Here is a 288,358-nt window from a genome sequence, read left to right as displayed (position 1 = left end):
AATGGCTAGGTTATCCTGTACAACGATGATATTTCCTAAAACCACCAGGAAAAATGGCTAGGTTATCCTGTACAACGATGATATTTCCTAAAACCACCAGGAAAAGTGGCTAGGTTATCCTGGACAACGATGATATTTCCTAAAACCACCAGGAAAAATGGCCTGGTTATCCTGTACAACGATGATATTTCCTAAAACCACCAGGAAAAATGGCTAGGTTATCCTGGACAACGATGATATTTCCTAAAACCACCAGGAAAAATGGCTAGGTTATCCTGTACAACGATGATATAAAGTCCCGTAATGAGCGTGACCTTGTAAATAATTCATCGTAATAAGTTGGTTAAAATTCTTCGATGGATATTTATTCTACAACGTTCATATAAAAATATCGGCAAATAATCAAGAAGTCCCATATCGACCATGAACTTTGATGCACGAGTTTAAAAATCTTGCCATGCATATTCATTGTTCTAACTTTGGTTGAAATCCATTTAAGCTGACGACAGGGTACCGATAATATCCGTAACGGTAAAACAAATATAGCAAATAAGAGACCCCTCTGAAGTGTGTGCACACCACACCAACTGATCAGAAATGCCGATTTAGTATTGAATTTCTTTCAAAAGGCGCCCCGTGCAGGTCCGGGTGTTAAAAGAATAGGCCTGCAGCAGCGCTAAGCTTGTAAAAGCGACTAAATAGTGTTCAGAACCCTATCCGGGGGCTAGGGCGCTCTGCCCACAGAGCAACAGGGTTGTGTGCCCCAGGTGGTGGAATGGGGTACCCCTGGTATGTTATATGCTGGGGTTGTCAGGCTATAATTCGGAAAACCTGACCGCAAACCATAGTGGTGCAACGTGTTGGGAAAGATGCCACGTTCCTCGCACGTTAAAAAACCCTACTGTGGTATTCTTCCGGAGTAGGAACCATACGGCTCCCCCACGGGAGGCTAAATTGCCCAACCCTACCCACCTCTCCCTATTTACAGTGGCAATCAAAATTTGTCGACCCCATTATCCTTGTGCCCATCCCATTTTTCATTTCATGTTCATTGTATCATCCACTTCATGTTCATCGCCTGAATATAGCCGAAATATTGCTGCTCGGGCGTTAAACCCCAACAAACAAACAAACAAACTTTCAAAAGGCCACATTTAAGGTATATTCCTTCTCCCCTATCTGCACTGAGAATTGTACCCCTAGTCGGCACAGGCAATATTTGGATTTTTGCGTCTAGTGACGGCTTTAAAATTCCAATTTTGTATTGTTTTTGTTTTAGGTCGTTCAAGTGATCTCAATAAAAGTTAAATAAATCATTATCGAAGCAAATCACTGGGAAATGAATGGGAATTAAACATTTTGTTATGTTCGCACTAACCCACCTCCCCACCCCACTCTGAACTATTGATATATTTGACCTTTTATGAAACGCTTTCACCACCAGGAACACTATGTAACATACGCTAGGTAATCATAGAGTTCCTTGAAATAATCACTTGTTCAAGTAACTATCTCATTTGTTTTAAACCAAGACCTAAAAGTCGATTTTCCTGTGTCCGTACGGCCTCGATTTTGTACCCCGAGTATCCATGTATTCATACCCCCAAATGTGTGCCTGTACACGGTGGTTGTGCAATTGATGATTTTTGTTTACAATCGGAACGTTATGAGCCTTTGAATGGTGTATTAACTTTCATTTTTAATATAATTAAATTTTTAGGTCACTTGGCCGAAGATTTTTGGTCTGTCGAAAAACATGGCTACTGTTACTAAAAATAGACAGTAATTTTTCGCATATATCTCCAAAACATTAGGTCTAGTCAAATTCTCATATGGGTAAAAGTGTTCAGCATGAAGAGATCTATCTGTGGTCAAATTTTCGTTTCAATCCGTTAAGCCATATTGGAGTTGATGCCCTTTTGGACTTTTTTTTGCTATTTTTTATGTTATTTCTTTCAAAAATCTTGTTCTCTGACACTATTTGGCCAATTGGAACCAAACTTGGTCTGAAAGTTCCTTGGGATATTTTGCATAGTCCTCATGTAACAATTTTCGATCCGTCGAAAAACATGGCCATTACTAAAAATAGAACATAGGGGTCACTCAGTAGTTTTTCACACATATCTCCAAATCGATTAGGTTTAGCCAAAATCTTTCAGTAGCTGAAATGATCCTTATTATTAAACGTACAAAAGTCTTCAGGGATAAAAGTTGTCAGACGACTCCTTGTATGAGTTATTGCCCTGGAAATGGCAAAAATGACAGATTTTTTTTTAAACAGTGTTCAGCCAATATCTTGAAACCTATGATAGATAGAAACTTTCAATTGCTGAAATTATCCTTATGATAAGTCCTACCAAAGTCTTCTTGAGTCAAAAATGTTGGAAAACTTCTTGTAAAATTTATTGCCTTTGAAAGGCAAAACCCAACCAGGTGAGCGATTTCTATAACATCCAAACCACAATCAATACTATTTTTGTTGTTGCTGTTAACTACACAATGACAGAATATGACTGCAAATTTACTTTAAACAAAAATTCCTGACAATATGCAATATGGTAATTTAACACCCCATTAAGTTTCACAACAATTCTGCAAGTTGTTGAGGAGGAGTTGTGGACAACACATGAAATAAAGTTTTGCTGAAAAATGCCTTAAGTCCAACTAGCGTCACTTCTACAATTTTTGCTCAAACATAAAGTCCTGACAATATGCACACCCCAATAAGGTAACAGTTTGGACAGACAGACGGACGGACAGACAGGGGTACAAATATACATTAATGCCATGCTTAGCAGAATTGTGACAGACGATTAAAAACTAGAATAGAACTCTTAAAAATATTTCATTAAAAATAAAGAAAAGGCAGTATTTGAAATTAAAAACCTTAAAATTATAATCGGGAATTTAACAAACTTTAAAAGTCTCTATTAACCCTTTTGTGGTAAGTTGATGAGCATGCTGAGCTCAGTATAGACTTTGGGTAGAACAAAAGAATTTTCCTCGCGGAAATGAATATTGAGCATGCTCTACGCATGCTTATCGACTATCGACTATCGACTATCCCAACGTGAGCACAAAAGGGTCTGTTAAACAACAAGTTGATATGGAATGGATTCTGATAAAAAAAAGGCAGGCAAGTTTAAAAAATAGAAAAAAAATAATTGAATCAATAAAATGACTGGTATAAAAATCGTTTTTGCCTACCTAAAATCAAGTTTTGGCAGAGGTTTGAATCAATGTTACATGGTACGCTAGGACATTTGACAGGTTTTTTTCCAATTTTGTCGGGCTAAAAAATGGATATGCCCCAGTAATGGTGTTTGAAGGTTCGAATCTCATATCGTCATGCAATGGACATTCAAGCAGTATGCGTTCTTCGGTTTCGATAATATAGTCGCATTGGGCGTCGACTTTTTCATTTTTAAAGATAAATGAAAAATCATTTTGGTTCTCTAAACTGGAAATCAAACTGTTTTTATCCATTGAATATTCAGATAGGAATTCAATGATGAGCTTCATAAAAAAATTTAATAACAATGTTACAGGAAAATAGAAGTTAAACGTCAATACAAAATTATTTGTTCAGGTAACTGAATTAAAAATTCAGACAAGACATGAATTAATTTATGTAATGAAACCTTTTGAAAAGCCAAAATTTGATTAAATTACTTCGCACAGTGGATCATATATTCATCCTAAAACTATAACAGATCATTATAAACAAAATAACAAAAAAAGTTTTCACAGCCTTTTTAAATTTAAAATAGGCATTTGATACTATTTGTAGAATAGGTCTATTTTATAAACTTTTAAAAAATATTCCCAAAAGGACCTTCAATAAATTTATACGGACTCCATATGTAGAATAAAAATTTTCGAATGGTTTATAAGCCTTTTTATAAGACCACAAAAATATACTGTTGATCCGATTTTTGTGATTCAGGTGTAAATCTGTTCCTTTTAAATTTCGTTTTGAAATTTTTGTACAGATGTTCTTTCGCTGTTTTGGATCAACAATCCGTGTACGGCAAAAAAAACAGCCGTCGTTACTGAAAATAGACCATGGTGGTCTAATTGCAGAATTTGCAAATCTGGCAGGGTTTAAATCGTTCAGTTTGATAAATTGGACCTCTGCCGAAATTTTCAGGAAAATTCATTGACGAATGAATGAGTTATGGGTCTAAAAATGGATTTCCCCCGAATTTTACATTTCCAACTTTGAAAATCTTCTCCTCTGAGACTACTTGTAGGATTGATTGTAAACTAACATGGCATTAATGTTTGTTAAGATATCATTAACAATCTGTGGAGATTTTTGTTTTTTTTTCGGAAAAAAAAATGGTCACCATTACTAAAAATTGAGGATTTGACATCATAACTCGAAAACCAATGGGTTCACGGGGTCAAATTTATCAGCATGGTGGGACGGACCTATATGCTGAAATTTTCATGAAGATTTGTTGACATATGTCGGGATTATCACCCTTGAAGAGCCTAGTATTGACCATGAGAGATTTATTTTATAATTTGAAAACCGACTGGAAAACTAAGATGCTCTCTATTGATTGAATGACTCTAATGACAAAAGTACACTGGGGTCAAAAGTGTGTGATTCAGACTCTTTAGAGTTTCTAGTATATTTTTTGCCCGATTTTGAAAATGTTTCATTGAATTTTATTTCTTTTGCTATATTGTGTCCAAACAAGCTGTTGTTTCCATAATGAACTGTCAGTCCCTATTCTTTAGTGTGTCAAAAACTTATATTGTGTCCACACTTTGCCTAACTGTTCAGGATACGACCACTGCGGTCGTATCATGATACGCTCCGCGAAGCTCTTTATCTATTTGTGTTTCGATTTCGATTTTTTTATTTGATTCCTTTTGGAAATCCCTGCCAGCGTTTTTCAATCACATTTTCAGATATCTCTTACAGTTTGATTGGTTAAATAAAGAAAATGTAGACCCAATTGTCATTGGGGACACGTCTATATGCTGATGATATTGTATTTTGTCCCAAAGTAAAGAGGGACTTAAAAAAGCCTTATGCACGAATTTTGTTCAATGTGGAAAAAAATATGGTGTTTGAGTCTAAAAGCAAAACTTTCACAAATTAATTTCCATATAATGATTTATTCCTGGAGACAGCAACAAATTATGATCATTAAGATATGATTTTGAAATATGAAGGCAACTTTAATTTGGCCATAAAAGGCAGGAATCAAATAGACAATAGGTCTAAACGATGGATGCTGTGCTGGAATTAAATAGAATTCCACTTTTAAAGTATTATATTATACTCCATTTTTAATTTTCTGAGTCATATAATTGATTCTGACAATACTTTACTAAAAGATGTATAATATTTGGATTCAAAAGAAACTGATCCTTGGTTAAAGAAAGTAAGCAAAATACTAAATGACCTTGGTTTAATATGATGGATATTATTTATTCTATTAAATCTTATATAAGCCAAATTAAGCAAAGCATTTTTTATCAATATTTACACACTGAAAATGCAAATTCGGATGGCCGGGTGAGGGGGGAGGCGGGGTCTTAACCAGTGAAGGAATAGGAAGGGGACTTAATGGTTGGGGCCTAAAACGACCCAACAGGAACCCCTTTTAATGTTTTAATTAATGTTATTTAATAGTATAGCATTCTATAAACAGGTAAGTATAAGTCATGTACACATGTACTGAATCAATTTATATCGATTACTTGAATTTTTACGCCTCAAATAATCGTCAAATTGCAAAAATATGGGATAAAAACGGGGATAAAAGGAAAGTACAGGAATCGAATTCAAACGTATCTCTATTGTTGTAAATGGTTAATATTGAACTCTTTGATTTATTTGATTAATAAACACACTAAGTACGACCTTTTATAAACACATAACAAAACGATGCATCGTAGGATGCCGTGCACTAGTTTGTGAATATTCAGGTTTGATGATGGTTTACATGGAACACCTAGATAAATTAATACAAAACATCCAATATACTGCATGATTGAACTACTAACTACTGGTTGGCCTTTCCCACTTTCTAAATTTAAAAACGTATATTAACATAAACGCCCAAGTCTTAGAATACAGTTTCAACAATTGTGTCTGGTGCAGGAAACACTCGCCATGCACTTCTAAGGCCCTGAAGCACCTACCGCTCTATCATTATAACACATGGCCAAATAGAATTATTATTACAAAAAGCAATATCACCAGACCACAGACTAATACCATTCCTGAGAAATGCATCATCGAAATTTCTATACCATTGTCTATAAGCAAAGTCACCTCTGGGCTTCCGATGTCATGAAGCGGTAACCGTAATAAAAATACACGATACAGTGAGTGATAGATCATTGTGGTTTCGGGGGTTATGCTACCTTTTTGTTAAAAGTTAAGCAAAAAAATGAGCGACAAATATTAGCCTGGAACAGGGAGTGTAGTCCTTGCCTGCCCCCTGGAACCTCTTCCTTTTTATAAGTTTTTTTTATCGGAACCAATGCCCCCTTCTTGTAAATAAGCATGCAATTTCTGAAAGACAACCCCTTCAATTGACACTCAGCATTGCTCTTTTTCATTTTATGCCCGATGACTATTTATAATCTCGCAGGGTTTTTATTTCTGATCATCAAATGGTTTATTATGCGTCCAAAAGTACTGTTTTTGTAGGCGATATATTGAATATAATATAATATAATAAACGATTGGTTTATTATGGTAAATGCATAGAAATAAACAGGTACTGGTGTTATTAGGGGTCAACTATTTTTTATTTGTATCGTTGTTAATACAAACCAAATTAATCATCATATTTAGTTCGCAGTAAAAGTTGTTTATTGGGTTTGTTTATTGGCGTAAATAGTATAGAATTAAATATGACAAACTACAAATACCTATGAAGTGGACCTACACTAGAGTAACTATTTGCATTTGAATCTCAATGGGATATGCCAGTGGGACTATTTTCCTGCGGTAGTATAAGATAATTTCAGATACTAACATGATTTTCAAATTTAAAGGCTCTGGCGACTGCTATATCAATTCTGATCTTCGATCCAAATTGATAAAAAGGGGGAGGGTATTATGACTAGAGTTATCTTTCCTTGTATATGTGGTTTAATTGATCATTTATCAACTTTAATTGTTTTTTAATTATTTTTGTGAAATATTTGTTTGTGATTTAATTATCTTTGTATAATGTTCAATTGATTGTGTAATTAAATTTGAATACTTAAGTAGATGTCTCACGGATTAGACAGATGTTTAAAACTTCCCATTTTACTGGTTATTTGAATGGCCCATGTGTTGATTTTTAACAGCTTTTTATTGTACTTCGTGAATGAATTACAGTTATAAGGAGATTATTACATGTTATGCAATGTTAAAATTAATTATTTTTTAGCACTGTTTTAATCATTTTTTTGGGGTAATTATGTTTGTTATTTTTTTGTGTATAGTTCTGTTTGAATAATTAATGTTTCTATTTGGGCTTTTCACTATCCAATGTCTAAAGCTTTGATGAATAGAATGTTACAGACAATTGTAACTCTAACCCCTTTTCATGTTGTCATCGTGTACAGGCACACATTTAGAGTATGGATACGCGGATACCGGGGTAACAAAATCGAGGCGGTACGGACACAGGAAAATCGACTTTTAGGTCTTGGTTTAAAACAAATGAGATGGTTATTTGAACAAGCGATTATTTCAAGGAACTCTATGATTATCAAGCGTATGTTACATTTGTATCTGGTGGTGAAAGCGTTTCATAATAGGTCATACATATCAATAGTTCAGGGTGGGGTCAATGCAAACATAAAAATATGTTTAATTCTCATTCATTTCCCAGTGATTTGTTTCGATGATAATTTATTTAACTTTTATTGAGACCACTTGAACGATCTAAAACATTCATTCTTTCATACCTCCATTTCCTCAAATACATGAGATATATATATAGAATTTTAAAGCCGCCACTAGATGCAAAAATCAAAATATTGCCTGTGGCGACTAGGGGTACAATTCTTAGTGCAGATAGGGGAGAAGAAATATACCTTAAATATGGCCTTTTATAAGAAATTCAATACTAAATCGGCGTGTCTGATCAGTTAGTGGGGCGTGCATACAATTTAGAGGGGTCTCTTATTCACTAGAAATATTTTGTCATGTATTACTAGTACCTGTTTCCATGAACTGTTTGAACTTAATTTTCATGGTTGGTTCTATATCCTTGCTTTTGTATATCAGCAAGCACCCGTACAGTGTCCTAGCTTGAGGGCTTATTTCATGTCTTAATTTTGTTTCTCAGTTTACATTTTTTTGTCATTGGTCGTTGTTGATAGTTGTTGCAACATTTCAAAATAACGTTGAAAAAATCAAATCCAGCGGAATTGAATGAATCATTATACATGCTAGTAACTTTTGAAATTCACAGTAAAACTGTACCGAGTACTGCTTAATGTAAGCATTGAGTACCAAATACGAAATATTTGTAGTACCGGTTAATACTTTTTAAGATTTAGAGTACGATACTCAATGTCCGGAGTACCGAGTATTAGAAGGGGGTTACACCCTCATGTATGTATGTTTTATTATAGGATACATAAACAATAAATCAAGACCAACCGAAAGCTTTTACTAAATGTTGAAAATTGCAAAAAAACAATCCATGAAAATAGAAGACTCAGGGCTAGTGGCTCAAGACGCTATAAATATTTTATGCTTCTCTTTGCTTTGCATTTAAAGCATTCCCCTTTAAGAACAAATTCTGAAATAACAAGAGCAACGCCAAGCTTTACTAAAACTTGCAGTATTTGTTAGAACCTGGTAGAAATTTTTGACTGAATTGGGTTAGTGATTGTTAAATGCCAGAAAAGCTCTTTTAAAACCACCAGGAAAAATGGCTAGGTTATCCTGTATAACGATGATATTTCCTAAAACCACCAGGAAAAATGGCTGGGTTATCCTGTGCAACGATGATATTTCCTAAAACCACCAGGAAAAATGGCCTGGTTATCCTGTACAACGATGATATTTCCTAAAACCACCAGGAAAAATGGCTAGGTTATCCTGTACAACGATGATATTTCCTAAAACCACCAGGAAAAATGGCCTGGTTATCCTGTACAACGATGATATTTCCTAAAACCACCAGGAAAAATGGCTAGGTTATCCTGTACAACGATGATATTTCCTAAAACCACCAGGAAAAATGGCTAGGTTATCCTGTACAACGATGATATTTCCTAAAACCACCAGGAAAAGTGGCTAGGTTATCCTGGACAACGATGATATTTCCTAAAACCACCAGGAAAAATGGCCTGGTTATCCTGGACAACGATGATATTTCCTAAAACCACCAGGAAAAATGGCTAGGTTATCCCGTACAACGATGATATAAAGTCCCGTAATGAGCGTGACCTTGTAAATAATTCATCGTAATAAGTTGGTTAAAATTCTTCGATGGATATTTATTCTACAACGTTCATATAAAAATATCGGCAAATAATCAAGAAGTCCCATATCGACCATGAACTTTGATGCACGAGTTTAAAAATCTTGCCATGCATATTCATTGTTCTAACTTTGGTTGAAATCCATTTAAGCTGACGACAGGGTACCGATAATATCCGTAACGGTAAAACAAATATAGCAAATAAGAGACCCCTCTGAAGTGTGTGCACACCACACCAACTGATTAGAAATGCCGATTTAGTATTGAATTTCTTTCAAAAGGCGCCCCGTGCAGGTCCGGGTGTTAAAAGAATAGGCCTGCAGCAGCGCTAAGCTTGTAAATAGTGTTCAGAACCCTATCCGGGGGCTAGGGCGCTCTGCCCACAGAGCAACAGGGTTGTGTGCCCCAGGTGGTGGAATGGGGTACCCCTGGTATGTTATATGCTGGGGTTGTCAGGCTATAATTCGGAAAACCTGACCGCAAACCATAGTGGTGCAACGTGTTGGGAAAGATGCCACGTTCCTCGCACGTTAAAAAACCCTACTGTGGTATTCTTCCGGAGTAGGAACCATACGGCTCCCCCACGGGAGGCTAAATTGCCCAACCCTACCCACCTCTCCCTATTTACAGTGGCAATCAAAATTTGTCGACCCCATTATCCTTGTGCCCATCCCATTTTTCATTTCATGTTCATTGTATCATCCACTTCATGTTCATCGCCTGAATATAGCCGAAATATTGCTGCTCGGGCGTTAAACCCCAACAAACAAACAAACAAACTTTCAAAAGGCCACATTTAAGGTATATTCCTTCTCCCCTATCTGCACTGAGAATTGTACCCCTAGTCGGCACAGGCAATATTTGGATTTTTGCGTCTAGTGACGGCTTTAAAATTCCAATTTTGTATTGTTTTTGTTTTAGGTCGTTCAAGTGATCTCAATAAAAGTTAAATAAATCATTATCGAAGCAAATCACTGGGAAATGAATGGGAATTAAACATTTTGTTATGTTCGCACTAACCCACCTCCCCACCCCACTCTGAACTATTGATATATTTGACCTTTTATGAAACGCTTTCACCACCAGGAACACTATGTAACATACGCTAGGTAATCATAGAGTTCCTTGAAATAATCACTAGTTCAAGTAACTATCTCATTTGTTTTAAACCAAGACCTAAAAGTCGATTTTCCTGTGTCCGTACGCCCTCGATTTTGTACCCCGAGTATCCATGTATTCATACCCCCAAATGTGTGCCTGTACACGGTGGTTGTGCAATTGATGATTTTTGTTTACAATCGGAACGTTATGAGCCTTTGAATGGTGTATTAACTTTCATTTTTAATATAATTAAATTTTTAGGTCACTTGGCCGAAGATTTTTGGTCTGTCGAAAAACATGGCTACTGTTACTAAAAATAGACAGTAATTTTTCGCATATATCTCCAAAACATTAGGTCTAGTCAAATTCTCATATGGGTAAAAGTGTTCAGCATGAAGAGATCTATCTGTGGTCAAATTTTCGTTTCAATCCGTTAAGCCATATTGGAGTTGATGCCCTTTTGGACTTTTTTTTGCTATTTTTTATGTTATTTCTTTCAAAAATCTTGTTCTCTGACACTATTTGGCCAATTGGAACCAAACTTGGTCTGAAAGTTCCTTGGGATATTTTGCATAGTCCTCATGTAACAATTTTCGATCCGTCGAAAAACATGGCCATTACTAAAAATAGAACATAGGGGTCACTCAGTAGTTTTTCACACATATCTCCAAATCGATTAGGTTTAGCCAAAATCTTTCAGTAGCTGAAATGATCCTTATTATTAAACGTACAAAAGTCTTCAGGGATAAAAGTTGTCAGACGACTCCTTGTATGAGTTATTGCCCTGGAAATGGCAAAAATGACAGATTTTTTTTTAAACAGTGTTCAGCCAATATCTTGAAAACTATGATAGATAGAAACTTTCAATTGCTGAAATTATCCTTATGATAAGTCCTACCAAAGTCTTCTTGAGTCAAAAATGTTGGAAAACTTCTTGTAAAATTTATTGCCTTTGAAAGGCAAAACCCAACCAGGTGAGCGATTCAGGCTCCTGGGAGTCTCTTGTTTTTGTTTAAATTTGAGCCAACCTTGTATGACCCGTTTAATGTTTTTTTTGTTGTTACAAGGAGATTGGACCTTTTTGGTACTACTATAGTATTTTAAAATTTCACATATCTCTTACACTCAAAACGTGATTTACCCCGTGTAAAAGTTTTTATGATTGATATGCTGTCGCTAACGGATTTAATATGTGTCATCGGTTTTGGGCTACCCTTTTTGTGTAAAAGGGCGAAGTCTTTCTTAAGTATAGTTTTATTACACAACAAGAATTATTTCTTTTTCTTCTATATTTTACTTACAATTCATATTCATTGTTCAATTCGTTGGAAAATCGTCTTTTTTTCAATCCAGGCCCTGCTCCATGGTCTGTTCCATAAACCGTTCTTTATTTCTGGTCTTTCTTTCCCATTAAGTGGATTCACGATCCGATGTCCTTAAGATTCCGCCAACTTTTTTGTCCTAATTTGAGTCTTCTGCTGTCCCAGTATCGTTAGCGCCAAAAATGTTTTCTATTAGGTAATCTCAATTTGACCTTCACTTCTTTTTGTTCCTCGGTTTAATCGTCTTCCGGTCATTGACCGTCCCATATATCACCTGCTATTTCTGATGAAATATTTTCTCATTATATATGGTCGTGGGGTGTTTCCAAAGCATCTGAACTTTTGTAACTTTTATCCGCTCGATTTGTATGGGTCGCAATACATCAGCGCCGACTTTCAGTGGCCCGTTCTTAGATCCAATTGAACATTTGTCACTTTTATTCCACCTTTATTCAGGTCGTTTCTTATACAAGGACACATAGTGACCCATTCTCAGATCCACGTGTTTCCATTGCGTCTGTTTGATCTTTTGTTTCTTATGCAAGAGCATCTCTGCACGGTGCTCTGGTTTCCACTTGTATTTAAAATTCTGACGTTGTGCCACTTTATTACGATCGTAATGCATCTGCACGATCTTTGTTCTGAAATTGTCTCTATAGGCGTCACATCTGTTTTCTGGTCGGCTTTTTTTCTTTCATCCAGGTGGTCTACCACGAGGTCTTTTTGGAGCCTAACTTTCTTCTTTTGTTAGTTCATTCCTTGATTTGCGTTGTGAACATTCTATTGCACGTGTACGGCATCACGACTGGAGACCTCTTATAAATGAATTCATCGACAGGGAACTTTCTTGTAAATTTTTATTGCTCCAGGTGCGTCCATCTCCTTTGTGCGTGGGCCAAGATGTGACCAAACCTCCTTTTCCACCTCTATTTATACTTGTCCTCATCCAAGAGCACATCTTAATTTTCCCATGGAAAAATGTTGCTTCTCAATCCCAATATATCGCGATTAGCCTGATTCATGTCGATCAGTACAAATCCATTGGGTCTGGCGGTGGCATACTCGTATGATTTCATAAAGTATTTTGTCTTTTTGGGGAACATTTGTTGGGCCATGGTCATGACCTGTGAAACGTCTCTGGGATCTTGAAAGAGGACCAAGTAATGGGCGTTCAGACTGGTATTATTGATCATGTTCTGGACCAACAACATGACACTTATACTTTTATGATGAGAATATTTCGTAAATAGATGGGAGATAGATAGCCTTAATTCATTCATCATATCGTCCTAGTGTCTCTATCTGGGATCCAAGGTGTCAAGGTCGGGGATTCCTTGTACAGAGTCGACACCCTCCATGGTTCCATAAATCGTCAGGTACACGTCGTAGCACCAGGTTATCAGGTCGGTCTAAGCATCATCACGTGGTTCACGCTTTGTACGAATCGGCGTACAAACATCGTTTTTCCTCTTCCGGTAGGTCCTGCTGTGATGTTGGTAAATGGATGGATGCATGACATAAAATGGTCGTCCAAGTATCCCTTGGGTACGAAAAGCAAGGGGTCGTCTGTCGGATGTATGAACAAGTTTTCGTCAGCTAGGTCCTTGGGTAAGCTTTCTTGAGTTTATCCTGAATAGATTGGCGTACCCCTTTCATCGAAGTATAAGGGTATTAGCATAGTCCGTTCATTCAAGTATCTTAGTTTTTCGTAAAGCATATTGGTGTAATTCTGTCATCAAATTGTCGTAGTCGAATGGACCAGTTTGTATGGGTTCTGTCTTTCTAAGGTTGTCTTTTGATGGAAAAGATGTATACCTGGACTGTATTGGTTTGTTTGCATAGTTGCCTGATAGACGGCTCCGCAATGATCCTTGTGATGGTTTAGAACAAGGAGAGCACAAAGATAATTAAATCACAAACAAATACTTCACAAACATAATAAAAAAACTATTAAAGTTAATAAAAGTGTATCAATAAAACAAACCAAATATACAAAGAAAGATAATTCTAGTCATAGTACCCTTCACCATTTTTTACACTTACCTGTTAATAGAACGCCATACTATTAAATAAAATTAATTAAACCATTAAAGGGGTTTCCTATTTGGTCGTTTTCGCCTTCAACCTTTAAAGGCCCCCTTCCTACGGCGAGGGTCCCCTCGTCCCCTTCATTTGTCAAGACCCTCATCTAAGTCCACTTCCAGTCATACCCAAAGTCCACTTCAGGTCCACCCCATAATCCGAGTCACCAGTGACGTCTTCTGTCTTTTGATTGGCTGAGCGAATATGACGTTATTTTATTCATTTTTAGAAGTTCTAATATTCACATTTGAAAAAGAAACGTGAAAATATTTTCTTTTCAAATTACTTATGTCATCTTTCGATATGTTACGGCCGAAATCGGAATATGGCCTATTCCGGAATGGGACTCGTCCTGAATCGGAATAACGCGAGATTCAACGTTATTCCGATTCAGGTCGTCCGATTCCGGAATGGGACGATCTCGTTTATAGATATTTCAGTGCATATTTCGAGATTTGTAAAGGAAACTTGCTAAATTAGCTCTTACCACTTTTTTTTTTATTTTTAATTAAATTTTGTTTGTTTGTTTGTTTGTTGGGGTTTAACGTCCGAGCAGCAATATTTCAGCTATATTCAGACAATGAACATGAAATGAAAAAAAAAAGGATGGGTCACAAGGATAATAGGGTCGACAAATTTTGATTGCCACTGGAAAAAGGGGGGATGGATAAGGTCGGGCAATTTAGCTTCCTGTGGCGGAGCGCAAAGGTTCCTACTCCTATCGAATACCACAGCAGGGTTCTTTAACGTGCGAGGAACGTGGCATCTTTCCCAACACGGTGCACCACTATGGTTTGCGGTCAGATTTTCCGTATTATAGCCTGACAACCCCAGCATGTAACACACCAGGGGTACCCCATTCCACCACCTGGGACACACATCCCAGTTGCTCTGTGGGCAGAGCGCCCTAGCCCCCGGCTAGGTTTCTGAGCACTGTTTAGTCGCCTTACACGACAAGCTTAGCGCTGCTGCAGGCCTATTCTTTTAACACCCGGACCTGCACGGGGCTCATTTTTAATTGAAAAATTGCTATAGAACAACACCTTATTTATCCATAAATCCCTAAAAAACGGTGCATTTAAGTGATTTTTATTTTTAAACTCAATAATTTTACTGAACTTTAAACAATAAGCGGGTATACCACCTGTTAAACATTCATTCATTTACTTATGTTACTTTTTATGTATTATTTTAGTTATCTTATGTTCTTTTTTGTGTTTTTGTTTTTTCCGTGTCTGGTCTTTGGAAAACAGACACACACAACAAAGAACATAAAGTAACTAAAATCATACAAACAAAGTAACAAAGTAACAAAAGTAAATGAGCAACTCGGACTCCACTAAAAACTGGAAGCATGGACCAGGTGCACCGGTAGGGTAAGCGTCCTCTGCTTTTCTAGAAACACCCGCCGAGTTGCTCATAAAAAGTCAAGTCCGGGGTAGACAAACGAGGAAAGGTAAACTATGACCCGTTGAATAAATAAGTTTTCATGGTGCTGATGGATACATCATAACGATCCACGAGTTCATGATGACTTCTGTAGTGATGACTTCAATCTTGTAACAACATAACCCTGTTCCAGGCGCGATACAAAAAGTCTGCGTAGTTTCGGCAAGTTCTGGCATAACGTATGAGTTGTGATATGAACACTCCATACGCAGGAGCCGAAGGAATGTTGCCACAGACGAAAGGAAAGTTGACAATTCTGAATGAAAAGTCATCACGTTTGTCGTAAAGTTTGGTCAATAGTTTTCCTTTACCATCGATTTCTAAGTGTAGGTCAAGATATGAGGCTGACTTCACAGTGTCTGTAGTATCCTTTATCTCAAGTTCTTTTGGGTAGATGCGATGTATCAAATCCCCGAAATTAGGATTGTTTAAAGATAATACGTCATCTATATAGCGGAAACTGAGATTGAAGGATCTAGCCATACGATATTCTTTCTTTCTGATCAAATCAGCTATTAAGTCAGCCTCATAAGAGTGAAGAAATAGGTCAGCAAATAAAGGAGCACAATTTGTTCCCATTGAAATGACGACGCTTTGTTGAAAAACACGTCCACCACACTGGACAAATATGTTGTCGATTAAAAATTCCAGCATTTTGTAAATATATTCCTCTGTATATTTGGAAGATGATTTGGAATTATTTCTTACAAAGTATGAGGAATCTCTACCAAGAACTATATATTTGTATCTAGGTGTACCATCGTTTTTGAAAAAAACAACGATGTATAATGTTTTTAAGTCGGGATTTTAACTGAGTATGGGGAATAGAAGTATAAAGTGTTGAAAAATCATAGGTTTAAATGAGTTATTATTTGTTCGTGGGTTGATTGAACTGAACAAGAATAAAGAACCATGGAAAGTCCTAAAGATTATTTTTTCCCTTTTTCTTGGGGTGTAATTCATTGTTACAGTCACTATCTGGCAAGGTTTAATAATAAAGTTCTTTTTCCACTTTTATTCGTACAAAAGTTTTTACTTTTTCCTATTTAGCTGTATTTGTATATATTTTTTAATTGGGTGTTAATACTTTTCAAAACTTATGGAAAGTTCGACCTCGTTATAGGGATCAAACTGCACTAAAATATTTACATTGTATTTTTAAATTGAAGATGTGTACTAAATAAAAAATAATATTAATATTTGTTTAAATATGTTCTGTAGATATAAGACATTTGTACTGAATATGATGTAATAAATTCAATTTTAAGATTAGAAGGAAATTCATAAATCCAGGTATAAAGACTATACATGGAAAACAAACACACACAAAAAGCTAATGCTAATCAAAATAAAAAATACAAAAATGAGCAAATCGCGTGAATCCTCAAAATTGGGAGCATGGACTAGATGCACTTGCAGCGTAAGCATGCTTTGCTTTTAATGAAGTTGTGCGAATTTACGCAGAGAAAGTAAATGGAATAAAAAATAATGTTTTAGTACCAAATTAAAGGACCAAATAATGTATGTAAAAAATATTTGGGACTGATAACTCTAGGTAGGAGGAAAGAATGTACAATGCGATTTCTCTTTCATTGAAATAAAGGAAGGTTAGAAGCAAATACATTTGAGAATCAACATAAATGAATGACTTTTATAAGTTTTATAAGTATGTGAACGGTAAAAACACCGAAAACAATAGTGTAATCAAAGTACCGAAGTACTAAGTCAATGGAGGCATTCATAATTTGCTCTGTTCACTTTTCAAATTATAAAAAAAGATTTTTTTATAACATCAAAATAGGGAAAGTAATTTTTTAAACCCCCTCTCGGAAGGATAGGTATACACTTTTACCCTTGTCTGTGTCTCCGTTATTATTTTGTTCGATATGTTGCTATATTAGCCCCGTGCAGGTCCGGGTGTTAAAAGAATAGGCCTGCAGCAGCGCTAACCTTGTCGTAAAAGGCGACTAAATAATGCTCAGAAACCTAGCCGGGGGCTAGGCGCTCCGCCCACAGGGCAACTGGGATGTGTGCCCTAGGTGGTGGAATGGGGTACCCCTGGCGTGTTACATGCTGGGGTTGTCGGGCTATAATACGGAAAATCTTATCGGAAACCATAGTGGTGCACTGTGTTGGAAAAGATGCCACGTTCCTCGCACGTTACAAAAAACCCTAGTGTGGTATTCTCCCGGAGTAGGAACCATAGGGCTCCGCCACAGGAGGCTAAATTGCCCGACCCAACCCCTTCTCCCTATTTCCAGTGGCAATCAAAATTTGTCGACCCTATTATCCTTGTGTCCCATACCATTTTTCATTTCATCATCATTTCATGTTCATTAGGTTCAACGCCAGCAATTATCAATAAAATGCAATTAATCATATAGTAGAAAATTTCAACAGACTGAGTATAACTTGATATATTTTTCCTCTTTATCTCGGTACTTGCTTTTGTATTTAGTTCCCGATTTAGCTCATGATCAAAAAGGACTATGCATAAAAGAAGTATCAGCGAGACAAAGGCTAACCCATAAGTGATAAATAAACAAATGAATTTGATATTGAACAAGGAGAGACATTTCTTAGATTTCCTTTTACGCGATAATGAGTAAAACAGTCCGATTCTCTCTCTCTCTCTCTCTCTCTCTCTCTCTCTCTCTCTCTCTCTCTCTCTCTCTGTAGCTATATCATCCGTCATCATGACCATTTAAGACAAGATTTTATTGATAGCCTCAGACAGAGTAGGAGTACAACAAAAAAAAAAACAACAAAAAAACCAAAAAAAAAAAACAAATACAAACATGTACATACATGTAAATAAGACAAATACACAGACACAATACACAGAACAGTCATTATAATTAAATATGTGAATACATACAGATTCACATTTATCTTTTTATATTTTAACACATTCCCTTTTATATGATATTAGCATTTTTTCGTAAAAAAGCACACTTTTTTGTATAATTGAACATTACATATAGACAATGACCCACCAAATATACTCATATTCGGTTGTTTTGAGCAGTAATCTGAGATGTAACGAGATCTTAAATACTTAACCGTTGGATTATTTCACTGGAAGAATATGTAAAATTCATCTCCCACCCTTTTTTACAAAGTTTACATATTCTTTGACTCCGTGGGACTCCAGACCACCTTCCAGTTTCTATTGGTAGTTTTAAGTTAGACCATCTTAATTTTGTCAAATGAATATGTTCTGCTGGGGACAATCTGAGAAGATATGGTTCAATTCTGAATTCATGTTTAAAAGTGGAATAGAATTCCCCACGAGATGTGTTGTCCATTTGTAACAAACCAAGATTGATAGAATTGATCACATACTGTCTGTTTAACTGCGACCTTAAAACAGTTAATATTTACTTTAACGTGTTCGTTCCATGAGTAACTAAACCCCGCATCATCCAAGATAGATTTAACACGATAGTTATTGCACCTAAATTTGGTTGGATTATTGTCATGCAATTTTAACATAAGCCGAAGCATTATATTTGATAGTTTTTGTTCTTCTTGCATAGTTCTTGTCCAAAAGCTAACCATATTTACTTTAACAAATATTTCAAGTGAAATTCTATCCAACCCTCCAAAGACCATAAAATTTGGAGTGCTGCTTCTCAGCTTAAGGATATTTTTACAAAATTTAAGATGCACCTTTTCAATGTTTTTCTTATTTTCAAAACCCCAGTCCTCAGGGGAATGTAAAAGTATTGGTGATATCAAAGGTATCAAATAACTTCAGCTGTTAATCTATTGGCAGTGGAATTTTTCTTGGTTTCCTATAGAGAGCAAAAATAGCTTTTTGGGCTTGATCTATTAGACGCTTTCTTGCAATAGTGAAACTGCCGTTGTAATTGAAAACCGTGCCTAGATATGTACATGCATACGACTCTAATATTTCCATATTTTTGTTATATATTTGGAATTGAAAATGTCGTTTACACTTTATTTTACTGAAGACAATAACTTTTGTCTTTTCAGTATCAACTTGTAACTTCCATTCTTTACAGTAATTAGCGAACACATCCAATGCTTTTTGCATAGCTTCCTTTGTTTCTGACATTATAATTGTATCATCTGCATAAAGCATCAAAAACATTTTGACATATACATCAAACATTTCTAAGCATGAAATTTCTATCAAATCTAGATTTCGTACTTCATTGTCTTGTGAAAAGATTTCTAGATCATTCAATAAAATTGAGAACAAAAAAAGACGACAAGTTTTCTCCTTGTCGTACACCAACTCCACAGTTAAAAAATGCGGAGAGTTTACCTTGATGCCTAATACAAGACTTAATATTCTGATCCATATTGAAAATAACTGAAAATATTTTACCTGTTACATTGGATTTTTTAACTTTTAGCAGACTATCTCTCTAAACTATGTCAAATGCTTTTTTAAAGTCAACAAATGTGCAAAATAGTTATACCTTTTGAATAATATATAGCTAAAAGGGAGTGTAACACAAAAATGTTGTAAACAGTAGAATAACCCTTTCGAAATCCAGTCTGTGATTCAGGTTAGAGCTCATCTCATCAGAAGACTTAGGAAGTCTTTCATTCAAAATGGCTGAGAAGGTTTTCCCTAAGCATGAATTTAGTGTAATTCCTCTATTGTTATTTGGATCCGATACCAAATCTTTGTTCTTATAAATAGGTACAATAATTTCTTGTGCCCAAAGTTCTGGTACAATACCTGTATAGAGTACTAAATTAAAAATCTTAAAGTATACAGGCATTAGCCCCAAAACAGTGTTTTTAAGATATTCATGAAGAATATCATCAACTCCACAGGCTTTGCCATTTTTTATATTTCTAATATTTTTATTTTTCACTTTTCGTCCTCAGTGCTTGGACCATTAAGTAATTCGTTTAATTCACTTGGTAAGTTCTTAACAAAATTGTCAAAATTCTTGAACTCTACTTCAGCGTCCACTTTGGTATCAGTCTTGTATTACATATTCCTGAGCGGGTGTACGCAAATTACTATCATTCAAAAGTACAGGGTAAATATCAAGCAATGACACAAAAAAAACTTGTTTTTCAGAAGAAACAGTATTTCCATGAAAAATAATGCTTCAGAAAAGGCTTCTATTTTATGAGATCAAAATAAAAGTGAAAGTAGAAAAGGTAAATTTTTAGTTTGACCAGTCCTGGTGTACCAAAGTTTGTGCCTTTTTTTCTAAAATGGACCTAAAAATCATTTTTGACATTTCCTTAATAGAAAAACGTGGTCAAAAGTTGAAACTCCTGTCTATGTTTTTAAAAATTCATGAAAATTTAAGGTACACTATAGAAGTCTATGAGGCAAAGAATACAAGACTGAGACCTTTTGCTGCGTCTGTTTTTTTTTCAAATAAATACCGCCCAGAAACTTGAACTACCGTTATTAATCCAATAAACGAGATCGTCCCATTCCGGAATCGGACGGCCTGAAACGGAATAACGTGGAATCTCGCGTTATTCCAATTCAGGACGCGTCCCATTCAGGAATGGGAAAATTCCGATTTCGACCGTAACACATACTCTGGTTTCCTGGTCAATATCATTAGCGACCCTAGGATCGTTATATTTGAGATAAAGTTTTGGAACGAAAATATTACCCTGGCTGTCAGGTTAATATTGTGCATATCCATCGACGGTGACCCGAGTATATTTTAGCGATCCTAGGAGAACCAGATTATCCCCTACCGATCAAGTCCGGTCCACGGCCACCGGATGTGACACCATGCGCATACGCATTGTGGTTTGTCCCCGGCTCCCCCAAAATGATGAGGCTAGAACTCATACTATACTACTCACCGCAACGATCCTGACTCCGTACATGCAGGCATTTCCGAAATGAAAGAGTAATCAAGGGAACCAAGGTTATAGCGGTAATCAAAAGAATGTAATCCAGGGACAAAGACCAGACATGGAAAACAGGCACACACAACAAAGAACACAAAGTAAGTAAAAAAAGCAAAAGAGCAAATGAGTGAAAGGTTTTATAGCAAATTTGAGTTATTAAATAACAATAAAGTTGAAAACGATAGCATTATAAAGCTAGAATACTATTGCTACTAGCAGCTAATTTGACTGTCTTTTTGGATATAAACCACTTAAATCCCCCAACATCTTTCGTAACACAGTGTTAGCCAGTCAATTGCACGGTATGAGTGACGCTGACTATCAGCTGACCGTTCCTATACATGGTTTAATTCCCGTTTTCGTGCTAACATATATAGTCAATACTGTTAGACTCGGTTTGCACTTGTAATACATGACGGACTGAGGGGTTTCTTAAAGCACTAACCTATCAGTTAGGGCCTCTCACAGACGATGAAAAGCATCAAAGCGTTTACGCAGTCCCCGGGCATAGTCATACCCGTGAATGTGAGTCATTGTGTATTCGGGGAAATAAGTTGTCATGTGACCACGTTCATTCGTTAAATTCATTAAATGCATTATCACGTGATTTGATGTCGATCCGTGATCTAGTGATCCAATTTGTGATCTGCACTCTGTACAGCCTACAGCATTTGCTGAATCTTTAACTTTAAAATACTTTTTTGGATAAATTCAAAACTTTCCAGTGCATGCAAGACAGATACTGGTGAATGCCAGTCAATTTTTGAGAAATCTTGAAGGCCGACAAAATATTGCTATGTTTCCGATCACCATCCTAACATTTTAAAGAGTCAATAGGTAGGGATTTATTTTTATTTTTACTTAAATTTTGAAATGAAACAAGTCATAGTGATACCAAATCAGAAAACAATGAAGACCAAATCTGCAAAGACGAAACATGTAATAGACTTAGTCTACCGCCTAATATCCCTTTTGGGATTCGGCGCTGGAGATATTTTGTTTTGTTTTGACGGTGTTGGTCAAAACCAAAAAAAATATCTCAAGCACCGATTCCTAAAGGGATTATCCACGGCCAAGAGCACACTCCCGTCATGTGTGTTCACAATCGATTCTAAATATAAACAGCCAGTACTTCTAACTCTTTGTTTTTCCATCCAGGATAGAAAACAAACATTTTTGTCTTTATTTTTCTTCTTTTTTGAATAATTAACAATCATTTTACTCTTTTTTGTTGTTGAAATAATGCATTGTCCATAGATACCATTCTCGTTGTCCTCTATTATTTTTAAATCACTTTCATCCAAAAAACGATTGTACTGTTGTTTTGTTGATTATACTAAAGCTTTTGACACTGTTCAAAGAGTAATGCTATGGCATAAACTTGCAAATACGGGTATATGTGGTAAATTATTGCAAACTTTAAAATCAATGTATTCTGATGTAACAACATGTGTACAAGTTAATGGATTCAATTCTGATTTTTTCACAAATGAATTAGGTCTCATGCAAGGAGAGGTTTTGTCTCCTATTTTATTTTCTCTTTATGTCAATGATTGTGAAATGGCTTTTATAAATAGCAACTCAGTACCGATAGAAGTCAAAGAATTAAATTTATTTTTATTAATGTATGCTGATGATATGGTATTATTTTCTGAATCTATACAAGGCCTACAAAACATGCTAGATACTTTATATGATTATACAAACAGATGGGCGTTAAGTGTAAATACTACAAAAACTAAGATTGTTGTATTTAGAAATGGTGGTAGAATAAATGAGGATGAAAAATGGTTTTATAATGGACATGAAATAGAGATAGTAAATAGTTTTACATATCTTGGTGTAATATATAATTATAATGGTAAATATAATGTTCTACAGAAGAAGCTGTCTGAACAAGGTAGAAAGGCTGTTTTCGCACTTAGAAGAAATATAAAACTGTTATATTTAAATCATTATACATTATTGTCACTTTTTGATACCTATATTAATAGTATTTTAAGTTATGGATGTGAGATATGGGGTGCACATAAAGCACCAGCTATTGAAAGGGTACATTTAGAATATTGTAAAAATATACTTAAAGTTAAATCTTCTACTAATAATGTAATGGTGTATTATGAATTAGGACGAACACCTTTGATTTATTTTAGGAAATGTAGAATGTTTAAGTACTGGTTTAAGTTACTTTCTACCTCTAATTGTATTTTGAAAAAGTGTTATCAAATGTTATATGATGAATTGGAACGTTGCGCAAGTAACAGTAACAACTGGCTGTATTTTATTAAAAATGAATTGTTGCATAATGGTTTAGGTGATATATGGTACAATCAAGCATTTTTTGTAAATGGTGATTTTTGTGATATGTATTTTGAAGTTATTAAGCAACGATTATTTGATAATTGTAAACAGGACTTGGACAGTCAACTAAAAAATTCTGTAAAATGTTTTAACTATCAGTATATGGTTGATATTTTTTGTATGCAATTTTATTTAAGCAAATGTATTCCTGAGGTTTATAAAACTTCTATTACAAAAATACGCCTTAGTAGTCATAATCTCGCAATTGAGAGTGGTAGATTTAATGGTATTTCAAGAGAAAATAGATTATGTCCTCTTTGTAGAAATGATATAGAAGATGAGATGCATTTTATTCTTAAATGTTCTGTATATCATGGTTTTAGAAAATGTCTCATTAAACCTTATTATTGGAAACGTCCATCTATGTATAAATTTATACAATTATTAAGTTCAAATAATATCGAAGATCTGTGTAATCTTGGTAAATTTATATTCAGAGCTATGAAGCTAAGATCTGATTTATTGTGATGTAAGAAGCTCTTTATTTATGTCAACACAACCTTCTGCTATTGTACCTATAGTTGTATATGACTTTGGTAATAAACATATACATTGAAAATAAACATCTGAGGCTTTACTATTTCCATTGTAATCATAATGTAATCATGAAGTAATCAGAATTACAAGGTATTTTGAAAAGTAATTCATTAAATTAAATTACGTGTAATCAGATTTTTTACTGATTAATGATTACGATTACTTGAAGAAATGTATTCAATTACAGCTGATTACCGATTACAATTACAATTATCCCTAGTTCGAATTTCCTCTGACCCTGCAACCCTCCTCTTTTTTATTTGGATATTGATATGTCGGGTTGGGGTCAGAACGATGTGCTATACAAAAAGTTGGAGATTTAGCGGTACCGCGGAGTATCGCCCTTCATCCGCTTGTAACGACTTTCAAGTTGAAATTGTGCATGTCACACCTACCTAGTTCGATTCCGGAATCATTTTCCTGTAGGTTCCAGACCACCAATTCAACCAATGAGCATTTGGAACGTAGGCAAAAATAGTCCTACGCAGAAATTACCCCTGTTCCTCATAGTGCTGTGAAAAAAGTTCTCATCTTATTTAAAAAATTTAAACAGTTTCTGAAAGGAAAAACATTTCTGTACATTTTATAGATGCATTTTGCTTCTTGTGATGTGAAGCCTAATCTCCATAATGATTTTTAAATATACCCCTATCTTGTGAAAACACTGGGATTTCCCATGCTATTTATAGACCCTTCACTTCCGGTGACCAGTACTGCACTGCAAGTCTGCTAACCCCACATGCCATTCTGAGGATTGTGAGCTGACATATGTAGGATCATGCTGATATATAGTCCTCTGCAGGTTAAAGTTAAGGTAAAGTCCAGAGAACCCATTGAATATTGTGAAATTAGCATAGAAGCCTATGGAAAGTGGAATTAGTGGTTTTTAGCCTGTATGCTGATATCAAATTTGCTACAAAAATTACATTTATTATTTAAGTTTCGATAATTTTCCGATTTATAAAAGAATATCACATTATGACTTTATGTGCATGTTATTGTGTGTAAATAGTTTATGAACTGTACAACTACGGGTCCGTCAAGTCTACATTTGTTAAATCAAGTATGTTTTATACATGTACAAAAGTACATAAAGGGCTAACTGGTTTTTAAAATCAAAACACTTAAATACATATATAAACACGAACAAAATCTTAACTTGACAAACCTGTTGATTATTTTTTCAGGTTGCTGTATATGTGTGCATGTATTTGTATCACTCAAGATTCTCCCTTAGCATTATTTCTCCATTGGGAATGGTAAAATTTGATTTTCAACATTTGAGCTTTAGCATAATAAGTGGAAAAATAGTTTAGGAAATAGAAATGAGGTTGTAAAAATCTCATTTTCTGAGCTCATTTTATTATGATAAAGTATACATAAGTGCATGTAAGTTAAAATACATTGTTTTTGCAATCTTCTTAAAATGTTTTATAACCATAGTGATGTTAGATGATGTTTTCGTTAGAATATTAAATGGACATTGATTCAGAATTACACTGTAAGATTTACTGTATGATTATAGCTGTACGAGTAACAACATACACTTAATGCAGGCATTGATATACAACAATTAGAAAACAAACAACATTTGTGATATTTTTTTGTAAAGTATTAAAAATAAATGTCTACACTTTTTCTTTTATTTTCAGATCCATGTATGGATGAATCACTTCTCTGTTAAAATGATGAAGGTTTTATCAAGTACCAAGACATTAATACTACACACGTAAAAATAACTAAGTTTTGTTAAGTTGTGAAGACGATTTACAGGATTTAATGATACAGAGATTCTAAAGAAAAGTCAATGACAGTGTTTTGAAATGCTGAATGTACATACATGTTACGTTTGTTCTGAAACCAAACGATACTGGCACTGCCTGCCTCTGGATATATTTTATACAGCTGCAAAACAAGTACCATAGTATACAGTTTTTGTCCAAGCACATATTTTTTCAGGCTACAAATGTATATAATTATTTAGAAGTTGATTAAAAATGATTGATACAAGATTTAGTTCAAATATTAATTTTGAAGTGTTAACTGTGAGCATTCGTCCTTCGTATTCCAGTATTGTAATTTTCTTTCATAAGAATTTCGAATGTTTTCTGTTGTGTACACGACTGTTAGTGAGAAATTTTTTTTCCATAATGCGGTTTATGCGGTTAACTTCATCACGTGACTGATTGTGAAAATGGAGTGTTGTTTTTCTCGTAAAAAATATGGATTTTGGTTAGTTTTTGGGTATTGTTGGACACTAAATTTCGCCTAACGTGAATATACTTTTCAAACTTTATCTAACTGTTAAAAACTTTTCGTTTGGAAGCTCTTCAATCCATTTCAGTATACTGTAACATCTGTTGATATTTGAATTTTGAATGAATGAGTTCATTGTGACCCGCCTTGGTCATACCCGGGGGATAAACAGTACAAACAAGAAGTGTTTACGAAGTTATTAATGAAATTGGACTTTGGACTCGTAGTAAAGTCAGCTGTTTATAGTAAATGTGAACTCTTAACCTTTACAACCTTAACCAATCAAATCAAAATGTCTCTGAGCGATACTTCAAAGTTGATTGAGCAGAGCCGAAAAATTGTAGAAAGTTCCCACGATGATGTCAGTACAATAATAAACATGTTCCTACAAATAGTTACTAGTATTGATTCTAGAATGCAGCGCATTGAAACAAACATTGACAAAAAGCTTGATGTATTAAATCGGAGTTTTTTGGCTGTTTCTTCCCGAGTCAGAACATTAGAAAATAAAGCTACTGAATTCAATAAAAAATTATCAGATTGTGAGACAAGCTGTCAAGGTGTCAGTAACCTGTTTGATCAGATAAACGGCCAGGTAAAAACCAATACCATATATATTATTCACCAGGATAGTAGAATACGTAAACTGGAATAGAAGCCTATCGTTCAGCCTATTGTACAACCAGTGGCACAATATTCAGAAGAGCTTCAAAGTCTCAAGGACGCCGTACTCGACCTCAAACTCGACCTAAAAACAATTTGATTTTTACAGGGTTACATAGAGTACAAAATGAGGATACTGAACAGCTATTACGTTGTTTCCTCTATAATGAGTTGGGAGTCGATTACAAGATCGAATTCGGAAACGTACACCGCATTAAAAGTAGGGGCGACTACAGAAGAGCACCAATTGTCGCAAGATTTCTGTACCATAAAGATCTTGATTATGTTTTAAGTATAGCCAATAGACTTAAAGGTAAACCCTATGGAATACGGGAGCAATTCCCCGCAGAAATTGAAGAGGCTCGTAAACCGTTATATCCGGTAATGAAAGCTGCGAAGCAGCAGAGAAAACAAGTTACCCTTATCCGTGATAGGCTGTATATTGACAATGAATTGTATATTCCCGACACCGATACAACAAATGATTCTGCCGCTAACCACCACACGTCTCCAAAAGTATCCACTTCTGGTAACTCGCCGCCTTATAAAATACAGAGACAGGGACCGTCTCCTCGTTTTTCGAATGTAACTGCTCATTCGGCATCCGTCAGATAGGGGATTGGTGCAAGAGGACGCCTCGGACTTAACAGGGACCTCAATATAGATACATGTAGTAATTTCCAAAATGATGTTAACATTATTAAAAGTAATTTAAAAATTTGTTATATAAATGTTTGTGGTCTAAAGAAAAGATTATTATCTCCTGATTTTTTAGATATCTTGCATGAATATGATATTTGTGTATTTGTAGAAACAAAACTTACAGATTTAGATAATATAGATTTACCAGATGGTTTTGACTATGTCACAAAAAATAGACAAAAATTGAAAAAAGCGTCAGGTGGAATAATAGTGATTTACAAAAAAAATTTAGGTAAAAAATTAAAATTTTACAAAACTGAAGGCCAGTTTGTTCAGTGGTTTAAGCTATCAAATTCTTTAATTCTAAGTGATTCTGATGTACTATTCGAATGTGTGTATGTACCACCTGAAAATTCGAATTACTCTAGTTTGGAAGCTTTTGAAGAAATGGAAAACGAATTAAGAACTTTAGTAAATAACGAAAATAGTTATGTTGCACTAATCGGTGATTTTAACTCAAAAACGGGTGTATTACCAGATTATGTAATTCCAGACGAGTCTATAGTGAATTTATTTGACTTAGATCATGATGCTGATATTTTATCATACTTGTATGATTTTCAAGAATTGATACATAACCAAATTTCATTACAGAGGGTATCTAAATGTACATGTAGACCAAATACTTATGGCAATAGATTACTTGAGATGTGTAAAAAGAATAACATTTATATTGTCAACTCTAGAGTAGGTATAGACAGAAATGTAGGTGAAAAAACATGTAATGATTCAAGTGTTGTTGATTACTTAATCGTATCATCAAAAATGTTTCCTTTTATTTCTGATTTTGAAATTTGTGAATTTTTACCTCTATATTCAGATTGTCACTGTATGATTAAGTTTAGTCTGCAGGCTACGTTTTGTAATGAGCAACAGACCGTTTATGAAGGAACACGCGAGTCAGTTTTTATTAAGTGGAAAACTGAAAAGAAATCCGAGTATGTAAATCATGTTCACGACGACTCTAACGGTAACATGGAGAGTGTGTTGAACAAACTAAATGCAATTTCTGCTAATAATGTTACACAAATTGAAATGAATAATATTGTTTCAGATATAAATAATATTTTCAGATGCAGCGAAAAAAACTTTCGGTAAAGGAAAATTTCGTAAAAACTATTATAAACATAAAGATTCAAAACCTTGGCATAATAGAAAGTGTTCAAATAGCAGGAAAAAATTTCATAAAGCACGTAAAAGATATAGCTTTTTGAAAAATGCTGAAAATCGACGAAAAATGAGGCTTGCTAGTAAAGAACACAAAAATACTCTAAATGAAGCATTTAAAAACTACCAACAAAAAGCTGCGGACGAGTTACGGGATATGTCTAAAAAGATTCGAAGGGACTTTGGAAAATTTTGAATAAACTTAATCAGAACAAAAAACAAAATGATAATGACGATATATCTCTTCATGCATTATATGATCATTTTAAAGCATTAAATGAAAAATGACAATATCGAAAATGACCAGGAACCGGATTTTAATTTTGATAATATATCTGATAAGGTTGAATCGTTTTTAAATGGACCAATTACGGAAGATGAAATAAAAAAAGTTGTCTCAAATTTGAAAAATGGTAAGGCTTTTGGTAGTGATGGAATCTTAAACGAATATATCAAAAATAAAATAAATGATCTGATGCCTGATTACATAAAGCTTTTTAATTTAATTTTTGAAACTGGAATTATTCCTGATAGTTGGTCCACTGGAATAATGATTACTATTTTTAAAAATAAAGACTCAAGGGCGGATCCGGAAATGTACAGAGGAATAACCTTGAATTCCTGTTTCAGTAAAACCTTTTCCGCTGTTTTGAATAATAGATTGAATGTGTACGCTGAACATGTTAATTTAATTACAATGTCACAAGCAGGATTTCGTAGAGGTTTTTCTACAGTAGATGATATATTTGTATTGTATTCTCTAATCACTATGTATTTTTCCCTTGGTAAAAAACTGTACTGCACTTTTGTAGATTTTAAAAGTGCGTTTGACACCGTTTGGAGATCAGGACTATGGCAAAAAATGCAAAAATCAAACATTAAAGGTAAAATTTTTACTGTAATTTATAATATGTATCAAAACATCAAAACATGTATTAAAAAGGGAAATGATTTTTCACAATTTTTTATATCTCATATTGGCGTGAAACAGGGAGAAAATTTATCCCCCTTTCTTTTCTCAATATTTCTCAATGATTTGGAAATTTTTTTCTCGGAAAATAATGTAGAATGTCTTGGGAAAATCTCAGATTTATGTCAAGAATCATTACATATGTGTGCAAAATTATTCTTAATTTTATATGCTGATGACACAGCCCTGCTCTCCGAATCCCCAAAGGTTTGCAAGAAGCTCTTACACAATTCTTAAATTACTGTGACTATTGGAAACTAAAAGTAAATACAAATAAAACTAAAGTGTTCATTTTCAGTTAGAAGAAAATAAGACAAAACGAGAATTTCAAATTGTATGGAGAAAATATTGAAATTGTTGATGCTTATTCTTACCTTGGGATATTATTCAATTTTAATGGCAGTTTCTGTAATGCTAGAAAAAAACTTGTTCATCAAGCTCAGAAAGCTTTATTTGCACTTTATCATAAAATTAAGAATATTTGTATCCCAATTGATTTTCAGTTAAAACTATTTGACTCACTTGTAAGTCCCATCTTAATGTATGCTTCTGAAGTGTGGGGATTTGAAAATAAAGACGCAATAGAAAAGATGCTTCTTCAGTTTTGTAAAAACATTTTAAAAGTTCGATCTGAAAAAATTAATTACACAACAATTACATGATCAATTTATCCAACAGTGGTTTGCCCAAATGAGCAATTCATCTAGAGGTCTGTTCTATTCAGAATACAAAACCGAGTTTGGTTTAGAAAAATATTTACTAAAGTTGAAACAGGGCGATAGTTTATATATAGCAAAACTGAGATGGTCTAATTTAAAGATTCCCATTGAAACGGGGAGGTGGACAAATACTCCAAAAGAAGAGCAAATTTGTCATCTTTGTGAAAACGGGCTTGGGGATGAATTTCATTATCTTTTTGTTTGTAATAATCCAGATTTAAAGAAATTCCGTAAAAAAATTATCCCTCAATACTACACTGTAAATCCAAGGGATCACAAATTAAAAAAGCTGTTAATGTTTTGCCATGTTGAAATCTTGCAAGTTATTTAAAAATTCTTATTCGTACTTTATAAATTATCTCATCCAGTGCATACTGTTTATGTAAATGCTTTAAAATTATGTGGTTTAGTACCCCTACATATCGTTCTTATTATAGGTATACTGCGTTGTATTCTCCCTGTATTTTGACTTAAATATACATTTATATGTAAATGTATTTATATCTTGTATGGACTTATACGTTATGTGTTGCTTTGTATGCTATAATGTGATGTTTGTGTTTATATCATGTCCTCTTGTACACCTTTGTGTCTGAGGTTTAAATAAAGTATTGTCTATTGTCTATTGTATAGCTATTTTGATGGAGAATTGTTTAACTATGGCTAATGTAAAACAAAGACCTTACAGATGTAAATTCTAAGCAAATCACACACTAATTTGGTCCCAAGGAAGAGTAATTGATAGGTTTTTTAGGGAATTGGAGTAAATATTTAATATAATAGTGTCACCGTAAAAAATAATTGCGATCGTACATGTATATTGGTATGGTATTTGGTTTTCGTGCGATGACTTTATAGTTACGGTTTTTATGAAATTTTGATATGATTTTACTAACTACTAAAAGAAGGCTCTTATTAAATTTTGAGTTTATGGCCCCAACCATTTTAAAATGTAATAGGCTCGTCCATGTAACTGACAGAAACCACACTGTTGGTTTCTGTTAATCTGAAGAAAAAAAAACTGAGTCCAGAATCTTATTTTTTTAAAAGCAGTTAAATTTGAACAATTGCGTCACAGGACACAGGGTTGTATGGCAAGCCAAAGTGGACAAAAATCAATATTTTGAACTATAAGAAAATGATTTTTTAACATTACAAAATCATTTTTTTAATATTAGAAAGGAATTTTTAATATTAGAAATTCATTTTGTAATATTTAAAATTTATTTTTGTAATATTACAAATTCCTGATTTAGTAATACTATAAAATAACAAACATTTTATAATATTACAAATTGAATTTAGAAATTCAATTTCTAATATTAAAAATTCTTTTTTTAATATTAGAAATTCAATTGAATTTTTAATATCAAAAATTTATTTTTCAATATTAAAAAATGGTTTTATAATATTAGAAATCAAATTGGTAGTATGGGTATTAAAAATAAATTTGTTATATTAAAAAAATCTTTTTTTGATATTAGAAAACACTAATTTTTGTCCATTTTGGCTTGCCATGGTGTTTTGTTATCGTGCCATTCATGAAACATCACTGACGGATCAAAGGGGTCCCGTTTTTGTTAGAAAATTTTGGTTTGTTATAAAGAAAATTTCAGCTTGTCCGAGTCCCTTGAACACTGCATTCGTAACTACTCAGATCTTCTCGATAGCACAAAGAAGTTGTAGCCCAAATGGACGAGAAGTTCCGATGGGTCAATTGACTAGAATATTCTAAAAATTATGTCACTTCCGCGGAATTTTCTAGAATTCAACCTAATTACTACCCTCGTGAACAGTTCCTATTAAGTAGTTCTTAACGCTTTCTTTGATAGAATAATCAAATATAATTACAATCGCAAATTGATTTTTTCAAAAGGCATTTATAGCAAGTATGTAACATTAGATACGATGTATGAGGAAGAAAAAGTAAAAAAAATTACTTTAAACTAGAATCTTTGATCGTGATATCACTCCGCATACCACTTTCTTTTTAAGCGTGGTCGGGGACGCAGTAACTTTAGATTATCCACGGCGTGAAGAACTTGCCGAAGACACAACCCTTCAAGGTAGTATGAACTGTTCTATTTTGTGTTTTTTTTTTAATAGAATAACATTATCTCTATTTTTTATTCATTTTTTTTCGAGCAATTCTGTTTTAGACATTTTTTTTAATTATAATAGGGGGAGGTTGCCTCACATGCCGGTTCGCGCAAGGATGGCATATGATATGCACCTTACCTTTCGGTTAGGAAATATCTTGGAATGGTGAAGAAATCGCATAGTTACATATTATAATTCTTAACTTAGTGCACATATTATAATTCTTAACTTAGCTCGTTTGCGCTGATTGCGTTAAACGAGCCTGAGAAAGTGTTTGCCCCCCCCCAAATTCCCAAGTTTGGAAACTTGGGAATGACTCTTAATTTCGGGAATTGTTCCCAAACTGCCATGTATTTAAAAGTTCCAACCCCATTTAAATTGCAATATTTTGTGACTGGCGACTTCTATATATGAAAGCTAGATATGAATTTGCAACGGAGAGCATGAGTTGACTCCCAAAATTATATTCCACCACTGAGGATCGAACTCTAGTCCACTCAGTGACAAGTCGGCGACAAACTGATTGGTTAAAGAATTAATCCTATTGCCAAGTCAATTAACTGGCTATTTTAATCTCACTACCTACTACAACGCAGGTAGGCCGTCCTGCCACAAATAGTTAAACAGGTTTGGATCATGGGAACATTTCCTGAAAATTGAGATTACGCCCCTTTCCTTTGGGGTACTATCCTCACATGATGGAGTTTTTAACTCGCTATACTTTTATCTCACCTGTCCTTACCTTTCATTGTTGCCTGTCGATAACTTTTCTTTAAAAATCTCCTCTGAAGCCACTTGGCGGATTTTCATCCAACTTTGTCATCAGCATTCTTTTCGTTTCTACACAGCAGCTGTTGCTAAATTTGGACCACAGGCGTCAAGTCACCCAATTTTGTGTAATCAAGAGATATTTGAAAATATGAAATTCCTTCTTCAGCTTAGAAAGCTTTATAAAAGTCTCGATTAGGTCAGTTATTGGATAGCTTCTTGTTAGAGTTATTGCCCTTGAAAGGCAGAAAATTAGTTGTAGTTTTCAGCCATTTTCTAGAAAACTAGAATAGATAGAAAAAAATTTCAATTGATGAAATGATGCTTATGACAAGTCTTACAAAAATCTCCATTGAGTCAAAATTTTCAGGCCACACCTTGTTAAAGAGTTCATGCCCGTGAAAGGCCAAAAATGACAGTTATTGCAGTTTTCATCAATTGATTCAACTGATTTTCTTTCAAAATTATTGGTCACTCTTCGTGTTAACCTTGTAGTCCCTGAACATATTCAGTGGTCCCCTAAAATAAGGGGAAATGCAGACAAAATTTTATTGGCTTCAGCAGTTGACCGAAAAAATAATGCAACGGACGCGAAATAAGTATTTTGTTTAAAATCATTGATTTAAAGACCAGTTTTGGTTAAATCTTTTGGAAACTTAATTTATGACCTCAAATTGAAAGACATCGGATGTATTATGAGGACATTACCCTTAAAAGCACAAAAAATTTTCATAAAAGTCACGTTTTACCGCGTTGCTGTCAACATCGTACTGATCATAACTAACAACCAAACCGGCCAATCATGATTCCTAAAACAGTCACACAAAAATCAATAATGTAAACATTCTATTTTTTAACCGTAGGTGAAAGAAACACGTTCCAGAAGTTCGTCTCTGTTTGACGACTACAATAATACAATTCACATGACAATGTTTTGTTTGTTTGTTGGGGTTTAACGTCTGAGCAGCAATATTTCAGCTATATTCAGATGATGAACATGAAATTGATGATAAAATGAATATGACATGATGATGAAATGAAAAAGGGATGGGACACAAGGACAATGGGGATGACAAAATTTGATTGCCACTGGAAATAGGGAGAGGTGGGTAGGGTCGGGCAATTTAGCCTCCTGTGGCGGAGCCCTATTGTTCCTACTCCGGGAGAATACCACAGTAGAGTTCTTTAACGTGCGAGGAACGTGGCATCTTTCCTAACACGGTGCGCCACTATGGTTTGCGGTCAGGTTTTCCGTATTATAGCCTGACAACCCCAGCATGTAACATGCCAGGGGTACCCCATTCCACCACCTGGGACACACATCCCAGTTGCTCTGTGGGCAGAGCGCCGTAGCCCCCCGCTAGGTTTCTGACCACTATTTAGTCACCTTTTACGACAAGCTTAGTGCTGCTGCAGGCCTATTCTTTTAACACCCGGACCTGCACGGAGACGCAATTAAGTCGTTTTCAATACCGAATAATTACTAGTCCCGCGTACTATTTCTATCCAAAATTTCAGTAGTCCTCAGCCAGTTTTAGTCGCCTCAGGCAATCAGACTTACGGAAATGTCGATGCCTGAATTTTATAAAGTGCAAGTCTTAAGTACAATGTATCTGTTGATATTCAACAATATGTACACATTAAAACGAAAACTTGGTTACCCTGAACTGTAATAAATTTTTTTTTTTATTATAATTTTTTATTTTTTCCAAAATTTTCAACATACAATATACATACAATACATTACACAATTATACATCATAATCATCTTTTAACACAATATGTATATATAAATGTTAAAAAATTGGTGTTTTTCAATTTATAGAAAAAGAATTAGCTACAGAAAGATAAAAAAGGAACTAGGGATAGCATATAGAAAAGATTTAGAAAAGAAGAGAAAAAAAAATTAAATGAATAAGTTGTTGTCCTGTTTACAATATTGACACAATTATGTTAAAACATTTTGGAATTGTTGCCATTTCTTGTTAAATAGTTCAACTCTTTTGTTTTTTACAGATAACATTTTTTCTATTTTATACATGTATTTAAGTTTTTCTTTCACAGCAGTTAAAGATAACATTTGTTTAAAACAGCGTGTGTTATAAATATATTGTTTGATATTTAAAATTATAATATTATATGGTTCTCACTTGGAAGTATATGATGTGTTTCCAAAAATGAAATTTAACTTAGTTAATGGTATGCTTATGCCATGTATCAAAAACCAATTATCAATTTCACTAATAACATTTTGTACAAACTCACAATTCCAAAATAAATGCTCAATAGTTTCTGGTTCTACATTGCAGAATGTACAAGCAGAATCATTGATAACATTTATTTTAAATAAAAATTTGTTTGTGGCTATTATACGATGGTTTATTCTGTATTGTAACCATTGCAATTTCGTATTATTTGTGACTGTAAATGGTAGCACAAAAATCTTTTTCCAATTCAAAGAATCGTTATCAAGTACTTCAGTCCACTTAAGTTGTCCTTTTGGAGTAGAATCATTTTGGTTTAGTACTTTATACATATCTCTTGAGCCCTTTTTGCTTCTTAAAATAGTTTGCAAAAAAGATGGAATAAATGGACGCTGTAATTTACAGTTTCCTACATAGAAAGCTTTAGCAGCATGTTTTACTGCCGACATTATACTATTATACTTCATAAAATTAATATTGATTCCATATTTGTGTTGTAACTGTTCCAAAGAAAGATATGATCCATCATCATTTATTAAATCATTTATATAATGAACACCATTGACAAACCAATCTTTGTAAAAAAACAGTTTCACCACCAATCTTAATTAATTTATTATACCAAACTGGATTGGCAAGAAAGAACTCCCAATCTACATGTTTTTCTTTCTCCAAGACCATTGCCCAGGAATTTAGAACATCTTTCCAAAATTTATTTTTTAAGTTTTTTTGAACATTTTGTACATATCCATCCCCACAATTAAACAGTTTTTCAGAATCTAAAGATGACATAAAGATACTTAGCCACTTTGAATTATTTTGAAAAGCTCGTCTTATCCAAGTAGTTTTTAAAGCTGTAATGAATGAAAACAGATTAATCATTTTAAGACCCCCATCTTGATACTCTTTTTGCAACACATCTTTCTTTACTCTACTGATAGGAGAATTCCATATGAATGTAAAAATCATGTCATTAATTTTTTTGATAATATCGCTGCTTGGGTTAGGTAATGAAATAATAAGATGATTTAACACAGGCAATATAAGCGTTTTTACAACTGTTATTTTACCAATGACTGTAAGGTTTCTTTTTGACCATTGATTTATTAAGTTTTTAATTTGTACAAGTCTTTCGTCATAGTTCAGTTTAATCATTCTATCTAGATCAACATCAAAATTCAGACCAAGGAGCTTAAATGATGTTTCCCCCCAAGTAAGATTCTTGTTTTTGCACAAGATATCTTCACAATATCTTTTACTTCCAATCCAAATTACTTGGGTTTTGGAGAAATTAATATTCAAACCTGAGATTCCAGCAAACCAATCTAATTCTAACAATGATTCTTGTAAAGATTTTTCAGTTCCATCTAAAATTAATGAAGTGTCATCTGCGAATTGTGACAGTTTATGTTCAATTTGTGTAATGTGAAGTCCATTAATGTTTTTATTACCTCTAATTTTTATTGCCAGAATTTCAGCGCATAAAATGAAAAGATAGGGAGACAGTGGATCACCTTGTCGACAACCCCGCTCTATATTAAAAAAATCTGATAAGTATCCCCCCTGTATTACTGCTGACTTAATATTACAATAAAATACTTTGACCCAATTTATGATACTGTCCCCAAAATTGAAAAATTTCATAACAGTCTGTAAAAAATCCCAGGAAATAGAATCAAAGGCCTTCTCAAAATCTATTAATAACAAAAGCCCTGGAATTTCATGTTCTTCTGTATATTTTATAATATTGTATATAAGTCTCAAGTTTTCTCCAATGTATCTCCCACTTATAAAACCAGTTTGATCTAAGTCAATAATTTTATCCAAAACTTTTTTTAATCTATTTGCAATTGCAGCAGAACCTATTTTATAAATTGTGTTTAATAAAGAAATTGGACGCCAGTTTTTTAAAAAGTGGCGTGGTTTATTTCCTTTTGGCAAACATGTTATTATGCCTTGTTTTTGAGTTATAGAAAGTTGGCCTATAGTAAAAGCATGATTTAAAGATTTAACTACAAAAACTTGCAAGTCTTTCCAAAAAAATTTAAAAAATTCAAAAGAGAAACCATCTGACCCTGGTGTTTTATTATTTTTCATATTTTTTAGTGCTACTCCAGCTTCTAGTAAAGTAATTTCACCTTCTAATATATTCTGTTCCTCATCAGTTAAAACATTATAGTGATTATTTCTTAAATCATTTTTTAAATTTTGAACGTTGACCTCAGCATTTATATCTCTTTGTCTATACAGATTTTCGTAAAATAATTTAACTTCATTTAGTATTTCAAATTGATTTGTTACTACACTACCATCATCTCTTTCTACCTTGGGTATAATTTTACTTGTAAAATTTCTGGATTCTAGACCACAGAAATAATTTGTAGGCTTTTCGCCCTCCTCAATCCATTTAGCTCTTGATCTAATGATTTTACCTTTTATTTTATTTTTTCTTAAAGATTCTAGTTCCTGCTTCTTATTCTCCAAATTAATTAAAGAATTTTCGTCCAAATTAGTTTCTAATTGTGCAATATCATTTTTCAACTGCTGTTCCTTTTTTTCATTTTCCTTCTTTTTATAACTTGAATAAGAAATAGTTTTTCCTCTTAATTCAACCAATAAGATTTCTAAAAACAAATGACTATCTATTGTAAATTGAATTTCAGAATTACTTATACTGTCAAAATTATCAAAATTATATACAAGTACTGCATATTGTTTTTTAATTTCATCAATTTTTTCTTTTATAGTGTTCACATACTCCTGATCGTACAACAAAGAATTGTTAAATTTCCATAGTCCTTTTCCCCTAACAAAAGGGTTGAATTCTAAATGTAAAACAATCATGGAATGATCTGATCTATAACTAGGTTCAACATTACAATTTTTCAAATTATTTAACATATTATCTGTAAATAGAAAGAAATCCCATCGTGCCTGTTTAAAAGGGGTCCTTTTCCTCCATGTGTACCTCTAAACTTGGATAAAGCTCCCTGAATGGATCAATTAAATTTCTTTCTATAATTTCTAGAATAGTATTTCTAGCATTAGGATTATTTATATTGACATAATTACAATAATCAATGACTGGATCTAACACAAGATTAAAATCTCCACAAATCACATAATATTCATTTTCGAAATCTTCAACTGTAATAAATTTTAAGCACAAGATGAAGAACAACCAATAGGTGCTTTTAATTTAATTGCACCTGTAGAAATTAGTATTTATCTCGTGTCCTTAGGGGTCAACTGCATGTAATGGGGGATTTTTTTCTGCTTTTTTAGCAGAATTCCGTTAATTGAAATCTGTCATGATTTTTTTTTTTTACTTTTGCTTTATTTGATGTCCTTGTAAAATCATCCCCGATATATAATGGGTTGTGTTTAGAAATGGGATGCAATTTCAATTGCTCATAATTATGATGATTCGCTTAGAATTAGTATTTATTTTTACAGATGCCAGAACCAGAAACAACAATGGATGAAGGAGAAGTTGAAACTTTTGCTTTTCAGGCTGAAATTGCCCAGTTGATGAGTTTAATCATCAACACTTTTTATTCCAACAAAGAAATCTTTTTAAGAGAGTTGATCTCTAACTCTTCTGATGCTTTGGACAAGATCAGGTATGAGAGCTTGACAGATCCATCCAAGCTAGATTCAGGAAAAGATCTTGAAATAAGAATTATCCCTGACAAGAACAACAATACCTTGACCATTATTGATACTGGAATTGGTATGACTAAGGCTGACCTTGTAAACAACTTGGGAACAATTGCTAAATCTGGCACAAAAGCCTTCATGGAAGCTTTACAAGCTGGAGCTGATATTTCCATGATTGGACAATTTGGTGTTGGCTTCTATTCAGCATACCTTATTGCAGATAAAGTAATCGTGCAGACCAAACACAATGATGATGAGGAGTACATTTGGGAATCATCAGCTGGTGGATCCTTTACTGTTAAACCTGCAACAGGTATGATTAATATCCTTGTTAGTTTCTGCTGCAGTGGAGACTTTGATTTGCCTCTTTAAAGCATTTTGAATGATTTACATATAATACCATATGTAATGATCCATTAAAATCAGTATAATGTAGATCAAGTGCTTCTTTTTTTATAATTTGTAAGATTAAATTTCAGTGTACATGTGTATGTCCTATTCTGGATATTGAATCTTCCGACTCCAGTCTCTGTAAATCATGTTTGAAGTCTCAATATCATGGCAAATTTTAGGAGAACCAATAGGCAGAGGAACAAAGATAGTGTTGTGCATTAAAGAGGATCAAGCAGAATACCTTGAGGAAAAGAGGATCAAGGAAGTTGTCAAGAAACACAGTCAGTTTATTGGTTATCCCATTAAACTGTTGGTAGAGAAAGAAAGAGACAAAGAAGTGTCCGATGATGAAGAAGAAGAGAAGAAGGAAGAAGAGGATGAGGAAAAGAAGGTATGTTTTTATCATATGGCCTTAATGATAAAAATTATTATATTCTCATCCAACTTTCCTGAAAAATTTGGGTGGGGGATGAATTTTTATTTTTTATATCCTTCGGGATACCTTTATTGTATGTCGCTGTTTCATCCCAGGAACTTCCCTACTGTTTGTAAACACTACATAAAAAGTCTAAATGTAATTTTTTTATCTTTCAGTACATCTTTTACAACGTGTAAATATGTTTCTGGCAATTATTCAGCTCAATAAAATTTTATTATTTCTGCAATGCAGACAAAGTTAAGATCAAAGTAAATGAAGTAGTCCTAAGGGCTTCTATTCAAAATTTTGAGGTAGTCTGCTCTCAGATTCAGTAGCAGGGTTCGTACGGGTTCTTGAATCCTTGAAGTCGTGGAATTTCATTTTGAAAATTAAATGCCTTGAAAAGTCATGGAATTTTATTCAAATGACATTTTTTTTTATCAAGTGTTGAAATAAGCAATCAACAGTCTTCTTTATCTCAGGTACGGGAAGATAGGTCGAGGGGGAATAATCTGTAAGTGTTCAGGGACTGGTTTCCGTTTGTGAATGTCATGAAGGGAATCAGATTTAACTAGTGTCAAAACATCATGACCTTATAAAACAAAATGCCAGGAAACTGTAATTTTCAACCGAAGTGGGTTGAAAAAGAATACAAGTGTTGGCTTCATATGGGAAGTGGTGTAGGAAAGGCCAGGTGCACAATTTGTGCAAAAGACATTGACATTTGGCATACCTAAATATGCTTACAGTAATTGGAAAACTTGTAAAAAGATGCGCAACTGTTTGTGGTTTTTGGGTATGGAATATTAAAAAAAAATCCTTGAAAAGTCCTGGAAAATATGAGCAAAAAAGGTGTATGAACACTGCAGTAGGCACAGGACTACCATACCACTGTCAAGTGTTGATCCTGAGTGATAAATCCACTGACATACATGTAATTATTTTAGATGACAAATCTAAATTTTGAAATGACTTTTTTTAATCAGGATGACAAACCAAAAGTAGAGGATCTAGAAGAAGATGATGATGAAGACAAAAACAAGGACAAGAAGAAGAAGAAAAAAATCAAGGAAAAATACACTGAAGATGAAGAGTTGAACAAAACTAAGCCTATTTGGACCAGAAATCCTGATGATATTACACAGGAAGAGTATGGAGAATTCTACAAATCTTTGACAAATGACTGGGAAGATCACCTGGCAGTCAAGGTACTTAAATTGAATTGACCACTTGTTTTACTCTAGTTATCGAAATAATAATAAAAAGACCTGACTGAGATTGTGTGCTGCAAGAACTTAAAATTTTCAGTAGTCATTTACCTGTACATTGTACCATGTATTTCCATACAACTGAAAATGCAGGATGCTTGATTTTTATGCCTCCCCACAAAGTGATTGGGTCTTGCAGTCAGCATTTTAGTGGGTGTAAGGATTGAAAGACTGAAGAATGGAATAAAGTATATCAATTGTACTTGTTAAGCTAGGTTGTGATTAAGTACTGCTCAACCAATTCGGTTCAAACTTTAAAAAAAAGAACAAGTTCAAATTCCTTGAAATTTGTATGGTTTGGGCCCTTTGTTTTCACTTGATATCTAATGCGGGTGTATCTGTGATCACCCAGAGTTTTCCTTGGGAGGCACCTGGGGAATTTCACCACATCACTACAATGAAGTCACCTGTTAAAATTTGAATTAAGTGTAGTCCTTATTAAACAGAAAAAAAATCAGATTTCACCTTTTCAAGACTTTAATTTCTCCTGATGAAATAGAAAATCTTGAAAATCCCTGGTTCACCTGAACAACAACTTTTCTAATTTCTATTTGCAGATATATATGATGGTTTACATATTACCTTTCTTGTTGAAGTGAAATCTGAATATTAGTATGTAAATGTCACATTATGTTCATGTTTTTTTTTGGCAGTGAAAGTTCTTTAAAATTTCTTACAGCAATAACACTACAACCTAGGGTCAATTTTCCAATCCTTCGATCTTCATCAGACATATTCCCATAACACAACATTATATGTTGTCAAAAACTAACTTGTATTTCCTCTTGCAGCATTTTTCAGTTGAAGGACAGTTGGAATTCAGAGCATTATTATTTGTTCCAAGGCGAGCTCCCTTTGACATGTTTGAAAACAAGAAAAAGAAGAACAATATCAAGCTTTATGTGAGAAGAGTATTCATTATGGACAATTGTGAAGAGTTGATTCCAGAATATTTAAACTTTGTTAAAGGTGTTGTTGACTCAGAAGACTTGCCACTCAACATTTCCAGAGAGATGTTACAACAAAGTAAAATTCTTAAAGTCATCAGGAAAAATTTGGTGAAGAAATGTCTTGAATTGTTCGATGACATATCTGAAGATAAAGACAACTATAAAAAGTTTTATGAACACTTTGCCAAGAATCTCAAGGTAAACTCACTAATTTTGCAATAATAGTCTTATTGGTTACTTTCAGTGATTGATCATGGATATTTACAATACTGAGGATCTACTGTACATGTACTTAAGTCTTAGAAGACTAATGTGATTAGCTTAAGATATGGGTCATAAATATACAAAGGATGTTGTCACTTAATCTCGAAATGTTTCTGGCATATTTATTTAAGAATGTTAAATGGCTTGAAAAATATTTTTATAATTACAATGCAAGAAAATATTTAAATTGTCCATAAAAAACTTATTTGGTTACATTTGCAGCTGGGAATCCATGAAGACTCTACCAATAGGAAAAAGATTGCAGGATATCTTAGATATCACACTTCCAGTTCTGGAGAAGAAATGGCATCATTGAAAGAATATGTTTCTAGAATGAAAGATAACCAGAAATATATTTACTACATCACAGGTGAGAATGTCTCTTCTCTTAAAGCTTCTTATGCACCTTTAAGACTATTGCTTGGGATAAGGCAAAAAAAAAAGAAGCAAAAACGAAGTAGGGTAGGTAGTACAGAAATTATTTCATTAATCTTTCATTAATGTCAATCTGGAAAACTATCCACTTGAAGAACTGTGTTTGAGCCAAAATGGCCATAAAATGTTGGGGTAGCAGGAAACAGACACATTAAAAAAATGGCCTTGCTGGTATTTCTTTAAGTCACTTAATTTTCCTGCTGTAAATACAAAGACTGACTGGGATTAATGATGGGAGTCATGACCAGAAAGATTAAGGAATATTGGGCTGATAATGACCAAAAAGTATTTATTTTGATGGTTTTCTGGTTACAAAATGAGTAATTATAATTGGATCATCATGAAAATTTATACAAGGTTCCATTTCACGAAAAGGATTATTGGATTTTTAAAAAGGTTATTCTTCTTGCATGTCCCGTTTAGGAGGATAAGCATTTTCTTTAACCTACTTTGAATATCTTATTACTTCTGTTGAAATTCAAATTTTATAGGTAAGACCACTTTCATTCTGATCAGAATCAAATGTGTCCAACATCAATAGTTCATGGTACTTGGTTTCTGTTTGGGAGGGGGTGGAGGCAAATGAAAATTAAATTAAACAGTCCAAGTCTTGCTTTCTCAACTTGCATAAATCTTTTTCAGACATTCAGTTGGTAAAGGACAAGTGGAAATTCATATATTTTTACTGACTAAAATTTAACTTTGCAATGGGTGACAAGAAATGGAATTCTTCATCACTCTTATACTTTAACTGTTGTAGTTTGAAAAGTTCATGTGCCATGGGCCCATGGAAAGTGTTTAATTGATATCATATTTGTGAGACTAAACAAAATCGAAAAAAAGCATCAAAATACCAATTAATAAAAGCTATTGGAGACTATTGTATTCTAAATCCAACTTACTTGATACAGGTGAAAGCCGAGAGGTGGTTCAGAATTCTGCCTTTGTTGAAAGGTTAAGAAAGCGTGGTTTGGAAGTTATATACATGGTTGACCCCATTGATGAATATGCTGTGCAGCAGTTGAAAGAATATGATGGAAAGAACCTTGTCAGTGTTACCAAGGAAGGTCTAGAATTGCCAGAAGATGAAGAAGAGAAAAAGAAATTTGAGGAGGAGAAAGCCAAATATGAAGGCCTCTGTAAAGTTATGAAAGATATTCTGGACAAGAAAGTTGAAAAGGTGAAAATTTGTTACCTTCTTTCAGTAGAAGAGAATAAGATTAATTGGGATTTCAAATAGGATTAAAGGTGAAACCTATTTGAGCAATTTAAAATCTCATTTGAAAAATATGTAAAGAGTACCCATTTTATTTCCTAATTTTTGGTCCCATTAGCCATCTCAATTGATCTATAATAGTTCAATACTGATCCCTGTTTTTGTGTAGGTGCTCTTACCAGTTATCAGTGCTGTTTTCCTTCCTTTAAAAGTGGTAGAGAATTTGACATCAGCCTTAAATTAGACTGGTTTTGTGACTTGGGGAAAGACTTGTCTAAATTTGTCTTGATGGTCCTGTTACTTGGGGAAAGACTTGTCTAAATTCATGTGGATGGTCCTGTTGCTTAGGGAAAGACTTGTCTAAATTTGTGTGGATGGTCCTTTTACTTGGGGAAAGACTTGTCTAAATTTGTGTGGATGGTCCTGTAGAGTGAACTACAAAAAGTGGAACTTGTTAGAAGGCTCAAATGTTCATATCTGATGTGTTCTCATTAAGTATTAATTATTTGTATGATTTTTGCTTCATTTTTGCTACAGGTGGTGGTATCTAACAGATTAGTAACATCACCATGTTGTATTGTCACAAGTCAGTATGGATGGTCAGCAAATATGGAAAGAATAATGAAAGCACAAGCTCTTAGAGACACTAGTACCATGGGATACATGGCAGCTAAGAAACACTTAGAAATCAACCCTGATCACTCAATTGTCAAATCACTCAAAGAAAAAGCAGATGCTGACAAAAATGATAAAGCTGTGAAAGACTTAGTTCTCTTACTTTTTGAGACCTCATTGTTGGCATCAGGATTTTCATTAGAGGAGCCAGGACTTCATGCTAACAGAATCCACAGAATGATCAAACTGGGTCTAGGTTAGTATTTAAAAGTTAACTTGCTTAAGTGGGACACTAGGTCCAAACTATTTGTTGCTTTTTCTCTATTTTTGTCAGTTAAACTCCCAAAACTGTTCAAATGGAATCCATTTGACCTACAACTGTTCATTTTAATTTTCATATAGAGTGGTTCCTTTGGGATATTTTGTATAAACTTGCTTGGTACTATGGCATCTTAATGTGGTTGCTATTCAGTCCACGATTCAAATATAACCGAAGTTAATTCTGTTTTGATTAAGGAGAAACTCTTATGTTTTGTATTGGCATCAATTAGAAATCAAAAGGATTGTTTTTAAGTTTCAGCCAAGTTCTGATCGCATAATCAATTTTTGGACAATATACACTAGTTCATAAACTGCTCACTGTCAATGAAGCCTGAACTTGCTTGAAAGTGGTTATTTCCCTCAGCTTGGAAAAAAAAATTAAAAATGATCCTTAATTGTTTCAAAGCAGTCACATGATTAAAACCTGAAGCACTGGAAGTAAAATGTACCCATAAACATGCTGGACTTCAACAGAACAAGGGTTGTTGTCTTCCTGTGTTTTTTATGCCCTCTTTTTGTGCAACTTGGTCTATTTATTTTTTTTTTCAAAATTACTTATCACAAGCACATAGTATATTGAAAGAAGCTTTATAGGTATGCCATATAGTTCCAGTTTAAGATTGAAATGATACATATTTCCTGTTAAGAAATATGTTTATATTTTGACCATATGACTACTGGGTTAGGAGAGGAGTACCCTTTTGTGAACATTGCTTTCAGTTCTAGTTTTTTGATTTATATTTATTTCCCATAGGGTCAGTCAATTTGTGTAGAAATAGTAAAAAATCGAAATTTGAAAAAAGCAGAAATCAGAAAATTATAGCCTCCATAATGACATAAACACTTAATTCAGCTGATACATCTCTGAATAAGTATTTAGACTTCAATATTTGACTAAGCTTTTAAACTGCTTACAAATCTATCACCCTTCATTTAAATTTATCAGAGTGTATTGTACCATATTTACCCATTTGCGCTTGCCTGTAATGGTGTGAACTGAATTTTAACCTTTACCGATACCTGTCATTGAAATTGTGTAATCTTGTAGGTATTGATGAAGAAGAAGCTCCTGTTGAAGAGGCCACTACAGAAGAAATGCCACCTTTAGAAGGTGATGAAGATGATGCATCTAGAATGGAAGAAGTTGATTGATCAGAATACGGAATAACTTTAACTCCATAATACTTACACCAGCCATCTTTTCATCATGTGTCAATATGTGTATTGTTTTGTTAAGACATTTAGTTTGTTAATGTCTGTGATTTACATTTATTTTGTCATCTTTTTGTACACATAACATTAATTGAACAAAATCTTTGTTTGTAATGAATAAAAAGTCCAAACCACACTTGCTTACCTTTGAATCTGATCTATTGTCTTTTTGGACCCCTATCGGTATTTGATATACCATATTTTGGTGTGTAAAATGTGCACATTTTTACATAGAAATAAATTCCAGAGCATGGGGGTGTGTTTTATCATTGTCGTATTATGCATCAGTATATAAGAAAGTAAAAAGGGAACCAAGGTTATAGCGGTAATTAAAAGGAAGTAATACAGGGACAAAGACCCGACATGGAAAACGGACATACACAACAAAGTAACAAAAACAAATGAGCAACTCAGACCTCAGACCCCACTAAAAACTGGGAGCATGGACCATGTGTACCAGTAGGGTAAGCGTCCTCTGCTTTTCTAGAAACACCTGCCGAAGTGCTCATAAAAAGTAAAGTCCGGGGAAAACAAACAAGGAAAGGATAACTAAGACCCGTTGAATAAATCAGTTTTCATGGTGCAGGTGGATATACCGTAACGATCCATGAGTTCATAGTGACGACCATAAAACCTCTGAAGTGATGACTTCACCTTGTAGCAACAGAAACCTATTTGTTAGAGTTCTGGCAAGATACAAAAAGTATAGTTTCGGCAAGCTCTCGCGTATGTATGAGTTGTGATATGAACACTTCATATGCAGGTGCTGAAGGGATGTTGCCACAGATGAATGGAAAGTTGACAATTTAGAATGAAAAGTCATCACGTTATTCGTGAGTTTGGTCAATAGTTCACCTTTACCATCCATTTCTAAGTAAGTCAAGATATGAGGCTGACTTTACAGTGTCTTTAGTATCCATTATCTCAAGTCCTTTGGGGTAGATGCGATGTATCAAATCCCCGAAATCCGGATTGTTTAAAGATATTACATCTTTATAGCGGAAACTGAGATTAAAGGATCTAGCCAAACGATATTCTTTCTTTCGGATCAGATCAGCTATAAAGGCGGCCTCGTAAGAGTGAAGGAATAGGTCAGCAAGTAAAGGAGCACAATTTGTTCCAATTGGGATACCGACTACCGACCGTTTGTTGAAAAACACGTCCACCACACTGGACAAATATGTTGTCGACTAAAAATTCCAGCATTTTGTAAACATCTTCCTCTATATTTGGAAGATGATTGGAATTATTTCTTACAAAGTATGAGGAATCTCCATCAAGAACTATATATTTGTATCTAGGTGTAGACGGTAAATCACAATCATCGTCCTTGGTAGAGAGACCGAAAGAGGATAGCACAGATTTATGATTTTCAACAATCTCTTCTTCAGAGTGTGGTAGCAGTATAGGTCTTGTCACTGCTATTATTTTCTACGTCTACCTCTGATAATGAACATTGGATGTGAAACGTTTTGAAGACAAAAACAATGTTTTGGGCTTTGTCTGCTGGTACGACAACATATTTGTCATGTATAGTAGGCAATGTTTTTGCTACATCGGGGTCTGAAAACTCCTGTTGCCTTGGCACTCAATGACCTACTTAAAACTTTCATTCGTTTCAAAATTAAAGACCTCACGGCCTTTTACCACTCTGACAAAGAATCAATGTCTTCTTGTTCTCGTTTTATCCATTATCTTGCATAGTCCTCCACGGCATCCATAAGAACTTCAGTTATAATTCCAATTTATGGAGCGTGGTTTACGGTATTTGGGACCTTTAGAAAGGGTATTGCGCAGAGATTCGTTTTCTATGATGGTCAAATCTCCCGTAACGACGTGACCAGAAGGATCATATTTGAACGGAGAGTTTTTGCAAGAACAGTCAGGTGGTTTAGCCTTGAAGTCCTCAATCTCGAGGTTCTGCAATAGCCTTTTATAATTGAAAATTTTGGATGCAATGGGTGAAGTATAGGAATATGAAATAATTGGTATGGATTTGTCTTTGAAATATGGGGGAATTTTGTTGGTAACGTTTTTGTGATGGAGAATGTTAGCCAAATTAATTGCATCTATACCTTTGTTGAGAAACGGTAGTGGAAGAAATGATCGTTTTTCTTCATCTTGACTTTTCACACAAATTGGTTTAAAGAGTTTGTGGAAACCGAAACCAATATCCAAAATGATGGCAACAAGTCTGTATAATGATGAGGTGGGGCCAGAAACAGGAGTGTCAAGTCTTGATTTGTAAAGGGAGTGTAGTAGAGTAAGAGACATAGAATCAAGTTTGGTTCTAATGTGATAAAGGCCAAGAGGTTTTTGTATGAAAGGAAGGAGACCATCTATGGAGACATCATGTAACTTAGGTGACGTATAGTGGCGATGGCCATGACTCCTTTCCCGTCTTGGAGTTTTGTCAAATAAATTCATCACATTTATGCTTTTGTTATATTGGCTTGGAAGGTTTCCTATATTTTTGATGTCATTGCACTCGTAAGGTATTGCAGTACCTACTCTGTGCATCCAGTACTCCTCTCTTTCCCTGCGATAGTTTTTACTTAGACCGGAACTGTTCGTAGAATGGTAAATTTTTTCTACAATACGAACTTTCATAGAGAGGATTGAATGACCTTGTTGATTAGTGTTGATAAACTGTCGGGAATTTGGTGGTGTTAAGGCTAAAAACCACTAATTCCACTTCCCATAGGCTTCTATGCTAATTTCACAATATTCAATGGCTTCTCTGGACTTTACCTTAACTTTAACCTGCAGATGACTATATATCAGCATGATTCTACATATGTCAGCTCACAATCCTCAGAATGGCATGTGGGGTTAGCAGACTTGCAGTGCAGTACTGGTCACCAGAAGTGAAGGGTCTATAAATAGCATGGGAAATCCCAGTGTTTTCACAAGATAGGGGTATATTTAAAAATCATTATGGAGATTAGGCTTCACATCACAAGAAGCAAAATGCACCTATAAAATGTACAGAAATGTTTTTCCTTTCAGAAACTGTTTAAATTTTTTAAATAAGATGAGAACTTTTTTCACAGCACTATGAGGAACAGGGGTAATTTCTGCATAGGACTATTTTTGCGTACGTTCCAAATGCTCATTGGTTGAATTGGTGGTCTGTAACCTAAACAGTCACTTTTTGTCTTAGAAAAAATAAATAACTATACAGGTATCTTCCTACACACATACTGAATCCATTTGCAAAGTTTCAGTGAAATGTGACAAGCACTTTTTTAAATATTTGATTTTTAAATATAGGGTAACCAAGTTGTGCGAGCAAAAAAGTGAAAATATTCTACCATACTGAAATGCATGAAATATTTGCAAAGAACTTTTTCTGACTTTTCAAATACAAAATATCAATCACAACTTGTTTTTTAACAATATTAATGAAGAAATAGTTTTAAAAGTAATCATTTTCTGAGAAATTGGTCTATTTTTAAAAATTTATTTCTGACATGCCTCCCCCTTTTTCTTGATCACATGTCAAAAATCCTAAATCTTTAAATTTTCACAAAGGTGATATATTTGGCTTTAAATTTGTAAATACAGTGTTTTCACATTAAAACATGACCAGTAAAGGGCACCTAAAGCAAAAAAAGTGCTCAATAATGGATTTTCCATGTTGCCATAGGGGAATGCTTATATGGCCTTAACCGCAGTAATGAAAGTGAGTTTTTCCTCATTTCTAACCTAATTTTTGCTCAAATCTACACAAAACTTGATTTCAAGTGCTTATCACAAACATATTTAAGTAAATATAGCCCTCAAAGTTTAATATTTGATATTTTTACTAAATTTTCTACACTTTTTACAAGATAGGACATAAAAATCAGCCAAAAAGACCAATTTTCCATAATTTGGACCTATAACTTAAAAAAATGCATATTTTGAAGGATTTTTGCAGTGTATTCCTCTCTTGGCAAAGTTAACAAGATCTTCGAGTAGTTTAAAGCTATTTCAAGAAACTTTTCATTTTGCCATGGCTTCAGCTTAAGGCTAAAAACCACTAATTCCACTTCCCATAGGCTTCTATGCTAATTTCACAATATTCAATGGCTTCTCTGGACTATACCTTAACTTTAACCTGCAGATGACTATATATCAGCATGATTCTACATATGTCAGCTCACAATCCTCAGAATGGCATGTGGGGTTAGCAGACTTGCAGTGCAGTACTGGTCACCGGAAGTGAAGGGTCTATAAATAGCATGGGAAATCCCAGTGTTTTCACAAGATAGGGGTATATTTAAAAATCATTATGGAGATCAGGCTTCACATCACAAGAAGCAAAATGCACCTACAAAATGTACAGAAATGTTTTTCCTTTCAGAAACTGTTTAAATTTTTTAAATAAGATGAGAACTTTTTTCACAGCACTATGAGGAACAGGGGTAATTTCTGCGTAGGACTATTTTTGCGTACGTTCTAAATGCTCATTGGTTGAATTGGTGGTCTGTAACCTTAATTCCCGAACGATGACCGCACATTCTTTTGTTTAATCGTTCTGTCATAAGAATTGGCCATTTTGTAATAGGAAAGACCGCGTAATGTAAACAAACCAAAAGTGAAATGTTGCTGAAATACATCTTGAATTTAAAAAAAATGATGTTCAAATGTCTTAATAACATGTTTCAGACAAAGGTTGTACAATATTTCTTTCTTATAAAACAAGGTTGGAAAATAAATGAATCAACTGAAAGTAGTAACAAAGTCTTTTTTCGTCAAACCCTCCTTACAAAATGCTTTCACAGCTGAAAATGATTATTTTCAAAGATTTCTGAAACTGCTGGACCAATCAGAGCCAAACTTAGTATGAATGTTCCTCAGAGTATGATGAATAGAATTGATGTGGGTTTTTTTATCTGTTGAAAAATATGACTGCTGTTACTAAAAATAGAGCATAGGGATCAGACAGTTTTTGTATGCATTTCGGATTCTCCAAAACTAAGGTTGAGCAAAATTATGACATGGCACTGAAGTGTTCAGCAAGATGAGATTTATCTGTGGTCAAATATTAATTTTAATCTGTTAAGCCATGTTGGAGTTGTCATACTATACTATGACCCTGGGGTTAAAATATCAACGAAAATTTGACCCTTTCCCATCCCTTGCGTGATATTTTGCCCCCCCCTACTGCAAGTTGAATAAAACAAAGGGGTTAAAACATAACAAGAGAGTTAGGTTGTAAATTAACCGTTAATGCTATTTTATCCCCCCTGCTGCAAAAAGAAATACCCACCAATGTTATATTTTAACCCCTGGTGTGATAAGGTAACCCCTGTAGGGAGGTTAACATATAAGAAGCGTTACGTTAAAATAACCCCAAGGTCAATATATATGATACTTTAACCCCGGGATCAAAATATATGACAAAAGTTCTAGCCGTTTTTCGTGACTTGTCTTATGGTTATGGTAATCCATTGTGGAGTTTACTCCCCATTTATTGATATCAGTAGATATTTAGTAACATGTGTTAATGGATATTCAACATGTGTCTAATTCAAATATTGATAACAATAAATGGAGGAGTTTACTAGACAATACAAACACGTTCAAGACAAAACATATGTATGTTCAAATCTGCTCTTTAGGCAATACCAGTCTACTAGATAATAACTCTAAAGAAATGACACATACACGTCATTACAAACTTGTGACCCATGAGTGAATTTAGAGAAATCGTAATTATTTAGCAGATAACATATCGTTGTCTAAGAGCATATAATTACAATCACAATGTATTTTTTTTTATTTGTATGAAAATATACATTTACATATATCAGCTTGCAATAGATGCTTTATTGTATAAACATTGTATCAAAATCTACACATGTGCAAACAAATTTCTCTTCAATACTGACATTATATACTATGAAAACAATAACAGTACTAAAATGTAAATAAACAGTATAAAATTTAAGAATGAAACAATTTTATCACAGAATTGTAAAAATACTGGTTTTTAATACACAGACTAACTACAAGAAGGAAGGCCAAAGTTTTAATCAAAGTCAACCACGAATAAAACATGTCAGAGACAACATTTTGGATACCAAATTTGTAAACACCAATGTGTCTGGTTTAGTGATTCATACTTAAGACAGACTATCAATGTGTCTGATTCAGTGATTCATACTTTGACCGAACTATCAATGTGTCTAGTTCAGTGATTTATACTTAGACAGAACTATCAATGTGTCTAGTTCAGTGATGCATACTTAGAACTATCAATGTGTCTAGTTCAGTAATTCATACTTAGCCAGAACTATCAATGTGTCTAGTTCAGTGATTCATAATTAGACAGAACTATCAATGTGTCTAGTTCAGTGATTTATACTTAGATAGAACTATCAATGTGTCTAGTTCAGTGATGCATACTTAGACAGAACTATCAATGTGTCTAGTTCAGCGACTTATACTTAGACAGAACTATCAATGTGTATAGTTCTGTGATTCATACTTAGAAGAACATAACTATTATACTTAAGCCAACCAAAACCTATTTATTACTTATTCTCAAATTATAAATCAATGAAACAAAACAATTTACCAAAAATAACAAGAAATCTAAGAAAAATACATGAGACTGAGCATGCGACTACCGACAGTATTAACTACCCAGCATAGTGATCATTTCTATCCAAAAGACAATATAAGTTCTCTGTCTATTTCTAAATGAAAATATACCGAAGCTATGACATCTCCAAAATCAATGTTGAGACTTATCTAATGAAACAAGAACATACAGCATATATTGAGATACCATCAATAAAACCATACATCATATAAATAAAAATCAATAATGACCTAAAATGTATAACTTGTATAGTCAAGGGGAGATAAATTGAAATCTAAATAACTTGTTTTAACCACATCTATTGAATAAAAAGCACATTTTATTTGATTTTATATCCATAATATCTAAACCTAAGCTTTAGAAACAAATGACTATTCGGTGTTGACATTATTCATGATACGTGCAGCAACTTTATAAAAAAAACTGAAAAACCCATTTAAAGTGAACACATAAAATAAAAAAGTTAATGCCCCCCCCCCAAAAAAAAAACAAAACGCATTTTGAATATACAACATTTAATATAAGGCCTTTTTTCCCTCAATATAAAAATGACTGCGTTTAGGCATAAACTATACATTCCAGCAATGTTGATAATCAACTATCTGAAACATGAACATGTATTTACCAAAAGTTTAAGTTAACTCTGAGAGAAGGTCTTCTTGACATTTAGGATAAAACCTGTATCATGTAATATACTTATTATTCTATATATATATATATATATATATATATAGAAGGGTCTGAAACATTCCCAACGATGTTAGAACTCTCAAGTTTGCGATGCAAATTTTTTGTCGTTCTCTCCGCAGGACTCGAACTCGTACCACTGTCACATCTATGGCAACACCAACTGCACAAAGTCCAGCGCCCTAAACCACTCAGCCAGCTAAGTTATATCAAAATATAGCTTTCGCTGGCCAGGTCATTCCTCCTCATAGGATTAATCTAAGGCTCTAACTTGGTACACGATGTATGGTAGTACGGGACAGTAGTACTGTATATATATATATATGACACTCACTGAAATGAAATATGGCAAGATATCTGGTGCTAGATGAATTTGTAATATGTTTCCATATGAAATCTAAACTCTTTAATAAAAACCCAATTTGAAACAGTATTCCCATTGATATAATCCTACACAATATAAAACTTTACATCATGTTATTATCATATTGTTTATATGGTTGATGCTGTCACCACAATACTATGACCAATATAGACCAAATAGGTCTGTAGCCAGTCAATAAGAATTTCCTCCTATTACAATGAGAATTAATTATTTATTCTACTTACTGTACAGATTACTTTTTCAAAACACTTGGATTTTTTTCTTTAAATACTGGTAATGCTTTAAATTCATGAGACTCATCTGAAATCTTATTGATTAAAGAGGCCATTCGAACAGAAAGTAGAATGGAGTGTAGTTAGATCTTACATCTAGTGACTGAATTGAAGTCTCATTTAAATAAATTGACAGTAAATAAATCTTTCATTTTTGTTGAGTGATATATTCTACAGTCTACGTGATTTATATTGATAAAATCAAGAACTGAAATCAGAGGTAAAATAAAAAAAGATGTTTCCTGTGTTAAGTACCAATAAAAGGATTCATGTAATACTTGGAGACATAAATGGATCATCTTTCTAAATATATGAGTGCTTGTGTTGAAAATGCTTACTTGGATGTGGATTTCAGTAAAACAAATTATCGTTATCAAAAACTGTTAAGTGGTTATAATATCTCACTGCTGAAAGTTTTCTATTTTAATCAAATAAGAATCTGAATCATCTGTAAATCTACAAAAAAAAAAAAAAAAAAAAAAATCCCCAATATTCTGTGTCATACACAATAATACAGAATAATAATTCTGTCAACTATTAAATAATAAATAAACATCCTCTGAACATCATTGTGGAATACTAGAGAGACAGTCTAATATCTAACAGTTTTAATGACTAGAATGTGTCATCATGTGTCAAAGAAGTCATCAGTTTGTGATGTAATTTGCTGTGCACGAGAGGTCTGATTATTATCTTCACTATCAACAGTTGAAGGAGGACTGTTCTTTAAAGGATTGCCATCACCTGGATCTAATTCATTCTTTGTGTTATCTCCAGTCAGCCAGGAATCTGCTGCAACAATATATGAAAAAGTTTGAACTTTGGACCACCTCATATCAAAACCATTAATTTGAATTTGTTAGCATACTTCATGAAGCTCATGTAAATGGGAACAATGTGAAAAAAACAACAACAACAAAAAACAAAACATCAAAATCTATCAGATGGAAAATAAAAAACAAGAGGCTCCCAGGAGCCTGAATCACTCACCTGGTTGAATTTTGCCTTTCAAGGGCAATTAATTTAATAAGAAGTTGTCCAACTATTTTGACTCAAGAAGACTTTGGTAGGATTTATCACAAGGATCATTTCAGCAATTGAAAGTTTCTTTCTATCTATCATAATTTCCAAGATATTGGCAGAAAACTGTAAAAAAAAATGTCATTTTTCCCTTTCAAGGGCAATAACTCTTACAAGGAGTCTTCTGACAACTTTTATCCTGAAGACTTTTGTAGTTCTAATAATAAGGATCATTTCAGCTACGAAAGAATTTAGCTAAACGTAACGGTTTTGGAGATATATGCCAAAAACTACTGTCTGACCCTGATGTTCTATTTTTAGTAACAGATCAAAAATCCCCAAATTAGTTCTATGCAGGATACTCCAAGGAACATTCATACCAAGTTTGGTTTCAACTGGTCAAGTAGTGTCAGAAGAGAAGATTCTTGAAAGAAATAACACATTAAAATAGCCAAAAAATGTTGAAAAAGGACAATAACTCCAACATGGCTTAACAGATTAAAACCAAACTTTGATCACAGATTGATCTCATCATGCTGAACACTTTTATCCTGTTAGAATTTAGCTAAACCTAACAGTGCGATAAACTGTCTGACCCTTATGTTCTATTTTCAGTAATGGCGGCCATGTTTATCAACAGATCAAAAATTCCCATATCAGTTTTATGCAGGATACCCTAAGAAACACTCGTACCAAGTTTGGTTCTAATTGGTCGAGTAGTGTCAGAGGAGAAGAGTTTTGAAAATTTGTTAACGACGATGGAAGCAAAGTAATGACATGTTGACAATAGCTCACATGGCCTTCGGGCAGGTGAGCTAAAAAGATGTCAAAGAAGGGCAATAACTCCAACATTGCTAAACAGATTTACATGAAAATTTGACCACTGATTTGACTTGATGTCAGAATTTGGCTTAACCTAACAGTTTTGGAGATATATGTGAAAAACTTCTGTCTGATCCCTATGTTCTATTTTTAATACCGATGGCCATGTTTTTGACGGATAAAAAATCCCCACATCAGTTCTATTCAGAATAACCTAAGAAATATTCCTACCAAATTGGGTTCTAATTGAATCTAAAGTAGTTTCGGAGATAAAGAGTTTTGAAAAATTGTTAACAATGATGACTGACAACCATGACGTATGACGACAATGGAAGGCAAGTGATGGCAAATGGTCACCATACACAGGTTTTTGAGGTTGTATAAAATAAACTTACATATTTAAAGTTCCAAACAATATTTTTACAAGGATATTTTTAGAAAAAAATTTATCAGAAAAAACATTATCAAAATGCAATCCACCATGAACTAACAGTAATGACTTTATTTGTTCATTGAAAAGTGTAATAAGAAAGAATACACATATATTTAATCTGATTAAATTAAAGGTGGTGACTTAGTGCCAATAACCAGTTTTTTTCTGATGCAGTCGGTGTATTTTTGCTTTTCACCCTTTCACCTTAAAGACATTCTTCCATGGAAATGCAAGTCGCCTGATCAGAATTCTGTTTCCCGATTGGCCAAATACTGATAACATAGTGGTGCTAGAAAAAACTATCGAAATTGCATGCCATGTGTTATTTCCTGAATGAAAAGCAAAAAATTAAAAGTAGAAAGAACAAAATTTTACCGCATCAGCTGTCTTTTTTTTTAAAGACAGTACTTGTTCATATTAGAGACATTTTGCAATGGTCACTTAATTGACAAACTATCAAGATGCTTAAAAGTGCAAATAAGTATGGAAAACAAAATAACAGGTGCACAAAGGCATTGTGTGATAAAGAATAAGTGCAAGTTTCATTAAATTCCATTCAGGGATTTTAGAGGAGTTGTGGATTAGAATATGGTCCCCCTTTGGTCAACCAATGACAAAGTCCATGTTTCCATTTGGAAACTCAAGAAGTCACTCAGATGGAAAAACCAAATAAGAGGTGCACAACGATATCATATGGTTAAGATTTTGTAAAATTTCCATCAACTTCCATTCTGGACTTTTAGAGGAGTTTTGGATTAGAAGGTGGTCCCACCTTGGTTGGCCAATGACAAACTCCATGTTTTGCATCAGGGAACCTTAAGGTAATCCAGATGGAAAAACTAATACGAGGTGCATAATAGCATGATGTGATAAAGAATTTGTTAAAAGTTTCATCAAGTTCCATTTACCAGTTTCAGAGGAGTAGCAGATTAGGAATTGGGGCAGACTAACTGATAGATCTAGCATGATCATTATATACCTCCCACTTTTCAAATGCGGGGTGTAAAAATCATAGATATAGCAAACACTGATGCAGTGAGAACAAAATTTAACTGTTACTTATTCAGATATAGCTTTACCCCAAATATCAAGTAATAATTTTAAAAGATGTCAAAAAAGTTAGGAAAACTTTAAATTTGATCAAAATGTACAAGTTCATGGGTCACAACTCGATCAAAAAGCATTCTATGGAAACAAAGTTCAAACCTAAACTTTTACTCATTTAGATATAGCTACATACCAAATATCAAGTCAATATCGTAAATGAGTAAAAAAAAAAAAAATAGTACAACATAAACTTAAACAGAATATACAAGTTGTTACTTCTTCTACGTAATTCGGGCGGCAGCAAGAAGTTTTTTCTGACAAAAAATGGTTAAAACATTACATATTAGAGAGGCAAAAATCATCACAGTTTTTCTATACAAAGTTGATAAGGGACCTTCATTTCGCTGTTCATTTCTATGTCATTGTCACTCATTGTTCATTGCTCTTGGAAATGTTGCCATAGCCCAGATGGAATAATAGCAGAACAATAGAAGAAACTCATAAGTCTTATATGGATGAATTTGATCTTAATAATCTAAAATCAAAAGCGTTTAAAAAAGTGAGAATGGACAAACAAAATATTAAAATAATAATGACGCAAGTTATCATCGTACATAGTAATGTCTCTGAACAAATCCACTTAATTTGCAATACTATGTCAGTTGTTTATTGTGACAGCTGACTTGATTGGATCTTTGACCGAACTATCCAAAATTGGTTTCTTCCTCAGTTCATATGTAAACTTATAAATTTTCTATTATGTTTTTTTTTGGGACTGTGACTTGGGACCTTTGACAGAATTTCTGAATACCTGATGTGTAATGAATCATATCCCTAGGTATAAATCAGATGTAAACATTTTGAGTTATTGTCCAGCAACCAAAGTTAGTTACATAGAATTATTCAATATGGTACATATCTTGTTACATGGCTTCCTATTTCAATAATGTTGGTTTTGAGTCCTTGATTACAATTAATTTTTGGATATACATCTACCTATATATTTGATTCTAACACTGCTGATTAGAGGTTACTTCTTGAAACATGTGTACAGCATATCAAAGTTTGCAATATACATGTATATGATTGGTATTTTTGTATTTAGAGTTGGTGACCAAATATATTGGGTAACTTTATGATATAGAAGACACAGGTTGAATGCTGTAATTTGGTATTAGTTGTCACTCAATGTAAACATTTGGTTTAATAGCTTCAAAAAATGAATACATGCAAAAACTAAAAATGGTCACATTTCACCAAATTTGCACAGGTGATATTTGTCATGATACTGAACATTTTTGCTATAAGCATTAATTATCATCTTCTTATGTTAACAGAATAACAGGCCAAAAGTGCAAAAAATCATTCCAAATGCAGTCAACAGATTTTTCCCAAATTTACACAAAGCATAGATCTTTACATACTTGATGCTTTTTACAGTAAACATTAATTATCAATCTGCTATTGTTTTTGTTAACAGCATGCAAACACTGTGAAAATTAGCCAAAATGACACTTTCTGGAGCCTAAACTCCAAGAAGTGCCAACAGATTTTTCTGAAATTTGCACAAAAATAGATATTTAAATACTGAAGATTTAATTAAGATACTTAAATCATCAATCTATAAAAATAACACTTTCAAGGGCCATAACTCAAAGAAGTGTCAACAGATTTTTTTCTGAAATTTGCACCAAAAATAGATATTGAAATACGTAACATTTTATCAATAATTTTAATCATTAATCTGCTTTTAACTTCTAAATACTCGACAAAAACTGAAAAAAAAAGTAAAAAAGGGAAATAACTCCAAAACTGTTAAATTGATTTTTAAAAATTTTCAGGGTATTGATCTCTTTGAGCCAAAAAAAAATCTAAGATTCTCAGTTTTTTCTCTATCTGTTATGCTTTTTGAGATATAAACAAAAATATATGGTGATACCCCTATGTTCTACTTTTAACAACAGAAGCCATATTTTTTGGTAAGTGACCATAACAGACAAAATTTTGGGAGTAGACATACCCAGGATGATTGTCAGCAATTTTTATCGAAGTCTGTTCAGTGGTTTCAGAGGAAAAGATTTTTAAAGAAAAGTTAACAATAGAAGATGACGCCAACAAATGCCAAGTGATGACAAAAGCTCACATGGCCTTATAGGCCAGATTAGCTAATAAAAATTGTGTTAATATATTCATGTAACACTCATGTAAAAAAGTGAGAATGGACAAATTAAATATTAAAACAATAATGACACAAGTTATCATCATACGGTATACAGTAATGTCCCTGAATAAATCCACTTTGACATTCAGATTCAAATAATAATGCCAAGTATTAAGTCATTATTTACTAGTATGTAACAGTACCAGGTCTACTGAATGAATACTGGGCTGTTTGTTTGGTTTTTTTCCCTTTACAATTACATATTCTAAAATTGGAATTTGCATCTTTAATCTGACATTTTAATACTGATTTGACCATTCTGGTGCTAACTTACAAGGTCAAAGACATTCAAGGTCAAGCATCTTCCTTATAACACCTGAAGGTCACAAATAAACATACTGTGTATTGAAAACTTACCAGTTCTTTTTCTTGTATATCTTCTAGTATACTTATCTATACCTTTTAGATCTTTACAAATTAAAATTGCATGAAAGGAATTAACCTTGAACATACCTAAAACTAGTACTCCTAAGAGGCTAAAATATTTTGACCATCTTTGACCTATTAATGTATCTGTATATGAGCCAGCAAGCTCATGTACCATGCCTTATTATAAAACTACTTAGAAAATCTCAACTTGATCTGTACTTCATTGTTACAAACTCTTGTGGCAAATTTGAAGAAAATCTACTCTCATTTATTGTCTACATATTGAACATTTTCCAGAATGCTCAGGAATGAAAATTTGATGGGACCATAATTTGAACTCAGTCAGGGACACCGATTTATTCTGTTAAGTTTTCCTGATTTTTACAGACTGACATTTAATTTTGATGTTTTTTTTTCACAGCCCAAAAGACAAAATAAATTGTACAAGGTGCACAAGTACATTACACAAGGAACATTACTGCATAGATTCATAGAAATCAATCAACGGTTCAGAAGTTAAGGAGAATAAACAGACTAAATGATGGAAGGACAAACTGATATATATATCTATATCTATATACCATTCTACTTCAGTAAACAGTTACTCCTTAGGTCACAATGTTATTGTAGATGCAATTAAAATACTGACTTTACATGATTACCATATTCATCATTATAGTTATCATCTGTCCCTACCCCAAACATACTCACCATCATCAGCATTATAGTAATCACCTGTCCCCTCTTTCAACATACTCAACATCATCATCCTTATCGTTTTATCCCATCTTCCAATATACTCACCATCATCAATGTTATAGTTATCTACTTCAAATATATACTCACCATCATTCATCAGTGTTATAGTTTCATCTGTTCCCACTTTCAACATATTTACCATCATCAACATTTAAGTCATCATCTGTCTCTCTTTCAACATACTCACCATCATCAGCATTATAGTTATCATCTCTTCGAATATACTCACCATCATCAGTGTTATAATTATTATCTTTTTCTACCTCAAATATACTCACCAACAATATAGCAATCATCTTTTTCTACCTCCAATATACTCACCATCACCAACATTATAGTAATCATCTTTTTCTACCTCCAATATACTCACCATCATCAGCGTTATAGTAATCATCTTTTTCTACCTCTAACATCCCAACTTCTTGCTGATCATCCTGATTAATTCTCTTTGCCTTTAACAGAATAATACAATTTTGAGTGAATGACAGCAGGACCTCAAACAAAATCACCAAATATTGAACCTTGTGGCCTGATGGTACTGGCCTGATGGTACACACATTTATAATATTACAGTTAAACTACAATCAAAGTAAAGGCTTCCGAAGATCATTGATTTTTAACTGTTTAATGAAAAAATCAACAACTATAGATATGTAGTGCTGATTAAAGAGCACATTAAATTTTAGTCAAAGCCAGAAATGATATTGTACACTATATTTGTAACTTATGTACTCGTTCTCGTGCTCTTTTTCGTCGTTCTTCCTGAATTCTCTGTTTCTCCTGTATTTCTGCTAATTTTGCTGACCTAAGATTTTCTACTGTTTTCTCCCTCTGTAGCACCTGTAAAGTACAGAGTTAAAATGGTATCAATAACCTTAATAACCACATGTCCTCATATTGGACTCTAAAATAAAGAGCATTTGAAAAAAAAGTTAAAACGGCCTTAATTCAGTTTTAAAACCTTAATGAAACATTACAATGAACTGTAATTTATCATGGTACATGGTAGACTCACATACCAAAAATCAGCTCAATACCCGAGTGTTGAGAAAAAAATTCAGAAAACTGTTATTTAAGTGCAAGGCCTGTTATTTCAGTTAAAGTCAGCAGAGCAGAACAATACTTAACTTGATCTGTAACTCATTATGGTATAATTACATACCAAAAAAAAATTAGCTCAATAGAAAGCAATTAGTAATTTTTATAAAAATTGCAAAAATAAGGCTCTTAATTTCAATAAAAAATCAGCAGAGTAAAACAAAATATAAACTTGATCTGCAACTTATCATGGTCGACTCATATATCAGCAAGGATTTAGAAAAAAAATAGTCTGGAAAAGACAGAATGACCGACAGGTTAAAAACATTATATCCTCCACAACTTTGTTGTGAGGGGTATAAATATAAAGCACATTTTACTGAGATGTAGCAACATAGCAGGGTTTACTGAGATGCAACAGCCTAGCAGGATTTGCATATATAGTAGCTTTTTATTGCAGTCTAATGTTTTGTTTTCTGTGACTCTTTGCTATGACTGTGAACAAGTATGCAGTGTGAAAAGTTTTCATGTATTCATAGGTTCAATTACTTATGGCTGTGAACCAGTATGTAGAATGAGTGGTTCTTTGTAAGAGTAGGAAGTTAAGTACACATACTTCTTTTTGCTGTATTTCTTGTGCAATTTCCTGAGCCTTGGCTATTTCTCTTCGTCTCTGTGACTTCTTTTTAGAGGCACTGGCCTTTCTTTGTAATTCCTAAAAAATTTTAAAAAATCAAAATTTAATGCAAAAAAGGGACCTTTTGTTCATATCAGACTTATGAAACTATGAAATTGTCCCATGAAAAACATTGAAAGTAGAATGATATCACATACTTCTCTACAAGACAAAAATATTCATACTCAATCCTCATTTTCAAAATGTTTCATAATAAAATCCTAAGATATAAGTAGTAGAACAAGAATGTTAAATAATGTTTAGAAGTTGACTTTCAGTGGTTATACCCTTTCTCTTTTTTCATCTGCAAGCCTTTGTTTCTCAGCCAACATTTCAGGAGTCAATAAAGGCATTCCTAAAGGTTCTAACTTCTGAAAGAAATAACAAATAATTTTGAAAAATTCAATATTTCAAAGCAAAAAAATATATATAGGGTTAAATTGGAGGTTACCATAAAATACAGGATACTTAATAAAGCACAACAAGGATGTTTCACAAACACAGTCGTTAGGGATAATTGTTTACTAAAAACTGATTTTAAAATAACCCAGGGCAGCTCTAAATCACCAAATATTACAACATTCAACACTGTTATTGTGTGACATGTTGACATTTATTCCTGTATCCCAGAAAGCATGTACATGTTGGGCCAATGTTGGCAAGTTGTTGGCATGGTTGGCAACTTGTTGGTGCTGGCATGCCATCATCCGGCCAACATTGGGCCAACGTGTGTTCACCAACTATTGGCTGTATATATATATATAAATCTTGACATGATTATTTACAGATTCTAATTTCAAAGAGTAATAGTAAAATGTGTTAAATCACCACTTCAAACTGACTTGGCTCATTTTTTTTTTTTTTTTTTTTTTTTTTTTTATAATATGAAGATTTGAAATTACGCAGACAACAATACTTAATCAGGTATGATTAAGTGAATTATGCATTGTTTTTTAATATGATCATTTTTGCATACTTGAAAATGTTTTCATCACATATCATTTAAGTCTTGCTTTTCATACCATGTATACAGATAAAACACACAAATTAAACACAGTGATTAATACCAGATGTTCTGATAGATAGAGAAGTGCCAGATATATAAAATGTCCATTCACCACGCTGTTTTTAATCCGTGAGCATTTCATCACAACAGAATAAAACGATAAGGTCGTACTTTATATCATATTTAAAATTCAACTAGCTTACTGGCAGCTGAAAGATTAGTTCTTTACATTTACTTTTAAGTTTTACTATTTAGCTTGCTAGATTTTCGCAAATAATATTTTTTGAACTTCCTTCTCGTTTACTAATATTTGAATGTGAAGCATTAAATTAGATGACTTTGACCCCATGACACCTTTCGTAGGCTATACACACACCTACCAAAAACGAAGCATTTTAGTATTTTCACATTTTGTCTTATAATTTCAATGAACTGAGTGTTAAATTAATTATGTACTGCATGGTTTATTCACTTCATGATTCCACATTATGGACATTGTATAATCCAGCCATCTTTACAATGACTACAAGACTCCTGCTGATCAGGTGATAAGGTGTTGAATTGGATGAGTGTATGATGATATATGGATACATTATTATTTACTTATCTAGTTTATAAAACCCGGCGAGCCAAAACGAAATGTACATGTATGTGCAATTCATCTTACTTTTCACACAATTTTTAGTTTCATTATTCCGGACAAGTTTATATATATGTACATACATATCATCAAGATTAAAACACATTATCATTGAAAAGGCTGTTCTACCCTCCCCTTCCCCCATTGATTTGTGCGGATGAAACTACTTAAACCTATAGATAAAAAATATCTTATGTTGATATTTTATCAGACTTCTACTCAAAGGCATTCATGATGGCATAAAGCAGGAGAAGGGGAAGTATTTTTTGACATTCAAAGGAAAAGGAAGACACAATAGAGTGCCAATGGAAGCGGAGGTTAGTATTATAAAATAATAAATGTAGAATATTCTAGCACTTTGTAGATTGGCCTGTTGTAGTAGTTGTCTGTAAAAAGTTTTGTACTAATGAGCTTTAAAAAAAATTGATTTAAGCCATTTGTGCATAAAACAAATCTCACATTTATGGTATGGTATAAAGAGACTAACTTAGTGGCTGAGTGATTGACAAAAATGGGTCAAACTCTCGTGTGTTTAGCGGATTTGAAAGTTCGAAATATTGATGCTTGTCAACGAGATGAGTGACTGACTTTAAAAGGCCAAATCTTGGTGCTTGTTAACAAGATGAGTGACTGGCTTTGAAAGGTCGAAATCTTGGTGTTTGTTAACGAGATGAGTGACCGACTTTGAAAGGTCAAAATCTTGGTGCCTGTTAACAAGATGAGTGACTGACTTTGAAAAGTCGAAATGTTGATGCATGTTACAACATCAGTCTTTCAACATAATTATTATATGCATGGAACACGTCTCCTATAAATACTCAAAAAAAATTACTGTAGTAATCATCACCAGAAATCTAAACAAAAAAACCCATTTAAGCCTTTAATTTTCTGTATGAAAAATCATTGGTCATTGAACTGTGTGTGTGTGTGTGTGTGTTTTTAAATAAAAATGTGATTATTTAATACAAAAATGAAACCAAGAACCGTGTGGTAAATATTAAGAACTTAAAACACAAGCGTGAACATCAGTTTTTGAAGATGAAGCAGACAATGTTCTACATTATAGGATCTGTAAGAAGAACAGATTGACAGTTACTGCATCGGATATTGACACCGATAAGATTGTTAAGAACTGGTTTTTATATGCAGCTGCTCGAAATGGTGAGCGGAAGCAAAGTGTTGAGAATAAAAAAAAAGAAAGTGAGGGAAACACACCAAAAACAGACATTGATTCGATTTACAAATGAACCATTGTGAATTCTAGGAAATTGGATGGATAAATTGTACATAATTCTATTGTTTATATGATACATTGTACATTTATGAAGAACCTGTTTTTAAAAATTATATATATTTTTTATATATTACAACTTCTATTTTTTACTCATTCCTATTGCAAAAAGGTATGACAAGAAAAAATGAATCAATAATTATTCCAGATATTTTTTTACCCAAAGTCAGTTGAATGGCTGCCACTCTATCATATGCAATTTAAAATATATAAATTTCAACTGAGTTTTTGTTAATTAAATTTCGTCACAAATGATCATAAAAGATAAAAAAAGAATGTCCTAGCATGTTTTAAGTTATTGACTTTTCATTAATTGAAATATCTTCTAGGTTATGTCACATTGGGTGTTTATTCTTATCAAATGTTTGCTATACGTGATTAAAGAACATTACAGGACAAATTGTTTTGTTTCTAACTTGATGTTTTAAATGCCAAAAAAAAAAAAAACAAACAAACAAACAAACAAAAAAAACAAAAATTAAAAAGGACACTTCGGTAATCACAATTCACTCTAAAAAAAACCATTGGTAGTACGTTGGCAATTGATGGAATTTGGGTAAAAGATGTTGGCCAGTTGGTGGCGATGTGTCATACATGTTGGTTGATAGACGTTGGGTCAACATCATGGCAACCATTTGGGATGACGTTGGCCCGATGAGCAAAATGTCATTGGGCCAACATCATTTCTAATCGTTGACCCAATCACATTTTCCAACATAATGCCAACGTTGGCCCAAAATCTGTTTGCTATCTGGAATTACTGTTGATATGCAGGAATTACCAGATATGTTTTGTTTGTTTGTGAAATGGTGTTAATTTCAGTTAGTTAAGTTACCATTTAATTTTCATTGGCTTGAAACTGTTTATAGCACGTAAGAACATTCAACATGTACCTTGTACATAAGATTTTTTTAAAGCCATAATAAAATTTATATATTCAAGACACATGTGTTATGCAGGTAATAACTGGCCAAAAAGGGCAAATAAGTCTGCAAAATTTCCCAGGTAAATAAGGTTTGAAGAGTGAATGTTTTAAACTACAAATACAACAGTTTTATTGCCATGAAACTCATAGGTGATCTAAACCAACTTGTAACAACAAGTACATCTAAACATACTAAGAATGTAAACTCAATTTCAAATCGTTCCAAAGATGGGTTCCTAAGCATTAAGCAGACAAAAACTTAGTGGATTAATATACAGATGCATTGACAACAAACAAATTTTATACCATGGTAGTTATAAAGTTGTTGGACTTAGGTTGGACCTATGTACAGTAGTTCACATATTCATCTCTGTCATTTTAACAGAGCATAAATAAAGTAAAATTCAAACTGGTTTTGGTTTAAGAATCTATCAGTTGGAAAAATTTGTTTATATATTTCAGAAGTGTTCAGTGTTAGATTATATATATATATTACACATTCATATTAATACTGGAGAGAGCCAGAGTGATTCATATCTAAGGCCTCAACATGAGACCACATTTAGCCAAAGAACACCTGTATCTATATGGTCTAACCTGTAATCTGAAAGGTGGGTGTTTCTTCATCTATTATACCTGTAATCTTAAATGAGGGGTTTTGGGAGTTAAGCCACAATTACTGAACACCTGTTTGGAAGATCTATTTATAATACCTGTAATCTTAGAGGAGGGTGTTTCTTTATCAAACTGTCCGACTTGTCCTCATCTAGAATAACTTCAAAAGCCACTGACTTAGGCACTAAAAAGATATTAATTATTCTAAGTAACTGCAGATAATAACAAATGATGTGATCACTACAAATGATTAACAAATTATTATTTGTGATATCTGTACAGCAACATCATACTTTAAATTAAAACATCTCTGTTTATTCATATCATCTTTTTTCAATGAACAATAGAAAATAATCATTAAATGTAGTAAATAGAACATAATTGTCACATGATTTTAATTATACATGAGGGCTAGGAAAACAAAGTCACACAATTCATTGTGCAAAGCATACCCCCACTTGTTCAGGAAGCTGATGTCAGAGAGCAACCAAAATCACTTACACCATATGCTCCATATATGATATGATACCCAAACCTTCTTGCATATTACATCAAAACCTCTTGAGCAGCTTACAATGAGATGTGTTTACAAGATATAACAAGAATAAGTATGGTGAATTTGTCACAGAGACAACAACCCCACTGGGATGAAAATATCAGCCCAAGGCCATCCATTGGTCTTCAATGAACAACAAGGAAACCTTCACACCACGAGGCAGGCTGCAGCTGGCCCCAGACCTAATACCACAGGGCTACAGCTGGCTCAAAACAACATTATATACAGGTGTAGGGAAATAGTTGCCCCTATACAGTCAAGTAACATAAAAATAAACTAAAGGTGAAGAAGAAACAAGACATACAGAGACCAGAAGCAAAAAAATGTGGCGGGTTTAAGTGCTTTGGCATGATCACAACCCTCCCCCTTTAAAATCTGGCCACTGTGGAAAAAATATTACAATTTAACACACCTAAAAATCTGTTCAAAGAGGTCTGAGTCCTTTGTTACGATGAAAATATAACTGAATATAAATCACACAAACCAAAGACTACTAGTAGTTAACTGACATGCCAGCTCCAGACCAGTTAAAACTACAAAAAGTTATGTCCACATTGTTTATAAAATCAATCACTTTACCTCATACTGAAGTCATACAATAAGGACACAACCCACAGCTTTTTACACTAGAATCAACTTACATTTTGACCAGCAATTAAACTGGCTTACACTTGACCTTCACTAGAACTGGTTTACAGTTGACTTCAACTAAAACCAGCATACATTTGACCTGGCTTACATTTTGATCTTAACTAGAACTGACAAAACCTAAGTTACATTTTGATTTACACTAGAAATGGCTTATTGGTACTTTTTTACCTTCATTAGAACTTTCAGGACATGGCTTTCATTTAGATTTACACTAGAATTGGCTTACTGTTTGACTAAATGGGGCTAGACCTATGCTAGCCTACTTTTTGATATATGCTCAAATTGGTTTGCAATATATACATGGTTGTTTTGTTTGTAAAACCATTAAGTAGGATTATCTTCTTTTGAGGTCTTTCACCAATAATCATATTCCTTTATACACTACCACATATGATACCTTAGCCTTCTTTTAAATTTCATAAATATTCCTAAGTAGTTTAGGAAAAGTTGCACTTACATGGAATGTGGGTAGCTAAACACACAGACAGGGTGATTGCTATATACTCTACCCAAACTCTGTTAGGAATAACTGAGGGTCGTGTTTTTTTTTAAATCCTCTAAAAAGTCTTGCAAGGATGGAATTAACAACAAAATGTTTGCAAGGCTTTAATTACCGGTATTCATTTATATCAAATCTAGCTATCATCAAAGGTCAAGATTTTAAAACACGTGCTTATCAAATTTTGGCTTTTCTTTTTCACAAAGTTAGGGACTCTTATATGGGATTTGACAAACAATTAGTCCAAATTTGACTAGAAATCAATGAGATGGAATCCATATCTGTGGACCCACCATGACAATGAAGTCATTGAATTTTGGTAAAGATTACCAACTCAGAACTTTTCATTTTTTTATGTGGTACTCATATTCAACAGAAATATTTAACAGCTGAGAAAGAAGTATGGAGTAAAATATATTCTGGACATGAGTTTGTCACAGAAAAAAAAAGGAATTTGACCATGAGGCTGAAGTGCAAGGTCATATGCCACTATTAATGGTATTGGACACATCGTCCAATACCACTGATAGTGGCATAGGTGACCTACCTACGCACAAAATATCAAAAGCCTACACTGAAAGATGAAACAGTTATAGCCCAAACACTAGTTTGTAATGTATGGAGGGACAGACAGAATGATCACTATAAGGTGACCACTACTTTTAATGGAGGGGCCCTAGTTAATTTCTAATTAGAGTGCAAAACTGCATGTAAATCGGAAATGTTGTAATTCCATATAAGTTCCCTTTTTATCAAATATTATATAGCATAGAATAAATAGTGGTAGTAAGGGAAAAAACACAGAATGTGTTTTTCTGGCTGACCTCATAAAAGCCACTAGACCAATAAATATATAACTCAGCAATCTCTGGCAAAGAATATCCATGCCAATATAAACTTCATGAAAAAAACTTTACAATATACAATAATCTATATCTGACAATATTTATTTGAACTAACATGTTTACAATAAATGGTTTTGTCATGAATACAACAAAACAATACTAAAGAACAGTAAAATAGGTAATGATTTATATATGACTATGATGTGACAGTGGTATAGAAATGGACAACTAAAATAAAAGAAAAAAAAATTAACATTTGTTTAATTTTACATAGATCTGTGATTCAGGAATTTAAGTATATCAGTAGAATTGTTATTTAGTATGTGGGATAAGTTTTTTTTGTTGTAAAGTGGGGTTTTGATAAAGAACACTTCAACATTAACAACCCCAGTCCACTTATATTAAAAAAATTATTCTATGTTCAATGAAACTTGTCAGATTTAAAAATACAAGATATATACATGAGCAATAGTAAGTTAATAAATAATTACTGTATTTGTGTGGAAACATCCCGTGATGTGACATTAATAATATATTGTTGTTGAACCTGACCACTTTTAGTACCGGTAAATAATTTATTACATTCTATGGAGCAGAACAAATGCCTAATGTGGCACCAGATTTAATTACTGTAATGGCACCTGGCATGTCATTAAAACAAAATGTAATAAATTTTTGAATTCTAACCAAAAACAAAGAAAATATCTTACCAAAACACTAATACTGGCTAAAATTCAACAAGACTGCTGCATGAAGCCAAATTTTCCCTGCCACCACAAAAGGGTTGAAGTGCAAAAGCCCCATAACGCTTATAAAATTTGTCAAATCAAAATGGCGTCAACTACATATGGTGACTAACAATCCTGCAAAATTTGAACAAACTCCTTTGAGTGATTTCTAAGGAATTGTGTCCAGAAAGTGTTCCTATAGTGAAGAATGTACAAATTCAACAAAGTCCCACAACTTCTGTGAAATTAGCGAATCAAAATGGCAAACAATATTGATCAACCCTATATGGTAACTAACAATCCTACAAAATTTGAACAAAATCCAATGAGAAATTTCCAAGGAGTTGTGTCCTGTAGTGTAGCATGTACAATCATTAAACTAAGTCCCACAACTCCTGTTAGATTTGTCAAATCAAAATGGCCAAAAATATGATCAGTTACACATGGTGACTAACAATCCTACAAAATTTGAACAAATTCTGTTGCACGGTTTCTGAGGAGATGTGTCCACAAAGTGTAATGGATGGACACACGAATGGATGGTTTCACAGACATATTTCTATGTCTCTTTCCTTGTAGGGGCGGGAGATAAAAATGCACAAAAAAAAAAAGAAGAACTGCTTGACATTTAGAAAAACATGAGGATGGTTTTAGTCATGGCTTACAATCTAACCTACATGTACATATACACTAGACCTGCCTACATTTTAATTGCCACTAGAACAGCATACATCTGTCAGACCTTCACTAAAACTGGTTACATCTGGCTTATGTTCAGCCTACACTAGAATCAACTTACATTTTGACCAGCAATTAAACTGGCTTACATTTGACCTTCACTAGAACTGGTTTACAGTTGACTTCAACTAAAACCAGCATACATTTGACCTGGCTTACATTTTGATCTTAACTAGAACTGACAAAACCTAAGTTACATTTTGATTTACACTAGAAATGGCTTATTGGTACTTTTTTACCTTCATTAGAACTTTCAGGACTTGGCTTTCATTTAGATTTACACTAGAATTGGCTTACTGTTTGACTAAATGGGGCTAGACCTATGCTAGCCTACTTTTTGATATATGCTCAAATTGGTTTGCCTTGTGACTTTTATTGGTATTATTTATTTTGACCTTCACTAGAACTGCAGGGTATAAAACCTTTTTTTTAAATTCTTTTTTTTCCAAATTGGCAGAAATTTTACGGGATATATAAAACTAATAAAACTGTAGTGTCCTGGTTCATTACAATAGAAAAGTCAGAAAAATTAGCACTTGCCACCCTGGTGAGAGCACTAGCCAAATGGAATTATTACTTGGCATTGGAAGGTAGGTGAATGGAGGTTTCATACACTGGTACAGTGTTCTAGGATTCCATTTCCCTGTCACCGTGGGCAAGTGCAGTATTATGCCCCACTTTACCTTTGACAAATAGAAAGCTTGAAATCTTTAAAGGATTTGTTGAGTTTGGAAAGCAATCTTCAAGTGTGAGAACTTAATCTTCATTTAGAGTTTTCCCATAGAAACCTAAAATTTTGAAAAATCCAGGAACACTGTCTTGCTAGGTACCAGCATACATCTGACCTCCATTAGAACCAGCAAGACCTTGGCCCAATTTCACAAAGAATCTCAAACTGGCTTACATCTTAATCTACACTAGAGTTACATTTTTGGAGTTGGTAAATGTTTTGATGAAAGCTGATCTTACCTGGTTTAGATATGTTGGCATTAGTATCAATATTAGCTTTTTTTGTATCTCCATTGGGTAGAAGTCCATTCCTTGTTTTGTTAGGGTTAGGTCTAGGAGTTGCTGCTTCGATATCCCCACCAGGGTTAGTCTTTGATGAACCACACCCCATCACAATTTATGTAGCATTTCTTTTTAAACTGCAGTAGGTTTCACAAGTATGTGGCTATTAGCTAAATGAAGTTCCTATATAAATAAAATTGGTAATGTCAATAGATTAATAGATACATATAATATTTCATAAATCTCTTCTATACATGAACATAACTTGGTAAATTTATGACTGTAAAAGTTGTTTAATGATTTAATTTATTGTGGTTTCAATGATAAATCCTTTATAAATCTATTTGGTCTGATTAAAGACGAAATTAGAGCTGCATAATCAGCATATGATTAGGGCCACCTCTTTTTAGTCTGTCTTGAATTACTTTGAATGTCATATTTATGATTGACTGATAATGATCGAGAGCACTCCTCAATTAAAAAGTTGCATAACTGGGAAATGTAAATCAGAAATAAATCCAAAGTCACCTTGGAAATGAATAAATCAAAGATTCATGATGTAACATTTCCCTTAGGACACCATAAATGTTTCTATATGTTTAGGACAGAACGGTTTAGAATGGACATGTTAACACCATTAATGTTTCTATATGTTTCGGACAGAACGGTTTAGAATGGACATGTTAACACCATAAATGTTTCTATATGTTTAGGACAGAACGGTTTAGAATGGACATGTTAACACCATAAATGTTTCTATAAGTTTCGGACAGAACGGTTTAGATGGACATGTTAACACCATTAATGTTTCTATATGTTTAGGACAGAACGGTTTAGAATGGACATGTTAACACCATAAATGTTTCTATATGTTTCGGACAGAACGGTTTAGATGGACATGTTAACACCATTAATGTTTCTATATGTTTAGGACAGAACGGTTTAGAATGGACATGTTAACACCATAAATGTTTCTATATGTTTAGGACAGAACGGTTTAGAATGGACATGTTAACACCATTAATGTTTCTATATGTTTAGGACAGAACGGTTTAGAATGGACATGTTAACACCATAAATGTTTCTATATGTTTCGGACAGAACGGTTTAGAATGGACATGTTAACACCATAAATGTTTCTATATGTTTCAGACAGAACGGTTTAGAATGGACATGTTAACACCATTAATGTTTCTATATGTTTAAAGCAGTTTGAACAGCCTAAATTTCTTTTGCACATTTTAAAAACAAAATGCATCACAGGGTGCAAGTATTTGCACAAAAATCAAGCTTGATACAGTCCTCAGAATTTGTATTGTGATTAATGATTTGTTACAGCATAATTACTTATAAGATTCTGACCAGAATGAAAGTTGTCAAAGAACTTTTAAATTAGCAAGATTTCACATTTACTGAATAAGACACAATATCAGAAATCATAATGCAGGGGTAAACGTCAATTTGACATATTCACAGGAAAGAAGTTCAATTTTTCCTGTAATTAAACAAAGTCTAAATTTGAACCCATTTGACCTACTAGAAAATTGACATATGGTTTGATTCAACACAGGATAGATTTTGGGAAGGGTGAGGGTACAGGTATCAGTCTTGTATTACATATTCCTGAGCTGGTGTACATCAAAACATGGACGCTAAAAAGTACAATGTGCTTTCTTTTTTACTTTTCCAGTTTTTGTTTCTTTGAAAATTAATATCATTTTTCATTAAAAGTACAGGCTAAATATCAAGCTATGACACAAAAAAACTTGTTTTTGAGGAAAAACATTATTTTCATGAAAAATAATACTTCAGAAAAGGGGTCTATTTTATGAACTCAAAATAAAAGTGAAAGTAGAAGAAGTCTATTTTTAGTTTGAGCTGTTCTGGTGTACCAAAGTTTGTGCCTTTTTTTTCTAAAAAGGACCTAAAAATTATTTTTGACATTGCCTTACTGAAAAAACATGGTCAAAAGTTAAATTGAAACTCCTTGTCTATTTTTTGTTTAAAGAGCAATCAAGGGAACCAAGGTCATGGCGGTAATCAAAAGAATGTAATCCAGGGACAAAGACCAGACATGGAAAACAGACATATACAACAAAGAACATAAAGTAACTAAAATCATACATACAAAGTAACAAAAGCAAATGAGCAACTCGGACTCCACTAAAAACTGGGAGCATGGACCAGGTGCACCGGTAGGGTAAGCGTCCTCTGTTTTTCTAGAAACACCCGCCGAAGTTGCTCATAAAAAGTCAAGTCAAATGCGGAAAGGAAAACTGGACCAGTTGAATAAATCAGTTTTCACCATAACAATCCATGAGTTCATGATGACGACCATAAAACTTCTGTAGTGATGACTTCAATCTTGTAGCAACATAACCCTACTCCAGACGCTTATTCGTTAGAGTTCTAGTGCGATACAAAAAGTCTGTGTAGTTTTGGCAAACTCTGGCATAACGTACGAGTTGTGATATGAACACTCATGAAAATTAAGATTTACTATAGAAGTCTATGGGGCAAGAAATACAAGACTGAGACCTATATAAGAATCTGCGGTGCCTACAAGAATAAATGAAATTATCTCCCTTTAGTAAACTTTAAATTTTTCAATTTTTATCATTTTTCTTTTTACGCAAATAAAATTTATTTTCCTTTAAATTTTTCAATTTTTATCATTTTTCTTTATACGCAAATAAAATTTATTTTCCTTTACAAAAGTTATCTGCGTATTCAATCTGTATATGTTGAATAAAGTTAAAAAAAAACCAATTACACCCTTGTTTCACACTATTTGTTAGACATATATAGTAACATTAATTAGAGAATGATTGTCAGTAAAACCTGGTCAGAGATTTATACAAAGAATAATAGATTAATTTTTCTCTTCTTTTAAGTGTAGATTTGTAGTGTTTTGAAAAAAATACCTACAAAATTTTGGAGGGGTAATAGGATACACAACATTATTTTTTTGGCCTAACAAAATTTTGGAAAGACATGAATTGAATACATAAAGATAACACAGGATTTAGCTGACTGAAATACGACAACTTAGTTTTACACAAAATATAGACCTGAAATTGGTTTGACAACAAAAAGCTGAACAATTGGCCAGGACCGCTTGGCACCAATAATAGATTTGACCTGTCATAACAAATATTAAAACTAAGTGTAGACTATTGAGCACAGATATTTACACATGACCTTTGATAACTTACATGTATATCCATGCACATCATAAACAGTGGGGCATGTACATGTAATCCATCAGATGGTAACAGTTTTGATATGTAAACTTTTTTGGGGGCATGTCCAAAAAAGGTGTACACTAAATATGAAAGAAATGTTGGAAATTTTACATTATCTGCAAGAAGCTCAGGCAACAGGATTTTATACACACAGAAGTTTGTAAAAAATTAACATACATGTACATCATGCACATCAACTTTGAAATATCGAATACTTGACATGTTCACATAGTACATGTAAATGTATAGGAGATATTTTTTCTGGATAGAGAAAGCAGACTTTAAAGAACTTTATTAGATATAGGACTGTTCTTAATCATTAAATTAGATAAATACACAAAGCCTGTATTTTTTTTACAGGGAAACAAAGCAAAGGACTTTTGATTTTCCAACATTCAAAATAACAATTAGGAGATACATGTAGTTAAAAGCTTTATTTGTGCTTGATATTTAAAATTTCAATTTGTGCACATCTACATAACATGGTATATTTTTTTAGCCAAGTTTGGTTTTAATCCATCCAGCCATTTCAAAAAAGTTTTGCAGAAAAGAAGGGTATTAGACTAAAGAGGAATGTTTAAAAAAGAAGTAAAACAATATGTTTCCCAACGTCGCATGTAATAAATGGTCTATGATGATGTGAGGGGAACATAATAAATGGTCTATGATGATGTGAGGGGAACATAATAAATGGTCTATGATGATGTGAGGGGAACATAATAAATGGTCTATGATGATGTGAGGGGAACATAATAAATGGTCTATGATGATGTGAGGGGAACATAATAAATGGTCTATGATGATGTGAGGGGAACATAATAAATGGTCTATGATGATTAAATAGTACACTATCTTTGAAAATTCATTCTAAGAACAGGCTTAAGAGACAATTCGTTCTCAATTGTAAGTAAATTACCAATTACAAAAGATAACCTCCAAATTTGCGAAAAACTCATTAATTTTTAAGACATTTCTCCACTTCTCTTAACTGAAGATTATTTGGGGTAAATGGCAGAAGACACAGTGAAGAGCAAGGGAAATAGAAAATTCATTTCTAAAGCCTTACAATGGTCTTACTCTCTACACACAGAAAATAAGCATTGATTACAATCATTCATAAAGGCCAACAACATATCAGACAAAAGTTTTAATTGTTATACGAGTATGTTTAAATTGGTACTAGTTTTTGCCCAGTATACAACTTTCCCAATTGGGAAGAAGCTAGTTACATTTGGTTTGGAACAAAGCAGACATGATTTTGAAAACTGGAATCTAACAGAATATTTCATAACTCCACTGGAAAATTATGTGCCTGCTACAATACAGTTTCAAAAGTAACAAGCTCCCCCTACTCTTGTCTGGCATGACTTCATATGCATTACGATTCAATCCACAGCTGAATCTCCAAGTTTTTGTATGGCACATAATTCCGACCCCAACCAATATATCAATATTCAAATAAAAAAATAGGAGAGTTGCAGGGTCAGAGGAGATTTGACTATATTACAATACACACTCCCTGTGTAAGCTTTTCACTTAATGCTATTTTTGTATGTTAAATAGCTTACCAAAACCAAAAGTTATGTTCTGTGCACAACTTACTGTCAAGTATAAAAACATTAACTCCTTCTGATAGTGCTTTACAGGGACTTTATGTTATTAATATTATACACTCCCTGTGCTATATATTAGTATATGAGCTATCCAAGGACCCCATTAAAGTGATCAACATAGAATTTAAATTTATATAACAGGTTCATAATGACATACCAAATTCTTGAGTAAATCATTAAAGAATATCTCAATTTTCTTACTTCGTCAAACACCGCTGTGGAAAGATCATAGATGTTAGCAGGAATTTACCTACACAGGAAACAGGTGCTCGTGACGTCGTCTGTATCATGGCGACGAGTAAATAAAGAGGGTACTCTATTTAATAGCAAATTGAAACTTTTTTTTTCTTAAACATTTTTCATGAATCTTTGATGACTTATGGAAATATCAGGTATTATTGAGATAAAAGAAAATGATATATTTCAAGTATGATGATTAGAGTGGGAAATGTGCTAATCAAAAATGTAAAAAAAGACGAAACAAAGGATCCGAAATCGGAGTTAGCGTTCTTGTCCCGTAATATATGTCTCCTTTTCCCTTTTTTCTTTGAAATTATGAAGTACATGGGTCGGTGTCTTCTTTATCAACTTTCGAGGAGCAAATAAAATAAACGTGGGATTATCAAAATGTTTTTGGGAGTAAACAAGTGAATAACTAAAGAGGCGTTGTCAGCAGCCAACCAATAGAAATCTTGTAGACTTGTCCTTGACATACATATATACATTTTCATTCATGCACTCCATGTGACACTTATAACTCCATAATGAATGGCGAGAGAAATACGAAGCATGTAGCTGTTGTTGGTGGCGGCTTGGTAATTATTAACATTTTACGATAAATTTTCAGCAAGGATTTTTATATAGAAACTTCATAATAATTGTTTTGTTTTGTGACTATGCCCTTCAATGGCTTGATCGACTCTGATTAGAAAATTAACCTTCTCCTTTAAATTTACCACATTAACATCGTGGAACGACCTCCCAGACCATATCATGACTGAAAATAATTTTAAACATTTTACAAGCATGCATTCAGTCCTGGAATGCATGGGTCAAATTTGCTCTCAGGGAGTGTAAGTCCCTGTCTTTGTTAGTTGACAATATTAATTTTGTACATTTGTAATGTTAATCAGTACATAAATACTGCTCTTATTGCTTTACTTATACTCAGCTTTTTTTCTGTAGTTTGAACTTGCTATCTTCTATCTGAGATGTAATATTACATTGTTTTATTAGTCCTAGCTTAATTCGATATATATATGGTGGTATTGCCATAGATGTCACACTGGTACAGGTTCGAGTCCCGTGGAGGGAACGACCAAAAATTTGCATCGCAAATTTGACAGTTCTAACATCGTTGGGAATTTTTCAGACATTTCTATACATTTACATATCTTCCCTGTATCAATTTGATCTGATGGAGCAGTGTAGCGAATAGAGTCGTCACATTTTGAGACGTTTGTATAATATTGATTTGTTGTCACATGCATCATTAATTTGATCCTCTATCCTACATAATAACATCTAAAATGAACTGTCCCGTACTACCATACATCGTGTACTAAGTTAACATCTATGTAAAATCTTCCCTGTATCAATTTGATCTGATGGAGCAGTATATATATATATATATATATAGAAAGGTCTGAAAAATTCCCAATGATGTTAGAACTTCGTTGGGAATTTTTCAGACCTTTCTATACATTTATATATCTTCCCTGTATCAATTTGATCCGATGGAGCAGTGTAGCAAATAGAGTCGTCACATTCTGAGACGTTGTATATATATATATATATATATATATATATACACACACACACACACACACACACACACACACACACACACACACACACACACACACACACGTTTGTGCAGATAAAATTGTCTATTGTCTATAATGCTTATAGTACTTTTCTGTGCTTGTAAACATTTTGTATGTATGTGATTTTATTTTATGTACATATATTTGGTTTAAACTCCATAAGACTTTACTTCAATTCGGTTAACAGAAAAAAATAGCTCTATTAACTGAATCGAAGGAAAGTTTTCTTATCTTATCCTATCTTAAGTACTTTAAGAATCTTTGTTTTGAGAATCCATACTGTCAATGTGTTATTTATTTTGATAAATTAGTGTCTACTTTAGGGTTCTAAATTTTCTGAAACATCCTTTTTTCATATTTTTTTAATTCAACAGTCCTTTGAATTTTACTGACAAAAGTATGAAAAAAAAAAAAAAAAAAAAGAAACCTCATATAATGTATATGTTTATGATATGGGCTTTATTTTTTCCCATCATTTTATTATAAAAATATTAACAGTCAAAAGACTGTGATAAAGTATTATAAAATTTTGTGATTTATATATACCAGTCAGTGATTGGAATTAAAATTTTGAAAATTGGCCTTTCTTTTACATTCTTCATTTGATTTTAATGGGACGTTTTCTGCTTGAATGTGATAAATGGTGCATGACCCCCTCTAATCCCAATCACTGACCAGGGAGTGAGTGCATTAGATGTAAAGTTCCTGTGCATATCAAATGAAAGAGAATTTATTCCAGAATTTAGTTATATACACTGTAAGTTAAGGAAACAAAAACATAAGGAATGAAAAGTTATGGTGAAAAAAATTAAATGCAGGATGTGTTATCAAACCACAACAGACTATTGAAGTGTAATTGATTATTAGTCATCATAATACTGTGATACTTTAGAATTAGAATATTTTTATTTTCAAATTACAAAGAGCATATAAATCTAATACAATGATTGAAGTAAACAATAAGACATTCCACAATATCAGCCAGAATCAGAGCCAAAAAACACATTAATATCATATAACAGTATCAAGACTAATTGATTCTTATATTATCTAGGGAAAAACATTGGCTACACTCAGGTAAGAAACAGAAATTGTGTTAAAAATTACATAATACAATGGAACAATGAGTTAAGCTGTTGAATATGTCACATTTATAGACATTTGACATTTAGACACCTAGACATAATATATTTGCACAAATTCATTTATAGTAAATGGTTATACATGTATATACAATGTACAGGTATGGTAGTATGTTACTGTATTTGTACCACTTAATTAAATTAATATGTAAGTATTTCAATTATGTTCCGTAAGTGTTAGTAAAATTATTGTATTTAAGCTGAAGCTCTATGGCACACCATATTTATACCCCCCTGCAAAACAAAGTTTGGGAAGAGGTATTTAGAATTTACACTCTCTGTCTGTCCATCTGTCCCTCTACATTTCTTGTAAGTGCAACTCCTCCTAAACCACTCAAGGGTTTTTGATGACACTTTATAGAAAAGTTGAATGTCATATACAGATGTGCATGAATATATATAAACGCTGTCAGAGGATTTCAAAGGGATATAATCAAAATAAAGGGGTCTGCATGTTAAAACCTCATAAATCCTCCTAAACTGCTCAAAGGATTTTGATGTTATTTTATAGGAAGGTTGGATATGATATATATAGATGTGTATAAAGAGAAATAATCACTGTTGGATCACTCAAAAAGGGAGATAATCTAAATTTGGGGTTTTACATCATACATGTTTAAACCTCATAAGTGCAACTCCTTAACTGCGCAAGAAGTTTTGATGAAATTTTATAGGAAGGTTGGTATCATAAATAAATTGGCAAAAAGAAACATAACTACTCTTGGAGGACTCCAAAGGGAGATAACACAATTTAACGGTTTAACATTTTTAAACCTTGTAAGCGAAACCTCTTTGACTACTCAAGATATTTTAATGACATTTCATATGTAGATGTACATGAAGGTATAGGTACTGTTGGATGACTCCAAAGGGATATAATTCAACAAGCATTTTACATTTAAGTCCATTTGAAAGGGAGGGGGGTATTGTCTTTGTGAGCTTGGTCACAATATTTCTGGTTACATTTATTCCTCTTCAAAAATACATTAAATATACTCTTTACATTACAAAGTTTAAGAGATATCTTTTATCATTTATATGATGTCTCAGTTAATGCATTTACAATGTTTGCAAGCCTTTTCCCTGATGCCTCCTTTTAATAAATTCAGACCTTTACAAACTGCACCAATGCTTGAGAATATTTCAGCTTGGCCAAGTTAAAATCAGTGTATAAGGGATCAATTATTTCCAATCAAGACAACATATACATTTGTACATGTACAAGATATATTTCAAAGTTTGTGAGATATCTTATCAATTTTATAAGTTAACTTAAATGTAAATTTATTTATCATATAAGATACTATGAAAGTACTATTGTGTGTGAGGTTCCAATTTTTGTGGTTTTCACAGGTAACCCAAACCATGAAATTTGGTTCCCAACGTAAAGGAGATTTCCATTAATGTGTATAACTAAAACCTCAAAACAACGAAATCAAGAATCCCCAAACTTCTGTTTCTTCCTTAATCCACTAATATTGGTTTCTGCGAATCAGAGAACTAATCGAGTTCAAAATATTTAACTCATGGACAGACAGTTCTTTCCGTGGTTAATTCACAAGAACAGGTATGTAACAGTACTGTTACTGTAGGAACCACCAGGGGGCAGTGCCAAAAAGTCATAATCAATGCATTGTCCCATAAAATTTAGTTGTTGAAAAATTGTGATATAGCAGAAGTACATAACATACTGGATATCTATCCATTCACACACTTTATATCCAGCCATTAGTGAATTATTGGCAGACCTAACTGTAAGTGAAAATTTATCCATTCACATACTTGATATCTATCCATAAGTGATTTTGATGAAAAAACATACAGGATATTTATACATTGGAAATTTAGAGGAAGAACCTACTTGATACATATCCATAAGTTATGAAGAGGCAGAACATATTTGCTATCTATTACATTGTACTGATTTTGAGGCGGAACATACCCCACTATCAATTATTTTTTTTGAAACTGCCAGAATTTGAACTTGAACTTGATATCACAAAGCAATGAATTATTATCATGCCAAAAATTTACTTGAAAATTTCAAAAGAAATGAAATGTGTCTGTCTTTCTTAAGCTCTAACATGATAGCAGGATGTGTCCAAATAATAGATAAAATGAGTTTAATCGAAAATATATATATTTAATTTAGCTGGACCTGCATATGGATATTCATGTACCTCGAAGATAGGACATATTTCCAGAACATTTTCCTTAATTATGTTATACTAAAACTCAAAATAAAAATCTATTTTAGAATTGCAGGAGGTTCTGTGTGACAACATTTTTTAGCTCACTTGACCGAAAGCCATAGGAACTATTGCCATCACTTGGCCTCCATAGTAGTCATCGTTGTTTACAATTTTCCAAAACTCTTCTCCTCTGACACTGCTGGACCAATTAGAACCAAACTTGGTATGAATGTTCCTTTGGGTATCCTGCATAGACCTGATGAGCGGATTTTTGATCCATCGAAAAACATGGCCGCTGTTACTAAAAATAGAACATAAGGGGTCAGACAGTAGTTTTTCGCAAGTTATATCTCCAAAACTGTTAGGTTCTGCTAAATTCTTTCAATTGCTTGATTGATCCTCATTTTAAGGCCTAGAAAAATCTCCAAGGAATCAAAGTTATCGGACAAATATTTGTAAGATTTATTGCCCTTGAAAGGTGAAAAATGACTTTTCTTTTAATTTTCAGCCAATATCTTGACAATTATGATAGACAGAAAGAAACTTTCAACTGCTGAAATGATCGTAATGATCCTACCAGTGCTTGAGTCAAAAATGTTGGACAACTTCTTAATATATTTATTGCCTTTAAAAGGGAAAATTTAACCAGGTGAATGATTCAGGCTCCTGGGAGCTCTTGTTTTTGGCAGTTTTTAGCCAATATTTTGAAAACAGATAGATAAAAATAAAATTTCTATTGCTGAAATGATTCTTATGATAAGGCCTACAAAAATCTGCATAGGATCAAAGTTGTCTAAAGACTCCTTGTTAGATGTATTTCCCTTGAAAGGCAAAAAAATCATGTTTTTAGCAGTTTTCAGCCAATATTTGGAAATCTATAATAGATAGAAAGAAATTTTCAATTGATTTAATGATCCTTATGAGATATCCTACTAAAGTCAATTGCTGGACAACTTGTTAGAGTTATTGCCCTTGAAAGGCAAAAAATTAAACCAGGTGAGTATTCAGGCCCTTGGAGTCTCTTGTGCTAGAATCGGTGTTGGTCTTTTTTTCTCAGAAAATAAGCCTTTTCTCTACCATGATACAATAGAAGTGGTTATTCTCCAGCAAAAACCAGAAATTACTGGTCAGAATCTGTAGGAAATTTGGAATTGTTTTATGGATTTAAAAAAAAAACAGAAAACCAAGGTTTAAAAGCACAATTATTTGCAGGAAAATCTTGATGCACAATATGATATGTATTTAGAACACCAGAAGGTCAGTGCAATAAAAATACATATCACTGTTCAGTTTTATTGTACTGCTTCATGTTTGTACTTTCTTATGTCTGTCTGTCTGTCCATGTTCCATTTCCATACATGTATCTTGTAAATGCAACTACTTTCAACTGTTCAGTAGATTTTTATGAAATTTATTTGATGGTTGGATATTATGTACATGTGCATAAAGGAAGATAGTTTTTAAGGGGAGATATTCTTAGAGGTGTTCATGTTCAGATTTTTTGCGAATATTTTAATTTTACCAGACTTTTCAATAACATTTATGTGAGATTGTCTGTTGTAATCATAGAAAATTATTTGGTTTTAGTTTGAATTTTTGAAATAATGCACAATAAATGTATTTTTTATTTTAGGTTGGTGCATTGAATGCATGCTTTTTAGCCAGAAGGAAATACAAAGTAGACCTTTATGAAATGAGAGCTGGTATGTTAAGTCTTATTTAGTAAACAGAGCTAGGTTCATGTCTTCCCCTTACTCTGCTATTTTTGTTAATTTTTGTGGTATATGTTTTATAAAGAATATTAGTGCTATCTGTGTGATATTATCTGTAAACGCCAAGTTTGTGTCATAAATCATTGAGGATCTAAAATATTAATCTTTGGTAATTGTAACATTAAATGACAGTTTATATGAAGGCTTGGAATTGTATTAAAATAAACAAGCAGTGCCTTTCTGGTATATAAGTAAAATGGAAGTACATGATTAAAATTTAGATAGAAATGCCTTATCTGTTTGTTAAATGATTAACTATAGGAGCTAAGGGGGAAAACAATACAAGAATGTGACCATACAAAGGGAGATAATCCAACTTTATAGGTTTTGCATGTTTTTGGTCTAAGTCTTGTATTCTTTGCCACATAGGCTACTACAATAAAATTTCATGATTCTATTAAAAATAGACAAGGAGTTTCAATCTAACTGTTGACCATAAATGAAATGTCAAAAATAGTTTTTAGGTCCATTCTAGAAAAAAAGGCACAAATTTGGTACACCTGAACAGGTCAAACTAAAAATAGACTTCTTCTATGCTTACTTTTATTTTGAGTTCATTAAATAGACCCCTTTTCTGAAGCATTATTTTTCATGAAAATACTGTTTTTCCTCAAAAACAAGTTTTTTTGTGTCATAACTTCATATTTATCCTCTATACTTTTGATGATAAATGATAATTCCTGAAAAAAAACAAAAACAGAAAAGGCAAAAAGAAAGCACACTATATTTTTTAGCCTCCACGTTTTGACATACACCCGCTCAGGAATATATAATACAAGACTGATACCTTTTAGCTTATTCTAAACAGGTAGACTACACTTAACATGTACTTAAGTAATGCAGTATTAACTAAATATCACATACCCCCACATTCTCTCATTATTTTCTGTAACATACATTACTGGGTAAGTGCATGGCCAATTGGTTGATATAAAGCTGTATATATAAATGTTTAAATAGTGGGAGGTTTTTAATATCTAGTAAAGAATATCAAAATTCTGCATCCCTAGGTTAGGGTACACTTGAAGTCTACATGTAGATGTCTTTGATTTACAGACATAAGGACCATGGAAGTGGTAAAAGGACGCAGCATTAACTTAGCCCTATCTTGTAGAGGAAGGCAAGCTCTCAAACATGTAGGACTAGAAGATCAAGTCATTTCCAAAGCTATCCCCATGTATGGAAGAATGATTCATGATCTAGATGGCAAGTGCCATTCAATACCTTATGGCAGGAGTGATCAGGTTGGAAATTTATTACTATACACCCTGCTGAAAGCAGACATTATACATACATGTAAAGGTAGTGATCATGGTGTCATCTATCCATTCATCCTTCTTTTCCAATTTTCCCCACAACTATAATAATCACATTCAGTTGATATTTTGCTTATTTTTTAATGACATGATTTTATACAATATTTTTATGCAAACGAAGTTTGGTGGAATTTAGGTTTCACCCTGTCCCTCTGTCCGTCTGTCAGAACTATTTTCTGTGCAGCTTGGAACATTGTTATGAAACTTTGTGGGATGCAATATAACCACGTGGACATGTGCACATGGTCAGGAATTTATGTTTGGTAAAAAAATGTAGAAATTATGGCTGTTTTTAACTTAGGTGTTTTTCAGCAAATCTTGGTCTCGTGTTGTCCACAACTCCTCAGCAAAGTTCAGGATTGTTATGAAACTTCATAAAGTGTTATATTACCATATGGAAATGTGCATATTGTTAGGAATTTATGTTTTGACAAAAATTGAAAAAATGGCAGCAGTTGGAACTTGACATTTTTCAGCAAAACTTGGTCTGCGGCATTGTCCACAACTCCTCCTTAAGAATTGTTATGAAACTCAATGAAGTGTTAGATTAAAATATGGAGATATGCATATTGTCAGGAATTAGTTATATTCTGTTATTGTGTTTTCAATAAAAATAGTACTAACTACTGTTTGGAATTTGTCGTTTTAGAAATGGCAGCAAACTGTGTGTCAAAAGTGCAGAGTCTATCCACCATAAAAATTGTGTCCAATCTGAATTGTATGTCCACATTGGACCCCAAATGTACAGGGTTCAACAGACTGCTGGGGTATTAATCCTGCTAGTTGTAACAGTTTTCTCTGCAACTACTGATTGCAGCCATTAAATATTGTAGTGCAAGCTTTTTATAGGTATGCCATGTCATGGGATTTTACACTCACACTCACACAACTTTATCTTCCTGTTTGACAGCTGTTTTATCATCGTCCTGTTTGACAGCTTTTATCATCTCCCTGTTTGACAGCTGTTTATCATCCTCCTGTTTGGCAGCTGTTTTATCATCATCCTGTTTGACAGCTGTTCATCATCTTCCTGTTTGACAACTGTTTATCATCTCCCTGTTTGACAGCTGTTTATCATCTTCCTGTTTGACAGCTGTTTATCATCTCCCTCTTTGACAGCTGTTTTATCATCGTCCTGTTTGACAGCTGTTTATCATCTCCCTGTTTGACAGCTGTTTATCATCGTCCTGTTTGACAGCTGTTTATCATCTCCTTGTTTGACAGCTGTTTATCATCTCCCTGCTTGACAGCTGTTTATCATCTCCCTGTTTGACAGCTGTTTGACCATATGGTTACTAGGGTGGGGAGCAAGGGTATCTTTAAGTGATTTAGTGAGCTTTTGAAAATGTGGAACTAAAAGGGGGAAAAGGAGTGTTATCATTAGAGTCCATAGAATGTATGTATTTTTAATCTGATTTTTAGCTTAGATGGCCCAGATAATAAATTGAGTGAAAATGAATGGACTTCTTTTAAATTGTACCATTTAACAATCTTATGAGTCAAAATCTTCATCCTTTCATCAATATTTTATTATTGATAAACTTGACATGAAGAGTAGTAATTTTAACTATAAAAATTGGTGGGAAAATTTAAACAGACAAATTTTCTATTTTTTTGAACATCTTATTTACATGCACATCTAGGAAATAATTTTCTTCTGGTGAGTTTTTATTTTGAAATTTCATAATAATTTTTTGACAGTTTTAAAGATTAAATGTAAAACAATTTGTAAATGTTAATCAACAGATAACCTCTTAAATTAGTAGTAAATATTGGCAAAAACAAATAAATTAAACATCAACCATTGAAACTATGAGCCCTTTTGTGGTAATTTTATGAGCATGGTCAATATGCACTTCCACTTGAGTAGAACAAAAGAATTTTCCTGACAGAATTGTATATTGAGCATGTTTTACACATGTTCATCTACTATCCCACAGTTAGCACAGAAGGGTCTATTAAAAGACATCATAGTGCAAGTACATATTCTAGACCTGACAATATACTTGTTCACCAAATATAAAAAATTACATAAAAACTGAAAATAACAAAGGTTGACATATTAGTGAAAACAATTCTATATACATGTAATATGGGAAATGCAAATTTGCCATTACTTAGAGTCCATCATCAACAGCGTCATTTTTAAACTTTTCATCAAGCATTTTCTTTTCTGAAAATATGACAAATTTGAAAGAAAATTAGCATTGAATCCTGTTGGGTTTGAATTGTTGATCTGTTGACATTGGCCACCATGTCTTCATAGAACAAGAGAAAAGAGTTCCTCAAAGATCTTCATTAGGCTTTTTTGCAGTTTTTAGCCTATTTCTGGAAACCCATAATAGATATAAAAGAACTTTCAATTAATTTTATCATCTTTATGATAATAACTCCATAGGTCAAACTTGTAGACTCCTTGTCAGAGTTATTGCCCTTGAAATGCTAAAAATGATATTTTATGCTGTTTATATTTTGAAATTAAATACATGAAATGAATCGCTTTTGGGCAAAGTTTTAAGATAACTCTTTATTAGAGTTATTGTCCTGAAAGACAAAAAATGGACCAGATGAGCCATTCAGCTCTTGGGAGCCTCTAGTTTGAAGTCATGAAATTCTGTTCTTGTTGCAATTTTCACAAGGATCAAAAACCTCCAGTGCTAACAGTAGATTGATTGTTAATTAAATTATGCTGACAAAATAGTGATTAAATTTTATTGCTATTTTTTTCGACTTTATTGCATGTTATGTACTTGTGCATATCCCATTCAACAGTTAAAACTGTGAAACCCGTAATGGGAATGATTTAAATGCTCATGTGTATCTTCAGCTTGATGCCAGGCACAATTTTTTAATATTAGGGTTCTGGGATTTTAAAAGATACAATATCTGGATGGGACAAATTGCAATATCTGGATGGGACAAGTTGCAATATCTGGATGGGACAAATTGCAATATCTGGATGGGACAAGTTGCAATATCTGGATGGGACAAATTACAATATCTGGATGGGACAAATTACCTTGTCTTATGGTATACTAATAGACTGACATATTGACATTGTGTACACTGCATTTCAAAAATTTAAACTTTTATTACATCCAAAAATTTAGGAATCTACATGGGAATACTGTAATTAGAAATTTGGTCTTGTGCTTCAGCATGACTGGTTTTGATGTGTGTGTAACTTAAGTCATGGTCACACTTCCTATTCAGTTGACAGCCAAGATTTGTGTTAGTATTAAATATCACTTACAGTAATAGAAAAAGGTACAGACATTGAATGCTCAAAGAGTGAGATCTCCCTCTTTTCAGCTTTTCTAAGGAGATTTAGCATGACAACCTGAAATGATAATTTTGCTAGAAATCCAAGTACAAAGATAAGACAAAGAATAAAAAATCGATGACAATTTTTTTATCTACTAAGGGTTTCTAATTCAAATTTGAGTAATTAGAATGGATAGAGCACAGATGTCCTGTATATGTAGAGTGTAAGACCAGAGCTCTTTAATGTATGATAAAAAATAATTGAAACAAACACACCATAAAATTCACTCAATAATAAAGCCAATTATCTCCATGGAATACCTCATACACCATAAAGACTTTCATTTAAATGAGAAATACACTTGAAAGTAGCTTGCAGTTACTGAAGGCTAGCTTAGATCATATTAAATGATAATAGCAGCAAAACTACCAGCATTAGAAATAATTAAGCACTACAGAGGACTGGATTAGGAGTAGAAACGTCAAGTACATAATAATGTACTAAGTAGGCAAGGTTTAATGTTGTGCAATATTAAAAAAATGACATAGTTTTTAAGTAGGGATGCAATTAGGGGTCACATATCTCTTTTTGTGAATACAAGGTTCAAAGAGTGATCATGGGAACCAAGGTTATAGCGGTAATCAAAAGAATGCAATCCAGGGACAAAGACCAGACATGGAAAACAGACATACACAACAAAGAACATAAAGTAACTAAAATCATACATACAAAGTAACAAAAGCAAATGAGCAACTCGGACTCCACTAAAAACTGGGAGCACGCACCAGGTGCACCGGTAGGGTAAGCGTCCTCTGCTTTTCTAGAAACACCCGCCGAGTTGCTCATAAAAAGTCAAGTCAGGGGTAGACAAACGAGGAAAGGAAAACGATGACCCATTGAATAAATCAGTTTTCATGGTGCAGTTTAATACACCATAACGATCCACCAGTTCATGATGATGACCATAAAACTTCTGTAGTGATGACTTCAATCTTGTAGCAACATAATCCTGTTCCAGAAGCCTATTTGTTAGAGTTCTTGCATGATACAAAAAGTCTGCATAGTTTCGGCAAGCTCTTGCATAACATACGAGTTGTGATATGAATACTCCATACACAGATGCTGAAGGGATGTTCCCACAGATGAAAGGAAAGTTGACAATTCTGAATGAAAAGTCGTCACGTTTGTCGTAAAGTTTGGTCAATAGTTTTCCTTTACCATCGATTTCATTGGTCAAGATATGAGGCTGACCTTACAGTGTCTGTAGTATCCTTTATCTCAAGTTCTTAGGGGTAGATGCGATGCATCAAATCCCCGAAATCAGGATTGTTTAAAGATAATGCATCATCTATATAGCGGAAACTGAGATAAAAGGATCTAGTCAAACGATATTCTTTCTTTTGGATCAAATCACTATAAAGTCAGCCTCATAAGAATGAAGGAATAGATCAGCAAGTAAAGGAGCACAATTTGTTCCCATTGGAATGCCGACCGTTTGTTGAAAAACACGTCCACCACACTGGACAATTATGTTGTCGATTAAAAATTCCAGCATTTTGTAAACATCTTCCTCTGTATATTTTGAAGATGATTTGGAATTTAAAGTATGAGGAATCTCTACCAAGAACTATATATTTGTATCTATGTGTACCATCTTTTTTTGGAAAAACAATGATGTATAATGTTTTTATGCAGTGGTGTTAAGGTGTTTTCCAGAAAATTTAAACAAAAATCCAGTACAATTTTAAATATGTTTCAACCTCCCAATAAATCCTTTTTTAAACATTTTTCATACAAAAACTACATATTTACTTATTCTACGATATCAGTCCATTGATTATTTTTACAAATTTCATCAAGATTTTGCACGTTGTTTGCTTTTTTCTTTATGTTAAGGTAAATTAGTCACAGCAATTTTTAAAAACATTTAAATTTATGCTATCGATCCCACCATAAATCTAGTGAGTCTATTTAGCTCCTCCTCCTGGACTTTTAGATCAAAATTGAGTAGTATCATTTAATTATTTCATATTTCATATTGAAATGGATGACGTAAATCAAAACATTCAAGGGAATGACAATAGTTATGTAATATCAAAATCGGACTATGGAAGAGAATAGAATAGACATTCCGCAGTGTACTGTTGACGACATGATGTAAACTAGCGAGAAAATATGGATGTGGCACTACTGGTAAATTTTTAACACTTTGTTCTCATTTTATTAAAATATAAAATTAAAATAATATAATTTTAATGAACTAATCATGAAATAAAATAATTTTCAACATTACAAAGTCGAGTCTACTTTTTCACAAGGGCTGTTCAAAGCACCATTCCACTGGCACTCGAGGACAGGATATAGTTATTTATTATTTTTTTAAACTTTTTGGAAAAAAAAATTCAGAGTTTTTATTTATTGAACCCATAAAAGCCTTAGAACGCATGTCTGACACGTTTTTTTTTATGTAATTTTAACATTTTTGATACATACCCTAGCCTGTTTTTCTCCATTATAGTAGTATTTAAGTGTTTAGCAGTGGCGGATTTACCAGGGAGCTAATGGGGCTTTAGCCCCCATCCCCACTCTGCTTCTTTTTGTCCCCTGTCGCAATGCGGAGCGGGGACATACAAATGCTGGTGTGTGTCCGTCTGTCTGTCCCTGCGTCCGAAGCTTGTTGATGCAACTCCTCAGAAACGGCTGATCGGAATTTGACCAAATTTTGTAGGATTGTTTGTCACCATATATAGTTCACCATACTTAACCGCTATTTTGATTCGACTATTTTTATTGGAGTTATGGGACTTTGTTTATTTTTCACATTATTCGCAATAGGAACACCTTGTGGACGCAACTCCTCAGAAATCACTGAATGGAATTTCACCAAATTTTGTAAGATTGTTTGTAACCATATATACTTCACCATACGTAACTGCTATTTTTATTCAACAATTTTTATGGGAGTTATGGGACTTTGTTTATTTTTCACATTATTCGAAATAGGAACACCTTGTGGACGCAACTCCTCAGATACCACTGAATGGAATTTCACCAAATTTTGTAAGATTGTTTGTAACCATATATAGTTCACCATACTTAACTGTTATTTTGGTTCGACAATTTTTATGGGAGTTATGGGACTTTGTTTATTTTTCACATTATTCGCAATAGGAACACCTTGTGGTTGCAGCTCCTCAGAAAGCGCTGAATGGAATTTCACCAAATTTTGTAGGATTGTTTGTCACCCTACGTAGTTGATGATAAATAACCGCTATTTTGATTCGACAATTTTTATGGGAGTTATGGGACTTTGTTCATTTTTCACATTCTTTTTTTGCGGATTTTTGTTTTTTTGTATGAAGAATTCTTAACCTAACTTAATTTGATTCATTAAGATACATTAACCTTGAATCGCAACATGGACTTATGAAAGCACATAAGTTTTGAATCTGCTTTTAATACAAGTGTCAAACATTTGTAATTCAGCTCTTTCTACAGCGGTGGGGAACATATGGCTACACGTAGCATTCTTGTAAAATTAATAATCATCACCATAAAATTAACTTGCAAGTGTTTTATAGCTGAGGCTTATCTCGCACAACTAGGGGTAAAACCAATTAACACCCAGCGTGTGTATATTTGGTCAAATATCTTTCAGTCGATTTATTTTGTGTCATGTCAACCCCTGGAATCTTTACTACTATTCTAGTTAAAATGGTTACGACTATTGAAGCGCCTGTTTTAATGCAAGTACATGACTGTACCTTATTATCAGATAAATGTCCAATGTTTTTGGAAAGGATTATTGATAATTGGAGAATGATAATTGCTGCAAACTAGTGGAACTATAAAGCGACTCATAAGTAATGTATCTTGATATCACCAACATTACCTTTAATGATACAATGTATATAAAAAGAACAGTTGAAGAAAAGAACATAATGTAAAATTGATAGTAAAGCCGATTTTACATCAAGCATTTCAGTTTAACTTGACGAGGTTTGCCTTGTGAGACACAAGATTGGTGGTTCTGTCTTCTGAATCACGCAGTGGTAAATTTGGAGACATTCGCACCCCTGTTTAGTACGAACTTGATTTTCCACCAATTTTAACCCACCCAATTGTTTGACTCGCTCCGCTTGGCATTGATGCCATTTTACCCGAACCCTGAAATATTCGCTTTGCTCTTGTTAAAAATGTAAACAATTTCATAAAAAAATATGAACAACCCCCCCTCGCTGACCAAGGTCTAGATCCAACACTGGGTTTAGTTTAGGTACTTACAGTGTATACGTTTTATCAATTTAAATGTTAGATGAACTGTGAATTTTCTGACTGTGCCATCTGTAACACAATTAGCATGTCTTTTTTCATGTATGTCTTTGTTTGGTACTGAAATTTCCCCACAGAGCAACTGGGATGTGTGCCCCAGGTGGTGGAATGGGGTACCCCTGATGTGTTACATGCTGGGGTTGTCAGGCTGTCATACGGAAAACCTGACCGCAAACCATAGTGGTGCACCATGTTGGGAAAGATGCCATATTCCTTGCACATTAAAGAACCCTGCTTTGGTATTTGATAGGAGTAGGAACCTTTGTGCTCCACCACAGGAGGTTAAATTGCATGACCCTACCCATCTCTCCTTTTTTTGTAGTGGCATTCAAAATTTGTCGACCCTCTTATCATTTCATCATCGTCATTTCATGCTCATTTCATCATCCTTTTCATGTTCATCGCCTGAATATAGCTGAAATATTGCTGCTCGGGCATTAAACCCCAACAATCAATCAATCAACTCACAATCTACTAGAAATATTTCAATATTCGAATTGTTTGCTAAGGAGAAAACCTTGAAACAAAGGAATGGTGGAAGGCTCACTTGAAAAATAGTAATTATTTTTCCTTAGGATTCATTATTTTACTCAAAGAGTCAATTATCATGAACTTGTTTGCTATTAACACCATTTTGGAAGCAACAGGTTTTAGTTACTTGATTGATACTATCTTTAAAAACCATTCCTGTACATATGTTACAGTACTTAATTGACCTGTAATATCTGTAATATTCAAAATACTTTTGTTTTTGAATCCATGTCCCTTTCAGGATACTGCAGTTGATTTTAAGAATTCAAGCAAATAATCTTTATTTCCACCATATTTTCAAAGCACACATTCTGTTTATTTCTGTCAATGCATATATCTACATGTACATAGATGTTTTATATATGATGTCGTAATTGTCTATGTATACATTGTAAGTACATGTACCAATATCGTCTTTACAATTGGCTCTTTCACTCAATTTCTCCTCATATTTTATCTTATTATAGGCACATAGATTTCTTTCTTGGTGTTCATTAACAGAAACTTTGGGTATACTCATATATACTCTTGATATCATGTTATTATATGGGTCAAAAGGGCTCTCCAGAGCACTACCCATTATTTTGTTGATTAATTCATGATAAATGATTGGTGGTATGAGCTGGAACCCAACAAAAGCTTTGGTGCAACCTAAAATGTAAAAGAAATATGCATTTATCAAATGGAGATCACATTTTTACATATAATGTTAAGATTTGTAAGGTTATGCAGAAAATGTAACAAATACATACAGATCTAATTTTTCTATCTGTCTGTAACAGTTGCAAAGTTATTACATATACCCACAATTAAAAGCATTTCCTTATGGTTTTTTTCTCAGCCTGTTTTATGACTTAAACCTAAACTACTAACTTGAGCAAAATAGTAGTAAACTTGATCATATTTTGCCAGCTTCAAAACAATTGAAAAATTAATTCCTCATGCATTCTACATGCCATTCCATTCCCTGTACTGCACATAAATTAATTCCTCATGCATTCTACATGCCATTCCATTCCCAGTACTGCACATAAATTCATTCCTCAGGCATTCTACATGCAGTTTCATTCTTAGTACTGCGCATAAATTCATTCTTCATACATTCTACATGCAATTTCATACCCTGCACTGCGCATAAATTCATTCCTCATTCATTCAACAAGCATTTTTTACTCTCTACTGCACAGAAATTCATTCCTCATGCATTCCAGATGCCATTTCATTACCCAGTACTGCACAGAAATTCATTCCTCATTCATTCAACATGCAATTTTTTTCTCTCTACTGCACATAAATTCACTCCTCAGGCATTCTACATGCAGTTTAATACTTAGTACTGCACTTAAATTCATTCCTCATGCATTCTACATGCCATTTCATACCCTGTACTGCACAGAAATTCATTCCTCATGCATTCAACATGCAATTTTTTACTCTCTACTGCACTTAAATTCATTCCTCATGCATTCTTCATGCCATTTCATACCATGTACCACACAGAAATTCATTCCTCAAGCATTCTACATGTAATTTCATACTTAGTATGCACATAAATTCATTCCTCATGCATTATACATGCAATTTCATGTATGAAGTTGCATGTAGAATGCTTGAGGAATCAATTTCATTTTATATGTATAAATTATCAAATAATCCAGATTAACAGTTCAAAATTATATCAAATCAGGCAGTATGATAATAAAATGAATAAATGCAATTTAGGATTTTAATGACTTTTTTAAGAAGCAGATGATAAAATGACCAATTATAAATGTCAATTATTGAAATTAAACATATCATTGTGACAGTGAGTGAAGTGGCTATAGCCTGCATGGATACAAAAAAGCAAAAATATTGCTTTTTTAACACAGTGAATGGTCACAGAGAACAGATAAGACATTTAGCAATACATGTAGTTACAGGTACATGTACAATTGGACACTATATTTCAACCAGTATTTGAAAATTCCTGAGCTATATCCCAATAGAATATGCATGATTTCAATTTTGACCCAAGTAAAGTGATGATTCGTCATGTGCATGAGCAAAAATAATACTAAGTTGATAACTACAGTGTACGAACATTACCTTCAGCCATCATCCCATATGTTGGTACATTGAAATAGATGCGATATTATGTCATATAGCGTTGTTTTCTTCTTCCTTTTTTTGAACAATGAGCAAACAGCTAACAGATATTTTGCAAGCTTCTCGCCAATGTCGTTTTCCATGTAAGGTAAAAAGCTCCACCCACAACTAATGATATGCACATTCACAAAATGACATATTTTTACCTTTAAATAGAGTTTTCTTTCATCTAACACGCTACATTAAAAAAAGTACATTTATTTCTACCATATGGAAACAAAACGAAAGCTATAAAGAACCGTAAAATATTGAAAAGAAACAGGTACGCCATTACCCTCACTTCGTTCATACAATGGTGTTAGGATGCAGACCCTCTTTGACAGTTGTGAGTGTAGAAGTTAAAAGTTTTGAAAGAGGTTTGATGGTACATTTTGCAGATCCATCTATGAAACATTATTTGTGTGGATTCTTGTGGAGTTTAAGAATCCAGTACATAGACGGTAAATCACAATCATCATCCTTGGTAGAGAGACCAAAAGAGGATAGCACAGACTTATGGATTTCCACAGTCTTTTCTTTGGGCAGTGTGGTAGCAGTATAAGTCTTATCACTGGTATTATTTTCTACATCTACCTCTGATAATAAACATTTGATGTAAAACGTTTTGCAGACAAAACAATGTTGTTTTGGGCTTTGTCTGCTGGTACGACAACATATTCGTCATGTATAGTAGACAATGTTTTTGCTACATCAGGGTCTTTGAAAACTGATGTAGCTTTGGCACTCATTGACCTACTTAAAACTTTTATTCGTTTCAAAATTAAAGACCTCACAGCCTTTAACCACTCTGACAGAGAATCAATGTCTTCTTGTTCTTGTTTTATCCATTTTCTTGCATAGTTCTCAACGGCAATCCATAAGAACTTTAAAGGTATAGTTCCAATTTATGGAGCGTGGTACACAGTACTTGGGACCTTTAGAAAGGATATTACGCAGAGATTTGTTTCTGATGATCGTTAAATCTCCCCTAACAACGTGACCAGAAGGACCATATTTGAATGGAGAGATTTTGCAAGAACAGTCAGGTGGTTTAGCCTTGAAGTCCTCAATCTCGAGGTTCTGCAATATAATTGAAAATTTTGGATGCAATGGGTGAAGTATAAGAATATGAAATAATTGGTATGGAGTTGTCTTTGAAATATTGGGAATTTTGTTGGTGACGTTTTTGTGATGGAGAATGTTAGCCAAATTAATTGCATCTATACCTTTGTTGACAAACGGTAGTGGAAGAAATGATCGTTTTTCTTCATCTTGACTTTTCACACAAACTGGTTTAAAGAGTGTGGAAACAAATATCCAAAATGATGGCAACAAGTCTATATAATGATGAGGTGGGGTCAGAAACAGGAGTGTCAAGACTTGTTTTGTAAAGGGAGTGTAGTAGAGTGAGAGGTATAGAATAAAGTTTGGATCTAATGTGATGAAGTCCAAGAGCTTTTTGTATGAAAGGAAGGAGACCATTTATGGAGACATCATGTAACTTAGGTGACGTATAGTGGCGATGGCCATGACTCCTTTCCCGTCTTGGATTTTTGTCAAATAAATTCATCACATTTATGCTATTGAAAGGTCTCCTATACTTTTGAAGTTGTCATTGCATCCATGAGATATTGCAGTACCTAGTCTGTGTATCCAGTACTCCTCTCTTTCCCTACGATAGTTTTTACTTAGAACAGGACTGTTTATGGGATGGTAATTTTTTTCTAAAATTCGAACTTTCATAGAGAGGATTGAATGATATTGTTGAAAAAAGTGTTGATAAACTGTCGGGAATTTGGTGGTGTTAATTCTCGAACAATGACCGCACATTCTTTTGTTTAAACATTCTTGCATTTCTCCGACATATATTAAACCACATCAGTTGCATTCTATTCCATATATTAAGTTTGTTGATTTGGAACTTAAGTCATTGTGACTTCTTGTATGGAAGGCTTTGTTTGTAAGGGAACTGGAGAAGTAAGAGTCGGTTATAAGAATGTTGCATGTTTTGCAATTTTTAATTCCACATTTTGATATGGTACAATGCGGTTCGTCATCGTTGTAGTCAAATATATCATCTAAAGTGATGGACAATAATTTGAAAATTGTTTCTTTTACTAATAAATATATTAGATTTTGTTTGAAAAATGCATTTGCTTTATAGACAATATTCCTTTAAGAAAATGGATGAGCAACACCATTTTTAATTAAAAAAGTTTTAAGAAGTTTGTGATATCAATACCCCTGGTGAAGAGCTTTTCTTTGTGGAATCTGATGCGTTCATTAAAATCTGACGCTTTATTACAAATACAAACAAAGTGGACCAGTTATGAAAGGTAAATACCATAGGAGGGTGCTTCAGGAATGTCACCATTTAGAAATGGAAATTAAAAATACGAAAATTAAAATCATCTGTTTTGTTCATAAATTTTTGCATGGAGGCTGCCATTTTCTAGTGATAAATCTAAATCAAGAAAAGCTGTACAATGTTAGACTTGATCAACTTAATTTCTTTTGGGTTAATATCTTGAACATATGTTTGAAGTTAAGATTAATCTTCAAGATATCTTAAAAATGTTATTAAATTCATGGAACAGATCATGTTTTGAAGGATCTTTAAAGACTTAAGCCATGAACTGGGAGATGTATTGCTCAGTCAACTCGCAGCTTTCATTAATTTTATTGTTTTTTAAAATATTTTTTTTTCCAGTTTATCAATTCTGTTGACAGAAGGAAACTGAATGAGCTACTAATAACTGGTAAGTCTTGGGATAATTTTACAGAGTATAGATGTAACCTTTATGGAATGAACACATAATTTTTTTATTAATAATTTTGATAACTTGACCAGTTGATATGCTTTAACTGCATCACGTAAAGATAAAAAAACATCTGTTCGATGGATTCTAATTTTTACCTGCTTTGCAAATTGCAAGTGATTAAAATCTTGTAAGCATCAGGTTCAGTTGATTATGATGATGATGACCATAACACTTCCATAGTGTTGATGTCAACAAGGGTCTTATTATTTGACAGTATCTTAGCTATGTTTGTCATAAAGTTTAGATTTCAAACATTCTCTATCATGCATAGCTAGGTCTAGGTATGAAAAAGAGAAGGTTTATCAGTTGTCTCATTTAAGTAGATCAAATGTAAGTAATCCTTGAAAGAGTAATCAAGGGAACCAAGGTTATAGCGGCAATCAAAAGAATGTAATCCAGGGCAAAGACCAGACATGGAAAACAGATATGCACAACAAAGAACATAGAGTAACTAAAATCATACATACAAAGTAACAAAAGCAAATGAGCAACTTGGACTCCACTAAAAACTGGGAGCATGGACCAAGTGTTCCGGTAGGGCAAGCATCCTCTGCTTTTCTAGAAACACCCACCGAGCTGCTCATAAAAAGTCAAGTCAGGGGTAGACAAACGAGGAAAGGAAAACGATGACCCATTGAATAAATCAGTTTTCATGGTGCAGATTGATACACCATAACGATCCACGAGTTCATGATGATGACCATAAAACTTCTGTAGTAATGACTTCAATCTTGTAGCAGCATAACCCTGTTCCAGAAGCCTATTAGTTAGAGTTCTAGCGCAATACAAAAAGTCTGTGTAGTTTCGGCAAGCTCTGGCATAACGTATGAGTTGTGATATGAACACTCCATATGCAGTTGCTGAAGGGATTTTGCCACAGATGAAAGGAAAGTTGACAATTCTGAATGAAGAGTCATCACATTTGTCATACAGTTTGGTCAGTAGTTTTTCTTTACCATCGATTTCTAAGTGTAGGTCAGGATATGAGGCTGACTACAGTGTCTGTAGTATCCTTTATCTCAAGTTCTTTGGGTAGATGCGATGTATTGAATCCCCGAAATTAGGATTGTTTAAAGATAATATGTCATCTGTATAGCGGAAACTGAGACTAAAGGATCTAGCCAAGCGATATTCTTTCTTTTGGATCGGATGAGCTATAAAGTCAGCCTTATAAGAGTGAAGGAATAGATCAGCAACTAAAGGAGCACAATTTGTTCCCATTGGAATGCCGACCATTTGTTGAAAAACATGTCCACCACTGTTGTCAATTAAAAATTCCCTCATTTTGTAAACATCTTCCTCAGTATATTTGGAAGATGATTTGGAATTATTTCTTACTAAGTATGAGGAATCTCTACCAAGAACTATATATTTGTATCTATGTGTACCTTCTTTTTTGGAAAAACAACGATAAAACAATAATGTTTTTAAGTCAGGATTTTAACTGAGTATGGGGAATAGAAATATACAGTGTTAAAAATCATAGGTTTGAATGCTATTATTAAGTAGGATTATTTGGAGATAACTTCATCATCTAAATAACACAAACAGAAATTTATTCAAATTCTTGTGTATTTTCTTATTTTGAATTAATACGAAATAATGACTCCTGACATTAAGTATTTATGAGCTGTTTATTCATTACCCATGTGCTAGTATGCCATTACAAAACATTGTTTCTATTCATGTGTAAATATTTCTTATTTAGGTGAGAAGTTTATGGTCCTAATAAAAATATTGACTCAGATCCCTATACTACTACCTGAGTTGATTTTTTGATTAGATGGTGGTATTAGACATTCCATTGTGACATTATCAATGTATGGGCCACTGATTTGTAGGATCCCATCTACTGTAACTTACACCTCATTCTAAGGATCCCATCTACTGTAACTTACAACTGATTCTGAGGATCCCATCTACTGCAACTTACAACTGATTCGTAGGATCCCATCTACTGTAACTTACAACTGATTCTGAGGATCCCATCTACTGCAACTTACGCCTCATTCTAATGATCCCATCTACTGTAACTTACACCTCATTCTGAGGATCCCATCTACTCTAACTTACAACTGATTCTGAGGATCCCATCTACTGCAACTTACACCTCATTCTGAGGATCCCATCTACTGTAAGTTACAACTGATTCTGAGGATCCCATCTACTGCAACTTATGCCTCATTCTAATGATCCCATCTTCTGTAACTTACACCTCATTCTAATGATTCCAAGGGTCCAATATACTGCAAATTACTGCCCATTCTAAAGATCCCATCTACTGAAATTTATACCTGATTCTAATGATCCCATCTACTGTAACTTACAACTGATTCTGAGGATCCCATCTACTGTAACTGACACCTCATTCTGAGGATCCCATCTACTGTAACTTACAACTGATTCTGATGATCCCATCTACTGCAACTTATGCCTCATTCTAATGATCCCATCTACTGTAACTTACACCTCATTATAATGATCCCATCTACTGTAACTTACACTTCATTCTAATGATCCCATCTACTGTAACTTACAACTGATTCTGAGGATCCCATCTACTGTAACTTACACCTCATTCTAATGATCCCATCTTCTGCAACTTACAACTGATTTGTAGGATCCCATCTACTGTAACTAACACCTCATTCTAATGATCCCATCTACTGTAACTTACAACTGATTCTGAGGATCCCATCTCCTGCAACTTACAACTGATACGTAGGGTCCCATCTTCTGTAACTTACACCTCATTCTAATGATTCCAAGGGTCCAATATACTGCAAATTCCTGCTCATTCTAAGGATCCCATCTACTGAAATTTATACCTGATTCTAATGATCCCATCTACTGTAACTTACAACTGATTCTGAGGATCCCATCTACTGTAACTTACACCTCATTCTGAGGATCCCATCTACTGTAACTTACAACTGATTCTGATGATCCCATCTACTGCAACTTATGCCTCATTCTAATGATCCCATCTACTGTAACTTACACCTCATTATAATGATCCCATCTACTGTAACTTACACTTCATTCTAATGATCCCATCTACTGTAACTTACAACTGATTCTGAGGATCCCATCTACTGTAACTGACACCTCATTCTGAGGATCCCATCTACTGTAACTTACAACTGATTCTGAGGATCCCATCTAATGTAACTTACACCTCATTCTAATGATCCCATCTACTGTAACTTACAACTGAATCTGAGGATCCCATCTATTGTAACTTACACTTCATTCTAATGATCCCATCTACTGTAACTTACACCTGATCCAACTGTCAAAATTCCATCTTCTACAACTAAAACCTGATCCAACTGTCAGGATCCCATCTTCTACAACTTAAACCTGATCTTACTGTCAGGATCCTATCTTCTACAACTAAAACCTGATTCTACTGTCAGGATCCCATCTTCTACAGCTAAAACTTGATCCTAATGTCAGGATCCTATCTTCTACAACTAAAACCTGATCCAACTGTCAGGATCCCATCTTCTACAACTTAAACCTGATCTTACTGTCAGGATCCCATCTTCTACAACTAAAACCTGATTCTACTGTCAAGATTCCATCTTCTACAACTAAAACCTGATCATACTTTCAAGATCCCATCTTTTACAACTTAAACCTGAACCTTCTGTCAGTCTCCCATTGATTGTAAGTTATTCTTGAAGCTGAACTACCTATAGGAATGACCTATTGACCTTGAAGTTTTACTACATATGTGAGTGGATGGTTGACCTTGAAGCAGTACTACATATAGGGATGGCCTATTGACCTTGAAGTGGTACTACATAAAGGGATGGCCAGTTTATCTCCAAGCTGTACTACATATAGGGGTGCCTTGAAGTATGACCTTGAAGCTGTACTACATATAGGGTTGGCTTATTGACCTTGAATCTGTACTACATATAAGGGCAACCTATTGGCCTATTGACCTTGAAGCTGTACTACATATAGGGGTGGCCTATTAACCTTGAAGCTGTACTACATTTAGGGTTGACTTATTGACCTTGTAGCTGTACTTCATATAGGGTTGGCCTGTTGACCTTTGAAGCTGTACTATATATAGGGTTAGCCTATTGACCTTGAAGTTGTACTACATATAAGGTTGGCCTATTGACCTTGAAGTACAACAATAACTGATTGCCTATTGACTGTAAAGTGGTACTACATAGAGGGATGGCCATTTGACGTAGATGTAGTAAGTGTGACTGTAATAATGAACAACTGACTTTTTCTCCACCAAGGTTGGCATAAATGGTCAATACTAGAGTATTTTTGCTTAAAGTTTTCCATACTGTAATCTGTGAAATTTTTGCAGCAGTTTTTATTTTCGCTATTTTCACACCAAGATCTGATACACTAAAACTAAACTGTCATGAATACTTTCTTCAAAGAACATTACAGTACAATTCTATACATGATCACAAATTTAAAACTGCCAGAAGCAGATTTATAGCAGTTACCGGTTTACAGAATTGGCTTAGTTATTTGTCCAAGGCTAGTGGAGGACAAATAAATCAGCAAATATGGAAAACCTTATGCAACTATACCTTTATTGACTAACAAGTCCAATACGACATATTGCCCTATGCCAATATGGATTTTAATAGGCTAATATGATGTATTGGATGGGTAAAAGCCATATTGGATAGCTAAATCCCATATTGGTGAACTTTTGTATTAATTATTGTATTAGCATCAAGTTTTGATCATAATTAGGCTGATATTCAAACCTTAGTCAATAATGGTCAAGGCAACATGTGAACAGTGGTTTCTTCTAAGATGAGTAAATTTTGTTAAATGTGTACTGTTAGTTGCAAAGTGGCTTTTTATTATATTTTTATTTTGCTGATGATAAAGGCATTGCAGTCTGTGCATCTGGCACTGGTCTTACTTTTGACTTCATCAGTTGTATTCCAAAAAGGGTCTTAGAGTTTATCTTGATGTTTTTTGTAGTGAAAGTGACTGAGTATAGTGTTTTCAATTATAGTATAAAACAGGATGAAAGAGCCATCAGTTTAAATCATTAAGTAGGAAACATGGAAGAAGTCAAAAAGAAATATCCCTAGAAAACTTTCAGTATCCAGAAGAATTATGTCTTGAGCATGAGAGGACTTTAAAATTATTTATTGTTTTAAACTCATCCCTTCGAGCTACTTTTATGGTCTTCTTCTGGGTTGTGAAGGGATTTTTTTAATGGTTTAATCCTGTTTCTCCCTCTTTTAATCCTTCCAATTAACAATTAGTTTAGTAAACAAAAAAGACAAAGGGTTTACTGACCATAAAATTGTATTTTTCATGAATGGGTATTATATCTATGTTATGTGTGTATGTAGATAGACTATTATATCTATGTTTTGTATGTAGATAGACTATTATATCTATGTTTTGTGTGTATGTAGATAGACTATTATATCTATGTTTTGTGTGTATGTAGATAGACTATTATATCTATGTTTTGTGTGTATGTAGATAGACTATTATATCTATGTTTTGTATGTAGATAGACTATTATATCTATGTTTTGTGTGTATGTAGATAGACTATTATATCTATGTTTTGTGTGTATGTAGATAGACTATTATATCTATGTTATGTGTGTATGTAGATAGACTGTTATATCTATGTTTTGTATGTAGATAGACTATTATATCTATGTTTTGTATGTAGATAGACTATTATATCTATGTTTTGTGTGTATGTAGATAGACTATTATATCTATGTTTTGTGTGTATGTAGATAGACTGTTATATCTATGTTTTGTAGATAGACTATTTTCTTATATGGATTTTCAAATGGAAATAAATTAATGAATATTTAATCAGGATTTTGTCCTCATATTCTCTCTGTTTTACGTGAAAAAAATTTTCAATTTATAAAAGATTCTAATACAGGCCATTTTGGGGTTTTATATTTGTTTTGTTGAAGGAACGTATTTAAATTATATATATTTTTTACATGTTTAATCCTTAAGAATGGTATTTTTATGTGAAATACTTGTATTTTTGTACTTTTTAAATGTCATGCATAAACTTAATTATACTTTTACATATTTTAACTGTGATATACAGGTAAAATTTTAGTAATAATTCAGAAATAAACTATAATTGCTAAAACAACAAATCCTCCCATGTTTATTTAGGTATGTAATGAAAAGTGGGAGAAACAGAACGACATCATTTACTCTACACGTTGACATACTCCCAAATTGTTAGAGTGGGGAAACGCTCTCAGACCCATGTGGGTCTGGGAGTAGGCCAGAGCATCAACAGAGCAGCCCAGCCACTAGTAGGACATACTCTGACTGAGTTCTTCGGTCAGGTATCCAGAAGGCTGGGCTCTGCAACCTCCAACTACTAACAGACATCTACTAACAGAATCATCAAATCGTCATCAAGGCATCGTTTTAACAATAAAGGTTGTTAATTGACCACCTATCAGCCAGGTGAAAAGTAACATGTTCTTTTCTTACCTGTAATTTATACATAATCACTCATGAAACAAAAAAATTTTCATGAATTAAAGTTTTGTTGATATATATTTTTAGCATTTATTCACATCTTTATTTCCTCATTACATGAGATCTTATAATTATATACAAGTCAGTACATGTAAACAGCTTATTTAAATAAATGCATGCATTCAATAATTAGAGAAAAACATAATACATAAATTGATCGGCTATAATCAGCAACAACGTGTGTGTGGCACAACTTCATGAAATCATTGTGGTCTTCCAAGTCACAAAATTTGTATGACAATGGCAACCGACCGAGTAGACTTGGAAAATCAGTTTATCATTGTAAGTAGTTATAGAGAGTTCAAAATATAAATGAAGTTCGTTATTTTCTGTAACTAATGTCCAAAATGTATCCCTAAGGTTATTAGTACACGGACAAGAACGACATGCATGTATATAAACAAGAACGACATGCATGTATATAAACAAAAACCACATTACATACCTTGCAAGTATCTGGAGTACTGTTTGGAATTGTAGTTATCAGTTTTGTGATAAAGTAAGAGTTTCATTTTTCACTGAAGGATTTCGACGGTTTCCAAAAGGTTGCTATGTTGGTGGGAATAATCCTATATTAATATTGTCCGTCAGGATTCAGTAAGGTTGTACAAATATAGAATGTTGATAATATCACGAATAAACCCATACATTTGTCTTCCTGAGTTGGATAAATATGTAAAAAGTCTAACAAGGAAAATCTGATAATGTTTTAATACCCAAACTAACAAATTTATGTAGTAGAAATAGTTTCCTTTTGTGAATGCAACTGATGATCGGATGCAGTCCAATGATACTGTCACACATATCGGATCTTGTGGATGTGCGTAAATCCAAAATATATTTAACAATGAAATGTTGAAATCTATTTAAGATAGCGGTTCCTTGACTTGGCAAGTCTGTCCACATTTCACATCCATAAAATACACTCGGTAGGATTACAGTTTTATAAAGTTTAATTATGGCATATGGATGTGTCGAACTTGACATTACACCTTTTATTGAAAAGAAAGTATTTTGTCCTTTCCTGCAAGCATCTTCATTTCTCTTCTTTGATTTAAAACGAGAATTAAGTTTTACACCTAAGTGGGTATACTCATCGACCACTGAAATTATTTTGTCACCCATACGCCAAACAAACTGGACATTACGTTCTCTCGGGTTCTTTGAAAACTGAAGTATTTGACATTTGCTCGCATTAAATCAGAATCTCCATGTTTTCGAATATTGGAAAAAATATTGAGTATATGTTGGAGCGAGATAGGGATAGTCGCCACACATGATATATCACTGTTTAAGAAGGCTATTGTTCGTCCTTTGATTAAGAAGCGAGGTTTGGATCCCGACATGCTTAAAAACAATAGACCTCTCTCTAACTTGCCTTCTGTGTCTAGGGCATCGGAAAAAGCAGTTTCAACTCGTTTACAATGCCACCTAGACTCAAATAATCTACATGACAGTGTTCAGTCGGCATATCGGTCAAGTCACTCAACTGAAACAGCACTGTTGCGTGTTCATCACGATATAGTTTCTGCTTTAGACAACAAGTGCACTGTATTAGTTATGCTTGATCTTTCAGCAGCATTTGATGTCATAGACCATTCTATTCTGTTTAAACGTCTTCAGTATTCTTATGGAATTTCTGGACATGCACTCTCTTGGTTTGAATCCTACCTTTGTAAAAGAACTCAGTCTGTTTCTATACATGGTATGCAATCCGATAGTTTAGAACTGAAGTATGGAGTCCCCCAGGGATCTGTCCTTGGACCTCAGATCTATTGCATGTTTGCAAAACCAATCGGCGAGATCTGCAAACAACATCATATAAGTTATCATTGTTGTGCAGATGATACCCAAGGTGTATCAAGTTATTGGGTTGATTGACAATTGGAACGCTGTATCATCACACTTCAAAGCGTACCTATCAGATATTAGTCTATGGGTGCAATCAAATCTACTGAAAATTTATCAGGAAAAAACAGAACTTATAATTTTTGTTCCAAAACAGCGTGCATCCGATTTTTCAGACTGTTCTTTCAGTTTTGATGGTTGTGTTGTGCATGATGCTTCCTTTGTCAAGAACCTCAGAATGTACTTTGATAAAACAATGTCAATGGAGAAGCAAGTATGTGAAATTTCAAAAGCATGTCACTTCCAAATTCGGAATATTGGCAGTATCGAAAGTTCATTACCACTGATGCTTGCAAGACTCTAGTGGCATCGTTAGTGACATCTCGCCTTGACTATGGCAACGTTCTTCTATACGGAATAAACGAAAGCTATCTTGCGAAACTCCAACGTGTTCAGAATACAGCCGCTCGCCTTATTATACAGACACGACGATATGAACATATAACACCAGTTCTTGTATCGCTTCATTGGTTACCTGTGAAATTAAGACCTATGTATAAAATATTGATGTATACTTTCAAGGCATTGCGTGAACGTGCTCCTCAATACATTAAAGACCTTGTGAAACGACATGAGCCAAGAACCTTACGTTCACAGTCACATACAAGTTTGACATTACCGAGAGTGCGAACAAAAACGTGGGGAGCGTCGTTTTGACAGGGCATCCACAAAGATCTGGGGTGGTTTACCGTCAACTCTACAGAACAAACAGTCTTTCGAGGTTTTTAAGAAACATATTAAAACCCACCTATTTAGGCTAGCATATGAATGACTATACTGAATTCTTGTTTGACGAACACTGCGATATCTTTTGCTTTTACTTAACATTATCATATTTTAATCTTGTATATATTTTTTGGTACATATTCATTAGCATTAGATTCGCACATAATTTTTATGATTATTTTATTTCCATTTTTGTTTCTTATTTAATGGGTTTAAATATTAGATAATTATTCATTATTTTAGACTTTAACTGCTTCATTTTATCCTCCATTTCTCATGACGTTCATATTTTTATCGTTGGTTTCATTTTTGGTGTAATATATTTTATATTTTATTGAATGACGTATGTTTGTGCATGCATGTATGTGACTGTACATGACTTGTCAGTTTATGGCATTCTTGTTTGTGTGTATGGTGGTGATTATGGTGTTGTGTATGTGATGGTATGCAACTGTGCACGCAATTGTGAGTGTCGGTATGTATGTGGGTGTATTATGGTATACTCGTGTTTGGATATGTGCTTGTGTGTACTTTTATATATTTATTTATGTAATGTAAAGCATCTAGAGTAATTTTATTAGTGTTGGCGCTATATAAACTTTGTTTATAATAATAATAATAATAATAATTCCGGTAATAATAATAATCATTGGCTAAAGAAGGTGATGAACTTACAATGTTAAAAATACCTGTTGTTACTATGATTCTCAATGTTACATATTAAATCATTAATAAATACCAAATATAAAAACCTGACGAAACAATACCTTGTCTAACACTCTCTAACACAGAAAATGAGACTGATTGACATTGGTTTACAATCACAGAACTCTTTGTGTTAAGATGTAAATCATTAACAATTTACCGTAATTTGCCCTTCAATTTTAAATCATACAATTTCACTATTAAACCCTTCCTCCATACAGTGTCAAATGCCTTTCAGCTATCTAAAAAAGCAACCATGACTTTGCTATTAGATTCAAGATTGTGAATAATAGTTTCATGAAGGTTGAAGGAAGCAGTTAAGCAACTGAGATTCTTCTGAAATGCCTTTTGTTGAGGATTCGGAAAAGAGTCTTTACCAATAGTTGCAGTTAGTCTACTTTATCATCTTCCAAATATACAGAAGAAGATGTTGACAAAATGCTGGAATTTTTAATCAACAACATTTTTGTCCAGAGAGGTGGACGCATTTTTTCAACAAACAGCATTCCATTGGGAACAAATGTGCTCCTCTACTTGTTGACATATTCTTTCTCACTTATAAGGCTGACTTTATAACTGATCTGATCTGAAAGAAAGAATATCATTTAGCTAGATCCTTTAATTTCAGTTTCTGCTACATAGATGATGTATTATCTTTAAACAATCCTAATTTTGGGGATTTGATACATCGCATCTACCCCAAAGAACTTGAGATAAAGGATACTACAGACGTGAAGTCAGCCTCATATCTTGACATACACTTAGAAATCAATGGTAAAGGAAAACTATTGACCAAACTTTACAACAATCGTGATGACTTTTCATTCAAAATTGTCAACTTTCCTTTCATCTGTGGCAACATCCCTTCAGCACTTGTGTATGGAGTGTTCATATCACAACTCATACATTATGACAGAGCTCGCCGAGACAACGAAGACTTTTTGTATCGTGCTAGAACTCTAACAAATAGGCTTCTGATGCAGGGTTATGTTGCTACAAGATTGAAGTCATCACTATAAAAGTTTTATGGTCGTCATCATTAACTCGTGGATCGTTATGGTGTATCCATCTGCGCCATGAAAACTGATTTGTTTAACTTGTTGTAGTTTTCCTTTCCTCTTTCATCTACCCCGGACTTGACTTTTTTTTAGCAACTTGGCGGGTATTTCTAGAAAAGCAGAGGACGCTTATCCTACCGGTGCACCTGGTCCATGCTCCCAGTTTTCAGTGGAGTCCGAGCAAGTCATTTGCTTTTGTTACTTTGTATATATGATTTTAGTTACTTTATGTTCTTTGTTGTGTATGTCTGTTTTCCATGTCTGGTCTTTGTCCCTGGATTTCTTTTGATTACCGCTATTAAACCTTGGTTCCCTTGACTACTCTTTAATCGCTTGTTCGAACACTTTCGATATACAAGGTAGAAGACTGATGGGCCTATAACTATAATGGTATTAGTAAGCCGAATTTCCAATCAGATGGCATATGACCTTTTCATACAATAAGATTAAACATGGATGTCAAAGTTTCTATTAACAAACCTAAAAAAACTATTAAAATCTGGGCATGGTTTAAATGCCCATCCTAAATCACCACAGTTAATTAGATGTTGATGTAACAATAAAAAACGTTTCCTGAAAAAACTTATTTTGTTTTTTGTTTTTGTTTAGTTACTTTTGTTTATTAATTGAATATTTTAGCGGCAGAGAAACATCCCAATGTTACTTGTCATTTTAATCACAAAGTACAGATGTGTGATTTTCACAGTGGAGAAATCACTTTTATCAAGTAAGAATATTATCACTAATTTTTATTGCCTATGAAAATATAAACTGAATGAAAGAAAAAATGCCTTTACTTTTGTGTTCCTTATTTAATGTATTATCAACCATATACATTTACATGATGGTAGTTATCAACCATATACATTTATATGATTGTAGTTATGGGCTATTGCAGTCATCTTGTCTGTCTGTTACACTTTTTTTTATAACATATTTCTCAGCTTCTACTAGAGGGAATGCTTAGATATTTGGAATATTGGTTTCTCATGGTGACTTGTACCATGTCTCCTTTTTTCAGCTTTGTTACTGATCTACTTCCTGTTTACCAATCTACTTTGTAGTTTTTTAGGTGCTGCATAATGGAAATTTTTGTACCGATTTCTCAGCTCCTACTAGAGGAATTGCATAGATATTTGATGAATTGCTTCTGCATGATGACTTGTGCTTTGAGTGAAATGGTTAAGTAGTGGTATTTTTAGCACAACATAGCGTGCAACAGCTTGTTATCATAGCCATAGACACTTATATGATGGTAGTTATCAACCATGTACATTTATATGATGGAAGTTATCAACTATATATACATGTATTTGAGATAGTTATTTTATGCTTTGTACAGATGCAGTTAATTTGATACATGTAGTAGTAATTACAATACATTAAGTAATTTCATGTTATTTATCAGACCTCGTATGAAAGCCATAATAAAAGCACATGGTTTGTCAGCACTCTATATCATTTTTGTTGTTGTCAGAGAAGAGATTTAGTTACAACTTATTTTGGTTTTCCATCTGGAAGACTTTTTGGGGTTTCCTGATGCAAAAAACTTATTTTGTTTTTCCATCAGAATGACTTTTGGGGTTTCCTGATGCAAAAAACTTATTTTGTTTTTCCATCAGAATGACTTTTGGGGTTTCCTGATGCAAAAAACTTATTATTTTGTTTTTCCATGTGAATGACTTTTGGGGTTTCCTAATGCAAAAAAAAGCTTAATTTGTTTTTCCATCAGAATGACTTTTGGGGTTTCCTGATGCAAAAAACTTATTTTGAAATGTGTTTCAGTTATAGGTATACTTAATTTTTATGTCTGTCTGCAGTCAATATACATATTTTGCGATTTAGAGATGCGTCTCTATAATCAGTACGCTTTTCATGAGACTTGTTTTTATAGTCGGCATACTTTCTTGAGATTAGTTTTCACAGTCAGTATATTTAATTTGAGATTGGTCTTTTTAATTAGTAAACTTGTTATACATTTTGTAGTAAGGATGGAAAAGAAGTAAAGACCAAAGTAGACTTGATTGTTGGTACAGATGGAGCTTTCTCAACTATAAGGAGACAGATGATGAAAGACACATTGTTTGATTTTAGCCAGGAATATATACCTCATGGCTATATGGAACTATCTATTCCCCCTACTACATCCAATGAAGTGAGATACTATTATGCTCTGGTTATTTTAATTCATCTGTATGTTATAGATTCTACTTCAGAATTTGGAATTCATGTGTATCTGTTATCTACTTTTGATAGTTTGACATGCCAGGTTTACCTAGATTTCTCTGGTTTGACATGCCAGGTATCCCTAGGTTTCTCTGGTTTGGCATGCCAGGATTCCCTAGGTAAACATGGGTTCATCACTACAAAGGGTTTTTTTTCATGCTTTTTCGGACATCAAATTTATAGTTTGTTCATGCATTTTGCTAACCAATAAAAATATGCTTACTTCAAGAGATGTATCTTCCCTGAAAATTTCAAGATAATCATTTGCTTATTTTGGAGTTATTGCCCTTTTGGCAGTTTTAAAATCATTATGCTAATGGTACAATTACTGTAGAAATTCTTCATAAAATTTACTTGCATAAAAAATACTGAAAATCCACATTTTTACCTTTTTTGCTAACTGACAGCATGGAGGCAAATTACTCACACATGTAAACAATATTCATACACTTTTGTAGTAAATTGCAAATATGACTTTAAAGTACACATACTTGGCTTTATTTTGACTACTTTTGATCAGATTACACACAAGTAGTGCACTTACAATGCATAGATCTAGGTTCAGTGTTTTTGGTACTACATAGGGGGTGGCCATTTGACCTGGAATTGGTTAGTGAGACCTGGCCCTTTTTGGAGTTATGGCCCTTGAAGGTGTCATTTTTATCAGTTTGTGCCTATTATTTAGAAAACGAAAGCAGATTGAAGATTAAAGTAAATTGATAAAATGTTCAGTATTTTAATGTCTATTGTTGGTGCCCATTTCAGAAAAATCTGTTTTCACTTCTTGGACTTGTGGTCCCAAAAAGTGTCAGTTAGACCACTTTCCCTGTTTTTGCCTGTTGTTAATAAAACAATAGTAGATTGATAATTAATGTAAATTTAAATGATACGTATGAAAAAGTATGTAAAGATTAAGGATTGGTGCAAATTTGGGAAAAATCTGTTGATTGCATTTTTTTAATGTTATTTTGCACTTTAAGCATTTTATTCAGTTAACATAAGTAGAATGACGATTAATGTTTAAATGTTCAGTCTCATGACAAATATCATCTGTGCGAAATTGGTCAAATGTGTTTGACCATATTAAGGTTTGCATGTATTCTACTTTATAAAGCTGTTAATCCAAATGGGCTATTAAGGCTCTGGAGAGCCTCTTGTTTGAAAACCAAAAGTCATAGATAAACTTCCAGATTATGAAATGATCCTTGTAACCAGGTTTAAGAAAGTTTTTATATGAAATATATTGCCCATTTAAAACTGAATTGGTCAATTTTGCTGTTTATATACGAATGTTAACAAATTATGGTCTCGTATAAATGGTTGCGATGTCTTTGGTTTGTCATCATTGGTAGTAGCATTTAAATTCCTGATAATTAAGTGAGTATTAGTATATGGATCTGTATGAAGTTGTACTTCAAGAAGATGGAAGCCTTGGATTGATTTTTGGGGTAAATATTCTAATAAAATAAGTAATTATGGGCCAAATAAAGGGTGAAAAATAGACAATTTTTTTGCATGAATTACTGGTCTTTCCTGACCATAAATTACTGGTCTTTCCTGACCAATTTTTATGGTGTTTAATCTCAAGTCTTGAAATATTGCAGTTTTGTTAAAAATCTTATCTTGTTCTTAGTATTTTGATTTTGGGTCTGTTTCAAATTTGGTCCATATCAGGGTACAGAATATCATTTTGATCGGTTTCAGTTAAAACATGAATTCTTGGAGTTCATTGAGATTTGGAATTTAATTGTGTGAGTTTGGATTTTGGGCCCTGTTTTCAATTTGATCCAAAGAGTTTCATAAGGGTCCTAATTTAAATATTGTTTGATTTCATTAAAAAATGAATTCCAGAGGGTTACAATATGCTGAATGAACCATGTATTTATATTTTTTTATTTTTGACCCTGTTTTTAAATTGGTCCACACCAGGTGTTAAAGAGTCCTTAATTAAGTTATGTTTGAACTCAACAAAAATCCAATTCTAAGGGATCTACATATGCTGTACATACCCATGTATTTTGATTATTTATTTTGGGCCGATTTCACATTGGTTCAAAGGTCAAATATCTTTGATTGAAATCTAGAGGTGTTTTGATCTTGATAGGGAAGGGTCCAATACCAAATTTTTGTACAACCACAAAGAATTTGTGTTCGTGTAATGTTATAGCCCCTTGACACTTTATTTTCATGTGATAATTCAAATATTTGTTGGTTCAAAACAACCATAGAATATATAACTTCAATTAAAGCATTTGGATGTCTATGAAATTAATCTATATCACAAAGGGCAGTCTTGGAAGTAACTTGACCAAAGAAAAGCCTGGAAAAATTTTGGAGGTTATGTCTGAATAGGAATGAGGAGACAACAAAGAAACAAGCATTTTGATGTATCATAACTCTCTTTGAAATTGTAATGCAATGTGCCATACCCCAAAAGGAATGATTTCAGTGAATGTAACTGGAGCATAAAGGTATAAGGGACCAAAAAAAGGACCAATTCAGTTCTGGCAAATTCTTATTCTGTGTCATATATATACTTATACAGGGCTCAAGGAGCAGTGACTTATTACCAGGGAGAAGTAAACACTTACATGCATTATTCACTAAGGTTTTTTTTTTATTATATGCGTTATATGATGTAAAATACATGCACAAAAATAAGTAAGTATTTTCTTTTTATATGTTTATTTTCTTCAATTAAGAAAAAGTACTTTTTCTTTAAGCTGCATATGAAAGTATCTAATTATTTTGAACAAGATGAAATCAGCTTGCTGACTGAATGATTGTCTGTATTATACACCTGTTTACTTGAAATTGAATTTCTATACCTCTACCCCTTTCCCAAATTAATATATGACTAAACAGATCTTCTTGTAAAACATTGTGTATGACCTATTGATGTTGTACTTTTTAGCTGCTAGAGAATTTTATGCAGAAAAAAATATTCTGCTGGAATTTTTCATTTAATTCTGTTTTTTTCCTCGCCCCATGATTTCTTGATCAAATATTCTGTCTATTGATATAAGTTGATTAAGAGAATGATAAGAATATCAATATCATGTTCATTATAATTTTATAGTGAAAAATAATAATTTATTAAAATGTGTTGTATAGGCAGTAGGTAGGAACTTGTCTCAAGCTGAAGACGTTCCATTGATATGGAGATTTTACTGCTTAGTTATGAAACAAGAAGATCAAATTAAATGCTTTGTGTTTTCTACCGAATTATCAATTGATAAAAATCCCCCAAGATTAGAAATAGCAATCAAAATTCAAAGCTATATCAAATCTGAAATATTTACTACATTAGAGTTCATCCTCTGTGATTGTATCAAGCTGCACCTTACATAGCTTAGACAACTTTTATTTTGTGTTAGAAAAATATGCTGTATAAAATATTAACCGTATAAGTGGTTATTTTTGCAGTGATTTAATTTTCATTATATTCGCAGTCAAATTTAGAATGCAAAGATTAAATGATGTGAAATATTTATAAAGATAAGTTATTCATCTCTGTCTTACTCATTCATCTTTTTGTCTGCACGAAAATTGCATTACACAAAAAAAAAAAAAAAAAAAATCCTCACACACATTTTGAGTTACTGTTTTAGTTACAAGGAAAAATTACTCTAAGTTATTTACAGTTATGTACAATAGAAAATGAATAACAACATTAGGTCCAATAGTATAAACCGAAGATCTTTCAATTTTTCAGTATGCAATGAGTGTGCCATACCTTCATATTTGGCCACGGAATGAGTTTATGATGATTGCATTACCTAATCCAGACAAGTCTTTCACCTGTACATTGTTCATGCCATTTGACAGATTTGACAAACTGAAGACTGAGGAGGATGTAGTGGAATTCTACAGACAAACATTCCCAGATTCTATTCCACTTATTGGAGAGTAAGTTTGTTTCCTTCCATAGCTACCCTATGTTTGTTACTGAATGATTCTTTCCCTACCAGTGCTCAGGTGGAGGTTACATGTTTACAGTGTTAAGGTGGAGGTTACATGTTTACAGTGTTCAGGTGGAGGTTACATGTTTACAGTGCTCAGGTGGAGGTTACATGTTTACAGTGTTAAGGTGGAGGTTACATGTTTACAGTGCTCAGGTGGAGGTTACATGTTTACAGTGTTCAGGTGGAGGTTACATGTTTACAGTGCTCAGGTGGAGGTTACATGTTTACAGTGCTCAGGTGGAGATTACATGTGTTCTATGTGTTTTTATGTTGTAGCTTGTTTCTATCTTTCTATTTATTGGTTTAACCCATATATTTATTTTTCAATTTTTCATATGATCTTTTATCCAGATTAGTGTCACGATATCTTTTTAAATTGATTATGTACAAAAAGAGCTTGAATTGAAAGATATTGCCTTTCTTCTGTTGGATTTGAGTTATGATGATGATAACAATAATTTAATAATGGTAAGGTTTATAGTGGTAAGGTTTATAATGGTAAGGTTTATAACGGTAAGGATTATAGTGGTAAGGTTTATAGAAATGCTTTTTCCTTTAGATTATTACCTCTTATATTTTTATTGTATGTTTGATGAACATGAGGTTTTGTTGTTAGTTAATCATGTACAGGGTGTAATTAATGTATGAAACAAGCAGACAAGCAGTTATTAACCAATCATAGTCAAAATCATTGGAATATTTATTGATTTTTGCTGCAGGGCTATGCTGAAAAAAACATTCATGTCCAGTAAAGCATTACCAATGGTTTCTGTCAAGGTATTTATTCTTTGTTATCTTATCAGAAGTTATTGTCCTGACTGTTAGTTCAGGCATAAACACTTATAAACCTTATTGCTGCACAATAATATTTCATCCAATTTGGAATTCTTCTTATGAATATTTGAAATTTGTAAATTAGCTTCATAATCCAGCATTGTGCTGTGTGAGCATCTTTCACCTCTATCAACCCCCTGTTTTTGATGTTATGGGACAATCCTGTCCTGTACTCACTGATATTATGGGGGCTATGCTGTCCTATACTACCAGTAATTGATGGAAAGGGGGGCAGTCTTGTCCTGTACTAATTGATGTTGTGGGAGCAATCCTGTCCTATACTAAATGATGTAGTGAGGGCAATCCTATCCTGCACTCACTGATGTATTGGGAGCAATCCTGTTCTATACTAAATGATGTAGTGAGGGCAATCCTATCCTGCACTCACTGATGTAGTGGGAGCAATCCTGTCCTATACTAAATGATGTAGTGAGGGCAATCCTATCCTGCACTCACTGATGTAGTGGGAGCAATCCTGTCCTATACTAAATGATGTAGTGAGGGCAATCCTATCCTGCACTCACTGATGTAGTGGGGGCAATCCTGTTCTATACTCACCAATGTAGTGGGGGCAATCCTGTCCTATATTATTGGTGTAATGGGGGCAATCCTGTCCTACACTCATTGATGTAGTGGGGGCAATCCTGTCCTATACTAATTGATGTAATGAGGCAATCCCGTCCTATACTAATTGGTGTAGTGGAGGCAATCCTGTCCTATACTTATTGGTGTAGTGGGGCAATCCTGTCCTATACTTATTGGTGTAGTGGGGGCAATCCTGTCTTTCACTCACTGATGTAATGGGGGCAATTGTGTCCTTTACTAATTGGTGTAATGGAGGCAATCCTGTCCTACACTCACTGATCTAATGGTGGCAATCCTGTCCTATACTCACTGTCACTGGTGTAATGGGGGCAATCCTGTCTTATACTAATTGATGTAATGAGGCAATCCCGTCCTATACTAATTGGTGTAGTGGAGGCAATCCTGTCCTATACTTATTGGTGTAGTGGAGGCAATCCTGTCCTATACTTATTGGTGTAGTGGAGGCAATCCTGTCCTATACTAATTGGTGTAGTGGAGGCAATCCTGTCCTATACTTATTGGTGTAGTGGAGGCAATCCCGTCCTATACTAATTGGTGTAGTGGAGGCAATCCCGTCCTATACTTATTGGTGTAGTGGGGGCAATCCTGTCCTATACTAATTGGTGTAGTGGAGGCAATCCTGTCCTATACTAATCGGTGTAGTGGGGGCAATCCTGTCCTATACTTATTGGTGTAGTGGGGACAGTCCTGTCCTTCACTCACTGATGTAATGGGGCAATCCTGTCCTATACTTACTGATGTAGTGGGGCAATCCTGTCCTTCACTCACTGATGTAATGGTGCAATCCTGTCCTGCGCTCACTGATGTAATTGGGGCAATTGTGTCTTTTACTAATTGGTGCAGTGGGGGCAATCCTGTCCTATACTCACTGATGTAATGGGGCAATCCTGTCCTATACTTACTGATGTAGTGGGGCAATCCTGTCCTTCACTCACTGATGTAATGGTGCAATCCTGTCCTGCGCTCACTGATGTAATGGGGGCAATTGTGTCCTTTACTAATTGGTGTAGTGGGGGCAATCCTGTCCTATACTCACTGATGTAATGGGGCAATCCTGTCCTATACTTACTGATGTAGTGGGGCAATCCTGTCCTTCACTCACTGATGTAATGGTGCAATCCTGTCCTGCGCTCACTGATGTAATGGGGGCAATTGTGTCCTTTACTAATTGGTGTAGTGGGGGCAATCCTGTCCTATACTCACTGATGTAATGGGGCAATCCTGTCCTATACTTACTGATGTAGTGGGGCAATCCTGTCCTTCACTCACTGATGTAATGGTGCAATCCTGTCCTGCGCTCACTGATGTAATGGGGGCAATTGTATCCTTTACTAATTGGTGTAGTGGGGGCAATCCTGTCCTTCACTTAATGATGTAATGGGGGCAATCCTGTCCTACACTCACTGATGTAATTGGGGCAATCCTGTCTTATACTATTTGGTGTATTGGGGGCAATCCTGTTCTGTCCTATACTCACTGATGTAGTGGGGGCAATCCTGTCCTACACTCACTGATGTAATTGGGGCAATCCTGTCTTATACTATTTGGTGTATTGGGGACAATCCTGTCCTGTCCTATACTCACTGATGTAGTGGGGGCAATCCTGTCCTATATTCATTGATGTAATGTGGGCAACCCTATCCTATATTCATTGATGTAATGTGGGCAAACCTGTTCTTTATTCATTGATGTAATGTGAGCAATCCTATCCTGTACTAATTGTGCTCATTTATTCTAGTTTTTGTTCATGTTGATGTCATTATAAACTCTGTGTCGTAAATTAAATGTTGATTGTATTTATTCTTTGTATGATATGTTATGACTTACAGTGTTATCCATACCATATAAAAGACAGAGTTGTCATTCTTGGGGATGCTGCACATGCAATGGTTCCATTTTACGGACAAGGAATGAATGCTGTAAGCTTACCTCACTATAGATTTAATATGTCATTTCAAGATTAAGTTATTTATTTACCTGTGCCACCAACAGTGAAAAAAGGTGTAGTAGCCACTCAACTACTTCTACCCGTCTGTCAGTCCCTCTGTCCATTTGTTCGGTTGTCTGTCCATCATGCTTAGGGGTACCTACATTGTATTATCTGTAGCTCAAAAAGTATTGTACCAATATTATTCAAACTTTGCACAGTGATTGTATATCCATTTAAAATGCACATGTTATATTATGGAGAAATTTGATTAATTTTTTCTATATTTTCAGCACATTGAAATATGAAAATTTGTTACCCACGCTGTAGTTTGTTAACTTGCTTAATGTTTATATACATAAGGAAGACACTGACAGATATATGATGGTGATGTAGGTCCAGACATGTATTGGTCTTGATATAAAACCAATTCTAAGCCATTTTTAGCTCACCTTGCCTAAGGCCAAGTGAGCTTCTGCCATCACTTGGTGTCCGTCGTCATCGTCATTGTCATTGACAAATTTTAAAAAATCTTCTCCTCTGAAACTATTAGACTAAAAGGTTTTAAACTTGGCATGATTGTTCCTGAGGGTGTTCTGCACTAAATGACAGTTGGGATAATTGATCCATGAAAAAACATGGCCGCCATTACTAGAAATAGAACATAGGGGTCAGATGGTAGTTTTTTGCAAATAACTCTAAAACCATTGCCTTTAGCAAATTTCTGGCACAAATAATTTTGTTCAGCATCATGGGACAGACCTATGTCAAAATTGTCAAAAACAGAAGGCAGTTTTTTTACAAATAACTCAAAAACTGCTGCCTTTAGCAAATTTCTGCTTCGGGTGTAAAATTGTTTAGCATCATGAGATGGACCAATGCCGGTATTTTCAAAACGATTCGTCAACTGATGTAGGATTTACGGCCCCTGAAACAGTTTTTTTTTTTGGCATTTTTCGCATGTGCAACTTTGAAAATCTTCTCAAATTCCATTGCACAGAATTCAATGAAAGTTGGCATATATGTTCCTTAGGGTATCCCACACAAAGTGAATGTTCGGATTTTTGATTTGTGAAAAAAAAACATGGTTGCTGTTACTTAAAATAGAACATAGGAGTCGGAAGGCAGTTTTTTTGCAAATTACTCAAAAACCATTGCCTTTAGCAAATTTCTGGGGGAGTAAAATTGTTAAGCATCATGAGAAAGACATATGCCACAATTTTCAAAACCATTCATTGACTGATGTTGGAGTTATGACCCCTGAAACAGATTTTTTTTGTTGTTTTTTTTTCACATGTACAACTTTGAAAATCTTCTCTGAAACCAATTAAGATCATGGAATGAAAATAAGCATAATAGTTCTTTAGTGTATTGTGCTCAAAATGAATGCTGTAATTTTTAATCCGTGAACAGATATGGCTGACTATACTAAAAATGGAAATTAGGGTTTGGGAGACAGGTATTTGAAAATAATTAAAAAATTGTTGCCTTTAGCAAAATTCTGATTCAGGTTATGAAAATGATATTAAAAGCATTTCCTGCATTTGACAATTTAGTTTCCTTTAACTTAGCCTGTCTCATTCCTCAAGTTTTTCAAATAAGCAAATGGTTAACCAGGTGAGCGATTCAGGCTCTCTTGAGCCTCTAGTTAAGGTATTTAGTTGAAAGTTTTTAAATTAACTTTAGAGAGTACAATATCAATGGATGGAAAGTTATGTTTGTTTGTTTGTTTGTTGGGGTTTAACGTCCAATATTTATATAGCAATATTTCAGCTATATTCAGACGATGGAAAGTTATGACAATTAATGACTATAGAGTCTGATTTTGGAGGACGGATGGAAAGTGATGGTAATTTATGACTGTATAGAGTATGATTATGGAGGATGGATGGAAAGTGATGACAATTTATAACTTTATAGAGTCTGATTATGGAGGACAGATGGAAAGTAATGATTATTTATGACTGCAGAATGGGTAGTGGATAAATCAAAAGTTTGCTGCTGTTGAGAATCATGGAACATAGAGGTCAAACAGCAGTTTGTTCAAAAACATGAGAAATATTAAGATTCTAACACCACTGAAAGAAATCTCATGTCATCCAAGGGTACAAGTTCTGAAGGCTCTGCCAAGTAAGAGAACTTGAAATCTTAACCACAGGTGCCTGTCTTACAATTTCTCGCAATGTTTGGTTCTTTTTCTCACTTTAAAATTAATTTTTTGATTCGTTCGCCAAAATTTCTCAAAAAATATTTTCAAGATGTCAAAAATATTTTATTATGACGTCACAAAAATTATTATGGCTTAAAAGAGGAATATCCTTGTCTCTTTAGTTAAAAATAAAAATTTCTAAATACATGTATATAATTGTTAAGAATGAAAAAAATTATATATGTGCAAATTTTGAATTACTTTCTTGAACTTTTTGTACCTATCCAGAAGAGAATGGTTTACCCTTGTCTGTACCTCTGTGTTGCAATCAATAACAATATTTTTCTCACAGTTTTCTCAGCAATTCTTATCACAGTGGCTTGAAATTTTTAGACATTCTTCCATTTTCAGAAAAAAATTGACCACAACTTCCTATTTACTGAGGATTTTGTTCATTTTCCTTATATCATGATTGAAAGAGTGCTGTCACTTTCTACAATTTTTTTTAAGAGTTATTGCCCAAATTGACAGATATTATGATCTTCTAATGATGAATTTTATTTCCAAGATCTCACACCCACTATATCATATATATGCTGTGTCACATATAAGTTCAGAATCTAAGTGTTCATTCTTTGTCCACTATTAAAAAATCAACAAATGAGGCTGTAACAAGCTGAGCCTCCAAATCATTTTATTTTCTTTGCATTTTGTCTAGCTACACTGCTGTGTTAGAATACAAAGGTTTGTATTTTTTTCATTACCACCCTGACAATGTTGCTAGAAAATTTAGAAAGCTTTTTTATGTTGTATACCAGGTCATATAAACTCATGTCATCATTTTGTGTCTATCATCACTTATTTAGAAACAAAATAGAATATAAATTCTATTCTTCTGTATAGTAATACATAGCTACTTTGATGTACATTTTGTATATCATGTCTCAGAGTGGATCATTAATCAAATCAAATAACCTACAAGGAGTTTTGCCCCTTGAAATGTTAATTTTTGCTTTTTTGTTTGTGTATATTGTGACCTTCAAAAGATATATAATCAGTGTAATTAGAAAAATGATCTGAAGGATGGGATCTAATTTAGGTTACAGACCACCAATTCAACCAATGAGCATTTGGAACGTATGCAAAAATAGTCCTACGCAGAAATTACCTCTGTTACTCATAGTGCTGTGAAAAAAGTTCTCATCTTATTTAAAAAATTGAAACAGTTTCTGAAAGGAAAAACATTTCTGTACATTTTATAGGTGCATTTTGCTTCTTGTGATGTGAAGCCTAATCTCCATAATGATTTTTAAATATACCCCTATCTTGTGAAAACACTGGGATTTCCCATGCTATTTATAGACCCTTCACTTCTGGTGACCAGTACTGCACTGCAAGTCTGCTAACCCCACATGCCATTCTGAGGATTGTGAGCTGACATATGTAGAATCATGCTGATATATAGTCCTCTGCAGGTTAAAGTTAAGGTAAAGTCCAGAGAAGCCATTGAATATTGTGAAATTAGCATAGAAGCCTATGGGAAGTGGAATTAGTTATTTTTAGCCTTTATCTTAAATTTCAGCCCAATCAGACTACCTGAATAGGAATTATGTCCCCTAACAGTTGACTATTGCAAGTTTTAGAAACTATGCAAAAGAAAATTATACCATTATCTTAATGTCACAATCTTTACTCCAGCACAGATTCAACAAAATCACACCACCTATGTAGGAGTTGTCATTGGAAGGTAAATGTTTGCCATTTTTGTTGAAATACTATAGAATTGAAAATCATATAAAAGAAATATAAAGTGTAAAATAATTTTTTTTTCTCAATATAACAATTAATGAGCTAAAAATGAATTTCCTATGATAGAGTAATTCCCCTTTATATAAGGATTTGTTTCAGTTTAAGGCAGGTATCTCAAAAATGATATAAAAGATAAAACTTGAATGTGAATTGAAAATGTTATGAATTTTACAACCTGCAAGTTTTAACACTAGACTTAATGTATAACTGTGTGAAATTTAATTATTGTACAGTTATTAATATGATAACTTAATCATGTCACTATTTAGTATTTTTTGTTTTCCTCCAGAAAAGATAAAGCCAGGTAAGGGATTCAGGCTTTCTTGAGCCTCTGGTTTAGTAATCTGCATTTGTAATATATTGGTATTGAGTTGTCATTGTTGGTGTCATCCACATACTCATAATATGTTTGTTAAAAGATTTTGAGTAAGATTTTATGGGTCTGCAAATTTCTCTATCGTTGCATCACAATTTTGTATATTATTACATGAAAAATTGAAATCATAATATTTTATACGAGTGTCTGTAAATTACCTGTCTGTTCACATTTTGCTTGAACCTTTCGTGAATTGTTTCTTTTGATTGATGTGAGCTCCCTCAATATTTCTTTAAAATAAATTTGAATTTTTATTTATAAGACATTATTTCTAAGAAATGGGATATTTTTCTATGATTTGCAATATAACTTAAAAACAATACTTGCTACATTGTTCATGATATATTGATGAAGTGCTTATTTTACTTGATTTGGGCTCTTGTTTGATATTGTAAATTTCTGATTTTATGTTTTAGCATAATTTAACTTTATTGATATAAAAGAGGGGTTTATATTATATCTACTATAACTATATAGTGCTATAGCACCTATTTTCATGAAACTTTGGAAAGTCATTTATTGCTATTGATGTAAGCTCCCTTTCAGTTGTCTTATTATATGTTTTCAATTTACTGTATTCATCACATTGTTTTTCCTATACTTGCACAATACCTTGAAAAATTCCAGTAATTTTCATGAAACTTAGATGATTTATTCATTTCTATTGATGTAAGCTCCTTTTTAAAATTAACATATTAAAATTTCACATTTTTGAGACTTTTTTTTATCCCAAAGTTCGGCTAAGTTATATTTTTTAGATATTACTGAAAAATATTTCCACTGATTGCCATGAAATTGTGACTTGTTAATTTCCTTATATTGATAACCTTCAGGAACAACATTTAGAGGTCATCCATCTATTTGTCTCTTCTGGTAAGGCTTATTGCTAGTAAGTTATTTGACCACTTCCTTTCCAGTCACAGTCATATCCTTTGTCAAACATTTAATCACAATCAAAATTCAAAGTTGTTTCAAGCTCAAATGTTTGCCCCATTTGTTAAAGTTTCAAGGTCAGGAGTATCTAGGTGCTCAATATTATATCTTATGATTTTCATTAAATTCCTAGTAAAGGCTGATAAGCTTTCCAAAATGAAAGTTAGTCATTTTACATGTATATCTGGCCAAAACAACCTACTCCCATAGGGGATGGAAATTACTGATCTGTATGATATTTGACAAAACTACCTGCTCCTGTAGGGGATGGATAATACTAATCTGTATGATATTCAACTTATGTTCCTTACCCCCCCCCCCCCAACCCACTTCCATTAAAAAATCATAGTCCTTTTATGTATAGAATTTCCAACACTGTATGTCTAAAATTGTTTAGAATTTCCCTGGATACAGTAAAAAATAAGCACAAAGTATTAAACCTCAGTCTCTTTTATGCCTGGTATCAATGCTGTGTCATTCTTATCAATAATTGCCCTCAATGTTCAGTATTTCAGACACCAATGCTGTGTCATACTAATCAATACTTGCCCTCAGTGTTCAGTATTTCAGGCACCAATGTTGTGTCATGCCCTCAGTGTTCAGTATTTCAGGCACAAATGCTGTGTCACGCCCTTAGTGTTCAGTATTTCAGACACCAATGCTTTGTCATGCTAATCAATATTTGCCCTCAATGTTCAGTATTTCAAGCACCAATGCTGTGTCATGCCAATCAATACTTCCCTTCAGTGTTCAATTTCGTATTGAGCTGTACTTATGGCAAAATATTTCTTTAATATCATATTGAAAAATAATTGATTTTATGTTATGTATTTAGGGCTTTGAAGACTGCATTGTCCTTGATAGCATGCTAGACAAATACAATGATAATTTTGGTAAGAAATTAAATGAGGATATTAGCTTGGTTATACCTATCTCTGCTTCAGTTCACTACCCATTACAAATAATTTTCTAACATTCAGTTATCTCAATAACTTTTTAGTGCTTTAAGAATCTGGGTCAGTGCACCCTGAATCTTGTTTGCCCTTGTACCTGTTCACCCGATTACTTTTCACTCTGAGTCCATTTGCCCTGTATCACTTGTTGCCCTATATAGTGTATGATTTAAGTCATTTACATCTGTGGCAACCAGAAAGATATTTTTGTTGTTACAAATAACTTTATAACACAGTGATTCAGTAGCTGTATATGCAAAAATATTTAAAGTATGTTGTCTAAAAATAAATTCTAAGAAAGACAACATTAAGAAACTAATCACCTAATTTCTACAAGTACATGTACAAATCATACCAATTATAATACATTGTAGATGATTGTGTGTCATTTAGTTTTGTTTAATGATTTGTTTATATAAACACACCAGCAGTAATTGATTACCCACAGCAGATTATCTCCAAGACATCAATGTGCGTTAATTCATGTTGTGTCAAAATAATTATGAAATAACATCATGATTTTAAAATATATGTAATTCAATGGCACCAGGGACTCTGTGTAACACTCCCTCACAGGTGGATCCAAGGGGGGCTTCTCTTATGGATTTACAAAATTTATGAAAATAGCAAATTTTTGTGTGTAAATGCATGCATTACAATATATTTATCAAGGATTTTATTTGTGGACCCCCTGTGCCCCCCCCTAAAGTGATTCTCTGGATCAGCGATTGCCCATACTAGCACCTGTAACTTTTTATGCAGCAACCAATGTTTTTTTTTTCAAAATTGTGTAACCATTTTCAATATTGTCTTCATTTCCTTTTCTTCAATTTTATCAAGTAAACAAAATCTTTTTAAAATATGTATATATGTATAGGGCAAACAGACTCCAAGGGTGAATTGTCCCAGGGCGAATGAACCTGGTACACTGCTTTAATTAGATACAAATGTACATTGATGTGTAAATTGTAATACATTTTAGTACAAAATCACAATTAAAAAACAGAATGATATAATTCGAAGGTATTTCTCAACAGGTTTTGATAATTTTTTCTTACAGGAAGAAAAATATATAAAATTTCATTGTTTATTTGATATTAAATATTGAAGTTAGTGAGAAAATAATGTCATTTTTTATTTTTAACACTTTTAGATATATCAAAACAAAGAGATTTCAGGGAAATTGGTCAAGAAATAACTTTTAAATATTTTTTTAAATTGTGGTTTTGTTTATAGAAAGTTACATAAATTTCTAAGTTTACCAATACTTTTAAACTTTTTGTTTTTAAATACATTAGAATTACATTATCATGTAGGGAAAGTTAAATTGACATGTATCAAGTACAGAGAATACCATTACTTAAGTTATATTATGTTAGCATATTAAATGTAAGCTGTAGTTGGACATATAAATAAGGGTTAGTCCATCCATGTCAGTTGTAAATACTCTGAAGCCTTGCAACAGAGGACTTGGGCCAATCTTTCCCTGTATTTCAATGCCTGAGATTTAGATACATTATACAAAAGATTTGGTTGATAGCACGGTCTTATAACATTTAAAACAATATGAACTGTCCTTTAATAAGACTTATTTTGTATTGAAATAAAAAGAGATAAACAAATAATGTTAACAAAAAAAACACAGAAGATTAAAATATGCCAGTCAGAATTGATTTTTTAGATTGGCATTAGTTGTGGTCAGAATTGTGGGAAAATGGTCCAGGTCCTTTGGTTACACTAAAAGTTATTGTCATGAATCTCTTGATCAAAATCTACGATATCCAGCTGATATTGTTGGAGTTTTTTTTTTCCCTTGGAAATTTAAATTTCTTTAAAATTTGTTTGTAAGTGCAGTGACACCTACATCTGTTAACAAATTTGGATAAAATTTATACCAAATTTTAGAATGATAAATCTCTTTGAGAAGTTTGGGCAGGAGACATGGAACACTGTTCTTTTATTTGATTTATATTTAGCAAATAATTCATGACACTGAGGGTCATATGGCAATATATGGATTGGTTGGTTATACCAAAAATATTATGTGGACCAAAGCAAAGCTAACATTTATAAATTCTGTAAAAACTTCTTAAAAGAGCTTTTACTTTAGTAAATTTTAACATTAAATTTTAGGACTTGCATTGAAGGCCTACACAGACCATAGGAATCCTGATGCAATTGCAATATGTGACTTGGCAATGTATAACTATGTAGAGGTAAGATACCAATATAATGCCCTGTCCTCTGATACAGTGTATTTGGTGATTTATACTGATACAAACAGGCGAGGTGTCAGTATAATGCCCTGTCCTCTGATACAGTGTATTTGGTGATATCTTCCAATACAAACAGGTGAAGTATCAGTATAATACCCTGTCCTCTGATACAGTGTATTTGGTGATTTATACTGATACAAACAGGTACAATACCATTATAATGCCCTGTCCTTTGATACAGTGTATTTGGTGATATATACTGATGCAAACAGGTACAATACCATTATAATCCCCTGGTATGATGTATTTGGTGATATATACTGATACAAACAGGTACAATACCGTTATAATCCCCTGGTATGATGTATTTGGTGATTTTGCTTTTTTATACCAATGCTGAGGTACTTGAACAATACTGATACAGTGTATTTGGTAATTAGGCAATATATATTTATATGCAATAAGATAACAATAAAATGCCCTCCCCTCTTAATAAGAAGAAGTAATGTTATTATACCTCATGCTTTAAAAGTGAAGTTGTAAATTTTTAGGGTGTCCATCCTTTGGTCCAAACTTCCTTCTTTTGCCTAAACATAGGGGTACACATCTCTAATCTGTTTCTCCTCCTCTATTCAATGAAATTTTCATGGTATCTTTATTTAATATTCCAATTGTGCTTGTCCAATTTTGATCCGAATCAGTATGGAGGTTTTTCTTAGGAAACAATGGATTTTTTTTACATTTATGAAATATTGAAAATTGTAGTACATCTTATCCATTACTCCTCCTACACCACTGAATGTAACTCAATGAAACTTTCACTGAGTTTCTCATAGCAAAGCATGAACTTCGCAAGTTTTAAATGTTGGAACATGGTGTTCCTATCTGTTTGTTATTCATTAAACCTACTACACCACTGAATGGAATTTAATGAAATTTTTACAGAATCGTAATCAAATATTGTTGAGGTGCATGTTATGAAATGGGGAGTTGGGGTATTAACTGAGTGAGCTTTTCTCACAATTTTTCTAGGTCAGAGGTCAATATGTATACAAATATCTAAAAATCTATATATCTACATATTCTAAAACCAATTCATGTTCTAGTTATTGTTGTAGTGTTTTACAAATAAAACTAGAAAACCTGTGATAAATGCCCCACTCCCCACTCCCCATAGCCATTTACTTAATTTATACCCCACAACCCAAAGCCATCACCACTTAATTGATATCCCATTCCCCATAGCCATTTACTGAATTGATACCCCACTCCCCATGGCTATTTGAAAACATTCATCTTTTGACCACTGGCCTTGAAAATCAATTGTGTTTGAGATCTTGAAAAGAACTACATATGTACCTAATTTGATCAAACACACTGCAGAATGCTGATTCTAGAGTATCCACAGAAAATGATATTGATTCTTCACTTGATTGATTGTACCCAATATTTATGAATGCTTAAGGACTGCACAAATTAACATTTATTATATAAAAATCTTTAATAGAAGTCACACATCTTCAATAATGAATAAATATTATATGAAATTCCATTCAAATCCATTCAGTGGTGTAGGATGAGTTGCAGATAGAGAAAGGTACCCTCTATTCATTAATGGCAAAGTGTGTTTGCTAGGGAACCCGCCCCCACTTAACCCAGCCCTTAAAAAAGACATTCAGATCAATATGTGAAAGAAGAGGTGTACATCTTCAATATTTAATTAATAATCTATGAAAGTTTCATTAAATTTTATACAGTGATGTAGGAGGAGTAGTGATAAAAAAGGGTACCCTCTGTGTAACGGTAGTACAGATGGAAGGACAGACACCCCTGTCACTGTAATCCCCCCCCCCCACTTTGCAAGTGGAATGCACAAAAATAGTTATAAAGATTTATAATCTTCGTTTCAGATGCGGAAATCTGTAAACTCAAAGATGTTTCTACTGAGAAAGAAGGTTGACAACTTATTACACTGGTTATTTCCTAACACATGGGTGCCACTTTATACTATGGTTTGTATTATTTCTGTATTCCAATGATTATGTCTAAGTACTATTTTTCGTGGTTTTCTGTCAACTGTGAAAATAGCGAAAATTGGTACTCTGCAAAAATTAATAAGATTAGTTTTCAGTATTTTTGTTTTTGTTTTTATACACCTATCATTGCAAAGATGGGTCATATTATGGTACACAAATGTTTGTGTGTGTGTCCATCTCTCTGTATTAACATGACTCACTGTAATGTGAGAAAACCGTTATTCAATTAACTTCAGTCCTTACACATTATTATACCCACTGCAACGAAGTTGCGAAGGGTATAATGTTTTTTACACGTCCGTCAGTCCATCTTTAGTTTTCCGTACTTTTTTTCTAAACGCTTGCAGATATTGACATGAATTTTGGTATGTGAGTTCACCATCATAAGTTACAGGTCAAGTTTAACTTTCGTTTCGCTCTGATGATTTTTACAAAATTACAGGCCTGAACTTAGCAAAATTCACAGAAATAACAGTTGTCTGGACTTTTTTTCTAAAAGTTTGCAGATATTGACATGAATTTTAGTATAGAAAGTCACCATGATAAGTTACAGGACAAGTTTGTAGTTGATTCCACTCCAAAGGTTTTTACCGATATTACGGGCATTGAACTAGCTTAGTTCAAAGAAGTAACCGTTTTTCAGACTTTTTTTTCTAAACGCTTGCAGATTATGCCATGATTTTTGGTATATAAGTTCACCGTGATAAGTTACAGGTCATGTGTATGTGATGTTCTGCTACGATATTTACTTTGGATTATCTAAAACTCAGAGAAATCAGTGGAGTTTGAAACTTCCATTCTGAATAATAGAATTTAGTTAGTAGATAAAGGTCTAAAGCCTAAAAACATTCTTATTATTCATGTATGATATTGGTGTTATTGCTGTAGCTGTATGATATAGGTGTTATTGCTGTAGCTGTATGATATAGGTGTTATTGCTGTACATGTATGATATAGGTGTTATTGCTGTACATGTATGATATAGGTGTTACTGCTGTAGCTGTATGATATAGGTGTTATTGCTGTACATGTATGATATAGGTGTTATTGCTGTACATGTATGATATAGGTGTTATTGCTGTAGCTGTATGATATAGGTGTTATTGCTGTACATGTATGATATAGGTGTTATTGCTGTAGCTGTATGATATAGGTGTTATTGCTGTACATGTATGATATAGGTGTTATTGCTGTACATGTATGATATAGGTGTTATTGCTGTACATGTATGATATAGGTGTTACTGCTGTAGCTGTATGATATAGGTGTTATTGCTGTACATGTATGATATAGGTGTTATTGCTGTACATGTATGATATTGGTGTTATTGCTGTAGCTGTATGATATAGGTGTTATTGCTGTAGCTGTATGATAATAGGTGTTATTGCTGTACATGTATGATATAGGTGTTATTGCTGTACATGTATGATATAGGTGTTATTGCTGTACATGTATGATATAGGTGTTATTGCTGTACATGTATGATATTGGTGTTATTGCTGTAGCTGTATGATATAGGTGTTATTGCTGTAGCTGTATGATAATAGGTGTTATTGCTGTACATGTATGATATAGGTGTTATTGCTGTACATGTATGATATAGGTGTTATTGGTGTACATGTATGATACAGGTGTTATTGCTGTAGCTGTATGATATAGGTGTTATTGCTGTACATGTATGATACAGGTGTTACTGCTGTAGCTGTATGATATTGGTGTTACTGCTGTAGCTGTATGATATAGGTGTTATTGCTGTAGCTGTATGATACAGGTGTTATTGCTGTAGCTGTATGATACAGGTGTTATTGCTGTAGCTGTATGATATTGGTGTTATTGCTGTAGCTGTATGATATAGGTGTTATTGCTGTAGCTGTATGATATAGGTGTTATTGCTGTAGCTGTATGATACAGGTGTTATTGCTGTAGCTGTATGATATTGGTGTTATTGCTGTAGCTGTATGATATAGGTGTTATTGCTGTAGCTGTATGATACAGGTGTTATTGCTGTAGCTGTATGATATTGGTGTTACTGCTGTAGCTGTATGATACAGGTGTTATTGCTGTAGCTGTATGATATTGGTGTTACTGCTGTACATGTATGATACAGGTGTTATTGCTGTAGCTGTATGATATAGGTGTTATTGCTGTAGCTGTATGATACAGGTGTTATTGCTGTAGCTGTATGATATAGGTGTTATTGCTGTAGCTGTATGATACAGGTGTTATTGCTGTAGCTGTATGATATTGGTGTTATTGCTGTAGCTGTATGATATAGGTGTTATTGCTGTAGCTGTATGATACAGGTGTTATTGCTGTAGCTGTATGATATTGGTGTTACTGCTGTACATGTATGATACAGGTGTTATTGCTGTAGCTGTATGATATAGGTGTTATTGCTGTAGCTGTATGATACAGGTGTTACTGCTGTAGCTGTATGATATAGGTGTTATTGCTGTACATGTATGATACAGGTGTTATTGCTGTAGCTGTATGATATAGGTGTTATTGCTGTAGCTGTATGATACAGGTGTTACTGCTGTAGCTGTATGATATAGGTGTTATTGCTGTAGCTGTATGATATAGGTGTTATTGCTGTAGCTGTATGATACAGGTGTTACTGCTGTAGCTGTATGATACAGGTGTTATTGCTGTAGCTGTATGATATAGGTGTTATTGCTGTCAAACTCTCAGATGTTAAGATTTTCATTTTCTGTTCTATATCTCTGTCAAAAGAAGTTTGAAGGCTGTGTTTGTGCTTCCAGTTTTTAGTGGGGTTCGAGGTGCACATTTGCTTTTGTTATTTTGTATGTATTATTTTAGTTACTTTATGTTCCTTGTAGAGTATGTCTGTTTTCCATGTTTGGTCATTGTCCCTGGATTACTTTCTTTTGATTTCCACTAGAACCTTGGTTCCCTTGATTACTCTTTAAAACTTGCTCAAACTTTTCAGAGTTCCAACTCTCCACTTCTATAAGGCAAACCTTTTTATTGGCTTATACCTCAGAGACGACTGATGATGTTGTAAGACAAGACCAAAGTTTTATGAAAAGTTGGTCTCACTAACCACTTTTAACGTTTCTATTATTTTACATGTGAAAAAAGTGATTTTTTTCCAAGTTTCACTGTTAATTATCAGAACAAATCACATCTCAAAGTTGCATACCATTGTGAAGCAAATTGGAAAAGAAGTCTTTTAAATCATTATACTAATGGTATATAGAAGATATACTGTATTGTAGAAGTTTTTCACAAAATTTACTGGAATAAGTAATACTGAAAATCCACATTGTTATCTTTTCTGCTAACTGACAGCATGGGGGCAAATTACTTACACATGTAAACAATATTCGTACACTTTTGTAGTACCGTAAATTAAAAATATGATATGATTCTCAGCTTTATTTTGACTACTTATAATCAACATGTACACAGATTATGCACTTACAGTGCATACATTTAGATTCAGTGTGTTTTTTGTACTACATTGTATTTAGTGGGGTGTCCACTTGACCCAGAAGTGGTTAGTAAGACCTTCCTTATAGGAGTCATTGCCTTCTATGTCAACAGTTACAATTTTTACACTTTTATACTTTTAATTCAGACCTGATTCCATTTAGCGAAAAGTTGTAAATGAGTATAATGTGTAGAAATTCATTCAACAGTGACAAAATCATTTAACCCATAGTACAGGAGTTATTGCCCTTTGTATGTCAAAAACATAGGTAATTTTTGAAGAATCATTATACATGTAGCTACACTGTTTTTAGTTTTGATCAAATATTAATATCAAGCCATTACAAAGCTGTATTTTTAAATGTAGACATATGGGACACTGGTGAGCAATTCAGGCTTCTTTGAGCCTCTTGTGTTAAATATTAACATGTGACTCCAGAATGGCCTCATCAGTGATGAATAATATCTAAAATTTTGTAGGTTTCTTTTTCACGTGAAAGATATCATTTGTGTATAGCAAAAAGAAAATGGCAAGACAAGGTATGTATGACCAAAGCTTTCTAATAGAAGGAAAGAAAGTCATTGGGGGACAATGCAAGGAAATGAAGTCACAGAAAAATGTCACAGATGGGGAAAATATTCAACACATTTGAGGTATAAAGGATTGTTATTGTTTAGTATTATCAGGGTTTTTTTTTGCAATTGCTATTAAAAATAATTGACTTGATTTTTGGTTCATTGACAAAAAATGCTTTTGTTATGAACAATATACCAGTACCATAGGGTTCAAATAGCAGGGTTTTTTTTATAAATATTTCAAGACTTGTTAGATTTAGACCATTTCTGACTGGGATAAAAGTGTTGAGCAAAATGAAATCTATCCATGGCAATTTTTGGTGAAATATACTGTCAACACATGCTGGAGTTAATGCCCTTTTTACCATTTTTTCATTATTTCCATGTTATTTTTTTCTAAAATCCTTCTCCTCTGAAACTATTTACCTGTTTGAAACAAATGTATGAATGTATCCTACAGGTGTTGGGTTTTCGATCTGTTGGTAAACTTGGCCACTGTAACTTAAAATATACCCAAGGGGTCAAACAGCAGTTTTTGCAAATATCTCAAAAACCATTTAGGTTAAGAAAGGGTTATCAATGGACCCAGGATTCAAATAGTAATCAGAAGTATATAGTCTAATGACGACATGGAAAAAAGTATATAATCTGAAGACTAGACAGTCTGGCACTGTACAAAAAATGCACATACATGTAGTTGAAGCAAGCTCTAGCATGACTAATGAGTTGAAATATGAAACTCTATATGCTGAAGGGATTTTGTCATATTGATATATGAAGGGAAAGTTGAGAATACGGAATGAGAAGTCATCTTGTTTGACGTAATAGTTTGGTCATGAATTTTCCCTTTCCATCAGTCTCTTAGAATAGGTCTAGATGTTCCTTCTTTTGCCAAATATCAGCTATAAAAAAGCCTCATAGACAATTCTGACATTGGATAGAAGTGTTCACCAAATTGAAATCTATCCACAGCAAAATTTTCTTAAAATGCAGTTGAACTTCTTTGGAGTTATTGCCCTTTTGGACATTGTTTGCTATTTTCATGTTATTATTTCTAAAAAAAAATAAATCAAACTGGGTATGAATGTTCCTCAGTTGGGTAACTGGGGAATTTTGATTTGATTATATACTTCTAAATCCGTGTAACAGATTCTTACATTGGACATACATTTCTTAGGGTGTTGTGTACAGATTGGTGTGGACATTTTTTTATCTTGCCATTGTGTAATGGTATGTCGCTGTCATTTCATAAAATTTAACTATATAACACCAGTAAATGCAAATGGATGTCTGTGATATTGTTCCAAAATAAAGGTCAGACTGGGGTTGATTATCCAATGCAATATTTCAGAAAATGAACTGCCCTTTCCAGGTGAGTAATTCAGATTATGTTTGTTTGTGTTTAATCTATGAGATAAAACTTTCCAGAAATATCTTACAATAACACACTGCTTCCGACTTGCATTGACAAAAGGAACAAACTTCATTTCATGAATATAAAAAATATAAAAAAGTTAATTTGGAAATTAATGCATACATGTTCTTGTTTAAATATACAACATGCAGGGCAGCAAGACTCTAGTTGGTCTTTGATAGTTTATAATTATATTTATTTTCTTTGGTCTGGCTGAATACCAACTAATCAAATAATTGCCAATCTTTCATTTTATAACAAAGCATATGGTCCTGTTGCCCAGTGCAGTTTGATAACAAAACATATGGTCCTGTTGCCCAGTGCAATTTGATAACAAAACATATGGTCCTGTTGCCCAGTGCAGTTTGATAACAAAGCATATGGTCCTGTTGCCCAGTGCAGTTTGATAACAGAATTTATGAAAACCAAAACAACTTTCAGTTTTATGTTTGAATGGGGGATTTTTTTTATACCCTATTACAGTTAACAAAATTTGGGGTATATGTGAATCACCCTATGTGACTGTCCACAACACCTGAACTGCAGATATTTGCCAAACCATAGGAGACTTTGTTACCTTCAATGGGCTTTAATAAAATTTACAACTTTAAAATAGTAAAGTAGAATCTTTCTGTATTATCCATTTTATTAGGATTTTCTTATGACTTTGTTTCCAATTCAGACATTCTCAATTTATTGAACTTGTTCAGTTTACAAAATGATTAAAGAGTTCAAAATGTGTTCACCAAATTAAGAGAGGATGGAAAATGCTGACTTCTAATTAGAACAACTTATTTTGGGTGAATAAAAGAACAAAACATTTACTTCCCTGTTTTCAGTTATATTACTTTATTACCACCAAAACTCTGGATATTGTGCTTTTAAGGAAGATTTATAATAATTGAGTATTTTTCTGTGTTTATATTACAGATTCTCAGTACAAGTCTTCAAGTTGTAGGATTAAGCCTGGTAATTGGCAGTGTACTGTTGGTTAGATATTTGAACCAGTCATCAGATCCTATAAATCTTCATCACAATCTTGCTGGATTTCTTCAAACAATTAAATTTTATTGACAATCAAATTAAGTTTTCATATTGTTGCAATACTTAATACATTTTGTAGACAGAAGGTGTTAGATTAAATAGTCTAGATCATCCTAAAGATTGACTTTAATGTATTTAACTTACCTAAACTAAATATTTTAAGGTAACATATGCAATCACTATTCATCTATTCTCCATCTTTGACGTAATGTTTTTTGTTTTTTAAAACTAAGTTTATGATTTAAAAAAATTGCAGTCATAATGTTGTCTTCATGCTATCTCCGCTGATGTCTGGCATGTGTAGACCATTTGTTTTCCAGACAATAACTTAAATAGAGTGTATGGATCTTTATGAAATTATACGACAAGGTGCCATTCCTTAAAAGGAAGGCTTGGATTGATTTAGGGGTTTTTCAGTTTTCCTTTCCTTGTTGGTCTACCCCGGACTTGACTTTTTATGAGCAACTCGGCGGGTTTTTCTAGAAAAGCAGAGGATGCTTACCCTAGCGGTGCACCTGGTCCATGCTCCCAGTTTTTAGTGGAGTCCTAGTTGCTCATTTGCTTTTGTTACTTTGTATGCATGATTTTAGTTACTTTATGTTCTTTGTTGTGCATGTCTGTTTTCCTTGTCTGGTTGTTGTCCCTGGATTACATTCTTTCGATTACCACTATTACCTTGATTCCTCTGTCAAAAATCTTCTCCTCTGACACTACCTAACCAATTGAAACCAAACCTGGTACAAATGTTCCTAGGGGTATCCTGCATAGAACTGATGTGCCCTTTTTTGACATTTTTTGTTGTTGCTATTTTTAATGTTATTTCTTTCAAAAATCTCCTCGTCTGGCATTATTTGATCAATTAGAACCAAACTTGGTATGAATGTTCCTTGGTGTATCCTGCATAGAACTGTGTTGATTTTTGATTTATCAAAAAACATGGCCACTGTTACTAAAAATAGAACATAGAGAAGTTTTTCGCATATATCTCCAAAACCATTAGGTTTAGCCATTAATTTCATCATTAGCTGAAATGATCCTTATTATTAGGACTACAAAAGTCTTGAGGGATAAAAGTTGTCAGGTGACTCCTTGTTAGAGTTGTTGCTCTTGAAAGGGAAAAAAATTTTTTTTTTTCAGTTTTCAGTCAGTATCTTGAAAACTATGATAGATTAAAAGAAACTTTCAATTGTTGAAATGATCCTTATGATAAGCCCAACCAAAGACTTCTTGAATCAAAATTGTTTTACAACTTCTTATTAATTTTATTGCCTTTGAAAGGCAGAATTCAACCGTTTGAGGGATTCAGGCCACAAATCCAAATATCAGCTTTTTAATTTTTGGTCAGATTTCAAAAAATTCTAATATTGGATTCCTAATGAAAATCCCTGCCTGCAGCTTTCAATCAGATTTCAGATATCTCTTATTTTTTTTCGAGTTATTAGGGGTCAAAGGGGCCACATTCCAAAAAAATCGACTTTGTTTTTTAGTCTGATTTACAAACTTTTTTCATTGGATTTCAAATTTTATGCTATATTGTGTCCAGACCAGTTGTTGTATCTACCATGAATTATAAGTTCCTATGCTTAAGTGTGTCAAAAACTTATATTGTGTACACATTTGCCCCAACTGTTCAGGGTTTGAATACTGTTGTCATATCAATGCTGCACTAAGTGCATTATATATTCTGTCGTCTGTATTTCAACAAGAATTAAATTTCTCTGTGTTCTTTGATACGCCAAATTTATGCTTTTAGATTTTTCAATTTTGGACCATAAAAGGCAAATGTCTGATTTCAACTTTTTGAAAGCCCATATAAATTCTGCATGAGAAACCTATGCTGTAACCAAAATTATCTCACAATTAAAATGTGGATAAGTTACATAGCTTGAATGCAGTGTCCATACATTTTTATAACAAAATGTAAATGGTATAGTAGACACAGAGATGACAAATAGTGGAGAAATGTATCAAAATGTTTATCATTTATGAAGTTGTGGATATAAAAATGAAGATAAAAATCTGTAAATTTTACTCAAATTAAATGTACAGGTCATATGCTTTTAATTCATTGGTCTACAGTTGTTAATCAAATCAAATCTTAATTCTCTAGTTTTTTAAGTACATCAAGGGACTTTGAGGCACCGTGAGTCACAGGATGTAAAATCCAAAGGATCACTCTGTTGAGTCATGTGACATGTGTAGCATCACTCTGTTGAGTCACATGACATGTGTAGCCTCACTCTGGAAAAGTTTTCCTGGCTTGTTTTTCTTTAATATTACATCACTTTTTCTGACCATTTCTCTAACAGTTTTCCTTTCCTCTGAAAAACAAACAGAAGTTTTTTTCATACTTATTGTCTGATATGTCAGGGAGTATACATTGTAATATAATGTCCCTTGGTATACAATATAGACTGAGGCCAAAATAATATATCATTTATTTCCCTCCCCTTTTTATTTAGAGTAACTATAATATATACACAGCATGATACGACCGCACTGGTCAAACCCTGAACAGTTGGAGCAAGTGTGGACACAATATTAGTTTTTGACACACTATGGTATGGGCACTATATTGCACAAAATTTGAAATTCAAGTAAAAATTTTCAATATTAGTGCAAAAATAAAAACTATAAGATATCTTAAATCTGAATAATGAACGCAGGCAGGAATCCAGTAAAAACAAAATTGAAATCGGACCAAAAATTAGTCCATTTTTTTCACCTCTTATAATTCGAAAACTGATTAGATATCTGAAATCTGACTGAAAAACACAGAAAAGATAATGACGAAAGATGATGACAGTTGATAAGTGATGGCAAGAGGTCACATGGCCTTAAGCTCAATATTTACAGATGTGAAATACAGCTTTTAATCATAACTCATCCCTATACAAAATACCAAGTCAATATTCCAAAAGAAAAAAAATGTCTGGACAGTCAACAGACTGACAGAGGGAAACCATAGTCCCCTTTGACTTTTGTCAGTGTATTTGTTTCTTTTAATTGAAAGTTTTTATAATAGACAGATTTAACAATTAATTTTTTTATTGCTTTTTCTAAAAGCCTGTAAGTTTAATGGTATTGATGTCTCCACTAAAGAACCATTGCCTTAGAACTAAGATATCTGATGTTCAGGTGAGCAACACTCCCTAGGGCCTCTAGGAACAAATTCAAATTACATTGAGATTTAAGCCAGGTCTATCAGAAATATATAAAAACAAACCCAATTAAAAATTAATGGTTATGAAACATGAAGTTCATACTTAGTTTCATTACAATTCTGATTGTATGCCTCTTTTGGTCAATAATTATAACCTCCAACTAAACCTTCCTCTTGTGGTAAGAAAACTTGAGTTAACATTTAAAACCTATTGTCAACAGCCCAATACCACTAAAAGACTACAAATGGTTTACACAAAATTTAATATGTATATGTCACAAATCAGGTTCCCTGTGTGTTTTAGGGCACCCAGTGCATGCTAAGAGCCATGTTATATAAGCTTCCCCAGAGTTGTGATCATGGGAGTCATTTCATTATTTAAGAAGGGTACACAAGAAACAACTTGGCTTTTTTTGCCTTAAATAAATAAAGAGCTTCATATAGCGCAGTATGTTGAACTCGGTGTACTTGGGGCAAGTGTGGACACAATATAAATTTTTGACACACTTAAGCATAGGGACTTTCCGTGTACATTTCATTATGGACACAATAACTGGTTTGGAGACGATTAGCACAAAATTTGAAATTCAGTTAAAGGTAAAGAAAGTTCTGCTTTAAGGTCCCTACTCAAATACCTTTGCCTTTATCCCTATAAATAAAACCCTGTAAGAGATATAAATCTGATAGCTTAACCCCTTATAACTTGAAAACCTTTAGAGATATCTGAAATGTGATCAACAGATTTTTATAGGGAATCAAATAAAAAATTCAAAATTGGACCACCCTCCCCCACCCCATAAAAAAAACGTTGATTTTTGGAGCATGCACTTCCTGGTCTTGAACACCATAAGAGATATCTGGAATCTGACTGAAAAATGTACACAGGTTTTCATAAGGGATTCAATTTTTAAAAAATCAAAATTGGACCCCTTTCCCTCCCCAATTTTGGCACCTTGTAACTTGAAAACTATAAAAGATATCTAAATAGATTGAAAAATGCAGGCATAAATTTTCATAACAAATCTAATAAAAAAATTCATTATATTGCAAATGGAGTATAAAAAAATTACCCCTTTTACTCCAAAGTCTACAATGTTTACAAACTTTTTAAAACAATTTCAAAAGGAATATATTGAATAAATAATCAACTTTTTCAATCAATTATAATGATAACACCTGTTTTCCCCTTTTAGCCCTTTATTTTGAAAGAGGGTGGAGCAAAAAAACACTAAAAAATAGAATCCTCCATGTCCCATTGAATGATGTGTTAAAATTTCAAAAAGATCAGATAAGTCTTACTCAAGTTATTGTATACAAACAAGAGTTAACTAACAACAATGACAAGGTGATGCCATCACTTATCCACAAAACTGTTTTGTAGCACACCGAGATTTGTCTGTAAGCACAGAGATTTGTCTGCTTCCAAATACTGATCTATGTGACCAGTCAGTAAACTGATTGGTTGAGAACACAAAACTATATTGTACATGTATGGCACATTGTGATAGCAAAATAATAAGATAATAAGCTTTAATGATAAATTTTACAATGTATATTGATTGTAAAGCATATCTCAAACATATACAAACTGAATATACCTTTAGTATTACACTGTTTTAGTGAATAAGCCAATTGTTTCTGATGATACCTTATAAGGAACTTCTGACATGACTTTAATGTACCTGATAAACAGAAGGAAGCTAGTGTTATACTGACCTCATAACATTATAAATTGTCATTGAAGTGACTGTAAAATCATTAATGTAGAGTGATTGTATAAATTAAAATCCATAACTTTTTCTCATATTTAAAAAAATGCCTACAGAAAAACTGTTAAGGGTAGACGTTCATCCAAAAAATACATCAATAAATATATCACAACATCACAAGTGTAATAATATTTCAAGGTATAATAACTTGTTTGATAAGGTTTTCATTTTTTTGTAGATTTGATTCAAAATTTATGACATTGTGAGCTTTTACACTTTTATACAGAAATAGAGGTAACCACAACTTATCCTAGATTTAATATGAATTCATCACAAATTATCTCCCCTTGACCAGAAAACTACAGCGTGGCACTTTTGATGGATCTACAATTATTTCAATATTTTCATGAAAATAGTGTTCTTAATTATGTGTTATAATGATGGTGTTTTATAACTATCATATATTGTTTACAATATGCAGATGAGATTCTTAGTGACAAGAGTATCCAAGGATTATATCTCAACCATATTCAGTTTTTCAGCACTGTTATGTAGAAAGAAATATCTAAAACATGTGCATTAAAAACCAAACATGTAAACTTTGTTATTACTATTTGTTTACTTCCCTCAAGATGTACTTTCTAAAATTAAGTGCTTCTCGGTCTAAAAATCAGGGAAAATGCGTGTTAGGTGTGGCATGCAGGGATTTAATTGCATTATCCAAGTATGTATACCTTATAACCTCCAGAAATGTACATAAAATGTTTGTAAAGTTTGCCATTTTAAGATTTTAGTTGAAATGCACTATGGAAAAATGATGGGAAAAATTTTCCACACTTTTTCCCTATATAAGCAGTCAAAAAATATCTTAAGTCACAAATGCCTCAGGATAAGTTTTAGTAACTTTTCAGTTGCTTTCTAGATGTAGTGAATACATTAAGGCAAAAAAGACTAAAATGATAAAAATGATGTGCCACCCATCACCTGATTCTTACACAGAATGGTACTTAAATACCTCCTGTATGAACTGTATGAAACATAACATCAAAATCTTTAATCTTTGTAATAAATGTTAAAGTTGCCTGAATCATCAGATGACATCCTCTCTTCACCCGTATGATAATTATACCGGTGTTCAAGTTAAAATGCTTTACTGAAAAGACACATCAAACTCTAAACATAAAGACAAATCAAACAATGAGAACTTTTTATGTCATTTATCACTCATTATTTATATCATTATGACTGCCTTTATCATCTTAGTTTTGCGAAGAAAGGTAGGTATTTAGGAACTAAAAAAACTAAAAACTTGAAATAATTTTGCAAAGGGAAACAGCCATTATATAGCAGTAAATTCTACAAAACATACTGGTAAATATAAACTTGTCAGAGTAAACAATAATGTTGTTAATTGATATGAAACATGTACATGTATGCTTAAACACTCCATGTAAAGGTACTATCATAACTACTGGACGTAATTGTAATCATAAGTCAGGTACTCTACCTGAGAGGGAAGTCATTATACATCCTGTTCCATAGTCACCATGGTGTTTTGTCACAGCTTCTCGTAAACTCATATAAAACTCATATTCTGTAAAACTTGGCCTCTTCCCTTCACAGTTCACCTCACAAACAACATACCTATAAAAGACTTTCATCAACAATATCCATATCATGTACATCATCATCTTATAGACTTATTTGGAAGAGTGCACATAGTCTAACCTCTAACTTGCATTTTGCCATTCCAATACAATATCACTGATACACAAATACAATTCTTTTATGTATATACTATATGTAGATGTAATTGAAAAAAAAACAATGTTGCATTACAATGCTACAAGTCTCTCTGTATTACATTTAACATTTAAGAAGCAAAATCTGTAAATTTATAGTGTACAGTAATCTTAACAATCCATCTCTTTACCACTTGATCACGAATAAATATTTGATAGTGCTGGCATGAAATTTTTAAAAGGACATAGGATGGCTTTGTGAAAACAAGGTTCAATTAATTCACAGTTATTTGAAAATCTCATCTTTTTTGATAAATGAAATAAGTGCAGTTGATAAATTTAAATAACAGATCATGTATAGGAAGATCTTTAAGGAGTTTAGCCATGAACCATGATTGGTAACAGTAGTGAAATAGTTCGGCTATGTTAGGATCACAATTAGTACCCACTGTAATACCAATAACCTGTCTGTGTAGCACATTACCAAATCAAAAAAATTCAAAGCATTGATCATATCTAAATATGTCCAATCGATGTGTTTATCTCATCTTGAATCACTGAAAAATGCATTGTAGTCATTACAAGAAATAAATTGAGAACCAAATTTATCAGAAGAAAATTTGATGTGACAACTTTTCTTTAATAAGTGTATGTGGCAATTTGTATAGTCATAACTATCTACAGAGTCATACAAATCTTTAAATTTGCGAAGTTGATCTAATACCTCAAATGAAGTTTCAACCCTTCAAAAATAGTTACAGTGACTTTCCTACAACCATGAGACTCTTTTATTACCAATCTGCTGAACAATACAAAGGATTGACAAAGCTATTGGGACATTTTAACTGACCAGTTGTTATTGTAAGCTTAGATGAATACTCACCTATGAATCTTTTCATAGCTAGCTCCTAGTTATTTAAATCTGAAGCAGCTACCTAGAGGGGAGTTCAAATTTAATAAATTATATTTTGTTTTGTATTTTGTTGACAAGGTTGAAAACCGTGATTTGGAATAGTATATTAAAGTATTTATTTTATCTTAACTACATTGCACAGAAGTCTTGTATATTATTATAAAAATGAGACCTCAATTAATATTTATTCCTGCCTTCATAAAACTGGAAAAGGCCTACCAAGGTGCCCTTTTAGTGGAAACTATGTGATTCATACTATAGTTAAGGAACAAGTGTTATACAAAATGCAAACAGTTTGAGATTCAGTGAATAATAATTTCTGAAAGAGTGCTATGAGTTTACTTTATTCAATTTTGAGTATGAGTAAGCTTAAAAGTGAATTAAGTGCTTTATTAATTGTGAAGGATTTCCACTGGAATTATGATGTTTCAGATGAACTGCACTGGTTTTCATAGTTTGGGATTAAGTATCATGTTAATAATAATTTTCATTTGTGTTATAGTTTGGGATTTAGTGCATTGAGTTAGATAGAAATTATAATTTGGGATTATAAGTGTAATGATTTTCAATGAAATTTAAGATTTGGAATAAGTGTTATTTACATTGAAACTTCTTTGGATTAAGTGCAGTTCATTGAATTTATAGCTTTGGATTTAAATGCTGTTTTCCTTGAAACTTTTGTGGATTATTAAAGTGCAATGATTTTCATTCAAATGTAATAGTTTGGGATTTAGTGCATTTTTTAAACTGTAGTTTGGGATCTAGTGCAATGATTATTTTTAAATTAAAGATTTGGATTCATTGTTTTTTTTTTTCATTGGAAGTACAGCTTGGGATTACATGCAATGATATACATGTAACTGGAATTTTATAGAGAATATTTCATTGTAATTGTTGTTCTGGATTAAGGGCTATGATTTACAGCTCTGATTTGAGTTTTATGTGAAAAATTATTTTATTGGAATTACACTTATTGCATGAAGTGCATTAAATTTCATCAGAACTATATATACTTTTTGTACATGTATATTTTAAATAATGTGAAAATATGTGCAAGAAATTTATAAGAATCCGAACTATTGTTAAAGTAGATGCTTTGAAGGAGTATATTTCAATGTATATATTTAAAAACCAGTATTCAATGGATTCAGCTCTAAGATGGGAAATTCAAATAAATAGTAGCATAACATTGTAACTTCAAGTTATTGTTCATCCCATGAAAGCGTTACCATTTTACTTTAATTTGCTATTTCATATTTGCTATCCACTTGGGGGCCTGTGGGTTTAAAGCTTTTTTTTTCTTGGAAAAATATACACAATATTCACAACCAATAGTTTTCCACATTAGTACTTTTCCTGTGTTAGCAAGTACAAAAAAATACCAATTTTGTAAAAAAAAAACCACACATTTAATTCCCTCAAAACACATTGTAATATTCACAAGCTGAGAAAATTCCATATGATGTGAAAGTAGTATTGACTGCCTTACACCTGACCTGGGGTAAATTTTCATGGGTGAGTGGCTACCTATTCATCAACTCTTACAATAGCAACTGGTCAATTTAAATGTCCCAATAGCTTTGTCAATCCTTTGTATTGTTCAGCAGATTGGTAACAAAAGAGTGTCATGGTTGTAGGAAAGTCACTGTAACACATTTACTTTCATAACATTACAAGATTTTTAATAAAGTCAGAACAGTCATGTGATTAGTACACAACAAAGCGCTCTTTAGTTACTTCACTCTCTGCGGAATTCATTTAGGAAAGTACATATTCAGATTGTAAAAGACCTTATCTTGATGAGCATTCCAAGACAGGAGATATTGGCTATATATACAACTTGTCAGTGATCACTTCTGTAAATTGTTGTACACTACATTTTTTTGTTTCACACACTTTAAATGCTTAATTTAAGAGCAAGTTCAATACTAGAAAACCATGAATTAACATTGTTTTGGTGAAGATTTTTACTAACAATAAACAACCTTCTTTAATATTTTAACATAGATAGTCACTATGGAAAAATACATAGGATGACACCACAGCAAACTTACTTCACCATTTATTAACGCCTTATATATATTTAATAAATTCAATAATTTGTTATCTGATCTTTCAGATGCATCATTTTCAATTTTTTTCTCAAGAATATATGTATAAAAATTACAAGAAAGCCAGTATATGCAAAAATGCTATGAAAATTTTTAGGTACCTTTATATCTCCCATTAACGAATCAATTTGTCCCCAAAGATATTCTCGGATTCTTTTCCAGTATAAACCTATATTTGTACACCACTGGGTCAAAAAGCCAAGATTTTTTTTACTCAATTGTTAGAGCATCTAAGCCTTCCTGGGATGGCATGTGAGAACAAACTAAATAAATTTAAGACCAATAGTGTACCCCAATGTCTCAGCTTTACAATGGTACCAAGAAAGTTGCGGTGATACTTAGGATTTTGCGGTAAAATGAAAATAATGTACCCCTACCCCACCTAAAAATCGCTTAAATTGACATATTTCTCAATGTCACAACCCCTAGAGTATTAATGCTTCAGTAAAAAACAGCTTATATGGTATTTTCTGTTTAGTACTATCACAATTCATACTTCTGGGGTTCTTTAGATGGTTTTTGGCAATTTTCATAGTCAGAATTTATCAAAAAATGCAAAAAATGGGATTTTCCATTTTCAGCCAAGTCACATAAATTCGACTCCACAAAATTGGCGAACTCTCCTATTTCACAATTAGAATCCCAATTTTCAAAACTTTCTTATTTAATATCCAATTTCGGTTCTGTAAAATGTTTCATTTAGATAAAATATTTCATATTATGTATGTGAATTTATAACTCTTTTACTTGAAAAATAAATTTGTAGTAATGTTTACATGTCAACCTCTATTTTTGTATAAAATGTTAATTAAAATCTTATGTACATATAGTCTAATTACTGAATATTTATTTTTAAATTCCATGGATTAAAGGAATTTTATTTGCAATATTGGGAACCAAAAGAATTTTTCAATTATCTTTAAAAATGAAAAAGTTATGATGATTTAAAGTTGATACCATATGCCACTCAATGGACTTTTTTGCCAACCAAAACCAAATCACAGGTAAGTGATGACATCACGAAGAACTCTCCTATTGTATAATGTCATTTATGAGGAAATATATTCCTCTGCTGAGGAATTTCAAATAATTTTAAATATGTAAATGATTAAAAAGAGCTTCTGGATAGATAATTACCTGTTCTTGAAGCGAACCATATATAAAGTAAAATAAAATAAGAGCTTAATATAATAATAAATTGTTTTGCTAGCAGCAAAAAAAAGACCGAAGATTCAAATCCCGATCTCAGTTCAACACAGTTGTACTTTGTCTGAACAGGGACTTTCTATTAAAAAATAGCTGATCCTCGAGTTTTTTTTAATATTTAATACCATTGAGAATTTGCGCAAATCTTTGTAAAAATGCTTAGATTCTAGTTGTTTAAATTTTTTCTCATATTTAGATAAGATAAACTAAGATTATACGGGATCGTCAGTAACAAATTGTGTTTTCAAAATGTCAGCGCCCATGAATACGAGAAGAAAACAGGATTTGGACATATGTTTTTAATGAACATTTCATGTCGCTAAATTCGATATTTCGACTTCCATCAAATCAATAATAATGTTTAATTGAGGCTAAGGGTATTTTTTATTCGGTTATTCTTTTTGTTTTTTTTTTTAAGTTGTCGGAATGTTTCTCTGATTCCATGTTTTATATTCGTGATTTCATCAGATTAAGATCATTAACAATGAATGCTACTACACTATTTAAAAATTGCGGAACTTTTCGTTACAATCGAAAATTCATCTGTGCAAGACTTAGTGCTACCCTATGCAGGCAAAGTGCTCAAACCAGAAATTTAAGGCAGAATTTTACACAATTTTTCAAACGACATAAAAGTGTAAAGACTTTAAATGATAAAGGTCCAGAAAATCTAAGCAGGAGAACTTATGAAGTGAAGCGTTTGTTCTCTCTGGCCAAGCCAGAAAAAATTAAATTGACAGGTATGTCTAAAGTTCCAAAATATTCCCTCAAATGCATTTGGTGCATCTATAGTCAGGGACTTTATATTACAGTATACACTCCCAAACCTAGTGTACATGTACATTATTGGGTCTGTTTGCCCTAGTAACATGTTTCCCCCTGAGTTTGTTTGGCCAGGGTCCGTTTGCCCTGGTTCTATTCCCCACTAAATATATCTACATAAACGTTTACAGTTTCAAAGGAGCATTGGTTGCTGCATTAAGAAAAATATGGGTGTGACTGCCCATGAATTAGAAATCCTGAATCTATTTTAAATCACTGAAACACTTTTTTTACTAAGTTACATTACTTATGTTGTCAATAAGTTGACAAAAACAAATCATTTAAGTAATTTTTACTCATTATTTTAACACTGCAGGAATTTATATGTTCATTGAACTTACAGGTCTTGTAGATATTCTCATGTGGGTGGTCAATTGTAACATGTTTAATTGAATTAATAACTAATTAAGGGGTTTTTTAACGTCCTTGACTACCCTGTCGGGTCTCATACGGACGGGATTGAATTACTACTCACATGTGATTATAAGAACAAGAACATTAAAAGATAATCACACGCAGTCACAGTCATCTGTTGTAATTGACAATTCATTTAATTTTACTTGATAATAATTAGATGATTGATCTTTTTGGCCTTTTTTAAGAAAATCTTAGACTTTCAATTTTTGATGATAAAATTATTTATATAAATCATGATGGCACAAATATATATTAATGAAAGTATGAAATTACTATTTGCAACATGATTGATCTACATACATGTACATGTGTGTATACAAAAAGTAAGTGCTTGCATACTACACAGCATACATTGCAATATGCTTCCAAATTTAAGAAAAAAGAATTACCCGCTACAACAAAAAGCTTTTACAAAATATATATTTTTCTTCTTGCAGTGATAATTCACAATATCAAAATAAATGAATAAAATAGTCTTACTCTACTTAAATTACAGGCAAATGCACTCAAAGCAAAAAGTAATAGAACAATCAGATACTAAGGCAAACAAACTCAGATTTCTAATATATATGTACATGTGTATGACTTTGTAACCTGATCAAATTGTAAAAATTGGTTCATTTATCTGTTATATATTATGATATGACCATTACTTTAAAGTGTGATTCCAATCCTGTTTACTATTAGAAAATAGAAAATATCTTTTCTTATAAATACATTTACTTATTTTTCTTTATTTGCGGAGAGTGGTGCCAGTATTTTGTTGTGCGGGTAATGTTACAGGATGTACATCTTTCATTTTCTTCATGTCACTTCAGTTTCATGCAAATGTGATTTTAATATGCTGTTTTAATGAAGGAACAGATAAAGTTTGAAAACTCAATACCAATATTGTGATTGTATGATAATTTGAATTTTACTTCGTTTTAAAAAAATATTGCTGTTCTACATTAGTACCTGATGTGGCGATGCCCCTTAAAGCCTACGCCTGTTTAAATGATGTTGCTAGTAAAATGTATATGTGAGTAAAGGAAACACTAATGAGACAATAATTCTAGCACCAAAATTCTGAGAAATACGTTCTTGATGTTGACAGTTTTAAGGAATACACGTATCTTTCAAGCTTTGAGGTTCATTCATGTATCCTTGCTTCTGTGTATTGGACACTTCCTTTTTTGTTTCTGTGAGACATTTATTCCAGCACAAAACAAATTGTCTAACTTTGACAAGCTCTTATTTTTTACCCATGATCATTTTGATAATGGGATGCTACACTGTATATTTATATACTGCAGAAAAATGGAAAATTGACTATAAGAATTTAAAAATCTAAACTCTTATTATTAGTACGAAACTGTTTTGTCTGTTTGCTTTGAAAATTATGGACCCATTGTTATTTATATAGAAACAACAAGTTTTTAACAATATGAATACCATGTTAATATTATGCCAATGAACCAAGAACGCAACATACATGTATGCAATGTTGCAGTACAAATTTGAACCCCGTGGAATCCAGAACCTTTTTGGGGCATATATGAATTCCAATTCCTACTGTAACATGGACAGGGCAGGTATAAATTCCAATTCCTATTGTAACATAGACAGGACAGGTATGAATTCCAATTCCTTCTGTAATATATCCAGGACAGGTATGAATTCCAAGTCCTATTGTAACATGGACAGGACAGATATGAATTCCAATTCCTACTATTACATGGACAGGACAGATATGAATTTTATTTCCTACTGTGACATGGACAGGACAGATATGAATTCCAATTCCTACTGTAACATGGACAGGACAGATATGAATTCCAATTCCCACTGTTACATGGACAGGACGGATATGAATTCCAATTCCCACTGTTACATGGACAGGACAGATATGAATTCCAATTCCTACTGTAACATGGACAGGACAGATATGAATTTCATTTCCTGCTGTAACATGGACAGGACAGATATGAATTCCAATTCCTACTGTTACATGGACAGGACAGATATGGTTCTCCATTGATGAAAATTGAACCATGGAGGAAAATTTTACTTCATAGTAGGCTACAGGACAGAATTTCCCCATTCCAGACTCACTTCTCCCTATCACTCCTGGAAGGGAAAGTCACTTCTCCTATTCACTGAATCCTAGATATGATTCCTAATTCCTACTGTAACAAATGCATGTAACATTGTATTGTAGGAGGTGTCTTGCTATTAGTTATATCCAGTAGTGTTACTATGGCTGTGCCTTTCTGTATTGGGAAAGTTATTGACATTATATATACGCCATCAGATCATGATAAGATGAAAGAAAGATTAACTTCATTCTGTAAGATCATGGTTGGTGTGTTTCTGGTTGGTGCTGCAGCTAACTTTGGAAGAGTTTTCTTGATGACCTGGGCTGGTAAGTTGCATTGACTGCTTGCATATATAAATATACAGGTACATTGTACATTGTACTTCAATTTTTATTTCAAAATTATGGAAAATATGCAGTTCATGTACTTTAAATTTAGTTTTACCATGCTCTTTTGTTAGAAATCATTACAGTGAAGCCATTTGAACTTTTTAGACATCAGGGGTCTAAATTTTGTTTTTGTTTTGAAATTTCTAATTAAACTAAGATTTGATCTGTTATCTTTGAATGGGGTATAAATTTTCTTGGTTTTAACATCTATTTCATTAAGGCCATGATAAATTACATTATAGTTTCAACACTTCAACAGTAGACCAACATGCCATGATGGCTGTTATACATTAAATATTACAATATAGAATCAAATCTTCAACAGAAGACTCATTGAATAGGAAAGGCAGTGGCAGTGGGCCATTTGCCCACTGAAGCTGAAAATGGCCCATTAAAGTTCAAGTTCTCATACTTAGAATGTTAATGAATGGCCCATTAACACCTTCAATACTTGTAATAGATGCTGAAAATGATAAATTCTTTCCCGACCATTTGGAGACTGTCATGCCATGAAGTCTGTAATGTATCATACTGTAGTATCAAATTTTTTACAGGAGACCACCCTGCCTCGGCCATTAAGACTATAATATAAATCATACCATAGTATCAAATCTTCCACAGGAGACCAACATGCCATGAAGAATGTTAGGGCTATGCCAGAAATAAAGGCACTTTTTATTTGACCCCACCATGCAAGCAATTTTAATGGATTATTGTCTTTCATTGTTAAGGCTAACTATCAGGAGACCTCTTTGGCTCTGCCATTAAGGCTTTAATATATATATCATACCGTAGCATCAAATTTTCCACAGGAGTCTACCATGTCATAAGGCTGCTATATTCATATGATAGTATCAAATCTTTAGCGAAAGTCCACTTTGCCATGAAGTTTGATATTATTATTGTAACATACCATAGTATCAAATGTTCAACAAGAATCACCATGCCATGACAGCTCTAATATATCACACAATAGTACCAGGAGACCACCATGCCATGACAGCTGTAATATGTCACACAATAGTACCAAATTTTACCAGGAGACCACCCTGCCATGAAGACTGTCATGTACAATTGTAGAATTCCATTGTATCAAATCTCTAATAGGAGACCACCCTGCCATGAAGGCTGTGATTTACTAGTATTACACCATAGTATTAAATCTCTCTGCTATGAAAGCTGTGATACACCAGTATCACTTTATAGTGCTAAATTTTTAAAAGGAGCCAACCTTGCCATGAAGGCTGAGATATAAATTGTACGGGTATTTTCCATAGTATAAAATCTCTAACAGGAGCCCCACCCTGCCATGAAGGCCGAGATATACAGGTATCCTCCATAGTATCAAATCTTTAACAGGAGGCAGCCTGCCAATAAACAAGGTATTTCGTTTTCAGACTGTTATCTGAAACTTATACATGTACTATGTTTTTTGTTGTTGTAGGTAATAGTATAATTAACAACTTAAGGAAGAGGTTGTTCTCCTCTGTTATACAACAGGAAGTAGCTTTCTTTGACAAAACCAAAACAGGGGAACTAGTAAACAGATTGTCTGCTGATACAGTTGTAGTTGGACAGTCTGTTACTCAAAATATATCTGATGGTTTAAGATCTATTGCCCAGGCAATTGGTGGATTAGGAATGATGGTAAGTCAAAAGAATCGTCTGAGGTTTTAGTATTGCACAGGCCAAAAGTGAACTTGTAATGATGGTAAGTCATGAAGAGGGTCTGTGGTGTATGACCAGCCAACTTATGGGCAAGGAATGATGGGAATTCATAGGGATTGTCTGTTGTCTATTGCACAGCCAACAGGTGCAATGAATGATGGGAAGTCATAAGGATGGTCTGTTGTCTATTGCACATCCAACTGGTGCAATGAATGATGGGAAGTCTTAAGGATGGTCAGTTGTCTATTGCACAGCCAACTGGTGCAATGAATGATGGGAAGTCATAAGGATGGTCTGAAGTCTATTACCCAGTTGTCTAGTGGACGAGGAATGATGGAAAGTTATAAGGATGATCTGTGGTTTATTGCTCAGCAAACTGGCGGGCAAGGAATTATTGCAAGTCATAAGGATGGTCTGTGGTCTATTGCCCAACCAACTGGTGCAAGGAATGATGGGAAGTTCATGAGGTTGGTCTGTGGTTTGACAAGGAAGGATATTAAGTTGGTTGAGCACAGAATATTTCCAGATGTTTATAACAAATTGTAATTAATTATTTAATTAATACAATCTATTTGTTTAATTTGTCTGTAATTGTAAGTTCATGCTTTTACATAAACATATTTGTGTGTGTGTGTATATATGCAAATGTGAATATCTTAACTAATGAGGTTTTTTTTATTATGCAGATGTATGTCTCTCCTAAGTTGACTATTATAGCCCTATGTATAGTGCCACCAGTAACTATTATGTCCAGATATTACGGTAGATTTTTGAGGGACATTACCAAGCAAGTACAAGATGCTCTAGCCAACACCACACAGGTAATATTCAGGTCCTATAAAAGTTGTGAAAAAAAAATGGAAAGAAACAGGTCCATGAATAGTATCTTGCCATATTTGTAATCACTTTTGCAAAGAAGAAGTCTGTTTTTATTTGCATCACCAGTTTTGAGAGCAGGTCTAACAAATGAAGTTTTCACTTTGTTGAAGGTACCTATGTTGTGTAATCTATTGTACATAAGTATGTATCCTATATTACTGAAACTTTGCACAGTTTTAAATACATAGAAAAATATTGAAATGGACAGGATCCAGAAGGGAACTTGAAAATCTTTCAGTTGTTCTTGCTGCCTGATATTTTTTGTCAAAACATTTAAAAAAACAAAAATAATTTATACTGTCATTGATGGTAACACAATGGTCTTGTGACAGAATATATCATCAAAGAAACATATGGAAACAACAAGAAAGAATTCATTATTGTTTTTCTGGTATTATGTCATAAATCTCGTCACAAACATCTGATATTCAGTGTTTGCAAACATTTTAATATACTCCTACCTAGAAATCAGCTTTAATCAAATTTTCAAAAACAACCAAATTATGAACTTTCTCCTTTGTATTAAACATATGTTATTTAACGTATCTGTCTTGGATTTCTTTGCCTCAACTTTCAAGTTAACTATAACTGTGGTTACCTTAACTATTGTTTTAGATTGCAGAAGAGAAAATCAGTAATATAAGGACAGTTAGAGCCTTTGGTCATGAGAAAACAGAAGAAAATAGGTACAATTCTGGAATAGGGCATGTGATGAAACTATCCTACAGAGAAGCTTTGATGAGGGCTGCTTACTTTGGCTCAGTAAGTAAAAAACAATGTATGAACTGAACCTATAAGCTTTTGAATATGCTTTGAAAGAATTTTTGAGGCAGGCTTTCCAATTTATTTCTTCACCAGTGAAGGGCTGTAACAATGTATCCTTAACATCTTTCTGAACTCTCTAGAATCAACCTTATTCAACAAATTTTGGCTAAGCCTGACAAAGTTTATTTCCATGACAGTGTTTGACTTTAGCACTGGTCCCACTGTATATATATATTATATGTTTTTAGCCTAACTTTTAATTATACTTAAATCTCACATTTATTACTTAAAGGTATTAGTTTTTGCAGTGTACTTATTTTTGCTATTTAGCGGTGAACATAAAAACGTGAAAAGTGTGAAAGTTGACCTTTAACACTTTATAATGCATTGACTATTTTTTGAAATCATGAAAATTTATGCTCTAGAATATGTTCTGGGTTCTAGTGTCAGAAACTATGCTTGTGTAGTCGATTGTTTCATTAGATCTGGGTTATAGTGTCCTTATATGAAAACCAACACTAAACATTTATGAATGAATAAAGTTTACTTAGACAGATCTGGATTAACGAAAACCAAGACTCTGATTAACTACTTTGTCAACCTTATCTGGATTTATTTTACAATATTTTGCTTGACTTTGATTCAAAATGTTTAGATAATTTTTCACTTCTTTGGAATGACTTGTATTTTGGTACCCCTATCTGAGGTCATTTTTGGTAAAAAAAAAAAAGTGATTGATGTTTGACTTTCTGTCAATTAAGATCTAAGATCAAAATTGACATTACAGTCACCTGAGCCAAGAGATTTGTAAAACCTTTTATCCTGTGGACTAATTGTTCAATCAACATTCACAAGTTTGAGTTATCAAAGTCAACAGGATTAATATTAACTTCATGTTGAGAGACTTAAAGACATGTGTACATATGTACATGTACTAGTACATTTGCAGATTAGTTTTTTTTCTGATCAGTTTCTTGGTTTTATATATGACTTCCAAATAAGTAAACTTTATAAATAGCTATACATTCATTTATAAATATAAGGACATAACGTTGATGTTAAGAATTGAAAGCTTGAGACAACGTTATGAGAAGTTGTCTCGTTTCTGATTAGCATTTTGCACCATCTGTTTTCAGATGTAAGTGTTAGTTTTTCATTGACATAGCCATACATTGGGATGTTTTGTCATAGTTTTATTTTGGTTTATTTGGCACCTCTATTAAAAGAGTAAAAAAATAATGTATGAGAAAATTTAGAAAGCCAATATACATAAGTGAATTGGTAGGTGTAGACAAAGTAATGTTAAATCCTAAAGACTTCAATAGATATGTCTTCCTTTGGCATGCCATTGTGTGAACCTCGGAGACAGTTTATAAACATGCCTCAACAGACACAAAACATCCAATGCTGAAATTTTAGCCAAACATCTTCAACAGCGCCATTAGTTAATATGTACAAAAGCAGTCCACAAAGTGTGCATGCTATGCAACCTATGATGCATCAAACTGCTAATATTACTCTTGTACCGAATAGTACAGATACATTTAGTAAATTAGCAGAAAAAGTTGATGTATACAAAGTTGTTGATGAAATATGCCAAAACTTATCAAAGCTAGACATAGTTAGCAAAAAGTTGATAAAACCATGAAAGATATCTCCAAAAGTGTTGATGCTATTTCCCAAAGTGTTGATGCTATTTCCAAAAGTGTCGATGCTATCTCCAAAAGGGTTGATAAGGTAGAAAAGTCTGTGGAGTTTAAATAAATAATTTGAAGAAAACAAAACTGATATGGATGATATTAAATCCACTGTACATGACGTACGAGCAGATACTGTTTTTGTGAATGAAACTCTAGTACAGCTTAGGCAAGATTTTAATCGGCTTCATAAGAGGCAATTCCATTCCAATGTGCGAAAATCTTATTTTCAATGGCATTCCAATGACAAATCCAGAGGAAACATCTGATGAAACAGAGGAAATCAATGAATGAAGAAAAGCATTCTTGCTGGCATTCCAAGATGCGAGAAAACAGTGGAAAAAGGCCTTCTTTAAAAGAGATAAACTTTTTGTTGGGAGAAAAGAGAGAGAGCCGATCAACGACGTTGACATGGAATCAGACGACAAAAACGACAAAATGAACTTTAATCGATACCAATAGCAAGGTGCCCATCCCAAAGCCCTAGGTGGCAGATGTAAATATTTTCCATGAAGATAGTTAGACTGTGGAGGAAATACTACTGTTAGAAATGACCAATTAAGCAATGGTGATGACTTTCACACCAGTGAACACACGACTCGTTTGTTTCAAAACAACAATTATTTTGTAAATAAAAACAATATTACTTTATTGTCGTTAAATGTTTGTGGTTTGAAAAGGAAAACTGTTTAACCTGAATCTGAAAATGTATTGAAATATCATGATATTATTTGTTTTACTGAAACAAAATTAGATGAAGCTGATATTATTGAAAATCAGAGATGGGGTAATTGTAATTGTTAATCGGCTGTAACTGATTACATTTCTTCAAATAATCATTAATCAGCCAAAATTCTGATTACATGTAAATTAATTTAATCAATTACTTTTCAAAACACCCTGTAATTCTGATTACTTTATGATTACATTATGGTTACAAGGGAAATATTAAAGCCTCTATTGGTATCAATGGATAATGCATTATGGAATAGGGTTATGTTGCTACAAGATTGAAGACATCACTACATAAGTTTTATGGTTGTCATCATGAACTTGTGGATCATTATGGTGTATCCATCTGCACCATGAAAACTGATTTATTCAACGGTCATAGTTTTCCTTTCCTCGTTTGTCTATCTCGGACTTGACTTTTTATGAGCAACTCGGCAGGTGTTTCTAGAAAAGCAGAGGACACTTACCCTACCGGTGCACCTGGTTCATGCTCCCAGTTTTTAGTGGAGTCCGAGTTGCTTATTTGCTTTTGTTAACTTTGTATGAATGATTTTTGTTACTTTATGTTCTTTGTTGTATATGTCTGTTTTCCACGTCTGGTCTTTGTCCCTGGATTGCATTCTTTTGATTACCACTATAACCTTGGTTCCCTTGATTACTCTGTCAACAACAAAAAAAGAGTAAAATGATTGTTTATCATTCAATTATCGTAGTTATTTACAAATCCATTGTAATCATATGTAATCATGATTACTTACCAATGTAATCATTAATTTAATCAATTACTTTCATAAATGCTGTAATCATTAATTTAATTTAATCATACATATGACAAAGTAGTTGTAATTTAATCAATTACATTGAAAGTAATTGGACCCATCTGTGTTGAAAATGGAAGATTTTATTTTTCATTTCAAAAATAGAACACATTATTTAAGTAATTTCATTAAGCCTTTACTGACTTATTCTAAATTTGTGTTCTGGTTCAGTGTTGATAGAAAAGTTTTCAATCTGACAAAAAATGTGATTTTTGGAATAGTTTATATACCACCAGGTAATACTGCCTATGATGATGCTTTTACAGAATTTGAGTTACAAACCTTCAATCAAAACACAAATTATATTGTCCTGGTTGGGGATTTTAACAGTCGAACAGGAAACTTATTTGAATTGAAGATTGAAGAAGAAAATTCTTTCTTGGAACAAAATTTTTTCTCAGAAAATGAACTTTCTGAACCAAATGTTTCAAATATTTTAGATACTGTTGGAATATTGAAGGTTAGTAATGGTAATGGTAGAGAATGTTAAACAATTTTTGTAAACTAAATAAAATGGTTATTTTAAATGGAAGAATGGGAAATGATAAAATAGGTAAGCTTACTAGTAGAAATAATAGTGTTATTGATTATGCAATTTGTAGTAGTTTTTTTCTTGAATTATATAAATGATTTTTATGTTGACAAATTTAGCAAACTTTTCTCGGATGTGCATTCACCTTTGTGTTTAAATATTGACATTGACAGAAATTGTAACGAAACGAACATCACACACAGAGTAAATGTGCAATGAGAATAAAAAACTAAGAAATGGAAACCAGAAAAAGCAGTTGAATACAGAAATAATATTGATGTAGAAAAACTAAATGAACTAAAGAATGTAATTTCTGAACAAAACATTGACACTGTCTGCAAAAACTTCGGAAGTCTGTAGGAAAGCAAAAAAAGAGTTTAGAAAGCGTCAAAGATTGTATCGCCATTACGTTTCAAACATTTTCAAACAAAGATTACGACTAAGTGAAAAGCATTATAAAAAGGAGAAAAGCATTACAACATTGAAATCTTAAAGAACAAAAAATCCAAAAGATGGTCATACCCGCTAGGTCAAAGGTGAAATGCAATATTTCATGAGATTCTTCGTATGATTTTTTTAGTGAATTGAATCAGAATAAACATAATGATGATTCTGATGTAAATATCATATATGATGCTGATACTGAGCATGGTATTATATCTCCTTGTCAAGTCCATAAAGCAATAAAAAGGATGAAAAATAACAAATCACCAGGTTTAGACAAAATCATAAATGAATATATTGCATCGATAGCTGACTTAATGATTGATATGTATCTACACATTTATAATATTATACTTAATTAATATTTATTAATAAAGGTCTTTTACTTATGGCTTATTGGAAATATTTATTTTTAAGAACGAAGGAAGTAGTGCCAAGGCTAAAAACTCCAGACTTATCACATTATTATCATATCTTGGAAAGTTATTTACATCTATCTTTAATGATAGATTAGGAGAATTTACAAAACATTTAGAATCAAGCCAGTTTTAAAAAGAAAAACTTACACTTTAATTGATTTTGAAAAAGCGTTTGACTTTTTTCACTTTTACATAAACTTGTCTTAATTAATATTAATGGCAAATTCCTTAGTCATTCAAAATATGTATGATGATGTAAAGTCACAAATTATTTACAACAGTGATGTTTCAAATATTTTAGCTTTGATATTGGAGTCAGAAATGGGGAAAATTTGTCTCCCTTGCTCTTTTCATCATACTTAAATGATCTCCAGAACTTTTCGCAAACAAATTGCACGAAGTGTTTTGAATCAATTTCTCATGATCTTGAGAGTGAATTGTTTGTATTCCTAAAATATATTTCTATTATTATATTCAGATGACACTATTCTGCTAGCTGAATCTAACAAAGATTGTCACATATGGAAGTTTAAGATGAATATTGCAAAACTAAAGTCCTTATATTTTCAAATGGACAAATTTCAAAGAATTTAGTAAAAGTTTTATATTGAATATGAAGAGCTTGAAATTGTTTTAAAATATAAATATCTTGGTATCTTTTTGCAAGGAGTGGTTCTATTTTACAAAATACCTGAGATAACAAGCTTCAAAAGCTATGTATTTTATTATTAGGAAAAGTAGGCACAACAATAGAATGTCAACCTGAAACTTTGATAAAGCAGTAATATTATAGGGTTCTGAAGTATGGGGCTTGGAAAATTTAGATCTGCTTGAAGGCATTCATTTAAAATTTTGTAAATACATTTCGCATTTAAAACAGCCAACACCATCATTGATGGTTTATGGAGAACTTGGTCGTTTTCCAAATTCTATCAACATAAAGCTGCATATGATTAATTTTTGGTGTGGGCTTCAGGAAAATGATAATAAAATATAATCCTTATTATTGAAATTACTGTATGCCGATTTTATTAACTATGGTTTTGAAAATAAATGGTTATCTTTTATCAAAAAGATTTTTGATGATTGTGGAATGTCAAATGTTTGACGAGCTGTTGATACATTTCTATGATATAGACTGTTTAAATCAGTATTTAATAAAAAGGACTATGATATAGACTGTTTAAATCAGTATTTAATAAAAAGGACTATGATATAGACTGTTTAAATCAGTATTAAACAAAAAGGACTATGATATAGACTGTTTAAATCAGTATTTAATAAAAAGGACTATGATATAGACTGTTTAAATCAGTATTTAATAAAAAGGACTATGATATAGACTGTTTAAATCAGTATTTAATAAAAAGGACTATGATATAGACTGTTTAAATCAGTATTAAACAAAAAGGACTATGATATAGACTGTTTAAATCAGTATTAAACAAAAAGGACTATGATATAGACTGTTTAAATCAGTATTAAACAAAAAGGACTATGATATAGACTGTTTAAATCAGTATTTAATAAAAAGGACTATGATATAGACTGTTTAAATCAGTATTTAATAAAAAGGACTATGATATAGACTGTTTAAATCAGTATTTAATAAAAAGGACTATGATATAGACTGTTTAAATCAGTATTTAATAAAAAGGACTATGATATAGACTGTTTAAATCAGTATTTAATAAAAAGGACTATGATATAGACTGTTTAAATCAGTATTTAATAAAAAGGACTATGATATAGACTGTTTAAATCAGTATTAAACAAAAAGGACTATGATATAGACTGTTTAAATCAGTATTAAACAAAAAGGACTATGATATAGACTGTTTAAATCAGTATTTAATAAAAAGGACTATGATATAGACTGTTTAAATCAGTATTAAACAAAAAGGACTATGATATAGACTGTTTAAATCAGTATTTAATAAAAAGGACTATGATATAGACTGTTTAAATCAGTATTTAATAAAAAGGACTATGATATAGACTGTTTAAATCAGTATTTAATAAAAAGGACTATGATATAGACTGTTTAAATCAGTATTTAATAAAAAGGACTATGATATAGACTGTTTAAATCAGTATTTAATAAAAAGGACTATGATATAGACTGTTTAAATCAGTATTAAACAAAAAGGACTATGATATAGACTGTTTAAATCAGTATTTAATAAAAAGGACTATGATATAGACTGTTTAAATCAGTATTAAACAAAAAGGACTATGATATAGACTGTTTAAATCAGTATTTAATAAAAAGGACTATGATATAGACTGTTTAAATCAGTATTTAATAAAAAGGACTATGATATAGACTGTTTAAATCAGTATTTAATAAAAAGGACTATGATATAGACTGTTTAAATCAGTATTTAATAAAAAGGACTATGATATAGACTGTTTAAATCAGTATTTAATAAAAAGGACTATGATATAGACTGTTTAAATCAGTATTTAATAAAAAGGACTATGATATAGACTGTTTAAATCAGTATTTAATAAAAAGGACTATGATATAGACTGTTTAAATCAGTATTTAATAAAAAGGACTATGATATAGACTGTTTAAATCAGTATTTAATAAAAAGGACTATGATATAGACTGTTTAAATCAGTATTTAATAAAAAGGACTATGATATAGACTGTTTAAATCAGTATTAAACAAAAAGGAATATGCTTTAGACTGTTTAAATCAGTATTAAACAAAAGGACTATGCTATAGAAATCAGTATTAAAGCTGGAAAAATATATATCAATGTTACCTCTTAATCTTTTGTATTTTGAAGATTTTGATGTGGAAATCATTGTCTACCCATAGAGAAAGAAAGGTGGTGAAACCTACCTTATAACAAGATTGTTTGTAACCTTTGTGATCCTATTGATGTCAGTGATGAATTTCACTATGTTCTATCATGCAAATTTTTCACAAAAGATAGAAAAAAATAATTGCCACAATATTGTCAAAACTGTAAATATAGATAAATTTTATTGTTTATTTACTACTTCTTCTACTGTAGAATTGCAAAAAACTGTGCAAATTCATAAAAATCATATCTGTGAAAGTCAATCCTCCAGGGTGATAGTGCTTACTGTTTATATGTGAAGTCAATCCTCCAGGTTGATAGTGCTTACTGTTTATATGTGAAATTCAATCCTCCCCGAGTTGATAGTGCTTACTGTTTATATGTGAAAGTCAATCCTCCCCGGGTTGATAGTGCTTACTGTTTATATGTGAAAGTCAATCCTCCCTGGGTTGATAGTTCTTACTGTTTATATGTGAAAGTCAATCCTCCCCGGGTTGATAGTGCTTACTGTTTATATATGTGAAAGTCAATCCTGCAGTTTGATAGTGCTTACTGTTTATATGTGAAAGTCAATCCTCTGGGTTGATAGTGCTTACTGTTTATATGTGTGAAAGTCAATCCTCCAGGTTGATAGTGCTTACTGTTTATATGTGAAAGTCAATCCTCCAGGTTGATAGTGCTTACTGTTTATATGTGAAAGTCAATCCTCCACGGGTTGATAATGCTTACTGTTTATATGTGAAAGTCAATCCTCCCCGGGTTGATAGTGCTTACTGTTTATATGTGAAAGTCAATCCTCTGGGTTGATAGTGCTTACTGTTTATATATATGAAAGTCAATCCTCAGGGTTGATAGTGCTTACTGTTTATATGTGAAAGTCAATCCTCCAGGTTGATAGTGCTTACTGTTTATATATGTGAAAGTCAATCCTCCAGGTTGATAGTGCTTACTGTTTATATGTGAAAGTCAATCCTCCGGGTTGATAGTGCTTACTGTTGATATGTTAAAGTCAATCCTCCGGGTTGATTGTGCTTACTGTTTATATGTTTAAACTTTATTTGTACTTTTACACATGAAATGTATTGGTTATGTTGTATATATTATCATCTCTCCAACTATATATTTACTTAATGAGAATAAAGATTCATTCATTGAAAACCTGACAGTTTTAATGATTTATTTCACTGAGAAACTTAAACTGAGAAGAAAAGGGGATTAAGGTTCACAAGCTAGTATTTCATGTAGGGTCATTAGGGATTAAGGTTCACAGTATTTCATGTAGGGTCATTAGGGATTAAGGTTCACAGTATTTTATTTAGGGTCATTAGGGATTAAGGTTCACAGTATTTCATGTAGGGTCATTAGGGGTTAAGGTTCACAGTATTTCATGTAGGGTGATTAGGGATTAAGGTTCACAGTATTTCATGTAGGGTGATTAGGGATTAAGGTTCACAGTATTTTATTTAGGGTCATTAGGGATTAAAGTTCACAGTATTCTATTTAGGATCATTAGGGATTCAAGTTCATAGTATTTTATTTAGGGTCAGTAGGGATTAAAGTTCACAGTATTTTATTTAGGGTTATTATTTTTAATGCCTTGGAAACACTATTGACCAAAATATATTTATGTTACTAATGATGTTTATTGTTATTTAGTTGCTGTGTTATAGATTAATAAAGCAAGGAATATTGTCAAATTAGATAAGCTGCAGTCACCCACATGAATATTCATCAATCAAGAAATTAATGCAAATGAATTATTGTGATTTGTTTATATAGCAATTAAGCTTACCCTTCATCTTATCCTGCTGCAATAAGTATGTCACTGGTAGCACAGGAATCTTTTTAGAATATTAAAAGATGGTTTGTTTTCACTTGAGGAAAAATCCTAAAATAAAACACTTATCATTCTGAATGCACCAAAATTATACTTGCATATTTTGAGAGAAAACTGCCAAAAATACCTAATGCCAAAATATCTCAATTCAGGGTAATTGACATGGTACATAAATACTTTGATTAAGGTATAATTTTTAAGGTATATGGTCAAGGTTAAGATAGAAACTATTACACATTGAGAGTATGCCACTTATCCTGTTGTCTTTATACTTGATTAAGTTTTTTGGATATTTTTATTTTAATGACATCTTATTCATGACTACAATTGATGATTGGTATATTGTAATAGCAGGCCACTATGAAACCTTGTTTGAATGCTAAGCATCATGGGTACACTGCTTAATTTCATAAAATAGATTGGAATTTTTATCACATGTTGAAGCAGCAGTCAACATTTGGATACTATATGATTGTAATCTGTATATGTGATCTATTTAATAGATAGGTTTAGCTGGTAATTGTGTAGTTCTGTCAGTATTCTACTATGGAGGAATTATGATGACTGAGTCACAGATTTCAGTTGGAGATCTCTCAGCTTTTCTCTTGTATGCAGCGTACATTGGAGTCTCATTAGGTGGTAGGTTCACAGTTAAGATGTCTCTCTATAGAAACAAAAAAAAAAATAAACAGAGCTTGAGGAATAATGTATTTATGAAAAGAAGTTTTTTCTTAATTTCTCATTAGATATTATTATACCCCTAAAAACAAAGTTTTGGGTCAATTATTCATTATGGTTACGGGAACTAGTAGACAAGAAAAAACACTCAAGAGATATGGATGAAACTTTATAGGATGCCTGTGCATAATATGTAGAAGTGCATGAAGGAATATACTTATTGTTTGAATATTCCTGAGGGAGATAATCCAACTTAAGGGTTTAACATAAATCTTCATTATAAAATGGGGTTATTTTCTTTGTGAGCTTGCTGACAGTATTTCTTGTTATCAATGGGACTGTTGAATGCATTACACTGGCTTTATACCAAGAAGTCAATAAATGTCAGGACTAAAATGTTTGGAAAAGTCCTCAATCTATGTCAGGACTAAAATATTGGAAATAGTCCTCAACTTATGTCAGGACTAAAATGTGGGGAATAGTCCTCAACTTATGTCAGGACTAAAATGTTAGGAATAGTCCTCAATCTATGTCAGGACTAAAATGTGGGGAATAGTCCTCAACTTATGTCAGGACTAAAATGTGGGGAATAGTCCACAATCTATGTCAGGACTAAAATTTGGGGAAAAGTCGTCAATCTATGTCAGGACTAAAATGTTAGGAATAGTCCTCAATCTATGTCAGGACTAAAATGTGGGGAATAGTCCTCAACTTATGTCAGGACTAAAATGTGGGGAATAGTCCTCAATCTATGTCAGGACTAAAATGTTAGGAATAGTCCTCAATCTATGTCAGGACTAAAATGTGGGGAATAGTCCTCAACTTATGTCAGGACTAAAATGTGGGGAATAGTCCACAATCTATGTCAGGACTAAAATTTGGGGAAAAGTCGTCAATCTATGTCAGGACTAAAATGTTAGGAATAGTCCTCAATATATGTCAGGACTAAAATGTGGGGAATAGTCCTCAATCTATGTCAGGACTAAAATGTTAGGAATAGTCCTCAATCTATATCAGGACTAATATTTGAGGAAAAGTCGTCAATCTATGTCAGGACTAAAATGTGGGGAATAGTCCTCAATCTATGTCAGGACTGAAATGTGGGGAATAGTCATCAGATCTATGTCAGGACTAAATGTGGGGAATAGTCCTCAATATATGTCAGGACTAAATGTGGGGAATAGTCATCAGATCTATGTTAGGACGAATATGGTAACAAATATTTTGCTGATTGAGCATAGTTTAAAGAAATTAATTTTGATATAATTCATTGTTTTGTTGTAATATATTTAGTAAGCAATATTTATTAGGTATGACATCCTTTTATTCTGAGATGATGAAAGGCCTAGGTGCAAGTACAAGACTTTGGGAATTAACAGATAAGACGCCAGTTATTCCAGTATATGGTAAGTGTCAATTATATATGAGTTATGGGAATTAACAGACATGAAACCAGTTATTCCAATACATTACACTACACTGAACAACATTATATATGCTTTACACTACACTACAACATTAAATACTGGTATGCTTTACATTATACTGAACAACATTATATATGCTTTATACTACACTACATTATATATGCTTTACACTTCACTACAACATTATACATACTACATTGTACAACTTATATATACTTTACACTACACTACAACATAATATTCTGGTATGCTTTACACTACTGAACAATATTATATATGCTCTACACTACACTGTACAACTTTATATATACTGTACACTACACTATAACATTATATATGCTTTACACTACACTAAAACATATATGCTTTACACTACATTGTACGACATTATATATGCTTTACACTACACTATAACATTATATATGCTCTACACTACATTGTACAATGTTATATATTCTTTACCATACACAGCACAACTTTATATATGCTTTACTCTACACTACAACATTATATATGCTTTACACTACACTATAACATTATATATGCTTTACACTACACTATAACATATATGCTTTACACTACATGGTACAACATTACATATGCTTTACACTACATTGTATGACATTATATATGCTTTACACTACATGGTACAACATTACATATGCTTTACACTACATTGTATGACATTATATATGCTTTACACTACACTATAACATATATGCTTTACACTACACTGCACAACTTTATATATGCTTTACACTGCACTACACAACTTTATATATGCTTTACACTACATTGTACAATATTATATATTTACCATACACAGCACAACTTTATATATGCTTTACACTACATTGTACAACATTATATATGCTTTACACTACATTACATCATTATATATGCTTTACACTACACTATAACATTATATATGCTTTACTCTACACTTCAACATTATATATGCTTTACACTACACTGTACAACTGTATATATGCTCTACACTACATTGTACAATATTATATATGCTTTTGATCCTGAGGAAAACATGGCCTCTTAATAAAATAGAACATAGGGGTCAGACAGTTTTTTGCATATATCAACAAAACCTTTATAGTGCTGCAGACAGGTATCAAAAAGTGCTTTAGTTTTCTAGATTAATGCACCTATAGGGTATGCGGCTATATCATATGTCAATGGAAAGATAAATCAATATAGTTTTTGAATATTATATTTATCAAACTTAAAAATGGTAAAGTTTGTTCTATTTTGCATTAATTAGAGGAGGGGTCAAAGATCAATCAAGCCCAATACACTTTAATAAGTAATTTAAATGAAATGTTCATTGTAGGTATTGGGAAACATGTAACATGTAAAGATCACATGAATAGAATTTCAGAAATAAAAAAAACATTTTCCAATGTTTTGGAAAGTCACCCCTGATTTGCACTAAAACTCAGTAATATTTTTTTCAGTATGTTACCATGGCTACTGGATCTTATCTTATAATCAGTAAATTACTTATAAATGACTTGAACCTCCACACACCAAGGATTACAAAAATATGTACTTTTTTATGACAAAACTCTTGAAAATTCTTTGCAGACTGCCTCAAAACAGCTTTATTTCAACAAAATGTGACCAAATTTTCAGAATTGACTTAACCGTATAGTACTTCCATAAGCCATATTGATTTTGCCCTTCTTCCACATTTTTCCACTATTTTTAATATTATTTCTTTCAAAAATCTTCTCCTATGACACCACCTGGCCAATTAGAACCAAACTTGGTATGAATGTTCCTTAGGGTGTTCTGCATAGAATTGTTGTGGGGATTTTAGATCCATTACTGAAAGGATCAGACAGAAGTTTTTCACATATATATCCAATACTGTTAGGTTTAGCCAAATTCTGACATGGGTGAAATGTTAACCATGATAAGTTCTATATGTGGTCAAATTTTTATGTAAATCTGTATAGCTATGTTGGAGTAATAGCTCTTTTTTTAAAAACTTTTTGCTGTTTTTAATGTTATAACTTTAAAAATTGCCAACGATGGTCATTCCCTCCACGGGACTCGAACTCGTACCACTGTGACATCTATGGCAACACCGCCTGCACAAAGTCCAGTGCCCTAGAGCACCCATGCAGCTAGGCTATAAAATATAGCTTTCGCTGGCCGGGTTATTCCTCCTCGTAGGATTAATCTATTTTTGATAGCCTGGCTGGCCAAGTGGTCTACACTGGACTGGAACGACCAATATGATAAATATATATAAAGATTTTTTTTATTGTCAGGTGGGATGATACCATCCACTCCAGTAAAAGGAAACATTGAGTTCTGTGATGTCAATTTCCATTATCCTACACGGGAAGATGTGGTTATATTTGATAAACTATCATTAACAGTACCATCAGGCTCCATTACTGCTGTAGTTGGTCCTAGTGGATCAGGAAAATCAACTGTTGGTTCTCTCTTACTTAGATACTACGATCCTGAGTCTGGTAAGTTCTTATGGCCCATCCATTATCAGGCACTACGATCCAGAATCTGGTAAGTTCTTATGGCCCATCCACTATCAGGTACTACAATCCTGAGTCTGGTAACTTCTTATGGCCCATCCATTATCAGGCACTACGATCTAGAGTCTGGTGAGTTTTTATGGCCCATCCACTATCAGGTACTATGATCCAGAGTCTGGTAAGTTCTTATGGCCCATCCACTATCAGGTACTATGATCCAGAGTCTTGTAGGTTCTTATGGCCCATCCACTATCAGGTACTACGATCCAGAGTCTGGTGAGTTCTTATGACCCATCCACTATCAGGTACTACGATCCAGTCTGGTAAGTTCTTATGGCCCATCCAGTATCAGATACTATATTTAGCAATCTTGTTTACTTTTCTTTAAAAATCATCTCTTCTGAAACCATTCTGTTGATTTATTAACAAATTTGGTCACCAGTATCCTTATGGTATCTTCTTTAAAAAATTATGTCTTTTATATAGATCAACCATAAATTGTGGTTGCTGTTGCTATTTTAAGACCAGAGGGATCAAGTCACTAATTTCAATTGATGAATGAATCTTATGATAAGGCCTTCAATAATCTTGATCCATACAAACTTGTAAGAGGCACCTCATTAGAGTTATTGCCCTTGAAAAAATGGAAAAATAAAGTAGTTGAGCAATCAGGCTCCAGGAAGCCTCTTGTTATTTCTTCTCTCTGTTCTTCCTTACTGGCCTAAAAGGCCATGTGAGCTTTTGTCATCACTTGGCATTCATCATTATCATCGTTGATAAGGTCATTGTTCGGCGTTTCCTTTTAAGCTGACCTGGCCGTAGGCCGTTCAAGCTATTGCCATTACTTGGCATCCATTGTCGTCGTCGTCAACAATTTCTTCTGGTTTAAAGGAAAGACCGGTTTTCTGAGGGCCAGGTTTGGAGAAGTTTCACCGTATACACTATTCAATGAAAGTTTGCGTTTTTATTTTTTTTGGTTGTCCTAAATCAAATGACCATTTGGATTTTTGATCGGTTAACAGCATTTACTAAAAATAGAACATATTGGTCAGACAGTAGTTTTTTGCATATATTTCCAAAACCGTTAGATTAGTCAAATTCTGATGTGGGTTAAAGTTTATAGCATGATGAGATCTATTTGTGGTCAAATTTTCATTTTAATCTGTTAAGCCATGTTGGAGTTATAGCCATTTTTCAGCATTTTTTTGTTATTTTTAATGTTATTTCTCTCAAAAAACTTCTCCTCTGACACTACTTGACCAATTGGAACAAAACTTGGTATGAATGTTCCTTAGGGTATCCTGCATAGAACTGGTGTGGGAATTTTTGATCCGTCGAAAAACATGGCCACTGCTACTAAAAATATAGCATAGGGGTCAGACAGTAGTTTTTCACATATATCTCCAAAACCATTAGGTGTAGCCAAATTGTTTCAGTGGTAAAATGTCCCTTATTATAAGGCCTTCAAAAGTCTTCAGGGATCAAAGTTGTCAGGCAACTCCTTGTAAGAGTTATTGCCTTTGAAAGATGGTTTTTTGTTACAGTTTTCAGCCAATATTTTTGAAAATGTAAAAGATGGAAAGCAACCTTCAATTGCTGAAATGATCCTTATGGTAAGTGCCACCAAAGTCTTCTTGAGTCAGAATTGTTGGACAGCTGCTTGTTAAATTTATTGCCCTTGAAAGGCAAAATTTAACCTGGTGAGCGATTCAGGCTGCTGAGATTTTTTAAAATCTTCTTAGAAACCACTAAGTGGATTATTACCAAATTTGGTCACCAGCATAATTGGTGTATATACTTTAATTGTTTTTTTGAATTATATAGATCAGATGGCTTCCATTGCTATTTTTATACCACAGAGGTCGTCACCGATTTCTACATATAACTCAAAAACTATCGGTATAAGAAATATTGGGAAATAATGTGGCCTTCCTTCTAAAGCTTGCAGAGCTGTACTAATGTCTATTATTGGTAAAGTTGTCAGGTCTCTCCTTGTTAGAGTTATAATAGATTGAAAAAAAACTCTCAATTGATGAAATGATCCTTATGATAAGTTCTGCATAAGTCTTCATTGGGTCAAAATTGTTAGATGACTCTTTGTTAGGCTTAATGCCATTGAAAGGCAAAAACAATTTTTTTTACAGTTATTAGTATATATATCTTAAAAACTATTATAGATAGAAAAATACTTTCTGTTGATGAAATGATTCTTTTGATAAGGCCTACTAAAGTCTGTATTGGGTCAAAGTTGTCAGAAGACTCCTTGTTACAGTTATTGCCCTTGAAAGGTGAGAAATGAACCAGGTGAGTGATTTAGGCTCCTGGGATCCTCTTGTTTCTAGAAAATTTCAAATTGTAGTGACAATAAGTTTTGTTTATTCAAGAGCCAACTATTCTAAAGGGTATTTTAGATATTAATTAGAAGAATTTTTACCAGTTATATTAGCGGATGCTTGCATCAAACACATTTTTTTTTAAAGATTTACATTATATAGTATTTGAGTTATTTATTAAGATTGAAAACATGATTAGTTTTTTCAGTATTATCATTTATAGACATTTAAAGAAAAGAATTTAAATTGATTATCATCAAGTTTGTTGTTATCATAACAAGATAAAACCAAAGGTGCAGATTTTATAGAACATGGTGAATTTCTTAAGTGTAATGGCAGATATACGATATACTTTCAGGATGTGTAAACCTGGATGGTGAGAACATCAGCAACTTAGATCCCACATGGTTAAGGAGTCAGATTGGTACTGTCAGTCAGGTATCATTTTTTTAACATATCATTGATAGTTTTATCACCCCCACTGAATAGAAGGCATAACAATGTCTGGAGTCACTTATATGTGCCCTGTAGCAACACTGAATACACATAGAAAGTTCTGGTGGCAACACAGAATGGACATGTTTGGAGTCATTCCACTTTAAATTGTGCCCAGTGGCAACACAGAATGGGCGTAGAAATGCCCATATTAATTCTTGTTTGTAAGCACTCTCATGCCTTCATTTCTTATGGATTTTTCATGATTGCTACTTAAAAATAACCACTAAGTCTCAGATAATACAGTGCTGTTTTATCATGACCTCATCACAATGTTTCCCTGACATTAAGTATATCTCAGATAATACAGTGCGGCTTTATCATGACCTCATCACAATGTTTCCCTGACATTAAGTATATCTCAGATAATACAGTGGTCCTTTATCATAACCGCATCACAATGTTTCCCTGACATTAAGTTTATCTCAGATAATGCATTGCTGCTTTACCTCATCACAATGTTTCCCTGACATTAAGGATATCTCCTATAATGCAGTGCTGCTTTATCATGAAAACTTAGAGGGCCCCATCTCCTTTAGAAATAAAGAGCTTAAAGAGGAAAATAGGTATTATCATTAGTATTGATAGAAAAAAAACTTATCGTTCATGATCCAGATGTTAATATGATCCTTTTGAAATTCTGTTTTGAAAATTTTGTATAGTGTAGGCTTATCTGTTTTCGAGTTAAAGGTACAAAGTTTGGTCATGCCCAAAAAAATCAACTTTTTATTTTTGGTTCAATTTCTAAAATAAAAAAAATATTAGATTCCTTATGAAAATCCCTGCTTTTTCAGATTTCAGATATCTCTTACTGTTTTTGACTTATAAAGGGTCAAAGGTGCCACACCCTATAAAATTGACTTTTGTATTTAAATTTCATAGTAAAACATTGAAACACATAAAAAATCTGCTTAGCACACAACTACCTTGTGCAAAGATTGTCTGTTCAATTAAAGAAAATGCTTGCATGCTTTGTCCATAGATCATTCATTTTTCAATAAAATTTTGTGAATTTCATGCCTAAGTTGAGTAATATTTAATTGATGCTGAATAGTCATTGCGGAAATATTTGCTAAGGGGTATAATCCAATTTGAGGGTTTTACATGTTCTGGATGCAGTATCCCCTTTGTTTTAGCCTGTTTCACATTATTTTCACAAAGTTTTAATGAAATAGATTCACATAACACTATGACAAATACTACAATCTTTATAACTATCTAATTTGTTTTTGTAGGAACCAGTTTTATTTTCTGTTTCTGTGAGAGACAATATAGCCTATGGTTCACCTGATCCTAATACAGTTACAGAGGATGAGGTTTACGAGGCTGCAAGAAAAGCCAATGCTTTCAACTTTGTCAGCAGGTTCCCAGACAAGTTTGATACTTTGGTTGGGGAAAGAGGACAAACTTTATCAGGTGAAATATGCAATATTTAAGGAATTTAATGAATAGTTTTAGGAGTTTATCATAGTCAGGTTTTTATCGCCCTTAGGTAAGGCCTTGCTCCAAAACTTTTACAATCATTATGGTGCCCTGATTGACCATTATAGTGTGTCAAATTACTTCCATCTGTCATAATCATCTTCCTCTTTGCCTGGACACAATCTAAGCAGCATGGTTGGTTTCTTGCTAAAATCAGGAATTGTTTACCCTTCCAGAGCACCTGTGTTCACCCTCAGTTTTTTTTTTTTTTTTTTTTTTTTTTGGGGGGGGGGTGCGGTTGCTTGTGTCTGTGTTTACTTTTCAGGTTTTTGATCCTAAAGGGATAAAACTACCTTGTGTATTTGGATCATCAGACTCTTCCTGTTACACTGTTGAAGTAATGTATTATTATTACAGAGCTGGACGGGGTATCAGAGCAGTTAAAACTTTCACACTAAATACAATAGTGTTACAGATAAAGGAATTTATTTATATTTAAAATGCCAAATTAAAGTTGAGATATAGTACTTTCATGTGTTAAGTTCCATATACCGGCGATGATAGTTTTTTTTTGTTTACTAAAGCATGGCCTTGTTTTGTCAACTGGAGGAATATCTGATGATTCTGCCCATGCTACAATGAATTGCATGTATGGGTGAATAAAAGAGTTATTTATTATTTCAATAATTTATTTTTTTCAAATTCAAGATCAATGTATTTTGAGTATTTTTACAATCACTTTTTATTAACAAATTTTTAACAATAAAATTATAGGAAAATGTCTTCAGATGATTTTTCCTTAGTGTTTAAGCAGAGTTTCTTAAAATTAAGCCTAATTTCACTTTCATTTTAAGGCAGATGTGACATTGCATGAAAACATAGGCCCCATGGACATTGGTTCGAGGATTGTACTTTCATGATTATTTTTTTTAACGAGTTAAAATGATGTGAACAGTGTATAATAATCTTCTGTTTGACACTTTGTACTTGGCATTGTTTTGTCAATAGACTCCTCCCTTGATACTTTGTTCCTGGCTTTGTTTTGTCAGTAGATTTCCCCCTAGATACTTTGTTCCTGACTTTGTTTTGTCAATAGACTTCTCCCTTGATACTTTGTTCCTGACTTTGTTTTGTCTGTAGATTTCTTCCTTGATACTTTGTTCCTGACTTTGTTTTGTCAATAGACTCCTCCCTTGATACTTTGTTCCTGACTTTGTTTTGTCAGTAGATTTCCCCCTTGATAATTTGTTCCTGACTTTGTTTTATCCGTCGATTTCCCCCTAGATACTTTTTTCCTGACTTTGTTTTGTCAGTAGATTTCCCCCTTGATACTTTGTTCCTGACTTTGTTTTATCTGTCGATTTCCCCCTAGATACTTTTTTCCTGACTTTGTTTTGTCTGTAGATTTCCCCGTAGATACTTTTTTCCTGACTTTGTTTTGTCAGTAGATTTCCCCCTAGATACTTTGTTCCTGACTTTGTTTTATCCGTCGATTTCTCCCTAGATACTTTTTTCCTGACTTTGTTTTGTCTGTAGATTTCCCTGTAGATACTTTTTTCCTGACTTTGTTTTGTCAGTAGATTTCCCCCTAGATACTTTGTTCCTGACTTTGTTTTGTCAATAGACTCCTCCCTTGATACTTTGTTCCTGACTTTGTTTTGTCTGTAGATTTCCCCCTTGATAATTTGTTCCTGACTTTGTTTTATCCGTCGATTTCCCCCTAGATACTTTTTTCCTGACTTTGTTTTGTCAGTAGATTTCCCCCTAGATACTTTGTTCCTGACTTTGTTTTATCTGTCGATTTCCCCCTAGATACTTTTTTCCTGACTTTGTTTTGTCTGTAGATTTCCCCGTAGATACTTTTTTCCTGACTTTGTTTTGTCAGTAGATTTCCCCCTAGATACTTTGTTCCTGACTTTGTTTTATCCGTCGATTTCTCCCTAGATACTTTTTTCCTGACTTTGTTTTGTCTGTAGATTTCCCCGTAGATACTTTTTTCCTGACTTTGTTTTGTCAGTAGATTTCCCCCTAGATACTTTGTTCCTGACTTTGTTTTATCCGTCGATTTCTCCCTAGATACTTTTTTCCTGACTTTGTTTTGTTAGTAGATTTCCCCGTAGATACTTTTTTCCTGACTTTGTTTTGTCAGTAGATTTCCCCCTAGATACTTTGTTCCTGACTTTGTTTTATCCGTCGATTTCCCCATAGATACTTTTTTCCTGACTTTGTTTGTTCTGTAGGTTTCCCCTTTCAACTTCAGTATTCCTATTTTTGCTTTACAATACTGATTTTATTAATGAAAATGTTAATAATTTAAGATGGAAAGGTATTTGAATAAAAAGAATTAGGTGTAGAGCTAAGTAAGAATTTGTATATACTTTTCTGTAGTAGTAAAGTTTTATGATTCTTCTTTTGTATAAAAATGTGCCTGCAGAAATGTGTTAGCACAACCCTTTGTACATGTATGAATTAAATTGAAGTATCCAAAGAAAAGAAAAGAAAATATTATCAACACATTTTAAAACATATGTTTGTAACAGAAGTAATTTTGTTTGAGATATTTCTATTACATCACATGCACTTACTTACAGGTGGACAAAAACAAAGAATAGCAATAGCCAGAGCAATTCTAAAGGTATGATATAAAGTTATCTCCTCATTAAATGTTTTGTTATGGGTATTTCTTATTAGTGAGTGTATACTAGTGACTGAATTACCTCAACTTTATATCCTATATGTATGGACAAAGTTTATGGTGATTGTGAGTTTTACAAAGGTAATAACATACCCAAAGTATTTCATTGAACAAAATTTTTTTCTGAATAGATCACGTTAAAATTACTATGATTCAGAGGAGAAATCTAATGTCAACTACACAGGCAAAATTATTTCACATGATTTTCACCTGAATTGAGCAAATAAACTAAGTGACAGAGTTCACGTGAAATTCAGGTGATTGGAGCCTTCACGTGAAATTCACACAAAATGTTCACATGAAATTCGTGTTTAGTAAATTTCACAGAGAGATTGGTTTACTGGGAGTTGATTTAACTGGACTCAGCAAGAGAGATTGGTTTACTGGGCATTGATTTAACTGGACTCAGTAAGAGAGATTGGTGGACTGGGTGTTGATTTAACTGGACTCAGTAAGAGAGATTGGTGGACTGGGCGTTGATTTAACTGGACTGAGTCAGAGGGATTGGTGGACTGGGCATTGATTTAACTGGACTCAGTAAGAGGGATTGGTTTACTGGGTGTTGATTTAACTGGACTCAGTAAGAGGGATTGGTTTACTGGGCATTGATTTAACTGGACTCAGTCAGAGAGATTGGTTTACTGGGTGTTGATTTAACTGGACTCAGTCAGAGAGATTGGTTTACTGGGTGTTGATTTAACTGGACTCAGAGAGATTGGTTTACTGGGTGTTGATTTAACTGGACTGAGTCAGAGAGATTGGTTTACTGGGTGTTGATTTAACTGGACTCAGTCAGAGAGATTGGTGGACTGGGCATTGATTTAACTGGACTGAGTCAGAGGGATTGGTGGACTGGGCGTTGATTTAACTGGACTGAGTCAGAGAGATTAGTTTACTGGGTGTTGATTTAACTGGACTGAGTCAGAGAGATTGGTTTACTGGGTGTTGATTTAACTGGACTCAGTCAGAGAGATTGGTTTACTGGGTGTTGATTTAACTGGACTCAGTCAGAGAGATTGGTGGACTGGGCATTGATTTAACTGGACTCAGTAAGAGGGATTGGTTTACTGGGTGTTGATTTAACTGGACTCACTAAGAGAGATTGGTGGACTGGGCGTTGATTTAACTGGACTCAGCAAGAGAGATTGGTTTACTGGGCATTGATTTAACTGGACTCAGTAAGAGAGATTGGTGGACTGAGTGTTGATTTAACTGGACTCAGTAAGAGAGATTGGTGGACTGGGCATTGATTTAACTGGACTGAGTCAGAGAGATTGGTTTACTGGGCATTGATTTAACTGGACTCAGTAAGAGAGATTGGTGGACTGGGTGTTGATTTAACTGGACTCAGTAAGAGAGATTGGTGGACTGAGTGTTGATTTAACTGGACTCAGTAAGAGAGATTGGTGGACTGGGCATTGATTTAACTGGACTGAGTCAGAGGGATTGGTGGACTGGGCGTTGATTTAACTGGACTGAGTCAGAGAGATTAGTTTACTGGGTGTTGATTTAACTGGACTGAGTCAGAGAGATTGGTTGACAGGGCATTGATTTAACTGGACTCAGTAAGAGGGATTGGTTTACTGGGTGTTGATTTAACTGGACTCAGTCAGAGAGATTGGTAGAGTGGGCGTTGATTTAACTGGACTGAGTCAGAGGGATTGGTTTACTGGGCATTGATTTAACTGGACTCAGTAAGAGGGATTGGTTTACTGGGTGTTGATTTAACTGGACTCACTAAGAGAGATTGGTGGACTGGGCGTTGATTTAACTGGACTGAGTCAGAGAGATTGGTTTACTGGGCATTGATTTAACTGGACTCAGTAAGAGAGATTGGTGGACTGGGTGTTGATTTAACTGGACTCAGTAAGAGAGATTGGTGGACTGAGTGTTGATTTAACTGGACTCAGTAAGAGAGATTGGTGGACTGGGCATTGATTTAACTGGACTGAGTCAGAGAGATTGGTTTACTGGGCATTGATTTAACTGGACTCAGTAAGAGAGATTGGTGGACTGGGTGTTGATTTAACTGGACTCAGTAAGAGAGATTGGTGGACTGAGTGTTGATTTAACTGGACTCAGTAAGAGAGATTGGTGGACTGGGCATTGATTTAACTGGACTGAGTCAGAGGGATTGGTGGACTGGGCGTTGATTTAACTGGACTGAGTCAGAGAGATTAGTTTACTGGGTGTTGATTTAACTGGACTGAGTCAGAGAGATTGGTTGACAGGGCATTGATTTAACTGGACTCAGTAAGAGGGATTGGTTTACTGGGTGTTGATTTAACTGGACTCAGTCAGAGAGATTGGTAGAGTGGGCGTTGATTTAACTGGACTGAGTCAGAGGGATTGGTTTACTGGGCATTGATTTAACTGGACTCAGTCAGAGAGATTGGTTTACTGGGTGTTGATTTAACTGGACTCAGCCAGAGAGATTGGTTTACTGGGTGTTGATTTAACTGGACTCAGTCAGAGAGATTGGTGGACTGGGCATTGATTTAACTGGACTGAGTCAGAGGGATTGGTTTACTGGGCATTGATTTAACTGGACTCAGTAAGAGGGATTGGTTTACTGGGTGTTGATTTAACTGGACTCACTAAGAGAGATTGGTGGACTGGGTGTTGATTTAACTGGACTGAGTCAGAGAGATTGGTTGACTGGGCGTTGGTTTAACTGGACTCAGCAAGAGAGATTGGTTGACTGGGCATTGATTTAAGTGGACTTTGCAAAGGATATTGGTTTACTGGACGTTTTCCTTTTGCATCAAAATTGAGGCCTTTTGCACCAGTTTACTTTTCGTAGTTAAATTGCGCCAATAAATTAATAATCATTTTGCCCTAGAATATAAGTAAATTTAAATTTGTACTACATTAGATGCATTGTGTGTTTATTGTATGTTATTATTATCAGAGGTAGAAGTAGAAAATAATGGCAGTGATAAGACCTATACTGCTACCACACTCTCCAAAGAAGAGATTGTGGAAAACCATAAACTGTGCTATCCTCTTTTGGTCTCTATACCAAAGATGGTGATTGTGATTTACCGTCTATGTATAGGATTCCTAAACTCCACAAGAATTCATACAAACAATGTTACATAGCTGGATCTGCAAAATATACCACCAAACCTCTTTCAAAACTTTTAACTTCTATATTCACAGCTGTCAAAGAGGGTCTGCAGTCCTTCCACAACACTTGTTACTCCCATAGTGGTATTAATTCAATGTGGATCCTGAAAATTGACAATCAGTTCAAGACTATTATCAGAATATAATAGCATTAAAACATATGATTTTTCAACACTTTATACTTCTATTCCCCATAGTCAGTTAAAATCCTGACTTAAAAACATTATATATTGTTGTTTTTTCCAAAAAAGATGGTACACCTAGATACAAATATATAGTTCTTGGTAGTGATTCCTCGTACTTTGTAAGAAATAATTTCAAATCATCTTCCAAATATACAGAAGGAGATGTTTACAAAATGTTGAAATTTTTAATTGGCAACATATTTGTCCAGTGTGGTGGACACATTTTTCAAGAAACAATTGGCATTCCAATGGGAACAAATTGTGCTCCCCTACTTGCTGACCTATTTCTTCACTCTTATGAGGCTGATTTTATAGGTGATTTGATCCGAAAGAAAGAATATCGTTGAGGTAGATCCTTTAATCTCAGGTTCCGCTATATAAGTGACATATTATCTTTAAACAATCCTAATTTTGGGGATTTGACACATCGCATCTACCCCAAAGAACTTGAGATAAAGGATACTACAGACACTGTGAAGTCATCCTTGACAAACGTGATGACTTTTCATTCAGAATTGTCAACTTTTCTTTCATCTGTGGCAACATCCCTTCAGCACCTGCGTATGGAGTGTTCATATCACAACTCATATGTTATGCCAGAGCTTGCCAAAACTATGCAGACTTTTTTTATTCCAACAAATACAAAGAATAGAGTTCTAATAAATAGGCCTCTGGAACAGTGTTATGTTGCTACAAGATCAAAGTCATCACTACAAAAGTTTTATGGTCGTCATCATGAACTCATGGATCATTACAGCGTATCCATCTGCAAGTTTTCTTTTCCTCTTTCATCAACCCCCGACTTGACTTTTTATGAGCAACTCAGGGTGTTTCGAAAAGCAGTGGACACCTACCCTACCATTGCAAGTGTTCCATGCTCCCAGTTTTCAGTCGAGTCATTCATCTTTTTTTTTAATCTCTTTTTAAACTGTAAACCAGTGAATATGGCCTTCTTTTTTAAACATCTATGGAACATGTTAGCGACTGACGATCGGACAAGCAATACTTTATCCTTTATAAAAAAGAAGAACTATTAAATCATTTCCATATATGTTATCCAGTTATTTTTCCTTCCCTTTTTGTAAATTTTAAAATTTAAAGTTGAAAATTTAAAAACAAATGATTACAATTACATTAAAATGAAAATAAAAAAATAAATAATTATGATATATAATTTATATTTGGTTTTTATTCCGGGTGCATTTTTATGTATTTTTTATGTTTCTTTTCTTTAATTCATTTCTAATTCATTTTCTCTATAATTCGTGTGTTTTATTTTACGATCATTTTACTAGTTGATATTTAATTTCCATATTTATATTTGGCACAAAAGGTAGTCTTTTTCTGGCGGAAAAGAACTACACAGAAAAATATTTTTTGTCGTAATTTAACTATGATTTGAAATCCAATTTATAAGTGGACGATGCCTGTTGTAATTCACCCCATACTGGTCTTGTTCATCATCCATACTCTATAAAAGGTATATGCAGATGAGAAGACATTGCATTTACACCAGTAATTTTTAACAATTTTTGTGTATTGAACTTTTATTACCTAAATCTAAACCAATTTTTGTTGGGACATGTTATTATCCATTTATCCATTTGTCAGTCCAATGCCCTAAGTACAGGTTTTAGTAACCATTATATATTGTAGTAGAAGAAGAGCTAAATCTTTGTATATAAATACAATTATATTGAAGTTAGATCTGTGAAATCTTATAATAAAATGATGTTATAGCTAAGCTACTGTAGCTGAATGGGAAAAGTGTTTTAGTGTCTCAGATATAAACGAGGCCTGGTTAGTTTTTGAAATTTTTTAGAGAAATTTTTAAAGATATTCTTGGCAGTGTTAAAGGATGCAGCTCCAGTTCTGAAAATTCCCATTACTTGTTTTGATAAATTTATCTATCTCAGAAATTATGGTCCCTGATAATTTGAAAATGGCTGAAGTACAGCTTTTGAGGAAAATGATGAACTTAAGCCTGGAAATTATTTATTTGAATTTCAGTTGGGTTTCAGAAGTTCTTATTCAACAGATACATGTCTCATTCATGTTATTGATCACATCAAAAGTCATACAGCCAAAGGTCTTTTTACAGGCTTGGTACTGTTAGACATACGAAAGGCTTTTGACAATGTTGATCATATAATATTATGTAAAAATAACTGGAGGTTATTGGGGTATGATTCATACCATGGTTTAAGTCCTTTTTGACTAACAGAAAATAAGTTGTTAGTATAAATGGAGTAACTTCAGAAGTGTGTAATATTACATGTGGTGTCCCTCAGGAGAGCTTACAGGGTCCGTTACTATTTCTAGTATATGTGAATGATGTTCAAACTAGCATTGACTCAGATTGTAAAGTATTAATATTTGGAGATGATACTGCTATTTTATATTGACATAAAGATCATGTGGTTATCTCTTGTACATTATGCAGAATGCTAGACTCTTGCCATGAGTAGTTGATAGACCATAAATTGTTTGTTGAAACGTGTCATAGTTTTCCTTTTCTCTATCATCTACCCCGGACTTGACTTTTATGAGCAAGGCCGCAGGTGTTTCTAAAAGCAGAGGACACTTACCCTACTGGTGCACCTGGTCCATACTCCCAGTTTTTAATAGCGTCTGAGTTGCTCATATGCTTTTGTTACTTTGTATGTATGATTTTAGTTACTTCATGTTCTTTGTTGTGTATGTCTGTTTTCCGTGTCTGGTCTTTGTTCCTGGATTACATTCTTTTGATTACTGCTATAACCTTGGTTCCCTTGATTATTCTTTTGGACCAAGTTGGAAACTGCGGCCAGGCATTTTTGCTATCATTGTAATGGTATTAATATTGAATCCAAAAATTTTGTAAAACATTTGGGAATTATAATTGGGTAATTTCTGACTAGGGATTTGATTGTTAATTCTATAGTAAAAAAGGTAAATCAAAGGCTTTAATTTCTATATAGAAATAAACGATGTTTAAACCTTCAAACAAGGAAAACATTATACTCTTCTCTGCTCCAATGTCATTTTGACTATGGATGTGCATGCTGGTATGAAGATATATCAAAACAAATGAAAAAACTTTAGGTTGAAATAAGATTGTGAGATTTATTTTACAACTTCATTCTAGAAAGTGTGTAATATATATTGAATTTGAAAAATTAAGCTTTTTAAATATTTGTAGTAGACCCAAACAGCTAAGTCTTAATCATGTATTTAACATTTATAATAATATATGTCCAAATTATTTGCACACAAATTTAGTTAGAAATAAAACATCTATTAATTCAAGATCTAGTAATAAGAATTTTTAATCTTCCAAATATACCAAAGAAGATGCTTTCAAAATGCTAGAATTTTTTATCAACAACATATTTATCCAATGTGGTGGACATGTTTTCAACAGTTGGCATTCCAATTGGAACAAATTGTGCTCCTCTGCTTGCTGACCTATTCCTTCACTCTTATGAGGCTGACTATATAGCTAATCTGATCTAAAAGAAAGAACATAATTTAGCTAGATCCTTTAATCTCAGTTTCCGCTATACAGATTACGTGTTATCGTTAAACAATCTAGTTACTGGGATTTCACTTCTGATTTGCTAATTATCATAGTACTCTTCTGATTGACCAATTGTCATAGTTCCTTCTTCTGATCGGCCAAAAGTTTTCCACTGTTAAATTTAAGGCATTCTTTTCTATGTATACATAGGATATATTGCAGCAATTTAGATTCAAAATATTTTCTGTTGCAATTAGTTTTAGTCAAACTTTTTCAGTTTTCAGTTGGTGACGGTTGCCATTGATTGTTACACCTGATGGGGAACAAATTTAGTTGAAATTTGTAAACTTGGTTTTCTGCTGGTTATTTCTTGGTGAGATATTTGTACTCCTATGGGCTTCTTTTTTCTGACTGCTATAATTCTGATACTAAGACTTTCTTTTTTTAGAATCCCAAGATCTTGATATTGGATGAAGCTACAAGGTAAACATTACCACTGAAGGAAGGTTTTGTGCAACAGTATCATACATGAAAACAGTTCATAAAACCATTATAAAACATAAGTAAACACAAAATATACATTATGAGTGAACACAGAAGTAAAACATACATGTAGAGTGAATATGGTAATAAATCATACATTAAGAGTGAACATGGTAATAAAGCATATATTTAGAGTGAACATGGTAATAAAGCATATATTTAGAGTGAACAGGATATTAAAGCATACATTTAGAGTGAACAGGGTAAAAGACTTGCTTATAATTTGCCTTTTTGTGGAACACACATTCATAGTGAAACATGTATTCATCATTTGCTGTAATGTAATATACAAATCAAATTTTTGCATGATCATGAAACAGGAGTTCAGATTTGGCCCTAATGTAAAATATAGACATTCAGACCTTGACACATAATTTTGTATTTATTACTAGTAATTGGTTACCACGTTGTAAAACACATCGGAAGATCGTCACATCATAAAAAATGCAACTTGTTCTTGTCGTATAAAATGCCAACTTTGCCATGTTATAAAACACACATTCCCATTTTGCTTAAATATAAAACACGTATATGTTGGGTTTGCTACATAGTGTATGTGTACATTCCTAGTTTTCAACAAGATTTACCACAAATTAGTAATCAAGACTAAGAGATTTCTAGTAAACAACAAAAAAGTTAATTTATGTTTGACAACTTTAGATACCTAATTGCTATGCACTATTAATTATTACTTGAAGCTTAAAAAAAATTGTATAATTATAAGACTCTGCCAAAAACTAAATCTATATGTGGGTATATACCAAACTGTATTACACATGTTAAAGATTTGTTGTTACAGTGCCTTAGATGCAGAAAGTGAATACCTGGTACATGAAGCTCTAGAGAGACTTATGGTGGGAAGAACTGTGATAACTATAGCCCATAGACTGTCAACCATTAAAACAGCTGACCAAATTGCTGTCATAAATCATGGTCATGTGACTGAGTTAGGAAGTTACAATCAGTTGATGGAAATAGAAAATGGATTGTTTAGAAAATTGGTTGAGAGACAAACAATTACAATTGATAATGACTCGTCATGACAAAATATCAAATGTTAAATGATAGGACCACAAATACCTTTCTTCATCCTTCTTCAGGATAAGTCTAGTCTATTTCTAAGGATTTGAATATTCTAGTTCTTTCAAACTAAGAGTATGCATTGTTTTAAAACTTCTTACTTAAGTACTTATAACACATTACCCCATCATGTAATTAGGTGTCAGTTGGTCTTTTGGTTTTACATGACTTGGTGAAATCATTAGATAAGGTTTGATAGTTTTCAATTTTTATTAATATCCTTATAATCATTGACAAGTTATTTTTTGCATTGCCAAATCATCCAAATGAGGAAAGATACACCGTTTCACCATCATCTGTCTAACAAGTATTTTTGTGGCACTTTTGTCAATAACCACTTGAAAGGTGGCATTCACTCAACGTTTTTTTTTGTTTGTATCAATTTTTGAAAATGACTATGAGAGTACTTATTTCTAGTTTTACTGTTTTACTCTAAACTGATAGTCTAATCAATCTATCAAAACCATGTATCCATTTTTCAATAATGAACTTCAGGTATTCCAATTATGATGGAAATGATGAAGTAAATATTCTACTTTTTGTGGTTATAAGATTCTTTTAACAGTTAAAACTGTTGATAAATAGTTTGCGGATATAAACAATACAATTTTTTAAAAATTTGAATGATGGAAGCATTTTCTGTTATTAAAAATTACCTAAAAATTTAGTTATATCCATTATACTTCAAGTATGTTACATATGGGCATTACAATGTGTGAGATATAGTTCAAATGTTCAAATAGTTCGAAAATGGAACAAACGAGAAAAGAAAAAAAAACACTAAAAACATTTTTTTTAAGGAGTTATCTCCCTTTTAAAAGTAAATTTCAATGAAAGTTATAAATTTGCATTGACATTTTATGTTGCAATTTGTTTAAGGTTAATTTATTTGTGATGGATTTTTAGTTTCTATCCTAAAGTATTATGTATGGTTATTAGAAGTGAAGGATTTCTATCTGTGTCACCATCAATGGAAGCTTATCTATTATTAACGCAACTACATCCGTCTGTCTTTCACACTTAGAGGTACCTACTTTGTATAATCTGTAACTCAAAAAGTACTGAACCAATATTATGCAGAGTGTTTAGATACCTATTGAAGATGTGCACAAAAATACAAATGTTTTTCTACAGTTTTTTACAAGTTGAACAATATTATTTAAACTTTGCATTAGTGTTTATTTACATATTTGAGATGTTCACCTTTTGATATGAAAAATTTCACAAATATCTGATGTTTTGCATACAACTGCAAAGAATTTCAGATCTGTAATACAGAGGTGTTTACTTATACGGATTTTCTGTATTTTCTACGGATTTTGACTGCAAGTTGCACTGTACAGATTGTGAATATCTCTATAGTACCTTTGTTAAAATTTCAGAAAGTTCAGGATTTTACAAATCATTTCCATAGAATACGGAGAAAAAAAAATGATTGTCATCAAGTAGTATAAACAGATCTCTCCCCATACTGTAGTTACCTTCTTCGTTGTCTGTAGAAACAAACACTTTATTGATGTAATGACTTGTCTATTTGTGTTTAGATTTCTATGATATTGTACCACAAGGTGCCATACCAATAATGTAAGGCTGGCATTGTTTTTGGGGTTACAATTTGAAACTGGTAAAATTTGTTCTTGATTTCTTAACAATATCTTGAATAAGTAAATTTATCCTTTTGGAATTGTTTCACAAGGTGCCATATGCATACTACAAAAGGAAGGCTGGCATTGATTTTAGGGGTTATGACAAACAATTAATGAAATAAGGGTTACTTTGATTCCGGTCAAATTCTTATCCTGCATCAAATATTTAATCAGAATCAAAATTCAAAGCTGTATCAAGCATGAATGGTGTGTCCATACTTGCCCCAACTGTTCAGGGTTCTACCTCTGAGATCACATCAAGCTGCAATCTGCAAAGCTTTTAATTTAAATGTTAAACTTACGTTTTTCAACAGCATATGCCTTTATTGGTACATACTTTTTGTAGATTATTACTGCACACTATAGTTTTTATATGACAAAAAATGAGATACTATACATAGTATGGCTCTGTTGTCCTTTGCATCAACCAATACTAGGAATGATTTGGTTTTTAGGGTACATATTATAAGCACGAGGGAATTTAAGATCTTAAGGAGTGAAAATAAACCATTGTCTTGGTTTCCAGACAATATCTTGAATAAAAGTATCTTGATCTCTATTAGATTCCATACCACAAGATTTTGATGTATTTATACAGCTTACATTGTAGAAATTGAAAGCCAAAAAGTGGGTCAGAATAATATTTTTCGTAAACTTTATATTAATGGATTATTTGTTATGTCTTATTGGAAATGTTAAATGTCTTTGACCACTTTCATTCTGATCTGATCCATAATGCAGTCTCAAACAATTAAATTTCAGTCTGGTATCAAGTTGTTTTGTCAATATTTGTCTCAACTGTTCAGCCTCTGTGGTTGTATCAAAGTGCACCCTGAGAAGCATTTTATTAAATGTTTTTTACATCTTTATGCATGTTTTTAAGATATGTGCCAGTATATTTGTGATGGTGATGCTGTTTATTTTTTTTTATTAGATTTGTTTAGAATGTATCATAAGAACTGCGGAATACAGTAATCATATTGATTTTTGTGTATCCTGTCACATGAACGTATTTTGGGTACCAATTTTTGTGGTTTCGAAATACAGTAAGCACAATAAAGTGTTAAAAACAAATGTTAAAGGTGCTAATTTTCGTACTATTCTTGTCCACTGCAAAAATAGCAAAAATTCATACACACTGAAAATTAAAACACTTACAGTAACTTTTGAAAAGTTTGTCTGTGATAACTAATAAAAATAGTAAAACATTCTTCCATGCTATGCTTCTTCTTGTAGCTGAAACCCAATATCATTTGAAAGGGTAGACATAAGCAAATATACTTAAAACCTGTACCTACATTATGGACGGTGAAAGTAGGTCTAGTAGCAGCTCAATTTTATGGAAATTTTTCAGTGTTGGAATATTAGAATACATATTGAAGATGTGCATTTCTTATTATATATGTATTTTTTTCTGAGGCAAACTTTTTTTTTACCTTGAGCAAAAATAACTCATAATTTTTTTTCCAGGGCCATAGGTTAAGCCAAATTCTGACATTCGGTAAAAGTGTTCAGCTTGATGAGATCTATCTGTGGTCAAATTTTCGTGTTAATCTGTTAAGCCATGTCGGAGTTACTGCCTTTTTTCAGAAAAAAAATTCACTAATTTTAATGTTTTCTCCTCCTATTGGACAGAATTTAATGAAAATTGACATTATTAGGATTTTTTATCAAAGAAAAAACATGACTGCTTTTACAAAAATAGAACGTTGCTTATCGAGCAAGGTGAGCGATTCAGGCTCTTTAGAGCCTTTAGCTCATATTTTTATGTGGTGGAGGGTACCTACTTTGTAATATTTGTATCTCAAAAAGTATTTACTCAATTGAATACCAGTAATATTGAAATATTAGACATTGTTTATATATATATCGTAGATGTGAAATTCCTATTAAAGGAGTTCTCCTACATTCTTAGCATTTTTTGCAGTCATTGGTATCTTACTTTATGTAATTTGTAAGTAGAAAGTCTAATCCAATGTTAATTCAACTTTGAACAGACACGTATGGGACTTGTCTTTCCTTTGAGAACAGCCTCGTTAGTTTTTGGGTAGTATGCTGGCCTCAAATGTGGGAGGTCATTAGTTTGATTCCTTACCAAGTCATATCCAAGACTTTAAAATTGGTAGTCACTGCTTCTCCACCAAGCAAACAGTATTTGTAGGATAGAGTGATGACTTGTCGGTTCGGAGTCCAAATAATTTGTACAAGTACGATCACATGCCTACCTGAAGGCTGTTGCATCTGTGAGCTAGCTCAATAAAGATCTGCTCAGCATGTTTGGCTGGTGCAAAGCAGGGTCTGTTCAATAAGTCAACCATTCTCATCCTGAAATGCATAAAATGTTTGCCTTAGGTCAAATAAAATTATACCTCTGTTCCTGTTACCTGTCAGAAGAAAAAATGGGTCGGCAGGTCGGGATTTTATTTTGTTTTATTTACTTATTTTCCCCAAATTTCATAGAAAACAATTTTAAAAACATCTTATTAACCAACCAGACTTTGTGGAAACCAAAAATTGAGTACCATCTGTGAAATACCAGATTTAGTTGGGTAACAGTCATCACATATTACCAAGTGGGAGAAACTACCTTTTCACGACCATTTCTCTCGCTTGACAGTGTAATGGCAGTGACACTTAAACGCAGGGACTTGCAATTCATTATGGTAACAACAATTGGTTTGGACACAATATTGCAGAAAATTGAAATATATTTGAAGTTAAGGAAGTTCTGCTTTTAGGGTGCTAATAAAACACCCTTGCTTTGAAAATCAATTTAGATTTTTTTAATAGGACCAAAAATAAAACTAGAGGCTCTAGAGAGCCTGAATCGCTCACCTTGTCAAAAATAGTCTTTACAGCTTTCTAAAGCTGGACTCTTGACCAATACAGAGCATCTTAGTTATCAACCCGGTTTTCATATTATAAAATAAATCTCTAATTGTCAAATTTTCTCTTCAAGGGCAATAACTCCAACATTGAGCACAAATCTTTATGAATTCAAAAATTTCAGCATAGGTCGGTCTCACCATGCTGATAAATTTCCCTCCCCATAAAATTAGGCCAAACCCTTTGGTTTTCGAGTTATTTCAACAAGTCTTCAATTTTTTTTAAGTGGTGGCCATGTTTTCCAAGTTTGGTGATAATTCACAGGGTGGTTTCAGTGAAGAAGATTTTAAAACTTGCAGTTCATTATAGACACAACAACTCATGTGGATGCAATATTACACAATATTTGGAAATTTATTTTAAGTACAAAGTTCTGCTTCAGGGTGCATTCATGGATCACTTTGTACCTCAATATCTAAAAACAGTAAATTATAAGGATAAATTTGCTAAGCATACTTCTTAAAGCTCTTGTATTTAGGCAGGGATTTTCATTAGGAGGCCAATACTAAAAATTCGAAATTGCGCAAAAAAACAAATAAGAGGCTTACAAGAGCATGAATATTAAGGCCCAAAATTTTAAAAAGGAGTCACCCAAAAACTTAGTAGACATTAGTAGAGCTCCCCAAGCTATTAATGGAAGGTCATGTTAATTTTCCAATATACTGGTATCTTATATACTTTTTGAGATATATGTAGAAATTGGTGATGACGCATGTGACCTAAAAAGCATGGCGGCCATGTTTTATGCTTGAATTTTATAATCAATATACTTTTTAAAATAGACATAGGGATTCTGGTGACCAAGTTTGGTAATAATAAGTGGAGAAGATTTTTTTTTAAGTTAACAACAGATGATGACAACGACTGATGCCTTTTAGGCCAGGTGAGCTGTAATGGATATTTTGGGGTGTGTCACCCTTTAGCCCCTTTTAACTTGAAAGCCGTAAGAGACATCTGAAATCTGCTTGAAAAAATTCACGAGAAATCAATAACAAGAGGCTCTTAAGAGCCTGAATCGCTCACCTGACAAACAATGTGTTATTAGCACAATAAATACATGAATGTTCATTATAAAACTGAGTACTAAAGGTCATGTAAAATGCTGGAAATACCTGTAAAAGCCTTTCAAGAATCTCTGGAAAAATGGGCAAAATGAGTTCTCCCTACGTTTGATCAAGATGCAGTCTTGGTCAATCTGATGATACATATTACAAGCTTTAATTCATCTCCAAATACAAGTTAAATCTTTTGGTCTATATTTTTTGTTGTTTTTGTTTTTAAAATGTTTTAAATAATTAATATAAAAATTGTGGGTTGTTTTTTTTTTTATTTAAATGTAGGTCAAAGTGACCTAATAATGAGAGAACCCTGTTGTAAGAAGACCAAATCACCTGTGAATCATAGCTATACCATGTTTAGTACTTGTATATAGGCATCAATTCAAAGTCAGGATACACAAACAGATAAGGATATATCTTAAACGTGTACTCCTTTCACCTTTGTGACAGAGGCTTTTAAATAACTCAACAACAGTGTGATAGCATCCGTTTCTTTAGGCCCTAGCCTACCCGTTAAACCCTTTATGTGGAAGATTCTATTAATCTTTGGATATATCTCATAGATAATATGCAGGATATATAGTTGTGGATATAATCAACTGGTCTATGAAAGATAGAACTAAACTTTTTATACACGATCAATAATTTGACTTAAGCTGAAGTTCAACTAAAGTGATTACCAAGATGAAGAATAGGAGTAAATATTAAATTGCTTGACAAATAATTCACTCCACTATACAACCACGACTAAAGTCAGAAAACTGTTCTTATTCTGGCTGTATGGGTTGCTTTGCTATAAAAGAGTATTTCACTAATGACTAAGTTGTTCTCTTTCATATAAGATCATATTTAGGTTGTTTTCTACTTTGGTACTACAAAAATCTTGTTTTCTGTATTAATGTGCAGCGACATCAATTACTAGAAACGTGTTTTAAAAATATATAATAATCTTGGTTTTAGGGGGCCAAATATGGCTATTACCATACATTCTCCTTTAACTGTATTGTTAGTTCTACCCACTTTAACCCCAACCTGTATAAGATGGTGAGTGGAAACCCATAAGGAAAAATAACCACTCTTTGGACATTTAAGCTTGTTCTATTGAACGACTTTAAATGTAAAAAAAAAACTCAGGTGGATTTTACACTTCTTTACTTTAATATATAATACATTTAATGTAACTGAACTGCTACATAAAAAATCTGATGACCAATAGGCATCAAGTTTATCTCTCTCATAATGAAAATTTGAATTCATATTTAGAAAAATATGACTAAATTTGAGTGTTGTAAATCCAAAGAAGGAGCAAGATCAGAGAGGAAGGTTGTCTTCAAATCTTCAAGGGAACAATCTGATGCTCTATAGACAAACACTACTTGGAAGAGTCCTTTGTTAGGCACAATAATTTCCACCAGCAGAAATTCTAATGTAGGTGTTGAATATGGCAACTGTTTGTGAATTCAAAAATACAAGAAGCCCATGTGGAGGTCTAGTATTTGGATATTTTGGATATTGATCAAATCAAATAGGTGTTTGAAATCCAGGTAATAAGTAATCATTGTTGCTGTCTGAAGGAATTAACCTTGATTCTGCAATACCAATGACATCATTACCCATAATGCTCGGATCTGCTCTAATGTCTTCGTCATGCAAATGCAAAGATCTGGCATTGTTAAAAAAACACCTTAAAATTTTCACTTGGCAAAGAATACAGTGGCCCGAAACACAATGAAAGTGCCGCTTCGGATTTTAATCTGTCAACTTCATCATTGACACAGTCAGACACAGCAATATTTTCTCGACTTAAGTTAATACTAATAATCCTGATAAACTTGTGACTCGGCTTAAAGCAAGATAATGAATATGAGGAATCTCCCCTTTGCATTTAGAATCAAAACTCACAACTACTTCTTTTAAGGTATCACCTTGCGACTTGTGAATTGTTTCCAGCAGCAGATCGAAGAGGCATCTGGATTCGTTCAAAATTTTTGTATCTACAACTAAATGATCTCAAAGAGTAATCAAGGGAACCAAGGTTATAGTGGTAATCAAAATAATGCAATCCAGGGACAAAGACCAGACACGGATAACAGACACACACAACAAAGAACATAAAGTAACTAAAACCATACATACAAAGTAACAAAAGTAAATGAGCAACTCGGAATCCACTAAAAACTGGAAGCATGGACCAGGTGCACCGGTAGGGTAAGCGTCCTCTGCTTTTCTAGAAACACCCGCCGAGTTGCTCATAAAAAGTCAAGTCCAGGGTAGACAAACGAGAAAAGGAAAACTATGACCCGTTGAATAAATCAGTTTTAATGGTGTTGATGGATACACCATAACGATCCACGAGTTCATGATGACGACCATAAAACTTCTGTAGTGATGACTTCAATCTTGTAGCAACATAATCCTGTTCCAGAAGCCTATTTGTTAGAGTTCTAGCGCGATACAAAAAGTCTGCGTAGTTTCGGCAAGCTCTGGCATAACGTATGAGTTGTGATATGAACACCATACGCAGGAGCCGAAGGGAAGTTGCCACAGATGAAAGGAAAGTTGACAATTCTGAATGAAAAGTCATCACGTTTCTCGTAAAGTTTGGTCAATAGTTTTCCTTTACCATCGATTTCTAAGTGTAGGTCAAGATATGAGGCTGACTTCACAGTGTCTGTAGTATCCTTTATCTCAAGTTCTTTTGGGTAGATGCGATGTATCAAATCCCCGAAATTAGGATTGTTTAAAGAAAACACGTCATCTATATAGCGGAAACTGAGATTGAAGGATCTAGCTAAACAATATTCTTTCTTTCTGATCAGATCAGCTATAAAGTCAGCCTCATAAAAGTGAAGGAATAGGTCAGCTAATAAAGGGGCACAATTTGTTCCCATTTGAATGCCGACCGTTTGTTGAAAAACACGCCCACCACACTGGACAAATATGCTGTCGATTAAAAATTCCAGCATTTTGTAAACATCTTCCTCTGTATATTTGGAAGATGATTAGGAATTATTTCTTACAAAGTATGAGGAATCTCTACCAAGAACTATATATTTGTATCTAGGTGTACCATCTTTTTTGGAAAAACAACGATGTATAATGTTTTTAAGTCGGGATTTTAACTGAGTATGGGGAATAGAAGTATACAGTGTTGAAAAATCATAGGTTTTCATGCTATTATATTCAGATAATAGTCTTGAACTGATTGTCTCCAAAAGATCTTTCGAATTTTTCAGGATCCACATTGAATTAACACTACGGGAGTAACAAGTGTTGTGGTAGGATTGCAGACCCTCTTTGACAGTTGTGAGTATAGAAGTTAAAAGTTTTGAAAGAGGTTTGGTGGTACATTTTGCAGATCCGGCTATGAAACGTTGTTTGTATGGATTCTTGTGAAGTTTAGGAATCCAGTACATGGACGGTAAATCACAATCATCGTCCTTGGTAGAGAGACCAAAAGAGGATAGTACAGATTTATGGTTTTCCACAATCTCTTCTTTGGAAAGAGTGGTAGCAGTGTAGGTCTTATCACTGCTTTTATTTTCTACGTCTACCTCTGATAATAAACATTGGATATAAAACGTTTTGCAGACAAAATCAATGTTGTTTTGGGCTTTGTCTGCTGGTACAACAACATACTTGTCATGTATAGTAGACAATGTTTTTGCTACATCGGGGTCTTTGAAAACTGATGTAGGCTTGGCACTCATTGACCTACTTAAAACTTTCATTCGTTTCAAAATTAAAGACCTCACGGCCTTCAACCACTCTGACAGAGAATCAATGTCTTCTTGTTCTCGTTTTATCCATTTTCTTGCATAGTCCTCGACGGCATCCATAAGAACTTTAAAGTTATAATTCCAATTTATGGAGCATGGTTCACGGTACTTGGGACCTTTAGAAATGATATTACGCAGAGATTCGTTTTCGATAATGGTTAAATCTCCCGTAACGACGTGACCGGAAGGACCATATTTGAATGAAGTGTTTAGAACATCACATGCCAGAGATTGATTTAATCCTTTATTGGGTTGTATTTGAAAAGCATTATGTATAGTCAAACCATTTATATTATAGGCTGCTTTTCCCGTTGGAGCACACAACAAAATTCTAATATCATCAGGATCTTCACCTCCAGTGGAACACAAGTGTCTGTGCCAGGCTTAAAACAGTGCTTTGACTACTACTGATTTTCCTACAACCACCTGTCAAAAACAGATACAATGGGTCATATTTTCTTTTAATTCAATCTTTTTCAGTACATGAAGGAAAAGTTCTCTTCGTTTTTTTTTATGTTAAGACCTTACTAGCTTATAATAGTCATCATCTTCAATGCGATTGGCATTATTTCTAACATCTATTATTCTAGCAGCTACTCCAACTTCTTCTGATCTGAAATATCATGATGTATATGTTCTGTTGATCTATCTGGGTTGAAATGTACAAACTGATCTGCCTCTCTTGACCCTTCTTCATCATCTTCAAGCTCTACTTGCTGAGTTCCAGGAGCTACTTCATCATACTGATGGCAATCATTCCCTGCTTCTTCAATGGCTTTATCAAGTTTTTCAACATTGTGTTCATACTGTTTGGCTTAATTCTCTACTATTCTGCGAACAGTATTGTGCATACTTTAATATGTTTCTTTTCCTCCCGTTAGATCAGATTGTTCATTTCTCCAAATTTTCAGAATCAGTTGTCTGTTGTATCGGACATACCTAATGACTCTTGGTGATTTTCTTTATCGAATGATTATGCAATTTTTATGAGTAATTTTGATTTTTGCATGATTCTCGTTTGACATCGCTTGCTCATCTGCAGTTTCAGACTCATTCTAAGACTCATTTTTGTTTTGTTCATCATCTGAAGTATGATATTTCACTTCTAGTTGAGACATGTAGTCTGTAAGACACCAGTTTTGTAGTAGTGCTGGTCTTTTTGAATAACGTTTGATGTCATTTTTCGATTCTATATCAAGTAGAATCAAGTGATAATTGTTCAAGCTCTGATGTTTGTTTTAGCAAGAAAGTTCTCGTATCAGATGGAGAAGTGTTTATAAATACTAGTTGTCTGACAGCTTTTGTCAGGGGCAATTGTAGCAATAAGTACACCACTTATGTGCCTAACGTGTTGCTTTAGATAAAAAAAATTCCTTCTCTAGCTTCCTTTGTACGATTACATTCTTTTGATTACAGCTATAACCTTGGTTCCCTTGATTACACTTGATCTAGCAATGCATTCATTCCCTTTTGAGATTTGCTTATACATGAAACAATGTATACAGCACATGCATACGGATCTAGTACAAACTTCAAATCATGATTTGCTTTCCATGCTGGTAATAATGCTTTCATGTATGGATTTACACGAACTTCACTTTCTCTTGAGGAACACTTTTGCACTAGATATATTGCTTCTGATTGATTTAATATAATCCTCTCGACTGAACTGTAATAAACTGTACAGAAGCTCATCAAAAGTCATATCACTTTCCCCATAGGGTCATGATTACTCTGTCTTGATGAATGGTTGGACACGATAATAAAAAAAACCTAGAGCATGTGACAGGATCTTTCTGCGCTAGTCTAGACTTTGTATTCCAGTCCATTTGATCCAATTCATCATCAGAATAATGTTTACCATCACTTAACTTTCCAAGAATTCTAAGTAAATCCTTCCAATTTGTATCTGCAGAAGAAAAGGAAACAAACCATGCCGATAACCTATCTGCCTAATCATTGCAAATACATCTTTGTTCCTCTGCTCAAGGTAAACAGGAGAGTTCCTTTGTGATCTGAAAATGTAGTATCCTTCTTCTTACTTTACTATATCCTTTACAGTTGAAGGATTCAAAAAGTCTTTAACTGTCCATTTCTTCCCTTCTGTGATTTGCATCTACGTAAAGCAGGGTTTACTCTATCACTAATATGTTTCATTTGTATTTTCTTTACCTAGAAAAATAAATTTGGTACTGATTATGCAACTCTTCTGTCTACAGATCTCAATGCCCACTTCACAATATCTGAATAATGCACAAAAAGTAATCTTTTTTGCTATTTGGTCTGCGCTGGCCACAAAATATACTTCGGAATGCTAAATACTCAGCATCGGTTTCATTGTACAAATTCAATGGTCTCTGCCCTTCACATGGAGCAAAAACGTACTGAGAACTGCCTGTGTTACTGCTCTCATCGAACACTTCATCTAAAAGCGTGTCAGTATTTCCTGCATGGAGTTCCTCCTCATTGATTTCATCAAATTCATCATCTTTAGTCCGTTCATCTTCATTGCTGGTGTTATAAGCTACATTTTGTACTTCACTTTCATCATTGTTTTGTACAGCAGTGATTTTTCTTATCCACTTCTGATCTATTTGTACACCAGAGGTTTTGTATAAGTCACTATATTGCATAAGATAATGCAATGCACGAAGCACAGACAACGGTCTAACATTTTCACTGAAATCACATTTCTAATATGAAAGTTTCTTTTCCAGTTTCACTGCTATTGTACCTGATGTCTCCAGAGTATGAGGAAGGGAATTAATTGTAGGTTGTACATCCACAGGTACATTTACTACATTTCCTTTGACTGAAAGTCGACCTCCTCGTGGTAACAACCGAATTTGTAAATAAATTGTATTCTTAATGACAATAACCTTTCTTCTAATGGATACAGATTCAATTCTGTTGGTTTCACTGGAAATCCCATTTTATTTGCATCAGGAAGCCTTGGTATTTTATTTTGTCTTATAGACTGTAAACAAGTATTGCAAATCCATTCAATGTTTCTGACAGATTTTCTACCTGTAAAGCATTGCTTCAAATCACCTGTAACTGTCTGCTTTATTCTACAAGCATTAACAACTGAATCACTAAACCAGGTCTTAGTACATGATGTGCATTAATAAGTAGGAACTTCAATCATTTTTTTAGAAAATATATCAATGCATTGTTCAAGAGAAGATCCTTGCTGTTTTTTTTCTTTAATTGTAATTCATGGCAGGAAAAATCTGTTGCCTGTCTCTTTTGACTCTCAAGTAATCTATCATAGTTTCCAGTCTTGGATCGATCTCCACTTTTAGAAGTTTGTTTACATAATCTTTCTTTTTCATTGACTTTGTCATCCTCTCCAGCTTTTCGCTTGGCATCTAGTTTTTTTTCTGTCTGACTTCATCATCTTCTCTAGCTCTTCGCTTTGCATCTAGTTCTTTCTGCCGAACTTCATCATCCTCTCTAACTTTTCGATTGGCATCAAGCTCTTAGCTCTTTTTGTCTGTCTTCTTCATTCTCTCTAGCTTTTTACTTGGCATCTAGTTCTTTCTGCCTGACTTCTTCATCCTCTAGCTTTTCTTTTAGCCACAATCTCTTTTTGTCTGACGCCTTCATCCTCTCCAGCTTTTTACTTGGCATCTAGTTCTTTCTGCCTGACTTCTTCGTCCTCTCTAGCTTTTCTGTTAGCCACAAGCTATTTCTGTCTGACGTCTTCATCCTCTCCAGCTTTTTGCTTGGCATAAAGTTCTTTCTGTCTGACCACATCATTCTCTCTAACTTTTCGCTTGGCATCTAGTTCTTTCTGTCTGACTTGTTCATCCTCTCTAGCTTTTCTGTTAGCCACAAGCTCTTTTTGTCTGACGTCTTCATCCTCTCCAGCTTTTTGCTTGGCATCTAGTTCTTTCTGTCTGACTTCTTCATCCTCTCTAGCTTTTCTGTTAGCCACAAGCTCTTTTTGTCTGACTTCATCATCCTCTCCAGCTTTTTGCTTGGCAACTAGTTCTTTCTGTCTGACTTCTTCATCCTCTCTAGCTTTTCTGTTAGCCACAAGCTCTTTTTGTCTGACTTCATCATCCTCTCCAGCTTTTTGCTTGGCATCTAGTTCTTTCTGACTTCATCATCCTCTCTAGCTGTTCGCTTGGCATCTAGTTCTTTCTGCTTGACTTCTTCATCCTCTCTTGCTTTTCTGTTAGCCACAAGCTCTTTTTGTCTGACGTCTTCATCCTCTCCAGCTTTTTGCTTGGCATCTAGTTCTTTCTGCCTGACTTCTTCATCCTCTCTAGCTTTTCTGTTAGCCACAAGCTCTTTTTGTCTGCCTTCATCATCCTCTCCAGCTTTTTGCTTGGCATCTAGTTATTTCTGTCTGACTTCTTCATCCTCTCTAGCTTTTCTGTTAGCCACAAGCTCTTTTTGTCTGACGTCTTCATCCTCTCCAGCCCAGCTTTTTGCTTGGAATAAAGTTCTTTCTGTCTGACTACATCATTCTCTCTAGCTTTTCGCTTGGCATCTAGTTCTTTCTGTCTGACTTCTTCATCCTCTCTAGCTTTTCTGTTAGCCACAAGCTCTTTTTGTCTGACTTCATCATCCTCTCCAGCTTTTTGCTTGGCATCTAGTTATTTCTGTCTGACTTCATCATCCTCTCCAGCTTTTTGCTTGGCATCTAGTTATTTCTGTCAGACTTCTTCATCCTCTCTAGCTTTTCTGTTAGCCACAAGCTCTTTTTGTCTGACGTCTTCATCCTCTCCAGCTTTTTGCTTGGCATAAAGTTCTTTCTGTCTGACTTCATCATCCTCTCCAGCTTTTTGCTTGGCATCTAGTTATTTCTGTCAGACTTCTTCATCCTCTCTAGCTTTTCTGTTAGCCACAAGCTCTTTTTGTCTGACGTCTTCATCCTCTCCAGCTTTTTGCTTGGCAAAAAGTTCTTTCTGTCTGACTACATCATCCTCTCTAGCTGTTCGCTTGGCATCTAGTTCTTTCTGCTTGACTTCTTCATCCTCTCTAGCTTTTCTGTTAGCCACAAGCTCTTTTTGTCTGACCTCAGCATCCTCTCCAGCTTTTTGCTTGGCATCTAGTTATTTCTGTCTGACTTCTTCATCCTCTCTAGTTTTTCTGTTAGCCACAAGCTCTTTTTGTCTGACGTCTTCATCCTCTCCAGCTTTTTGCTTGGCATAAAGTTCTTTCTGTCTGACTACATCATCACCTCTAGCTTTTCGCTTGGCATCTAGTTCTATCTGCCTGACTTCTTCATCCTCTCTAGTTTTTCTGTTAACCACAAGTTATTTATGTCTGACGTCTTCATCCTCTCCAGCTTTTTGCTTAGCATCTAGTTCTTTCTGCCTGACTTCTTCATCCTCTCTAGTTTTTCTGTTAGCCACAAGCTCTTTTTGTCTGACTACATCATCCTCTCCAGCTTTTTGCTTGGCATCTAGTTCTTTCTGTCTGACTACATCATCCTTTCTATCGTTTAGCATCAAGCTCTCTTTGGTGTTTGTACGGATCTTTCCTTCTTCTTTGAATGTATGTTTTCATATATACTTTACGTTTATCACATGTTGTTTGTCTGGGTTTTCGTCGAAATTTGTTCTCTATTTCTACGATTTTGATCTTCAAAATAACTTTTCATCTGCCTCTGCAGTACTAATGAGTTGTCCAAGAGATTCATGGTTGGAAAGCCTACATATTTTTATTTTGGATATTTTGCATAAAATGTCATAGTAAACAAAGTAACATGTTTCATATTACCCTTGTTCATAGGAGATAAAAATTATGTAGAATGTACTATAGAATTCAAAGTTAAGGGAGATATCTCCGTAAACGACACTATAATACAATAGAATTGGATTTTTCATAAGAGCAGACAGTTTGGAATGAATAAATATTTATTAAGTATAATAAATATAAATATAAAATAATTCATAATAGACCTATAAAGCAACTTAAGCAGCCTTTTTTAGGTGTATCACTTTTTACAAAATTTGCATGATTCTTATAAAGATTGCCACTTAAAAAGAAAGAAATTTTAAAAAATTGTCAAAACTGAATGAGAGATAAACCATCAATTTAGAATAAATACCTATTTTACCCCAGTTTTAAATAACAAGCTTCCTCAGGCAGCAAGTAATGACAGAGACAACATTATACTAGAAAAATTATACAACCACAATTTTTTTCAGCCATATAAAGACTTTGGAGCACTGTGGTATGTCCCCAGGAACACTATTTTAAAATTTCAAAAAGATCTGTTAAGTTTAACTCAAGTTTTGATAATAAAGGAAAGCTTATGGATGCCAAAGTCAAAGACAACAAGGCTACAGCATAATACCATTATACACCTGTTTTGGGGGTAATATAATATGAACCAAAGAAAGTAACTTTGAACGGACTAAGAACTAGTAGTCATAAGTCATTTTTCTCCATAAAAAGGTTTTATTTGTCTGACACATGTATATGTATAACATTCATAACAAACAAATCGCACTGACCCCGATTCAGTCTTCTAACAATCATATCAAGATTCTTGAAAAGAATATAGATTCCAACAGAAATTATGCAATGACCATAAGGCTACAATGTAAAACAAAATTTTCTTGTCCTTCAGTATTCTTAAATAAAATTTTCATTATTTTTTTGTGATTTTGATTGTAATTAAATGATTGAAAACACTTTTTATCCTTTTTTAGCCCTAAATTTAAAAAAAAAAGAATAAGAGCCACAACCCTTCCTTGTACTGGTATGGAACGGATAGTAGTACAATTTAATTGAGATCCAAATACTTTTCAAGTTACTGCCATGAAACCTGGGAAGTTGGTTGAATTTGGCCTCTTTTGGCCCCTTATTGCTTCATAGATATGGTAATCATATAAAAAATTAATAGCAATCTTACTTCGGTATTATGAAAACTTGTGATACTAATTCATATAGATTCACATATCTTTACTCAAGTTATTATTTGGAAATAAGAAATGCTTGATCCTTATCAGCCCCTAATTCCTTAACAGTTCAGGTTATAACCCCTAAAATTAATACCAGTTTGAACATTGCAGTCCATAATAATAGAAATCCATTTGCTTATTTTTTGAATTAAAAAGTTTTAAAATTTCAAAAAATGTGTGGTTTTTTTTTTTTGCCCCTTTCCTCCCATCCCCCCAATGACATTTTGGGTCATAGCCAATCCACAATCAGTTGTATCTTAGAAGCTGATTTTAAATATATTAGGTCATAAAGTACAGCTGATTTGAATTAGATTATCTATCAGCTATGACCACAGCCTTTTAGGAAATAGGGGTCAAAATGACTTAGTATTATTTATTAACTGTTTATCCCCAAAATAAATCAAGAGTCTGACTTTTGATGTATAGTCATATATGCATACCTAATAATCCTTTCCTGTAAGTTTCATAAAAATCCTTCAAACTGTTTAAAAGCTCTTGGTACATCCACTTGCAAGGGATCTTCGGCTTGGTCCGAGACATTTCTATCCTACATAAAGACAACCTTTGAAGGAAAAGGTCAATGTCACATGAAGGTCATTACAGTCTACAACACACCACCTCATGTTGATACAGATCTAAGGCCTACATGTAAGTCAAAAAAATGGTTAAGGCCTGGTTTTGATCTTTGACTTTGAGGTTAAAGGTCATGATTGTACCTATGAGTGTAAAACAAATCAATCCACATCCAATTTTCGTTGATATAAAATCCTAATCTGATTCCATTCGTATTATATCAAATTTATTTATACAAAAATGCATGAATGTGGTCAGGATGTGCTTTCAAAAAAATAGAATGTCTATGTCAATACAAGATTAGTGGGAGTTGATGATACAAAATGTATGTACCCGCATATTCAAATAGCTCTTCAATTTTTTTTTTTGGCATACAAAAAAAAAAATAGAAAAATACAAAATTGAAATTATTTTTGTTGAGATAAAATTCTTAAAATATTTTCTAGAGTTTGTATGTACAAACTACATAAAAAGATCTGTAGAAGAAAAGTTAAATTATTTGGACAAATAAAGATTTTTTTTAAAGATTAAAAAAAACAATCTATAACAAACATTGTACTACAGTGAGCATGCCTCATACTGAGTACACTTAGAATAGTTGATGCAGTTTTAAGTTGGAGATAACCATTAATTGATGAATGCAAATTTTGGCCACCTAAGTTAAAAGGGGCATAACTTTTACAAAATTTGAGGGTTCAAGATTTCTAATCCCTGGTAATATGCATATTTATTTTATGCCCTTACTAAATACAAAGTTTCATGAACCTGGTGGGTAATTACGGAAGAGTTGCAATAACTTCAGTAGCGCACTTCAGGAAACTAAGTAACAAATTTGAAGGATCAAAATGTCCTGGTAATATGCACAACTACAAGTACATATTATGTCTTTAGTACATACCAAGTTTTGTGAAATTCTGTTCAGTCAGTAGTCAGAGCAGAGAAGAGAACTGATTGACAGACAAACACACCAAAAGCATAATACCCTCCACAACTATGGTGTGTTGGGATTTTTAAAGTGGATAGAAGTTATAAATCCACACTTGACAAGAGTTTGAACAGACATTTCCTTTTTGATGTGCAAAGATCAGACACAGAGGTAAACAAACCTTGAACTGTAGGGGATTATGAACAATCTAGACTGATATCATGTGACACAGCATTGGTTTAACGTGAATATGATAGTAAAACAAATTTTCAATGACAAGATCTATAATTTTGTTGAATGTAGTATAGTTATAACCTATCACAATAAAATATAACACTCAGTTTCAAATCTGTAAGCCTGAAGAAAATAGTTGGCCAAGTGGTCTAGAGTGTTGGACTGAGTGCCAGCAGTGTTGCCTTAAATGTCCCAAGTTTGAATGTAGCCTTGATTTAATGCATGTAATAAATGTAAAGGTGATGTTAGTAAGTCAAAACCCATAGTCAGTAAATAAATCAATAAAAAAGCTCCATAGATACACCTTGATATTATTGAAGATTTCAAACCCTAAAACATTTGGAAAAGTTAAGACAGGATTCTGATTTATATTTGACACATTATGGTTGAGAGAATGTGATAACAAGTAGGTTTTACTTAACAGACTTTTTTAAGTAATAAATGCTTCACAAGCACAGCTTAAGACGACTGCAGCGGTTGAACCCTGAACCCTGGTACATGTATGTATGGACACACATTTCCAGTTGATACAGCTCTGAATTTTGTGACTAAATATTTGACACAGGTAATAATTTAACCCCTTTTATGCCCCTTTTGGCTTCTTCCTCAATATGAACAACTAGCAAAATCAATGCCAGCCTTCCTGGAGGTATGGCACCTTATGGTACAATTTGAAAGAAATTCATACACTTTTAGTCAAGTTATTGTCTGGACATCATGAAAAAACTTACTTTTTGGCCACCTAAGTTCAAACAGGCATAACTCTTACAAAATTTTGCTGTCTAACTCCTATATGTTTTAGCTATTTATGGTCCATTATTCCTAAATGGTTCAAGACAAAACCCCAAAAATCAATCCTAGGCTTCTTTTTGTTGCATGGCACCTTCTGGCATCATTTCATAACTCTATGTACACTTATACTTAAGTAATTGTCCAGACATGAAGTGTCTCAGGACCATGATGCTTCAGGCAGCATGATACCATTGTACAACCACAAATCTTTTTTACAGTTGTACAAAAATTACTTTACAAACATGCTTCTCTTAAATTTTTTTTTTTTTAATAGTGCTATAAAATGATTTTAATTATGAACATACATGCATATAAATTTACAAAAATAAAAGGTTAGTCCCCTTCCATTAGACCTCATTATGACATAATATACAAAAAAAAATGTAAATTAATCAGTAAAGTGTTGGCATCTTCACATTTGTGTAGGCCTGCTCTTTCATCATAACTTTCAAAAGAAACTTCATTCAAAGTGGTTAACCTAAAGTACAGTGTACAATAAAAAAAATTGATATTTCAAAATGTATTTATTCCTGTTCTATTTGTCTTATGTTTTAAATGGTTTATATGGTACCTTCACAACCTCCAGTCAGAACCTTTCATTTAATACCTGAATATAATTTTTACACAGGACTTCAGCTACTGTCTAAAAAATGTCAACACTAATGTGGGTTTCTAAGGAGCCTCTTGTTTATTAAACCAGATGAGATTCAGTTATATTTATATACATTGTACAAGCCAAAGCTACAAAGATTTTAAAACAAAACCCATTACAATTGATCCAGAAATAGGAACTTTATAGTAAGAATATGAAGTACATGTTTTAGGCTCCTTATTACTTGACTTCTGGTGCATTGACCACAAACATCAAGTCTAATTCATCTTTTAAGTTAAAAAAAACCTTGTTGTAAAATTTCATTCAGATTATAAGATTCTTTTTTTTTAGAAAAGAGCTATTTCTACATAATTTTCCAGGTCTGTAAAATCATTAAAATTGAAGAATCAGAAGAAATCTACAATCTATTACTTATTCAACAGTGTCCAAGCTAAAAATTGGGGGCTCAGTTTTAGAAATGGGGTATGTTAATAGTGTGCTAAACCAAAATCATTATGGCACACTTTATACCTTATCAGTAAACTGATAATCAAATTTATGCTACTGAAATTGAACTATTTCTTGGTAGTATTTTTTGATAAATAATAGTCATAACCAAAATATTGACATAAGCACACCAAAAGGAAGTAATGCCATACTAAAGGCTTTAATCAATCAAATTATTGATTTGCTGTGTATTGTGAAACAATTTTGAGAATGGGTAGGTACGTAAATTTTGTGATGATAAATGTTTTTTTTCTAAATAACACCAAAAAGAGTCTAAAATGTATTCAAAATTGTCTCAGAATAAAGAATACATGTTTTTTGTATTAGAACAAGTACATGTAGGTCAATAAACAGCAAACAACCATATATTTCCTAAACCTTCATAAAATAATTTATTACTGAATACATTTGTTAGACTGTTGAAAAGTTGACATCTGTGTTTCTCACCTTATAAGTTAACAGGCTAATTCACATTAACAAAAATATTGCAATTCATTCTGCAATAAAATAATCTGGCATGCTTGTAATCAATCTGAATCATCAATATTAAAGGCTGGCAGTTTCAAAGTACAATACCCAACTCCTGTTAGACTACGTGGTAGAGCACCAACTGTTTCCCATATACCAGTATACAAGTCATATCGTGATACAAGTTTCTGACCAGTCTTTGTCTGAACATTATAGCCACCTAATACATATATATGATCATTATAAACAACACATGAGGCCTCCTTATGAGATACAGATAAAGGAGCAATAATTGTCCACTGATCTGATGTGGGGTCGTAGCATTCAGACTGCATCACAGGCATAGCTTGTTGATTCACATTTAGATTACAGCCTCCAAACACATACAACTTGTCCTGAGCAGCACACATGACATGCCATCCACGTTGTGTTAACATGGCAGCCATATCTTCCCATTGATTGGTTGCTGGGTCATAACGTTGCATATCTGGTGTGAAGTGATTGCCACTATATCCTCCAGATATGTAGATATAGTTGCCATACACAGCCCCAGCATGAGCATGGTATGACATGGGCATAGGAGCTATGGGTTCCCAGACATTGTCACCAGGATTGTAAGCTTCTGCAGTTGCAAGGCTGCCATCTTTAAATTTGCCACCCACAGTATATATTTTATCATTGAGAACACCAGCAAAAAAGTATGCTCGTTTGTTTATCATAGGACAAACTTGGAACCATGTATCAAAGCGTGAATCATAACGTAGAACTGAGTTGACTGCAGACTCACCATGAGCACACTGTGTGGTACAACCCCCAAGTACGTACAAGAAGTTATTGTATACAACAACCTGCATATGACTAAGTGCACTTGGCAGTGAGGCTAACTCTGTTCTATTCAATAAACTATTTGATGTGATTTTGGAATCAAAGACTAAAATTTCATCATGGAGACCTGGGTTAGGATGAATTTCTCTCCCACCAACACTTATTAATCTTTCTACAAAGCTACGTAACTGAACATTACAACTTTTATCCAGAGGTTGTGAATGAGGAACTACATGGTAATTTAAAGCACTAAGAACCATTTGTCTTAAGTGTGGGTTATTCATCATCATATCAACCCTTTGAACAGTCTGCACTAAGTCTGCTGGGTTGATCATTGGAAACCTAATTAATTTCATCAGTTCTATTGCTTGATTCTCCTGATTACTATTCAGACGAAACCATTCCCATGTTATATGAAATATATCAATCTCCTTCAAGCCTAATTGGTCGCTGTTCAAACAGTTAATCATTTGTTCATTTGTCAGTAAATGCAATGTACCTTCCTTAAAGATATGCATTAAATTCCTTGCTATAAATACATCAATTTGTTTCAGTGCATTGCTCATGCTATATAACTTAGCAGTATTTATAAAATCATAGAAGTTGGAAGTATTCATGCCGCTTAAAAAGTTTCTCTCACAGAACTCTATAACTGGAGTGACTTGTAGATGAGTGGCAGCAGCTATTACATCAAATATATCATCTCCTTCTAATGAAGTTGTTGAAGTGTATATGATTTCTAATGTCTTGTCTAAACCTTTGCTAGTTATCCCCCTTAGTTCTATTTCTTTCTGGTTACTTTCCTTCATTCCACTTGTGAACATAGATCTAAAGTAATCGGAGCAGGATACCAGTACTACTCTGTGGGCTTCAAATTTGTGACCTGAAAACAAAACTTCATTTTATAAATACTTTACTTTTCATAAATGTGATAGAAAAATTATTCTCTTAGGATGGTGTAAAGTTATCTGTGAATACCTATTGTACACAACAAGCAAAAATCAGATATGAATCAAACATACCAAATAAAATTGTGAGTGGTCTATTTTATTACTTTGTTATTTTATTGGTTTACATTGTATATCTGTTACTATTCAAAACATGTGAAACCTGACAGTTGTTCATTTAAAGTGTTATTCTGATCACCATGTTGCTGAGAGAAAAAAAAGTCATATTAATAAAAAACGATAAACTTGTCAAAAGTTCAATATTTTTTTTTTCTTCAAAATAACATAACCAGAGTTGTGATACTGTTGTTGACTGTTTGGTGCCCAGAAAATAACATGACCAGAGATGTGATACTGTTGTTGTCTATTTGGTGCTCAGAAAATAACATAACCAGAGATGTGATACTGTTGTTGTCTGTTCGGTGCCCAGAAAATAACATAACCAGAGATGTAATACTATTGTTGTCTGTTTAGTGCCCAGTAAATAACATAACCAGAGATGTGATACTGTTGTTGTCTGTTTGGTGCCCAAAAAATAACAAAACCAGAGATGTGATACTTTTGTTGTCTGTTTGGTGCCCAGAAAATAAAAACCAGAGATGTAATGTTGTTTTCTGTTTGGTGCCCAGAAAATAACATAACCAGAAATGTGATACTGTTGTTGTCTGTTTGGTGCCCAGAAAATAACATAACCAGAGATGTAATACTGTTGTTGTCTGTATGGTGCCCAGAAAATAACTAGAGTACAAGTGTATGGATCTCTTTAAAATTCTACCACAAGCTGCCATACCATAAAAGAAAGCCTGGGATTGTTTTGATGGTTGTGACTTGAACTGCTAAGGAATTAGGGACCAGAAACAAGCATTTTCATTGTGTCCAGGTAATTATTCCTATATGTGTGAATGGATCTCTTTGAAATTCTACTACAAGAAGCCATATCACAAAAGAAAGGCTGGATTTATTTTGAGGACTGTGACTGGAACTGTTTATGAATAAGAGGCCAAAAATGGACTGCTTCGGTTTTGGTCAAATTATTATACTGAGTTATTCTATTGCAATCAAAATTAGGTTGAACAAAACTGGAATGGTTTGTCAATACTTGCCAAACTATTCAGGGTTTGATCTCTGCGGTCTTATCAAACTGTGTTTTGAAGCATTTTATTCTAACAGAATAAACACTGTCATTTAAAAAACTACAATCCAAGTGCTTCACATACAAATTAAAATTTATTTACTAAATCAAATTTAAATACTTTTTGGGATAGACTAGTAAAAAAATGGTAAAACTGATCGAGCATTCAGGTTAAAAAGACTTAAAGCTGACCAAGTTATTAGCACATACAATAATCGAATAGGTTGAAGTTGGAAAAGTAGTTCAAGAAGAAACTAAACAAAAATACATGGAAGTAGATTAATTGTACATGATTAGAAGTTAAATACATTGTACATTCATGTTCATATTTACCTTCAGCTATTAATGTGACATCACATAAGATTTTATCATTTTTCAATTTGTTAAGACCCTGAAGTATCTTCATGCCATGTTCTGGTCTTTCTTCAACCCGACAGACTTCTACAGCTGGACTATCTTGTATGTCATCCGCCATGTTGGACAGCTTTAACCTTTTAGCACGAGCAATGTCACCTTGGTTCATTTAACCCCATATTAAGCTAGAAGAAAGTAAACATGGTTTCTTTAGAAACGTTAAACTATTTTTTATATAGATTCTCCTGACATATGTCATAATTCATCTTAATAATGATTATAATTTGTGCATAAAAGTTATTTTTCCATCCATCAGGTAGATACATACATGTACATGTATATACTTCCAAGCCATTGGGTATTTTTTTCTTTGAGAAGGAAGCACAGATCATTGGGTCTATAAGTGAGCTGGAAGGGTTAGGTTGATTGATGATTGATTGGTTGAAGATTTTATACTTCCAATGTCAGATATTTCATGCATTTCAGGAAAAGAATGTTTGTACTAGTCGCCAAACTGAGCTGGATTTTTTTTATTATGCTAGCTCACAGAAGCAACAGCAAGCAGCTAGGCATATCATCCACTGGTACACATTCATGACTTTATTTGGATTTCGAGCCAACCACACAATTGCCTATGTGTTGTGTGCTTGACAGTTTTAATTGAAACTGCATTATTTATAAATCTTTGAAGCTTGATCATCAATTGCAAAAATAACACCATTCACTGCACATGAACGACATTTACATTGTAATCAGTATCTCAGCTTAACCTTCTATTAAAAATCTTTTAAGTAAACATTACAAATTCTCAAAATTGCTCCTATGGTTCAGCATAATAAAACATTTGTCCACTGCCCATCAAGGAAACAGTAAATCTATTACCACTCAATACCTACTATTATCTTCAGTGTTGCCTCAAGAAATCATAGGTATCTTGGGGAAATAGCAAGGCCCGCAAAGTGGTGGGACCTCTACAGTTATTAGATGTATCTTAATTTCCCATGAGGTTCCCCAATACACTAAAAAATGTCATGTGCCGGAGGTACAAATGTAACGAAAGTGACTGTACTTAGAGAAAATTTAACATTTTCTTTAACCAAACGAAAAAAAAATTGTATGATAAAGAGAAATTAATCTTTTCCGATAGTCTTGAGGTGGTTTCTTCTAATGCCAAAAAATAAATTTGGTTTCAAATAGTCCGGTCTGCTGGCTGTTCAAGAACCAAATCTGTCTCAGAAAAAATATAGCTTTGATCGTATTATCCAAATTAAAGCATATCTTTTCTAAGATAGGAAAGGCATTCATTATCTTTTTTCTAAATAGAAGGTGTGTTTCATCTACATTCTTTAATAAGCATTAGTTTACATCATAGGTTCCATGAATTCATGAACTGATATTGTTCCAAAAATGTACAAATTATGAAAATTTAATAAAAAAAAATTTGATATTGCAGGAGCTGCTTGTGATATTTTTGTGGAGGGTAAAAATTTAAGTGCTTCCATTTATAGGCAATGCCTACTTAACATTAAATTTACTATTCCTCATTCAACAAATGTATAATATACTGATTTGATTACATGTACATCAGCAATTTCTTAACACATCAATGTTTCAACATAATGACACAATTAAACAGATTCATCAAACTCAGACCTCATTTTAAAAGGTAAAAAACAAGCACAAATTGGCAAAATTTGAAATAAATATACATTTTTAAATTTTGGAATAAAAAAAACAGAATTTTCTGAAGTAGTAAGTCAGGTCTGAACTTTGATTCATAATTTTTTCATATTCAGTGAAAATCTACCAGGGGACATCTCAATAGAAAAACAAATATTGCATTGGTCAGGGGATTACATGTATCTTTCTTTTCCATTAAAACATGTATTTACTCTTGAAATTTTTGTTTGCTTAGTACAAGATCAGTCAAGGATGATTTTAGTCGACCAGTCCAGCCTAATTTGCATTGCACAAGACTTCAACATTTAGTTTTTTAAATTGTTTTTCCTTCAGACAATTTTACAAATTAAAATAAACATTTTTCTGAAGCAGTATTTGAAGAAAATAACATATATATTCAAGAAAAATAACGATATTGTCATTTCTCTAATAACTACTAAGGATTTAATGAAGATCTAATTGGAGTGTATAAAATACATAATGTAAATCTTGTGGAGGAAAAAGTTTCAATATTTGTTTCCAGTTCAAATTATTAATGAAATTGTTTTATAATTACAGCAGCACATGTATGTTAGATCCTTGTACCATGTCTGCAATGTCCTAAGAAGGGCTCTGAAATATGATACAAATTTGTTTCTGCCAGAAATGGTGTATGTAATTCAGAAGTGATTTCTGAACTTTTAAGTGTAAAACAATTGATATAGGAATTCTTGCTCATCCCATAGGTTGAGACATCACCAACATAGAACAAAAGTTTCGTTCTACATGTACATGTAATATGAGTACTTAATTTTGTAATTCATTTTCTTATTGATAATTTTGATAAATTGACACAACTTGTGGAGTGCAGACATTTTTGTGGCATTCATTAGTTTATTGAACTTTAAAACATTGCAATTCACTAAAAACTTCTTATCTATATATATTTGTCTTTCCATCATGAAGGACCTGCATTTTACTATATAATGATGGATTTTTTGCCAACCAAAACAATATCACAGGTAAGTGAGGATATCATAAAGAACTCTCCTATACCTGATCCAGCTGTAGTGTGGTCTCGTTCTAGGTATTTTCGGTAGGCAGAAGTTATCGATCATCATTTAAGTATGCACCTGCAAGTCCTGGCAGTGAACTTCCGGTGCATATTTAAAAATGTAACAGTAGAAATAGTATAAATATTAGTTTAACGGGTAGACTGGCTCCTATATATATCATCTGCATGAAAGCTGTGTGTAAATTTTTTATCACATGACCATGACACTTCATAAAATAACTGAGATTCAATGGGTGATTGATTACTTCTGACATTGATACAGGCTACACAAATCTTATTACCTTCGGGAGATTAATTATTGTAAACAATGAAAGAAAATGATCTGGATTAATCAAGTACATATGAAGAGACAGTTTAATGAACAGTCACACAAAGCTAAAATTGTGATAATCGGATGCTACGAGATAATAAATGGACGTTCATTTATTATCCTATAGAAAACACCTTTCGCAATTTCGACCACCATACAGTGACTGTCCTCAAACTTCAGTTCTGGTACAAAGAATATACGTCCTACTTTGTAAGTCCTTAAGAGATTGCTTTCTTCTTTAACATTTTTATAAAGAACTATATATTTTTCCACAGTAAAATGTTCTATCTGTGTCTTACATCTTTTGGTTGACAGTAAACAAACTTTAGTTATTTCAGCCCATGACTGATTTTCCAGTGACCATGACCTGAAGCGGAAGTGTCGTCATTTTTTAACTTGGGTTCTCTAATTAGCGACAAAAGACGACGAGAAGCAACAAGAAATGCCCAAAAGTAATGTACGTTATACATTCGCGTCATTGAAGATCATAAAAGAAAATCAAGGTTGAAATGAGCGATGAAATAGAAAATAAACAGAAGATACATGTAGATCTAAATAATACGTATGATTTTTTTCCGAGCCTGTTCATAATGGATTCCAGGGACATAAATATGTCACTGATATTTCTTAGCAACTGTTTAAACTCAAAACTTCAAATTTTAACACTCCTAAATTAAAGATGAAACATCGGGCAAATTCCTATTTTACAGTAGAATCATTACAAAATTCGAATAACGACAATTTTAGCACACCAATAGAATACAAAAATACCAACCATATATATTGCAAATTTTGATATGCTGTATATATGGCAAGCTAAAGTAGACAAAAATCAATATTTTGTAATGATAGAAAATATTTTTTTATATGTTAGAAAGTCTTTTTTAATATAAAAAAAAATTATCTAATATTACAAATTCCTGATTTGGTAATCTTATAAAATATCACACATTTTGTAACATTACAAATTGAGTCTGTAATATTAGAAAATTGGATTCCAATATTAAAAAATCGCTTTGCAATATTGCAAAATCAGTCATATTTTTTAAATATCAAAAAGAAAAGAGTTTTGTTAAATTAGAAATCAAATTTGTAATATTCAGAAATGAATTTGTAATATTTTTAAAAAAAATAATTTTTAATAGTAGAAAACACCCATTTGTGTCCACTTTGGCTTGCCATACGCTACACTGCATGCCTTAGGGGCGTGGTTCATAATCTACGTAGTAAATGGAGCCAACAAACAGCTGATTTTAATCAGATTGGATGTCTCTCAGTCTGACATATTCACCATATCCATTCTTGTTAAATATGAACATTACAAAATTGCAGGTTTTAAAAACTGGTCAAGATGTACCTATCACAAATTTGATAAACAAAAGTTTAACAACTTTTAAATTTCCAAAAAAAAACTAAACGAGGCCCAAGTTGTGCCAGGCTATAGGAAAATTATTTATTTTGAAAAGGCCATAGATGTGCAATTGTCTGAATTATTTAACCATATTTTCCACCCCTATTTTTCAGCTTTTCGGGCTGGCTATGATTGTTAAACCTTATTATTGAAAATAGTCTAAGACTGGAAAAAAGCATTGGATGATAATAAATTTTTATCTGCAATTTTGCTGGATTTAAGCAAAGTATTTGATTGCCTTACACATAATCTTCTAATAGATAAAATAAAATCATATGGTGTTTCAGATGAAGCTCTTAATCTTTTAATTCCGAGATTATCTGTCAAACAGAAAGCAGTGTGTCAAACTAGGATCCTCATTTAGTAAGTGGGAGAAATTAATAAAGGGATGCCACAAGGGTCAATTCTAGGACAGGGTTAGTCCGAATTTCCTCTGACCCTGCAACCCTCCTCTTTTTTATTTGGATATTGATATGTCGGGTTGGGGTCAGAACGATCGATGTGCCATACAAAAAGTTGAAGATTTAGCGGTACCGCGGAGTACCGCCCTTCAACCGCTTGTAACGACTTTCAATTTGAAATTGTGCATGTCATACCTACCTAGTTCGACTCCGGAATCATTTTCCTGTATGCTGATACCAAATTTGCTACAAAAATTACATTTATTATTGAAGTTTCGATAATTTTCCATTTTCCACGAGAGACTCTGTTTTGTTGGCATTTTGAACCGTAATATGAGTAGGCGGAGCTTGTTACCTTTGGAACGGAACGGAGCAGAAACGATTTTTAAAACCGGAATCTAACAGAATATTTCAAAATTCCGCTGAAAAATTACGTGTCCGCTACCCTTCCGTTCCAAAGGTAACAAGCTCCGCCTACTCTTATTACGGTTCAAAATGTCAACAAAACGGAGTCTCTCGTGGAAAATTATCGAAACTTCAATAATAAATGTAATTTTTGTAGCAAATTTGGTATCAGCATACAGGAAAATGATTCCGGAAACGAACTAGGTAGGTGTGACATGCACAATTTCAACTTGAAAGTCGTTGCAAGCGGTTGAAGAGCGGTACTCCGCGGTACCGCTAAATATCCCAACTTTTTGTATGGTACATCGTTCTGACCCCAACCCAACAAATCAATATCCAAATAAAAAAAGAGGAGGGTTGCAGGGTCAGAGGAAATTCGGACTAGGACCGGGTATAATTCAATATTTTTCTAAATGATATTTTCAATTTCATTCAGAATTCTTCTCTCTACAACTACGCTGATGACAATACTCTTTCTTATGCTGGATACAATCTCGTTGAAGTCAAAACAAAATTGGAGTCAGATAGCTTAAAATTGATAGATTGGATTGCAGTGAATTATATGAAAGCCAACCCTGATCAATTTCAGGCACTTGCCATTGGCTGAAAAAAACTTATGATAAAATAATTCCTTTCGATCTTAGTGATAATATTATAAAATGTTAGGATGAAGTAAAACTTTTTGGAGTAACAAAAGATTACCAGTTAAAATTTGATACTCATATAACCAACATTTGCAAAAAGGCCTCTTAACAGCAAAATGTTTTTAAAAGGATAGGGAAGCACTTAAATGAGGTGGGAAGGTTAACAATTTACCACTCTTTTATTCTGTATAAAAAAATATAATTATTGTTCTGTCACTTGGCACTTTTGTAGTGAGGTTAATACTAATAAAATGGAAAAATTCAAGAATGGGCCCTTAAATTCATCTATAACTATACTAGCATGAATGAGGAGCTTTTGTTAAATCAAAAATGCCATCCCTGAAAGTAAGAAGAATTAGAAATATTGCAGCTGAAACTTTCAAGATGAAAAATAGACAGAGCCCAGAATATCTACATGACCTAATTGAAATAAAGGAAGTTAAATATAATTTCAGATATCAGAACACCCAGCGTCAGAACATCAAGGTATGGGGTGAATTCCTATAAAATTTTGCTGAAAAAAACCTGGAATGACCTGCCGGACCATTTACATAGATAATTCTCTTTTACCCAATTTAATAATCTTATAAACTCGTGGAACGGCAGGTCATGTCATTGTTGTGCTTGCTAATCACAGTGGCGGATCCGGGGGGGGGGGGTGGTGGCTTAGAAAATTGCAATTTTTAAAAATTATTGAAAAATTGTTCAAGATATCCTCAGAATGTAGGATTTGAGGTTTAATATTTCAAAATTTTCTTGGGGGTGGGGGCATGCCCCGAACCCCTAGCAAATTCGGATCAATTCGTGATCTTCACCTATGATCTTGTCAAGAAATTTTTTGGGGCCCTCATACCTAAAACGCTGGATCCGCCGCTGTGTTCATAACAGCTCTGCTTTATATATACTTTAACAGTGTTGACTATTTATAGTGCTGCTCTTTCATTTTAATCCTACGTTTGCTGATAGCTTATGCATGTCTGCATGAAAAGGACAAATAGATACCATGTATTGTACATGCGATATAAATGTTATTTATTGTAGTACATGTATGTCGATTTTAAAACCTCTCAGGAGCTTATGTTGTATTAAAATAAAGGTTTTGTATTGTATTATTTGTATTATATTGTTTGTATTGTATTATTTGTATTGTATTATTTGTATTATATTGTACCAAAATGTCTACTGACAGAGTAAATTATAAAATTTTATTTAATCTCGTACCAATGCTGTTAATAGAAAACAAAACTGATGTTAGAGACTAATTTCAAAACTCAGAGATTGTGATATGGATAGACTTTTAAATATTAATAACGTTTTGAGTAAAAACGTTGTTAAACAGTTAGAAGATTGTATTTTTATAAAAGTTTGTATCAGATTGGAAAAATAGAATTTTATCCCAAAATGTTGATAAAAATCCACATTCTTATAAATTATTTAAAAATAACTATGGAACTGAACTTTATTTGATGGAAGATATTCCATATTGATACAGATGTGCGTTTGCAAAATTTCGTTGTGATGTTGCCCGTTAAAGATTGAAACGGGGGTAGATATGAAAATAAAAATGTTGATGATAGAGTGTGTTTTTTATGTAGTTATTTAATTGAAGATAAAAAGCGTGTAATATTATCGTGTTCATTGTATGCAGACCTACGTTGCTAACAGTTTACTGAAGCTTTAAAATATCTTGACAGTTTAATGTTTTATCTGATGAAGAAAAAAATATTATTTTATTCAACGACTCAGAATTTTATTATATGGTTGCCAAGACCTGCTTTGATAGAAGGAATACCTTTATATATATTTTAAATATAACTGTGTTTTATTGCGATAAATATATATATTCTTATAATTTTAAAGTCTCTCATAATTCTTAATAGAATGGCACTTTTAATTTTAATTGTTGTAATTTGAAACTATCTGAATCTACATAGTATCACGATAATTTTAGGGATATTTCACAGATGTTAAGATTTAAAGTAATTAAGCAATTTAACAAGTGATAATTGCCCACTTACACCGAGAAATCACGGGTGCTCGAAAAGAGGTTACCCCGGATGATATATACTATTTTTTAATAAATCGTAATTTTCATTACTAGAACCCATAAACCCTACTTCGCAAGTCTGACATGTCTGAAGTCAATCTATCATCGTTGATGCATATCTTTATTTTTTCTTTATATATTTGTTATATGATATAGCACCTGTGCGAGAAACATGAAATGTTTGTCTTCTTCTGTCTTTATTTCTGTATACCGTTTATGGTACGGTGCAAAATGTATAAATCCATTTCGTAACCGTACCAAAATCGTTCCGAGTCATGTGAATTGTGCAACTAATAAGGACGGTCCGTCGATGATGACCTACATAATATCTATGTATGTAATCCTCTGTCAAAACATAAATGGTCAGAATCAAAATCTTTCCGTCGGAAGTGACGTATGCAGTTAGGATAGGATTATTTGAACTTTTAATACACATACATCATGTGTTATGAAAGTCTCGAATATTCTCGTTGGTCGAGACATTATGATCAGCGATTTAACAACATAGCGGTGCATTATCAATATAGTTTTAATGTAATTTGCGTAAAATAGCCCGCCCCTCATAGCCAAATCACTTTCTATTTTCCATATACCTTTATCCTGAGTAATCTTAATTTCTGCCTATTAGCATGGGACTTTTGTACAGTCTAAAATTTTAAAAGCTTGAAAAAGTACAAAAAGAGCACTTCGTTTTGTGTTCGATGATTTTATGTTATCTTTATATATAGCTAAAGTGTCTTTACGAATAAAAAGGTTAAATACTACGTCAACTGAAACTTACAAAATCGTTATCAAAATAACGCCTGTTGTCATCAAAATTTAAAAAGTTCATTTAAAAGATTTTAAATACTCTTTCAGAAATTCCAATCTTTCAAATTTGCAGCAGCAACATTGTGGAATGTCCTCCCGGATCATTTTCAGGACTAAACATAATTTTCAAAATTTATGATTCAGTCCTGCAGTTTACAAATGGCTTTATGTTTGGCTGGTTTTTTTTATGCTTAATTAATTATGATATCTTTAATTTTTAATATTTACATATTAAAATTTAAAGCAACGTTTAACTCTTTGCTTATAAGCGGACTTTTTAGTAGCTTTATTTTTTTCTTAATAATTAGTGCTGCAATTTTAGTTTGCTTTTACCTTTTAGATCATTGCTTAATCTATGTATGTGATGTGCCTATACTTATGTGCTAGTAAATGTTTTGCGTGTTTTACGATATATTTTATGTGTTATATTTGGTTAAGAGCCTGCGTTTACTGCTAACTGAGGGCATCACCCCCTTTTTTGACTTGGGATTTTTGTCATTTTTAGAGTGTACTTAGACTTACGCATACAAGCCCATGGGCTTAACATTTCAAAGAGCCGTACTTTGTACTTCAAATTTCATGGAATTTGGACTTTACCAAAAAGTAAAATTGTACTTGGGATTTCACTCAAAACATGGAGTGTACTTTGAATTTGAAGGGGGTGGGGTGATACCCACTAACTTATTACACTCGAATCAGTCAAATTTTCTGATCTTACTTATGGCTCAAAAGTGACGTATTTCGGAAATGACGCGACATGCAGTTAGAATCAAAGTGATATTGTTTAATTTTTTGACGCAGACACACAGCATGTGTTATATATTAGCTTAACAGTGCATTTTCTACTAGTTATATTTTCAAAAATAAAGACGAAAGAAGACAAAAGAAGTCAAACATTTCAAGTTTCTCGTACATGCCCAGTGCTGTAGCGTATTACAAATTAATATGTATAGAAAAACTCATATTTATTATTTGACCATTTTTCTGTTTTCAAAAAGGTATACAAAATGTGTAACCAAAGTTATCGTACTGAGCTATTAACTACATGTCTATTTCTCACTTTCCTGTCCGAATTTTACATTATTCTGAAAACATTCTGATGTTAAAAAAGTGTGTAAATTTTTGCAAGATTTTTAATTTTTAAAAAAAGGGTTTGAATTCCGTATCGCATTAGCGATCCCCATACCATTTAATTGTAAGAATTGTCTAGTCCAGACAATCATGACGTCCGCTCAACACATTTTAGCCCTTCAAAATCTGACATTAAGTGGGGCGATAAAATATAAATAGGCCACACAATACGGCATAATTTTTAAGTACATCTTGTATATAATAAACTTTTTGATTAAGATCTTCCTAAGTATTTGATTCTAGTGATGTTGATGAGAGTTACTCCTTGAAACACATATGTTGCAATATTGATATAATTGGTATTTTAGATTTATTGAACTATTAATGGATACGATTAATATGCAGAAATGAAAAACAGAATCTTGTGTGTTTTTAGATTATCGTCATGAATATTTTGATCATATTATGGTTTCAATTTCAAATATACGTGAACATTATACAGATAACAAACTTTTCAGACTTTATGGCCTCATTGAATATTTATTCAAATGAGAAGTCCGAGGACTTCCATACTTTGTATTGGATTTTAAAACTACATAAAAATCCATACAAGCTAAGGTACATAGCAGGATAATCTACTTGTTCAACAAAAAGAGCTGTCTCTACGGCTCGCTAAGATTTTGTCCGCAGTGGAGGAAGGTGAAACTGTTTACTCGCGTAGTGGTATTAATCATATGTGGATTTTGAAAACTCTGAAGATATTTTAGATTATCTCTCTCCTTCGCTGAAATAAATCTATTAAAAATTTTGACTTTTCATCGTTATATACAACCTTTCCCCATGAAATCCCGTAGAAATCATCAACAAAACATTTAGGTACAAGAATGGTAGTGAAAGAGGTCCTTAATTCACATATCCATATATTGACGAACAATCCTAAATTTGGAGAATGGCTTCCGTTTATTTATCTATCAGAAACAGAAAAAGAGACCATTGACACAGCTTCCTCCGTGTCATTTTTAGACCATAACCTCGAATTTGAGTAGTGATCTCATTCAAATTATTAAAATATATGACAAACGAGACGATTTTTACTTTAAAATATAAAATAAAATTTTCCCTTTCTTGTACAGTAATATAACAGCTTCGTCTGCATATGGTGTTTATGTTTCTATGTTGTTAAGGTATGTCAGAGCTACATGTAGTAGCGACTATTCTGACTTCTTAAGACGCCACCGTTGCCTTAGAGACATGTATTTGGACGAAGGTTACAAGAAAATGTGTCTCATATGCTGTCTAATAAAGTTTTATTTCCGATAGCAATATTTTGTTCAAAAAAATATTCAGTTTCTGACAAACAGATTATAGATGATTTTCATAATGTCTACAAATTTTTTTTTGTAGTTTTTACTTGTATACTTTTATTTCATCTTGAACTTGACGTAACGTTCCCACGAAAATCAAGATTATTTTGAAACTCGTGGCTTTGATGTACATTTTTTTATTGCATTTAGTTCTTTTTATTTTCACTTATTTATTGTTCATATCTTCTGTACTGTTTTTGACGACTGATTTTTTGGTGGAAATTTTATCGATGCCTATACTAGATATAAAGAACCGTAATGGAAACTGGAGGTTTAGCATGCTATAAAACCTCTATGAGAACACGATACGTTGTTATGTATTGGGTTAATAATGGGTCAGTAAATAGTAAATGGTAATTAGCTAGGTGTGGATTAAGATTAATGTTAACAGTTGTATACACAGATTTTCTTACGACCATCTGTTGATTGATCCCAGCATCACATGATAAAGATCTATAGTTTTATTTTGATAACATTTTATGACACTATCCCCCATTGAACACTACACTGATTTAATTAATTGCTTTTGACAAGTAAATATTTTGGTTCGATTGAACTTAAGAAAGTTAGCCATTGGTCAGAGTTAGAATTTTTAATGTTTTATTTATAATTTGTCGGAGGAGGTTTTGGTGTGTTATATTCTCTGCACGTTTTGTATTTTTAGTTAGCTTACCATCATGCTCCGCTCTTGTGATATTCAGCTTTACTTATGTTATTTGTAAAATATTGTACCGTCTTTATAACATCATAATAAACGATATATTTAGAACAATGGATTAAGTACTTGAAATAGTGGAATGCCCAGCTCCTATTAGTTATTTGGTTGACCTTCCCGGACTTATACTTTAATAATAGTTGACAACGTGTCCCCAGTTGTTTACAACGTTTACGATAACTTTATTTAGATTCGGTACAATGAATAACAAACAACATAAGCCCCAGTGAGCTTTTAACCGAAAAAAAAAATGCATTGTACGTTTAACCCACCTTTCATTTTGAAATGCCTTATGATTTTTTTTACCCTGCTATTGCCATTTGTTATTCGGAGTTTCCTTTTAGCTATTCCTTTTGACTACTGTCTAAACTTACCAGTTTATCAGCTGCTAATTTTGTCATTACTCTACATATAATTTTGTACCTTTGAAAACAGATTGAATGAGAAATGAAAATTTCGTGGAATATTTTACAAATAATTAGCTTAACAAAAATGTTATTTTTGCACAAACTTTCAACTTGAAAATCACATAATAATGAAGAAATCAACAAAATAGCATTATAAAGGGGAAAAGTTGGTACGGGTACGAATACTGGCTACACAATTTAGACAGTGACCATTTTATATCATTGAAAAAATGTCTATTAGTTTGAATAAATCATATCAAATGCCCAACAACTAAATAATCTATTATATTTCTTGTCTATTTTATAATGTTTTATTTTTGAATGTAAAAACAATCGGCGCTTGTTATTTTATTTTTTCGTTGATTTAAGGGATCCAATTTAAGTACTGCAGTTTTTCAGTCCCGCTGAAAGAATGGAAACTAAAAATACAAATAATGTTCCAGAGCATGACAAGCTTAAAGAAAACACTGATAAGAACGAAGAGCTTTTTAAACTCCCAACTCTGATTCCTTCACAACCGAAGATAAGTGAAAACATTACAAAACCTACAACTGAGGATGAAAGAAGCACTCACAGAAGTAACTTTGAAAATCTATCACCTGCTGAACAAATAAAGGAGTCTAAAACACCCATCCCTTACAAAGAACCACCATGGGGTGGTTTAGGCACTGATAAGTACTATTTGGAAGTTTTGAAAAATGGTGTAATTATTGACAATATTAAACTAACTAAATCATTTTATGTGTTTGGTCGTCTTCCCAGCTGTGATATAACTATGGAACACCCATCTTTATCACGTCATCATGCAGTGCTACAATTCTGCAAAAAGAAATCAGAAAGCCAAAATATAGGCTGGTATTTATATGATTTAGACAGTACACATGGAACTTGGATTAATAAAAACAGGGTATATTCTAAAAGATACTATTGGATAAGAGTTGGTCATGTATTAAAGTTTGGTGGAAGTTCAAGGTTGTACATTTTGCAGGTATATTAATTTTTAGTAACAGTGGCAGATCCAACGAGGGTTGAAACATCAACTCACCATGCTCACCTTTTGTTGGAAAATGTTTATTTATATGCAGAATTTTAGCATATATGGATAACTGATTGCCTGGAATCCCTTTTTTAGCTTACCTGGCTGAAGGTCTTGTGAGCTATTGCCATCACTTCGTATCCGTCCTCTGTCTTCTCTTTCGTCATTAACTTTTTAAAAATCAACTCTGGATTATTACCAAACTTGGTTAACCAGCTTCTTTGAAAATTGAGTCGATTACAATGTATATACATTTGTAGAACAAATGAGAATGATAGTGAACCAACACCTATCTATGGTAGATGTGTGGTACTTGTAGGATAGTTTAAGTGGATACCTTGTCTTTGGCATACTAAAAATTACTCTGATAATAGACAACAACACTAAAGCTATCACCAAATTGCTGAATCTTTTATCTAGTATCATCAGCAAAAAGTTTTATTTTACAGTCAACTTCATCAACAATGTCATTAGTAAAAACTAAGAATAACTTAGGACCCAGAATAGAACCTTGTGGAACAACATACATGTAACTTCATGGCCTTGATTTTCCTGCCAAATTATCTCTCCTTTATTTATTCACTTCCTGTTGAGAATAAAAACAAATCAACAGGTTTTTAAACTCTTAAATAATTTACAGAAATTTATGCTACAAGGGAATGTTAATATTTTAATTTTATTTTATGTCAATATATATTTATTTCATAAAACAACACATGTATTTGACATTAACAAATAAACACTCTGCTACAAATGTATATACATTTGTAGAACAAATGAGAGTGATAGGGAATCAACACCTATCTATTGTAGAGGTGTGGTACTTGTAGGATAATAAAAGCAACAACACTAAAGCTATTACCAAATTGCTGAGTCTTTTATTCAAGTCTTCTAGTTTTGCCTCAAGATACTAGTTGACGATACCAAAAAATGTAAACATGACCTCCTTTCTTCAGCTTGGAAAGCTCTACAGAAGTCTTCAATGAGTCATATTGTAGGATGACTCCTTGTTAGATTTAATGCCCTTAAAATATCAAATGATGTTAAAAATATTTTAAAACTGTTTTCCTCTGAAATGTATGAATGTTTCTTAGGGAATTGTTCATAGAACTGTTTTGGGGATTTTTGATCCATCAAAAAACACGGCTGCCATTTCTAAAAACAGAACATTTGGACAGTCAGAAGTTTTTTGCATATATTTATAAACATTAGGCTTAGCCAGATTCTGATGTGAGTGAAGTGTTTAGCATGTTCAGCATAACAGTGATGTTAGGTACATGTATTTCAGGGATAAAATCTAGTTATGAGTCAGTTTTACTGATAAAAATTTTGTTGTTACTGGTATGTTGTTTTTCACAATTTCTTGCACAGTGCACCTCTTAAAATATAACCAGATTATCAATATCACTACACTGATTTTATGAGAAAATGGAATTAATGACCAGGAAAGGAAACTTTCATAAAATTATGCATTTCTCTGAAATATGCCATAATTTAGCTTATGGTCTTACTAACCACTTCTAACATTTCCATTACATGTTATAAGAAGGTATTTTTCAAAGTTTCACTGTGAATTCTTAGGACAAATTAAATCTTAAAGTTGCATGAATTACTGGCATCAATGTGATGTCCATAACTGCAGTTACGGACATCCCAAGATGGAGGACACAGATTCTTGTAAGAAATAATATTGTCAGGTTTGTTATAACTTGGTCCTGGGAGCCTCTTGTTACATCTATAAGAATTAAGTAGGCCTTTATAAAATTCAGACAGGAGGTGATTCATGCATGTCAAAAACCCACCAAATTCACTTTTATTTCTTATTCAGAATCATAGACCAGATAACCATTCACATTTGGGTGTTGAGCTTTTGTGAAAAAAAAAATGAAATCTTTGAATATGTGGAAATATGTAAGAGAGCATATAAAACAAGTAATAAAATTCAGTTAAAACAATTTGTTGTCTTCTTCTTTTTAAAATTATTTCACCTGTCATTATTATTGAAATTTTATATAAAAAAAAACAATTTCTGAATCAGATGATAATTTCAAAGGGAAATCATAGTGAAAAATAGACAAAGTTTCATTGTCTTCCAATTCATGACATTACTGGTTTTTAATGTATTTTTTTAGGTTTAAAAAAAACATAGGTCAATTTAATATTTTTAAAAGTTTTTTTAAATATGTTATATAGTCTCTTAGTGTAATTGTTATATGAAAATAGAAAACAAATGTAAAAAAATATTTTTTTTTTTCACTTAAATGAAATCCGTCTGCATACTCAAAATTTTTTGTCCCTGAATTCTTCCTGTACTTTGTAGGTTTTTTATATTGACATTTCACTTAGCCCTACTGTAACACGACTCGTTTACACCAAAACAATGATCAATGATAAATTAAATAGTACATGTTTTTGACTACTGGTAACCTGTTTTAAAACTCAAATTTACCTTTTGATTATAACTTAACTTTTTAGTCACTTTTTACCACCTTTATTTTAACCTAACTATATCATACAGTAAGAAAAGCGTTAGATACAGAAAAAATAGAGGAAATTAATATCATTTTAGTATTGCCCATTGAATTTATTGAACACTTGATGTGCAGGTACACATAGTAGATTGTTTGTTTTGTTTGTTTGTTGGGGTTTAACGTCTGAGCAGCAATATTTCAGCTATATTCAGGCGATGAACATGAAATGGATGATAAAATGAACAAGAAATGATGATTAAATGAAAAGTGGGATGGGACAGAAGGATAATGGGGTCAACAAATTTTGATTGCCACTGGAAATAGGGAGAGGTGGGTAGGGTCGGGCAATTTAGCCTCCTGTGGCGGAGCCCTATGGTTCCTACTCTGGGAGAATACCACAGTAGGGTTTTTTACGTGCGAGGAACGTGGCATCTTTCCCAACACGGTGCACCACTATGGTTTGCGGTCAGGTTTTTCGTCTTATAGCCTGACAACCCCAGCATGTAACATACCAGGGGTACCCCATTCCACCACCTGGGGCACACAACCCAGTTGCTCTGTGGACAGAGCGCCCTAGCCCCCAGCTAAGGTTCTGAGCATTATTTAGTCGCCTTTTACAACAAGCTTAGGGCTGCTGCAGGCCTATTATTTTGACACCTGGACCTGCACCAGTCTACAGTAGATTAGAATCCCACTTCTAAACTATGTAGGTAGATAAAGGAATCTTTGAAAATAAAAAAATGTTTTTAGTTAAGATATAAGTAGGAAATATGTATTCTGACCAACCTACCTGATTTCATCCAGTCAAAAATCCATAAACCAACAAATTAAGAAACTGTGGCCTTAGAAATTTTCTAAATTAACTAAATTATGTAGACGAACAGGTGCTCTTTTGTATACAATTTTGTAGTTTTCAATGCCATAGTCCTTAACCATTTGATTTGTAAAAAACACACTTAATTGTATTGTAACTAAGCTGTGATATCTACAAAACCATTGAACAGATTGTGATATCCATGTTTTAACGCATTGAATCTCACAATTTACCTCATGAGTTTTCAGTCACACAAATTGCAGTTTATCTCTGTTTGTAAAATGTTGCATTTTTTTTTTTTTTTTGTGAAGGGACCAGATGATGACAAGGAAGAAGAATCTGAAATGTCAATCACCGATCTAAAAGAACAGAGAGAAAAACAAAAGAAAGAGGCGGAAGTTTTACGTCTTGCTGATATTGCTTCTCAAGAGCAAAAAATAGCAGCATTTAATAAAACTGAAGTAGATAGTGGATGTTGTTGGGGAATGGGTAAGATGTTTTCCTAAAAGTGCTCCCACCTGTTGGATTTGGAAAGAAAATAAACCAAGAACAAAAAAAGCTGGGGCAAACTGTTTTTTGGAAACATTGCATGATTTTGAGGTAAATTTTCTTTGGGAAACAGCCTGTATTTGGAGGTAAATTCACGGAATATCTTTATGACTGTAGAAAAAGCCATATTGAGACTCAAAAAAGATTGATGGAAGCATAGAATACACAAATTATTATGCCGACATTGTAGAAATCCCTTTCTGGTATGCATCATTTATTTGTAAAAGTTAGGGTCATATATATCTCTATATGTGCAGCACTTTTTATACGAACACAGTATATTTGCAGTCGTATATTAATATGGTGCTGTCATTTGTGTTGTCATCTGTGTCGTTGTCTTCTGTAGACACTTGGTTTTTGTGCGACAACTTGAGTTGTGGTTGACCAATTGTTATGACATTTTGATATGATTTTAATAATCACTAAAGTAAGGTTCCTATTTAATTTAGAGTTTGTGGCCCGTACCATTTTAAACCCATATAGAATGTTTGTTTTTCTTCTCATTTTGATTATTTTTTTTTATTGTGTTCCTTATTTAATTCTGGTAACTATTGTATCTACTGATTTGGTGTGTTTTCAAGTTTTAAGAGTCATAGGAACCACTCCCTTTTACTTTGCCAAAGGCCATGTGAACTATTTCCATCACTTGGCGTCCTTTGTCATCCTTGTCCGTCCTTGTTAACAATTTTTCGAAACTCCTCTCTGAAACTGCTAGACCAATTATAATCAAAATTGGTATGGACGTTCCATAGGGTATTCTGCCTATAACTGGTGTGGGGATTTTTGTTCTGTTGAAAAACATGGCTGCCATTACCTAAAATAGAACATAGGGGTCAGACAGAAGTTTTTCGAATGTATCTCCAAAACTGTTATGTTTAGCCAAATTCTGACATGTGATAAAGTGTTCAGCATTATGAGATCTATCTGTTGTCAAATTTTCTTTTTAATTCTATTTCTTTCAAAGAACTACTAGACCAATTAGAACCAAACTTGGTAGGAATATTACTGAGGGTATTATGCATAGATCTTATTTGGGGATTTTTTATCTGTAGACAAACATGGCCAGTGTTATTAAAAATAGAACAGAATGGTAGGTCAGAAGTTTTTATCATATTTCTCTGAAACCGTTAAGTTTAGCCAAAGTCTTTGAATTGTAGAAACGATCCTTATGATATAGGGCCTACAGAAGTCTGCATTGGATCAAAATTGTCGGACAACCCATTATTAGAGATATTACCCTTGAAAAACGAAAAATGATGTTTTTATGTGTTTCAGTCAATATCTTGAAAACTATAATAGATAGAATGAAACTTTCAGTTGATGAAACGATCTTTATAATAAGTCCTATCAAAGTATACTTTGAGTCAAAATTATTGGACAACTCTTTGTTAGAGTTATATGCCTTGAAAGGCAAAAAATTAACCAGGTGAGTGATTCTGGTTCCTAGGAGCCTCTTTTTGCAATTTGGGTTCAACTCCTCTGGAAACCACATGTGCCAATGTTCTGATATTTTAAAAGGTTGTTGATTTCAATGCTGTCTACAAATGATCCACTTATTGTGTGGCTCAGTTAGTTCAGTAAATGGCTGTGTCCATTCAAAGTTGCCATTGAAACTCAACTTGGAAACATATTTGGCTTCTGTTTGCTTCTCCTTTCTATTCATTAAAACAGTATACTGTATATGCTTTGAAGACGTAAAGGATAATGACAAGATAGAAATCATAGAAATGGCATGTATCTGTCCAGTACTACTATTCTATAAAAATTTATAGAATAAACTCTAGGATATACAATGTAGAAAGTAAAGTTTGCTTTTTATATTACAATAATACAGTATGGATGTCATTTTAGGTCTATAGGGTATGTAAGTCTCGTTCTAATTTCATTGTCTTTATGGGAATTTCAGATGTAGAACATATTAAAAACTGAAGATTGATCTACATTTTATTGTTTACTTTTGGGATCTCGAAACGCTGTTTTACAATGCAAAATATTCTATTTTATGTTTTTTCTTTACACTTTTATCACATAGAAATACATGTAGATATTTTTCATTTTTATCAGTATTTTCACACAAAAAAATATTTTGCTTTTAACACTGAACTCAACACTCTCTAAATGACAAATCTTTATGCTTTTTAATGGTTGACAAGGACCCATTTTCTTGAAATCATGGAATTACATGACAAGACTTACATACCTTATTATAATTCTATGTGTCTTACAGGTGATGATGCTCAAGATGAGGACAGTGTTAATCCTTTCTCTGAAGATGTTAAATTAGAAAGTGAGGAGCTGTATCTTGATGATCCTAAAAAGGCATTGAAAGGATTCTATGAAAGAGAAGGTTTGATTTCACCAATAAAAAGTTATTAGTGATTTTCATGTAAAAAAAGAACAGATATGGTGGAATGTAAAAAACTAGCGTATAACCAAAATACAAAATAGTAAATACTTTCAGAGATCACCCAAAGGTCTTCAATAAGTGTAAACACTCCTTTTTCCAGTATACTTTGAAAAGCCTGATAACAAAAGTTATAAAATCCACGATAACAGAAAGATGACAATTCTTCAAAATCAAACTGAAAAGTACTATAATGACACAGACACATTAATGACCAACATCTGCTGTTGGCCCGACACAAAGACACGTTAATGACCAAGATCTGACGTTGGCCCGACACAAAGACACGTTAATGACCAAGATCTGACGTTGGCCCGACACAAAGACACGTTAATGACCAAGATCTGATGTTGGCCCGACATAAAGACAGGTTAATGACCAAGATCTGACGTTGGCCCGACACAAAGACAGGTTAATGACCAAGATCTGACGTTGGCCCGACACAAAGACACGTTAATGACCAACATCTGACGTTGGCCTGACACAAAGACACGTTAATGACCAAGTTCTGACGTTGGCCTGACACAAAGACAGGTTAATGACCAAGATCTGAGGTTGGCCCGACACATAGACACGTTAATGACCAAGTTCTGACGTTGGCCTGACACAAAGACACTTTAATGACCAAGATCTGACGTTGGCCCGACACAAAGACACGTTAATGACCAAGTTCTGACGTTGGCCTGACACAAAGACAGGTTAATGACCAAGTTCTGACATTGGCCCGACACAAAGACACGTTAATGACCAAGTTCTGACGTTGGCCCGACACAAAGACATGTTAATGACCAAGTTCTGACGTTGGCCTGACACAAAGACAGGTTAATGACCAACATCTGACGTTGGCCCGACACAAAGACAAATTAATGACCAACTGTGGACAGGTGCATGGGTTTTATAAGGTGTTAACTATCACCCTTTAATGTAAGGTACAAAATAAACTGAAACAACAAACCATAAAATTCACTCAACAATACATACCTCAACATACACCATATAGACAAAATGAGATAGCCACATAAAGAATGCTCGCAGTTACTGAAAGCTAGCTCAGAACACACAAAAGAATGACAATACTGTCAAAACTACCAGCAATAGAAATAATTACAATTTCATGATTAGAATCCTAATTTTCAAAACTTTATAACTTTATTATTTTATATCCAATTTTGGTTCTGTAAAATGTTTAATTTAGGTAAAGTAATTCATATCTTGTATTGGAACTCTTTTACTTGAAAAATAAATTTAAAATATTTATATTTAAACCTCTATTTTCATATAAAATTATTTTTGAAATTTTATGCTCACATAGTCTAAATACTGATTATTTATTTAAAAATTCCATGGATGAAAAAAAAGCTTTATTCGTAGTGTAGGGAACCAAAAGAATTTTTCAGTTATCTTTAAAAATGAAGAATTTGTGATGATTTGAGTTGATGCCCCATACCACTCAATGGATTTTTGCCGACCAAAACCAAATCACAGATAAGTGATGGCATCATTAAGAACTCTCCTGTTTTTATTTAAGCTCTCTTTCAATTTGTATAAGGTTTAGAGTTATGGGACTTCATTCATGGAAAAGGGGGATTTTGCTGTTTTTTATGCCCTCGCCACAAACAGTTGGGGGGATATTAATTTACCCCTGTCCGTCCATTCGTCGCGCCATCCGTCGTGCCATCCATGCATCCGTCTGGATTAGACATGATCATGGCTTGCCCAGCTATCTCCTCGTACAGTTTTTGAACTACATATAAAATATTTTACAGGATATTTCTACAAATGATGAAGGTGTGCAGGGCCATAGGATTTTGATTTTCGTGAAATATTATGGAAACTGGTGATAGACTTAGTCATTTTCATCAGAAACAGGGCTATATGGCTTGTCCTGCTATCTCCTCCTGTAGTTTTCGAACTACATCTAAAATATTTTTTGCAGGATGTTTCTACACATAACATTGGTTTGCAAGGTCATAGGATCTTGATTTTTATGGAATATTATGATACTGGGTGATAGTTGGACTTACTAATTTTTGTCAGAAATATATCCCAAGCAACAATGTATTTTTGCTGTGCTTAGTCTATCATACCAAATATTTACTGCATCCACTGACAGTACATAACCTTTCTGAATTTGCAAACCATGTCTTCATACAAAAATAAACATGTTTTTTTTTTGGCCAATCTAGTGAGCAGGGGCATCATTAGTGTCTTACAGACACATTTGATTTACTAAAAAAAATCACTACTAACAAATGACGTTGGGGCTCCTGTGACAAACAGGGTTTCTAGTTTTTTTATTACAATTCCAAAGTGCTTGCACCCATTTTCATGAAAGAGTAATCAAGGAACCAAGATTCTAGCAGAAATCAAAAGAATATAATCCAGGGAAAAGACCAGACATAGAAAACAGACACACACAACAACGAACATAAAATAACTGAAACAATACATACAAAACAAAATCACATGAGCAAGTCGGACTTCTTTTTTCTATCAATGTAATCCCCCTTTCTATTGTGAAGAATTTTTGAATTTTCATTGCATGTCTTCAGTATTCATTATAAAGTGGGGATTTACCATATTTGCACATTAACTTAAAAATGCTTCCTGCAATTTTCATGAAACTTTAATGAAATGTTAACTTTTATTAATGTAAGCTCCATTTTGATTTTGGATTTTTTTTATGTACATTTGAGTTATGGGACTTTATTCTTACAAAAGAGAGACAATATCCATTAACAGACTATTACCCCAAAACACTTCCACCAATTGCCATGTAAATTGTAAATTGTTTATGTCCTTTGAGTTTTATATTGATTTTTATTTAGCCAGAAGGTAAATTTTGAGGAATATAGAATATCTGCCTGTTTGATTGTCTGTCCATGTAAGTGTTATTGCTGAATACAAAAATACTAATATTCATTTGGATTCTGGTCAATATCTGATCCTGTGCTAAACATCAAAACTCTACATTATACATATCAGGTTTGATTTGGCATTCAATCTCTGCAGGTGTAACTAGCTGCATCCTACAAAGTATTTTATAAGTTTAGGAATCACCAAGTGTATCACATCTTGTCATTATATTTTGATGTGATACAAGTGCAAACACCCATGTGTTATGTATGTAATTTGTTTTTATTCAATATAAAATACATTGTATTACACATAGAGAATTTATCTTAGATTTTCCCTTTATGATTTAAAACAAATCAAACCACTGTATGACTTAAAACAAATCAACCACTGTATGACTTAAGACAAATCAAACCACTGTATGACTTAAGACAAATCAACCACTGTATGACTTAAGACAAATCAACCACTGTATGACTTAAGACAAATCAAACCACTGTATGACTTAAGACAACTCAAACTACTGTATGACTTAAGACAAATCAAACCACTGTATGACTTAAGACAACTCAAACTACTGTATGACTTAAGACAAATGAACCACTGTATGACTTAAGACAACTCAAACTACTGTATGACTTAAGACAAATGAACCACTGTATGACTTAAGACAAATCAAACCACTGTATGACTTAAGACAACTCAAACTACTGTATGACTTAAGACAAATCAAACCACTGTATGGCTTAAGACAAATCAACCACTGTATGACTTAAGACAAATCAACCACTGTATGACTTAAGACAAATCAAACACTGTATGACCTAAGACAAATCAAACCTCTGTATGACTTAAGACAAATCAACCACTGTATGACTTAAGACAAATCAAACACTGTATGACTTAAGACAACTCAAACCACTGTATGACTTAAGACAAATCAAACCACTGTATGGCTTAAGACAAATCAACCACTGTATGACTTAAGACAAATCAAACCACTGTATGACTTAAGACAAATCAAACCACTGTATGACTTAAGACAAATCAAACCACTGTATGACTTAAGACAAATCAAACACTGTATGACTTAAGACAAATCAAACCACTGTATGACTTAAGACAAATCAACCACTGTATGACTTAAGACAAATCAACCACTGTATGACTTCAGACAAATCAACCACTGTATGACTTAAGACAACTCAAACTGCTGTATGACTTAAGACAAATCAAACCACTGTATGACTTAAGACAAATGAACCACTGTATGACTTAAGACAAATCAACTACTGTATGACTTAAGACAACTCAAACTACTGTATGACTTAAGACAAATCAAACCACTGTATGACTTAAGACAAATCAACCACTGTATGACTTAAGACAAATCAAACCACTGTATGACTTAAGACAAATCAACCACTGTATGACTTAAGACAAATCAACCTCTGTATGACTTAAGACAAATCAACCACTGTATGACTTAAGACAATCAACCACTGTATGATTTAAAACAACTCAAACCACTGTATGACTTAAGACAAATCAACCACTGTATGACTTAAGACAACTCAACCACTGTATGACTTAAGACAAATCAACCACTGTATGACTTAAGACAAATCAACCACTGTATGACTTCAGACAAATCAACCACTGTATGACTTAAGACAACTCAAACTGCTGTATGACTTAAGACAAATCAAACCACTGTATGACTTAAGACAAATGAACCACTGTATGACTTAAGACAAATCAACTACTGTATGACTTAAGACAACTCAAACTACTGTATGACTTAAGACAAATCAAACCACTGTATGACTTAAGACAAATCAACCACTGTATGACTTAAGACAAATCAAACCACTGTATGACTTAAGACAAATCAACCACTGTATGACTTAAGACAAATCAACCTCTGTATGACTTAAGACAAATCAACCACTGTATGACTTAAGACAATCAACCACTGTATGATTTAAAACAACTCAAACCACTGTATGACTTAAGACAAATCAACCACTGTATGACTTAAGACAACTCAACCACTGTATGACTTAAGACAAATCAACCACTGTATGACTTAAGACAACTCAAACCACTGTATGACTTAAGACAAATCAACCTCTGTATGACTTAAGACAAATCAAACCACTGTATGACTTAAGACAAATCAACCACTGTATGACTTAAGACAAATCAAACCACTGTATGACTTAAGACAAATCAACCTCTGTATGACTTAAGACAAATCAACCACTGTATGACTTAAGACAATCAACCACTGTATGATTTAAAACAACTCAAACCACTGTATGACTTAAGACAAATCAACCACTGTATGACTTAAGACAACTCAACCACTGTATGACTTAAGACAAATCAACCACTGTATGACTTAAGACAACTCAAACCACTGTATGACTTAAGACAAATCAACCTCTGTATGACTTAAGACAAATCAAACCACTGTATGACTTAAGACAAATCAACCACTGTATGACTTAAGACAAATCAAACCTCTGTATGACTTAAGACATATTTTCAGTTTAAATATAGATTCATATTCCTTTGAAGAGACTTCAGTAGTTCAGACGAATTCCAATTTTCATACCCCGCCACAGGAAGTGGCGAGGTATTATGTGATACCCTCCATAAAGCTGTATATCCACCCTTCCCCCAACGGTTTCCACATGATAACTTGAATAAGGATTCATGATTTTTTTTGTTTTGTTATCCTTATGTCACTGATCTGTGCCTGGAACTTAATACTATTTCTGAACCCCATACAAAAATATACTCCAAATGTAATCTATAGTCTTCAAATCAACTGAAGACTCCTTTTGGCCTTGAAAGATGTTTAGTAATAAAATTCAGTTTGGGAATTTAGTTCTTGCAGTAATGTGCCAAGAAACATAAAATGTGTCTTGCTTGTTCCTTTTAACACACTTATCAGTCAAAATCTTCATCCTATCATTGATACTTTATGATAATAAACAGGATGTGAAGAGGAGTGATTAAAACAAGTAAAATTGGTGGAAAAAATTCAAATTAATAAAATGCGTCTAGTTTTTGAAAATTGTATAAACATCAAGGAAATTATCTTCTTAAGCAGAAATTGATTTTATTTTAGAATCATTACAGGGTGGGATAAATACTCAGGTAAAATAGTTCTTCATTGTAAATGCTAATTAACTTTTAGACAGGGCTAATAATTTGTTCAAGGTGAAACATAACAAAATTTGTAAATGTGTGTGAAATTGGGTACAGTTTATACGTTAGAAATGGCATTCAGTTTATATGTATTAGTTTGACTTAGTTGGGCTTGATGGTGTATGTTGGCCCAAAGAAAACACGAAAGTGGAAGTACTTTTAATTCACATACTGAAGGCATTGAAAAAATCTATGAAACAAGATCAAAGAGACATATAAATATGCATACAAAATAAATCAATGATCAAATATATGCAAATTACATAATTCAAACAAATAATATCAATCAAACTGCATTTGCATGTTCAATACATAGTGAAAACATAAGTAGAACACAACTCTACAATTAAATAGTACACAAAATGACCATTAAAGTTTGTTATTAGTACTCTATATATATAACAAGGTACCTTAGCATCAAATCAATTTAACTGACTCAATGATATTCTAAATCAATATAATACAAACAGTAAAATAAGACTGAAATACAAAAAGCTTGAAGCCAGTACGAAAAGTGAAAAGTCAGTTAATGGAAAAATGAATATCATAAATACCCTATCTGCTGACTTTTCTTTTGTTTATTTTTTAATTTCTGCTATTCTGCTGCCTATTCTGGTGGCTATTCTGGTGGCTATTCTGCTGTCTATAATCTGCTGGCTATTCTGCTGGCTATTCTGCTGTCTATAATCTGCTGGCTATTCTGCTGGCTATTCTGCTGTCTATAATCTGCTGGCTATTCTGCTGGCTATTCTGCTTTCAATTATGCATCATGGCCTTCTAGTTTTACATTGAATACGGTACAAAAATTTATACCAAAATAAAATACTACTCACAAGTGGAAAATTTAGGACATCCAACCCCTAAGTATATTTTAACCAATAACAGTCAGAGAAGCAGATTTTAGGCACAATGTGAAGTAAATACAAAATGCAATGGAGCATATAGTAACTCATACCACTGTAGAGAACAGATCAAATTTAAAGGTATGAAATATAATTATTGTAAAGACTTAACAGTACATCTGTTTAAATGAAAGTCTTCCTTAGGATAAGATAAAACATAGAAACACATTATAGAAATGTATTAAACAGAAAATATTTGTCATTTTTAATAGGTTATGAAGAACCAGAATATGTAGTTACAGATGCTAGCAATGGGAAGTACAAGTGTGCAGTAGAGTGAGTACATTTAATGTGTCCAACATTACAGTACAAGTGTGCTGTAGAGTGAGTACATTTAATGTGCCCCCCCCCATTGCAGTATAAGTGTGCAGTTGAATGAGTATATTTAATGTGTCCACCATTACACAAGTTTGCAGTAGAGTGAGTACATTTAATGTGTATTGCATTATGATTTAATCAAATTTGCACCTATAATTGCTTATAATTACTTTTTCGTAGTTTGACTTGCAGGCTCAACAAGTCATGTTCTGTGAAGCAATTTATTTAAGGGTTACCATGACTGCTGATGACCATATTCATGAATGCAACTATGGATTTTTATTACTATGGATTAAAAAATACTTTTATTTGACTGAAACAGCTTTATTTGAACAAAATTAGATGAAATTTTCAAAATTGACCTGGCTTTGCTGGCTGACAGTATTTCTAGTTTGCCTATTGATTTGACTTATTAATTAAATTTCAGGTTACCAGTGGATGGACCTAATGGGCAACCAATTATTGCAGAAGCTATTGTATCAGGGAAGAAAAAAGAAGCTGTGCTACAATGTGCATTAGAAGGCTGTAGAATATTGGACCGAATGAATCTACTTCGGGCAGCTACCCATGGTGATTTTCTATGATAAAGTTCATTTAATAATTTCTGTTGGTCCTTGTGTTAAGGAAAAGTCAAGAAACTAATAGAACATTCCTGTCTTTTAATTTTCATTACATTCTAGAGTTATTTGTCTTGGCCAAATTAAGTTATATATTTTTATATGATTGAAAATACTTTGGGGTCCTATTATAGTATCGTGATGTGATGTGTAATCAGTCAGGATCCTCTTTGTCATTGTCTGGCATTCATAGACAATTTGGTTTCCTGACAACAATTTGAGTATAAGTGTATGGATCTTTATGAAATTATACCACAAGGTGCATGCCACAATAGGAAGGCTGGTATTGATTTATGGGTGTTGTAACTTGAATTTTTTTGGATTTAGGGGCCTGAAAGGGACCAGAAACAAGCTTTTTTTTTTCATTTTCAGGCAATAACTTGACCATAATTGAATGTATCTCTATGAAATTTTACCACAAGGTTTCATATCACCCATGCTAGTATGGGATTGATTTGTGGGGTTGTGATTTGAATTGATTAGGAATAAAGGGCTAAAAAAGGGCAAGAAAAATCAATTTCCTTATGTATGGTTGGTAACTTGAGTTAAAGTTAATTGATCTCATTGAAATCATACCACTAAGTGCCATATCACCAAAAGGAAGACAGAGAATAATTAAGAGGTTGTGAGTTGTGACTGGAACCCTGCAAGAATTAGTGGCCATAAAGGAGCCACTTTGATTCTGGTCAAAGTTCTAGTATAAACAGTGAAATGGTTTATAAAAAAAAGTGTTAACAGGTCCAAACCAGGTTTTTTAGTTCCGGTATAACCTGTTCAAAAATTATAAATATTCCTTATAATTTTATCTATAATGGGTAACAGTCCTTATTTCAGTAATTGATTAGTATTCAAAATGTTGTTTTATTTGGGATTATTGGAATCGTGGAAGTGGACCAATTGACATTAATGACATCATAGTACCAAGCTAGGTGATACAAAATAACCTGGTTTGCTCAAATGGAACCAACCAATCAGAAAGGTCGTTACAAATCAAAATGAAATATTTAAGCATAGATATGTAGAATGAATGTATTACAATGTATTTGGATGCAAATAATTATCATTGCTTGTTTACAAAAGCTGATAACTCACTGACTGACAAAACTATATAAATACATTTTATACAGGAAATCTTACCAAGACAAGATTGTGGTACATTCTAGAGGTATCAGTGTCAGAAAGTGTTTATTCTTACTCAGTTTTGCTAAAACATATGATTCAGTTCAAATTAAGATTTTTGTTAGCATGATCAGAGTTACATGAACTTTTCAGTTGACTCAAATAGACAGTAGAGTGTACCCTTTTTAGTTTCCTCTAAACCTCCTATACCACAGTATGAATTTTCTGATAAAAAGTATATTTGTGCTTCTTACTTGTATATGGAATAGTGGATTAAAATTATGTTAAACTCATGTCTTAACCAACTTGATGAATGTTAGTTCAGAGAATTGTAATTAGATTTATTGTGTATTGATACCATACACTTCACTTAAATGTACAATAACATAAGGGTTCTCTTCTTATTTAAAATTAAAATGCTGATGTTAATGCATTGTTTTGATTTGTTTATACCCAGTATTAAGTTTCAATGCTATCCATGTGTATGTACACATGGTGTCCTGTTCAATGCATTGAACAATTGTAAGGGGCAATGAAGGAGGGGGTCTTAGCTCTATTAATATACTACTAAACTGTTACATGAGTATTTGGGTTATGGAAAGGACAAAATCTCTATTTGAGATGGTTTAAACAGATATATTGTCCAGTGTGTGGGCTTGTTTTCAATAATGTGATGCAACTCTTCCTCGTCTCGATTTTTATTAACTGAATCAGTTTACATGTTTTTAATGACCCTTGAAAGTTATTGATTTCTTCAAACAGAAAGTAGAAAAAGGAAAGAAAAGAATTGGGAAGATGATGATTTTTATGATAGTGATGAGGATCTATATCTAGACAGAACAGGTGATATAGAGAAGAAAAGACATCAGAGAATGAAAAAAGCTGGAAAGGTGGAACAAAAAACAGAAACTTATCAAAGTCTGGTATGTACTTACAGACAGTTTTGTTTTTAACTGAAGTCTGCTTCAACTGACAAAAGTAATCAGCCATTTTGAAAGAATAATAAAAGTTCATATCAATATAAATTTTTATAAGCTCACCTTGCCCAAAGGTCATGTGAGCTATTGCCATCACTTGGCGTCCGTCGTTGTCATCAACAATTTTTCAAAACTCTTTTTCTCTGACACTACTTGACCAATTGCAACCAAACTTGGAATGAATGTTCCTTGCAGTATCCTGCATAGAACAGACGTGGGGATTTTTGATCCGTTGAAAAACATGGCCGCAGTTAATAAAAATAAAACATTGGTGCCAGACGCTGGTTTTTAGCATATATCTCCAAAACCGTTAGGTTTAGTTAAATTCTGAGACGGGTTAAACTGTTCAGCATGATGAAATTTACCTGTGGTCAACTATTTGTTTTAATCCATGAAGCCATATTGGAGAAATTGCATTTTTTCAATGTTTTCTTTGCTATTTTTAATGTTATTTCTTTCAAAATTCTTCTCCTTTGACACTAATTGACTAATTGGACCCAAACTTGGTATGAATGTTTCTAGGGGCATGCTGCATGGAATTGATGTGGGGATTTATAATCCGTTGAAAAACATTGCCGCCATTACTGAAAATAGAACATAGGGGTAAGACGTTAATTTTATATCTCCAAAATCATTAGGTTTAGCCATATTCTTTTAATAGCTGAAATGATCCTTATTATTAGGACTACAAAAATCTTCAGGGTTAAAAGTTGTTAGATGAGTCCTTGTAAGAGTTATTGCCCTTGAAAGGGAAAAAATGACTTCTTTTTTTTTAAGTTTTCAGCCAATATCTTGAAAAGTACGATAGATAGAAAGAAACTTTCAATTGCTGAAATGATCCTTATAATTAGTTCTACCAAAGTCTTCTGGAGTCAAAATTGTTGGACAACTTCTCGTTATATTTATTGCCCCTGAAAGGCAAAATTCAAATAGGTGAGCAATTCAGGCTCCTGGGAGCCTCTTATTTTTACATTCATCACTGATGGGGCTTATCAAATCCACCTCTTAGTTCCAAACAATAAATGTTCTGATATATACTTTTTTTTATTGAAAAGTGCCCTGATTGCCTTTATTGTTTTTATACAACAGCCAAAAATTTGCAGTCATATATTGGTATGGCCCTGTTGTAGTCTGTGTCATCATCTTTAGACACTTATTATTATTTTTGTGCCAAGTTTTATGAACTTTATAAAATTTTATAACAAGATTCCAAACCATAAAAGGAAAGTTAGTATTATTTCCCAACCATTTTAGAATTAGGGGCCAAAAAGGGGCTTAACTTAAACAAGATTTTCATAGAATATAGTTATATAACTCCAATAAAAGCATAGAAATGTCTATGATATTTTTTCACAATATTCTATACCACAATGGTCAGACTTGGATTGATTTTTGGGGGTATAGACAATAATTTTCAGAAACATGCATTTTCCTGATATCCAGACAATAACTTAACTATTAGTAAATGAATCTCTTTGAAATTATATCACTAAGTCACTTAGTAAGTGCCATACTGAATAAAGAAGGAAGTCTGGGATTAATTTATAAAGTAGGAAGTCTGGGATTGATTTATAAAGAAGGAAGTCTGGGATTAATTTATAAAGAAGGAAGTCTGGGATTGATTTATAAAGAAGGAAGTCTGGGATTAATTTATAAAGAAGGAAGCCTGGGATTAATTTATTAAGAAGGAAGCCTGGGATTAATGTATAAAGGAGGAAGTCTGGGATTAATTTATAAAGAAGGAAGTCTGGGATTAATTTATAAAGAAGGAAGTCTGGGATTAATTTATAAAGAAGGAAGCCTGGGATTAATTTATTAAGAAGGAAGCCTGGGATTAATGTATAAAGAAGGAAGCCTGGGATTAATTTATAAAGAAGGAAGCCTGGGATTAATTTATAAAGAAGGAAGTCTGGGATTAATGTATAAAGAAGGAAGCCTGGGATTAATTTATAGAGAAGGAAGTCTGGGATTAATGTATAAAGAAGGAAGCCTGGGATTAATTAATAAAGAAGGAAGTCTGGGATTAATGTATAAAGAAGGAAGCCTGGGATTAATTAATAAAGAAGGAAGCCTGGGATTAATTTTTGGGGTTGTGCCTTTAACCAAGTAAGAATGAGTAGCCAACAACAAGTATTTTTTCTGATTTCTGGACCAATGGTCCGGAAATTTTGACAGGCCATGCCGGACATTTTATCAAACTTCAGCTGACGTTTTTGTCAGTCATTTTACATGCTCAGATCGAAAATAAACTTTGTTTGTAGTTATTTTAAGATAAATATTGGAAAGTGTGTTATTTATTTACAAAATATCAGAGTGAGTGAATGAGTTTGGTTTCGACCACACTTAGACGTTATTTATGAAAGAAAATCGCAAACACATTTTGTCTATTGATTTGAATGATCTGTTGACTTCTGTGTTAAAACGATTCAATCGACGAATTAATAATTACAAACTACATGTATGACTGATTTGAAGTTTCAGTTCCATGTGCTTTCGTTACCTCTGAAAGATTGGCAGGAAAGTGGTGGACTTTTCAATCTTTTTTCTTACTTAATAAATGTATGAAGATTCTCCGAGTTACTTAAATTAATTCGTATAGGCAACGGGGCTGCTTCTGTACTGTTATGCCACTTGTATGAAATATTTCTTTTATCTGGAAAATAATCTGAATTTGATTCTGTAATTTAGTTACGATGGAAGTTCCCACTGTTAAACACGTTTAATATTCTGCTTGAAAAATCATCTGATGCCACGATGTAAGTTCTTATATGTATTATGTATTTTTACAAAAGTATCATCTACATTACCTAATCGCCACGTTTGAAAAGTTTGATAACTGTATGAACATTGTTTTATCTACAGTGTACACGGTGTAATTTGTCAATCGAATAAATGACTTGTTACGGTTAAAGTGACGTGCATCACGATGTGCTATTTGTGAATCGTAAAAATGATTTCTTACAAGAAAAACTTCGAACTTTCATACAAAAGATGCATTGTGAATTTTTTTATTTTTAATTTGTATTTTTTGAGCTTGGACTTGAGATATACATTGGATATTTATGTTAGTCATCACACACACAGACACACATACTTAGTACTTGATTTATTTGATATGATTATTTCATGTACTTCTTTATTTGACTGTTGTTACATTGAAACTTTATTTCTTTTGTAGCTTTTCACCAATACGTTTATGTACGAATAAAATCGTAACTCCCTGATTTGTTTGTCTCCAAACGCCTACATAAACTGTGGTTTAGCTGGACTGCGGCCTTGGCAGTCACAGTGAAAAGATCTAATCAGCTTGAGTTCTAGCGACAAGGAAACACGGAAACACATTCAGACTGAAAAAGGACATGAACTTTTCTTGACAACTGTTGATAACTATGGCAGAAAACTTAGTTGTATATCGAGAGAAATTGAGGAATATTATAACATAGTTACAACCGGCCAGGGTGACCCCGGAAGTATCTCTGACCATTTGGAGTATCTTCACAATGGACTTCATAATTACATGACCAAATCCGATGAATATGTGAGTTTCTTACAATGCACAAGGACTGATGAAGCTGAACAGGAATTGTCAGACCACATGAAATATAGAGAGTATTTAGTACAGAAAGTTGATTTAATTTTCAAATCTTATTCAGCCACCAGAAACATGAACACAGACGTGAAAGAAGAAAAGATGTCCAAGAATTTGTCTAAAAAGGCGTCCTCTAAATGTAGTCATGCTTCAAGTACAAGTAGTTCGCTGTTAATGAGACAAAAGGCAAAGACAGAAGCAGCAAGGTAAAGACTTGAATTTCTCCAGGAAGAATCAGACTTGTTACATCAAAAGGCAGAGTATGAAGCCACTTGTATATTACAGAAAACTCGGCTCGATGTCAGAGAAAAAGGATTGTCAGCAAGGAAAGAAGCAGCAGTCGCCATGGCTAAACTAAAGGTATTTGAAGAGGAGGAAGCTGATGACGCTGCTAGCCATGCATCATCAGATGCCTCAGAAATAGAAAGAACAAAATACAAGCTCACAGAAAAGTATGTAAAGAAACAAAATGACATTTTAAATTCAGATAAGGATAAACAATGTGATGTTATTCCATCAGCAGTCGAACACGTTAAACCTAAACTGTCTTCTTTTGCAGTAGAGTTCACACCACATCAAATTCCAAATGAACCGACTAATGTACCGCTCACTGACATTGCTATACCAAAGGCCAATTGTGTGAAATCTGCACAACCCGTACAATCAGCAAAAACGACCACAGTAGATACAAACAATAATGTAGATTTTGCCAAATTCCTTCTTAAAAAAGACTTGCTTACTTCTAGACTCCACAAGTTTGATAATCACCCTGAAAATTATGTCTCGTGGAAGGATACCTTTAAATCCGTAATGACAGATATTGGTGCGTCTTCTTCTGAAGAACTTGATCTCTTGCTACAATTTAGTGGTCCTGATTCTTTGAAACAAGTACGATCCATCAAAGTATTAAATGCTGGTAAACCTGACATTGTGCTGAACCTAGCCTGGTCTCGTCTCGATTCTCGTTATGGTTCGCCGAAAAGGTGGAATTCGCCCTGAAAAGGAAACTAAATTCTTTCCTGAAAATAACATATAAGGACAAAGGTAGAATGTACGAACTTTCTGATGTACTTTGTGAAATCAAAGTTGTGAAAGAAAAACCTGAATATTCTACCTTGTTGAGTTTTTTGATACTGCCTCCGGTGTTAACCCTACTATCTCAAAATTGCCACCAGGTCTTCAGACAAAATGGCTGAGCCGCTTCATATAAACGCAACAATCATGTACTGTTTCCTCCGTTCACATTCTTTTGTGAGTTCATAAGAGAAATGTCAGAAACAATCAATGATCCTAGCTCTGATTTTGAAGTCAGTGGACAAAGTGGTGAAACAGACAAAATCCTCGATATGTAAATGTTGCTAAAACAAGTATCTCAAACTCGAGTGACAATAACAAATTGAAATGTCTTATTCATAAAGCCAATCACACACTGAATGATTGTGGAGCTTTTAGACACAAGACGATACTAGAGCGAAAGGCTTTACTGAAGCAACATGGTATTTGCTTTCGTTGTTGTGTTGCCAAACATTTAAGGAAGGACTGTCACGGTCAGGTAAAATGTTTTGTAACAGCACATCGCACACAACATGAATGCACATCTATGGACAAGTAAATGAACAATTAGAAGATGAACAATCTGTTCCAAATCATGGTGAGGAGCCTGGTATTCCCAAGGAAGTTGTTTCTATATGTACTGAGATATGTGACTCAAAGGGCATTGGAAAATCATGTGCGAAAATAGTATTAGTTGACATTTTCCACTCATCTAGGCCACAGAAAGTGTTGCGTTTGTATGCAATAATTGATGAACAAAGCAATTTGTCTTTAATTCGTGGTGAGGTGTTAGACCATTTCAATATTGATTTTGAATCAAAACAATATTCATTGAGCAGTTCTGGAGGAAAAACTGTCATAATTGGCCGACGAGCAGATGGATTTGTCATACAGTCTTTTGATGGACAGCAACTAAAACTTCCTACTCTTCTTGAGTGTGACATGATTCCTAATAATAGAAGTGAAATACAAACTCGCCAAGTAGCATCTCATTATCCACATCTTTCTGAAATCATACCAAATATTCCACATCTTAATCCTCAAGCTAACATATCTCTTCTCATCGGTCGTGATTTGATTTCTGCCCACTACATTCTTGATCAGAAAATAGGAAAACCTTTCGAACCATATGCTCAGAAACTCACATTAGGTTGGGTGATAGTCGGAGAATCTTGTCTGAACGGAGCTCACTTACCTGACAACATAACTGCAATGAAAACCTTTATTCATGCAAATGGACGAGCTTCAATTTTGGAACCGTGTAGGAATGTGTTTCATATAGATTCTCAGGAGTCCAACTTATTTAGGACGACAAAGGTCGACAACAAACTTGGCATATCTGTTGAAGACCAGTGTTTTCTTGACCTAATGCAGAATGACATGCAACATGGTGAAAATTGCAAATGGTTAGCACCACTTCCATTCAAATTTTCATGTGCAACTTTAGCCAATAACAGTGAGCAGGCTGTGAGTAGAGCCATGAGCTTTGATGCATCTCTTAGAAAGCAACAGCATGTATTGGAGTTTATGCAAGCTCTTTTTGACAATGGACATGCTGAACATGCTCCTGATATTGACAATGATACTGAATGTTGGTACTTACCTTTATTTGGAATTTACCACCCACAAAAGAAAAACAAAATCTGTATAGTCTTTGACTCATCCGCTAAATTCAACGGGATATCACTAAATGATGTGCTAATGACAGGACCAAACATGATGAACAATCTCGTTTTGCTTAGATCAGACAAGATTGCTGTGACAGCAGATTTCAGGACCAAACATGATGAACAATCTCGTTTTGCTTAGATTCAGACAAGACTGCTGTGAATCAGACAAGACTGCTGTGAATCAGACAAGATTGCTGTGAATCAGACAAGATTGCTGTGACAGCAGATTTACAACAGATGTTTTATAGCTTTTATGTCCATAAGGATCACAGAGACTACTTACGTTTTGGGTGGCATAAGGATCATAGAGACTACTTACGTTTTGTGTGGCATAAGGATCACAGAGACTACTTACGTTTTGGGTGGCATAAGGATCACAGAGACTACTTACGTTTTGGGTGGCATAAGGATCACAGAGACTACTTACGTTTTGGGTGGCATAAGGATCACAGAGACTACTTACGTTTTGGGTGGCATAAGGATCACAGAGACTACTTACGTTTTGGGTGGCATAAGGATCACAGAGACTACTTACGTTTTGGGTGGCATAAAGACAATGACTTGTCCAAGGAACTCGTTGATTTTCGTATGAAGGTACACGTCTTTGGAAACTGTCCAAGTCCTGCGGTAGCTAGTTGTGGTTTTCGTAAGATGGCAGATGTTGCTGGTGAGACAGCAGGAAATGATGTCAAGGAATATATTTACTGTAATTTTTACGTGGATGACGCTTTATCGGCTCATAGTACTAGTGATGAAGCAGTAGATCTACTGAAAAGGACTAAATCAGCCTTATTTGACATAGGTAACTTATGACTACATAAGATATGCTCTAATTCAGTTGAAGTTTTGTCAGCATTCGATAAGGACGATTTAGCTAGTGAGCTTAAGGAATTTGACTTCGATCAATAGGATAAGGATCTTCCTTTACAAAGGAGCTTAGGAGTATGTTGGAATCTCCAGCAGGACATATTTACTTACTGTGTTGTGACAAATGAGAAACCGTTTACACGTAGAGGAGTTCTCTCCATTATCAACGGGCTTCGACGTTTCTGTGCTATCAGAGGTGAAATTAAAATCATACGCTCAGACTGTGGAACAAACTTTGTAGGGTCAGTTAAGGATCTTAATGCGAAAGTAATCAGTATAGAGGATCGACCAATTAAACAATATCTGACAGAAAAAGGAATAAACTGGATTTTTAATGCTCCCAATGCCTCACAGATGGGAGGCATTTGGGAACGAATGATAGGTGTAGCAAGACGAATAATTGATGCTGTTCTCTTACACGTCAAACAACTAACGCATGAAATTCTTGTCACCCTTCTAGCAGAAGTAACGTCTGTCTTCAAATCTCGTCCTCTTGTTCCGATATCCTATGATCCTGATGCTCCTTTTCCGTTGTCTCCGTCTAATCTACTTACCATGAAAACACCAAATTGTTCATTCTTTTCACATCGATGATTTCAATCCGAAGGATATTTCCAAAGGTCAGTGGAAGTGTATTCAGCATCTGGCCAACCAATTTTGGCATCGTTGGAAAACTGAATTTCTACCATCGTTACAGTTATGGAAGAAATGGCAACAAGATCGAAATGATTTGCAGGAGGGGGACATAGTGCTAATACGTGACACCTCCTTGCACCGTAATAATTGGCCAATAGGTGTGATCGTTCAAACACACAACAGCGAGGATAATCATTTGTGTAAAGTTGATGTTAGACTTGGTAGGGATTCGAAAGTGTTCACAAGGCTTGTTACGGAAATAGTTCTTCTCCTAAGCAGAGACAGAGATGTTGACAATTACTGACAGTCATTTTCTTTCTAGAGTGCTACCATTTTATCATGTACTTTCTAGTTTATCTGAGACATGTAATTTGAATTGAGTATTCACATTGATATAACTTAATATTAGAGTGTTTTTGATAACTCACAGATGTTTTGTAGCATATGTAATTTTTGCAGGTTACTTTATATTTTTATGATTTTTTAATTCTGTTTTGACAGCATCAAAATCTGAAAATTTTTGACATTTTTAGATCCTTTAATTTTGGATTATAAGGACGTTTGATTTTTGAACTCTGATAATTTGAGTTATTTGAGTGATATTAAATTGTAATATCAGGCGAGGAGTGTTATGCCACTTGTATGAAATATTTCTTTTAACCGGAAAATAATCCGGATTTGATTCTGTAATTTAGAGTTACGATGGAAGTTCCCACTGTTAAACACGTTTAATATTCTGCTTGAAAAATCATCTGATGCCACGATGTAAGTCCTTATATGTATTATCTATTTTTACAAAAGTATCATCTACATTACCTAATCGCCACGTTTGAGAAGTTCGATAACTGTATGAACATTGATTTAACTACAGTGTGCACGGTGTGTAATTTGTCAATCGAATAAATGACTCGTTACGGTTAAAGTAACGTGCATCACGATGTGCTATTTGTGAATCGTAAAAATGATTTCTTACGAGAAAAACCTCGAACTTTCATACAAAAGATGCATTGTGAATTTTTTTATTTTTTATTTGTATTTTTTGAGCTTGAACTTGAGGTATACATTGGATATTTATGTTAGTCATCACACACACAGACACACATACTTAGTACTTGATTTATTTGATATGATTATTTCATGTACTTCTTTATTTGACTGTTGTTACATTGAAACTTTATTTCTTTTGTAGCTTTTCACCAATACATTTATGTACGAATAAAATCGTAACTCCCTGATTTGTTTGTCTCCAAACGCCTACATAAACTGTGGTTTAGTTGGACTGCGGCCTTGGCAGTCACATGTACGGTTAATTCAATTATGCAATCAACTAATCAGTTACAGGTAAATCACAGTCACGTGTGGCTGCACATCGGCTAAAATTTACACACACCTGTCAATTAATTTCTAATAAACAATTAGGAGACTGGTAGACAGGATGTTTATACACTAATAAAACCACACAGACTGTAATTTATAAGGATTGACAATTTTTTTATGTCCGATATTGGAAAATTGTCGTCGGTCATTTGCAAAATTTGTCGGTCAATGACTGTCATTTTTTACCGTTTCCAGATCCATGTTCTGGACTATGACTGGAGTGAAAGGGAATGGATTGCTTTGAAATTGTACCACATGGTACCATATTCCCACAGGAAATTGGGAATTGATTTTGTAGGTTTTTATTGGAACCATTTAGGAATAAGTGACCACTTTCGGTTCTGGTCAAATTTTTATCATGTGTCGAATGTCTAATCTTATCAAAATTCAAAGCAGTGTCAAGTTTGAATGGTGTATGTATACTTACCCAAACTGTAAACCTCTGCAGTTGTATCAAGCAGTGCCCTGCAAAGCATTTTATTGAAATATTACTGCAAAAAATAATTGTGATGGGTATAAAACTATTGATATGACATCAGTGCTGACATCATAGTAATTATGTATCCCTGGATGGATATAAAACTATTGATATGTCATCGGTGCTGACATCAAAGTAATTATGTATTCATGGATGGGTATAAAACTATTGATATGACATCAGTGCTGACATCATAGTAATTATGTATCCCTGGATGGATGGATATAAAACTATTGATATGACGTCAGTGCTGACATCAAAGTAATTATGTATTCATGGATGGGTATAAAACTATTGATATGACATCAGTGCTATGAGCATAGTAATTATGTATCCCTGGATGGGTGTAAAACTACTGATGTGACATCAGTGCTGACAGCATAGTAATTATGTATCCCTGGATGGGTGTAAAACTAATGATATGACATCATTGCTGACAGTATAGTAATTATGTATCCAAGGATGAGTGTATAATGATTCATTTGCCTCTGCCTCCATTGTTGAAGGAGACTTGAGGTATACACTCAATCCATCAATCAACGCTAATTTATATGGTAACCTTGCTAAGACAGATATTTATTTTTCTTTTCTTTCAAGGTGTCAAATATTACACAGTCACATTCTTGTAAGCAGAACTCCTAAACAATTAAGGCTTTTGATAAAACTTAATGTGAAAATCCAGTATTCAATGTGGATATGCTGATAGAGCTTAACATTTACTGTGCTCTACCCTGTTGAAGGCTATAAAGTCCTCTAGTTGAAAGCTAGTCAATGCCCTGTTGAGGTAGACAGTGTCCTCCTCTATGAGCTAGACAGTATCCTCTGTTTAAGGCTAGACAGTGTCCTCCTCTATGAGCTAGACAGTATCCTCTGTTTAAGGCTAGACAGTGTCCTCCTCTATGAGCTAGACAGTATCCTCTGTTTAAGGCCAGACAGTGTCCTTTGATTGAAGGTTAAACAGTGTCAACTTACTGAAGACTAGATAGTGTCATCTTTTTTTAAGGCTCTTGATGAATGCTTGAAAGTTGAAGGCACTAAACAGTGTCTTCTGGTTGAAGAACTGGCAGTGCTCTCTTGTTGAATGCTGAACAGTATCCATTGCTTGAAGTCCATTGCCAGTCTACCGTACAAAGTAGTGAAGAACTTGGTGGTGTCTGGCTCATGGACTAGTCTGTACCATGCAACATTTTAAGGTACTTGGTGTCTGGCTCGTGGACTAGTCTGTTCCATTGAACATTGTGAGGTACTTGGTATCTGGCTCATGGACTAGTCTGTACCTTCAACATTGTGAAGAACTTGGTATCTGACCCATGGACTAGTCTGTACCATGCAACATAATGAGGAACTTGATGTATTGCTCATGGACTAGTCTGTACCATGCAACATTGTGATGTACTTGGTGTCTGGCTCATGGACTAGTCTGTACCATGCAACATAGTGAAGAACTTGGTGTCTGGCTCATGGACTAGTCTGTACCATGCAACATAGTGAAGAACTTGGTGTCTGGCTCATGGACTAGTCTGTACCATGCAACATAAAGAACTTGATGTCTGGCCAATTGATAAATATGTACCATGCAACATTGTGAGGTATTTTGATATCTGACCCATTGACTAGTTTGTACCATGCAACATTCTGAAGTATTTTGATGTCTGGCTCATGGACTAGTCTGTACCATGTAATATAGAGTATTACTCTGTGTCTAGCCCAATGGGTAGTCTGTGCCATGTGACATAGGTGGTACAGTTGAAACTTGTAAGGTTTTACATGTTACAACCTGGTAAGAGCAACTCCTCCAAAACCTTGTAAATGGACTTTATGAAATTGTATATGAAGACTGGGCATCATATGTAGATGTGCTTGAAGGAATGTTATTACTGGTATTGTCAGAAAACTCCAAAGGGAGCTAATCCAATTTAAAGATTTTGCTTTAATTTAACTCCATTTAAAATAGGGGGTATTGTTTTTGTGATCTTGCTCACTATATTTCTAGTTTTGTTTTTTTTAGCTAGAGAAGCATGAAGTTATTATAAAAGATATACTAGAAATAGAGGGAAAACTTGACAAGGCCAAGGCAGGTTAGTTGTTAATGGTTTTATCATATTATCTGAAGACTTACTGGTTGTTTAACTTCATAGATTTTGTATAATCTGTCTGTGAAAGTTCTAAACCAGAAATCTATCTTTATCTAACTTTATGAAACCAAAAACCTGTCTAAATTGAACTATCTATAAACAGTTAGATCTAGATGAGTAATTGATTTAATTAAAATTTTCCTACAATTTGACAAATTTTAGCCTATGACGGTCTTTTTACTTTTTGTTTTAAATTAGTCGTTTCAGAAATTTATTAAGTTTCTATGTAGGTTGTTGATAAAATCAGAATTTTCAGTTAAATCAAACATTTTTGACCATCACTTTACATCTTACTTGTCATTAATTTTTCTTCTCTGAAACTACTTCCTGGATTTTTACTTCATTTAGTCACCAAAATCCTGAGGCTGTCTACATTAGTTTAGTTTAGATTAAACATATTTTACTACTTATAAAGTAATGAATCGGACACAAGTTGTATCAACTTATGTAGTCTTCTCCAACATATTTTACAATAATACCAGCACGGCAAATATAGATGTTCTCTCTGATCACTGACTCAGTGATGATGATGATGATGTCTTTAAGACCAAACATTTAGCAACTATTAAGCTATAAGGAAATGTTTACTTTCCTTAATGTATTCATAGACGTGTTTTAAAAACGTGTTCATTCTGTTCCACAGTTAACAGCTTGCAATTTCTGCTGGTAAGAAAATCAGTATTTATAATGCAGTCTCAGATTTTGAAGTAAGACATGTTTCACATATGTATATCAGAGGCATCCTAGGAAGTAATGATAAGCATCTTCTTTCTCATGCCCACATTAACAACTACAATTGTTAATGATGTTGACGCAAAAAAGGTCGTACCCAGACCTTGATTGTACACATTTCTGATGCTGAGTTATTGATTACCTTTTTATGATGTCTATTTTCTAAATAATTCTTGATCCATTTATGAATATTTCCTTGTATATTGTAGAAATGCATTTTGTGAAGTAATCCTCTATGACATATCTTATTGAATGCCTTTGAAAAGTCACAGATTACAAGACAGCTGATGTCTCTGTTTTTGAGCGAATTGAGAATATTATTGTACATTTCAATCAATTGATGCACGTTTGAAAATTTGGGTAGAAAACCTGATTGGTATTTATAAATGAGATCATTATCTCTGAGATGATTAAACACATATTTGTAAACACATCATTACATGATTTTACCTACACAGCTAATGAGGCCTGTAATTCGATGGTAACGTGTTGTTATCTTTTTCAAAGATAGCATTGACATTAGCAAGTTTCCAAATAGATGGAAATTTGCATTGTTGAAGTGATTTAAGAAAATCTTAAGAAGCAGGATTGCAATTTTATCCTGACATATTTTTAACATTTTGTGACTTATTTGATCCTGTCCTGACACTTTGTCAGGATTTAGGGTTTTAATGATCAGTGTCATCTTCAAGACTGAGCTTCACATCATTTATAGTTGTGTTGGATTTTTGAGTGAAGTTTGGAAGAGGAAATTTGTCATCATTTAGGTTTGATATGTTTTAAAGTTGTTATCGTCTTGGTATACCATATCATGTAGACCATTTAATGCTTTAAAGAGGGGGAATACTATAACATATATTATTAGATTTTCATTATCTTCCAATAAGCCGTTGAATAGGAAGCATTTTCAAGAACAATTTTTTTTGCTAAATTCTTTTCAAAATTTCTTTAGCCATCTTTATAAGTTGCTAATATTTTACTACACCACCGTATGCTGCTGATCGGTGTCATAGAACTGTTAATTCTAGCTCAATACCAAATCAAAATGTACCTCATGAATACTATACATGTATATGTTTTCTACATGTGTTTTTTACTGCTATGATATCAGGAAGTTTACATTTAAGATGAAATGATCAATTAGCATTAAACTTTTTGTAATATAGCTGAGAAACACTTAGTCTCCCAGTTGTTTTGATTGAGAAACCTTTGGGTCATCACGGTTACATAGCCACCCGATTTCAAATAGAGCATATTGCAACTTCGCTTGGAGTTGGCTGATCATAGCCTGTTGTGTTACACAACAAAGTTCAAAGTTCAAAAGTAAAGTCAGTACATATAAAACATTACAATAAAAGCTCTAATGAGGTTTGAAACATTGTCAAGTATGAATTATTTTCAAAAAGGGAATACACTTATTTTGCTTGTTATATACAAGTATACAATATGTCAAAAGATGTGAAATTGAAACGAACATGAATGTATATTATCAATAGACCTAAAGTCTTCAAGTTTCAGCTAAATAAAATTTGTGATTTTTTTTTAATTCTGAACCAAGTCCATGTATTAAGAAAATCATTGATTAACTTGGAGTTAAGTTCAGTGGATCATTGAATTTGCCTGGATGTTGAAGCAGTGGCATAGAATGTTTGACGATTAGTGACTTTGAAGACTTCAGTCTTTGGTTTAAATTATTAACTTTGTTTCTTTGTTTTGTTTTGTTTTTTTTATTTATTGATATTTTTGTTTTTTAGTTTTCTGGCAATGTTTTCTTAGTCTGTCTCTTTTTCAAATTTCTGTCATGAGTTTATTACTGGTACAAATGGTTATATATACAAATGGTTGTTTCAATACATTCTCTAGCAACTTCAATAAATTGGTTTGTGAAGATCATGACATCTTTTGTTAGACTGTTTATCCCAATGAAGATTATCCATTTGGTCATCAAACTTTATCTACTCTTTCATGTAGTTGTCATATTTCTCTTTTAAAACACTGTTGGGAATTTCCCACTTTTTATATACATGACAGGTGCATCATGATCTGATATGTCTCCAGGTAAATTAGAAATGTACTCTACAGTATCACTTCAGTGCATTCAGGTTGACCTGTAGGTGGTTCGGTGGGTTGACTTCTAGGTGCATTTGCTGGTTGAATGACTGTTTGATTTTCATAATTCTCTGAAATTAAAGTAAATAATAGAGTTTATCTCTTCCATATTGTAGACTGATGGTTTGGTACTATTGGCTGTCTTTTCAACATATACACAAACATCAGTAAGAATGAATGAGTTATGTCTTTCTTGGTGTCTGCTAATGCCTTGTTAAGTCCAGTTCTGTAAGCCAGCAGATTTTCCTTTTTGAAAATACCCTTGGGATTACCTTTTAATTTTTATCTTATTTGAGAATGCCTCTGTGTGTACGGTATGATGTGTGCTTTCCCTCAACGCCTGTTCTTGATGTTCTCATACTTGTTCTGATTTTATTTATTTTTTGATGTAGAGATTCTATTTCTTTGGCATGATTGTTCTTAAGTATAGAAACTCATTGCTTTTGATTGAGTTTACTATTGAGTTCTCTGATTTGTATCATACTTTTCCATATTCTTTCATTTTGGCTTGCAATGGTTGCTTGTTGCTTTTCTGTACTTTCTGTTAGTGGTTTTATATTAGTTTCTACACATTCTTGGATTTTAGTAGTGATCAACTCAGATATTGTCTCACTGATTTTCTCAGAAATGATACGGATTATTCTTTCTGAGACGTCAGGACTTCTCATAGCTTCTATGACCTTATTGACTATGGATTTTTCTAAGCAATTGTATTATAAGAACCATGATCTCGTAAATCACCAATCACGTTTTGCCTTCTGATCTGCCTGCTTGTTTGTTTTTGTGAAGCAGGTAAGCAAATTTTGCTTGTTAGCACCTGGTGTTTTGGATATAACACTTAATTGAGAATTATTCTCTGGTTGGGTATCATAATTTCTTTAGACTCAATGTCAATATCAATGTCATTATTTTGTTCCATGGAGGTGGCCGTGACAGATGTAGTTGACCAGGTAGACATATGATATTTCAGTCACAAAGTGTGTTAAATTGGATTTAACGTGTCAGTGATCAATACCTCATCAATAAGTTGCAATGTATATTGTATATTCAAGTAGCTAACCTTCATGTTATCCATCAGAAATTCAAATTTTGATGGAAATCTGTTGATTATACATCTACCATGTTTGGCGCATGCTCTTCTCCCTGCCAGCAAAGAAGGGAGAAATGACACCATGGTATGAGGAAGTGATGAAGAAGTGAATTTTCACAGACAAGAAATGTAACACAATGTTTCATAGTATAGTTGTGTTTAGTATATTCTGTACTATAGTATATAATAATACTATATTAGTTTTGAAATGCATGAAATATCTGTCAGCAAGTAAAGCTACATCAATTTAAAATGATTTAAAATTTTTATCCTCAATTCATTCCTGTACATACTAACAAAAACCTGACCTTCCAGGCACCACTTGTGATTCTTGGTCTTTGAATATATTCAAAATGCATATTAATATTTCGAATGATCATAATAAACCTATGTACTATAATATTGGTAGTAGATCCGGTCAGGTCTTGCACGCCAGATTGCACATGGACAGCAACTCTCTCAATTGAGCATCTGTACAGATGAGATCTGGTGGCTAGTCCGGGCTGTATCTGCGGACAAAGAGAAATAAATAGCCACTTTTTACTTGAATGTAACAATTACTCAGAGATTCAACATAACACTTTACATACTTTGAATTTCCATATTGATATTGACATATTGATATTGACATATTGATATTGACATATTGATATTGACATTCTTCTCAAAGGGTCTGATGCTCTAACTTCAGAACAAAATACAGATTCTTAAAGGTGCAAACTTACTTTTTAAAAAGTAAACGATTTGTCAATGCTTAATTGTGTATATACATATATATCTTTGTATTGTATGTTATCTTCTGTGCATTTCTACTCCTTAATACCCTTTTTGTATACTTTCCTATCTATCCCTCTTCAATTTCAACACATATTCTTTATTCAACCCTTACATCTCCTATAGATAGTTGCATCAAAGATACACAATTATATAAGAGAATGCTATGATTGTCTTAAGATAGTTCGTTGTTTATGAGGAGACAGATTAGCATAAGCTTCAGCTTGTTTCTGAATCCTTGTGTTGTATTATAATATCATTATATCATTTATTGATGTATTCTTTGAAATAAAATATGTTTAAACTAAAAACCTGATTAATAAGCAAATTTCCATTTTGCATTAATCGTGTTAATTTTAGTTCTCTCATGTTTTCATATACATTCCCTGGATAATATCTGGACAGAAGGATTGGTTTGGTCAAAGAGTGTTTCATTCAGTCATTACAGTAGTTTTCCTCCATTGTTACCTTGTGTTCCCATTTATAAACTAAAAGATTTTTTCTTGTTATATTTTTTTCAATTTTCTGTCCAAGAAGTCACATGGCAGTTAAAAGGTGTACAAATTTACTTTTATAGTGGCCTTTCAAAGCATTTAAGACTGAACATATATTTTTTTTTAATTTGATATATCAATTTCTGATGATTTCAGAGGTCTGTTAAGTCCTTTAGACTGTGGCGTTGACTATTCATTGGTCTTCCTGTGAGGATTAATTGATTTGATGCGTCTTTTGTACACCAATAGTAAATTTTTTGTGATGTCCAGAGCATTGGAGCTTTATGTAGATTTGAATGAATATAACAGTCCTGAGCTTTACAAATATGTCATAATGTGTTGGGTCTAGGTTAGTTCTCACTACTTTCCATTACTTCGCATGTCAAAGAATAAATTTCAAAATTCGTTGTAAATTCCCAGGACAAATGAGGTGCATACCATTGCCATGATTTGAAAATAAGGCTTTCAAAATTATTATACTAATTGTATGATGATCATAGGTGTTTTTCACAAATTTGACTAATAAATAATACTGAAAATCCATATTTTGTACCTTGTCTGCTTATGACAGCATGGAGGTATTTTTGTAGTAGATGCCTAATATGAGTTTTATGAAGTACACATTCTCAGCTGGTTTGACTAATTTTGATACACATTCAGTGCACTTACAATTGATAAATCTAAGTTCAATGTGTTTTTGTACTACATAGAAAGGTGCCTATTTGATTTGGATGTGGTAAGCAGGTTTACTTTTTTATACCCCCCGCAAACAAGTTTGGAGTGTATATGAATCATCCTGTCTGTCTGTCTCTCTGTCTGTTGTGCTGTATGTCTGTCTATCCACATTTCTTGTCAGCATTACTCCTCCTTAACTGCTCAAAGGATTTTGAAGAAATTTTATAGGAGGGTTTTATATCATAAGTAGATTTGCATGAAGGGATATAATTACTGTCTGAGGACTCCTAATATAGATGTTCCAAGTTAAGTGTTTTACATGTTGAAACCTCATGAGCATAACTGAAGAGACATTCTTGTATTTTTATAGGAAATTTGGGCATTATATGTAGATGTGGATGAAGGAATATAATTACTGTTAAAAGACCCCTGAGGGAGATAATCCAAATTAATGATTTTACATTGTAAACATTGAAAGCACAACTACTAAACTGCTCAAGGGATTTTGAAGAAATTTGAAAGGAAAGTTGGGTATTATATGTAGGTGTGCATGAAGGAATATAATTACTGTTGGACTCCAATGGGAGGTTATCCAAATTAAGGGTTTTATATGGTAAAACCTTATAAGCACAACTCCTTATCTGCTCAAGAGATTTTGAAGAAATTTTATAGAAAGGTTGGGTATTATATGTAGATGTGCATGAAGGAATATAATTACTGTTGGATGATTCCAAAAGGAGATAATCCAACAAGTGTTTTACATTTAAACCCATTTGAAGTGGAAAGGGCAGTATTCTCTTAGTGAGCTTGCTCACAGTATTCTAGTTTTTACAGTAATTGACCTTTAAAGGCCAAACATGATGTTTTTTTGTCATTTTTGGCTAATATTTAGAAAATTATAACAGAAAGAAAGCAACATTTTTAAAGACCATGTGAGCTACTAGCATCACTAGACATCCATCGTTGTTGTCTGTCATCATTGTTGACAGTTTTTTAAAACTCTTCTCTTCTGACACTATAATATACCAATTAGTATGAATATTCCTAAGGATATTCTGCATAGAGCTGAAATTGGGATTTTAGATCCATTGAAAAAACATTGCCACTGTTACTAAAAATGAAACATTGGGTCAGACAGAAGTTTTTCGCATGTATGTCCAAAATCATTAGGTTTAGCAAAATTCTGATGTGGAAAAAGTGTTCAGCATGATGAGATCTATTTGTGGTTAAATTATCATGTAAATCAGTTAAGCCATGTTGGAGTTATTGCCCTTGTACGACATATTTTCGCTATTTTTGGCTGATTTGTATGTGTGAAAAACAGCTTATAGAATGGGACTGTCGGTCGGGCAGGCGGCGGGCTGGCAGGGGGAGAAAATATTTTCCTAAGTGCAACATTTTTCTCAGCAGCTATAGATGAGAGTCACTAGATACTTGGTATGCAACTTCAGTATTGGGTCCCATATCTTGGGGTGCGATTACGGGTCTGTTGCACTTCTACTCCCTGTTACTCGACTTGGTGTAATTTTCAATGGCAACGCAGCCATTTCTGGCTTTGACCCATTTTTTATGAAATCACTTTCAAGAATTTTTTCCTCAGGAACTTCTGGACAGATTTCAAAGAAAATTAATATGATCGTTCCAGAGGTATGAGTGTTAGAAAATTTTATCCGAGAAAAAACATGGCCGCCTTAAAAAAAAAACCAGAATTTTGCTTATCAAGCCAGGTGAGTGATTTAGGCTCTTTAGAGCCTCTACTTTTTATGATACAAAAATCTATTTTTGTATTGGGTTGAAGTTGTACATCAACTTCTTTCTAGAGTTGTTGTTCTTGAAATGCCAAAAGTCATGTCATTATGACTAAGTTTCCCTTTCCTTCTGTTAATCTCACCCCTTTGCCATGCCAGCATGATTAACCTACATACTGTTGACAGCTTTCAGTTCTTATAAATAATCTTGTTCAATTACAGATGCTGCTGCGATGGACAGTGAAGATATGGATGCTTTAGATGCCTACATGAATGCTATAAAGTCGGGGATTATGGACACAAAAACAAAAATGGCATTGAAGAGGCAACTTATGGAGTTAAAACAAGAGGAAGCCAAAGTCAGGAAACTAGTGAACATAGCAAAACCAGCTTCACTTCCAGAATTAAAAAGGTGGGAGTTACTGGACTGACTTTTATTTCAGTTATTGTCAGTATTATCTATTATTATCATACCCCTTCTCCAAAGGACTAGGGGAGTATACTGTTTTACTTTTGTCCGCATGTCTGTTATTCTCATCAACAACTCATCACAGCATTGAAACATGTCTGTGTTTCTGTAACATTTTTTTCTCAGCAACAACTCGTCACAGCAGCTTGAAATTTTAACGTATTCTTCCTGAAGGTGAGACGTATGATGGGATTCATTTTCGGAAAAATTATACAACAACTTCCTGTTTACCGAGGACTGTTTATTTTTTGTAGGACAGGTGTTTCTAGAAATGCAGAGGACGCTTACCCAACTGGTGCACCTAGTCCATGCTCCCAGTTTTTAGTGGAGTCTGAGTTGATCCTTTACTTTTGTTGCTTTGTATGTGTTATTTTAGTTATTTTATGTTCGTTGGTTTGTGTGTCTGTTTTCCATGTCTGGTCTTTGTCCCTGGATTACATTTTTTTTTTATTTCCGCTAGAATCTTGGTTCCATTGATTACTCTTGCAAGTTGAAATTTTCTTCACACTTTTCTCAGCAACTACTCATTACAGCGGCTTAAAACATTTTAACACATTCTTTTAATTGTGGAATCTATTTAAGGAAAAATTCAACCACTATTTTCTGTTTACCTATTGACATTTTTCAGGTAGTACATAATGAACATTTTGGTAACAGATTTCTCAGCTTCTATTGGAGGGAATTATTAGATATTTGGTATGATGACTTGTACAGTGTCTTCCTTTCCCAGCTTTGATTGAAGTGATTGAATGGGGTATTATTAGCATGACATAGTGTGCAACATCTTGTTTTTTTTATATATTTTTTTTGTTTTTGTTTTTTGTTTTTTTCCAGCTCTCCAAATTAACTGCATTTTTATCAATTTAGATTGAAGATCAGAATTGATATAGCAGTTGCCAGAGCCTTTAGATTTGTAAAGCCTGATAGCATCTGCAATTATCTTACACTATCTTACACCACCACAATAAAATAGTCCCATTGGCATACCCCAGTTATGTTCAAATGCAGATAGATAGGTCCATTTTACAGGTATTTCGTATAAAATTTAATTCCATGTTATTTACGCCAATAAACAAACTCAATAAACAACTTTTTCTGCAAACTTAACTATGCTGATTAATTAGGATTGTACATATGTATTAACAATGATCCAATTAAAAATAGTTGACCTCTAATCTCTTATCAGTACCTGTTTATTCCTATGCAATCAGTTGTTCACTGTCAATATATTCAAGTTTTCTATTTATTTTTAGAAGCATACTATAGATAGAAATGAACACCCTGGGAGACTATAAATAGTCGAAATGCTGGACCTACATTCTGATATTTCGTCCAGGCCCTGGGATTCAAATATACTTACAAAAAGAGGGCAGTGGTTCCGATCAAGAAACTTATATAATGAAAGGGGTTCCATGCTATCATTTGCCACTAATTTTTTTGCCAAGTGTTTTACAGAAGAGTAGCATAATCACCGAAACCATCATGCACAGTGTCATGTATTTTTATTACGGTTTCCGCCTCGTGTCATCGGAAGCCCGGAGATGACAAATAAAAAATTAAATTTTGCTTAAACGATGGCATAGGAATTTCGATGATGAATTTATCGGGAATGGTGTCAGTCTGTGGTCTGGTGATATTGCTTCTTTTAATAATCCTTCTATTGGGCTATTTTGGCCATGTGTAATGGAGCAAGATTGTAGAGCTGCCGGTGCTCCAGTGCATGTCTTAGAGTTGTCTGCAACTTACATAATTGTTGAACTTGTATTCTTAGACTTTGGCGTTCATGTTAATGTACGTGTGTCTGGAACTAGATGCCTAAGAAACTAAGCACTTTAAATGACACATAGATGTCTATGCGATACATATAACTTGTAGCACTAGAGCTATTAAGCTCATCAACTGAGGAATGTAGCTAGTGGAAAGGGACATGTATCTAAGGCCATGATTTATTTCAATGATTGTGGGGGCTTAAGTTTGGATGATTTGACAGACTGTTTCAACCTGGAGGATGATAAATTAAAATTCGACTGGAAAATATTTAGAAACCGGAAAAGGCCAACTAGTAGTTTGTAATTCAATTACGCAGTTTGTTGGAGAGTTTTGTGTTCATTTATCTAGGTGTTCCATGTATTTACCGTCATCGAACCTGAATATTACGTAAAGTGGCACATTGCATCAGTACATTATGCAATTGGTGTGTTCTTTTTGTAATGTCCTTTGTAATTAGATTGCAATTTGACGATTATTTGAGACGTAAAAATTCAAACAATCGATAAAATTGATTCAGTACATGAGTACTTTGATTCCCAAATAAAATGAAATGTAAACATACTTTTAAGTCATGAGATACTCATTGCATATACAAAATACTTTGTAAGCAAGCTTTTGAAATTGTACAATGTAAACAACAATACAGTTTACAACTGTGTTCTCTGAGAATTTCCTTTACTTAGTTTACATTTTCTAACAGCAGATGTCAAAAGAAGTCTGATTGGATGATAATGATAAGTTATCTAATTGCAGTTAATACAATGAATAAATGTGGTACTCCTATTAATAGTAGTGTTCTATATATGCCACATTTTCTTGAGCACCATGGTTAGCGTTATTTGCAGTAAGACGAGCATCATCCTGAGAAATTAGCATTGCTCACAGTTTTTTTTCCAATTTCAGTCTTCAAAGCTTACCAAAGCCGTTGTCTGTTCCTATTGTCAACAAATTACCAATTGTCGGGAAAAAAAAGACACAGAAAAGACCATTTGCTGTATGTATGGAAAAATATTGTTTAGATCATAGACCATTTGTTTAAGACATAATTTTATTTAGATTATTAGTTAAAAATATTGTATTATTGATGAACTTCGACAATCAGGTTGCTCCCATCACCCATTTCCTATAGCTTTGCCATTTATCTATCAGTTGTCCAGAACATGAATGATACAAGGTAGATCATATTTCTGGTGTATAGATTTTCGTAGTTTTTCTCAAAGATGACCTTGACTGAACTTAATTTCAAGATAATTGAGCCTAAATATTGATGCTGTAGCAAGTTTTCACTATTACGGCACCGGTATAACAGGTATATAGGACTTCTTATAAAGTTATATAAAGAACATTTAAGTACCAGACCATATTAAATTCAGACACTGCCTTTGGTAAGATGATTCATGGTGTAGAAAAACCATGGAACAAACGAAAACTTTTTTGGTCTACGTCAAATCAAACCAAATCAAAAAGATTAATTCTTGCAAAGTGCTAATTTCATGTACATTCTATATAAATTTGATCTCGAAAGTGCAAGGCTCAAATGAAAAACTAAGACTGTATGTGGGCGGTAACTGATTCTGAATAAAAAATATACATAAATTTGGTGGGTTTTTGACATGCATGAATCACCTCCTGTCTGATTTTTATAGTCTGCTACTTAACTAACATTCTTTCATATTAGGGCTCACCAACTCTTTTTCTCGTGATATTAAAAACCATTACATTTCTAGAACATTTTCTTGCCAAGTTATCTCCCAAGTGAAATAATTTTCCTGCAAAATTATTTCCCCTTGAAAGAGGCTATTTGTAATTTTACCCTACTAATTTTTATGTCAAATATTCTTTTAAGATTATTTATGGCCACAATAAAAAAAAATTCCTAGATAGTCATCCCCATCTGATCCAATTTTTCACACTCAAGATGTGTTTCAAAAAATAATACCAGACTCAAATTCCAGAAATATTCTGTGTCTTGTGCAGACCTGGTTTATGGTTATAGTTATTTAGTAACTTCCAGTTTGTAAATAATAGTTTTTCGCTACTATTTCTTTAAAAAAATGTTCCTGAATTGATGAAAACTGGTATGAGTGTAGCAGCAGAGATAGAATCACCGAGATAGAGCTTTTTCGGTACATTTGTGTGGGTAAAGTTGATCTTCAAGCACATGTAAATAAAGATAACAATGACACTTGTTTTTCGGCATGAGTGACAGTTACTGTAAGAAAAATAAAAAATAAAATTTAAAAAATCATCAAAAAAAGTTGGATGACAATCTAGAATTTTTTTAATTGTGGCCCAAAAACATTATTTTTGCATCAAATACTACTAATGAATTTAAAACATATTTGTCTGTATTTTGCAAGATGACAGAACAGAATACTCTATGTAATATGTATGATCTACGCTAATGATGAACATTTTGTACATGTTCACATAGTAGTTAGGTTAAGTTTTTGTACTAAAGTGTTTTACTTCAGTAGAAAGATGTGTATTATCAGCTTTGGTTCAGTTATGAGTAAAAGATTATGAATTTGTATTAACCCTTATTTCATACCTGTTTATCCTCTCTCTTTAGGAGGGAGACTCCCACTTTGAGAAAGTCTCCCATGGGGAGAAACAAATGTCCCTCCCACAATTTTTCCACCCCAAATCTCCCTCTTAGCAGAAATATTACACAAATTAAGTCCTAAATGGCATTTCAATTGATATTAATACAATGTTTATGTAACATAATAATCTTTTAGAAAGAATCAACAAATATTTAATCCTTATGTTGTACTAATTACTCATTTTTTTTATTAGAAACCCTCAGTAGATTAACCAGATTATCATAGATTTTATATATTTATACTTAGATTTCTAGCAAAATTATCCTTTTTTTTCTGTGAAAAAAGGTTGCCATGCTAAATCTCCTTCTTAGTTAAGCTGAAAAGAGGGAGAACCTTTCTCTTTGAGCATTCAAAAGGTTGACAGGTATTTTATTTCGGGTGGAACAATTTCTGACTCGTACTCAAACTGTCAGGTGAAGGACTGTGTTCTGTACCAGACAATCAAATTTTCACTAGAAAAAACATTTCCAAAAAAATCAGGTGAAACTCTAAAGATGTGGGTAGGTAGCAAACTTAACCATGTAAATGGGAGGATTCTTTACTAAAGCAGTAAATTTTCCTGCTAAATTAAACACATCTAACTTCACAGACAACAAAGCCTAGAAAAGAAGTTTTGAAGAGGAATGAAGAATTTGTTGAGGAGGAAGATGATGAGGATGAGACTGCTCCTGATAAATGTTCAAGACTGAAAGAAGAACCTGAAATATGTAATAAAAAATCTTGCAAGTTAAATGAACAACCTACAGAAGCAGATATGACAGGAAGACTTTCTAAATCTAAGGAACAACCTTTAGATATGTTAACAGGAAGACTTTCCAAGAAAAAAGAAGATCCTGTGAATAGAAGTAAACAGAAAACTGTCAATACAGAGGTATAACTTTACTAACTTACTACATGATATTTTCAGTAATAATTTACACTTTCATGTAAGTCAGCAAAAAAAAATGCTATGCTATGTTATATAAAACTTACTCTGCAAGACATAAAAATGTCTCTTCATGATATACAGTACTCCTTGAAAATGGATTATCAGTTATTGGTCTTATTTGATTGAAGGGAAAGATACAAGGCGACTATGATTGCAAAGACCCTGATTATGCTGTGTGGATGCCTCCATCAGGTAAAAGTAAAATACTAGTGTTCTATAAAGAACACAAAATCTGAGCCTGTGCCCACTAGTGATACCCTGGCACCCAAACTTGAGGTCAAATATGAGCCAAGTTGTCAAATATTCAGTTTTACAAAACATCATGTGGCTGTGAAAAGTAGAAGAAATAAGGGGCCAAAAATTGTTTTTGAGCAAAGTTCTGTACCAGTTTCAGTGGATTTAAAGTGATATGGCTGAAACATTTTATTTAGAATAATGTGTCCATACAGTCCCAGAACTGATCCATGCAACTGTTTGAAGGATCTATGACAAATGATTGAATGATTGCTGATTGATAAAAAATTATGATTGGAGACCAATCTGATCGTAGTTTTGTTATGTAAAATGACAGAGGATCAGTTGATGTAAATTTCAGAATTTTGATTGGAACAAATCAAATAAAGTGTCATATTAAATTTACTTTGAACTTAAAATAATAAATCAACACTTTGTATTTCATTAAAAATAGTAAATTTGATAGATAAGTAAGTTATATTATTTATGTGTTAAAAAACTGAAAACCTAAACAAACAGATCTTTAAAATACATAAACCAATCATGGGTCATGTGATAAAGAAAAGGAGCGATTTTGAGTTTTACCGATCAGTTTGATGGATCAAGGACTGATTGATGATCATGGATTGGTTCAGGTACTGTATTTGTCCAAACTGTTCAGGGGTCATCCTCTGCAGTTATATTCACTGATCTTGCATGGATTGGTTCAGGTACTGTATTTGTCCAAACTGTTCAGGGGTCATCCTCTGCAGTTATATTCACTGATCTTGCATGGATTGGTTCAGGTACTGTATTTGTCCAAACTGTTCAGGGGTCATCCTCTGCAGTTATATTCACCTGTAACTATTTTATTAGTTCCTTACTTATGAAGCTAAAGGTACCAGTATCGTATTGCATATCCCTGAGCAGGTGTACGTCAAAACATGGATGCTATAAAAATATAGTGCATTTTCTTTCTGCCTCTCTACAAACTAATATTTTGTCAAAAGATATGAACAATGACTTATAAAATAGAGCAAACATCACACTGTAAGATGAAGAACTTTTTTAAAAGAAAATCTAACATAATATCATAAAAATGTTCCACTGAAAAGGTTGGTTTGGTGAGTGCAAAACGAAAGTGAAAGTAGGGAAAATGGCTATTTATAGTTCGAGACTACTTTTCTGTCCGATCTTCGTGGACTCACCCTATTTTCTTTGCGGGAAATTATTTTTTCACATGTCCTTAGAAATGCTACATAAGTGAAAGTTTTATTGAATCAATTTACATATTTTTTAAAAAATCCTAAAAATATGCACTTCACTATAGAAGTCTATGGGAAAATTAATACGATACTGAGACCTAGTAAGCCAGTTTTTCAAGTAAAGTTGGATATTCAGCAAGTGGTCTTTACCAGCTGAAAAAGTAGTACCCCAATGCAGGTAACACTTTTAAGATGAATTAGCCAACTTTTGAACCTGATTTTTTATGGTAGCTCTGGTTTTTTGCATTTATGGTTAATCTTTACCAAATTTGGAAATGCATTTTGTTTTCATGAATTTGTATAATATCAGTTCAATAAAATTATTATCTTGACTGTTTATGATGAGCATATCTATATTCATGTAACCTAAAGCAAGTAATACTCCTGCATAAAGGATAGTTTTCAAGTTACAACACATTTTAAGTATGTGGTTAGGACTTGAAAATAGTCATTTTCCATACATTGCCTCTTATATATGAAAAAATGAATATTTCTTTTATTTTTTGTTTTTCTTTCAAATAAATAGCTAAAATGAGTTGCCATATAACTGTGTGGTTGATTTAAACACAGAAATGTCATAAAAGTCAACAGCCAGTTTTTTAGTGGACTTTTTTTAGGGGTTCAAATGGACAGATTCTAATGCGGCAAGAAAAATAAAGGTGTTTTTTCATATAAAAACTGAATTTTTTCAAAAAGTATCTAAAGCAGACAGTTGTTATTATAATATTTATACCAATAAACTATTTTTCTTGCATCATAGCTATCTGTTTTAAAGAAAAAGTCCTTTTCCTGTCATATTGAGGTCCTTTTGTATCTGCCTGGGGTACCAAAATGGCTTAAAATCTGTATTTTCTGCATATGAAAAGCTATATTTTTTTAAAACTATGATATTGGTATAATTTTTTTTGGACTTATTATAATTGAAATGACCATATCTATAGTTTAAAACAGTTGGTTGTACCAGTCATTATACTTTACTTGAAACAAGAGGCTCCCTTGAGTTAAAGACAAAAACGGAGGTTCGAATATTAATATTTCCATATATGGAAGTCACAAGTGGGGATTAAATAATGATTTGGAACTCATAGTACAGCTCATGTATCTACCATGTCAGAATAAACCACAAATTTGCTTAGTTTGACTAATGAAGCAGCTTTTTATCAAAAGTAATATTTTCTGGCTAACACTGAGATATTAGTCTCATGCCTGGAATAGGGTACCTATATAAAAATTTTAATAGAAAACTCATGTTTATAGCAGGGCAATGATGTTCTGAATTTTCAGTATGAAAATGAATACTCTAGCAGAAAAACAACAACTTTTATGATTATATTGAAATGTTTATTAGTAATAGGTACCAGTATCGTATTGCATATCCCTGAGCAGGTGTACGTCAAAACATGGATGCTATAAAAATATAGTGCATTTTCTTTCTGCCTCTCTACAAACTAATATTTTGTCAAAAGATATGAACAATGACTTATAAAATAGAGCAAACATCACACTGTAAGATGAAGAACTTTTTTAAAAGAAAATCTAACATAATATCATAAAAATTTTCCACTGAAAAGGTTGGTTTGGTGAGTGCAAAACGAAAGTGAAAGTAGGGAAAATGGCTATTTATAGTTCGAGACTACTTTTCTGTCCGATCTTCGTGGACTCACCCTATTTTCTTTGCGGGAAATTATTTTTTCACATGTCCTTAGAAATGCTACATAAGTGAAAGTTTTATTGAATCAATTTACATATTTTTTAAAAAATCCTAAAAATATGCACTTCACTATAGAAGTCTATGGGAAAATTAATACGATACTGAGACCTAAAAGGGAGTAAAGTTTTATGTTCAGTCTATCATACTGACCATGTCTGTTGATTATTCAGACATCTTTTGAGATATTGATGTGATATTTAGTAAGTATGCAGGTTTGTGTATAGATTAGATACCATTATCCTTTGAGTTTTGTTCAGGTTGAATGATTTTTTTGGCTAAGATATAGCCAATAATTATAAAATTATTTATAAAACTAGATTTATTACAAAATGTACTTACTACCTTGAGAGATACTGTTTGGTATGTTCTGTACTTTTGCTTTGAATGGACTTGATAACAAAATTTCTAAACTTCAGAGGTTGGACCCATTGTTTATTCGAAAAAAAAAAGAAGTGTCTGAGTGTGGAAGAAAAAAATACTCACTTTCAAAGCTATAGTTATATTTAATATATTTTGATTTTTTTTTAATCACAGATCAAACTGGTGATGGAAGAACTAGTTTAAATGAGAAGCTTGGATACTGAAATAATTTTTATAGAATAAAAAATAATATCAAAGTGATTTTTTCTTGATTTAGAGGGTCTATGAAAGACATCTTATGATACCACATGCTTGCAAAGTGTGTGGGGCATATAGTGAAAGTTGTCTGTTCAACTTCCAACTTCTGCCCACACTGACATTACACAGAGGTGTACCCTTCTCTTATCCCTTACTCCTCCGACTCCAATGTATGAAACTTTCACAGAATATGTATTAAAGATCAGCACCTCCTATTGTGGGGTTTTTGATTAATCAAAATATCTTACGTCCCCGGATCATGCCTGGAATTTCCCTACTGTTTCTGAACACTACACAAAAGTATAGTCCAAATGTAATTCCTTTTATATCATTCAATACATTTTTTATAACCTGTAAAAATGTCTCTGGCAATTATTCATTTTATAATATTCTATTATTTCTGCAAATAAAACCAAGATCTAGTCTTCAAATGAACTGAAGATTTTGGGGACTCCTATTTGGATAGTTAGTAATAAATGAGCATTAAGGGAATGAAGTTCTTGCAGTAACATGTCAAGAAGCATTAAATATGCTTAGCATGCTTCATTTAATACCACTATCAGTCAAAATCGCCATCCTATCCAGTAAAAGTTAATAAAAGTGTAATTGTGAAAATCTTTTTTTATATTCATCAAGGAAATTATTTCCATAAGCTGAAATTAGTTCTGTTTAAGTATAATTACTGTGTAGGATAATACTCTGTTGAAATGCTTTTGATGTGGTTGCAAAATAAATTTTGCCAGGTTTAAAAAAATTGGGAAAATGGTGAAACAGAACAATATTTATAAATGTGTGTGAAGTTGGATAATGTTTAACTACACTTTACAGTTTTTACTTCAGAAATCAGTTGTGCTGACTGACATACTAGGAAAAATAGTTGTAAATAATATGGAAAAAGCTGATATTTGATAGTGGTTTTATTTTACATCATGTAATCTTTTAAATTTTGTTACAATGCTGCAATTTTCACAAGAAGAAAAAACCCAGTGCTAATGTAGCACTTTGATCTGAGGTCTCACTAATCCTTTCTTACATTTCTATTACTTTACATGGTAAAAAAAGTAATTTTTATAATTTTACTGTGTATTCCCCCTGACAAATGACATCAAGTTACATACCAATGCCAAGCTCAGAAAATAAGGCCTTCATTAAACTAATGGGACGATGATGGTGGAAGTTTTTCATAAAACTTACTTGAAAAAATAATACTGAAAATCCACCTTTTCACTTTTCTTGCTTACTGACAGCATGGAGGCAAATTATTCATAGATGTAAACAATTTTCACACACTTTTGTAGCAAATTACAATTAAAGTACACATTCTTAGATTTGTTTTGACTACGTTTGATCAACACGAAAAAAGGGTACCCTTCTCTTATCAGCAACTACTCCAACACCAATGACTGGAATTAAATGATTATAGCAAGCATTGCTCACACTTTTTATACCTCCCAGGTCAGGGGCGGATCCAGTTTTAGGTGGTGGTGGGGGGTAAAAAAATTTCTTGACAGGATCACCGGTGAGGGTCACGAGAAAATTTTGAAATATTAAACCTCAAATCCTGCATTCTGTAGTTCTATAACATAAAACCAGGCATTTAATGTTTATCTTTCATGTTTTCATCGGATATTTTCATTTTTTGTTTATAGTGAAAAAAAAAATGAAAATATCCGATGAAAACATGAAAGATAAACATTAAATGCGTGGTTTTATGTTACAGAACTACTGCATTCTCAGGGGCGGGTCCAGGTAAGGGCGTAATGGGCGTACGCCCCCCCTTTAAAAAAAAAACAAAAAAAAAAAAACTATCGTTATAATCTGCTAGTATTGTATTGAATGATGGCAATTTATCATATTCATTAATTAAACACATACTCTGATTTCTTTTTATACTGATTCCCCAATTTGATGGGTCATCATCAACCGTAAAATTTCGTTTCTCGGAGTCCGGCGTGTTCGACTCTGCGATTAGTATCCATTGTTGTTGATGTGATAAAGAATTCGCAAAGATGTCGATGTCAAAAACAAAACGTCAAAAGACCTTAAAATCGTATCAAGGTGTCTTGGACACCTTTTTTAAACAACCAAAACGGTAAGTAAATCAGTATAATACATGAATTTTGGTTGTTTTGTGTGACACTAACTCGGCATAAAAAAATGTCACACCCTGACACTTTAACTATAAAATATACATGCTCCAAGTCAGGAACCGTTACATTAGTGCAATTCTCTATTATTTTATGTTTTTAAGCCAAAAAAGGTCCAAAAATTTTTTCGCCTCGCTTCGCTCGGCGAAATATTTTATTCTACGCCCCCCTTTCAAATATCCTGGACACGCCCCTGATTCTGATGGTATCTTGAACATTTTTTCAACAATTAAAAATTGATATTCTAAGGGAGGCCCGGGACACCCTGGATCCGCCACTCCAGGTACTTAGTGATGGGGTGTCCGTCCGTCATTCCGTCCGTAACAAATATTTCTTTCAAAGATTTCTTGGCTGCTACCAGGGGAATGATAAGATATTTGGTATATGGCTTACCCATGGTTACTTGTACAGTGTCTCTTCTTTCCAGCTATCTAGATTATCTACTTCCTGTTTTCTGAGTGACTTAGAATTTTTACATGTGCGGTATTGAGAAATTTTCCGTCGCAGATTTCTCAGACGCATTGAAAGGAATGATAAGATTTTTGATGTATGGCTAAAGCATGATTACTTGTACCACATACACATACTACTTTACATGTTAAAAAGTATTTTTTTAAAGTTTTACTGTGTTTTACCCCTGACAAATGTACGATCCACGTAATGTAGACAAAAGAATACAAGGACATGGCCACAATGAGACGCGATCCGCACAGTGTAGACATCAGAATCCAGACATGGCCACAATAAGAGATGATCCACACAAAGAAGACAACAAACATGTCCATCAATGAGAGACGATCCACACAAAGTAGGCAACAGAATCCAAGGACATGGCCACAATTAGAGACGATCAACACAAATAAACAGAATCCAAAGACATGGCCACAATGAGAGACGATCCACGCAATGTATACAACACACATGGTCAACAATAAGGGACGATCCACATACACGATGTAGACATTAGAATCCAAGACATGGCCACAATGGGAGACGATCCACACAATTGAGACAAAAGAATCCAAAGATATGGCCACAATGAGAGACGATCCGCATAATGTAGACAACAGAATCCAAAGATAAGGCCACAATGAGAGACAATCCACACAATGTATTCAACAGACATGGACACAATGAGAGACGATTCACACAACTAAACAACGGAATCTAAAGACATGGCCACAATGAGAGACGGTCCTCATAAAGTAGGCAACAGACATGGCCAGCAATGAGAGATGATCCACATACACAATGTAGACAACAGAATCCAAAGATAAAGTCACAATGAGAGACGATCCACACAATGTAGACAACAGAATCCAAAGACGTGGCCACAATGAGAAACTTGGACTCCATTAAAAACTGGGAGCATTGACCAGGTGCACCGGTAGGGTAAGCGTCCTTCCTCTGCTTTTCTAGAAACACCCGTCGAGTTGCTCATAAAAAGTCATGTCCTGGGTAGACAAGCCAGGAAAGGAAAACTATGACACGTTGAACAACTCAGTTTTCATGGCGCAGATGGATACACCGTAACGATCTACGAGTTCATGATGACGACCATAAAATTTTTGTAGTTACGACTTCAATCTTGTAGCAACATAACCCTTCTCCAGAAGTCTATTTGTTAGAAGCCTAGCGCGATACAAAAAGTATCTGCAAGCTCTAGCATAACGTATGAGTTGTGATATGAACACTACATACGCAGGTGCTGAAGGGATGTTGCCACAGATGAAAGAAAAGTTGACAATTCTGAATGAAAAGTCATCATGTTTGTCGTAAAGTTTGGTCAATATTATTCCTTTACCATCGATTTCTATGTGTAGGTCAAGATATGAGGCTGACTTCACAGTGTCTAGTATCCTTTATCTAAGTTCTTTGGGGTAGATGCGATGTATCAAATCCCAAAAATTAGGATTGTTTAAAGAAAATACGGCATCTATATAGCGGAAGCTGAGATTCAAGGATTTAGCTAAACGATATTCTTTCTTTCGGATCTGATCAGCTATAAAGTCAGCCTCATAAGAGTGAAGGAATAGGTCAGCTAGTAAAGGAGCACAATTTGTTCCCATTGGAATGCCGACCGTTTGTTGAAAAAAACGCGTCCATCCACACTGATTATATTGACAATTGTAAGGTTTACACGTGTAATATTGATGTGTACAATTGAAACCATGTTGGGATCCACAAAATAAACATGGACGGTTTAAGGTTCTTTTATTGATATGGTAGATGGGAATCTGTTAAAAATAAATTAATGACCCTGTAATACAATAAAATACTGTAAGTACACAGAAAAGAAAGATAACTCTTTTAAATAAAGAACGTTCTGTCAACCTGTACAATATTGTTAGAATAAAATATCAATTATGTTTTCATGTATTTTTCTGTCTCTAAGACTCAATATATTTGCGTCTACATATATGAATTATAAATATTCATGTTTGACATTGATCTCATACCAATATAACTGTAAATTCTGATATAATGATATTCTATACAGATCTCTTATACTCAATAAATTGTATGCAACATGTAAGATTTAAAGTAATAGACTGGTTTGCCAAATATTGCCACAATGGGATGTTAATACAAAAAAAAATACAAGTTGATGCTGATCTCTCAAACAGATGAAAAGGTTAACTGTCTGGTATAATACAGTACTTCATAAAGTATACTACATCATATAAAACCTGAAGCAAAAAATATTATTCATAACTGATGTGTCAATGGAACAATAATAACATTCATTACAAACCCCAAAAACTTTGGGTACATCATTAGATAAAAATATGATTTTACATATTAAAAGTTAACAATTTAATTATTTATTTCCTATTTATTTATAAGAAGCAAGTGTGGACACGGACTGGTATTGCCCGAGGGACAAGTGTAGACGCAGACTGGTATTGCCGGAAGAGGAAATTTGAACATGCATACGTTTTCTTGAACGTGTTTGCATTGTCTAGAAAACTTCTCCGTTTATTTATATCAATAATTGAATTTTGCACATCTTGATGAATATCCATTAAAATATGTTATTAAACATCTAAACAAATTCCACAATATCATTCCATAACCTTATGACAAGGCATATACATGTAAATATTACAATGCTTCTTCCTTGAAGGTGTACTTGCATGGATATGTTGAACGTGCTATGTCTTGTTAAGGGTTGACTATTTCACTTTATGTAGGTTAGCTCGGTAAAATTCTGGACTCTCAGTTTTTCATAGATTAACAGAGACCTATAGCGTGGTATCAGTTACATGGAAGGCCCTTATTTTAAAATGGTAGGGGGCCATAAATTCAAAATTATATAGGAGCATTCCTTTAGTAGTTAGTAAAATCATATCAAAATTTCATAACAATTGATCAACCATAACTATAAAGTCAACGCATGAAAACCAAGCGAATATGGACCACGACACGGACGTCGCCGACGATGACGTTGCTGCCAGCACCATACCAATATACAACTGCGTTGACAGTAATATATTAAATATATACATATATACTCAAATTCGGGGTTTTGGCATGTTCCATTTTCAATTCCCTAAAAAGCCTGTCAATTACGCTTCCTTAGAACCAACATAGTAGTGCGTGATTTGCTAAGAATTTACATCTATAAGGTCTTTGTTTTTATATTGATCCTAATTAAAAAAATATTTAGCAAAAGAGAATAAAACTGCATAATGGAAAAATTTCCCATTTACGGTCTTGTACTCAACAGAAAACATTCGAAATTCTTATGAAACAAAACTACAATACCGGTATATGAAGAACATTAATGATAAATCCATCGATACTGGCTCACAGATAACACTTCAAACTCAATATTTCAAGTATATCTTGTATCAAACTCTTTTAATCAACTTCTAAATATTATATACATTTGTGGCTTGACAAATTGTTTCCTTGGACAAAAACTGTATACTATAGTACTTGTTTTGCAGCTGTATAAAATATATCCAGAGGCACTGCCAGTATCTTTTGGTTTCAGAACCAACATAATGTGTACGAACATTCAGCACTTCAAAACACTGTCATTAACTTTTCTTTAGCATCTCTATTTCATTAAATCATGTAAATCTTCACAATTTAATAAAACTTAGTTATTTTTTACTGTGTAGTATTAATGTCTTGGTACTAAAAAACCTCATCCTTTTAACAGAGAAGCTATTCATCCATATTTGTGTATCTGCAAATATAAGAAAAAGAGTAGACATTTATTTTTAATACTTTACAAGAATTATCAAAAATGTTTTTTTTTAACATACATGTAATTGTATATCAATGCCTGCATTTGTTGATTGAGTGTATGGTGTTACTCTACATCTATAATCATATACAGTAAATCTAACTGTGTAATTCAAAATCAATGTCTATTGAATATTCTAAGAAAAAACATCATCTGACATCACTATGGCTATAAAACATTTTTAAAGAACATTGCATGTGCAATGTATTTTAACTTGCATGCACATATGTGTACAATATTATAATAAATTGAGCTCAGAAAAGGAGATTATTACAACCTCATTTCAATTTCCTAAACTATTTCTCCTTAACATGCTAAAGCTCAAAATCCAATTTTAGCATTCTCAATGGAGAAATAATACTGAGGGAGAATCTTGAGTAATACAAATACATGCACATAGATACAGAAACCTGAAAAATAATCAAAGGTTTGTCAAGTTAAGATTTTGTTGACAGGCACCTGGGACTAGGATTTTTTCTTTATTTTCTTCAAAAATATCATTAAATCATTTTGTTTCCATATTTGAGTTATGCGTGTTCTCTGACATGTTCGCTTGCTATTTATTGCTGTTTATACTATGCCTAGCTTTCATCTATATACTTCTCTAATTATAGATGAAAACTAGGCAAAGCTTTCGCTGGCCGGGTCATTCCTCCTCGTAGGATTAATCTAGGGTTGTAACTTAGTACACGATGTATGGTAGAACAGGACAGTTCTTCTAGGTGTTATTATGTAGGATAGCGGATCAAATTAATGATGCATGTCACAACAAATCAATATTATACAACGTCTCAGAATGTGACGACTCTAATCGCTACACTGCTCCATCAGATCAAATTAATACCGGGAAGATAATGTAAACGTAAAGATCGATTGATTAATTGTTGGGATTTAAGGCCCGAGCAGCAATATTTCAGCTATATTCAGGCGATGAACATGAAATGACGATGAAATGAAAAATGGGGTGGGACACAAGGATAATGGGGTCGACAAATTGTGATTGCCACTGGAAATAGGGAGAAGTGGGTAGGGTCGGGCAATTTAGCCTCCTGTGGCGGAGCCCTATGGTTCCTACTCCGGGAGAATACCACATAAGGGTTATTTAACGTGTGAGGAACGTGGCATCTTTCCCAACACGGTGCACCACTATGGTTTGCGGTCAGGTTTTCCGTATTATAGCCTGACAACCCCAGCATGTAACACGCCAGGGGTACCCCATTCCACCACCTGGGGCACACAACCCAGTTGCTCTGTGGGCAAAGCGTCCTAGCCCCCGGCCAGGGTTCTGAGCACTATTTAGTCGCCTTTTACGACAAGCTTACCGCTGCTGCGGGTCTATTCTTTTGACACCCGGACCTGCACGGGGCTGTAATAAACGTATAGAAAGGTCTGAAAAAATTATATATATAGACTACTACTACAATGTAAGATGTTGGAATTCCGTTCCTCCATACCCCTGCCAAAGTCAGAAAATAGCTTTCCAGACACCTCTAGCACTGCTATAGAAATAAATAGACCATCCGTTCAGGCCTAAAAAATGTTCCCGGCCACCTACGACTCTCATTCAGACCCCCTCCCTATAAGTTTTTAATTGTGTTACTGAAAAAGTAATAATTAAAAAGTCTGCCGATTGTCTTGTTAAAAAAAGAAAATAAAGCCTAAGGGTAAGAAATACTGGTTGTTTATATTTAGAATTGATTGTAAAGACACATGCCGTGAGTGTGCTCTTGGTCGTGAATAATCCCTATTGGGATTTGGCACTATTACGAATCAAAATGTCAACAAAACAGGGTCTCTCGTGGAAAATTATCGAAACTTCAATAATAAATGTAATTTTTGTAGCAAATTTGGTATCAGCATACTGGAAAATGATTCCGGAATCGAACTAGGTAAGTGTGACATGCACAATTTCAACTTGAATGTCATTACAAGCGCGATACTCCGCGGTACCGCTAAATCTCCAATTTTTTTTGTATTGCACATCGTTCTGACCCCAACCCGACATATCAATATCCAAATAAAAAAAAGAAGAGGGTTGCAGGGTCAGAGGAAATTCGGACTACGGCGATGATCACGAGTTTAGTGTTCATGATGTATCACACACAATTTTCAACATTTTTTTTCTAAGGGGGGCGGGTCCCCCTTGGATCCGCCACTGCTGTGTAAACGCTTCAATCCTTTACATCGTCCGTGAGAGACCCCAAATGATGGCCAAATACCACAAATGAGTGCAAACCGGGTCTAACAGTATTGAGTATATGTTAGCACGAAAACATATGGCAAGCTAAAGTGGACAAAAATGAGTATTTTCTAATACTAAAAAATGAATTTTTTTATATTACAAATTCATTTTCTAAAATCACAAATTAGACTTCTTATATCACAAAACCCTTTTTTAGTATTAAAAAAATCATTTTTTAATATTAAAAATTCAATTGAATTTCTAATATTAGACAATGCATTTGTTGTATTCAGTTACGATTTTTTAATATTAGAAAATCATTTTGTAATATTAAATACATGAGCGATGTCAGGGGTTTGAGGGAGCGAGGGTGGACTCGAAACCTCGACTTGGGAGGATGTATTAAATAATGTGACTGATTTTGCAATATTGCAAAGTGATTTCCTAATATTGCAAAGATTTTCTGATATTACAAATTCATTTTATAACAAATTCAATTTGTAATATTGCAAAATGTCTGATGTTTTGTAATATTACTAAATCAGGAATTTGTGATATTAGAAAATGAATTTTTAATATTACAAAATGGATTTCTAATATTAAAAATCTTTTCCAATATTAAAAAAATTATTTTGTAATATTAAAAATTCATTTTTTTAATATTACACAATATTGATTTTTGTCCACTTTGGCTTGCCATAAAAACAAAAATTAAACCAAGTCAGCTGATGGTCAGCGTCACTCATATCGTGCAAACGATTGGCTGAAAACGTATTACGAGAGATTTGTGGGGATGTTAGTGGTTTATATCCACAAAGACAACCGACTATCTAGAACAACGATATCCTAGCCTTATAATGCACGAAATGCAGGGTGTAACGGATATACGGGAAGTATTATCATTTTCAACTTCATTGTTATTTAATCACATTCATTCAGGTGTTGTCTCTTTTAAAACTTTTGGTTTAATAGCTCAATTATTAACTATTTTAAATATCTATAATCTTTTATATCATTTAGTTTCTTTTAAATGGTTTTAAATAAATTTTACTCATTCACTCAGTTCATTTTCAAACTGCAAATTCATCCTCAAATTCAAACTAAACATCCAACCTCATACTAGCTGCTCAGTTAAGACAAAGTTATTTTAGTGGGATAAAACCCTGACTTGGGAGGATGTTTTAACATATTATCAGCAGTTCACCATTACCGATAATTGACATTTCAATGAACAAATCAATATTCATGTCATTGACTAAACTAGCGTAACTTGTAAATATAAACAATGAATGATTGCTTAATATTTGTACGAATATGATAAGTGAAATAATAAAATAGAACCCTATTATCATTTAATCTCATTCGTACTTTCTCAAACAAAAAATACTCATATACGCACACTTTCATAAATCAATAAAATGTGAAATAAATTATTTAAGAAACAAAAATATTAGTAACTAACCTCAGTAAGTATGAACATGCATTCCAAACGAATGAAAATGAAATCAGACAAAACGTATTTTTTCCAAATAACTGAGGTTACAAAAGAGCGTCTTTCATACACTTCAACTAATAATCCAATACCCGGGAAAATTTATAATAGAAAATCAAGAAACAATAAAAACAAGAGAACAGAGATAGCCAATCAATGAGAACGGAAGAGTCGGAAAAGAAAAAGATTGTGAACTCGACATAATTAATTTTGGCTGAAATAAATATAATTAATTCATAAGTTGAGCCTATCACATATGTCATACAAATAGTATTCCTAATTGTCGTTATAGAATTTTTAATAATAATGTCCGGTATTGAAAAAAATCCTGGTCCATCAAATAATGATACCAGTTTGTTATCCGAACTGACTCATATTTTGTATCCTCTAGTTTATATGAAACATTTTCTACATGTATATCATTTGTTCACTTGAATGTTTTACTACCTAAACTTGATATGGTATATTCTGAATATAATGAGTTTGACATTTTAGCATTTACTGAAACATGGTTAAAGTATAATAACTCAGACGACTCTATAGAATTTCTGAATTATCAAAAACCTTTCAGAAGGGATAGAGGTCCTGCAAAAAATGGGGGAGGGATTGTTGTTTATGTTAAAGATAATATATATGCAAAGATGAGATTTGATTTAGAGTTTAATAGCCTTGAAGTATTATGGTTAGAGCTAAAGATTAATGGTAAAAAGGCGTTATATGGTACATTTTATATACCTCCAGGGAGTAACGCTGATACTTGGAACAAAGTTGATGATTCTATAGAGTCGGCTGTGAACGAATTAAGCTGTGACGGTATTATTGTAATAGGTGATTGTAATGATAATCAATTTATGAATAACCCAAAAACGAAAAATATCTGTACGAAATATAGTTTGCACCACTTGGTAGAAGAACCTACTTATAATTTTACTGAGCATTCATCATCCCTGATTGATCTTATAATTACTGACAACCCTCTTTAATCCCATATGTTAGTGTTGGTCCCCCTCTTCGACCAGTTACGCTACCATTGTTCTATCATTGGTTTTATCAATGCCTCAAAACCTACTCAAAGAACTTTCAAGCGTAAATTTAGCTATATGATCGAGGAGATTTGGATAGATTCCGAAATACATTAGCAGGAACTAACTGGGACAATATTTTTTATTCAAATGATATTGACAACATTGTTAAAGGTATTTCTACCACTATTCTGCACGCCGCAGAAAATACTTTCCCAAACAGGATAGTTACTATTCGAAAGTCTGATCCATCGTGGTTGAGTAATGATATTAAAAAACTGACTAGAAAGAAAAAAACGCATTTACTCGAAAGCTAAGCGCTCTGGTAACCCGACTGATTGGAATAAATTCAAACAAGTTAGAAATTGAGTGACATCAAGGGTTAGAGCAGCACGTGATAAGCATCACTCCGATCTTATGAATAAATTGAGTAACACGAACGCAGTTCGTCTCGGTCTTGGTGGAAAATATGTAACCAGTTATCTGGAATTAAACCCTCACATTCTAGTATCCCATCATTACTGGTTGATAATGAATTGATTACAAATGACCTGGACAAGGCAAATCTCTATATCAACTTCATTGTCCTACAATCAGTTCTAGATACAACAGATGCTGAACCCCCCCCCCCCAACCCTCGTACCGGTATGAAGAACAACTCAGTGAAGTTGTTCTTAATGACAGTGAGGTAGAAGATGTGCTAAAAATCTTGGATACAAGTAAAGCATTAGGTCCTGATCTGATAAACCCTCGCTTGTTAAAAGTAGCAGTTTCTGTGTTAAAGTTTCCATTATGCAAACTTTTTAACTTGTCACATCCAACTTCTGTCTTCCCAACTGAATGGAAGAAAGCAAATGTAACGCCTATTTTTAAGAATAATAACCCATGTGAAGTGAAAAATTATAGACCAATTTCATTATTATGCATTCTTTCTAAATGCTTTGAAAGATGTGTTTGTAAACACGTCCATAATTTTCTGTTGGAAAACAAGATAATCACTCCAAGTCAGTCTGGGTTTACAAAGGGTGATTCAGCTGTAAATCAATTAGTTTGTTTTTCGAATGATATTGGCCGAGCTCTTGATAGTGGTAAAGAAATAAGGGTCATATTTTGTGATAAAAGTAAAGCATTCGACCGAGTTAGGCATGCCGGACTCTTCTTTAAACTGGAAAAAATATGGAATTACGAGCACGCTGCTACATTTATTTAAAAATCATTTGTCGGGTAGGGTTCAAAGGGTTGTCTTGTATGGAAATAACTCAGATTGGAGACCAATGAAAGCGGGTGTTCCACAAGGCTCCATTCTGGGACCTTTATTGTTTATACTATTTATCAACGATATAGTATCTGACATCGGTGCGTCGATCAAGCTCTTCGCAGATGACACTAGTAAATACGTTATTGTAGATACTCCTGAAAATGCTGCGGGGATCTTGAACTGTGATCTAGAAAAGATACACCGTTGATCTTGTCGGTGGCTAGTAAAATTTAATCCACAAAAAAACTGAATAAGTGATTGTCTCACGTAAGTCAGTAAAGCCATTACACCCACCTTTGATGATGAATGGCCAGGACCTTCAGGAAGTAGAATACCATAAACATCTTGGTATCATTTTTTTTCAAATAATAGTTCTTGGCATGACCACATTGACTACATAGTTAAAAAAACGGCTTATAGTAGGATTAATATTTTACGAAAGATGCGTTTCATTCTTGACAGAATTACCTTAGAGAAAATATATTTTTCATTCATTCGACCAATTTTAGAATATGGTGATGTTATTTGGGACAATTCGACAATTTCCTTAATTAACAAGCTAGAAAATGTTCAGATAGAAGCTATGCGAATTGTGACGGGAGGGATCAAATTAACATCTATCAATAAACTTAATGAGGAAACGGGATGGAAAAACTTTCGGACAGAAGGGAAAAACATAGACGCATATTATTTTATAAGATTATCAACAAGGAAACTCCAGAGTATTTGCAATCGTTAATTCCAAACTCGGTTGATTCCTTGCATGGACGTGATACTAGACAATCACAAAATATTTTAGAAATTCGCACGACGACTAACTTCTATTCTGAATACTTTCTGCCAGCAACAGTTAAACTGTGGAACAAACTTCCTCAGAATACCAGGAGTTCTAGTTCCACTAACATTTTTATAAATAAGATTAAGGAACATATGATAAAATGCCCGAATCTTTACTTTACTGGTACACTACTAGGGCAGATATTACATGCCAGACTGCGAATGAACAGTGCTTCACTCAACGAACATCTGTTCAGTCGTAACCTTGTTAATTCCCCTAATTGCACCTGTGGTCATGTCGAATCAACTTCTCATTTTTTGCTCTTTTGTCCCAAATATACTTTATTACGAAATGAAATCATATTTTCTATGGCACTTGATGTACCTATTACTGTAAATGTATTGTTGTATGGCTCAAATATTCTAAATGCTGAATAAAATGTTGAAGTTTTTTCTTAAAGTTCAGAAGTTTATTATCAAAAGTAAAAGGTTTATAAATGCTTGACTTCCATGTACTGCATCTCTGCACTAATTGTGTAATTCCATTTTTATTTTTTCTATTCGTTTTTCTTATTTACTAGTCAATTATGAAAATCATCTTATTTATAAGAATATTCTTGCTTGTTTGTTTGTTTGTTTGTTGGGGTTTAACGTCCGAGCTAATATTCTTGCAAGTTTACTCTTGAGGACACGGAACTTTGTATAAGCTATCTAGCTACTTTCCGAATCCTACCATGCGATTGTATGTAAATGTGTATACAGTATTTGCCTATGCTTATATACTTGAATAAATATGTTTAAACTAAAGGAAACTACAAAGAGAATTTTAAAGTACATGTGACTTGAATAGACCAATAAATAAAACAGAAACAGAGAGTTCTATAAATAGCTCATCAGCTGATAGGTAAATCCATCTATCAAAATAAATGACTATCAATTATATTGATACAAGTAACAACATGTATACATTTTAACATTTTTTTTATTAATCTCAAATTATTAAAAATACAATGAATATTATATACACAATCAATTCTTGGTTAATTCCACTCTACTTGTATAATCCAGTTTGAATTATGGATGTTTATATTTTATCCTTCCTTATGTCTAAAGATTATACTGACAATTATAAGGTTTGCACGTGCAATATTGATGTGTACAATCGGAACGTTAAGAGCCTTTGAATGGTGTATTGCTTTCATTTTTAGAAAAATGAAATTTTTATATTTGACTATTTCATCACTTGTTTATTCTTCTCAGATGCACTCTACCTCTTCATTTTGTATGGGGCTCTATCGGGTAAACCGATTCTTTTTTTTCAAATTATACTGTTAACATGTCGCGTGTACTTGCTATGATCCGTGTCATGGGGGTCAATTGGGTAAGCCATTGACTTACGGATTTTATTTTTCACTCCATATTTTCATTCGTGTTTTTTTTCCTACTCGTATTTTTTTGTTTAACCCGACCTTGTATGATCGTCTGTTTTCATAATGATTTTTTGCTATATAGTATGTTCCACGTTTACATGTCACCTACATTCAAACTTGATTTGCCCCCTGTTATGAGGCTCTATCAGGTAAATGCTTGTGAAAGTATTTATGTTGATACGCTGTCGCTAACGGTTTGAATAGGGTTTATCGGTTTTGACCTACCCTTTTTGTAAGGAGGTCTTTCTTTAGTATAGTTTTATTACACAACAAGTATTTTTTCTTCTCTATTTTATTTACCATTCATATTCATTGTTCCATTCGTCATGAAGTCGTCTGTTTTTTTTTTCAAATCCGGGTCCTGCTCCATGGTCTGTTCCATAAACCGTTCTTTTTCTCTTCCCAATTAAGTAATTTCACAATCCGATGTCCTTAAGATTCCGCTTTAATATGAGTCTTCTTGCTTCTGTCCCGGTATCGTTGGCGTCAAGGCTGTTTTTCCACTAAGTGATCTCAATTTGGCCTTCACTTTCTTTTGTTCCTTGGTAACATGACATCTGGTCTTTGCACTTGGTTTTCATTGTTTATCCCACATAGCTCCTGCTATTTTTGATGAAACATCCTCTCATTATATATGTTAGCGGCAATAAGCAAAATCAGGCATTAAGCTTAAGCCTAGTCAATAAGCTATTGACTAGTCAATTACTAATTGCCTAAAAAAATCAGGTTTTAGGCTTATTCCCTGAAATGATAGTGGTCAAAATCTACTTATTTCCTAGGCAATAATAAATAACGAAAGAAATAAAACATTGCATTTTAATCTTTTAAAGATTGTTGTCTCTTTAACATATTCCCCATTTCCACTCTTTTCCATATAAATTATTAGTTTTTTAATACTGATAATCCTTAACTATAGAGAGAACATCAGATATTGCCAAAGGCCACTACACACACACCAATGTACAACTAAATAAGTTTATAAGGTTCTGAATTGTTTTCAAGTAATATTTAGTAAATGTCCTTTTCACTACTCACTTGATTTCCATTAAATGGTTTTCATTTGGTCATCTTTTGTAGTCGTGTCAACATGTCTCAATTCGAGGAAAAAATTAACGCAGAAATGAGAAATCGCTATGAGAAGGGGAAAACTAGGAATATATATTCTCGTGAGAAATATAATGAAATTTTGGAACTTTTGAAAAAGGAATCGACAGCAGCAACTAAAAAGAAATCGTCGACTGAATATTACTATTCTACCAGATTTGATATTCCCTCTGTGGCTGGGATTGAGCGTCTAATAACCAAAGTACCAGAAGGTGATCAGCAGGGATTTAAGTTGTTCGCGTATCTCGAAGAGCTTTTCGGTGTTTTGGAGAAAGCCCATAAAGAAACTGGACATGGGGGAAGAGACAGAATGCTCAAGAAAGTCAATGAGGGGTATGCTAATGTCTCGAAGGATAGTATAGAGCTTTTTCTCGCATATTGTGAAAACTGTTGTTTGAGGAAAAAACATTTATCCAAAGGAATAGTCGTGAAGCCATTATCTTCTAGTGGGTTCAATAGTAGTGTCAAGTTGATTTGTTGGACTTTCAATCCAATCCAGATGGTGATTTCAGATTTGTGATGGTTTTTCAAGATTATTTAACAAAGTTTTGTGCGTTACGTGACTGCTGAATCAGTAACACTTGAATGTTCATCTGAAACTGGAACCACTGATGTAGCTGATAAGGTACAAGTATTCCAATCATAGATTTTTTTTTCATTCATTTATTGAAACTTGAGTTTTTCTTTTAGATCACAATTGTTGAGGCTGGTATAGTCCTTTTGCCTGTTCGTCCGTCATACATAGGTTCAATTTCACAGTATCATAATATTTCGTATTTTTGTCACATTCATTCACTTATACAACTTTTATTTCAGCCTCAACAGATTTGTGTGGTGTGTTCTTTAGAAACATCAGGCGCGCATAGTTGTCGAATGTATAATACCTCCATTAACGTCATTTGTGGTAAAGAAATCGTAAACTCAGATGAAGGCTTCGGTAGCAAAGTTGTCTGTCTACACTGCTTTCTTGATACGAGACGTATTCGTCATCGATCAGGGGCAAAGGAAAGGCAGGACAAACAGGCCGCGTCTATGGTGAACAGAAGCAAGAAACTACTTGGTACTCCAGAGGTTGGACAACAGTAGCAGTGCCAATTCCAATGTATGACCGTGGAAAGGGTGACAGTAAAAATCTACCCGGACGGATAGCTGAGGTATTTATTAGACTAAATATTACTTCATTAATTACATATCATATCAAATACAATTCACGGCCTTGTATTAAAAATGTTTCGCCATATATTTTTTCACTTTGTCCGTCCGTCTATTTGTCTGTATGTCAGTCTGTCAGTTTTGTGAACACTAAAAATTAAAGATATATGACACAGAGGTATAAGCCACACCCTTCCTTGACACAGAAGCAGAAGAATGCTACATCAATTTTATGAAACTACATTTTATATAAAAAAATATGCATTTAAAAGACATGACTTAAAGCCTAACACATTTCAGTCAATAAGGTTATTGACTAGTCAATAGCTTATTGCCTAGGCTTTAGGCTTAATGTCTGATTTTGCTTATTGCCGCCAACATATATAAGGTTGGGTCTTTCTAATGTTGTCTTTTGCTGGACAGGATGTATACGTGGACTGCATTGATCTGTTTTGTGGTTCTCGTAGCCTGATAGGCGGCTCTGAAGCTATCCTTGCGATTGTGTGGAATAAGGAGAACACATGGTTTCACTCCGATGGGGTAGATCAAATAAGGAGAACACCTGGTTTCACTCCGATGGTGTAGATCAATTGAAGTTTGGTATACATGAGTTTTTCTAAAAATAATTATATCTTAATATTCTTGTAAAGATCATCTTCCATTCTGGACAGGTCGTGAACATCTTATAAGCAACGACCTTCTTCTATGACAACTAAGAACAAAATGATAACAATCCTATTCGACCCTTACTTTTAAGACTATTTTGCAAGTCTTCTTGTTGATTTTCCTTCTATACCCTTACCCCTGCCCCTTTGGGCCTATGTTTGGCTAGCTGTTTACTCCCCCTATCATTCTTTTGACTCTTAATATTGACTCGTACTCCCGACTCTTTACTCCGAGTCTTGACTTTACTCCCGACTCAACTCCAACTCTTTACTCTTTACTCCGACTCTTGACTCTTACTCACGACTCTTTACTCCAAATATTGACTCTTTACTCCAACTCGACTCTTACTCAAGATTCTTGAATCTTCTTTCCGACTTTTTACTCCAATTCTAGACTCGTACTCTCGACTCTTTACTCCGGCTCTTGACTCTTACTCCCGTCTCTTTACTCCGATTCTTGACTCTTAATTCCGACTCTTTACTCCAACTCTTGACTCTTTACTCCGACTCTTGACTCCTACTCCCGACTCTTTACTTCAACTCTTGACTCTTACTCCCGACTCCTTATTCCAATTCTTGACTCTTAACTCTGCTAAGTGTTGAACCTCATGTCAGGTTAAAAGTTTAGAGTTAGAGATAGATATAGTTACAAATTTATTGTTAAAACTGATAGTAACTGATTAAACTTCAATTGATCTACCCCATCGGAATGAAACTAGGTGTTCTCCTCATTCTAGACAACCGTAAGGATCACTGCAGAGCCGTCTATCAGGCTACGAGAACCGTGAAAACAGATCAATACAGTCCATGTATACATCCTGTCCAGCAAAAGACAACCTTTAAGGCTTAAAAAGACAGATCCCATGCAAACTGATTTATCGGACTACGATACTTTGATGACAGAACTAAACCAATATGCGTTGACAAGAAAAAAAATCAAGATCTTTGATGAAAGGACTACGCCAAAACCCTTATACTTCGATGAAAGGGGTACGCCAATCGATTCAGGATGAAACTAAAGAAAACTTACCCAAAGGACCCAGCTGACGAAAACTTTTTCATACATCCGACAGACGACCCCCTTGCTTTCGACGTACCCAAAGGATAATTGGACAACCATTTCAAGGCATGGGCAATCCCTTTATCAGCGTCATAGCAGGAAGTGGAAAAACGATGGTTGTACGCCCATTCGTACAGAACGTAAAACACATGTTGATTATGCCACCGCTAAACCCCACGTATATTTACTGATCGACATGAAACAGGGTACTCCTGACAAATTAAGATTGAGAAGCAACGTTTTCCCATGGGAAATTCAGGGTGTATTTTAGGTGAGGAAAAGTATAAATAGAGATGGAGAAGGATGTGTTTAAATAAAAAGCAAAAATCATTTAAAGCCCACCAAAATGGGCCGTCCATGCGAGACCCGACATGGTAGTCAAGGACGTTAAAACCCCCCTTAGTTAGTTAGTTATGTGTTGTCACTTCTTGGCCGACTGGCAAAAGAGATGTCCGCACCCGGAGCAGTCAATATTTACAAGATAGTTCCCTGTCGAGGAATTCATTTAGAAGAGGTCACCAGTCGTAATGCCGTACAGATACGATGGACGAAAGAATGCACAATGCAAACCAAGGAATGAACTGACAAAAGAAAGTGCGGTCCCAAAAAGACCTCGTGATAGATCAGCTGGAGGAAAGAAAAATCCAACCAGAAAATATATGTAGCGCCTATAAGCGGAACAGTATAGAGAGGATTTCGGAACAAAGATCGAGCAGATGTATCACGACCTTAATAAAGCGGCACACCGTCAGAATATTTAATACAAGTGGAAACCAGAGCGTAGCACCTTGCAGAAGTCCTTGCACAACAATCAACGACTTTGAATAGATCAAAAAAGATACAAAAGTTCAATTAGACTTATCATTTTGATCTACGATCCAACCTTATATAATGAGCAAAAAATATAAAAAAATAGCAGGAGCTATATAGGATAGACAATGAAAAACAAGTCCAAAGACCAGATGTCATGTTACCCCAGGAACAAAAGAAAGTGAAGGCTAAATTGAGATCACTTAGTGGAAAACAGCCTTGACGCCAACGATACCGGGACAGAAGCAAGACAACTCATATTAAAGCGGAATCTTAAGGACATCGGATTGTGAAATTACTTAATGGGGAAGAGAAAAAGAACGGTTTATGGAACAGACCATGGAGTAGGGCCCGGATTTGAAAAAAAAAAAACAGACGACTTCATGACGAATGGAACAATGAATATGAATCGTAAATAAAATATAGAAGAACAAAATTCTAGTTTTGTAATAAAACTATACTAAAGAAAGACCTTACAAAAAAGGGTAGCTCAAAACCGATAACACCTATTTAAACCGTTAGCGACAGCATATCGAACATAAAAACTTTCACAAGCATTTACCTGATAAGGCTTCATAACATGGTGCAAATCAAGTTTAAGTGTAGGTGACATGTAAAGGTTTAGAATACTATAGCAGTAAGAAATCCTTATAAAAATAGACGTACAAGGTCCGGTTAAACAAAAAATAATACGGGTAGGAAACAAACCACGAATGAAAATTTGGAGAGAAAAATAAAATCCGTGAGTCAATGATTTACCCAAAAGACCCCCATGATACGAATCAAACCAAGTACACGCGACATGTTAACATGTATATATTGAAAAAAAAAGAAAAGGTTTACCCGATAGAGCCCCATACAAAATGAAAAGGTAGAGTGCATTTGTGAAGAATAAACAAGTGATGAAATAGTCAACTATGAAAATCTAATTTTTATTAAAATGAAAGCAATACACCATTCAAAGGCTCTTAACGTTCCGATTGTACACATCAATATTGCACGTGCAAACCTTATAATTGTTAGTATAATCTTTAGACATAAGGAAGGATAAAATATAAACATCAATAATTAAAACTGGATTATACAAAAAACATAATTAATAAAAATAATTGAAACATTGATAAAAATTAATTTCCCAGTGGTAAACATTTTACAACAATAATCTTCTTATTATTGTAATGTATTCATAAAGCACAATAAAAAAAACCGGTTAAAAATCAACACATGGGCTATTGAAATCACTAGTAAAACGGGAAGTTTTTAACATCAGTCTAATCCGTGAGACATCTATTCAAATTGAATTACACAATCAACTGGACATCACAAAAAGAATATTAAATCACAAACAAATAATTAAATTACACAAAAATAATTAAAACAATGATAAAAATATCAAACATCCGAGTTGCACCTACAACCTAAATGTATTCATGAAGTATAATACAAAGCCACTTAAATCAATTTATTCAAACCGATAGAAGGATATCTGTTGTACACCGTGAAAACATCTATTGAAAGTGATTCACCCAATCAATTAGACATTATTACACAATGACAATGAAATTATAAATAATTTACAAAAAGAATTAAAACCAATTAATGTTAATGAAAATTCAGAAATATATAAAAAAAGGCATTATAAACAAAGAAAAGCAACTCTAGTCGTAATACCCTCCCCTTTTTTTAAACTTACCTATTTATAGAACACAAAATCATTGGATAACACTAATTAAAACATTAAAGGGGATACCTATGGGGTCGTTACTGCCCCCTGACCTTTTAGACCCCGTTTCGTAGGTCCCCCATCTAAGTTCACTTCCGGTCACCCATAGCCCACGTCCGGTCATAACCAAGTCCCACTCCCGGGCCACGGCCAACAGATGTGACGTTATGCACATGTGCATTTCGGGTGCACCATCTTGAACCACCTGAAAAATACTAATGCTAGCGCTCATACTATATTACCAACATAACCCTGTTACAGAAGCCTAATTGAAAGAAGTCTAGCGCGATACAAAAAGTCTCTGACATAACGTGAGAGTTGTGATATGAAAGCTCCATACGCAGGTGCTGACGGAACGTTGCCACAGTTGAAAGGAAAGTTAAATTCTGAATGAAAAGTCATCACGTTTGTCGTAAAGTTTGGTCAATAGTTTTCCTTTACCATCAAGGATAATGAATGAAGAGGATATCGTCATCTAGCTTCTTTTACCACCACAAGACGTTAAAGAAACTCCGATTCATATGAATAAAAAAAAAAACATTTCGGCTAGCAGAGAGGCACAATACGTGCCCATTGCAATGCCGATAATTTGCAAAAAAATCCCTCCAAATTAAAATGACAGACCGTCTCGATGAAAAAGAGCGAAAATAAGAAATATTTTGCTTCGTTTACATTTACTTTTCGCGAATGATTGAGTAATATCAGTAATTGTACCTCTGGAAGCCGGAAAACTCAGAAAAGATTACCATGAAATTTTCATTCATTTCAGTTTGGAGTGTAATATGAAGTCCTTGATTTCAAAGTAACCTACTTAAGCAACCGATGTCTTTTCTCAGGAAATGATCGTTAATTAACACCAGACAAAAAAAAACAAAACAAAACAAACCTGCGTAGTTAGAATAACCGTGAATCCGGCGTAGAAAACATAAAATCTTCGTCAAATATTAACAAGAATGTAAGCGGCGGGGAAAATGCACGAAAAATGTATAGGACACTGTTTTTTTAAGTGTAGCTCTGCCTTAAAACTAGACATAAGCTTATCTTTGTTTTTTTCTGATTTTTTAAATTTTTTTATGGGAAATCCTTCACTAGGCCTAAAAGAATCCGTATTCGAAGATAAGGTCTCATAGAAACCAGAAGCGGATTCAGGTGGGGCGTGGTGGGCATGTGCCCCCCTAAAAATTTGCAAACATGGGGTAGATTTAGGCGGTTTTAGGCTGTAACTTTAATTTCTCGCTAATTTTACCACAAAAGATATCTACATTGCACTCACTCTAGAAGAATATTTAAAAAAATTAACCCCAACAAATTTTTCGCCTCGCTTCGCCCGCTGGATATTTTGTCTATGTTTTGCTACCAAAAAAGTACGGGAAAATATATACACTATCACCAAATAGGTATAGCAGATCCTACATGTATAACATGAATATAGGTATAGATATTTTAAGTCATGTCAGTCGATAGTAATCCCAAAAGGGATTAAGTCGATAGTTAATGAATGATGACTAAATTAAAAATTGAAATAATAATTAGATTATTGCAAAGCTTTCCCTCAACATAATCAAACACATCCCAGCGACACGTATGTGTAATAATAAATAATAAATAAATAAGTTTTATTTAGAGTCGCATTAAATACATAATAATAAACATAAGCTCTATTGATGCACTGCACTTACCACGATGTGATAATGCCTGAGGGCATTATCACACCATGTACTCAAACTTTTTACGGCAGATTAATTAATACAAGGTGAAAAGGTTTCATCCAACTGAAATTACTAATTTTTCACAGATATAAAATAATGGGCGATCAGGTACTAGAGCGAACGGACCCGTAATGGTGAAGTCCGAGAGTTTCCAAATAATATAACCCGAATAATCCAGTCCTTCTCCGTATCTGTTGCACT

The 288,358-nt window shown here is 33.4% G+C and overlaps 8 protein-coding genes, 1 long non-coding RNA gene and 1 pseudogene across 18 annotated transcripts; 5 read left to right on the top strand and 5 right to left on the bottom strand.

The window, feature by feature from the left end:
- The first annotated feature begins 22,717 nt into the window (after positions 1–22,717).
- On the top strand, positions 22,718–24,118 carry LOC148623300 (uncharacterized). The gene has a single exon (XM_088571253.1). It carries the CDS (start codon positions 22,718–22,720, stop codon positions 24,116–24,118), a length of 1,401 nt encoding a protein of 466 aa, XP_088427379.1.
- An 8,565-nt stretch (positions 24,119–32,683) lies between these two features.
- On the top strand, positions 32,684–46,624 carry LOC148623299 (heat shock protein 83-like). The gene is made up of 9 exons (XM_088565057.1): positions 32,684–32,730; positions 39,193–39,709; positions 39,969–40,180; positions 41,194–41,415; positions 42,267–42,623; positions 42,912–43,059; positions 44,036–44,304; positions 44,878–45,211; positions 46,325–46,624. Exons 2-9 carry the CDS (start codon positions 39,193–39,195, stop codon positions 46,426–46,428), a joined length of 2,163 nt encoding a protein of 720 aa, XP_088421183.1. The 5' UTR covers positions 32,684–32,730; the 3' UTR covers positions 46,429–46,624.
- A 5,613-nt stretch (positions 46,625–52,237) lies between these two features.
- LOC148623298 (uncharacterized) lies at positions 52,238–77,465 on the bottom strand. 5 transcript variants are annotated; one of them, XM_088565056.1, is made up of 9 exons: positions 77,377–77,465; positions 72,276–72,500; positions 67,388–67,473; positions 63,100–63,183; positions 62,753–62,851; positions 61,831–61,938; positions 61,469–61,550; positions 60,245–60,286; positions 55,080–55,219 (listed from the first exon to the last, which is right to left on the bottom strand). In XM_088565056.1, exons 2-8 carry the CDS (start codon positions 72,424–72,426, stop codon positions 60,249–60,251), a joined length of 648 nt encoding a protein of 215 aa, XP_088421182.1. In that variant the 5' UTR covers positions 72,427–72,500; positions 77,377–77,465; the 3' UTR covers positions 55,080–55,219; positions 60,245–60,248. The 5 variants fall into 5 exon arrangements, with proteins under 5 accessions (XP_088421177.1, XP_088421180.1, XP_088421178.1 ...); XM_088565051.1 differs by lacking the exon at positions 60,245–60,286 and having other exon boundaries at positions 52,238–55,219; XM_088565054.1 differs by lacking the exon at positions 60,245–60,286 and having other exon boundaries at positions 52,238–55,216.
- Positions 77,466–77,846: 381 nt separating this feature from the next.
- LOC148623297 (kynurenine 3-monooxygenase-like) lies at positions 77,847–136,074 on the top strand. 2 transcript variants are annotated; one of them, XM_088565047.1, is made up of 16 exons: positions 77,847–77,990; positions 83,969–84,038; positions 85,164–85,351; positions 98,389–98,437; positions 110,079–110,166; positions 111,426–111,594; positions 115,381–115,574; positions 116,350–116,407; positions 118,900–118,989; positions 121,865–121,890; positions 122,845–122,893; positions 125,100–125,157; positions 127,351–127,433; positions 129,344–129,445; positions 133,403–133,462; positions 135,843–136,074. In XM_088565047.1, the coding sequence occupies exons 1-16, from the start codon at positions 77,940–77,942 to the stop codon at positions 135,984–135,986; spliced, it is 1,479 nt and encodes a 492-aa protein (XP_088421173.1). In that variant the 5' UTR covers positions 77,847–77,939; the 3' UTR covers positions 135,987–136,074. The 2 variants fall into 2 exon arrangements, with proteins under 2 accessions (XP_088421173.1, XP_088421174.1); XM_088565048.1 differs by lacking the exons at positions 121,865–121,890; positions 122,845–122,893 and having other exon boundaries at positions 77,848–77,990.
- A 1,894-nt stretch (positions 136,075–137,968) lies between these two features.
- On the bottom strand, positions 137,969–146,843 carry LOC148623296 (ribonuclease P/MRP protein subunit POP5-like). 2 transcript variants are annotated; one of them, XM_088565049.1, is made up of 5 exons: positions 146,732–146,843; positions 142,336–142,472; positions 141,844–141,981; positions 140,718–140,801; positions 137,969–138,277 (listed from the first exon to the last, which is right to left on the bottom strand). In XM_088565049.1, the coding sequence occupies exons 1-5, from the start codon at positions 146,749–146,751 to the stop codon at positions 138,174–138,176; spliced, it is 483 nt and encodes a 160-aa protein (XP_088421175.1). In that variant the 5' UTR covers positions 146,752–146,843; the 3' UTR covers positions 137,969–138,173. The 2 variants fall into 2 exon arrangements, with proteins under 2 accessions (XP_088421175.1, XP_088421176.1); XM_088565050.1 differs by lacking the exon at positions 141,844–141,981.
- Positions 146,844–147,027: 184 nt separating this feature from the next.
- LOC148623295 (ATP-binding cassette sub-family B member 10, mitochondrial-like) lies at positions 147,028–186,670 on the top strand. Its single transcript, XM_088565045.1, has 13 exons — positions 147,028–147,540; positions 150,240–150,443; positions 151,951–152,153; positions 152,861–152,995; positions 153,669–153,815; positions 163,618–163,753; positions 165,103–165,198; positions 167,511–167,717; positions 170,427–170,506; positions 171,799–171,979; positions 174,577–174,620; positions 181,942–181,976; positions 182,836–186,670. Exons 1-13 carry the CDS (start codon positions 147,243–147,245, stop codon positions 183,077–183,079), a joined length of 2,010 nt encoding a protein of 669 aa, XP_088421171.1. The 5' UTR covers positions 147,028–147,242; the 3' UTR covers positions 183,080–186,670.
- LOC148623294 (uncharacterized) lies at positions 181,091–187,125 on the bottom strand. Its single transcript, XR_015919409.1, has 2 exons — positions 186,988–187,125; positions 181,091–181,485 (listed from the first exon to the last, which is right to left on the bottom strand). It is a non-coding gene; the product is annotated as an uncharacterized LOC148623294 (long non-coding RNA).
- A 5,953-nt stretch (positions 187,126–193,078) lies between these two features.
- Positions 193,079–197,292, bottom strand: LOC148623293 (uncharacterized; annotated as a pseudogene).
- A 5,308-nt stretch (positions 197,293–202,600) lies between these two features.
- LOC148623292 (kelch-like protein 9) lies at positions 202,601–210,205 on the bottom strand. 4 transcript variants are annotated; one of them, XM_088565041.1, is made up of 3 exons: positions 210,104–210,205; positions 206,740–206,945; positions 202,601–205,210 (listed from the first exon to the last, which is right to left on the bottom strand). In XM_088565041.1, the coding sequence occupies exons 2-3, from the start codon at positions 206,927–206,929 to the stop codon at positions 203,562–203,564; spliced, it is 1,839 nt and encodes a 612-aa protein (XP_088421167.1). In that variant the 5' UTR covers positions 206,930–206,945; positions 210,104–210,205; the 3' UTR covers positions 202,601–203,561. The 4 variants fall into 4 exon arrangements, with proteins under 4 accessions (XP_088421167.1, XP_088421169.1, XP_088421170.1 ...); XM_088565043.1 differs by having other exon boundaries at positions 209,939–210,135; XM_088565044.1 differs by having other exon boundaries at positions 210,012–210,124.
- A 9,232-nt stretch (positions 210,206–219,437) lies between these two features.
- LOC148623291 (kanadaptin-like) lies at positions 219,438–265,367 on the top strand. The gene is made up of 12 exons (XM_088565040.1): positions 219,438–220,067; positions 223,712–223,889; positions 226,177–226,296; positions 233,543–233,606; positions 234,076–234,218; positions 236,147–236,307; positions 248,040–248,109; positions 256,011–256,200; positions 258,931–259,021; positions 261,223–261,504; positions 261,690–261,753; positions 265,285–265,367. Exons 1-12 carry the CDS (start codon positions 219,492–219,494, stop codon positions 265,332–265,334), a joined length of 1,989 nt encoding a protein of 662 aa, XP_088421166.1. The 5' UTR covers positions 219,438–219,491; the 3' UTR covers positions 265,335–265,367.
- The last annotated feature ends 22,991 nt before the right edge of the window (positions 265,368–288,358 follow it).

Source organism: Perna viridis, chromosome 2, assembly GCF_037379345.1.
Source record: "Perna viridis isolate PV_CMFRI_1.1 ecotype Kerala chromosome 2, ASM3737934v1, whole genome shotgun sequence".
Taxonomy (NCBI): Eukaryota; Metazoa; Mollusca; class Bivalvia; order Mytilida; family Mytilidae; genus Perna; species Perna viridis.
Note: the sequence above shows the minus strand (reverse complement) of the source record. Positions and strands in the feature narration are given on the sequence as shown.

What these genes read in the sequence shown, in the direction of transcription:
- LOC148623300 (XM_088571253.1), top strand. Translation starts at nt 22,718, where the DNA reads ATGTATTCTGATGTAACAACATGTGTACAAGTTAATGGATTCAATTCT.
- LOC148623299 (XM_088565057.1), top strand. Translation starts at nt 39,193, where the DNA reads ATGCCAGAACCAGAAACAACAATGGATGAAGGAGAAGTTGAAACTTTT. An exon ending in AAGATCACCTGGCAGTCAAG is followed by an intron (nt 41,416 to 42,266) that starts GTACTTAAATTG and finishes TTCCTCTTGCAG; the next exon opens with CATTTTTCAGTTGAAGGACA. An exon ending in AATGATCAAACTGGGTCTAG is followed by an intron (nt 45,212 to 46,324) that starts GTTAGTATTTAA and finishes GTAATCTTGTAG; the next exon opens with GTATTGATGAAGAAGAAGCT.
- LOC148623298 (XM_088565051.1), bottom strand. Translation starts at nt 72,426, where the DNA reads ATGGGGTGTGGTTCATCAAAGACTAACCCTGGTGGGGATATCGAAGCA. An exon ending in CAGATGAAAAAAGAGAAAGG is followed by an intron (nt 62,852 to 63,099) that starts GTATAACCACTG and finishes AAAATTTTTTAG; the next exon opens with GAATTACAAAGAAAGGCCAG. An exon ending in AAGAAATACAGCAAAAAGAA is followed by an intron (nt 61,939 to 62,752) that starts GTATGTGTACTT and finishes TGTACTTTACAG; the next exon opens with GTGCTACAGAGGGAGAAAAC.
- LOC148623297 (XM_088565047.1), top strand. Translation starts at nt 77,940, where the DNA reads ATGAATGGCGAGAGAAATACGAAGCATGTAGCTGTTGTTGGTGGCGGC. An exon ending in GGAGAAATCACTTTTATCAA is followed by an intron (nt 110,167 to 111,425) that starts GTAAGAATATTA and finishes TACATTTTGTAG; the next exon opens with TAAGGATGGAAAAGAAGTAA. An exon ending in TGCTGTGTTAGAATACAAAG is followed by an intron (nt 121,891 to 122,844) that starts GTTTGTATTTTT and finishes TCTTTACTCCAG; the next exon opens with CACAGATTCAACAAAATCAC.
- LOC148623296 (XM_088565049.1), bottom strand. Translation starts at nt 146,751, where the DNA reads ATGGTTCGCTTCAAGAACAG. An exon ending in ATGGTTCGCTTCAAGAACAG is followed by an intron (nt 142,473 to 146,731) that starts GTAATTATCTAT and finishes AGTCTTTTATAG; the next exon opens with GTATGTTGTTTGTGAGGTGA. An exon ending in TCATACAGTTCATACAGGAG is followed by an intron (nt 140,802 to 141,843) that starts GTATTTAAGTAC and finishes TCTGTTTATCAG; the next exon opens with GTACATTAAAGTCATGTCAG.
- LOC148623295 (XM_088565045.1), top strand. Translation starts at nt 147,243, where the DNA reads ATGTTTTATATTCGTGATTTCATCAGATTAAGATCATTAACAATGAAT. An exon ending in TTGGTGGATTAGGAATGATG is followed by an intron (nt 152,154 to 152,860) that starts GTAAGTCAAAAG and finishes TTTATTATGCAG; the next exon opens with ATGTATGTCTCTCCTAAGTT. An exon ending in AAGAGGACAAACTTTATCAG is followed by an intron (nt 171,980 to 174,576) that starts GTGAAATATGCA and finishes ACTTACTTACAG; the next exon opens with GTGGACAAAAACAAAGAATA.
- LOC148623292 (XM_088565041.1), bottom strand. Translation starts at nt 206,929, where the DNA reads ATGAACCAAGGTGACATTGCTCGTGCTAAAAGGTTAAAGCTGTCCAAC. An exon ending in TGTCACATTAATAGCTGAAG is followed by an intron (nt 205,211 to 206,739) that starts GTAAATATGAAC and finishes TTTTGTTTTCAG; the next exon opens with GTCACAAATTTGAAGCCCAC.
- LOC148623291 (XM_088565040.1), top strand. Translation starts at nt 219,492, where the DNA reads ATGGAAACTAAAAATACAAATAATGTTCCAGAGCATGACAAGCTTAAA. An exon ending in TCACTTCCAGAATTAAAAAG is followed by an intron (nt 256,201 to 258,930) that starts GTGGGAGTTACT and finishes TTCCAATTTCAG; the next exon opens with TCTTCAAAGCTTACCAAAGC. An exon ending in TGTGTGGATGCCTCCATCAG is followed by an intron (nt 261,754 to 265,284) that starts GTAAAAGTAAAA and finishes TTTTAATCACAG; the next exon opens with ATCAAACTGGTGATGGAAGA.